Source organism: Pyrgilauda ruficollis, unplaced genomic scaffold, assembly GCF_017590135.1.
Source record: "Pyrgilauda ruficollis isolate IOZ18807 unplaced genomic scaffold, ASM1759013v1 scaffold41, whole genome shotgun sequence".
NCBI lineage: Eukaryota > Metazoa > Chordata > Aves > Passeriformes > Passeridae > Pyrgilauda > Pyrgilauda ruficollis.
The window spans coordinates 5,577,911-5,866,268 of NW_024525601.1; the positions used below are offsets into that span (position 1 = coordinate 5,577,911).

General features: G+C 40.2%; 4 protein-coding genes and 1 long non-coding RNA gene across 13 annotated transcripts in view; 2 read left to right on the plus strand and 3 right to left on the minus strand.

Annotated features, from left to right (window-relative positions):
- The first annotated feature begins 66,259 nt into the window (after positions 1-66,259).
- DLGAP1 (DLG associated protein 1) lies at positions 66,260-201,258 on the plus strand. 4 transcript variants are annotated; one of them, XM_041477679.1, is made up of 12 exons: positions 66,260-67,213; positions 79,844-80,058; positions 107,223-107,400; positions 109,611-109,855; positions 138,022-138,034; positions 145,761-145,773; positions 174,477-174,850; positions 178,094-178,185; positions 186,696-187,114; positions 196,109-196,200; positions 198,044-198,196; positions 201,049-201,258. In XM_041477679.1, exons 1-12 carry the CDS (start codon positions 66,260-66,262, stop codon positions 201,256-201,258), a joined length of 2,958 nt encoding a protein of 985 aa, XP_041333613.1. The 4 variants fall into 4 exon arrangements, with proteins under 4 accessions (XP_041333613.1, XP_041333612.1, XP_041333615.1 ...); XM_041477681.1 differs by lacking the exon at positions 66,260-67,213 and adding an exon at positions 75,427-75,477; XM_041477678.1 differs by lacking the exons at positions 138,022-138,034; positions 145,761-145,773 and having other exon boundaries at positions 109,611-109,851.
- Positions 201,259-221,175: 19,917 nt separating this feature from the next.
- On the minus strand, positions 221,176-232,903 carry TGIF1 (TGFB induced factor homeobox 1). Of its 3 annotated transcripts, XM_041477579.1 has the most exons (4): positions 231,452-232,903; positions 230,427-231,040; positions 223,563-223,789; positions 221,176-222,232 (listed from the first exon to the last, which is right to left on the minus strand). In XM_041477579.1, exons 2-4 carry the CDS (start codon positions 230,440-230,442, stop codon positions 221,666-221,668), a joined length of 810 nt encoding a protein of 269 aa, XP_041333513.1. In that variant the 5' UTR covers positions 230,443-231,040; positions 231,452-232,903; the 3' UTR covers positions 221,176-221,665. The 3 variants fall into 3 exon arrangements, with proteins under 3 accessions (XP_041333513.1, XP_041333512.1, XP_041333514.1); XM_041477578.1 differs by lacking the exon at positions 231,452-232,903 and having other exon boundaries at positions 230,427-231,381; XM_041477580.1 differs by lacking the exons at positions 230,427-231,040; positions 231,452-232,903 and adding an exon at positions 228,604-230,403.
- Positions 232,904-249,185: 16,282 nt separating this feature from the next.
- LOC121359003 lies at positions 249,186-273,328 on the plus strand. 2 transcript variants are annotated; one of them, XR_005955979.1, is made up of 3 exons: positions 249,186-249,441; positions 250,239-250,393; positions 273,202-273,328. It is a non-coding gene; the product is annotated as an uncharacterized LOC121359003 (long non-coding RNA). The 2 variants fall into 2 exon arrangements; XR_005955978.1 differs by lacking the exon at positions 273,202-273,328 and having other exon boundaries at positions 250,239-269,056.
- LOC121359002 (myosin regulatory light chain 2, smooth muscle minor isoform-like) lies at positions 268,461-273,848 on the minus strand. Its single transcript, XM_041477630.1, has 4 exons — positions 273,713-273,848; positions 273,249-273,447; positions 272,917-273,078; positions 268,461-269,270 (listed from the first exon to the last, which is right to left on the minus strand). The coding sequence occupies exons 2-4, from the start codon at positions 273,430-273,432 to the stop codon at positions 269,098-269,100; spliced, it is 519 nt and encodes a 172-aa protein (XP_041333564.1). The 5' UTR covers positions 273,433-273,447; positions 273,713-273,848; the 3' UTR covers positions 268,461-269,097.
- Positions 273,849-281,664: 7,816 nt separating this feature from the next.
- Positions 281,665-288,358, minus strand: part of LOC121359001 (myosin regulatory light chain 2, smooth muscle minor isoform) — a 7,207-nt gene continuing 513 nt past the window's right edge. Inside the window, exons 2-5 of one of the 3 annotated variants that reach the window (XM_041477629.1) lie at positions 287,661-287,696; positions 283,526-283,723; positions 283,199-283,360; positions 281,665-282,167 (exon numbers count right to left, since the gene is read on the minus strand). In XM_041477629.1, the coding sequence (XP_041333563.1) occupies positions 281,995-282,167; positions 283,199-283,360; positions 283,526-283,709 (519 nt within the window). In that variant the 5' untranslated portion in view covers positions 283,710-283,723; positions 287,661-287,696 and the 3' untranslated portion in view covers positions 281,665-281,994. Of the gene's footprint in view, positions 282,168-283,198; positions 283,361-283,525; positions 283,724-285,149; positions 285,310-287,660; positions 287,697-288,358 lie in introns of those variants that run through there. The other 2 variants (XM_041477625.1, XM_041477626.1) reach the window with 2 other exon arrangements.

Sequence of the window (288,358 nt, forward strand, 5' to 3'; positions counted from 1 at the left end):
TCTGCTATGGGAAAAGACTGAGAGAGTTGGGGTTGTTCAACCTGGAGAAGAGAAGCCTCCAGGCAGACCTTACAGCAGCCTTTCAGTATCCAAAGGCCTGCAAGAGAGCTGGAGAGGGACTTTTTACATGCATGCAGCAATGGGACAAGGTATAATGGCTTTAAAGTGAATGAAGACAGGTTTAGATTAGCTATCAGAAAGAAATTCTTCACTGTGATGGTGGTGAGGCACTGGAACAGGTTGCCTGGAGAAGCTGTGGATGTCACATCCCTGGAAGTGTTTGAGGCCAGGTTGAAAGGGGCTCAGAGCAGCCTCATCTTGTAGAAGGTGCCCCTGCCTATGGCAGGGTGAGGGTTGGACTGGATGATCTTCTCAACTAAACCCTGCTGTGGGTCTGTGGCTAACAGACAGACAGAACATAGGGAGTTACTTTAAATGACATGCATCATACCCTGAGGTTTCAGTTAAGAGCCAAGCTAGAAGGGCCTGACGAGCAAGCCAGACTATTCCCTGAAAGCTGCAATTTGCCTCTGTATTCATTTTTCTTCCAATAGTAACATAATCTATAGTCAGACTAGGCTACCACTGCCTTAGATGTGCAGGTGCAAGAAATTAAGGAATAAAATGATATTATAGTAGTACATAAGCAAAATAAACAAATGTAAACCTCTTCCACAGAGTGTGACAGATGTGTGTTACTTTGATAAAAACCAGAAAAACAAAACCAGGTTCCATGTTGTGAAAACAATACTCCATGGAAAATGTCCAACACCAGGAGCCTTAGACCCTCTCTTGCCTAAGACACACCAATCTTTCTATAAATGTTTGTATTTTTACTAGAAATTAATTTTACTTTCTGTGATTATGTTCCAGTTACACTATGTATAGCTTCTGCCAGCAGCTAACTATTTTAATGTTGTCTTCCTTCCAGATATTTCAATACCTGTTGCTTTTAGTCATTCAGCACAGACCCCACTACAGAGAATAAAGGAAATGACCTTTTGATTGAAAGGACAGTATTAGCAGCAGCTTTCAACTTCTTTGAAAGACAAGGTGTAATGAAGCTGATTTCATACTCAGGTGTATGATGAAGAGGTTTTTTAATATTTTTGGATGTTGTCTACCTACATGTCCTAATTCTTAATCCATTTTTTTCTCTGACATTCAAGTGAAAGTCTGAGCTTCTGGTACCATGTAATGGAATGACATCATAACCATTTGTCACAGCATTTATCATAGAGTGGTGTACACAGATTATGTGAACTGTGCACCTTCAGCCTGTCTGGTTTCCCTCAATTTCTTTATTTTATTGCATTTTTCTGAATTACTTATTGACTATATCAGCTTGTTTCTGTCCAGGCAAAATGACTTTTTTAATGAGGTAACTAAAGCAGCCAGTTGAGTCATCATGAATGTTCTTGAGCTGAACTCTCAAACTGCTGTTTTTACAAAAGAAAATATATTCTCTTTGTTTCTGTTTTGAGTGTCCATGTGTCCATTCCCAGGCACTGCCCAGGAGTGATGCTGGGGCTGCCTCTGTGAGGTGGCACTGGGGCTGTCCTGTTATGGAAAGAGGTGGCTCCAGCTGGCTCCAGCCAGCTCCAGCCAACCCATCCCAGGGCACAGCTGAGCACCTCAGAGGCACTGATTGCAGCTCTACAATATCTTTGCAAAAAGAAAAAATACTGCAGAGTAGGTGTGACAGAGCAGTGAGAAAAACATGAGAAAGAGACACCAGGGTCACTGGGGAAGGTGGGAGAGGAGGTGCTTCAGGCACCAGAGCAGAGGTTTCCCCGCAGCCCGTGGTGAAGACCATGGTGAGACAGCTGTGCCCCTGCTGCCCATGAGCAGCACACTGGAGCAGTTTTCTACCTGCAGCCTGTGGAGGCCCCCACACTGGAGCAGGTGGAAATGGCTTGAAGGAAGCTGCATTCCCTGGGGAGTCCCATGCTGTAACAGACTCCCAGCAGGAACTGCAGCCCATGGAGAGGAGCCCACACAGGAGCAGGTTATCACACAGGATTTGCAGCCCATGGGAAATCCACACTAGAGCACTCTGTTCCTGGAGGAGTGGACACCATGGAGAAGATCCAAGTTGGAGCTGATGTGGAACTGCAGCCTGGGGAAAGGGCCCACACTGGAGCAGTTCATGAAGTATTGTACCTTAGTAGAGGGACTACACTCTGGGAGAAGGTGACAGTGTGAGGAGGAAGGAGCAGCAGAGGTGGATCATTATGATCTCACCACAAACCCCATTTTCCCTATGCCATGCAGGCAGGTAGAAGCATCAAGAATGAAGAAGCTGATCCTGACAAGAAGAGTAGGGGAGAAGTATTTGTAATTTTGTCTTTTTTACTTAAGTACTACTCTGTTTGTAACTGGCTATAAATTAAAATTATTTCCCAAGCTGAGTATGCTTTGCCTGTGGTGTTAATTGGTCCTTGCCTTTATCTCAAGCTTTTTTGTCTTTTTTTCTTCCCTTTTCCTATGGAGGGGAGGAGAGAGAGAGAATGGCTTGGTGGATGCTTGAGTCAGCTGAAGTCAAATCCACCACAGTTCCTTAATTTTTTGGCAAAAATTTGGACTGTATCCTTCTAGCTGAAAATATGCACTGCCTAACATAGCAGAATGGAGATTGTATTAAAATTGGGAAATTTTTATGTGACTTCAAGCCATGAAAATTATGTGTATGACTCACAAGAAAGAAAGTGCACTGTGGAAAGATTCTAAAGATGTTTGTACTGGGATATAAAACACTGTCAGCCATCTAAAATTAGTCTAATGTTGCCTTTTCTGACTTTTCTGAAATTTCATTGAATCTACATGTCTCTGATTAGGAACATTAAGAAGACAGTTCTAAACATACTGCCACTTTTAATTAAAGCATGCACTAGGCCATGTTATTAAAGTATGATCTGAATGTAGTACCCTTTTCAAGCTCTACTTGCTCTTGTAAGTCCTTCAAGATTGAAAGATACAAATGGTGAATTTGGTTAGGAGGGTAGGGCCTTGACCACCATGAAAGTCTCCTGTATACAGCCAGTTTCTTTTCCAGCTGTAATATTCTTTCAATGTAGTTTAGGTCAGCTGCAAACAACTTTTGATACAAACATCTGCATCCCTATCCTGGAGCTGTTATCTAGAGATTAAGCAAGTCTAAGCTTGGCTAAAGCAGCATGGGTTTGTTCTGGTTTTTTGTGTTGTCCACCCAAAGCTACTCTGTTTTTCACAGATGATTTTTTTTTTTTACCATTCTGTGTTGTGCCTTCACTGAGTTTTTTTCTAGTGATAGGAAGTTCCCTAGTATATTCTCAGCTGACAAAGTGCTATTGCTAAAACAAATCGTGGTGTTGCTGTTGCTAGGCTAGGGAGCACACTGAACTCTGTTTTGAAGACCTTTAACAAAGGAAGTTTAACACTGACAAAACTGTGTGTGACATACATTTGTCACAAAATTAATTGCTGTAATTGCATCCTCATTGTAACTCTGGCTCATAATTTCTGCATGGGTTTATTTCAGCCCACTTTCATGTAATAATGTAGGGCAACTGGATGTCTGCAACACGGAGGGTAAAGGTATGTCATTGCCTCAGCTATACCACTGATTTTGTCTACTGACCTGCACCAAAGTCTTCAATGGTAATTTTGCTATTGAACGGCAGAAGTTTCACAACATTGCAAAAGGGTAAAGGTGATGTAAGCACACCTTTGTATGTCATTGCCTCAGCTATACCACTGATTTTGTCTACTGACCTGCACCAAAGTCTTCAATGGTAATTTTGCTATTGAACGGCAGAAGTTTCACAACATTGCAATTACAGGCTCTTGCTTTGAGGGCTTGTGAGCTGTGACACTTGCAGGATGTAATGTATAATGTAGTGGAAGTGAATCCCTAAGGATATTCTATACTAGGATATGTGTATGCTAGATTATGTTCAGAGCTGACAACATACCCACATTTGGGATCAATTTTCAGTGATATGAAATGATCTGTTTTAAATACAAATAGCCAAGACACGCTTGACAGTGATCTGCACCTCCAGTAACTCATAGAGGATGTCAGAGAAGATAATATAATGGAGACTTCAGTGCAATATTCCTGTTTTAGAACAAGACATATTTTATCTACAGTTATTACCTACAGTATATTGAATAAAATACACTCTGTCCAGAAACTGAAACCAAACTGGTATGTTGCAACAATCAATATGTAGGAGATATCTTAAAACCTAGATATAGAGCTAGATTCAATTTCATTGACATCTGAGAATTGAGGAAGGAAAATAAAGTGTATGCAACTTTTATTAAACAGAAATATTAGACATCACCTTGAGGAGAAACAAACAGACCTAAGAGCATTTCTCAGTCTAGATAGAATATCAGACATTCAGCTTGAAAAACTGAAAACAATTTGAAGAAAGGCACTCAAAAATATGCACCCTTAGGGGACTCAGAACACTTGGAAAGCAGTTTTGTGCCATGAGAATTACATTAAAGAACAAGAGATTCATTCCAAACTTGCTGCTCAGATTGTCAGAAAAGTTCAATGCAACTCGGTCTTGCATGTCAGATGCCTGAATAGAGTGCTAACACTTCTTTTTTTAAATGTCTCCAGTGAAAACATGTTTAGACCGTTTTATCTGACCCTCAGCAACTACAGGTTAGGCAGCTCTTGATAAATTCAATGTTCAAATCCTTCATCAAAACAATGTATGATAGAATAATTTGATATCTGGCTATTTATTTTCAGCTTAAATTATGAATAAAGAAATAATCAGTCATTGAGCTTTTACAGCCTTCCAAATGAACAGGACTTACCAGAAGGGCTCATCTTCATTTCAACAGACTTTAGATAACAATCAATGAGATTTTAGTAAATTCTATCCATAAATCATTAAAATTGATGAAGAGTCAATAATCAAGACTTTTAAACAAGGAAGGTAACTTTAAAAGCACTGCTATTGTTTATTCACTGAGAATAGTCATATTGCTAACGTAGTCTGTATTTACAAATCACTATTCCAGTTTTACACCTATGAGTTACTTATGTCAATAAACCCTGTACTGCCTCCATGTTCCCTTTTTCAGTTTTTGAGTAGAAGTTGCATCCCTTTCCATTTTTGTCAGTCAAAGGAGATGAAATGTTAGTATGGGAATTTTTAATATATTGCTCATGGTGCATGTAAGCATTGTGTACCTGAGTATATACATGTGCATCCTTTTATTAAAACCTACAGCATTTTTTTCTTGTCTTTTCAGTTATAACTAAAATGCCTTTCACCTTTAGTTGTGAGTCTGGCATAATAAACTTACTAATATGTTAAAATAATAATACTTCTTGAATATTTCATATAAATATTCTTTATATGAAAAAGGCAAAATAATGCTTTCACTGGCTAATTCCTTCCATGCTTTTGTGACACTGAAATTAATGAATTAAATATGGTATAAATCTTAGGACCATTGTACAGTGCATAAGTTACATTAAAAGCAACTGCCATCAAATAATCACTGAGTAACCCTTAGTATGGGTTTCAATTACTTTAAAATTACTTTTTAAAAACTTTTTTAAAACCCCTAACCTCTGAAAGAGTGGGAGTGCATGTAGATTGGCTCCCTGAAGTACTTTCATTTAAGTATTTTTTGAAATCTACAGTAATTTGTTCTGAGGGCTTCAATATTAGAACCACTGAAATGTTTTGGAAGGCCACCCAATTGTTGTAAATCTCTATTCAGGAGTGAAGAGATAAGGAAACTAATTTTGACTTGTTTGCAGAGAAATGTTCTTGTGCTGAATTGCCAGTGACACTCAACTTATCAGCCTGTCAACCTCTGAAGCAAGGGAAAAGAGTATTAAAGCAGAATATATTGTCATTTTCAGCTGAGATAGCATCAGCAACTTAGGCCAGTGTAGCTTTTCCATTTGAAAATACAGAGGATAAATTACTTCTACCCCTTAATGTTATTTAAGTTATACTTTAAAAATTATTTTAAAATGGTCTTCTATCCTAAGTCTAATTTCTCCAAGCTTCCTTTCAACCGTGCAGCTTGAGATACAAATACTGTTTACTGTGATTAAAAAATATCAAAGCATTGATTTTCTCTCTCAAATTCCTTTGCCAAGCTAATTTAAATCATTAATGACCCCATTGGAGTCACAACTTAAATTGTTTTTGTAGCCTGCTTTTCTAATTTTCCTGCTTCTTGAAGTAATATTCCATTCTCTTCATTAATTTTAACACTTTTCCAATTCAATCAATACCTGATGTAAAATTTAACTGTCAGATTTACTTTGAAAAAACTAAATTAAAAAAAAAAAAAAAAGAAAAGAAAACCTGAAAGGGAATCAGAAATCTCAACAAGATTGTAGAATAATAAAAGCAGTAACTAATTTTCTTTAGAGACCCTTAAACGGGTGGATGAGTGTCATTGCTCCATTTTTAAATGGTCAATAAATTGAGAGACAAGCTTTGCAGAGAATAAATGTAGGAACATAGGAAGGGTCACGTAGGAACCTGGCACTTTAGCCCAAGGTGAAAGGCAGTCTGTTTCTCTGGAATGGACTAGCAGATAATACCAGAATATCTTCCTCTCTGTCCTTCAGGGCATTTCCATTCCAGGAAGGTCAGAGGGGGTACAGAGATTTCAAATTTGTACTGCTATCAAAAGTATGCATAATTTTATATTTTGTTCCATTTTTTTCCTGTAACTCTTGGCTTGGGAGCAGAATGTGGAAAAGGAAGGTGAAACCATCTGTGGTAGCCTGCTAGTTTGATGTTTCTATCTTTATGATATACTGTAATGCTGAAGCTGATATAGATCTTGCCTCCAAAGGAAAGATTTTTGCCCTCACTTGCATTGGCTTTAAGCCAATTTAATTATCTTAATGAAGAACCTGTATACAGATACCTACTTTTGCTCTCTTGTTTTCAGTTTAGTAGTAGCACATTTTCTTTCTAATGATACAAAGGTGGCAAAAAGTCAGTTAATACAGCAATTGCAATTCCATCATGATGCTAAATCAGACTTAAAATAATAAAACTTTTCAAACTATGCAGGACAGAGCCTGACAGTTGATATACTGTGGAGCTGGGTCTGAGGTGTGGGATCTCAGCACATCACTGTGGATGTGCAGAGACACCAGGGGAGCCCCTGGGGGGCTCGGAAACCCTGGAATGCTGCCAAAAGGGTTTGGTGGCTTGATTTCGATCCATCAAAAGGAGAAGAACCTGTGTATGAGGAAATGAGAGCTTCTTGGGTGTGAATGGTACATGTAGGGAAGGAAATATAAATTTTAGAAAAATAGGTACAGGGGGGTCATGAAGACAAGATGGAGGATTCAGGGCGTGGTCCTGTGTTCTTCTTTCTTCTTCATGTCTTCCATTTTGTGTGGTGATGTTAGCACTTGGGAATTGGTTCATGGTGAAGGTACACTTGTCTATAAGGGTGAATAGTATTGGGAAATAAAGGTAAATATGGCACACGTAATTTTTACTATAAAAGACACAGCCGCCCTGTGGGCGGGGGAGAGTGCACTTGACTGTCCTGCTGAGCGGACCTTAGCTGAGCAGAGAGAAAACTTTGTAGATAAGAGTTAATAAACAGAACTGAAGACTGAAAATCTGAGAGTCCAGACTCGTCCTTCGAAATCGCGGCCGCCCAGAACCACCTTTCCCCGTGTCAGGGCAGAGACACATAACAGCGGACCCCGACACTGAGGAATAGCACAGGAAATCTCAGGTGTCCATAAATAGCAATTGAAACTCTTCTGTGGAAGTGTTTCATAGAGGTAGCTGGTTTTTCAGTTTCTTTGACCAGACCCACAGGGTTAACAGAAAGATTAGCTTTGCCTCAGACCTGCCTTTAGTTTGAAACCAAGCCACACAAGAAAGAATCTCTGATCTATGAGATATTGCACACATATGTTTCATTCTGGAGCAGTGGGGATAAGATTATTAAAAATGCATAAGTAGTGTATATATCTTTGAGAAGCTGACTAAAAACAAAGAGGTAGTTGGAACAAAATGCTTCTTTTTGCACCTAAGAGTGAAAGGAGAGAATACAAATGCAGTGAACCTTTAATAAGGAAAGACAGACATCTGATGGTCAAAAAAGGAAATTAACAGAACACAGAAATCATCAGAATACAAATCTCAAAACAAATGACAAGACTTACTTGTTATCAGAATCTTAAGACGTTTTTGTTGTTTGCCACATCCTATAGATATTGCTTCTACTGCTTGCCACATACTCTGTAAGTATAGTAGATACAAAGAAGAGAGAGATGTGTGTGTGTTGATATATATTTTCTGTCCCTGACTGCATTTTGGATTATAAATGAAATCTCAAAAAAACACAATTATAGCAGAAAACACAGTTCTGCTAATCCAGAATGGAAAACTGATTTCCTTTGATTTCCTTTCTTGAATATATCCACTTTCAGACTATTCAAGCTGTAATAATTGTAATATATAACATAATTAAAGATTGCTTTCTCTCTCCTTGCCCTAAAAGATACAAATAATGGATTTGTTTTGAAAATATGAGCATCCCTACGGTATGATTTGAAATAATGTTTTCAATGGAGCCAGTAGCCTGTTACAGTCTAAGCCTGGCCATGTGTAATTCCCCTTCACCATCTGAAATTGTCTTCTCAGAACATTTGGAAACTAAATAGGCCTTTCCATCTGTCTTGAGCTCAAGGGCCTTCACAGTTTTAAGGACAGCAAATAAATGCAAGAGATGTGTCTATGGTAAAAGAAGCAAAGCAAGGCTGGAGTTTTGCTATTCACAGAAGTGCTGTAAATAATTTGGATGTGCCACATAAACTGAGGGAACAAAATAAATAAAATATAAAAATTACAGTCTTCAGCTAAAAAAACCAGATAAATTCAGTACCTAATGCCTGTGGAAATTACACCTTCAAATACCTTTTCCCAGAAGACAGGGTCTGACAGCCATCTGTGCAACAAGGAGCTGCATGTACAGATCACCCTATGTTCTTCTAAAGGGAGTTCATACCTTTCAGAGCATACCTTAAAGCATTCCCAAGACTCATAATTTAATACCTAATGTAGTTTAATCTTTTGGCTAATATGTGTACTCAGTATAAGGCCAAAGAGTCATATATATAGTTATGTGCTGTCTTCCATATACATCATAGCTAACTTGAAAATAGCCTTGGCCCTGACCCAGAACTTTCTTGTTGTATTTTATTCTTTTGGGGTTTTGTTTTGTGGGTTTTTTTTTTCAAAAAGGACACAGATTCTACATAGATTACATGAGAGGCAGCATGAAGTCAATGGGGAATGTTTAATCTTATGAGTAGAATAGAATAGAATAGAATAGAATAGAATAGAATAGAATAGAATAGAATAGAATAGAATAGAATAGAATAGAATAGAATAGAATAGAATAGAATAGAATAGAATAGAATAGAATAGAATAGAATAGAATAGAATAGAATAGAATAGAATACTTGTACAACTTAAGCAGTGACATAATGCTTTTATTAATTTATTCATGAACTACCAACAATTATTTAAGAGTGGGTGCCATATAGCATCAATGACTTAAGCTCCCTGAAGTTCCTAAGACTTGATTTGTTGCTCCAATGGTCTGATTTCATACAAAAGTAAGACCTTTAAAAAATATGAAACTGCTGAACATCAGGCACATGTTTCTTTAATTTTACATCAAGTAGCTAAATACGATTTTGTTTCCTTCTTTCTATCACTTTTATGTGTATATACAAATACAGAACTTCATGTCTCTAAAGGTCATTTAGATGCCTTATAAATCCATCTTTCAAATAACGGCTTTTAAAGTCTTCCTCAAGCCCAACTGATCTACTGTGATGGTTTTATCATTTAGCCCTTCATTGAATAACTTGCTTAATATCCCCTGCAGGAGACTTCCCCCAGTATTGTTCAAGATTTACCAACTCTTCCTCTTTCTGTCTTCACAAATCACATTTCTGCTTCAGTGACACAGAGATGCTCCATCAGCAATTTGAGGTGTTTGTTTTCATTTTGTGTCTGGCCATTTTGTCATTTTCTGGTATCTGAAAGTAGAGCAATTCACGGTAGAAAAATAAGCTATTTGCAGGCATGTTTTGTATTACAAGATGCAGAGAAACCTGGAATATTTGGCAAAGCTTAAGAAACACTGTATGGGTTAATTTGATATTTTTTACAATGTGTGATACACACCAACAAGAATTTGAATTACTTGAAGTAGAGGACTAGCAGTATATGTCTTAGTTCTCTTGGAAATACTCTATTTTTAAAGAAAAATAAAAATAATTTGGTTGTTTATTAGGAATATCAGTGGCTCTTCTTCTTTATTAGGAGCTCTCTGCTTTCCTCATATGGTTGTCAGGTACTGGGCTGTGCTGTGTTGTAGTTGTCATTTACTGAATTGGTTATGAACAAAACTGATTTTAACCATGAGGATGTTAAATGTTTGCTAGCCAAATACTGAGTATGAAGAACTTAATTGTATCATTTGTGAGGGGTTGTGTGAAGATTATATTACACAAGAGTATTTTTAATCTGTATTAGCAAAACAGATGGACAACTATACTGAAAATATTCTTCACTGTCCTTTGAAAGTTGTTTAGCATTCATGCATCCCTTTTTTTCTCATAGTAAAAGTAAAACAAACTTCATCCCATTCTAAAAGCCCTCTAATGTAATTATATATAAAACTCTCAATTTGAACCACTTATCTAAAAATTTCTATTTTTTATCTAAATATTTCCAAATCAAAGTGTTCACTGTACTCTTTTTTTTTATTTTTACTTTTTCTTTTCCCATTTTTCTTCTTCCCTTACCAGTTTCAAGTAATTACTGGTGATATTTATGCTGGTGAAATCCATCACTTGCCGTTACTTTCCCACACATGGGAATTATTCATCCATCCATCAAAAGGTTTGCGTGGGTGATAATGATGTGCACAATAACATTATGCTGCAGTAGCTCTTTCCCTAGACTCTGACAAGTTCCTGGCTCACAAGTATTCATCACAGGCACTGTGTATTGTTTTCCAAAACGGCACAGAACATTTTCTAAGCAGGGGGTCTTTACAAGGAAACTCCACTCGGGTAGATGGAGCTACTGCACAAATTAGAGGCTGTGCTGTTTCTCAGCTTTCTCCTGCCGCTCTTCCTGCCTGCTCTGATAGTCTGTGCTCAGTACTACTTACACACAATACTACAAATACATCCCAGCCGGATCCAAAGGAACTGAAGGTGTGCAGAATCCTTACTTCACGGAGCTCCATCGGGGCATGGGCTCTTCCAGTTGTGGCAATAGTGAAACCAGTATCCCTTGTGTTTAGTTTTGGGCACTTTATGGTCAAAATGACAAGACACCAAAACATTAGATGAGGTTTTTTCCTTGCTCCTCAAGAGATTTCCTCAGTGAAAAATGCTGGCAGGCAAATCTCCCAGTCTGTAAAATTTCTTTTGAGGCACTGTTGCTTCGAAGATAATCTCATTTGTATTGGTGAGGACTGGTGCTGTCCATGGAAGTACCAGTGTAGGCAAGAATGCATTGCAGAACTTAAATGAGGTAGATAGCAAGTGGTAAAATGTGTTGCTTGGACTGTAAAGGGGATGACAACTAAGAAACTGCAAGAAGTTTTTTTCTTCCTTTTTACCTCTTATTTTTAAGATTGGACGAGTCTGGAACGTGTAATTCATGTTACATAACTGTGACATATAGCTAATCAATTTTAAGGAAATTAATCTAGGCTATGTGCATAACAGTACCAAGACTGTGCTGTTTCCTTTACCTCTTGAATGTCTAAATATCCTAGTTGCTTTACAGCAAATAATTCCTTTTATTTTTGCTTAGAGATGCATCTCTCCATCATACAAAGATTGCTACCATAGAGCCTTCTCATTAGGAAACACTCTTTGAAATGACTGCTCTAATATACAAGGGAGAGGCTTTAGACATCCTTTGGAAAAAGTGAAGGGAGCATAAAGGATTTAAATATTACATGCTGCCTAAATTGTCTATTTCGACTGGTGGAGAAATTGCCAAGGTGATATTATGACTAAATGCAATTCCATCTAAGTTTGTATTCCAGGGAAGAGCAAAACCTGAAAAACATCTGCAGTGATCAAAGCTGACAGCATGATAATTTTAATTCCAAAAACTGAGGCAGCCAGACCAAGCACTGCAGGTGAACAAAAATGCTGCAACTTCTTAAAAAAATGTTGAGTTTTAACTAGAACACTTATTTGGTATGCCATTTAATGCATGAAGGAGAATACTTTCTTTTGTGTAACACCTCAGTTGAGAAAGACAAAGTTTAAGATTACCTTTGCAGGAATTAATTAACAAGATAAAAAGACGTTTAAGGCAAAACCTTTTCTTGAATCACTACTTTGAGGACAGTGAGCAAAATCCATAGGAGTGATTACACAGTAGATTGTAGGACTGATACATAGTTACAATGTCTTAATGCAAACAAATATGTTTGATTTGATTTTGGGGGTGGTTGTTCTGTTTCAGTAGATGAATCAGAGAAACACCAAAAAACCTGTCATTGGCAGGCTTCAAGAGCAAATTATAAGACCAAGAAATGCAATGTCCAGCATCAGAGTGTGAAGACTTCATGATTCAGTGGAAAGAGGGATGCCATAACGAGGTTGTTTTCCACTTCTGAAAGCCCTATGTGAATGCAGGTGCTGTTAAACCAGCACCAGCCAGTGCTGTAAAGTCTGTTCAGTGAGGCTGTGTGGGCCCAGCCCAGGCAGGGTTTCAGCTTTTCAATTGCACTTCACTTTTTTTAGGTGTTTACCAGCTCTTGACTCTTAGATTCTCATGCAATCCCTCAGCTGTTAGTATCTCATGGATACAGAAGACTGAAATAGAGGAAAATATTTAGATCCTAGTTTTTCATAATATCCGTCTCCAGTTTCCTTAGATACCAAGCTCCATCACAGATTAAGTATCAAAATCATTATGTGAAAACAGATACTTCTGGAAAGACCTAATCATGTTTATTCTCTGAAGAAAAGATGCATAAGAAATGTGGGTCCATGGATTTCCCTCTCAAGTAATTGTGGACTGACAATCAGCACCTGCTTTGTGCTCATTTGTCCCCCTTTGCCCTTTTCCTGGTATTTTTCTCATTTCACTGCAGTGTTAATCTTCAGCACTGACCTCAAGAGGAATTCAGAGAATTTCCACCTTTTAACAGCAAGGGATTTCTTGTAAAGATGCCCCTTCCAACAATTTCTTCAAAGTTACTTGTTGTCATCTTGTTTAAGTGTCTGCTAATGAAAACTGACAGTCTGATCCTCATTATTTAATGTCATATCAAATATCTGTAATTAAGGGAGAAGACCCTTACAAATGATGCATGCTTAAGGCTTTTTTTTTCCCTTCGTGTTACTTAAAGCCTGATTTGTTACAGTATATGCTGTGTTTCTCCTCCTTACTTCAGGCCTGAGTACAATATAATAAAGTACATTTATGGTGCAATTAAATCTCTTTCTCATTTCATTTTTTTTTAATCTGCCTCTTATTTTCCCCCTTCTTTTTCTGTATTTAATCTTATGATGTATATCTGTGTACTTAGTATGGATTTTTCACTTTCATTTCTCAAAATATATTAAAAAATCCATGCAACTTTAAAGAACGCTCATGAATTTTAATGAAATAACTGCCAATATTTTGAATGTCTGAGGTGACATTTGTGTTAATATTGCAAAATATGATGTTAAGTGTCTGAAAATATCTTTTGGCTTCTCCTTCCCTTCACAAAAAAAGTCAGATGCACTATCTGCAAAAAAAAAAAAAAAAAGAGAAAAAAACAGTCTTAGTATGTGTTTTTTAAAACATCTCAACCTTGTATTGATAACTTATTTAAAATACCCAGGTGTCTTAATCGGTCAGGCCTCTATTGTACAAGCTACTGTAAAAACATAGAGACTACAAATGCCTCTATTGCAAAGACCAGACAATTTGGAAAATCAGAGTATTAATCAGCCTAGAGGTTGGTTCTTCACATTATAAAACAAGATAGGATTTTGCATAAATCAACAGAGTGCTTCATTCAAAACCAAGTGGTAGTAGGGAATGCATGAACGTAACTTGCTCCCAGCATTAATTTACTTGACAAAATTTTCCTTTAGAAATAAGTATAATTTTTCTTTCAAAGGCTTCATGTGTTTTTTCTTTATGCATCTATCATTTCCACAAACCACTTGAGACTTTGGGGTTTTTTTCATAAAATATCAAATCTTGCTTGGTCTTGTTCATTGACCTTTAGTTCTAATTTATATTCCTTACCATAGTAAAGTTCATGCGAAAATTGTTTTTTGACTCTGTGATAGATAAACTTTGCTTCATATCTTTTCAAAATGGTAACGACTCCATGGAGTTTTAGTGTTAAAAGAAAATAAAATTATGGAAAAGAAGCAGAAAAAAAAGTTCTTTGTCTTTTGGAGATTTATTCCAAACTGAACTTTCGTATAAGAATTTTTAGTTTCTCATATGTTGTATGATTTTTGGATACTGGCACCTAGTGAAGTATTTGGAGGTGAGAAGAAAATAACCTTGTCTGTCTAGAATTTCAGAATGATCAAATTTGGGCCAAATGGCAGCTGCCTTTCATTGCTCTCTCCACAAGAAAGATTATATGGTGAGAAAAATAATTTTTACAAAAAAATCTATCCAAAGGAAGTGTGAGGATCCTCACCAAACATGAATCATCTTACCACATCAATATTTTGGTTTAGATATAATAAATTTGCTAGTGATTTTTTTAAATACTAAAACTAGAAGTAAAAATTTTCCTGACAAAATCATCATTTTCAGCTCACATTTTGTGCTGTTACTAATAACAATACACAAATTTGAATTTCCATTGGAAATAAGTAAGTCATGAACAACAGTAAGAGCTTCCAGGCTGAATAGACTATCTGTGAAAGTTTAGTTTTACCTTCGCCTCAGTTGTCTATGGTATCCTGCCAATCCTGCAGAGAATATTTGCGATTCAAATGAGTCATGTGGTTGACCTACAAGGCAAAGCCAAGTATATCTCCAGAGGCATGCTATTTCCTTTTGTTCTGGTATGGTATCTACACATTTATCAAATGCAAGAGCAAGCTCTTTTTACTGTTCATAGACTTGGAAATGTCTCTTCTAAGCTCCATAAATAGTAACAGTGGATCTATTTAGCACAGAAGAAAGTGGGAGTGTAATTAAGAGTATATGATAGCATTAAAGGAGGAAAAATATAGGCTAAGCATTAGGAAACTATTTCTCATGTCATATTCAGTAGACAGGTAGCAATCTAGGGTAAAGAGGCTGAAATGTTCTTTATCTTTTCTTGTCTTTCCTTTTCTTTTTCCTTTTTGAGAAAAGATGACATACATGGTAAGGAGAAACCTGAATCAGAACAGAAGTGCTCAGTATAGGATACAGCCAACAGAATGTTTTAAAAAGTCAGGTGCCTTGTCTGAGAACATCACTAGTCTGGCTTTGTGATCAAGAAATTGTTGTAGTTTGGAAAGCAATTCTATGTCTCAGCTAACTGCCTTGGAAAGGGGTAAACACTCCTTGGAGGAGCTGCACGCTCTCAGTAGGCTCTTACAGACCTGTCTTTTTTTTCCCCTGCATTTGCAAAGCAGAAAATTAACAGAAATACCTGCATTATCTGCAAAAGTAAATATGCAACAACGTTGCTGAAAAAGGATTGGTTAGCCCTTGCATGATTTCCCAGTGTCAGCTTCTTAGATCCATTTTGTGGTTTGGCTGGGACAGTTTTTTGAGATGTTTGATTAAGCAACTCTCCTGAGCAGTCACGCTGTATAAACTACTGAGCTTTTTGTTAAGCATCTCCTGCTGCTTGTTTTACAGCCCAGAATCAATTTTTGTTTGCCTGAAAGCAGCCTGAGGCTGTTAACTGTGATGGTTTCAGGATATGCTTCATGTGTGGTTTGCCCATCCATGCAGTGGTAATGGCAACTCTTTGAAGAGAAGTAGAGCAAACAGCTGAGGATAGTAACTGTTCTCTGCCACCCAAGTTTAATTCACCTGCACTGCTGAGACAATACTAAAGGCTTTTAAATTAATTACATCCTTTTCCAACATCTAGCACAGTAAAACACCCTGACTGAAGAGATGCGAAGCTGAAGACTGAGGTGATTTTGTGAATTTTGCTTTAGGTTTTATACAAGCAGATCTTTGGCACTGATCTGTTTCTGAGAACACAGTGCATGTGCTGGTCCTACTACAGACACTTTAATCCTCTCATAGGCTTTTAATTTCAGTTTGAGGCTGTCAGCAAAAAGCACAGATGTGTTATTCCAGACAAGTAACACGATAAGTTTGATGTTGGAGATTGAGAAAAGGAGAGAATGAGAAAGGCAAGTTATGCTTGATTTTCTTGCCCCCTAATCTGGGAATACAAATCAATTTCATTTCACTGCTACAGAATCTGTGTTTTCAAACATCTTGGCTGATTTTCCATTTGCTTCAGGCTGTATATCTTCCTGACACAAAAGTAAAGCACCGAAGTTTGAAGTGAGTCAGTTTGAGTGCTCTAAACAAGGAGGGGAAACCTAACTGTCCATAAACCCTGTGGAGAGAAGCATTTCAGAGCAACTTCTGCATTTTTAGGTTATGTAAGATGAAAGAGACGTACAATTACTTTGCAGAAATAATGAAGCTATCCATCTAAAGTCAATTTTCTGCTTCTTGTCTTGTTATTTAGTCTTCTGTAAAATAAACAGTTGATTTAAATTAATTGACTGTCTGTGCTGAGAACTTGTGATTACAGTTTGTAATTTTCTATTCTCACTGTTGAAGTTCTGAATACTTTCTTTTTTTTAAGTGTCCTGCAGTTTTTAGCTTTAGCATGTCTCTTTGGACATTGATATGTTTCTTCTGTGCACAAACAAAGTTTAGCCTAAAAATGCATTTAGCTGTGCCCAGACTCCTGACCCACAGTTGAGTTGGGTTTCATAAACACGAATATTTATAATCCTCTCTGTATGTTTCCAAAATGTATGGTCCTTTTCCCGTTCCTGAAAATTTTCTTATTTCCTTATGCTGTCTTCTGTTACTATTCTTTTCACAGCTGGGTCTAACCCCATCACTCAAATAGGTAATCTTTACATACTCAAATCCTGCCCCAGCTGTACCTGTGCCTCTTACATCCCTCAAAGAATTTGCCTATTTGGCAGGTGATGTTGACATTAGAGCAAGAAAGGGATTGCTGGTCAGGTGAAAGCTTGATTCTGAAAGATATGATTTAGGAGAATTAAATCACTTCTTGTTGCAGAGGGCCTTCTTGAGGGCTCTTGGGAAGAAGAGGCAATGCCTGTGCTTAAAAAGTAAGTGTTCATTCTCCATGTGCAATATGAATAATTTTTGCAAAAACGTGTGACTTCTGTTTGAATCATGAGTATTGGCAAGAGTGAGGGACATACTAGGTGAATGATGCAGTTTATTTTACCAATGAGCAGATGGCATCTGCATCTTTTAATAACAAATGTTGCCCTCTGCCTCCTTTGTAAAACAGTTGAGGTTTTGTGCAAAGCTTTTCAATTTATGACTATTCATTGTTTCGAGATAAAACCTTTTTAGCTACTGAGGTGTATTCACTCTTTTGCAAACACAGAGGAAAACAGAATGTAAGGAGCATGTTGCAAGGCGCCTTCCTTAAAGTGGCAGCACAGATTACAGCAGAAGTTGTTTGTCCACTTGTCATTCCTTTTCATAGGCTTCAAACCTCAAAAAGTCATTTACATCTCACAAAAGTACTAAATAGGAACTATAAACCTAAAATTCAAAAGGCCATAGACTAATTTAAAATAGAAATCAGAAGGATCTGTGGACACAGATTTCCAGCCTGTGTGTTTGGGGAGTGGGGTTTTTTAATTTTAGTTTTGCCAGGTTTCCTGGAGAGATTTCACAGGACTGTGGGGCTGGATGAGAGGATGGATCATTGTAAAATTGTTAAAACATTAAGAACTCAGGTATACTTAATTGTTTGTCACTTTAAGCCCTCAATTTTGATGTACTAATGAGAAAATTAAAAAAACCCAGTAACATAAGGACATTTGGAATAAGACAACAGATTCTGATACACAGAGTACCTCTAGCTCCTGGAGCTTTTTTCATTATCATTATGAATTTAGGATTTGGAGGGTTATTGAGTAAATTCTTTTTTCTTCTGCAAATAATTACTCTCACACACTTTTATTTTAAATGCACAACATTTCAGAAATTATTTTGATATTTTAAGCAAAGTGTAGAAAACTGGACTTCTGCAACTATTCATTAAGTACTCATAGCTTCTATCTTTATTGAATATTTCTGAAACAAAATAGAAACATGGCAAATATTGTAAAACAATTTAATTTTTAAAGCCCCTCATAGTCGGTCTTCTGTCAGTGAGCGATTCTTTTTATGGTTGTCTTTCACTGGAGGTCACTGTTGTAATGATATTGAAGACCTGGTTAATTGTTTAAGTTAGTTTTAATGAACAGGGAACAAGAAGGAAAATGTGCCTTTTCTTTCTAGTGAAAACCAGAATATGTCCTACAACACAGTAGCCTTCTCAAAGGTATGTCAGTTTTTTGTGAAAAAGAGAGTTTCTCAGGAAGAAATAATTACCTGAGTATTTTTCCTTGCTTGGTATGTTTGTTTTGTTGGTTTTTGGAGTTGTTTTTTTTTTGGTTTTTGCATCAGGTTTAATCTGAATTGAGAATTTAATTTAAAACTTCAGTAAGGATTTCAAATATTGGTTTCTTGGATCCTATGGCTTTGATTTTCTCAGCTGCTGTGTCAACTGACTTTTCTTGATTGCTAAAAGATTCAAATGGATGATGAAATCTCTTCAAATTCTGTCCCAATGTGGCTTTGTAAAAACATGCCCAAAGTTTAGTGGCCTTCAAAGGCAGACCTTTGTTCTATTAGTTATGGTCAGATGCTTTGTTCTCAATACGTTCAGCCACTTGAGTTTAATTTGAGAACTGTTGATTTGTGCTGGTGTTTTATTGTATTTCAGATTAAAGGAATTTCTGTTTCTGAAGGTAGGATATGAGGCTCAAAGAGAAGTCGTGGCTCACACAATTATTTACTTTTGCCAACAATTATGCTCATAGGAAAAAAAAAATCAAGATTTGACAATGAGTGAGAATGGTCAAGACAAAAATGTTCTTTGGTTTGCTTTTGTTTGGCTCCTTCCAGGATGGCATGCCTGCTCCATCTTTTGTCTAGATTTGATTATCTTTCTATATCACTGTAGAACAGAAGAGTTTTCCATGAACATGAACAGCCAGCCCTACTGTTGCCTATCAATCTGGCTCTTCAGATACTAGCACTGTTCAGCAGTTCCATGAGAAAAAGCAAAGCCAGCATTATTAAATTGGCAGAAAATAGTGGTGGTCTAAGAGCTGTATCATTTCTTGTATTTAACCAAGGCTCTGTAATGTTTGCCTGGTTTTCTATATTCAGAACCACAATCTACTGCAAATGATCATTATGTCTCTCAGTCCACAGATACAGAATAAGAAAATGACCTCTGTTTGCTGACACGGAAATAACAAATTTCTGCCATTTCATCAATTTAGTAAAGTTCCTGCACTTCATTCTTGTGCCTGTTGCAGTGTGTTCATTTAACTGTATGATTTAAAATGGAGAGCATTTGGCTAATTAGCAGGCAGCTGTTCACTTAAGTAAATGACTCATAGAGTGATATTTATGGTGCATAACTATTTTTCAAGCCTGGAGAAACTTGGGGGGAAAAAAAGACACAAAAACAGATGTTTATGCTTCTACATGCATGAAAAATGCAGTGAAAACCAACTGCTGCTTTCATTTAATGGTATTTTTCTCAATATTTAGTGATAAACTGGTAACCCCAGCTTTTAACTGCAATCTTTCAAAATTATTAACACTGTAAAGGAAAGATCCAAAATACTTAATTTCCAGTACTCATGTGCCCTAAGTATGTAAAATGAATGATCAGACATCACATGAAGAGGCCTCAAAGGTTATGATATGTATAGGCTCAGTTAACACTTAGATTACAGGAACTTGCAGTTTGACTGAAGCCTTTTTTGCTTTCCAAAATAATTATGTAGAACAGAGTTCAACTACAGACTGGAAAAGTCAATCCCCATAAACATTACACAGATTCCATCTTAAAACAGCTTCACTCCAGCGAAATTCCTACAGTGTTCCCTTTGCTCTGCTTTGGGAGTTTGTAACATCACTGACTTTAGCATTTGGAATTAGGACGTTCCAACATTCCTCATAAAGACTACCTTGTGTCCATGCTTCTTCCCATGAGCTGGTTGTCTCAGAACCAAAGACATCACCTTGGTATTTTGGGAATGGGTTGTGGGATTCTCCCCTCTTTCCCCTGCTGTAATTTGCCTGGCATCTGTCCAGTGTGCCTCTCCTGCTGTTGAGTTTTCTTCCACAGCTCCTCTCATCTTTCCTCTGCCTGTTTCAATGCTCTTCTGGGTGCTCAGGTCACTCAGCTGTAGCTCAGGTACAGTATAATATCTGTTTTGAATGAAGAAAAAGAGAAATATAAAAGAGAACATTTTCTGTGTTCTCCCCCACTCTTTTTCTCTTTTTTCTGAGACTGTACCAAGTTCTGGGTATGAGGTTCTGCATCATTGCTGGGTGGGTTAGGCAGGTGGATAGTTTTTTTCTCTCTTTCTTTGTTGTATTCCTCCACGCTGCTTTCAAATTCTTCTGAGACTGTGTTATAAAAGCTTCTGGTTAAAATGCACAGGTTTTAATTATTTTTAGAGAACTTGATCTTCTTTCTCATATAGATATGAGGAAACTTTAAAAATGGCATATGCACCTTCTATCACAAAATCTGTTTTAGGGTTAGGTGTTTTTTGCTTGTTTTCACTAGGACAAAGAGAAAAGACACTTCCTTCATGTAACTGCTAAAATTTTAGAAATATTCTTTTAGAAGAAGAATAGAATCATTGTGGGATATGCACCTATTAAATAATTATTACATCTTTAAAGAGGAACCTGAGGTGCATTAGTATTTTGTGACTATGGATTAATGGACTCAGCAGGATCCATCTGTAGTTTATTTTGTTCAATAAAAATTTTTTTAAGCTAGACTTGCTGCTGATAGTCAGTAGCAACCATGAAGTAATTGTAACCAGACAGTCCTCTGTAAATTAGAACTGCTTTACCATGCTTTGTCATGGTACTCTGTGTATCTAGTCTAGAAAAATATCCTTCAGTTCAGTTTGGAAATGAGGTGTACCAGAATGGAATGAAAAGGCATGTGAAGCCTAGATTTATGCAACAGAATTGGAGATGTGTTACTCTTTTATCACCTGATTTATTACCTGGTTTATAAATTCACAATCATAGCCCACAGTTACATTTAATTACCTTGGCATATAAAATTGCTGTCCTAATTTTCTAAATAAAAAGGGAAAAGACAGCAAAAGACTGGAGAAGCACATGTTATTGTCAAGATAAAACCCTGAGCTAAACTACCAACCTTCAGAAGCAGAATGACCTCCCCAGCTTGAGAGTATTTTAAGATTTCACTTTTCGTCTCTCAACAGCTTTGGAACAATTCCCCAACTGAGGCTTTACAGATGTTGTAAAGGTTATTCTCTGACATATTTGAAATTAAAAAAAAAAATGTGTTCTATATAGAGCAAGATTTCAGCAACCTTAAAAAGATAAGAAAAAATTATCAGTTTAACACCATAGAAACCTCTTGTAAAATGCAAGACTGAGCTTGTGTAGTACATAGTGGCTTTCTCATTCCCCTGAATGTTATTTGACTTGGAAGCTTGTCACAAATCAGGCAACAGTTTAACTGAAAAGTACTAAATAAATTTTATTAGAAATATGGTTAGGTGAGTTATCCTTAGAAGACATCAGAATTACCTGCTGGGTGGCTTGTCTCTAATGCTGTCCAGAATGAGAGAGTATTCAAAACTTGTATGAAAAAATGTATCCAGGCAGTTTGGATTTAAATGGAGAATTGAAAAAGCTTCATGACCGTACTGGAACTGTGTAAATAACAAGGCTCCTGCACAGTGCAATAGTACCACATGATCATATATACCCATTAGATGAGTATTTAATAGCTCACGATGATTTATGTTATTTTTGTCATATTTAATGTTGTAAAGGTCGTGACTCAGTCCCTCAGTGTTGCTGTAGTAGTGAAGAATTTGTAACATGGGTTACAGAAAATTCCTGTTGTATTTCTACCTGAGGGAGCTGACAAAAGAGCCCTCCTTCATCTGTCATAAGTTCTGCTTCACAGGAGAAATCGCCAGCCACTGGAGGTCAGCCAGTGTCATGTCCATCCACAGGAAGGGTTTGAGGGAGGACTCGGGGAGCTACAGGCCTGTCATCCTGACCTTGGTGACAGAGAAGGTTATGGAACAGATCATCCCGAGTGCCATCATGCAGAATGCACAAGACAACCAGGGGATCAAGCCCAGTCATCATGGGTTTAGGAAAGGCAGGTCCTTCTTGGAAAATATGCTCTCCTCTTATGACCCACCTAGTGGATAATGGAAAGACTCCAGTATTGATGTTCTCCACCTGGACTTCAGCAAAGCCTTGGACATTGTCTCCCACAGCATACTGCTGGAAAGGTTGGACAGCTGCACTTTTTACTGGGTTAAGAACTTGCTGGACAGCCAGCCCAGGGTGTGGTGGTGAATGGAGTTACAGCCAGCTGTCCTTCAGGCACTAGTGGTGTTCCCCAGGGCTCAGTATTGGGGCCAGTCCTGTTTAGTATCTCCATTGATGAATTGGATGAGGGAATTGAGTGCACCCTCAGTAAGTTTGTGCATGACACTAAGTTGGGTGGGAATGTCAATCTGTGGAGGGGCAGGATGGCTCTACCTAAGGATCTGGACAGGCTGGATTAATGGGCCAAGGCCAACTGTGTGAGCTTCAATAAGGCCAAGTACTAAATCCTTCTCATGGACCACAACAACCTTATGCAGCATTACAGGCTTGGGGCAGAGCAGCTGGAAATCTGCTTGGCAGAAAAGGACTTGGAGGTTCTGCTTGGCAGCTGACTGAACACGAGGCATGTGTGCCCAGGTGGGCAGAAAGGTCAATGGCATCCTGGCCTGTATCAGAAATAGTGTGACCAGCAAGACTAGGGAAGTGATTGTGTTTCATTATGCACTGGTTAGGTCACGCCTCAAGTGCTGTGTTCACTGTTGCTCCCTCACTACAAGTAAGACTGAGGTGCTGAAGCATGTCCAGAGATGGGCAACAGAGCTGGTGAAGGGTATAGAGAGGTGAGTCACATGAGGAAGCAGCTCTGGGAGCTGAGGTTGTTTAGCCTGGAGAAGAGGAGGCTCTCTGCATACCACTCTCTACAACCACCTGAAAGGAGACTGTAGCCACGTGGGAATCAGCCTCTTTTCCCAGGCAGCAAGTGACAGGATTAGAGACTATCGTTTCAAGTGGCACAAAGGGAGGTTCAGATTGGACATGAGGAAGGATTTCTAACCTTAAGATTGTTAAGCATTGGAACAGGTTGCCCAGGGAGGTGGTGGATTCACCATCCCTGGAGATATTCAAGAAACAACTGCATGTAGCACTTAGTGCTGGGGTTTAGTTGCCATGTTGGTGGACTCAATGATCCTCGATGTCTTTTTCAACCTTAATGATTCTGTGATTCACCAGTTATGTCTTCTGACTTCACTTCTATATTTTTAATAGAAAAACATTAAATCACTAAGGAATACCACATCTCCATTGCAATACAAAGGTATAATCTTTGCTTAACAATTGCTAGCAAATCCTATGTGTTCATTTTTTCGTTAGAGGGATAAATTCCAAGGCTTCAAACAAAGAAGCAATATTTTTTCCATTTTATTTGAAATTTACTGCTTTATTCAGTCCAGGCATCCATTCAGTGAGCTGGCAGCATGTAGAGTACTTGGAAGCAGCTTCCTCAGATAAACTTGCATTATTAATGAAACTAGATTGAGTTTGAGAAGGAGTTCACTTTCAGCTGTTGACACCTGTTGCTCCATTAGTATATATCTAAGTAACTCAAGATAGGAGTTTGTTTAGCATGGAAAAAAAAGGATTTATAAAGGAGAAAAACTAATCTGGTATTTGGCTTTTTGTGGCAAATATAATGATCAGTTCTGCAGCATACTTAATTGCAGCATTTTTTTAGTAGAAAACATATTACTTCTTATCCAAGAAAAATAAAAAGCTCAGTAAGGTACATTTGAAATGGTGAATTTAAGCTCACAAATCCTTTAAAATAAAACACTTTCATTTGTCAAAGTGGATTTGAATTCAAGTAGATGTGTGCCAAACATGACATACAAGAGTAGAAAACTGCAAATACATTAAGTTGGAAAAGGAAAAAAAATTGACGAGAATTAAATTGTTCATGTATTGAAGAGACAAAATTAAAACATCTACTCAACAAGTATGTTGACTGATGTTTTATGCATACAGAGATGATGTGAATGAGGTGGAGAAGAAAGCAGTCATGGTATTCAGTATTGAAATATTGTCTGAGGTAAATAAATAGCACATAAAATCTGCAGAGGATCCAAGGTAAAAAGGGGATAATCTCCAGACTGAGTGTGCAGAGACCACATGAGAAGCCTACAAGCTTGCTCACATCTTTTTCAGGCTTCAGTATTTCTTATAAAATCTAAAAAATAAGCTGGATACTACATCTGTTTTTTAAATCTGCAGTTTCACAATTCTCAGTCTTTTTAGAAATGTTCTGTGAATTTACCAATTTCCAGTGAAGTTGCTCCAGTGAGAAGCAATACAGTGACAACTGTTTCCTTGTCAGATGAAGCATAATATCCTTGCTTTCAAAAAGCAGTCTTCCACCACTAGATTAGGCCAGTAGCTCTTCTAGGTGCAGTGACACTGAGGGCTTTGTTTATTTATTTATTTATAGGCTAAGATTAATTAAATATTAATCACTTGAGCAGCATTTTAGGAAATACTAGGTTTGCAAAATACACCATTGATGTATAAGACAAGCAGAAGGCCACCACTTTTATGGATCTGCCATCCAAAATTATAAAGGTACACAAACCACAGGGGTTTTCAGCACACAGATATCCTTGACCCTGATTGCCAATAGAATGGATTGAGTCTTTCTTCATATATATGGATTCAATTAGACCAGGCCACTTCAAAATAGTGAGATGGCTGCTGGCTGGCAGAGCTGTAACACCTCAGGGCAGTCTCTAGAGGGACATTTCAAGTTTCTGCTCATGGGCAGGAGGGTTTCTCCTGGGAAAACAGAGCTTTCTAAAAACAAACTTGAACAGAACTAATTGCCGACAGGAATTGCTCCTGTTACATAGACCATTTGGTGCTACACTGAGCTAGAGAACAAAAGCACAGGTTTAAGAGTTTGGCAACAGGGAGGCTTTGCTCTTGTGGTTATTTGCAATGGAAAGCAGGTGCAGTTCCACTTGGCTGGGAAAGGCTTTGGAAAGCCACCAGCTAAATGCTGCAGAGAGAATTCTGTATTGCCAGAAACCAGTGGGGATGGGGCTGCTTCTCTGTGTTTCCTTTCAGTACCTCTGCCATAGCCTAAAATGTCTCTTCCCCAAAGAAGTCTTCCCCCAAGGAAAGCTTTAGGACAAATGGCAATATTGCCTCTTACTGTCTGCTTGGAGAAATTGAGGGAAATGCATGATAAGAAGAGTTTCATTTGCTTTTCCCTGGTGGACCCATGAAGTAATTCTAGGGAATAAATAATTTAACACAATTTCAAGCTATTGCTAGAAGTTCCAGCAAAATTACATGATTACTTCAGCTTAAGTACATGATTGATAGCTTTTTTTGGTAAATCTGCATGAACATATTTTTGGGGAGTTGTTAAAGTGGTGCAGGGATGCACGTGCCTTGTCCCTCTAGCTCTCTAGCTCAAATGGTGAGTTATTTTTATCTCTTTGGTTCTGCTCCATGTTCTTCAAATGGAAAATTGGCTCCCATCCTTTTTTACATTTGTGATAGGAAAAGCATGTAAGTTCTGTGAAAATTAGCTGTAGGTGGTCACTGTGTGCCTCTGCACATCTTTTTCAGCCCAAATGGTTCTATGATGCTATGAATAAACCTATTTTCCTGCTTTAAAAATAGCCACAGTTTTGTAATCCCTTGCCAAATAAACCTCAGTTTTATCTAGTTGTAAGTAATTTATCTTATTCTTCCCTTTGTACATTGTCAGCCTCAGAAAATGAATTATTTTGCAGCTGTCAGCAGTAGGCAATACTTCTCGCAGTCATGTACACAGGACTCTAGAGGAGAATTGTTTCAACAGCCACTAGACCTTATGAAGTAAATAATTCCTTTTTGTTCAAGAGCAAACAGTGGGCAGTGAGGACTAAAAGAGTTTTGAACCCAGGGTTTGGTGAGCATGAGAAATGAGTTGCTGACCTTTCTGCTGAATATGTTGGCCTCAATAATTTGATCCAGGACCTACTAGCCTAAAGGATCACTAGTATTTCAGCTAAACATGGACTTTAGGACTTAACTACACCTGGATTTTGTGTTTGTCACATTCTGGAAATGTATGTTACTAAATGTTTAATCATTACCAGAACTGCTTTGCAAAAACAAAAATATACTTTATGTGGGAGAGTATATAAGCTGATGTGTGTCATGAAAGGACTGTGTACAGGAAGGTGTTTCTTTTGGCAGCTAAACTGTCAGTTATCTCTAATAACAACAAATGGATGCATTGAAGACATCATGCTACAGGCCAAGAGGCTGTTTTGTATTATGAATTCAAGTTCTCCAGGGTTTTGTGACTGCAGTCTGTTTTCATCATTCCAAATCTATAGCTCTAGGCTTAAGATGAGACCCTCAAAAGTTTTTATATCTGTAAAGTCTCTATTTTAGAAATTAAATTCCCTTAGGAAAAAAATCTAAACCCCATTTTTTTCAGTGCAAGGTGCCTCATTGTGTTTGTAATTTTGAAGCTTCATTTTAAGACAGAGGAGAAATGGCAAGAGGTGCACTAGTCCCTGCACCTTCACCAAAAATAAATGTCATTTCTCTTTCACAGGCAGAAGATTAGTTTTTAGGTACATATCACATACTGACTGTGAGTCTATATGGATAACATCTGCTTGTGGTTTTTGTATGTACAGTGTGTGTGTGTGTATATATATATAGATATATAGGTAGAGATATAGATATAGATATAGATAGATTAGATATATGTATGGATATACAAGCCTTTTGTCCATTTGGCAATAGTCAGATTGATTTCTGAAGGTACCAGGTCCCATGCATGTGTAACAAAACACGTTGCTTTTATACCTTCTTAAGCAGTATCTGCTTGTATATCATATCAAATGACTTTATTCTTGTGTAGCATATTGAGTGACAGAAATGAGAACCAATCCCATTCAAGTTTGCTTTGGGGCAAAATGAGCCTGTTGGTGATTTTCATTCCAAATTTTGAAATGCTGTCTTTTAGCCTCAGTAAGTGGGATATTCAAGCAGCTAATACAATGTATTTCAAAATAAGTCAGAAAACTTATCACTAAATTCAATAGGTTTTGAGCCAGGCCTTTCAAAATAGAGAGTTGTCATCAATATTATTTTTTTGTATAGTAAATAGAACAAACTTACAAATTAACTTAGGACACATCTACCTCCACGTATCATACAGAGAACCCTTGATTTCTTGAGAATTTAGATACCTATAGGAAAACAATTTGTGCACTTATTCAATCATCATGTTTCTTTTAACGTTGCTATTATTTTTTAATTTTATCACTGTACTAATCATTTGTGAAATGCTAGAGATACACACTGCAAATATTCAAAGTGCCCCACATTTTTCTCAGAAAATCTGAATTAATACAAGAATTAGACAAGCTAACAATCAAAAATTGTGTCCTCCATCGGAAATTTAATCTTATCAAATTAACAACCATTACCTCTGGGAGATACTTTGCCCAGTCAGTCTTACGAGAAGCACTGGATAAAGTCACAAACTTACTTAGGAAATCAGAAAGGTAACCTTGTTTATCACTGAAATAAATGCAGTAGTATACCCTGTTTATTTTTACTCATGCTGGCAGACAGCAAGCGGCATAGTGTGAGGTGACATCACTGTAGGAAAAACTCCAAGAATACATCCTTAACATCTACTTTGAATAAGACTTCTTTCAGCTTCTTTGGCCATGACTCTGTTGTTGAATTATTCAGGTACTGCTCTTGCTGGCAATACTTTTGTCACCATATGTCAACATTTAATATATGTCAGAAAAGTTAGAACTTATTTCCAAAGGAAGAAGGTCAGCTTTGCATATAGCTGGGATGCTGAGTGGTCTAGAGCATGGTTGCAAATCTTTTTTAACATCCTTGGGTTTTCCACAGTAATATTAGTATTACCTGAGCATTTCTGTTTTCTATTTAGGAAGAAGTTTGGGTGGGTTTTTTTTCTGTGTGAAAGTAGTAGAAATCACTTTTTGTGACAGCTCCCTTAGGAGTGAACACTAGAAATAGCCCAAGTGCTACTGAAGATAAAATTTAGCTTAAACAACTGGAGCAAAATACAATTTGTATGAATCTATAATGCAAGCAGAGTTTAAGAGGTCCTGCAAGGTGACTCCCCATACTCTAAACTCAGAAGAGCAGGTTCATTGCAAATCCTAGTCAAGCACAGTATAATCACTTTAAAGCTGCCTTTCATGGCAGGACAAAGGGAAATGGCTTCAAGCTGAAAAAGGATAAATTAGACTGGGTATAAGGAAGACATTTTTCACAGTGAGGGTGATGAGGCACTGGAACGGGTTGCCCTGAGAAGGTGTGGATGCCTCATCCAGCCTGGAAGTGTTCAAGGGCAAGATGGATGGGGCTTTGGGCAACCTTGTTTAGTGGAAGGCGTCCCTATCCATGGCAGGGGACTAGATGAGCTTTCAAAGGTCCTTTTGAACTAAACCAATCTGTGATTCTACTATTCTGTGATCTTACAGAATTTTGAAAGGGTGTTAATAATAGCTCTAGTGAACCTGGTAAATTCAGATTGTATGAGCATGTTGTGTCCTCCTAAATTCTTCCAATGGATATTTTTTATCTTGCTCAAATAACAGATACTTAGTTTTAGAATTGTTATCTATTACTGTGTGTAAAAACAGGGAAGAAAGCCAAGTATTTTGATTTTTCAAGCTTATCTCTTTTATTTTTTGTGATTTTTTTTAATATTTCTCATTCTTCCCTACCAGATCATCTTTCTCTTTTAAAGTTTATACATAACCATTTTTAAGTCTTACTGTTATTGAGCCTTATCTTTGTGCATGTATCTACCATGTAGGTTGCAGAGAGCAAATATGTAGTTTTAAGCTACAGGTTATTGCAAAGTTGGCTTATAAGTACATATATCTATGAATTTCAGGGCCCAGGATGACAGTGGAAATATTACAAGAGTGTAATGAGACCCAGTCTCCAGTCATTCTTAGACAACCTGCATTTTGTACAAAAGTATAGGAAAGACCCTGATGTCCAGTTTTGCTATTCATAACAGGCTGGGCACAGCCTGATATTGAAAAGGATTTAACTTTATTCCCTGTGTCTGTCCTGAAATTGTCCTTTGGGGGAAAAAATGTCATTCTGCTCTGAAATACGCTGTTATTATGTTTCTAAATGTGAGTCAAACCAACCGATCCCCCATCTTAGGGAAAACAGCTAGGTTTTATATCCCTTTTTGGCTTTGCACAAAATTCCAGATTATATACTCAGATGTTCATTCCGAGGGAGAAAATAATTTTTTTTCCAAATAAAATGCATCTTTGATAAAAATCTATCACTTACAGTGCAGAGAAGATTGAATGCTTTAGCCCAAGCATCTTGATTTTTCCCAAATCCTTAACAATTACAAATATGTAAAGGATACTTTTTTTTTCTTTTTTCCAAATGCACTGACAGTTTCAAAAGCATCACTCAAATTCATATGTGGCATTTTTCTAAGTGGTCACTTGTTACGCAAAGAAACAGGAATTTAGATTATGAAACACTTATCTTCTTGCACATATTTTTGCTTACATTATTTATGAAATCCCTTCTGCCAAGACAGGAAAGAAAATTGCACTTTTGGAATCAATGTGGTGTTATTTTGTTGTTCCTTAAGGTGTTTTGAATATTGTAACTATTAATGATGTGTCTTTCCAACTCCACACAAAAGTTTTTTGAAGCCCATTTTAATAATGAAATATATTATCACACGAAATACTTGATAGAGTGTCTGGCCCCATTGAAGTTTATGGCAAAATAACCTTTGACTTCAAGAGTCAAAAGAATAAAATTAATTTGGTGGGTTTTCAAGGATAACTTGGGTTACATCCGCAAAACTTTGCAGATCCAAGCTGTCAGATTTCTCCTGTTATGATGACTGGTTCATCTGGCAATTCCCCAGCTTTACATGGAGCTGACCAAAAGGTTTCAATTCCATACACCATTAGGAAAGGCTACTTTCAAATCAAAAGTTAATGAAATTTCCACCTAGATCTCAGTATAAGCTGGTTTTACCCTTTTCTTAGTGCAGTAGATATAGAGGTAAAATAGAATATGGAATTTCTTGAAGCCTCAATATAAGATACGTGTCAATTTAAGTTTTACATTCTATAAATAAATAATTCCTTAGCCTCAGGGAGCACAGAAAACTAACATCTGTTGGGTTCATAACAGCAACTGAGTTCTCAGGATGCTTCTCCATTAGCATTTTTCACCCTTCTTATCAAAACTGCACATCTTGCAGGAGTACCATTAATAGTTGCAAAAAGCAGCAATGCAGAGCAATAATGAGGGTTCATACCAGCCATCGAATTATTTTTTCCTTGGGTGTATTTTATTCCACATTCAATCCAAGAGCCCCATTCTTACAAAACTTTAATATTCATCATTTGAAAACAACAGTCTTCCCTTGAGCATATCTGTAATTTAGGAACAGGAGAGGAGGAAGTAGAGAAATCTGTACAGCAGGCAGGTGGCCTTACTGAGATTGCAAAAGAAGCAGGGTGAATCAGGCCACTTTTACAATTATGTTCTTAATTGAAATAGTGAAGCAGCTCAATTTGGAGCTGTTTGCTTCCTTGAAGCATGAAGACAGTGTAGTTGAAGGCTCACCCCACTGGCAGCAGGCAGTCTCAATGGTGACCCAAGACCTTAAGTCATTGTTGACACCACTGTGACAAAAATAATGTCATTCAAGGTTCTTCAATATAACAGTGCCTTAAATTCTAATCCTTTAATGAATACAGTATTTTCTTTTGAATATTTTATTAGAGTGCAGCAGAAGCTCATTTGTGGACTAGTTCAGCAGCAAGCATTGAGCCAAAGTGCTAACAGTAGGTTCTGCACATTATTTGCCATTTCCTTTCAAACAAATGGCTTGGGCAGTTACGTCCCTAATTTAAAGAGATTAAGACACTTTAACATCTGATAGGAAACTGGAAATTGACAGCAAGATTTCCATCTGCACAATTTCCACACTGAAACAGGCTGAAGCAGTAACTCACCTCGCCCAGGAGGTGCAAGCAAACCAAAACTTACAGTATTTTGGTGTAGTTGCTCTGGTACTTCAAAGATTTGTTCTCTGTGTCCTGTGCATTTTTCCACATTCAAAACAATGCTATTCCAAGTAAATCCTAGCAGTATAAGGGTGAGGGTTAGATCAGCCTTTAGAAGAAAGTAAAAACTTCTAAATTCTCAAAAAAAAAGAAAAAAAAAAAGAAAAAAAAAAAACATGAAAAATCCATGCCATCTGAACTCTAAAATCACGCTTCTTGTCAGTTTAGTGGACAACATAATCTGGTCTCTGAGTAGGCAGTTTGGCAACCTATGGTTTTTCAAGTGCCACTGAACAGGTAGAATGATAGGAATTTCCCTATGAAATAGCATTTTTTAATCTTTACAAGTCAAATTATTTTCCTGATTGCACTTGAAAATCTACCTAGTTCATTTGCACATAGATTTTATTATTTTTTAGTTCTTCAATGAGGATAGGAAGTTGTTAGGAGCAGGTTTGTGGTGCAGAATCCTGTTGCAGCAGTATATCAGCATGAAATAATTTGAGGGATTGGCCAAGATACTTTTTCCCTAAAAAGTTTGTGGTTTTTGAAAATTGTTGCAGCAGGGTGGGGGGAGAGACTAATTTCATAGTAACTTGCTTGCACTTCTTAGTTCAGGCACAAGATGTTGTCTTGCAGTTTGGCAGAAGTACCTGAAGTAAAATAGCATTCATAAAATCTAAGGTTTATGTGTTACCTGTGTACTATGCATTGTGTCTGCATATTTCTTATTAATTACATGATGAAAAAAATCTGTATCTGGGACCTGAAGTGTTAGAAACCTTGGCTTTAAATGAATATATTTCAATATATAGGTAACCTTACCATTTTTGCAGTTTCTGATAAATTCATATACTGGATTAATGTTACCTGTTTCCAATGATGCATGCACTCAGCTCCATGTGAAAATAGGAGCAAATATCTAGAGCTCAATTAAAGTGAGATGAATGTGAGATGTGAGATACAAAGGTATTATGTGACAACTGCTGTGGTATTGAGATGAAAATAAGTAATGTCCATAAATTTCAGTACTTGTTTCATGATAGGACAGTTTCTTGATATTCTATAATCCATTATATATGTTGAGAACAGGGAATGCAGATCTGTGTTTTGTGTCCCAATTTTTTTTCAGTGACTACAATGAAAGAATTCTCTTTAGATAGCTGTAAATACACTCTAGGTTTGATTAGGTTTGACAATTACCTTAATACTGCTAGATGCCAAAATAGCCTCTGAGGAGTATCATAATTAATTGTTAAAAGTGACATGAGCAAGCATATGCTGAGAACAAAAATACTGGCCCAGGTGAAAGCTGTCAGCAGTTAAATTATTTTGTTGGGCTGCACAGATTCAGTGCTGTTGCTACATGGAGAATTGTGTTTATTGTGGCAACAGTGCAAGTGGACTTATGCTTGATTTTGCTTGAATTATGCTTGAAATTATGCTTGATTATGCTTGGACTCTTGAGCTTACTCAAATACATCAAATTATGTACCTTCTGGTAAAGACAGCAAAACCTTTGTAATAGAAACTGGAACAAAATTTATAAATGCCTAGACTGAGTCAGGACATTGATTCTAATTCCTATTGTTTATTTGTGCACACACATCCTCATCCATATGGGGTATGGGGAGGAGAGAGAGAAAGAGGCTGTGTGTATTCTCTTAAGTCTCCCTTACATATGTCTCAAATCTAATTTCATGGGACAAATTTTCCTAGCAAACTTCTCAATGGCTGTGAGATATAGATGCAGCCGTTGGAAGCATTCAGGAGACTGTCTGTTCGGGAACTGTCTGAAGAGGAGTTGGAAAAGATCTGCTCTCAGAGAGAGGTCCTTTGCTGTGAGAGAAGAGCTTTTCTTACAAAATGTTCCTCTCCCACTTACAAGGTTTTTCAGCCAGTTTCTGACTAGGGCTTTTCACAGCAGTGCTATGACGGAAACCAAAGCAACTTCCTGGCTTTTGCTTCAGGAGGTGCTAAGTAACTGGAATCCTTTGTTTGTCATTCCTTGCTTGACTAATGCTTGTGTTTCTTAGCTTTTCACTCTTGAATGCAAAAAAATGTTTAATCACTCTTAGTCATGAAATCCCTAAGTTTCAGTACCTCATTCATAGTTAGGCTGAATACAATAGAGATTTCTTTCTCTCATGCTTGGAAAGGAAATCTTTGCCTGGTCTCAGGAGAGCAAACTGCATTTTGTGACTTTATTTAAAAATTAACCATGAAATAAAATGTTTTCACCTGTAATGGAGTAAAGTCTAACCTATTCATATTAAGTTCCCATGTCTTTTACAACTTCAAATGTGCAGAGATATTTGCTTAATGTAACATTAGAGAAAGGGATTCATTTTTGTTCTTCTTTTTCATTGAAAGCTCTCTTTCCTTTTCCTGTATTATCTTTGAAGTAGTGTGAATAACACTTTAAAAATGCCTCAAAAGTTATTCTGATTCAGGAATGGACACTGACCCAGATATGCAGTGATAATTTATAAATTTAAACACAATAGTGCTTTCTTTCATGTGAAATCCTAGCTCCTTAGAACTTCTTAGCACAGATTGTCTTCATTTTGCTGTATTTCTACAGCACTTACTGTTTTTCCATTGGGAAAAGCATAATCTATTATTTATCTGTAGCTTCAAGAAGCCTCTTTGCATGTTTCTTTCAAATATGAAGCAGCCAACACTATTTCAGCAAGAGAGTAAGTTTTATGGAACATAAGACTTCATTAAAAAGTTTCCAAGTTAAATTTATGTATTTTTACTGACTTATTTGTAATGCTTGATTTTCATTTTGTTTTGCATAAGCAAAGCCTCTGTGCAGTATTTTAAGAAAGTACACATGCAAATCCTTTTTGGGTTTGGATGAAATTACCTGTTCCTTTCCCTGTAGTAGTGGAAAGATGTGTGTGCTGTCTTGTGACTTGAGACATAAGGAATTCCTTCTTTCTCACAGGTCATTAAAAATTGAAAACAAAGGGTAATGCTGTAGTGTATCTGTAACAGTGTGGCAGAATCTCGTTTAACATTTCAGTCTGTTAGCAGTTGTTGATCATCAGAGGATAATCTATATTAGTGCCATTGAAATGATAGGACATGGATTTCTTATGCTACCCAGACAGAAAGGGGGTGTGGTTGGCCACCAGAAAAGAATGTAGGCAATCACTGAAGTGATGCATTTTTAGGTCTGGTGGGAAAAAAAATTGGGAAAGGACAAACTGAAGTGCTGAGTACCTCAGCCAGCTTGACTCGACTACATTACTCAAGTAAAACATAAAACACATTACACCCATTGCAACAATATGCAAAGAAACAAAAGTGTTTCCCTGTGCTGTAACTTTACTCCAGCTGTTTACATATTTTCAAGATTCTGAGCATGGTCAGGTAGGAGCTGTTTCATATTTTCAGTGCCAAGAGACCTGACTTTTCTTGATTTTGCTCCCTGTATTTGCTATAACTCAAGACCTAAAATGGTCAATACTGAGTCTCATTCCAATGGACAATACCTTGCAGTTCATGAGTCTTATTTATTACTGTAAGGTTGATAAATACAGTCTCAGAAGCATTTCCATTACTGCATAGACATACCTGAGATATCACTTCAGATTATGATGGGTTTAGGCTGTTTCATAAATTATGTATTCATATTTCTTTCTCTGTCTCAATCCTCCAATATTAAGTTTACAACAAGATACAGAGCCCACAAATGTGTATAGAGGAATAGCACAGTAAAGATTTTTTACAGTTAGAAAATGCCATTAATGTTTCAAAGTTTTTCCCCTTTCACAATAAATATGACACCAAACTTGTGCGTTTAAGATATGATTTAGAGACCTTGTCTACACTTGTTTGGAATATAGCATATCTCAGACACGGCTTGGTTGCTCATGAATAAATTCAAGTAAAATTTTCATACATAGTGAAAAATCCATCATTTCAAATGCACCATTGTGCATTTGAAATCCTTGTAACACTCTATGGATTCATTCACTCACATATGTAATCACAGAAAGGCCAGGGTTAGAAGGAACCTCTGATGACCGTCTGGTTCAGCCTGCCGGGTTGTGGTCAGAGCAAGGCTTGGCGTAGGCTACCCAAGGACATGTGAAACTGTCTTGAATGTTCCAAGTGAAGAAGATTCCACTGCTTCTCTGGACAAACTGTCCCAGTGTTTGTTTTCCCAGTGTAGAATTTCTTTTCTTATGGAATTTACACTGAAGCAACTACACCACTTGTACCTTCACCTCTTCTCTTGTCAGTAGACATCCTTGTGAAGAGAGTGACTCAGTCTGCTCTATAACTATCTTTTAGATGTCGCAAGACTGTGGTTATATCCCCCTGAGCCTTCTCTAGGCTGAATACAGCCAATTCCAGCAACCTTTCTTCCTATGCCAACTTCTCCAACCCTCTGATCATCTTGGTGACTGTCCACTGAATTCCCTCAAGTTTTTCCATACCAATCATGAGTTCGGGAGACCAGGACTTGGTACAGCAGAGCCATGTTTCAACTTTGACCTAACAAGTGCAGAGCAGATAGGACATTCCCACATCTCTCTATCTGCTAGCTGTGCTCCTCCTCTTGATGCAGAGTAGGACCTATTTGCCTGCAGGTTCATGTTCAGCTTGAATGTAAAAAAGTCCATGTGCACCAGGACCTGCAGGGCTTTTTCGAGCTGTTCACCACAGAGTTGGACCCCAGCCCATACTGCTGTGTGAGTTATTCTGGATGCCAGAGTTCACGTTTATCTTTGTTAAACCTTATACAAATCTTCTTGTCCCCATCTGCCAGCTGGTTGATGTGTTTATGTTGTGGCTATTCTTGCTGGCTGACCTCCTTCCATTTTGGTACCACCTACAAGCTTGGTGAGGGTGCAGTCATTCTTGTCATCCAGATCATTCCTAAGTCACTGAATTGTACTGGACCCGTATCCACCCTGACAAACCATCCAGTGGTAACCAGCTGACATTTGAACTTCAAGCCCTGGCTCACCACCCTTTGAGTCAAGTGGGTTAGCTGGTTTTCCATCCATCTTCTGATCTTTCCAATTAATTTCTTACCTGCTTACCCGTAGCAATTTGTGCAGGAGGCATCATGTTGGAGACACTCCATATACACAGGTGTAGACATACATGTATATGTATATAAAAAGGAAGAATATATATCCCTATATAAAGTGTTATCAGTGCTCTGTTACCATTATGGGTCTTCGGCAGAGGTGATAAACCCATGAATAATCTTTGTCAGCGAAAACTGTCAGGCTAGTAAGAAAATTCTGAAGATGCTTCAATTCTGTTACCTTAAAACTCCCTTAAAGTCTCCTCATAAAAGTATTACAATAGTAATTTTTCTCTCTTGATATTTTGAGAATTATGCTTTCTTCATTTTAGGAGTCTAGTGTTACAATTTTCTTTTTAAAACAGTCAAATTACAGTAAGTTTAAGCAGCTAAATCATCTTTCTGAAATGCCTCTATTTGTTTTATTGATGCCTTAATTAACAGCCATGCTACTAAAATACTAAATCTAGAAATGTCTTTGTGGCAGACAAAGTGGATTCACTGGGACAAAAGGATCAATTGTTACAGCACAGAGTAATGCCAAATCAAGGTTTTTTCTGTGCAATGTCATTCTACCTGAACTTTCCTTTTATGAAGTGGCATTCAACCCATTACATTACTTTGTTTGAAGCACACTGCTTCTTAAAGATATACAGTAAATTAAATCAGTAATTTTTCTGATTGTGAACTTCAGGCTGTGCCCAGTCAAGTGCATGGTATTTTTCTTTGCCAAGACAACAAATGAAGTACAACACAAGGGACTGGTATGCTGTGGTATCAGAGATGTTCAGCAGTAAAAATCTCTCAGTAAAGATGTTGTCAAACAAAAAGATACCTGCTGCTATTTCTTCAAAGAAGGTAATATTTTCTCACACAGATGCTGCTAATGATGGCAGTGCTATGTTCAGATTTTCTTCAATTTTTGGAGTGCTAGCAGGAAGGGAAGCTGTAACTTCAGAACCTTGAAGTTGGAAAGACCTGGACCTGCGGGTCCTTTCATATAAGACAGGTCTGGTATGAACACACCACCTGCCACTCCTGAATTAGTACACTCAGTCATACTCAGTCTTCACAGCACAAGGGAATGTAGCAACTCAAAAGGATTTTTAACAGGGTATATTATAGAGAAATTGTCTCAAACAGGGAAGTTTTTTCAACCCTGTTCTTTGATTGACTCAAAGATTTAAAGTGCCTAATATTAATGTAGATGTTGTAGACAGTGGCAATTCACATGCTCTAGAAGCTGTAAATCAATTCTTCAAAAGAAACTTTGAAATTAATTGTCTCCTAGCTGTAACAAAACTCACAGCTCAAGTAATTAGTCAAAGTCCACTCCTGCTTTTCAGTAACTGATTTTGAAGGAGAATAAATCCATCATTTAATACCTTTCTGAGTTTTCATCCAGATTTCATTGGAGCTTGTTTTCAAAATTTGGGCTTGACTTGTTGAGATTCGGCATTAATGAAAGTAAGGCAAAATGCATTTTGTCATGTGTCTGCTAGAATTTCCCTATAGATAAGATATCCCAGTGAATTACTAACTTCTAGAACCTGTTTTCCTTCTCTCAGAACAAACTGGTGAGGCCCTCAATGCATGTAATAGATCTGGTCAGAGCATACATTGGCAATGATGTTTGGCAAGCCTGTACTCCCTGAGGCTGCATTCTCATGTTTCCAAAGTGGGTCTGCTGCCAGAGTAGTAAAAGGTTTCAAACAGATGAGAATTAAGCTTTGTATGGTGCATATCCATTTATTTTAAATTAAAAGTTGCTTACTAACTGCCTTGATTTACTCCTGTTAAGCAGTGGCTTACAATCCAATTATTCTAAGTTATGAGAAAAATTAGGTTGATTTGTATGATTTCAGTGGCAAAATTTCATCATGTTCCCTGTGCATTTTCCACCTTTTTTTTTTAATTCCAAGTGATGTTTTATTGTTGTGACCAGACTTTAGAATCATTATTGCCAATTGCCTTAGAACTAGTTAACTAAGAATTTAGCATATTTGCAACTTATATGACATTTTCATTTTCCTAATTTGGTAAGATCTCGGGATTTTTTCCTGGGAAAGATCTTTCAAGAGGATTTTTTTTTTAACTTATATATGTAATAAGTGAGGAAATAGACAATTTTCTAATTTCCAAGAGCAGGTTGAATGGGGCTTTGAGCAGCTGGGTCCATTAGAAGGTGTCCCTGCCCATGGGCGGGGGTTCAACTAAATTATCTTTACAATCTCTTCTAACCAACCCATTCTATCATTCTGTGATCACTAACTGAATTAATTCTCTGATAATAAACTGAATTCTATGATAATCCAATCCTATGTTCATCATCTGATTCTGTGATGATCTTTCTGGATATTTCAGCCCAACCATTTTCATTATCTCTATTGGCACTGCCCTTTCTGATGCTGAACCAGAATCCATCTGCCAGACACTGGTCCTCTCCAAAGACTGGCTCCAGAAAAGTAAAACTTTTCTGCGACTGCTTTACTGTCATTCTATTGCTGAAGAACTTCACTGTGAGAGACCAGATGTCTGCACCAGTTTTTATGCTGTTTGCTCCCTCTGGATGAGGACCTGTTTTCTGGGGGAATAGCAGTGCTGGAAGCATCCCCCCTCCTCGCTGAGGACAGGTAAGATTCCCATGGAACAGGTTCCCTTTCTAAGAGAAAATGATCAACTAGGCCCCCAACATGACTAAAGTTTTCATTCCTTGAAATATAATCATGTTTGGAAAAGATTATTTTTGTATCTAAGCCATAAAATTGTCTGTTCACAGTCCTTGTTTTATCCCCCCAGTTAAGTTGCATATTTAGACAACTGTGTTTGTAGGACTTAGGCCAGATTGAAATCATCCTGAGACACCTCATGTGTTTCTGACCTGTCATCTAGAAATATCCTCAGTCAAGCCCATGTGTTCCTAAACTCCCAAGCAGTATGAGACCGTATAAACAACAAGTCTGTTTTTCTTGCTCTCTGGACTTCACAGAGAGAGACCTAAAATATGTAAAATTATTGTTATCATTTTAGTCATTCTGAGTAACTCTTGCTCTTACTATTATTTGTAGATAGCTCATGGTATGTTTTCAGCCAAACAGGATAGCAACATTTGATGTGAATCTGTGAATTTAATCTGACATGCAGACTTAATCTAATAAAGGACAATACTGTTCCTTACATTGAGGTAATTTTGCATTGAAATATGCATTTGAACATGTAAGAGGAATGAGGACCTAAACATTTTCTCCTGATCCATTTTAAACAAACCTGAACAAATACTACAGAGTCAAGCATTGTTTTTCAAATATTTTTCAATAATATAATGAAGATGCATGAAAAGAAATATGTAAGAATTATCTCAGAGTGACGTGAAAGAAAGCCTTATTTCTAACGTTCTGGATTAGAATTTCTGCCCTAACTAAATCCCGGACCACATGAGAGAGAGCTCTTGGAAAAGAGCACTGTTGACAGGCAGAGACTGAAGTTTTCATTCTTCCATTCAGAGCTCAGATCACTTCTATATCCTCTGCCACAAAATCTTGTATGGGTTTTTCCTAGCAGCTGCCATCTGTGTTTTGGATTTTATTAAGTGAATTTGTTTCCCTGAACAAAACAAAACATCATTCAGGCTACAAAAATAAGTAGACAGGTGGTCTACATAAAAGACATTTTTCCCATTGTGTTGTATGCCACGATTTAGTCTAATTATCCCTATCATCTCACCCCTTATAGTGTGATATTTTTTTCCCCTGGAGGAAGGAAATAATGGCACTACTTTTTGGGAACAAAGAATTAACTTGGAAATCATGCAAAAAGCAACACTGCCCACTGGTAGCCTTGCAGAAGTGCTTTGGCAACAAAATAAAGAACATAAAAGGACATCTAAAATCTAGTAAATCTGGGGGAAAAAATAAGTAAATTATTTTCAGGTTCTGTGCCTGTCCTTGAGTTTCTCTGCTAGTTCATATTAGCTTTTTATGACCATTTGTGTTAGAAGTCTGAATAGAAGATAAAGGCTCATTCAGTTGTGGGGAATATTGCTCTTTGTGGGGCTGTGGTACAGTGCTGTAAGTTAGGAAACAAGAAACAAAAAGTGTATTTCCAACCTCTTTGAAAGGAGGGAGATTACTCTGTTGTTATATCTTTGCTTAGCTTTTAATACTTCTTAAATTTTCACTAGTTTCCTCCCCACCCCAAGACTACCACAATAACACATTTAGTACTATGCGTGCCTGGTCCAACTAGAAGTAATCAGCTCCAGAAGTGTAATTCTATTAAACGTATCCATTACCATGCATCCCCAAAGAGAATTTTACAGCCCATTACAGCCCCACTCCCTTGTATGAAATTGTGAGAATGCCAAGAGCAACCACTGAGATGAATTATTGTCAAGTGTTTCATTTGGCTTTTAAAGAAAAAGGTAAAGAAAGCTTGGGCCAAGTTCTGAGACATGTGATAGCTTTCATACATTTAGGTAAAAATAAGGTGAGAACTCAGATGTTATGTCCTCAAATACTAAATAAATACCACACACATGTTCCCATATACGCGCATTCTAAAAATCTACATTTTTCAAGTATTGATGCTTATATTGGTTTTGTAACTGTTAACAAAAGAAAGAAAATTCTGTCAATTAAATGTGCACAAAAAGTCCGATCTTAGAGCACCTAAGCATTGTTAGAATGAACCAGAATAAATAAATGTGTAAATGTATTGCCTGTATCCAAGTCCTCTTGGACATTTTCACCACTAGTAATTAGAACAATCTCTCATCTCAGTGTCTCAGTGGAGTGGCTAAGAAATGAGAACGACATTTCTAACAGAGCTTGGGGTGTTATTATGTGGGAAACACTGAGAAACAAGCTGGGATTAAAACCAGAACAATTGCAATGGGAGTTCAATTCCCTCTTTAGTGAATTGATCAGCTTTGCAATCTACTTAGGTGTATCGGTGAAGGGAAAGAGCACTGCACAGCCCTTTTGGTCACAGGACAGCGTCTTTGCTTTATTAGAAGACAGGCAACTATCAGTGCCTTTGGTAAAAAACGTGATCCTATTGCAAAGAAGGGGAGGGGCAGACTGAAATCCTTCTGCTAAGAGGTAATTTCAGGGGGTTGGGATATATAACTAGAAAACCTACAGGTTATATATAGACACCTTAAAGGTGTAGAAATAACACACTTTCGAGACAGTATTATTATAGGAGGTAATAGAAAGACTGGTCTTTATTGGTGGGCTCCAAGGGGCAGATATGGAAAAATGCCCACCCCTCATGGGGTAAAAACATTTTTATAAATTTAGAAAATTACCATAATTGACAAGAATCCCCAATTAGAAGCACAGGTGATGAAGTAATTCCCCCCTTAGGTCCCCCTTTAGACAGGAACTAAACTTTGTTTGAAAATGTGTCTCAAAGAGCTGCTTCCAAACTTGGCTTCCAGGAACAACCAAGATAGGACAGGGGCCTTGGACCCCCCAGGGCTTGAAGCCTCTGGAATGCATTTTATCTTTCTGCCTATCAGGGCAAGGAAAAGGTAGGGAAAATTACTGGAGCTAGCTAGGAACTGTATAACTATACAACAGTAGTCTACAGAGCTACGACTATATATGAAGGAAATATAAAAGCAAAAATCATTCTGGCATTATATAAACCCTCCCTCTTCAAAGGGCATTACAGAGGTTGATATGATAAAATTCTGCTTCCAGCATAGCCTGAATTCCACAGTTCAGGTACAGTTGCCAGTACAACTGAATTTGAGCTCAAATTCAATTGAATCTGCACAATGGATCAGAGAAACTGTCTGCAAATGTTGATATGTTAGCCCCTGATAAAATGGGTGGGAGGTTCTCAATGAACGTAATGAAAAATTTTTTAGTTCACAGCAGGGCTTTGCCTATCTCATTTAGTCCTCGCTTCTCAAAAAATGGCAAATGGGAGTATCTGGATATTCATGGTGTTGAAAGCTGTTTCCTGAGAAACATGTAGGACTCAACTAATGAACTGCATAAAGAGAGGCAAAGCTAAAGAGAAGCCAGAGCCAGATCTTGCTTGTGGCCTTTCTATCAATGATTGAGAGAATGTACTGTATTGCCCTCTAGAAAGACCTCTCAAGTACATCATAACTGAGACTATATTGACTAAGATAAAGTTCATGCAAAAGCACAATTTATTTTCTGTCCCTGTTTCCCCCAAAATTTAGAATTTTGATTGTTACAAGTGAGAAAAATGTGAGAGAAACAGCCCTACAAACACCAGCGTCAGCAAGGGAGAAGGGGAGGATGTGCTCCAGGCACTGGAGCAGAGATTCCCCTGCAGCTGGTGGTGCAGACCGTGGTGAGGCAGCTGTGTCCCCGCAGCCCATGGAGATCCACAGGGATGCAGAGATACACCTGCAGCCGTGGAGGGCCCCACACTGCAGGGGAGTGATATGCTCTGGTGGAAGCTGCAGCCCGTGCAGGATCATGTTTCATGGAGCAGTCTGTGCCTGAAGGACTGTACCCTATGGAAAGGAGACAGCTGGAGCAGTTCTTGTACGACTGCAGCCTGTGGGAAGAACTCGCAGGGGAAGAGTGTGAGGAGGCAGAGAAAACCAACACAAACTGACCACAGGCTCCATTCCCCTTCCCCTCTGAGCAAGTGGGGAGCAAGTAGAAGAGTTGGGACTGAAAGACTGAAGCTAAGACCACATTTTTTTTTCTTTTTTTAAACAAGCAAAGGAAAGTATTTTTACTAGTTTTGTTTATAGTGGGATTCTTTTGGCTGAAATTTTTTAAGCATATTTCAAAGGAAAACTCCCAGTAACAGAAAATTTCAGCCTATATGCACAGAGGTGTGTTAAGGTTATAAGGAAGGTTTATAAGGTATTTGGCAGTCTTCATAGTAAGTGGTGCTATATGCTCATGTATAAAACATACCACAGTGATGCATAGAGCTTTAGTACCACCATTTGGTACGACGGCAAACTTAATGAAGTCAGCTGTAGTTCATACTGCGTTCTTGCCACTATTTCCGAGCAAGTTCTTGAGCTGTGTGAAAGCCAGGGCAAGTTGTGCCCATGTCTAATTCCCTCAAGTTCAACAGGAGTCACTGTGGAAATGTGGCACAGCTGAGAGCACACTGCTGCAACCTCTTCCCACAAGCAGTCTGCAAGTAACTGAAAAATTCAGCAACCTGCTGTTATCATCTGTCACAGTTCACTTCTCCTTCCTTTCCATTTATTCCTCAGTTGCAGCTGATAACATATCAAGATCTTTTTTTTTCCCTCTCAAAACACCAGCCTGGTTTTAGGCACTATAAATATGCTTATGGAAGTCTGGCTTTTTTTCTGTAGGGCAAAAACGCAAGTCATTGTGGGTGTTGCAGTAATTTGCATGCAAACATAGTTTTTCACAGCATTGAAATATGATGAATAGATTCATTTTTAGCCTAATCTCATAACATCAATATAAATATTTTAGAGATATAAATGTACTACAGTATTTTGTTGTCTCACTTGATAGGGATGTTTTTTTCTTTTACACAAAGAATATTTTCAAATATTTTTTCCCAAAAGCACCTTAAATGTAGTCTCCAGAAGCTGTAAAAGAAAACTTTTCTCTTTTTTTCCTTCTGTTTTACTTGAGAGTTATAATATTGCAGATTCATACATATTGTACATTCCAACTGTTGAAACATAGTAGGTTACAGGCAAGGGCACATTTCACTGCACAAGCAGTCATAATCAAACAATATATAACTTTTAATAAGTGGGATTTTTTCCCTTGCAGTGCAAGAATGAGAATTTTAAAGCAACCTTCCAAAATGCTAGCTGCCAGTTCTTATTAGACTCCTTCTTATGGGGATGTTCTCCTGTGTTACGATTTTCACCACAGGAGGCCATACGGTGTTCCTCACAATTGCCTTGCACCACTGCTGTTGGAAAGTTGTCTTGTCAAGGTTAGGAGGAGAACAGATGGACAGCACAGAGTGCAATGTACAGTGTGTAAGAAACCGTGAATCCCATTTTTGGTCTGTGTCCCATCTTGTCAATAACGAGGAGCCCCTTTGATATATGTTAATCCAGTGAAGGGATCTGGTATTCTATCAAAAATTTTGGATTCAAGACAGAAATTAGTTGAGCAATAAGACCTTACTTAGGAAAATCTTTCATAAGCATAGAATAACATACTTTATTGAATAATGAATAGCTGTAAGAGAATGCTGAGTTCACATTTCATTTCATTTTTATTTATGCATAGATTACGGTGGTCTTGAATGAAGGATGAAGTTGAAAGTTTTGCCTGTATCCTGATCACTGACTACTGTCTAGGGAAAAAGACTATTTCCATTTCAGAATGCAAAATTGTCTGAAGGATTACCTAATGCTTAGAAAAACAGTACTTCCACATCATTTGGGTAAATTAATATTTATGAAAAGGATGAATAAGAACACATGTGAATGTGTTTGCATTGTCATGAATACGGCAAGCAAATTTTTTCAAAATAATGTAATGCATAAACCACAATTATCTCTGCCTTGTGTGAATACAGTATATGTGCACATTCTTAGATTAATAATTGTTAATGAGTTAAATCCATGTCCAGGGGGTTAGAAAAATATTATTATTAAGCCACTTCTAACCCAAACCATTGTATGAATTTTGTAGTTCATAGAAATTGCAATATCTGTAATTCTTCCAATGTCTTGCAATTTAGCATGCATGGTCATAACACCTTAAACCCTCAAGAAATTCCCAGTGGCATCAATGACATGTTCTTTTATAGCTTACAGCTTCATCCAGTACATTGAAAGATTAGTGTAAATGAGCCATAAAGAAGCTGGCAGTATAATTCATTTAATTCCATGGTCTGGTTTCAGCAGTGGAGCTGCATGGAAGTACCTTTGTTATAAATTATAAAATTATGCTTGAGAACACAATACCCAGCATAGCAAGGAGCTGTTAGGAAAATGTATGTGTACAAAGTCCGAGTTTATAAAAGTGGTTACTCAGTCTCTACCAACAGCATCTTGAAGCTATGACCTATTTAAACATACCTATTTTTGTGCACCCAATCTGGAGTGATCTTCATTCCAATATTTCCTTGTGCAAGCAGTGACTAAGTTTTATGTGTAGGAACAAACAAGAGGGATGTGAAGGAGTGCCAGAACAGTTAGATTCCTATAATTAATATGTTAAATCACAAATGTGTATTTTCGTATTTGTAGATTATAAAGAGAATGTTTCCAGAGGATATTTTAAAGGTATTTTACTTGGAATAATTTTTGTTATGTAAAATTACTAGTAGTTGACAACACTGAATAATAACTTTAGAGAGGAATGTGATCAGTTTTTCAGGATGCTGTGCATGGCATTTTTTTCTGAAGAGCAAGTCTACATAGGGATGTGTAGTTTCTTTTTTTAACTCTGGCCTGAGAGTTTATAAGGGAGATAAGATAATTAGAAATACTCTTATACTGAAATTGTACATAGGTAATTGTTATTTTCAGTTTTACAATGTATTCAAGTATTAAGAAAAACATACATTGGTACCTGACATGAAGATTAACTGGCTTTAAAAAGACATTTTTCTGTGTTAATTGAAAAGACATCTAATTATACTATGTTGGGTAATAATGGTTTTGGCCTACAGGAGAGGCCACAACAGTATTATGCCAGAAATAAACATTTCATGTGTTTGCATTTACATTACAACTAACAAGATTCCTTCCTCTGAGGCTGCTCTGGCTCATTGCTAATATTTAAAGAGTTCTTGATCAAATCATTCCTGTATGGTGCCAGTACAAAAGAAAATTCAATTAATATGCCAAAAAATTGAAGGCAAACACAAAAAGAATGTTTTAAGCCCTGTATTCAATTGCGTGTTTGGCATGAACATCCTCTATTTCACAAATATTTAGCATTATGAATTTTTATTTGCAAATAGATTAATGTACATAGGATTATTCAAGCTAGCATAATTGATGTGTGTTTGCAGACTGATAGATGTGTATATTAACCAATATTCAACTTGCTATTTAACTGTTTTCCAATTTTTTATTTTGCTTCTTGTCTCAAGTGAAACAAATGTACAGGTATATTATGTTATCTTTGTTGTATATTAGTTGGAACCCTTCCTAGATCTCAGATTTGTAGTACGAGTTATGAACAGGGATATAAATAACATGTCAGCTTCAAAAGGAAGAATATTTTATATAATGCTATTTCTAGCTCATTCAGGACTGGTGAAAGTTAGCTACTTAGTCAACTGCAACACAGGATAGAATATTCTGATTTTCTTTATTTTGTCAGTGTACTGCAAATTTCAACACTAAACTTCTGCTGGAATAATCTTCCATAAGGAAATGTAGTAATGTTCCATGTTCCATACATGAAAATGTAGTAAATGACTTGGTCATTTGCAAACAGAGACTACAGCCCTGCCAACTATACCAGAATCTGCTACTGAAGAGACCAAAATCTGGTAATCCACTGTGTTATTCACACGTTGGATTTTCTGTGGCTTGGGCTTAATGTTTTTCTAAAGAAAATGCCTGAAATGTCCAGTTCCATCAGACTTGAAGTTTTTTCTTTCAAGTTATACAGAACATTTTTTCACTGAAGGTTCTGGGGGTATCTTTCACTGGGTATGTCTTTCACTAAAGCCCTCTTGCCTGGAGAGGCTTTGCAGAGAGCAGGCTTTGCACAAATTGCTGCCGTGCAGCCTGCGTGAGTTGTAACAGAATGAAGATCCCTGGTAGTGTCATCTGCTGGAGGGATTTTGCAGAGCTGTCAGTCATGTTTTCTCTACAGAAGGGAAGGGTATTCTTGTTTCACACCTCAGTTCATGGTCTCAGGGGTGTAATCACACAAAGGGTTTCTCCAGGGAGCTACCACAGAACCTGATGAATGCCACGGGCTTTTTCCATGGAGGTTTCCCAAGAGCTAGCCCTTGTTCTTAGGTCCGGTAGGCTATGTGTAGTGGAATTTTTTTTTTCACTGACACAAAGCTAGACTGGATATGCATGAAGCATGTGCTTCACTAATCCAGTCTAATGGCAGGAAGCCTAAACTATCCATATGCTCGCTGTGGTCTGGCATTGCAGAGGCATGCTGACAATTTGGCAATGGTGACTGTTCCTGTGGGCGTCACTGAGACATTCCTGTTTCACTTCTTCTCTTCAGTATCATATGATGTTCTGGGAAGCTGTGCACATTCTGTTTCTTCATGCTTCAAGGAGAATGGCATTACATACCCCGAAGTCCAAGAAGTTAAGAAATACGTACCACAAGCTGTAAGACCAGGAGGTGAAACAGGAAAGGTTTTCTTCAGGCAGTAGTTTAATACCACCAGCCAGTTTCTTTGCTTATGATTGTCTTCTTTGTCTCCAAAACAGCCACGCTCTGTTAGCCATGGAGCATTTCATATTCCTCTCACTCCTCTTCATATTTCTTATCATACTTGGTTATATCTTGTCTTTCAACCAGAACATTACTCTTTAGAAACACAGTGCTGCTTATGTGTCCCTGAGAGTGTAATTCTGAGGCCAAATCATCTTAAAGCCAGGGAAAAATTATCTGTGAAGCTGTCCTTGGAAGAAAAGGGAAGAATCCCTTGTGTCATTTAAACAAACAAACTAGCTTGAAAAAAGTCCTATCATTAAGAGTTCAACAAAAAATATCCAGTTACTGACAATAAGAAAACAATTTGCCAATTATTCTAGCTTCACAAAGGGCATCTAGTTGGTCATTAGAAGAGATTTGAAACAGGAACCTTGTGTTAAGTTCATTGTTGAATATTCCTGCAGAGTGATTGCATTCCAGGTAAATTTCATCCATGATATCTTGCTTTTAGCCATACTATTGATGACCAATGGCATGAAAATTGCCAGCTTAGGAGAATAAATATAACTTTGTTTCTCAGTGCATTTTTAAGAAAACTTATTTCTTTGCATTCTTGCTCTCAACCTGTTTTCTAATCACAACTAGTGCTGAGGAAAGCCAATATGAACAATTGCTGGGGACTTCAGGCCGTGGGAGAGTGGCAACCACAGTCTGGTAACAGCAGTTGTATGTGCCATGTGAGAAGGAGTAGGCAGAAGCCTGTGACTGTCTTGTCTAAGATTCCACAGTTTGCCTATTAAAAGTGAGTACAACCCCACCAAATTAACCAGAGCAGGATGCTACAAGCAAATCTGTCGTTTTGAGAAGGGGGTGTCATAACCTCCAGGAGGAGGTCAAAGGTTGTGCTGAGGAACACAGGCATCACCCAGAGCAGAATCACTCCAGTCTGAGCAGAGCAAGACAATATTACAACCTTCAGAATTTCTCCCTTTGGATTTAGAATGTGTGAAACAAGGACTGATAAATTTTGACAGTTTGCATTTCCAGACGTCAGGGATTGGTTTAGCTACTTATAAGAATATGGGTGAACTGGAATTGAAAGTACAAAAGATTTTTTCCTTTTATTACCTGCATGACTGTGGGATATTCAGATTTGCTATAATAACATGTTCTTTTAGTAGAAGATTAACAGATATGTTAACAAAAGTGTTTCTATTAGTACAATTTTGGATTTAGAACATCCATTAAAAATTTACTGTAGCATTCTAATCCAAAAATCTTTCTACTACAACACATTCCAGTTTCTTGAGCTTCTGTCTATGAAAAGAAACAGAAACATTAATGAAAAGGAGATAGACATAATGTTTTTTAGAATTGTCATAATTCATAGCATTATGGAATTATTTCAGTTGGGAAGAACCTTAAAAATCATTTACTTCAACTCTGCCACAGTCATGGACACCTTCCATTAGACTGAGTTGCTCAGTGGCCCATCCAGCCTGGCCTCCACCACCTCCAAGGATGGGACATCCACAGCCTCTCTGGACAACCTCTTCCAGTGCCTCTCCATCCTCACAGTAAAGAATGTCTTCCTAATACCTAATCTAAACCCACCCTCACTGAATTTTCACCTTTGTTCTGTCACTCCATGCCCTTGTAAAAAGTCACTCTTCAGATTCCTTGTTGACCTTTTTTACGTGCTGTGATCTTCTCCAGGCTAAACAATCCCAACTCTCACAGCATGTCTTCATAGGAGAGGTGTCTCAGCCCTCTGTCCATCTACAGTGCCCAGCTTTGGACTCACTCCAACAGGTCTATGTCCTTCTTACTTTGGGGTGCCCAGAGCTGGCTGCAGTACTGCAGGTGGAGTCTCACCAGAGCAGAGGGGGAGGATCATCTCTCTCACCCTGCTGCCCCCGATGCTTGGATGCAGCCCAGGATGTGGGTTGACCTCTTGGTCTGCAAATGCACATTTCTGAGTCATGTTGAGCTTTTCATCAACCAACAAACACTTCCAAGTTCTCTTCAGGGCTGCTCACAATCAATTCTTCACCCAGCCTGTATTTGTTCTTGGAATTGCCCTGACACATGTGCAGGATCTTGCACTGAGCCTTGTTAAACTTCATTAGGCCCTCATGGATCCATGTCTCAAGCCTGTGAAGGTCATCTTGAATGGCTTGACTAGGCAATGTGACTTTCTATAGCTTTGTATATGACAACTCTTTGACTAGTTAATTGACTCATGATAGTGGTTTTGTTACTCCATATGTATATTTAGTTTTTCCCATATTCTTTTTTTAGCAACAGCAGACAGGCTGTTTTCTTCAACTGGAGTAATCAGACACAGGAATAAAAAGTAATGAGAAGTGAACTTCTAAATATTCAGCTCTGGTGTGACTTCCTATTTTTTTATGAGATCTGTAAGAATGTAATCATCTTTACAGGTACTATGGTTGTCTCAATCAGATTTGAGTTCAAAATTTTTTGAGAAAATGGCAGAAAATGTAGCTGCCTACTCGTCCAAATAATCAGACACTCTTCAAAACTGGAGAGAAAAAGTGTTCTTTTTCACACTTCCCAGTAAGGTGAGAATTAACTGAGGTCAAATCAACCTGAGCACATGGAGGAACTTTCCCAGGTTTGCTGTAAGAGTAAAGTAGGAGGTGCCCAGTCAGCTGAGAGGATTCAAACTGCAGGACCAATGGGAGCAAATCAGGTGTCCACATCTGAGCCTCACAGCACTTCCTGCACCAGGCAGACCCTGAGGGCTGATTGCAGGAAACCTGAGATGGGATCAGTCCATTGAGCTCTTTGGCTTTCTCATGTTCCCAAGCAGCGTACTTGAGGGACCAGTGGATAATGAAAGAAAAAGGGAGAGCTTGGAGGATGCATGATGCTCTCTGTGTCTTTTGCTCTTATTCTTTATCTTCAGATGCCACTATTTCCAACACTGTGCAGCTTGACAAGGTCCTGTCAATGGATTGTGTCCATGGTACCTTGTGCCACTGGAGTCAAAAAAGTCCAAGTATAATTCATTTCTAGAGAAAATTCAGCTTCTTTTATGGTTTTTCCCACTGTCCAGAAACAGGTGGGATTTGTTTCTCTTCCCAAAGCTTCCAGGGGTCATACAAATCTTGTATTTCCACGCCTGCCAGTTTAAATTTGAAGCAGGGAGGCAGGGCAGGAGGTAGGGTGGTGGGTGGAAGAATGGGCATGCGCAGATATGGGGATTGTATAAACCTTATGACTGAGGAAGCCTGGAAAATAGTGCTTAACAGATCATTATTGTTGCTGTACACCATCTCTTCTGTAGACTTCAAAGATGCACTTTGTAACTGTCTGAGATTATACTTTAAACTGCTCTATAAAAACCATAAAAACTTCCTTTTAAATCGCAGTCTTATGGAACTAAAGCAATGTTAACAGACTTAGCAGGCCTGGCAGGTTTCTTCCTATTCTCTTAGGGTAGAAGAGATCACAGATCTCTTCATGCCGCTTCCAGAGTTTCATTCTGAACTTTCTCTGCATATGCACTTGACCTGCAAGTCTTTTTTCATTTAGGAAAAGAGAGGAATTACTTTTTAAAAACATGCAAGGCTCTTCTAAACACAGCTTTACCATCAGCCAATAAAGTACTTATCCTGATAATGAAAAATATTTTTAAAATAGTAGGATCATTCCTTTAAAACTTTCAGCATATTCACTGTATTGTGTCTGGCTGAAATTGAGTTAATTTTTCCATAGCAGCTCTCAAAGTTCTGTGCTTTGCATTGGTAGTTAGAAAGGTGTTGATAACACCATTATATTTTCTCTCCCTTGTCCAGTTGCAAAGGGGAGCAATAGAGAGGCTTTGGTGGTGTCTGGCATCCAGACAGGGTCAACCCACTACAAGGGTTTTGGTGCGAAAACATGGGGTCATAAGGATTTTGAGATAAAGATAATAACTGGGAGAAGTAATGGGAAAAACACATCATGAACAAGGTCAAAGAGTGGATTGATCATGGGGAATTTTTGTAATAATTATGGTGAACAGACAAGGGTTGAATTTTGTGTAAATTGTCCTTTTTTTCTGTGTTGTGATGATGTTATTTTGGGTTTTGTGCAGGGAATTTTGTTTTGTTAATTTGGTTGCATTTGTTGGTGCGAGGGCAGGTTGTGTGCTGAATGTAGATTTTAGTGATAATTCTGAAATACATGATTTTCAGAGGTGAGGGTGGAATGTATTGGGTTTCCATGGCCAGGTAGTGGGGGGGCTACAGGGGTGGCTTCTGTGAGAAGCTGCTGGAAGTTTCCTCCATGTCCAGCAGAGCCAATCCCTGGCACCTCCAAAGATAGATATGTCACTGGCCAAGGCTGGGCCAATCAAAAATGGTGGCAACACCTCTGTGATAACATATTTAAGAAGAAAAAGAAGTTACTGCACAGCTGTAATTGCAACCAGAGAAGAACACGGTGAGAATTTGTGAGAGGAACAACATTGCAGACACCAAGGGCAGTGGAGAAGGAGGGGAAGGATGAGCCAGAGCAGCCGGTGGTGCAGACCACAGTGAAGCAGTTGTGTCCCCACAGCCCATGGAGGAGCACAGGGATGCTGAGATCCACCTGCAGCCCACGGAGGAGATCAGCCCACGGAACAGATGGATGCCTGAGAGGAGGTTGTGAATCCATGGGAGGCCTGTGCTGGAGCAGGGTTCTGGCCAGGGGCCGCAGAGCCATGGAGAGAGGAGCTCATGCTAGAACAGGTTTCTTGGCAGGATTTCTGACCCAGTACCCACACTGGAACCGTCTGTGCCTGAGGAATGGCAAAACTGCGCCCTGTGGAAAAAAGTTTGTGAAAAACTGTTTCCCATGGGATGGGCTTATTTTGGAGAGGATCATGGAGAACTTTGTCCCATGAGAGTGATCCCATGCTGGAGCAGGGGAAGGACTCCTTTCCCTAAGCAACATCAGGAACAATGTTTGAAGAACTGACCATAACCCCCATTCCCTATCTTCCTGCACCACTGAGGGGAAAAAGTAGAGCTGGGAAGGAAAGAGGAGTGAAGGAAAGGTGTTTTTAAGATTTTATTTTACTTTTCATTTTCCTGCTCTGATTTCATTAGTGAGAAATTAAATTATCCCCTATTCAAGTCTGTTTTGCCCATGACAGTATTTGATGAGTGATCTCTCTTGGTCCTTATCTCAACCCATGAACCCTTCATTCTATTTTTCTCTCCCCTGTCCAGTTCTAGAGGGGAGTGTTAGTGAGGCCTTGTGCATCCAGCCAGGGTCAAGCCATTACATTCACTAATGTAAAGATTAACTGTGTTTGTTGGATCTAAACGTGTGTTCTTATTTGGTGTGATTTCAGTGAGTTTGTAGAGTCTACAAGTTTTATTCCATCTTCTGTTTACTAAATATTTACTTCTTTCCTTCAAGCAGTTGTCATCTGCAAGCTAAAAGAAGTTTTTTAAAAGAAATTAAAATATTTTAATTTTAAATAAAATTCATGCTCAAATAGTTTCAAAATGGATACTACTGAAACCGGTGTTATCCATTCGTGCTGGAAAGCAGTACTACCAAAATCATACATTTCTGAAAGCAACCATCCATGTTATCTTACAGTACTCCTTCTTTGGTGCCTTAAAATGTACACTCTGAAAGTACACTGAATATTTCAGTGTCAGTAGTAGTTTTTCTAAGCGATGTGTCCTGTTTCTTTGCCAGTGCTCACATGCATTGCTGTTTCGGCAGCGGTCAGCCTGACTGTCAGAACAGATAACCATCAACGAGTCTGGCTTTGCTGTGAACTTCCCAAGAGAGAAGGTAGACATGAGATTTTAGATTCAGCTGCTGTTTTATGGGGGTAGCGTAATTTTGTTTCTGCAGCACAGATTTAACATTGCTAAAAAGTAGTGGCTGAAAATATGAAAGAAAAATAAAATTAGTTTACTTGAACATTGGGTGTGATTCTGAGTTACATTTGTGAAAACACAGGTTAATGTGTCTAATCTCAGTTAAATTCTTTGTAGACTGAGGAATTCACAAGAACAAGTATGCAGTTACTATACAGCCTCACGATTTCATTGCATATCTGATAAGAACTGTATCTGATACAAAATGTATAAAGTAGCCAAAGGCTAGATAGGAGGAAGCTTCTGGAGTTACTAAAGGCCTGAAAATCTACCTTCAGATGTGATTGAGAAACACAATTACTTAGGTTAAGACATATAAGGGCATGAAGTACTTCTGTCTCACAGCAGCAGGAGGGAATGTAGCTCATAGTAAGGGTTTCTGAAAAGGTTTATTGAAAAATCTCCAGAGCTATTAGCTGGAAGTGGAAACTGGACACATTTAGCTGCAGCTATGTATCAGTGACTAATTACCAGAACAATTTTCTTGGAAATGAGGCAAGGCAGATTCTGTTACTTCATAGCTTTAACATCAGACCTGCTATCTTTCCACAAGGTGTACTCTATATCAGCAATAAATTGTAGCTCCACAGTAGCAGTTGTGGATGGTTTTTATAAATCTCATGAGGAAAAACATGAGGACATGTATGAGGATAAACAGCATAGCCCACTGTGGCTCCTCCTGAACTTACACAGTAATGCTGACATTTAACATATGATGAACATCATGTTTTGAGGGGAAAGATAAGATTTCAGTTGAATAGCTGAAAGACATAATAAAGTGAAAAGGCTGTGTGCTTTTTATTCTGGTTTAAGGGAGTATGACTTTTTAATACACAAATTAAAGTAGATTGTAGAAAGCACTTACCCTTCATCTTGAAATTAAACTAGATTAAATTGGGAGGAGTAAGCAACGAGGAATTAACAAGATGTTCTGTATATATTACCAGTTTGATATATATGGTAGCCTACTTATGGTGTTACTCTTCTAAAAAAAACAATTTTCTAAGTTTTTTCTATGCTATAGAAATATTTCTTGCACGTTTGCATATTACTCTGCAGGTATTTTTTACAGAATATTAGAACTTCTTTTAATTAAAAATTACTTCAAATGCACTACTTCTGTGGGGTTTTTTAAATACTCATGACAAGATGCTTTGCAGTAGAACCTAGAGATAAAACTCTTCCCTTTAAAGTGTATGGTATTCCAGTATATGAACACTCTATCATTTGCAATTGCACATAAAATGGATTTCAGGAGTTCTTTAAAGTGTATTTCATTTATGGTAGTTTTGTGTGATAAAGCAATGAGTTACCCATAATATTCTCTTTTAAAGTGCTTTATTAATAGATTTAAAATTCTACCTACTTAATATTATGGAGAATATTTACTCTATCCAATTACTTTAAACCATCAAATATTAAAAGCAGAAATTAAGTTCATTTTTATATTCATGTTGGTCTCAGGAGCAATTCCATTGAGATCTGTGAAGTTACATCAATTGGGGCTTTGCTGGAAATAGTAACATGCAAAAAAAGGGAATTAAGCTTATACTTCCTCTTCCTCCTTTTCCTTTAGTGCTTTCTCTTTCACTCCCTCCTTCACTTCAGTTTTTCTGTATCAATGAAGGCTTCTAAATACAGTAAAGTTCAAGTGAAATGAAAATATTCTTGAGTATATTTTCCTTGATTTTGACTTCTTTACTCTCTATATATAAAGAAAAGTTTTAATTCCATTCTTTATTATTGTGTTTCATGTCAGTAATGTGTGAAGTTCAGACAAGGCTAGTATAAAATAACAGAGTCCAGTGCTTTGGTATTCCCTCTGAGCCCCCAGGAGTGAAATATACACTGTATAAATGCCTAATGTGCTGATGAAGTCAAACATCCTTCAGGAGTAAGATGTTCATTTACCATTTTGTGTATCTCAGCACAGTGATTTGTGATGGGCTTCTGTTTTACATGCACATAGTAAAGAGAAATTGTCTTCAAGTCTGCCTTTCTCACAAACATGGATGTGAAGTTCATGCCCAAGCATTTTAGGTGACACCTAATATAAGGGCACCACCACCATATTCCTCATGGTGTCAAAGCCTCTGAGTGAATCCTGTGTGGTTTCATCAAACTGATAAAAGATCAGTCACAAACTGTGGAAGTAAAGAAGTCACAGTTCAATTCTGCAGCATTGCAAAGCTGACCTGTGCAATTCAAGATTATAAGCATGGTTTATTCATTTTTCAGATCATTCGAACAGACATTCAGAACATCAGATTATTATTCATAATCATTCATTTAATCAAATAATATTTTCAGTTATTTTTCCTTCTTCCTGATTTAAAGCTACTCTGAACACCTTTTCTGAAACATTTAAGCCATGTTCACTGTTTAGAAAATATTATTTCTCTGAATATTTTTTAGCCTGCTTGCAGGGGTTCATTAGTTTGTATGCAGTAATTAAGTTTTGTTTTGATTTTACTTGTATATTAATAGAATCTTTTTTCTGATTCTTTATTGGATAAACATAGTTCCTACAATCAAATTCTTACCATGTGCCATTTGTATGCATAACTAAACATAAACAAAAGAAGTTCAAGATAAACTTCTCAAAATTATTCTCTAATCTTTAATCTGCTTGTTTCTAGGTATGTGCAGCTGATTTGCTCTATTTATTGGAAAATACACAGAAAAAAAAAAAAAGAGGCATGAACACAGTAGAAGCAAATTCAATGTGCATAAATAATAGCAGAAAAGTCTGAGATATTCTTTTTTACTTTTTTATGTTTACAATCAGAATCATATCCAAAAATGAAATTTACTGTTACAGGGGTTTTGTAAAATTCTAAATTATTGCTGTTGTAAATTAATAGATTAAACGTAGCTGGTGGTTTGGTGTTTTAGGTGGAACAAAGGCTCAAAGGTGTTTTAGCTTGGATAAACATAGTTCCTACAATCAAATTCTTACCATGTGCCATTTGTATGCATAACTAAACATAAACAAAAGAAGTTCAAGATAAACTTCTCAAAATTATTCTCTAATCTTTAATCTGCTTGTTTCTAGGTATGTGCAGCTGATTTGCTCTATTTATTGGAAAATACACAGAAAAAAAAAAAAAGAGGCATGAACACAGTAGAAGCAAATTCTGTGTGCATAAATAATAGCAGAAAAGTCTGAGATATTCTTTTTTACTTTTTTATGTTTACAATCAGAATCATATCCAAAAATGAAATTTACTGTTACAGGGGTTTTGTAAAACTTCTAAATTATTGCTGTTGTAAATTAATAGATTAAACGTAGCTGGTGGTTTGGTGTTTTAGGTGGAACAAAGGCTCAAAGGTGTTTTAGGTGAAATGAAGGCTCAAAGCAGAGGAGAAGTTGTATCCTCTGTTCAAGGGCAGAACTTTCTCCCAGAGAGGATGCAATCACTATCTTGTGCCATGCCTGGGAAAGAACATTTTGCCCGCAGACTTCCTCTTCCTTCTGCTGTCACATTTTACTCTATGACATACTTGATAAGCAGCTTTTTGAAAGTACCAGTAATTTTTTTCAGACATTCTTCATAAATTAAGATTTATTTCCCAATTTGCCATAGCTCAAAATAATTTTATAGAATTCTGTGAAAAAAAGTCCTCCTTAAAAATAGTTGCTATTTCAATTTCTTCATAACTTAAATCGCTTGAGAAAATATTTGTGGTAAATATTTACCTCTGAAAAGAAGATTTTAAGGTTTCTTATTATTTTTTTATGCCACTAGAGGTGAAATGAGACAAGCTGATTTGAGCAAGTAGCTTAAGAGTTCTGCCAAATCTAACTATATTTCATAAAATTGCTATAAAATTGGAAAGTATTTCCATTTCATCTTCTCTGTAATAAGATATATTGATCAGTTACTGTAGCCGTCAAAGATAAGGCAGTTAACGCGGTTGCATTTATATACCACAGCTAATGTGAGGATTTGGTTCAGTTTTTAGTTGTTTGTGGGCTTTTTAAAACCTTAAATTCATGATGTTCAGTACTATAGCCATGTTTTAGGGAATAAAGAATCCTGTTACTGTCTGCGTTTTAATCAGGTGTTTCATATTCAGTGCCTAACTGAGCTCATAATTACTGGTTTTTACTTTTAGATTGAGCTGAGAGGAAGAGGTTGGAATGAAAAAGATTAAGTTTTGATCTAAGCATGACTGTTTTCTACCAACGCAATGAGTTTTCTGCCCTGCTGGCTGAGCTCTTTTATCTCACACCTTCAGAGAGGGCTTTTTCTTGTTTCTCCAGGGGTCAGTTTTCTGCAATGTAGGAGTTAGCTGATCTTGCATATGAGCAGAACGTTCTTGGCATTGCGTGCATCTCCTCTTTTCCTGCTGCCTCACTGGAGAAACCTGGCTTGGGCACACAGAGCTTGGAACATATCCATGACCAAGCAGGGTGATCACAGTGGTGACATTTGTTGTTACAGTTGAAGCTCCATAATGCCAAAATGACTATGAAGTGAATTTTCCAGGATGTTCTTACTCATAGTTATGATGTGGGACAGTTTCTCTGAGGCTTTGCACGTTCTTTCTGGTGGGCTAGGGCGGTGATTAATATGGCTTGTATTGTCATTCTGTGAAAAGCAGTGTTTTCACAACTCTTACCCTTGGTCTTCACTGAGCTTCTGTAGCATTTCCATGGAGTTTCTCCACTAAGACACTTTTTCATTAGTTTCTGGGCTGACAACGGGTGTTCAGGGAAGGCACCATTCAAACAGAGCTATGAATTGATAGCCAAGATAGGGGACCATCTGCAAGCACAGAGATTCTGGTGCTTGTATGTTTTTGTAGCATCCACTTTTGTTTGGACTTAAAATATTATAGTGTATTTGGAAGAATATTTTCTCAAAGAAATCTTCACTATTTCTGCTAAATGAGGTTTGTAAGTCTGGAGCTCTAGATGGAGTCTTGTAAAACTATGTTTCATTAAATTGAGTGATTTTTCATGGAGCAAGAAATAGTTATCATAATGTTTCACTTGATCTCCAAATAGTAAGGAATAAAAAGCTTAGAGACAGTTTGAATCATGAGATTTGCAGGTCAAGACCAGCAAAGTCATGTAATTATGCAATCACACTGTCACTGCCATCACAGAAGTCAAACGTGTCTTGACTGGAGTGTAGTGCATAGGAGTAATGTCAGTTCCCTGGCTTTACAGTGAATATTGTTCTTTCAATGTATGTGTAGAAAATCTCTAGACGGCATGAAAACCTGTAGCTCAGGCAATAATTTAACTGTGATACCTCTCACATTGCCATGCTACAGAATTGCAAAACACTTAAAAACTGGTAGAAAATGAGTTAATAATCTCTGCAGATGGGATTTTTGTCATGCTGGTGCAAGCCCTGATTAGCAGCTTCCATTAGATCTCTGTCAGTCACTAGTAGCTATAGTGGCGCCTAGACTTAGACATGCTGGTGTCCTTGCAATGAGGATCAAGAGCTTGTTTTAGTACAAAAATGTCCATTTTCACTATGTGACCACATTGAAGACCATGAATTTATTTGCCTTTGACAGGAAAAGTACATGTTGAATTTTTAGGTTTTCTGCTGATCACCTCATTCCTCCTAGAAAAATAAACCTTTGACATCCATAACTGACTGGCTTGCAGGAATTTAGATACATACCTGATATCTCTGTATCTGTCTTAGTCATTTAATGGTGTATGTTTTATGCCACTGTGATAGCCCCTCTATTTTTATCAGATGCTGTTGGAATGTTTGACCTGTCCCTCATACCTGCTTCCTTTTGCTATCCAGAGATAGTAGAAGACACCCATATCATATTGATTATTTGTAATTGATAGAAAGTAGTGACTGTAATCCTTTCATTTTAAGAATTCTTCTGAAGAAAGCAAGCAAAATAGAGTTGCAAACTTAGGTGCAACAATAAGGTGCCTAAAAGAGTGCAGCTCAGGTAAGTGCATGTTTACCTGATTCCCAGTTTTGGTGTATCTTCCTTTTCATTCCCTTTTGCTCTTTTCCCAGACAAAGCATTCTGGAAATGTATTGCAAATTCTGCTTTAAAAAAAGAAAAAAAAAAAAAAAAAAAGGTCATAAAGATCATCATCCCCCAGACTGAGGAGGTTAAAATGCAACATCTAAATTTGTGTATGAGGTATATGCTTCAACACTGCCTATATGACATTTATTAAATGATTCAATTTAATATATTATTTTACTTGCACATTACACAGACGTAATATCCTGTTTGTTTTCTTTCTGGAGAAGAAAATGTCCATTGGCAGTTCTGAATTCACAACAGGCTCTCGAACTGATGTGCTGTATCTTATCGAGTCAGACTCTGTCCTACACCACAGGAAAGTAATGAGTAGTCTAATTGCACTATATATTATTACTCACTGAAGCAGATCAGGATTTTTTAAAAGCTGACTCTTAATTTGTGTGCAAATCAGGAGAGTGGAAGAGAAGACAATCATAGTTTAGTACTTCCTTTTGTAGAGCCAAGATCTTTGCGTGCAATCCTGCGTATTGCCAGCCACACTCCTGAGAGGATTGAAAAATTCAGTCTCTTTGTGTCAAAATTTTGCTGACTTATTACTGTTAGAATCTTGCAGACTTTGTAGTGTATTTAGATATGACTCAGAGGTTAATGATGTGTTAGGTTACCTTAGTGACTAGAGATTGTATGGCACTCCAAGTGGCAAATCAGCTTGCTTTTAGACACAGAGATGAAAAAAGTAAAGCCAAGCCCAAAACGTTTAGGCATATACTGTCCTGGTACTGGCCAGCACAGTTGCTCACCAAAAGCATGTGGACGGAAACAGTTGTCAAATTTAAATGTGATACCTGATACCACAAATATATGCAAACTAAAAATTGTTGTATGCAGACAGAAAAAAAACCCACCAATTTTTGTGGTGGGTTGGTATTTTTACCAATCCATTGGTGGGATGCCTCTCTTCTTGGTTTTTTTCTGATATGCATACCATTCACAAGAGCCTCCTCAAGATCAGCTAAAGCTTAATTATGGTTTTTTTCCCCAGTTACTCCCACTTATTGATCTCCCCGTGCACTTGGAATAAGTTGACTGGCCAATATATTTCTCTTTATGACTCCCTGTCCACTGTTCAAGATTAAACTATATTGTAAATATCACTTGCCTGCTGTGATTGCTGACACAGAAGCAAAAATTAGATGTTCTCTTGAGAGTTTTACCCAAGGCACTGAATTGTTCATATTACATGCCAAAATGTATTAGGGAGATAATATGAGACCTCATTTTCTTTTGAACACCTTTAATAAAATATGTGAATAGATGAATTTTAGAATATGTATCCTTTTATTGATGTCTAGATTTTCATTAATGTGATGCAATGTAACAAAAAGGCCCCACATAATGGCTGCAAAATATCATGACCTTTACAATAAAGCAATGTTCTGCATGAGGAGCATGTGGAAGTTTCTTACCATAATCATATTTTCCATTTGTTTGTAAATTTTGAGAACTGTGGAAAGGAATTTCACCGAGAACATTCCATAGTGTGAGATTCAATAAATAAGCAAATTCTGGGAACCTTGGGATTTTAGTATGGAAATCAGAACCTATCTTTGTTTACCACAGAGCATAAAATGAGAGAACAACTATAAACAGTATTGCTAAGAAGCACCATTGGTTCAATTTGTGCACATGATTAAATGCTCTCCTCTCTCAGAGCTGAGCATACATGTAAACACATTATGTGTTTACACATTATGTCTTCCACCTCTGCCCCAGTGCTTCAATTTCTGGACCTGGCAGAACCCGGAAGATTCAGAAATGTCGTCTGATTCTTGGAGTGGTATTTTAGAAGAACCACACTCATCAAACAATAAAAAAAATCAACATCCCTCACTCCTTGATCTCTGAACAGACAAAGATAAGGTGCCGTGGCCCTAATTATGGTTGTTCTATCACTCCCCTCCATGACTGGACTGGGGAGAGGAAAACAAAAGTCTCATGAGTTGCGATCAGGACAGGGAGAGATCACAAACCAATTACCACCATGGGTAACAGTGAAAACAGATTCAGCTTGGGGAAACTAATTGAATTCATTGCTGGTCAAAGTCAGAACAGGATAATGAGAAGTAAAACAACATCCTCCCACCCCTCCCTCCTTCCTGAGCTCTACCTCTTCCCCCCTAAGTGGCAGAGGGAGAAAAGGAGTGCTGCTGCTCAAGAAGAGGAGTCCTTCCTCTGCCCCAGCATATTCTGCATTCTGCAGTCTTGTTGGATGAAGTTGGAGGGGCTCGGGGGCATATCAGTAAATCTTTTCTAAGACAGAAGGTTGAACATATATCTAAGGGAAAGAATACACTTCTCAAATATGTGTTTTATGAGTAAATTTGGAACACATGAGTACACAATATATTTAAAGGAAATTTGTAAAAAATTAAGGTGATTTCTATGTTCAGAGTTTGTTATTTCTCATTCATTTTCATTGTAATTACATAGGATTTAGATAGGCATTTTTCTAGCCACTAGGTTATTCCAGGAAATTGTTATGCATTAGGGACACCACATTAGGGACAGGGATGAATATATTTGTATTGCTCCTACCAAGGGCATCCTCAAGAAAACAAAAGCAAATGTAACATGAATGTTGAAAGTAGTAAGTCTTCTTCATCCTTACAATGCTCTATCTCTTTAACATCTCCTTTATTCCTATGCCATCAAGGAGTTTTGGTCTGCTGTCTATAGAATTGTAATTTGCACTGTTTATTAATGTGTTCATCAATTGTCTTGCCCTATTTCATGAATAATCAAATGTTCCTGTTTTGGCCAAAAAATACCAATAAAATAAAAGACTTAATCGTTTTCCTCTCAGCTACTCCTGGCATGAACAGATAGCCCTGTCTCCAGCTGCTAATTGTGCTAAACATTGATGTATAGGTTCAGACAATGCAATTACGGAATATGATGTATATTCTTTGAAAAATACTGATGAAATCAGAGACCATAGGATAGAAATTTTTTCTAGACCTATATCAACATATTAAAACAGGATTGAGGTGTGAGAGGGATTTAGGTTTTGTGTTTGGAGTGATTTTGTGCAGAAGAATTGTCCACTGAATATTTAAGAAAAGCAACACTTCTTTCTTCAATGTTGAGCATAGTATACTTATTCTTTCCTTCCTGGAAGGTGTAGTATGGTACATGATTGGGTTTTTTCCTAATTCATTACATTTTCAATGTTGTGGCAGCAGTAACACAGTTAAGGTAAAATGAAGCTATATTCTAGTAAGTGCTTATGTGGGACTTTTAAAATCACAATTTTCATTATAAAATAAATGTTTCAGTGCTGTTATACCAGAAAAAAGACCCCTCTCTTAATGCATCCAGCAGTCTAGGAGTTGGGAATAAATTACCACCTTTCCTTTTTGTTCCACAGGTTAGTTTTTCCCTTTTGGTTTTGGCTTGATTTTTCTATCACTCTCTGGTTTTTGCTTCTTTGTTTGTTTCTTCTTTTTTTCCTCCTCTTTTACATCTGATTATTCATAACTCTATGATCTTTTGCTTTCACAAGCATTTTCTCTGTTATTCTCCCTATCTGTTCATCTGTTCATTCCTTTTGGGCAGATCATCCTATCTATCTTCTGCTTTTTTCTCCAGTACTTCCTCATAAAAGATCCATTGACAGCTCAGACTCAAAATACATGTATTTTTTCTCCTAAACATTTTCATCCTACTTGCCATCCAAGCTCATATAGCAGTGCTTAGCCAATCTTCCTCCACAATTTTTTTGAAAGCCTGTCTTTTTTCTCTCTATACAGAAAAATGTCACTTTTCATATGCTTTTTCACTTTTTACCACTTTTTGCACATCCTCCTTAGCATCCATATTGCCAGTCCATCCAAAACACAGCTGGTAACATGGCTGTTCTCATTGGTCAAACCATAGCTCCATCTTCTAAGCTTGTTTTTAGTTTCAAGGTTTTCCACAATATTCTGTCCCAGTCTATAAACCAGATCAAGTGTTTCCTGATCCCAGCCATTTTCTGTATCAGTATGTTAAGGCTACATTTTCTCAATAATTCCATTACATCTCCTGTTCCTGTCGTGACTTCACTACACTGTAAATTATTGGTTGTTTTGGTTCTTTGCCTACATATACTCTTTTTTCCACAGTGTATGAAAATTTCATAGCCATTCAGATAGGGAAAAAATTAAAATAAATTGCTGTTTTAGGGCATGTCCCAGTTAGTTGTACTCTTTCATATCTTTCTTCTATCTTTGAGGCAAGGTTTAATTTTTTTTTTTTTATCTTATATAGCACACGAGTGTATTTTTAGCCTTAAGAGAATTTATCCATCATCATAAGGACTGTTGCATGATTGCAAATGGATTTATGGATTTAAGTAAAAAAAAAAATGGCTGAAGTTTTGTTTTCATAAGTTTTGATAGGTAAAAGATATTCATAGATAGCAAAGATTGTATTTTTTTTATTTGGTCTCTGTATCCTTTAGAAGTACTCTGCTCGATGGGGTATCTTTGATCAAGTCACATTCTCAATTACCTAACTAATTAATCTACCATTACATCCCTTTGAATGTTTCTCAATTACACAGACTAGTGGGTCATATTTTTAAAACTATGGTAGGGATGTAAAATTCTCTTTATAAGTGCTAAGGATTGTCACTACAGTATAATTGACAAGTACAGCTCCCTGAATATATTATTTTCATGCTTTTAAAGGTGCCTTTAGCCATTCTCCTCTTTAGGTAAATCAGCCACCTTATCCATTTGGAATATTTCAAGAGCCTTTTGTGGAAAACTTTTTTTTTTAATTCAAGGTCCCCTGAGAAGGAACATTTTCTGCATTGCAGGGATCCAGTGAGGGGGAATAAAATGCAGGACATCCAGATTAGCTTTGAAACATACTGAAAAAAACCTCTTTGGCTTGCTGCAGATTCAGAAGAAAATATAAAATAAGTTCTGATGAAGTGCGGAGCATGCTTTTCCAGACTAACGTTAACTTAATGCTAATTTAGAAAACTTCATTGTTACCAATTTGCCAGTCGGTACAACATGTTTGCAACCTGTTAAAACATGAACTATTAACTGAGAGTGTGCTGGAGGAGCATTGTGGAAACCTATTTGCTATGCATGTTTGTCCTTACTCCAAGAAAGATCTGAAGAGCTACACTTCTAAAAGTATTTATGTGATTAGCCATGCCAGAAAGGAGTAAAGTAGCTGAGTGACTCCCATTTCAGTGCAGTGTGAGAAAGCATCCTCTAGGGAGTCCTCTGCCCTTCACCTTCTCAGATAGCACCATGAGACTGCTTTGCCACACCTGAAACCTCACAGTTTACACATTAGTAGCTCATAGGTTGCATCCAGACTTTTGACAGAGTTGAGGGCTGAAATGAGGGCACCTGGCCTCAAACAGAGTGGTTATTATATCATTTGGGATGAAGATTTCCATTTTCAATTTGTTGTAATCCATATTCTACAGTTTCAGGGACAAATAACTGCAATCAAGAATTAAGTGTATTGTTATTAACTGTTATTGTTGTGTGCCAGGTTTGGCTATCCCAGTTCTTTTAATGGTAGAAGTATGTAGTGGTATATGAACACTGTTTATAATAGTGAAATATTATTGAGAAATAAATCAATGCATTAGCAGAATAAGATGGGAGGTTTTTAGTGATTAGGAGTCAGAAAATAGTAAATACAAACCCCACAGATATATGGGATGTTAAATAGTTGGTTTGGCTTCATTTTGACAGTTAGTGTAATTTATTGTTATTTTATTCTTAATTTGAAAAGAACTTACGGAAATAATGTTTTGCTGTTGCCTTTAGATGATTACAGTCCAGGCAGACGACATGGAGATTGAGTAAAAATATATTAATTGAAGTTAGAGAAAGGTTTCCCATTAATTGCACCATGCTTTGTGTTTGGCCCAAAGAAGCCCAGAAAGTGCTCGGTTAAAGAAAAGATATTTTTCAGTGTGTTCATTTGGTCTTGAAAAATATGCAGATGGGCAGTTAAGGCATTCTGGGAGGTCCCCGGCCATGAATGTTTTCAGGACTGACATTTTAGCGTCGAGGTAAAATCTATCCTATCTAGCTTTTCATATTGGAAACATTGTCTTCTGCCTGTTTGCAGCTAATGGAGCAAGATAATTTTTCTTGTGTACTGCTTAGGTATCCTTATCACCATGCTGGATGTGGGAAAGATTAAAGGATAAAAAGAGTCTGAGAATGTTTATTTCAGTTACTTTTGCAAGAAGAAACAAAGAAGGTTAAGTGTGCACATGCTGTTTACTCTCTCAACTTGAGTATCTTACATGTTCTGTTGTATTTCTTTCTTTTAGGCCTTTCTCTGAGTTCTGCCTATCGCACAGCCATACGTATTAGATGACTTTGGGACTCGTTGTCCATCAGCGATGAAGGGATTATCCGGCAGCCGCAGTCACCACCACGGGGTTGCCTGTGACCCTGCGTGTGACAGCCTGCCACACCACCAGGACAGGAAGCCATATTTGTTAAACCCGGTGGACCCTCACCCCGCAGACCACCCTTACTACACTCAAAGGAACTCTTTCCAGGCCGAGTGCATGGTGCCCTACAATGATCAGATTGCCAGCAGCACGTTTCCCCGGAGGCATTACAGCTCCCACCATGAACTCAAGGATGAGTGTGCTCTGGTTCCCCATGGAACTGCCAACAAGACCAACCGCATTCCTGCCAACCTTTTGGACCAGTTTGAGCGGCAGCTGCCCCTGAATCGGGATGGCTACCACACGCTGCAGTACAAGAGAACTGCCATGGAGCACCGCAGTGACAGCCCGGGCAGGATCCGGCATCTGGTTCACTCTGTCCAAAAGCTCTTCACCAAGTCCCACTCTCTGGAAGGACCATCCAAGGGGAGCGTCAATGGGGGGAAAGCAAGCCCGGAGGAGTCACAGACCATGAGGTATGGGAAGCGCAGCAAGAGTAAGGAAAGGCGATCAGAAGGTAAGCCCAGATCCAATGCATCAGGATGGTGGAGTTCAGATGACAACTTGGACAATGATGTTTGCATTTATCATGGTCCCAGTGGGGTCATGACCATGGGAAGATGCCCTGATCGCTCTTCTTCCCAATACTTTATGGAAGCCTATAACACTATTAGCGAGCATACTGTGAAGTCCTCCAGAAGCAATAATGATGTCAAATGCTCTACCTGTGCAAACCTGCCTGTGAATTTGGACTCCCAGTTAATGAAGAAAAGCTCTTGGTCCTCTACGTTAACCGTGAGCAGAGCCCGTGAAGTTTACCAGAAAGCATCAGTTAACATGGACCAGACAGTGGTGAAGGCAGAGACGTGTCAGCAGGAACGGTCATGTCAGTACCTCCAGGTACAGTGTGGAGAACTGGTTGCTGTTAACTGTGCTCTGCCTTGTCTCAGGTGTTTGTGGGGGATGGAGGTTTGCTCTGATGTCTCAACTTTCCCCAGAGGTCACTGATCACCAAACAAGGGGTTCTACTGCTAAAATTAAAAATATATCCTTTTTTTTTTTTTTTTTTTTTTTGGTCCAGAATTCAGTGTTTCAAAGCAACGGTTCATGTTAGAAGAGGATTTTTTTTTTTTTTTTATGTGGGAAAAATAAGACCTTTCTGTGTACCTTTTGAATTTATAAGGCTGTCACAGTAGGGGTATGGAGAATTTGATGTTTTAGTGCTTTCATTTAGCATTGCAAATGTCAATTAACTGAATGTTACCAGGATACAAATTCTTTGATTTCTGTAATTTCAATTTTGCTTTCATTTAGTGCTCATTTTTTATGAAGGCTTTTGAGACCCTTTTTGAGAAACTATGGGGTACCTTAATACTTTCTCCAGCAGGAAAACAACCTACTTTTCTTTTTGCCATAGAATACAAATTCTCTTAAAAGAGTTATTGTAACATGTCCAGATTTGTTTATCAGGCTATTCCTCTTTTTTATGGCTCTGAGTCAAAAATAAAAAATCAAAAGGTTGAAATTATTGCTTGTTCTGATTATACATTTTAGGAGTACATCACCTACTCCCTCACAAGCTGTTTGCAGTTAATACAGCGTCACTATTTTCCACCAGTATTGTATCTTTAAATGTCAAGAATCAGATGTCTCCTCTTGGAGCTATCATACTGCCGGTGAATGTTTGTGGCAGGAACATGGATCAGAAAATATTAAAACTGTTTCATTCTTAGGAGAGCTGTGGATAGCTTTTATGCACTTTAAAAGAAGCACTTATGGCACATTTAAGTGTGTGTGTAAGATGGAACAACGTTGCACAGAGAAGAGAGAAGACCATGAGGAAAAAAGAGGTTTGCTAAGATAATTCGGTTTCATTTTAATGTAGTGGGACTCTTTTCTATTTGTATAGAACTGTAGCAGGTTCTCTCATATGGATGCTTTAATGAGACAGTCAGCTTCCACATTCTGTTGTTTAAGTCAGTATGCAGAGAAAGCGTAGGACTGAGGCATCAGTATTTAAAAATTGATCTTAAAATGTTTTATGAAGTGTCATGCAAAATAATTTTGATTACCAGCCTCTGGGATGCTAAGTCTTAAATGTAAAGGAATGGATATGTATATTTTCTATCAATTGCTTAGGAGAGTGGGGTGGGGGAAGAGGGGGCAATACAAATGCTCAGTGTGTTTACAGCTCTGCATATAGGCTGGGGAGGGAGAGGGGTTTCAAAATAGCCTCAGGTTGCATCCTTTTGAGGTTTTGTGGGTTTTTTATTAAGTATCTTTTGTGTGAATTTTGTGAGTAAGAAGAAATCATAACTTTAGGCTTGATTGTTGTGGTTACTTTGAACCCTGTGATTTTTTTTGTTGGTATTTTTGTTTACTCCTTCAGCCTTCTCTTGGGTTTAGATAAAATAGCTGACAGTTCAGTATGTGCCCAGATGGCTAGAAAAGAGTGAAAAACTGTGCCAGCATCAGCTTTAAATGAACACCTCCATAGGGACCTTTAGATAATGTTTAACTGACAGGAATAGACTCCTCAAGTGGAATTAGAGGACATTATCTGTGTCTGTATGAAAATATGTCCAACAATTGTCAAGGGCAAGAATAACTAAATTCTCACTTAGAATAACTACATTCTCACTGTAGTTCTATTTCCCATTCTCACTGGTAGTTCTATTTCAGTTTTCACTTAATTTTGTTTTATCCTTTCTAATTGCATGCCATTGTAAAATCAAGGGAAATATAATTGGTTTGAAACTGTTTTGTTTTTTTTTTTAAAGGAGAATCTTAACCAGGCATCAGTTAACATTGGAAGTAATATTCAAACAGAGTACAGTAGATTTGAGGAAGCAGGTCAGGATTATTCTCTCTTGGCAGCTTGAAGGGATGACAAATGCATGTAGGTATTTAAAAAGTCAGTCTGTTTTGAATACATACCATGCTTTTCTTTTCACTATATCACTTGTCTTTTTATACTGCAAGCCCTTTGGGGCTTGGACTTTGTTCCCTTTTGTGTTTCCACAATGCGCAGCACAATGGGACACAGAACCCAATGGAGGCCCTTTGTCTGTCTGGCAATATAAATATATATTAACAGCAGCAGAGTTCTACTCTGTTAGTGAGTTGTAGAGTTACTCTGTGCATCTGCCGATTTCCAGGTGAACTTCTCATTTTTGTACCAAAAGGCTGGTGTCTTGTGTTAGAACAATTGGAAGGGCATAAAATGAGATGAAAGCTGCAAATTTACAACAGCACTGGACAATCCTGATAATTTAATTTCATTGTTATGATGCTTCTTTGTTGCTTTCTATAACTCACGAAATGTTAAATAGATTTATCAACTTGCTTGGTATTTAAGTTGTTGTCTGTGGTCCAGGACATGACATAAACTCTGATCATTCAAAGAGCAGATACTTGTTCGTGCAATCTCTTCTTGTCACAGTATCTGAATTCAATGAAGGAGTGACTTTTTTCCAGCTCAGGGTACTCAGGATAATTTTCTTTATCCTGATAGATCTGAGTATATCAGAGATCACAGGTGACATTGACTTCACATTTGTTTGTAAGGGCTTTCATCCACAAAAGTGTCTGCAGGAATTGTCAGCATAAAGACACAGAAATAACAAACAATTATTTCACTTGCTGTGATATTTTCCACTTAACTGTTCTGTGGAAGGTGTTGGCAGTAATTAGTATTACAGATGGGCTTATTTCTCATAATTTGGAGTTTGGATCAAGTGCAGAGTCCTCTGCATTGTACTGTCTTTCTTTACCCCACCAGACTTCACTTCCAGCCCTGGTGCTGAGGCACAGTGTCCATCCTTGGAGTTCTAGGGGAGGCTTGGGTCTACTCTGTGCATCTTCAGAAACAGATATTGTCCTAGAATAGTCTAAAGACTGTCAAGCAAATCTTTTCCTCTTACCCATATTTTGGGAATGGAATTGCATTTTTATCTTCTATTTCTCTTTTCAAGAGTGAGAAGGTGGTAAAAGAAAGATAAGGTTCTTTTCATGAGCTGATTTTTTATTTCAGGATAGTGCTATTTGATCCAGCTTTACAGTTGGACTACAGTGAAGGATGGTGAGAAGGAATTGTTCATGTTTTATCAAAATGCTTCTTCAAGATGGTTTCCCCTCCCTTGAAAGAAAAAAATTTAAAGCAGTGGTCATCCTCTACTTCTCTGCTAGCTTCTCATCTGGAAAAAAAATGGAATTAACCAAACCATCAAAGACAACATGAAAGCAGCAGTCCTTTGCTGCAAACAATAGGGTCTAAATACATGGGGAGATATTTCTGACACTCTTGTTTTCTATGAATTCATGATTTTTGGAGCTAATAGTGTATCAAATACACTACAGAGTTTGTCTCTGATTATAGTTTTGCCATTTAATGCTCCCTGTAATTAGCGTTCCTGTTGTCCTTGGTCCATTTGTTAAGAGACTGAGAAAAATACAACGAATGATGCTTTTCAGATTAATTTTCTTTTGTTATGTGGGTCAGTCATAAGTTTTCTCTTCATTGCAACTGATGAGACTCATGTCAGTTGTGTCAGATACTTGAGGCTAAGGATGGAAATTTTACCTCTGAAAACTGAAGCGCAGAAGGTGGGGGCAACAGTGCAGTCATTCAAGATCCACATTTGCTTTGCTTGTCCTTTGGTGGGATACTGTGAGAAATACTATTAAAAATATAAACCAAGTTTCTGGGTGTAATAAGAATTCTCCAGTGACAAAGGGTTCTGCTGAGTACTGCACTCAGTTTCCTGGGTGAAGGTTGCCTGTAATGTGCTTTGGTACACAATGTGTAGTGCTGAGAAGCTCATTATCCAGATGACTTGTTTTCCAGTCTCAGGACAAGGCACAGTTTCTTAGGGAAGCTGAATTCCAGTCCCAGCCAGCCTCTTTTTGTTGCCTGTTTCCATGGATGACCAAATAGACCTAAGGGTCAGGGTGCTAATAAGGACCAGTAAGTGTAATGTGATTTGTTAACATGGTACCTTACATTTCAAAGTGTTTATCCTTATGACACAGCAATTTATGCTAAGTTTATCAATGCAAGTTTTTCTGCATTTTCAGTTTGTGTTTTCCTCATTTATGGTGTTTGCAACTACCCTATTCAAATTAATCGTCCAGAACATCCTTACATATATGAAAGTTGTATTAACATCCATTAATATAAATCTTCTGTTTTTCATGTATCTGATTACTTTTTTGGCTCATATTTGATTAAAAATTGAAAATTAATGAAGCACATGTTATTTCTCTTTCAATTTTCCAGTCAGAACTACAAAGTATATGAGGTATAAGTTTCAAGGGTTTTTTATGTGCTCATGAGCTAATTCTTAGTAAAGCTAGTGAACCAAATTGAACAAATGTGAAATAAAGTGTCAAATGTTTTAATGTATTCTAGGTCAACTTCCAGGTAATGCAATAATCATGAAAACATTTGGAAATTCTAAAATGCTCTTGAGTTTTAAAATGAACTAGTATGTAAGCATATTAACACTGAAAAAAATATTCACAGAAAGCTAATTTATTTTGGTTTTAAAATTGTGAGGTGGGTAATATGAGTAATGGCTACAGCTAGGGAATTTGTGGAAAATACAGATTAGGCACAAAACAGCTTATTTACAAAATGTATATTACTAACAGATAATTCCATTAAACTGGCATCATGGTTACTTAGCCTACCTGCAAACCCACCCAAGATGTGTTTGCTATACTAAAAGAAGTATGTTGGAGAGTATTTCAATATAGACATCTTCCTCATCTTTGCAGTCCTTTAATTTAGCTAAAAAAACAAAACAAACAAAAAAACCCCCAAAATTGTCAGCTGTGTTGGTGATCACGATCTTGCCACTCATTTCACCTTAACAACTGGTGTGTTCTTATTTGCTTAATTGAAAGCTGTGCTGAACTTTGGTGTCTTGAGTCATGGGGGCCTCCTAAGTACAAAGAGAGCTCTTCAACAGCAATTTCAGCTGCACCTTTATCTGCCAATCTTCCATAATTTTCTGTCCTTTTGTTTTATTGCTATCCTGTAACTTTTAAGTATTGAGTATACTGGCACTGACCTTATTTTTTCCAGATTAACTTCAATTACTGTCAGTTCTTTCTGTTAGCATCCTTACTTTCTAACAGTGCATCCATTAATGAACATAATTCTGGCAACTGGAACCTGTTGCTGGCATACCATTTATAGGATTTAGCAACCTACTTGGGTGACACTACATTACATATACTGTTAGGTCAGAAATGTGTACTAAAATTATGGCTGCACATAACAGCTGGCATTTGTTATCTATTTCAGTCTCTTCATGGATAAGATGTGTTTCAGTCATAAACCTGATTCTTTTCTGTATCTTTAAATATTTGGAATATTCCAATCTTATTCTTTTCAGTAATTTCACTGTTAAAAACCAAAACCAAGAGTAAAACAAAAAATCTTCAAGACAAGTTCTTTCCAGCAAAGAGGATCATTTCAATCTGTCTCTGAGTTTGAAACCTTAACTTTTAATGTGGAAACACCTGAAAAATGTGGGGAAGAAAACACTGGGCAATGATACATTTTCCTCAGTCAATGCAAAGTAATGAGGAGTATTTCCCTTCATCCAGTTAATGGGTTGGGGTTTTGTGCTTGTTTCAAAAATGGAATTCACAGTACAGATCTTGAGTGAGGAAATACTACAGTGCCAGAAGAGCGGTTTGAGCTGGGTTATCTGGACACAGTTTTTTGTTCTGCTTTACACATGCTCTGCACAGGTGAGCTTCTGTCACTACTGCATTAAGCAATAAGAACATCAATCTGTTGTATATTGTTTGTCCTTTCATCCTCTTACCCTGAAACTGTGCAATGAAATGTCTTCTTTGGGCTTCTGATAGATATGTATTTCTCTCACCAAAGACTAAGCAATGTGTCATACAGTTGGATAAGGCATTGTGACAGTTCTGAAGGGCCAGGGCTTCCAAATACACTCTCTGAATTGTGTCCGGGAGTCTTTTATGCAAATAAGTTTTTGTCTAATTTTGCTTTGCTGACATAACCCCAGCCTGCTAACCAGTTTATTAGGAAATCTTTGAGGTTTCCTGGTCTGTAGCAATTCAGTTTCCAGCAGATGATAGTCAGGACTATGACCTTGATTTCATATCATCAGCGACACTACTGTAGAACTCAGGTGACCATTTGGAGTTGCTGAGAAGACACACTATGATCTTCTGAAACCAGGACAGTTTCCTTACAGCCAAATGAAAGCTTATTTCACAGATGTATAGCATTGCTGTTATCTAAAAGAAATAATTGTAAAAGTGTCAATAAAGTCTGTCTGGTGGCCACTAAAATGTGACAGAAGCCAACAGCCAGCAGGAGATGGCAGTTTAAGGGCATCACTTAGAGCTGCTGCCTGTGAGAGCACATTAGCAAAGCACCAGAGATTACTGAGTTACAGTCAGCCAAAAGAAACAGCATAAGGGCTGCTTCTCAAAATGCTCTCCCCACCACATCTGTTTTCTTCCAAGGATACAGATTCAGCTACATGTTCTCCACCCACTAGCCAGTTTCCTGCTGCCTGCTTGATAGCAGACTTGTGCCTGTGTGCAGTGAAAGAAAGGTAAAATGGCATCTCATCTAACAGTATTGCTTTGGATGCAAACCAGTCACTGTATGCAGCTGTTGAAGTGACTCACCACAAAAGAAGATATAAAGAAGAAATGAACACTTCTCTAGTGCTGGTCATTGCAAGTGTCCTTTCAAGGATTGGTATTTGTGTTAGCAGTCATCCTGTCATCCTTAATTGGGCAAGAAATCATATGTCATTATGACCAATGACACTGAATGCTTCAAGGGTACTGCGAAAGATGAGAATGAATGTCTGCCCTCTGACACTGGAGAATATCATCCATGAGTATCGCTGAAGCAGTTCTACTTTGAGGTCCTGGCCAAGAGCCCTGCTCTGTGACCTTCAGTCACGTTCACCTCAGCTAATGGACATGCTGGTTGCTGTTTGGCTTCCTTTCTGCAGAAGGTGTTCATGGGTGGCAAACTTGTGAGGCGGTGGATGGAATCATTGTATCGGCGTGCCCCTCTTCCTCATTGGTTGGACTTTTATACATAAAACAGAAGGAGAAATATTTATCTGGAATCAAGACATGGTAATTTCGTCTAGAAGACACACATTCCTCATCACAAAACAGAATGTGAATCAGATTGATGAGCCAATGGTCAAGACGCATTTTGGTAAATGGGCATTTTAAAATGGAGTGGTGCTTGAAGAATTGTGTCTATTGGCTGATTCTCTCAGGATTCATACTGGTTTAGAAGACTTTCCAAACTACTGTTATGTGAAGGAAAATTTCAGTTCTTCACCATGTTTGTTCAGGTTTGATGCAAGGGATGGGCACAGGATAGAGGAGGTAATGTCTTATCTTGGACAGGTCTTTGTTCTGGTGTTAATTCTCTTCTTGTAAAAAAATATGGAGATAAGTCAGCTAAATTAAATTAATTTATAGTAGAACACGATTGCTCAAATAGTACAAACTAAAGCAAATGTTGCTGCATATACTGAGCATATTAAATTTATCCTAAATAAAGGCAACCCTCCTAACTGCCTTTTTGAAAACACTTAAGGCTCATTAAACATATATTTTTCTTTCTGCTTTCTAAGGCTTTTTTTTTTTTTTTTTTTTTGCATACTTCAATGATTCTTAACATATGCACACTGATAGAAAGAAACATTACTCATCCTTATTGGTCTGATTAATTCAATATTCATGACTGCTGGGAATAGGCTCAGTAAGTGGAAGATGGCAATTGAAACTTCCTTTACAGCATGCAGAAGAGGCATAATAATGGCTAAGAAGACCAAATTGCATGGGTTTGAAAAATCTTCACTGAGCAGTCATTAGGCATTGTTCTTCAGTTGTGTGATTTCATTTCATTAAGTATTTGCATACTAATAGAAAGCTAAAGTTACAAGTCTACTGCTGTGAGTGATGGTTAGCCACTCCTTCCAGTCCTTTTGTTTACTTCTATAGTCATCCACATTGCTTTGGCAAAGCACAGGGAGAAGCTTTAATGATTTCAGCTGCAATAAACCAAAGCAAACTAGAGATCAATAATGAACTTAATTTGCTATAGAGACAGTCTATTTGCTATTTCATCCAGCAAGGTAAGTTAATGATGATTTGGGGGATTTTTTTTTTTAATTTAAAAAATAAAGAAAATTAGGTATTCTAATTTAATTGTTTAGAAATAGAATTTTTAAAAAATGTTTTCTTTACCCTTGTCATTACAATCTGGGCTTATTTCACACACTACGACATGTGGGCATATGAAGTGAATGCTTAAAAACTGTGAGGCCAGTATACCTGTTTGTTTTGTTTCTTTATTAGGGGTCTTAGGCTATCTATTAAAAAATCCAGTTCCTTTATATCAAAAAATGTATTAAAGAAGTGACAAGTGAGTACAACCTGGCTTATGACAAAGTGTGAAAACTTGCAGAGCAGCATAAATTTAGTTAAATATTGGGACAGGTAATCTATACACTAAATGATGCTAAATCCAGGTAAGATGTTGGCTAGTAGCAGTACTTCATCTTTATATGCTGCTCTATTTACAAAAGAATGCTATATCAGCCATTTAATCAAAAGAAAGAAATTGTTGTCAGTCTTAGTGTTCATACATGTAGCAATTTATTGCCAGGGGTTTGCCGAAGTTTTAAGTTTCAATAAGCTGCGTGGCTCAGAGGCCTTTGCTGAATATTTTTTTATCTCTATTCAAGTAATGTTGTTCTGTTTCACTATGCCTTTTGTATTAGTGAAGTACACTCTTGATTTCTAGGCTTGTAAAGATTTGTACATGAGCTTAAAGATAATTTAGAGAATGAAATGTTTCCAGGATCATTATTACTTTGATAGTGTGAATAATAATAGTTCTGTTTTAATAAAAACAATGTTCATTGTTAGATCTGAATTTAGTTCTTCCCCCTTTTTCATGAAGTTAAAACAATCATGCAAGTGACGTGCTCTCTTGATATTCTGATACTGGAAAAATAGTATTGCCTAGGTAATTGGATAATATGATTTTCTTAAAAGCATGAAACAGTTTTATCTCAAGTATGTCAATCTTAATCCCATTAATCCTCTAAGGCAGAAGATACAGTGCATTTGCACTTGTGTGACCTTGCAAGGCATAATATTGGCCATTCAAATAAAGAGCCTGTGGGAACATTTGTGCAGACCCCCTGACTTGAAAAAAATAAGAGAACTGGAGGTTCACATAGACATTTCTCCCAGCATTTTTTCCAGACCAACAGAAGAAATCACACTACAGGATGTGTAGTACCATATGTGTAGAAACAGAATGTATGAAATAATCTGATTTATTTTATTTTTGCAGTCTGCATTTTGGAGAGGGCTTTATGTTTTACTTTTTTCTCATAATATGAAACACTTTGTTGCGACAGTGAACTGCGCTGTCTGCATGAGCTGTTACAGCCACGTCTGTTACAGCCAATACTTTTTAGGGACCAAAAAAGCACTCTGAAAATCAGGTCACTTCTTTTAGTAGGTATTGCTTGAGGTATTTGACTAGAGGCACAGCAGTTAAAATGTTGACATTATTTTATCTGCCTGAAATGAAAGGAAATGCTGAACTTTAAGAGTTGTTTGTCCTACTCAAGTAAGACACAGACAGACACCATTTAATAAAAAGTATTACAACTGTTAATAGCTGAGGCAGAACTTCTGAAGATTTTCTTTACCCTGCAAGTGCTCTTTATCAGTTATATGATGCCTACACCAAATTCCAAAATCAGGAATTTTTGATCTTGTGAATGTAAGAAATAAGATAAAATAAGATAAAGGGGAGCTGGACCTAAATTTTCATCTACCAAATCAATTATATGCTGAAATTTTACAGTAAACAAACAAACAATAAAAAGAGTAAAAACAATATTTAGAAAAAAACAAACCAGACTTAAATCCCAGAAAAAAAAAAAAAAAATTGTCAAACTTTAAATAAAATAGATTTTTTTTTATCAAATTTCCTTTACATTCTTGTATTGCAGCTTTGTCTAGGCAGGTAAGATAGTTTGTACAAACACTCTGGACTCCTCGGTGAGTTCTGTGAAATTAGAAGCGTATCTGGGTTTGTATTTTAGTCTGTTCTCTGAATCTGGATGACTTTTTAACAACAGCCATCCTTTCCTCTTTGGCACATGCAGGGTTTACCCTTAAAACCATAATATGGAAATGGAAATCTTTGTGTTATTGTTGGGTCACTTTGGTTTTGCACATGCAGGTGACTTCTAATACCGAAACCAGCCAGTGGGTTTGTGGCACTCACTGAGGCTGCTTTTTCCTGATCTCTGTGTGAACAGCTCAGCTTTCTTTCTCTGCAGCTAGTGTTTTTTAAAAAGTGGAAAAGCTACTAAAAACATAGCTGTTGTTTTTCAGTGATTGCTACCTGATAGGAGCAGAGCTCAAACTGGAAACTTCCAATCACGTCGTACAAATTGAGGCACTAGAGCACTCAAATCTCATCATGGTACACAGTGTTTGCATGTCTAAATAGAAAGTTTTGGGGTAAATCCATTGCAACAGCATTTGAAACTTTTAAAAGGCACAAGGAAAGAATTAGTTAAATAAAACATGGAGCATTTGAGAATTACTAAGTCCTGAAAAGGAAGAATGGCTCTTAAGAAAGAATATTGATAATGGTGCAATTTAGAGTAGATCTGCAGGATTAAATCTTCAGTCCTTTGAGGAAAATGCTGAAGGTCCAAGTGAGTTTCAAGGCTGGACTTGACCAAGAGAGAATGGGAGAGCAGAACACAAGAGGAAAGGACTGCTTGAGCTTGGCACCTTAAGGAAGGCCCTAAATCATTATGTCAGAAGCAGGAAAAGAAAAATCAATGAAGGAAGAAGGTTGGCAAGGTCTTGGGTTTTGAAATCATCAGGAAACAAATCAAGGACATAGGCTGTGGATAGTTTAATTAATAAAATAATATAATTAATTAATTATAACAAGTGATAAGCCTATATGAGCTTAGGACCATTAAATATCTATGTTCATTTGTATAGCACAGTGGATTGAGGGTTGCAGTTTATAGCATTATAGATTGACAAAAGGCCATAAAAGGGCCATAAAAAATTATTTGCATTAACAGTAGCATTTGAAAGGCCTTACAGCCTCTGGACTTAGACTTATGTTTGTAGTGGGAATCAACAGCTAAGCCATTAGCAAGCATTCTGATGTTTTAGTTTTGGTTGTCTAAACAAACTGGCACATATATGCTCTAGCCGAAATCTGCAGTGGGATTCACAAGATCCTCAGGTGAAGGTAAATGTTGATGAAAAACTTCTCATAGAAAAGATAATTCTGGTAGGTGAGAGTATTTGTAGCTTGCAAGACAAATTTAGTAACCTAGATTCATGCCTCATTATTTAATGTGGCTTGTAAGGTTTTCTGAGCATTATAGCTATGGCTGTTTGATAGAGTTGATTCACTGAGAAGAATCAGAGAAGGAGCAAAGTAAAAATTCACAACTGCTTTTATTTAAGTCTAACACAATACTTGTTTAACTAAAAAACCCTTTTGCAGATTCACCTTTAGATAAAAGTGGTGTTTCTGCAAAACAGCTTCAAAGACCCTGCTCCACTGCATGTTGTTTCTGCAGTTACAGGAAAGAGGAGGATGTTGGTTTATGTGGTCAGAAGCCCCGGGAGCAAAGGAAAGGAGACAATGGGTGGGCAAGAGCACTCTGCTCTTGGACTGTCCTTTGTTATGTCTCAAAATCTCATGAATGCACATTCCCATTGTTCCAGCTTTCCAATAGAAAGAAGGGACAGCACTGACTTCAGATCAAGAGAAATAGTGCACATCATTAAGAAGAAGAAAAAGAAGGGAATAAAGGGTTGTAGGACTCGGACACTCAGAATTCAAAAGGAAGCTCACTGCAAGCTGCGGGTGTGCAGTTGCACCAATTAAGCTATAGAAGCAATACTGGTAAAACTTCACACTTGCAAACCTACTTTTGTGATAATTAGTGCATAGCTCCACTAATTTGAAATGTGTCTTGAACCACAATCATCCTGGTGAATGTTCCTGTGTACACTCTGTCAGAAAAGATTGTCATATAAGGATTTGTATTTCAGCTTTTGTGCCTCCCCAAAGATGTTCAATATGTTGAGCTGAACTAAAAATACTCTGATCTGGTTTATAAAGCCTTTGAATGAAAATTGCTGAAAACAGCCAAGATTTTTCCAGTCCAGTATTAAAGCTAACCAAACCTTCTATGTCAGGATGTTTGCTAGAAGCTTCCCAGATAAGGAATGGAAAATGCCAAAGAACTCCAGAGGTGCTTGTGCCTCTGCAGGGTGAGAAGTGAGCCTTCATTGCAACAGCAACCCATGGTCAAATAAGATTAAGAAAAGGCCTTTGGCCATCAAGAGTTTTTGTTATGGCTCTGTTATGGCTTACCAATAACATCAGGGAGGAGCGTGCTAACAAGAGAATTGTGTTCATCATTGCAGGTTCCTCAAGATGAATGGGCTGGCTACACTCCACGAGGAAAAGATGACGAGATTCCCTGCCGCCGGATGCGTAGTGGCAGTTACATCAAAGCCATGGGGGACGATGACAGCGGAGACTCAGACACAAGTCCGAAGCCATCTCCAAAGATTGCTGCACGCAGAGAGAGTTATCTCAAGGCCACTCAGCCATCCCTTACTGAGCTCACCACTCTCAAGTAAGTCCAGGTTCTGCTGTATCACCTACAGCTCTCTATTAAGACATACATTTTTTAATATTTGATTCTTCTCTTTACATTTTCTATGTTTTCTATTTTTGTTTCTTCTCTTATTTCTAGCTACCAGTTCAGGAATGTATTTGAGCAAGTGTGTTCCATCATGCTTATTTTGGCATGGTTTTTTTTCTTAACAAGAGTAAATCTGGAAGTGTATTTCAATGTTATTTTGAAAAGGAACCTGCACTATGAATTTGCAAAGTATTTTAACCTGTTAGTGTTAAGTGAGCATCCAGGTATGTACAGTAGGTGCGCTCTTTGAATGCTTTGCTAAAATACAGCTTTGGCCTGCAAAAGCATTGTGTAACTGTGTATTTATATATACTCAATATTTGAAATTTGCCCTAAGATAGTCTTTGCAACTCCAGAGAGAACCTGACATTTAATTAAAAAGAAGAAAGACCATCTGAAAGTAGACAAACCCATGTTTTCCACTCAGAATTGTACTGTATTTTGTGGAGAACCAAAATCAGATTTTTTTCAATTGTTTATGAAAGCTTTAGCCAAAAGGAATCATGAGTTTGTGGCTTTTTAAATGTCAATATTTGTTTTTCCTTTATTCGGGCCTTTTAAAAAAGCCACCCAAATTGTCAGGAAAATTGCACAAATATACAATTTTGTATCAACATTTTATTTTAATTGATTCTAAAATTGAAAAGTCCCATAAAGCAAGAAAAGAAATTATATCCATAAAAGAAAATAGTGTGGATTTAAAATCAACAATTGTTTCTGTCTTTTTAAAAATTCTTAGCTATAATAGTGAATCATAGTTCACTAGACCAAAAATAAACCAATCTTAGTATAACTTGCCTAAGGCTGTAGCTTTAAAATGGGGGGGGAATAAAAAGAATCTCTATCTCTTCTAGTATCCATGATCAGTGACAAAAGACTCCTTTTGCATTTCCCTGATTAATTTCTTCTCCTGCCTTGTCCTCCTCTGCCCCATTTTTTTCCAGAGACCTTATCTGAGAAACAGATTTTAGAGAAAGCTGTTTGATCCTTGTTAAGAATGTCATGCTCTTGACATCAGTGATGAATAGGCCAGCAGAAAAAAGCAAGCTTACTGCAGCTCCCCATAGCAGCCTGCCTGAATTTGTCTCAAGGGAAGCCTGGGATTGCTTCTACTCTGTCTTTCTATTAGTGACCAAAGGAGAAAGCAATCTCATTTTCTGCAGGGATTTTCATAATCTAGCTGGCTTTTGCTCAGGGGATCCAGTGATTCCTTTCATCATCCAGAAGACTTTACCACATCCTTTCCTGAGCCAAAACTCCTCCTGTGAAATCAGTTATTGCAACCTCTGCAAGGTGAACATGAATGTTATTTACTAACACAAACTCCAGCCAGGCTTCATGCATGGACACACTTTCAGGCACAGAGCTTATTCTTTTTGAGTTTTTAGAAGCGTGCTTTCCAGAGTTCCATAGTATATGTGAAGCGCAATGCATCACAATGAGTGTATTTGCTCTTGGTCATTTCTGTTCTCTGTAGATACAAGATTTGCAAAAAAAAGATAGATTTATGAAAAATCAAAAGTCCTGCATGTCACTGTTCACCCATGGAGGATATTAGACCAGAGGTGCCAGGCAGCAGAAGCTTTTAGCTTTCAAGTCATTTTAATTCAGAAAAGTGCTTGTATAAATACTTAATTTCCTATGGTTTTTAATCCATTCCTATTTGGGAAAGCTTTTAGGAATGCACCAAATTTTAAGGTGCACTCTGTAACATTCACCTAAGTTTAGGAGCTGTGCAGAAGTAGGATATAAATCATGGGGTAGAAGAAGGAAGGGAAAATGGTAAATGGTAGTAAATCAAAAAAGAAGAGAAAGCATGAAATAACTTTTCTTTTTCAATGGCTTTTCAGCATAAATTGGGATGAAATAGAATTATTTCTTTTAATCTATACTGATATTTTAAAGAAATATATCTTCCTGAGAAACCTTTCACTTTCAGAGACAATTTGTATAATACATAATTATGCAGTGCTTTCATTACCTTCTGATGAACATGGGAATTTCTGGGGGTTTTATGAGAAAGAGCTGAGTGCTTGCTCTGGGAATTTAAGTCTTCTGTTAAGCTGGGTCTTTGTTTGCAGACTTCTTCATACTTTCTTAATAGTGTGACTTGACCTTCACAATGACATTAGTTTTTCATCCCATGGCTACCCTGATTACTCCAAGAATTTTGTCAGAGTTTTGCAGGTGTGTTAGACAGAGACTAAACTGGGGCCCCTAACTCACTGAATATAGGTCATCAAGCAATTGTGAGATGTGTGATAACAAGTTATTTCCTTGACTGGCTGTTGACTTGGGTTCAATTTGCACCTGAATAAGAGCTTTGTGGAAATGAGCCAAAGCCTGCTCTAGGCAGCAGGAAGCCTTTTACTGTTACTAGTGGACCTTCTAGTTGACCTTGAAGGGTATTATTAACACCCTGAAGCTGAGTGGTATTTCACTCCTTTAATTATGGTTTTTTTCTGTCCCTGAAGAACAAAGCACGCTGTGAAATCAGTGTTTCTACAGCAGTAATTGTCAGGGATCTTCCTGATGCATTTCTTTCTGCTACTCCCTTTCTCAGTTTGCTGTATGCAGTCTCTAGTTGGCTGCACTTTCATCTCTGGCAGAGCAAACAACTTAAAAACATGTTCTCTTTTGCTTTCACTGTTGTTTTTGAAGTGATTTTTTCATCTTTTGGGACTTTTCCTCTCTGACTCCTTTAAGTCTAATATTGGTCTCACAACCCACGCTGTTCCTCCCACCTACCTACCTACCATTGCTCATGCGCCTACTCTTCTAAGTATTTTCATTATTACCAGTGTTTCTTTTTATATGAGGAATAACCTTTGAACAGCACAACTGTGTCATATCTCCTTTACATAATACAAATTTATTTTCCTGGTTTTGCCGAGGATTTTTCCCTGCCATACTGTACAATCTCCCTCCTACCATTTTCCTCCATTGCCATGGTTTCCATGTGGTTACAGCACATGTGTCAAATTCTGTGGTACCATTCTGGATAAAGCACAGCTTGCTGTGACTTTGAAATACACACCTCCGCTGCTGCATTCTCATTATCCTATCAGGAAGTGAGCAGATTTTTTTTTTTTCTCTGTCTTTTCTGGCAGTGTGCTCTTGGTGTTTAAGCTTTCACAGTCTAGATTCAGCTGCAAAAAAAATGTGGCATTTTCTTGCCATTCCTAATAAGTGGCAAAAGTTTATCTTTCACTTGTAGGCAGATTGAAAATGGACTGGTTAGCAAACTTCCAAAGAAGGTGCAGGTGGCAGATAACTGACAATTCTGTTACAGATGAGCTTGATTCAGGACATAATCCCTCACTATTTATATGTACCTTGTTGATGTTTAGCATGGTTTTTGTTGGGATAAAAAGTATGCAATTACATTGCTGTGCACATACACATGCCAACCTTTCACCTCCAGCTCCCAGCAACTCTTAAATCCATTGGCCAACTATAACCAAGTTTGCTAGAGAGACTGAAATCTGAAAGATATGGAGTTACAGAAAGCTTTATCAAGATCTGTAGATGGATAAGGCAAAGAAGGATCTGCAGCCATCCCTTTTGTTCTTTTGAAGGACTATGGGCAAAGTAGCTGAAGGGCCAGCACAAGGAATAACATGGCAGAATTTTCCCAGCCTAAAAGGATAAGGAATATGGAAGGGACTGCAAAACTCTGTTGAGAACAAGAGGGCTGAGAGATGGATCCTGTCACCACAGGTTTTCTCCTTCACTTTCCCCCTTTCCTCTTCTCCACTGCAGGCATACTCACTGCTTTAAACACAGATTCAAATTATGCTTCTTAACTCATTATTGTTGCTGTTGTGGGGACTCCATCCATTTGAATATTTTATTTGAGGGTTTTGTTTGTTTGTTTGTTTGTTTGTTTGGAGGGGGTTTTGTAACATATTACAATGGTAAATTATTTGTAGACATGGTTTATGGGTTAAATACAGTTGCAGAATTTTCTTTTGAACTCATATTTGATCACATAAATTTTTTTCTGAGACAAGTTGTACTCTGTGATCACTAGTGAATTTAAGCTTTTAATGATCTTGATACTTTGTAGATGCATTTGGAGAACTTATGTAAAAAGGATAGAAGGAAGAACAGAAATGAGGGGTTTTTCTTAGCAAATCTATATTTTCAAAGCATTTTGCTAGGCATGTGGTGTTTTTCAAGTCAGCTGTGATTAGGAGAAACTTATAAACACCAAAACCCCTTTTTAATGCACTCCAATTTTCACCACTGATGATGAAGAGAATATGTGAGCATATAATCATTAGACCTTTCACCTTTTTATCCCATGGTAAAGGATTTTTCTATATAAATTCCATCGTAGCTGCATCTGTTCCTGTGATTTACTGCATAGATGACTTAAAATAGACTTTAAACTGATAAACTTTAAAGTTTATCAGAGACATTAAAAAAAAACCTCAAAATAGGGGCATATAATTTGTTTACACCCACATTTATATTTTTATGTGTTAATACAAATAGTGTAAGTACTTTCTACTTATATGTTTGTGGGAATTTGGAGACAAAATTGTTTTGAAAACTAAATCACAATAAATTATCAAGCTCAATTAAGTGGTATAATCTGTTAGCAAGCTTAGTAGCAATGACAAGAGCAAGGAGAAAGAGATAGATCTGAAAGTTTGAACTCAAACTTTCACATCACCTCCCTGAGAATTGATCAAGTCAGTTCCTGGAGGACAAACCACCAAGGTGGAGTCAACCTGCATTACTAACCAAACCTTGACAGAGTTGCAGCACCAACTCTGCTAGGATGACTTGGAAGGAAAATCAAACCACTCCATTGTTACTTAGTATAAGACATATTTCAAGATAGGAAATCCCCTGGTCCTCCTAAAAGTGATCCTTGGGAAGTGTCTGCACTGAGGAAAATCACAAAGGTTGCATGGATAATTTTAGCCTGAAACAGTGCCCAGGCTGTTCTGTCATTTGAGCTGATGTTTTTACACTGCACCTCACCATACGGCACATCATAAATCCCTAGGTGTGAAAACCATCCCAGTCCTGGGGAGGAGTGCCTATTTACTTCAAGGTGTTTCTGATACTCCAGAATATCCAGGAAAAGAAAAAAAAAAAAAAAAAGGGCCAAATAAACAAAAGCAGGCTTCATTTTTCTTTTCTTTTCCTTTTTCTTTTTTTTTTTTTTTTTAATGAGGTGGTGTCCTCATTCTGCTAAAGTGATCTGATCCAGATCACAGGCAGGGGGAAGGGAGAGGTGGTGCAATACCACACTTTCATTATGGTGAATATTTTTAGACACATGCAGGGAAGCTTGTTAATTTTCTTTCTTGCTGAGTGACTTCCAATTAGGGAACAATGACTTTGCTAATTAGTACAAAAGGAATAAGTCTGATTAATCTTTTACTAGTGTTTTACAGTATGTTTTCAGTACAGTTGGTGTAATTGTTTCATGTTGCAGTCTCTTTCATTTTTATCAAACCTGTAGCTAGCAAAGGAATTGCTTCCATGTTCCTTGAGGTGTGTTTTGTTTCTTTTTCTTGAACAGGAAGTTTCTTTTAATTTTGTATTAAAGAGACAGAAGCATCTCCATGTGCTTTGGACATGCAGCCTAAGGAACATAAGTATTCTGGACTATTACTGGCCAAGGTAGTAACTTTCCCAGCTCACATTCACTGATGCATGATATATTACCTTTTTATTCATACTCTTGCAATCCCCTGTCTCTGAAACTAGGCAGAAGCTGTTGGACATATTTCTCACTTTTCAGGCTTGTATGTTAATTATGATTAAGTTCAGTGAATAATTTATAAGTCAGAAAAAAATTTTAAAGGCAAGACAATGAAAAATATATTTATTTTGAGGTAGTAGGTGGACATACTTCAGGAGCCAGTGGTTTCCTTATGGCAGCTGACATCTGTGTATATGATATTTAAGGAGGAAAGGATATTGATCTATTGGAGGAACTTAGAGCTTAGAACTTTTAATGAACAGTTGTTAGTGATGGATTTATGAAACACATTCAGTCAATTAAGGCTTAGTATCACTGATGGGCATGAGAGATATCTTGTGCCCCATGGCAGCTGCCCTTCAGGGTTTTGTGTCCCCCATACCCAGAGGTATGGATGCCTTTACATCCCTACATTTCACTACCCAGGACATGGGTAGGATGAACACTCCTCCTCTCTACTTCTGTGATGATCCCTACCAGATTATCTTGCAATGAAACAGATTCCCTGGATATTATGGTCTCACTGGTAGCAGTCATTCCTTATCACATTGTAAAACCTAACTTTCTATTAGTCACACCTATCTACATATGATCTGTTAGGTCAGTACTACCATATTTGTATGAATAGTATTTCTTGTTTCTCTGAGATGAGAAGTGAAAATTTTGTTGTAATCTGTGGTGTATTCTATTGTTTTTGTCCCACTTTTACATGCTGAGATTTGAGGAAATCATACTGTTACAATAAACTTACATAAGAATATCCATAGAATCATAAAATGGTTTGGGTTAGATGGGACTCTAAAGATCATCTAGTTCCAACCTCCCCACACCATGCACAGGGACACCTTTCACTACACCTGGCTGTTCAAAGCCCTGTTCAACCAGGCCTTAAACACTTCCAGGAATGTGGCATCCACAACCTCTTCCCATGTCTCACCACAGGCATAGCTAAGAATTTCTTCCTGATATCCAATCTAATCTCTAAACTTGCTTTGTGGTTTGTTTTTTTTTTTTTTTCAGTTTGAAGCCATTCCCCCTTGTCCTATCACTACATGCTCTGGTAAAAAGTCCCTCGCCAGCTCTTTTTAGGTACTGAAAAGCTTCAATAAGGTCACCCCAGAGTATTCTCTTCTCCAGGCATAAACATTGGCAAAAAAAGGAAAAGCCTATAATTTTCTAGCCAAAACGTGATTATTTTTTGGCAATATTATAGAAAAAATTTTGAAAGTCAGTAATCTGTAACAGAAAAGCAGCAGCCTCATTTAGATGATTGTCTTATTTGCAGACATGAAAATCCTTGTCCTGTGTGTAGTCATCTGCTTCAAGTTTTACACAAGATTTAGCTTTATATGGAATATAGCCACGGATGAAAGTTAGGACTTCCAACATCCTAGCTTCACAATTAAATCCTAGAAACATTTATGCATTTTACGGCAAATGATGTTGATGAATGCAAGGTAACACTGTTGTCTCTTAAGAAGCAAAGCCTATCATTGCACTTTATGTATCAAATGAGCACTTCTAGGGCTTGTGTTAAGAAAAACAATTATAATTACTGAAGCAAAATGTGGTTTTCAGCCATCTCTTTCAGTGTATAGTCTTTACAGAACCAACATGCATGTTTGTCTGCAAACGTGTTTGGTCTTCTTTATTTTTAGCCCTACTTCTTCCCACATACTTGAAATGCTGCCTCAGAAAGGGAGTCAATAATGTCCAGTGGAGGCAGGGAAAAAAAAAAAGACACAGGCTATATGTTATGAAAATTTTTCTAGCAGTAATGATAGTTAAGCGTGGGAGTTGATTGCCAAAAGAAATCACTTCACTGGACATTTTCAAGAAAAGGGTAAAAAAAGTCTGTCAGAACAAATTTAGGTATTGCTGATCCTGCTTTAGGGTGGAAGGAGGGACGAAATGACCTCTTGAAGACCCCTCCAGACCTATCTTTTTTGATTCTCTGTCTGTCTTTCTCAGGCTGTTGAATATACCCACTGTCACTGTTCTTACTTCCTTTCCTTAACTTATTTTTTAAATGTAAAAATAAAACTCTCATCAGGACCAAATTATTCCTGAAGGCCTGCTGCTGAACAGTAAATATAGATATCCCACCCACAGCAGGGCTGTGCAATTCTTTCATGTTCTTTAAATGTTATTTCATTGCTAGCGTTTTGAAATTGTGTTCCCACCGCTGCCAGCCATACCATGCTTGACCCTTGGTATGTGATCTCATATTATCTGCTTTAGTTTGCTGGGGGGAGCTCAGCTGATGCATTGAACCTGCCATGCAGAAAATGCACAGGCATAAAAAGAGATGTGCTTCTGCAAAAAAATCAGTCTGGAGTCCTTAATGTTCTACATTGCAAGACAAGCAAACAGGCAACAATAATTAAGTTAATTATTCATAATAGTTTTCTATTCTGATCAGCTAGAAGTGCAACCATTTTTCACTGTGAAATGGTGGAGCTCTTTCAGATTAAAAATGGAAAATGTTAAAATAGTGTTGCTTTAGTTTTAATGTGAAAGTACAAGACAGTGTTTGTGCTGACATGCTTTGGGATCTTCTGCTAATCTGCATCATATTAGGGTGAGAGAAAGAGGTTAATATGAAAACTTGTTCTGCCCTTACAAATAAGATACTATTACTATCTAAGTCATGTTCATACCCAGTTATTTGTTTCTTCAATTTTCTTGTGCTTGTATTACTGTCAAGATAGGGCAACTTTCAGCTCAATTTAGTAATTAGTAATTAGTGCTGGTTTGGATGCAGGGTGAAGAGTGGGAGCATGGGCAACAAAGAAATTGTATGGCCCCTGTAATAGGTACAGCATCAAATGCCACTCTTCTCCCTATGCATGAAAGTTCATCTGAAGAGACCTGACTTTTTAAAATCTCCTCTCCTCCTCAAGAAGGTATAAATCTTTTTATAAGTGTGGAAATGAGGGAAAATCCTTAAAGGCTTTTTTACATTGTGCCAGCTTTTTTACTCATTGTACACCACAAGGGCAGAGAACCACCATACAATCACTGTTTAATTTGCTGGTGAGGGAAAAAAATTGTTGAAAGCACCTTTGAAGCAGATACTGAGTTATTGTGAGAGATTTCTGTGGTTCCATCTGCAGCTGAGCTACATAGCAATTTCCCATTCCCCTCCAGAAGGGCTGTGCCACAGGCAGCCTGCACCCCAGCTGCCCAGTAACTTTGCCTCCAGCAAGCCCAGTGCCTGCAGGAAGCACTAACTGGTTTTGTCATCCCCAAATGCCAGCAGCCACATCCACAGCACCCAAATCCTTCTCTTTCTTCAAGTGATTTTGGGCTGGCAGACATATTTGAGCTGTGTCTGTGCAGCTCTGCACTGTGACAGTGATGTATCATGCTGAAGGCAATCTCAGGGGATTTCAGGACTAGTATATAAATTTCTCTTGTTTTATGTATGACGATTGCTATAGCAAATCTGTGCTGAGCCTTCATTACTCCATGCTTGAAAGGAAACCTTAAGAAGCTGCTTTTGGGAGGTTGTCCTCCTTAGGTTAGTCCTAAAATTATTCACTGTTATTTATTACTTTAAAAGAAATAATTTTGTTCTTAGCTTTGCATAAATCTCAAAAATAAGGATAAGTACATAATTCAGAAAACTTAGAAACACTCCAGATGAAATGCTGTCTGTGTCATCAACTGAATTGTACCTTCATCACATAATAGTTATGTTTGTAGAAGTGATAAATTTATATTTATAAGAGATGAAATTTTAAGGGAAGACAATTTCTATTTTGAATAGGTCTTTTCTTCTTTATTCTAGTGGGGTGTAACCAACATGTCATTAAACCATCCTCATGAAGCTGAAATGAAAAAATGTTAGAAATCTCAGAAACGCTGGCAATGCCTTGTCAATAAGGTACAATCTAAATCTCTAGCCAAGGATTCCAGCCTTGTGCATGCTGGACTCATGTCAGCCATGTGGCTGCAAGAGCTGTGAGACAACAGGGCTTTGGCAGAGATGTGTTGCTCAGACTTGTTTGAAATTCTGGTGAGTCAGGCTGTTCCACTGCAGTTGTTCGGTCATTTGCTGTTGGGTAGGATGTCATTTCTGGCAGAGGTAACTCTCTGTCTACTACTTCCTGTCCTCCACCACTTCCCTGCCCCCTACAAAAATATCATTTGACTTAGGGCACAAATTAATTGTTGCTTACCTGTGATGAACAAGTTCGAATTGAGAGAGAGTGGATGATGCCTTATTCATAAATAAGATGTTAGACTAAGTGTCTGGAATGAATGTCAGCACTATGTCACTATTTCTATTGTCCCTTTTCTCTCTCTTTTTATTTTTTTTAGTAAGTGGTTCCTTAATATTCTTATAAACCTCTACTTAGCTAATTGTCCTTTCTCCATTAAAAAGGACATTAAAAAGATTTGCATGAAGAACAGCGCAATTACAGTCACTGTCCCTTCACTCAGTGAAGGCACGTCCTATCAACTATTTCTGTATTTCCACCTCACCACTGCTTATTTTATTTCCTTTTATTATGAGTTTCACACTTTGAAAATAATCAGTACATAGCAGCTTCTTTTGCTTTCATTTATTATAACCCTGATCTTCCTGCTAGAATTTCATCAGTGGTCATTTAATTAGTTTGTGTTTTTTTTTTTCATTAGTGCAATTACTAGCATCATTCTTATCATTCTTTCACAGTTCTTTCATCCCACAGTTTCTTGTCCTGTCCTTTCTAGTCCTGACTAGAGCCAGTCTGTTGTTAGCACCCTCTTTGCATCCTTTCTCACTGGGGAGCTGTGCAGCTTGTGTTGAAAACAGCTCTGTCTTCCTTCAGTTTTGGTGCTCCATTGCTACCACCAAACACACGGTGGGTAGCTGCACTCAGTCACGCTTCAAGCTCTCTTTGGAGTGATTTCCTCAGCAGCTGGGTTTGCTCCCTGCTCCATTTCTCCAGACAGAAGTGGCTGCAGTGGCTCAGGACCACAGCCCAGCAGCTGAGGTGCCCTTGTCACTGGCCAGCGGTCAGGTGGTGCTTGCACACTGATCCCAGTGCAAACACACGTGAGCGCCGAGGAGGCTTTATCCTATCAGCTCTAATTGTTCTTTCTCCAGAGAAGCTAATCAGATTCGTTATGTCTCTGTGATGACTGCGGTATCCATCTGAGTGCTTCGCCTCTGGCAGAATATGGACAAGCCCGCATTTTCTGCTGAAATTGCCTGTTATGACTATATTTCTTCCCCTGTTCTCGGAATCAGTATGTCCATATAATGGTAGTTTGTTATTTAATGCAACTAGTTTCTCTAAGGGCAACAGCCCAAAGAATAAAAAAATAATCCACTTGAAGTTCATACAAACAATGAATCACCTGAACAGCTGTCTCTTTAAAAACAGGGCTGTAGTTTGATGCTGATGTTGTAGAGATTCTTCTTGTTTTGAATATGTTCCCAGATTATGTATTTTATTTTATGTAAGTCCTTTAAACCAGGTACAAAATAGAGACTAGTAAATAATACATAGAGGAAGGTTCTTTATTTTTAAGATGCATGTTTAAAGAAGAGGTTGAAATAAAATTGACATGTAAAGTAAAGCTTAGAACTCTGAATTAAATTTTTTTGAGATTTATTTGCAAGCCTCTTTTACAACATTTTCAACTACCAATTTTTTTAAAAAAATCTAAACACTTGCTGTAATATTTATATTTCTAGAGGTAAATGAAAGGTAAAATTAATCTTGTTTAGTAGCCAGACAGAGGTAAAAGTTTAATTCTGGGTGGAATCCTTCAGTTTCTGTTCTGCTATCCTATATTTCACAGTTACTCCCTCAATGCTTCTATGATGGGCAGCACTGCAGCCAGCCATTATGGGAAGGTTAGATGTGATCCAGGTTAAATCTGAGATGAATGTAAATCTCTTGCCCTTCTCCTGAGGTTACCCACTGCCCCCCTAAAGGCCTGAGATACCCATTGGGATGGCTTCACGCTCCATGGGGAGATATGCACCATTCATGAAATAAACACTAGTTTTTCTCCCCAAGGAAAGAGACTTAATAGGAATAAGACGCATAAAAATGGTTGTTGACTGTTTCTCTGACAGCCCGTGGGAGCACTATGCAATTGGGATCTGGGTCCTCAGTGCTGGATTCTGCAGTGGGTTTTTACAAGTCTCAAGTGTAGCATTTAAAATCTGATCTATGGAGGATTTTTTCTCCCCTGGACAAAGTTGATAAGAGGCTTTAAATGTCTGCCTCCTACCCAACACAATGGGATGATAACTTCTGCCATGAATTAATCAAGCTGCTTGTTAAAAAAACATTATCTTGCCACTCTTCTTCCAAGTCCTTTTGAATTCAGACAAATTTAACTGCTTTCTCTTCCATAAAAATGATACACTAAGGTTAATTACAGTTCAGGAGCACTCTAAGGTATGATTTTGCTGCGTGGTGTTTCTCAGGTCGAAAAAGAGCCTGAGGGGTCCACCTGGAACAAGAGCCTGGCTTGAATTGTTCCCCTAGGAAAGGGGCGGATCAGTTGAGCAATTAAAATGAAGGCCTGAAATTGCAAGGCTCTCAGGTGTCGTGCCCCTTTCTCTGCCAGAGGGGAGCAGAGAGGTGGGAGAGTGTGCCCCCCACACCGTGCTGTGCCTCCGTGGCAGGAGGCTGTGCCCTCGGGAGCAGGGACCGAGGACATCCCACTGCTGCTGTTCCCTGCCTGGCCCCGTTCCAGGCACAGCTATCCTTGTGCCTCCAGCCCTGGGCAAAAAGGGGTGATGGCACTCCTCCTGTACGTCGGTCCTGTACGAGGATTGATTCACCACAATTAGTGCAAAAGTTACGGAACTTTCTAATGAGGCTGTAGAGATGGTATACAGTCAGTGTTAGTCATTGTCCCCTTGCTCTTGGCTCCTGTTTTGTGCGCCTGTAGAGAGGCTTGTGGCAGCATTTCCTAGTGCTCTCTGAGATGTCTGGGAAGAGCCCCACCATGCTGCATGAGCAGTGAGGCACAGCATGGGGAGAAGTGAAATCATCCTCATGCTTCCCTGCCAGAGGAAGAACTGCAGGGGCTGGCAAGACCCCACCACGGAGTAAAAGGGTCAGTTCTTGTCGTTCCTCCTCAGCTCTGCTTCCCTTCTCTCCTTCCACCTGCTGCTGATCTCGAGGAATTATTCCCTTAGTTTAGCTACTGTGAACTTATTTTTTCAGGCTAGCATCCTCCAGCTCCCTGCCAGCCGGGTAATCCGTGGAGCCTCTGTGTACACACGCTTTGCCATGTGAAAGCCCAGAGGGGAGCAAGCTACTCCCGGCAGTAACACTGAGTAATGTTGCATTTTGCTGTGTCTGTTGAAGTTCATAGGTCTGATCTTCTCCTGACTTGACAGACCTCCCATCTCTTACCACCATGCAGCCCACAGCCACTGCTAACCTCTGTCCTAGAGGTGGCTCAGATACTCTCACAGGGAGCACGCTGCCCTTCAGCTGCCTGTACAGCTCCTCTTCCCTCCATGACCTGCCCACATACACTAACACACAGCTTCCCACTCACTTCTCTATAAATTTTCTTTGTATTTGTAACACTTCACACTATAGCAGAAGGGAATCTTAAAATGCCTTTTTTCTTTTTTCTTTTTTTTTTTTCTTTTTTCCACAGGGAAGGCCTTTGGAGCTAGGAAAAGATATTTTAGTACTTTTCAGAGCCTCAGCTGCCATGGTGCGTGCTGCAAGAGAATCAAGCACACCACACACTGAAAATCACAGTCTGGTTGAGTGGAGAGGGTTCCCACTGTATGCTCTGTACATGACTATTCCTGGAAAACCTGTGAATTTTCTGAGGAAAAACCATTTGGAAGGCTGTGGGAAAGATTTGTCTCTGACATATTGTCTCCTGATTCCCCTTCTTTGAAGAGGGTAGACAGCATCACCAACAGTTCTACACTGATGACAGCTTAATTATCTAACAAGAGCCAGGCACAGTAAAACCCACAAGGGCTAGGGGAGAAGCAGTTTTCTACTTACATCCCAAACTCTTAGTATACTCAAAACTAGATTATCCATGAGCTTTCCAGAGTCTTTTTATGAAAAAGTTTTTTCTGCTTAGTTTAAGCTTGTCTTTTTCCTGTTTGGAAAGACAGAACTGGGCCTGCTAACTTAGCAGAATTTGTCTAAGTTGAGGAAAAAAAATGTGACTCAGACTTTTCCATTGACAGACCTCTAGCAAAACTCTAAGATTTGACCTGCTAAACAACTAGCAATTACCTATCTCATTAACTACTTTCTTTTCCTCAGATAAAAGCTACTTTTTAATTTTACTTAGCATTTTCCTGTTACTGAATATCTTCTTATCAGTGAATACTGAATAGCTCTACACACAAAACCCTGCTTCACATATCCAAATTGCTTCCTTCCTGCTATAAATGGATGTTTAGCATAGTAATCTGGACTGAAAGGAACGAGATTAGCAATGCAGCCACTGAGAGCGTGTTATTGTGTTGGGCTTTTCTTTGGTTTCTACTTTCAAATAGCTTTATTCCTAAAGAATATAGAAGTTACATTTTTAGCAAGTTGCTGGTTTCTGTACAGAAGGAAAATACCTTTTTCAACCCCAGTACTGACCTGCCCTTTCTAGTCACCAAGAAAAATACTTTGAATCACAAAAGGCACATAAAAAACCTTTCAATCCTACAATTTTTGTTAATGATATGCTGAATGCTATGAAATTAAGTTGCCCTATGCATCCTAATTAATTGAAAATCAGGTCTGCATTTCATCTGAGCTATGAAAATCAGACTATATTCCTAAAGAGACATGCAGGTTCTCTTTTTGTATGTTTTCTGATTCTTGAGACCTTGAACTTTTTGTTTTTGTGCTTTCTTCACGAACTGTGAAAGCTCGATATTTTTTTTCCTTTAACTGGAAAGGCTTTGCAAGCCTCATGAGATGAGCTTTAAGAAAAACATAATGAATTGCACAAGCATAATAAATAGCAGTCACTGGCAGCACTAGATCTTTCCTCCCTCTAGTGGCTGGCTGGCTCCAGTGACAGTAAGTGGAGCTCTTTATTAACATCTTGAGGAATTATTCCCTTAGTTTAGCTACTGTGCACTTATTTTTTTCAGGCCAGCATCCTCCAGCTCCCTGCCTGCTGGGTAATCCATGATGCCTTTGTGTACACATCCGTGACTATGTTATTTGACCAGACTTTCAGTTTTTCAAGGTCACCTCTACAGTGTTCTCAAGCTTTTCCAATCCCTCCTGTATATATTTTATTATATTATTCCCAGAAGCAGTCAGGTAAAAAAGGTTGACCCAGTTCTATTGCATTTCTGTGGTCCAACACGGTGATTTATCACAGCTGATCTCTGATGTACACTAAATTGAAAAAGTGATGAATTTGAAGCAGCTTAGCTTGGTGCAACACTGTGTTTAGACAGTGAGCAGGAGACCAGTGCTTCTTCCATCTCCTTGGATGTGTCAGTGCATGCCCATACAACAGCAGGCAGCTCAGGTATGCTCATGTCATTAGCAACTGAACCATCCCTCTCTGAATAATTCCAGAAAATTTAAAGCTGCTGCAGGTTTGAAATGCTCAACCTAATTTTGCTTAGCTTCAACCCCCATATATATTTAGTTGGAGGGACAGAATTCAATGGGTTGACAAATTGGCCCTTACCTGGCACATCACAAGAGAAGCCAGAGTCCCAGGACACTGAGCAGCCCTCCGAAGGTGGCATCCCACCTGCACATGAGGATGTACTGGTGTTCAAACAGCATCACACAGGTCTCTGCCCTGGTGATCCTGACAATAACAAATGGATTAATGTTATCATAATGCTGTCGTTTTCCTAATCAAGGTGACAGAGCAGTAAAAATACCTGCTGCATATACAACAGCCATTTAAGGAAGAGGTCATCTGAGGAAGAGGGTACTTACTCATGTAACAAAATTAAATTATGTAAGTTCAGGGCAAAATTCTGTCTCTCCTTATAAGCGTTGTGAGGCTTTAGGAAGTAATACAGGTTTCATTACAATTTACTTAAAACTGACATTTTAGGCATTAAACTTTTCAAGAGGTTGCTGAAGTTTTATTAGCCTGGAGAGCTTTTCAAGCAGTTGTGTCATACTTCAGCAAAACCATTGACTGGAGATGATATCATATCCATACCAATCACTATCCATAGTCTGTAATGGTTTTAATCAGAAAATATACTTCTTCTCAAGAATCTTTTGACCATCACTCCAAACATTCTTTAGTCTTGATTAACCAGGTATTCTGCTTTAATACAATATCAGTCTCTGGGGCTGAAGTTGTTCAATATCAGTCTCTGGGGCTATTTCAGTTGTTCTGTGACCTTAGCTTCCAGTAATACAATAAAAATTTGGTGCTGCTATTCATTTCCATCAAGGAAGCTCAGTTCTGTTTGCTGACTTTAGTTCAGCATCACAAAGCCACCTACAGCCACAGAGTTCCTGTAGGGAAGTATTAATACATGTAGTATATTTTCTGAGACTGAGGGTTTATATGACTTCTCCTGCAGGTCACACAGCAAATTTCAGTCCACACTGAAATCTGAACCCGTGAACAACCATCAATTGCCAGTAGTTTTAAATGTCAGCAGATGATATTTATCCAGAAAAATTTAGAGGGTTTTTTGGGGCTGGGTTTTTTTTTTTTTTTTTTTTTTTTTTTTTTTTTTTTTTTTTTTGTTTTTTTTTTTTTGTTTTTTGTTTTTTTTTTGTTGTTGTGTTGGGGTCTTTTCATGTTATGGTGTTTTAATCAAAAGCATAGATATCCAAGTATTTTCATCTTCTGAGCAGGACCAAAGGCCATCTGCAGCTTCACCATGTATCCTTCACCATAATATACCATGTATATTATGTTCTGAAAAGAAGAGGGGTTGTTCTCTTGACTCGTTCACCAAGTGTTTGTTTGTTTTGTGGTTTAGATGGGATAGAGAGCGCACTAGAAATCAGTAAGGAACTGGCTTTATCCCTTTCAATGCAAGCGAAGACATTTGCGCTTTCTTAATTTTTTTTTCTTTATTTTTCAGTGGAAAAGAGTAGTGTACCAATTCAGCAAACCATATATTTTCATTCCAAGTATGGAAATTAAATTCAAAACATATTTGGAAATACTTAAGAATGCCTACTGTTACAGGTCAAGAAGCCACCTTCTGGAGTTCCACAGCCCTGAAGGGCACCCATTCTTTGGAAGTGCTTTTTACATTCTCATTGCCTCCATGTGAATCATTGTACTTGACACTGACAGTCAAGTACAATGATTCACATGAATGACATGACTGGTTGTCTGTTCCTTTACTAACAGACCCAAATAAATATTTTGGGGTATTTCTGGTATAGGGCATTAAAAAATACCTATTTTAAAGAATTGCAAAAAAAAAAAAAAAGAAAAAAAAAAGATCCCTTTCAGTCCCAAGCAGGATTTTGCATTATTATGAAGATTTCTTAAGACATTTATTCCTTTGGTTCTCTCATGTCAAAAACAAAATTAGTTCTATTTTATCAGGATTTATTCTGTACAGGTTTGGCCCAACAACAGCCTATAACACAGAAAGTATATGTTTGGGTTCTTTTATAAGGAGGCAAAAAAGTCTAAAAATTGTGTTAAAAATTATTTCACATTTTTTCAACAAACTTCTGTTTATCAGAAGATTTTTATAATGGATGTCAACTTCAGACTTTGACCTTGAGATTATTTAGTGCTTTGGCCCTGTTTATAAGAGCATTAGCAACACAACTTGCCCAGACCACTAGATATATACCTGAAATAACAGGTTATCACCTCATGTTGTATCTCAGTACAGCAAACAGGTCCTTTTGTAATTACTACAGAACAAAACTGGAAAGACTTTGTAATGGAAAGAGAGAATATTGAAATATATGTGGATTACTGGGGGTTTGGAATTAGCTGGGCTTGTTTTGAGGAATTTCTTTTGATGTAAAAGCATCTGAAGGGAAAGTGATAACTTCTTCTTTTCCTCTGAGGAATATCTCTGGTAAAGTTACATGGAGAGAAATTCTCCCTGCTTCTGGGGTATTGCTTTTGCTTTGTAAGATCAGTGAGAAAAGGGAAAATCCCCCAGAGCAGTAGACTGCTGCCCAGATTATCAGTAAAAAATTTTCCAGAAACCCGACTGCATACCATCATTTTTTTGTATTACTTGCAACCCAGACATTACCTTAAATAAAAACATAGCTTAAAAATTAATATTTCTAGCTTCTTTGGTATGAGAGGAGAAATTACAGGCTTTTATCTTAGCCAATTTCCCCAAAAATCTTTGCTTTTTTATCAGGAAGAGGCAGCTGCAAGTCATATCTGAGCTCCAACCTGTGCTTATCCAGACACACTTCAAGAAAATGGCTGTAGAGTTATCCAGGAGCTCATTGCTCGGTCTTATCACATCCCCAACCCCAAACCCTGTGCCTCAGGAGTAGCTGGATCCTATTTCAAGTCACCATCTTCCAGGTGTCTGCAGGGAAACAAAATGTACCAAGCGAGAAGCACTTGCTTATAAAAGAAGAAAAGGCATGCTTCTCTTCAGGCATTTTAAACTTCTTGGTGTCCTTCAAACACAAAACAGCTAAAATGGAGAATACTGAAGTAGCCACATAGTAAGAGGGCATCCATGGTCATTCAAAGTGACCCCATCAAGAGGGAAGAGGAAAGAAAACCCATGGTCACCACCAGCACATAGTATACTCGCAGCATTTGGTAGTAGCCTGCTTTGCCTTGTGTTGAATCTTGCTGCCTCAAATTTCCATTTGGACATAGGACTGGTACTCAGAGAAGTAAGAAGGTGAGCTTACCCCCTTAGCTTAGTTGGATTTAGGATTATTCCCTTCTCCCTGGCAGTTACTAGCCTCCCCTCCTCATTGCTTTAAAATGTGCTTGCTTTTCAGTTTCTCCAGTAGTTTGGCTTGTGTTGCACATCTGTACAGATGGTGTTGAATCTGCTGCTTTTGCTTTTTTTTGTTTCTCTTTACTAGGTAGCCAAAAGTTTTGAAATGGCAGAATACGGAATAGGAAGTGAAAAATTGCTGCATATGTAAAACATATTTTTTGGAAAATGCAGGTGGCTGTTTATGTATGTGAAGGTTTTGGAGTAATGTTGTTGACTTGCAAAAAGAAGATATTTCTCTAATCTCACTGGGAGCTGTTTATGCAGATCTAATCTGGATGTTTGAGAATGTCTTTCTGAAGGAGGTGACTCAAATGCAGATAGATGACAGGGCTCGCAGGCACATGGCCATGCAGTGTGTGGGTGATCAATGCCTGGTTTCTAGTCCAGGACGACCTGTGGAGTTGAAGACACTGAAAGCTTAAAATGCATTGCAAGTTTTCAGGGGGAAAAAATGCTCTTTAAATAAATACCACAGTGATATTCACCAGAGCAAATACTGCCTTAGTATTTACCTAGAAAAAATTATTTGTAGATAAATAATGCCCAATATTGTAACTTGGAGTAGCATGGGAGAGCCTTTCAGTTACGGGAAGTCTGCCCAGAAGAAGCCTTTTAGTGAGCTGGAGCTCCATCCTCCCACTCCCAGGAGCAAGCCAGAGCTCCTGCATAAATCCTGGTGCTAAGCAGGCAGAGCTGGTTGTGCTGCCAGCTCAGCACACAGCCAGGTGACATTCCTGAAAAGTAGCTGCTTTCCTCTTGTGGTTTGGCAGAGAGCTGTAACTCTTTGGTGTTCCCACTAGCAGAATTAATCAAACTCTTAACGTATGAATGGGGAGACCTGAAAATTTAGCTAAGCAGGTGAGGTTCTGAGCTTGTGGAGAATTATTTTAGAAGGACTGCAACAGATAATATCTTCTTTATGTTATTTAGGCCTTTCAGTACCTAAACCAGTACCTAAAGGGAGCTGGAGAGGGACTTTGTACCGGGGCATGTAGTGATAGAACAAGAGGGAATGCTCGAATTCTAAAATAAGAAATAATATGAGTAGACTGCAGATGACTTTTAAGTCTCACTAGTGAGGTGAGGTGGCACTGAAGTAACCAAGAATGAAAAGTGATGTGGAATCAGATAGATAAGCCTGGCCTTGAGGAGAACTGAAGGAGTGGCTTCTGCAGGAAGGAGAGTGTAACTTTTGTTCTGGCAAAGAGTTCATCAGAGTAGTGGTGGAGGGCTTCATTCTCGCCCCAGCAAGGTCCAAAGGGCTCCAGGCAAGGCTGTGAGTATGGCTGACCTGCTCAGGCCCTCAGGCAGTCTGCATTCTCAGTCCATTATACCTGATGCAAGGCAAGATCTTTCCCATCTTGGGTAAATATATTTCTCTGTGCTGAGCGGCACTGGTTCCTGGGATCATTAGTGCCCATTCAAAAGAGAGTTGAGCTGAAAAAGACAAGAGTCTTTGTCATGCATTTGTTCTAGGCTCAGAGAAATTGCCTTCAGCAAGGACCTCCAAAAACCCCTTTGAACATGCACCCAGTAAGATTGGCAGTAGGGGGACCTCAAGGCCTTGAGTTTTCCTCAAAGGGTCTTCTGAGAGGAGAACAATTCTTCTCAAGCTGGCTGCTCTGGACAATGTTACATCTCACCCTTCTTCTCATGACAAGATAGCGTGGATTTGTCTTCTAGTGTAAACAAAAAATGGTTTTACACAGAAGCAGCTTACCCTGGCATCACTGGGTTGAGCAGGTTCGTCTGGGTGGAACTATTTCTACCTTTCAGAATCTCTTTTCGCTCTCTGAGATAGAAGAGTGCTCACAACTATTCCCACGCACACACACGCACATGGCAATCAGAACCAGCATGGAGACCAGATTTCTGATTAAAGAGAATTGTATAATGTCTGTCTTCATCATCTTCCATCTGCTTTTCTTGCCAACTCAATTGCATATGTGCCACTTTCGTGCTGTGCTCTATTCTTTCACTATGTCTAGAAAGCAAGGAGAAAATACAGTATGTCAAAGGCAAGGGAAATGTTCCTTAAATACATTAGCCTGTGGTGTTTTTTGACTGTACAAAGTACCTGAGAGGTAAAATGGAGATTTGAGCTAAAATGGAAGATTTGTTTTAATGTATACCTGAATTTTTATTCAATAGTCATTTTTGTTTGCTAATATTTTAATAACTAAAGATTGCTCATTGAATAAATTTATACAACCTCAATATCTCCACATTCCAAAAAGAGGGAAAGAACCCCAAAGCTTCTCTGTCCTTTAAGAGGAAAGCAGGATTGTAAATCACAACGTAGTCCTATGATTGATTCTGAAGCTGGCAGTAGTCAGACATGGAGGCTTTTAAAAGGGACTGGACTTTTTAGAAACATTATCTATCATAAAACATTGATCCAGTTCCTGCTGCCCTCAAACAAACAGACAGGATGCCATGTGCTCACTCAAAAACTGCACAACAGCTGGAGATAGAGATGCATAACACCAAATTGTGGGGGCTTTTGGATTGGGTTTTTTTTTTTTTCTTTTTAAGTGCTTTCTTCTATTTCCCAAGAGAATCTGAAAAATCAATCAGAGGCAAATACACCATACTGTAATTTCTGCCTCTTCTCAGCATGGGAAAAACTCTGTGTCACAGGCATGTCCATGCAGTTTTGTGGTATGTGTTGCTGGTCCATGCAGCTAGGACAATTTGTGCACTGGTAGCAGAAGAAAAAGGAAGAAATGCCATTTTTCTGTTGATGGCATTGTTTTGCTCTTCAGCAGATAAGGTTTTTTGGATATCTCCAAATTTTAGAATTTTCTTTCTCACACTTGACCCTTTAGCAGGGTCTGGACCTAAAGAGAGGTTTTACTGGGATGGTTTTTTTAGCTTCAAGGCAGAAACTCCCCATGAAAAGGTTCACTTGTTTATAAACAAGAAAGCAAAAGGAGATTTTCAAACCCAGAAAAATCTGGTATGGGGAGGGCAAATGCTAAAAACTGTTTATGTGCTGCCCTCGTCTCCATCAGGGACACGACAGCCCCCTGTTTACTGCACCAAAAAGCAGCAGAACAATGCCCACATTGATGCCAACACAGAAAAATTACCCCAGACTGGTTGACCCAGGTCATGACCAGGATCAGACAGATGCACATCAGTAAATTGTTCTCTACATCTTCCTCTCTGGTGTCCTTCAGTATTCACCTTGTGTCAGGCTGCACTAGATTATTCTACCTTCTAGCAACACTAAAATGCAAATAAAATTAAGCACTGAAATGTATGTTGGATGTGCCCACCAGCCACACCAGAGGTGGGGCATTCAGCAGAGGATAATTTATCCCCATGGAACCAAGCTGTCAGTTGCATGCAGCAAAATTGAGAGCTGGGATACTTAACAGTAGTGGTGGCTTTGAGATTTATTTTTTCTTGGTTTCATGTTGCATGTGGTATATTTTTTGAGATCTTCTTTGTTTGAAGGCAAATTTTAGCACTGCTGGCTTACAGAAGCATTTGGGACATGTTCCTGGACTTTTACTTTACTCTGCTTTGTCATTTACTGTTGGCAGAACACGATACCTATCTGGCACAACACTGTACTTTGTGCTGTGATTCTGACTGCTGAACTTGCAAAAGACAATACAGTCTCAGGACTACGTTTTATTACATTGTGTCTGAACTAAAGGGAAAAAACAGCAGTCATCACAAGCCTTGGTTTTCCCTTTCTTCATTCAGAAATGAAATGTGATAAATGAAAGTGCTTTTTATAATGAGCACGTATATGACAGAGTGCATTGTGCATTCCTAAATTAAAAGGAAATATTTGAAACTAAAATTGCCTGCTTATGTAAATCCCTGTTGTCTATCTTCTCTCTGTCATTTGAAAGACATTTTCAAGGCATAGGAACTCTTCCAAGAATATATTCAAAGTTATTTCACTGTTAATTGCTAACACTGCATTTTGAATCCTTTGATATAGAACCACAGAATCACAGAGTGTTAAGGGCTTGGAATGGACCTTAAAGGTCATCTAGCCCCCTCCCCCACTGCCAGGGGCAGGGACACCTCCCACTAGACTAGGTTGTTCAAGGCCTTATCCGAATTGGTTTTGAAGACTGCCAGGGTTGGGACATTCACAACTTCCCTGGACAACCTGTTCCAATGTCTAACCTTCCTCACAGTAAATAATTTCTTCCTAATATCTAGCCTAATTTTTCCTTTGTTCAGTTTGTGGCTTTTACTCCTTGTCCTTTCACTGCAATTCCTGATGAAGGGTCCCTCTCCAGCTTCCCTGTATCCTCCAGAGCAAAGCAACTGAGTTTAGCTCCTCTCACAAATGCCTACACCAACCAACTCCTTACTCTGAAAATAATCAAATAAATGAGGGACCAGAATGTGTTTTCATCTGAGTTAAATCACATAAATCATGTTAATATCATGTAAATACAAACACATCTGTAACAGTGAGTTAAAAATATTTCTTACCATGCATGTTGCAACAGTGGTAGGGTGATTAGATGTGTGTGCTTTAAATACTTTATTTTCTCTATTTGAATGAAAACAGGAGAATAGGCTTCAGTGCGTTGGAAATGTACAGAGCAGAAATCTCAGTGCAGTATGCAAAGATTTCCTTTATACACCTACATGATGTTCTGGTTCAGATGCTTCACTAGAACATGTTTTCTGATTAAATGAGCATTCTCCTGCCTCTCAGAGCTTTTCCTGGAGTTTCTGTAGCATTTGGCCTTGAACTTCTCTGATGCACAGTGTGGATCAGAGGCATTTGCCTTCCTCTACCCAGTGGAGTATTTATTTATCTGCTGGGACTCAGCAGACTCCATTTCCACACACTTCAGCTCAGGGCTAGCTCCTACTCTTGCAAATCCCCTCGGGAAACCCACAATGGCAATCAGCAGAGCAGCAGCAACACAGAGCCCTCATCTCCTCTGGTGCCTCTTGCTGTGGTTTTTGGGAAGCACATCCAGTAGTGCTGTGCCTCGCATCCTGTGTGGTATCAATGTGATGCTGTTGTGGCCGTGCTGCCATCCTCTGAGGTGAGGCCTGAGGCAAGAAGTGTGGGGAAAAAACATAGTGCAGCCAGTGTGAGGACTTGTCACTTGTGGGTGCAGCGCAGAAATGATGGAACATGCTTGAGGAGCATGTTTAACAACCTAAATAATTCACATCCCACTTCTGCCAATTACTTCATCCAATGCAGTGAGTGGATCCAAAAGACCATTTTGTATTGGCCAAAGATCTGTCCCAAAGTCTCAGTCCCTGGCATATTGTACTTATTGTAGAAATTACAATGGCACAAAGAAAAATTTAGGTAATGCAGGGTAAATAAGAGACGGAGTTGAACCCTCAAGGAAGAAAAAGGTATTTTCATTTACACATTACTGGTAATAGTAACTCCAAGAAAATTAATTATACATTCAGATCCTGCACATCATACATAGTCAGATTTATTCCTAAGTGGCACATTATCAAAATTTCCAGTGGCATTTCAGCTGTTCATTAAACTTTACTGTAGGACATAGTGACAATTTATTACACAGCTATAAAAGCAGCAGTAATCATTATAAATGCAAGCTTTCAATGTTTCTTTCTTTATGTTTAAATCCTTTTTATTCTCCTTTTTTCCTCCACCACTACATCTAATGAAGCAGAGATTGTAGCAATCAGTAAGCAAGGAGCCACCTCCTTCAACAGCAGCCAGTTACCTCCTCTGGTTTATACAGGAGATGGGAGGTGTGCCCAGATTAAGATTAAGTAGCCCCCTGTAAAATACAGTTCTGGATTTGTGTCATACTAGTCAGTTGCATACTGAGGAACAAAAAAAAAAAAACCAAAAAAAAAGGCAGCTGTGCTGAGGACCCACATCTGAAAAAAAGGGAACATCTACTTTTATGAGGAATTGCTTTGTTTCAAGCAGAGTTGGGAAAATAATATGCAACACTAATGCATACAGAAAATTAATTTCTATACTCTTTATGGTGGCTTTCCATGCGACTCCCATGAGTATCTCACATGATCTTTACTCTGGCTGCCACAGCAAAATCTTTGTGCTATGGATACTTGCTTTATTGGTTCCACTCTTTAAAGGGCATGTGCCTCAGCAATTGCAGATTTCTCTCTGGCAATATCTGTGCATTGAATCTTGTGATGTGCTGCAGTCTTCTTGCAAGCTCAGCTAATCAGTGGGCAGCAACAAGCCCCAGGTGACGTATTTGACTAACTGGCAGCTAATCAAGCTGATTTGAATTTTGCATGTCACATATTGGCAGCAAACTGTTCACATCATAATCATAAAATACGTTTTGAACCAATCTAGGAAATGCATTTCAAGCGACACTGATCAGTTTGCAGATCTGCAGTGTGGTGAAGTAGCTCACATGCATCAGAAAAATTACGTCTGCTGAATTATTCATTCAATTTTTCCAATAACAGGCAATCATTTTTTTTCCAAGAGTTACATGGTTAGTGTTAGTTACCAAAATGCAGTAAACAAATGTAACTATTAGTAACAGTTGACTTTTCACCACTTTTTCTGCCTTTTTTTGAGTTGCTTGGAGCTCCACTTATTCTGATGTCTAAACAGGTTTTGTCATGTGGGATCAAGTGGTGTAAAAAGTCAAAGAGTATGGAAATGGCTGTTGTATTGCACTGTATGCACAGCGAAAATGGCAAGCAAAGGCTTTCTCTTCATCCTGTGACAGGACTACCGGGTAATTAACAGAAGTTTATGTATTTTTTTAGGAAGGTAATTAGCAGCTAGAGAATATGGTATTGTAGAGATGGCCTAGGTTTTAATACAGTATTGGACGATTCAGAAATGGACCCAGTTTCTGAACTATTTAGGTGAGTGATTACATAATGGAATTGTCCTTCCAAAATGCCTTGACAATTACCAGAATTGTGCATGCCACTGGGAAATTGCTGATACTAATTACCATCATTAGATACTTGAATATAAAATATCTGCAAATGCTTCAGGAATTAGACATAAAATGGATTCTCTTCTTTCAGGTCAGCTGTGTATGTATTTCTAAAGACTAGGAGACAAAGATTAAGCCTGTAATTAGGTTACAGTTTTTTCTTTCATATACCTGTAAACATCTTTATGAGATTTACATTTTAAAATAGAAGATTTAGTTAATATTTTAATTTGTTTGCTTTGTGATACTTTTTTTTAAATCAAAAAATGTATTGAAGATTCACCCTTTTGATACTTTATTCATCAATGAGTTCTTACAAAAGACAATATCCCCCAAATTAATTATATTTCATCCAAGTGTATTTCACCCGTTTTTTTGTGACTCACATATTTAGACGATGCCTCAGGTTGTGAAGACAGTACTTAGCCAGCATAGTCAAAGGATAGCGCATCTCGCAAGTGCAGGATTGTTCTAGCTGACTCTTAGTACATATGGCAAGAACATAGTACAGAAGCACAAATTCCCTGGGGAATGGGGGGAGAAGCGGGGGGGGGAGGGTTTTTTGTTCGGTTTTCATTCCTTGTACATCTCACCTGTCACTTGTATTGAAAAACTAGGCAAAGTTATCACTTCAAAAATACAACTGTATTTTGAACTTCTAAACTTCTAACTCTTAAACTTCTACTTTGACATAATTGTGTAAAGCTGCTTCCCTAGCATGCATTTTGTTAAGTTACGGCTTAAGCCAGGTCTAAAATAAAATCTAAAGCATATCAAACCTAATCAGGTGGCCTGTGCTGTTGGAGTGATTTCCCAGGTTAAGGCATACTATGAGTGTGTTTTGCATGGTTTATGTGATCTGCCTGCCCTGTTGGCCTGTAGACCCTTGAAAGCCCCATGAGAAACAGTCCTGTTTCATGAGTACATGCATGAGAACATGTCAGAGTCACGTCACCAGCAGCATTTCGAGATGTGGATGTTCAGTTGATAAATTTAGGATCATCCAGCTGATCGAACCATCAAGCCTCTTCCTTCTTTACCTGCCTCCCCAGCTGGTTTTGGTGGTTGCTGCATTCATCTCTGTAAGGCCACAGGGCTTTCTCTGCTGCTCATCTCAGTGGCTCCTCTTGCTCTTTTAAAATCAACTTGTGAAGCCATTTCAGTGTTGCCACTTCAAAAGTCCCACATAGTGGCAGGGTTTCTGGAGCTGGATACTGTCATTGTCAGTACAGTGTAAAATTTTTCCATTCTGCTGTCAGTAAAGAAAGTGAACAATTTTGCCATTATGCTTAGACATGGTTTACAAAAAATGAAAAGAAAATTCTTTCTGTCCTTTTCCTTCCACCAAATAAAAGGGTGGGGTAATCCAAATAAAAGTGCTGACATTGCCTTTATTTTATAAATATACAATAACTGTGTCATGACTAGTTCAAGTCATGCTGTTCCAGTGAAAAACGTCTGGTTATTCTCACTCCTGGTGAGGCCATTTGGATTTGATGGAATCTCTTTTTTCTTTCTTCCTTTTTCTTTTTTCCCCTCCCAAAACTCCCAGGATATCCAGTGAACACTCGCCAAAGCTCCAGATCCGGAGCCACAGTTACCTGAGGGCAGTGAGCGAAGTCTCCATCAACAGGAGCCTGGACAGCCTGGACCCTGCAGGGCTGCTGACATCCCCCAAGTTCCGCTCCCGCAACGAGAGCTACATGAGAGCCATGAGCACCATCAGCCAGGTGGGTGACGTGCACCTGGGCCAGCCTGGAGAGCCAGTGTCATGCTGGACACTGCTTGCAGTAGGAGAAACTGGATTTTGCTTTAAGTGGTGCTCACCAACACTCTCACTGGACAGGGTTCTTAAGGATCTTGTGCTTAGTACCTCCAATCAAAATTTTTGAATGCTTAAAAAAAAATGTTTGTATGCTGAGTGAGGTGCTAAAATAAAATTAGGCTGTTAATAGTTTGTGCTCCACTATTTTATTAGAGATTTTATTTGCTTTATGCTTTTTTATGCATTCTTTACTTTGTGTACCTCCAAACGTTTCAGTAAAATAGTACAAATATTACAGTATATGTATTAAGTGAAAAAATCTGTCTGTATGTTTGCCCTGAAATCCTGTAAGAGATCATCATGCTCCTAAACAAGAAGAAAAATGAAGTCTATCGTGACAGATTCAGTTTATGTGTTTTAGTGTTATGAAATAGTCTGTCCTTGCATTCACCATGCTTGTACAGTTGAGTTCATAGGGAACAGATCTGAAAGAACTGCAAAAGTGCCAGCACACCACAGGGCAGAGGGCCAGTAGTTCATCTGCTACATCTTCTAGCTCCTTGGTATGATTTTTGGCTCGTTAGCTTAAGTGGATCATTTGGGTAAATCACTTGGATGAAAGAACTTCCTTACTCATCCAGAAATGCAGCAGGCAGGATTTGTGGTGCCAGATACTGATCCCTAATGACTGGCACACCAAGTCATCACCATGTCAAAAAAAGTGTGTGACAGCAGTAACACCAGGACTTCAGCTGTGGCCATAACAAATAAATGTGTTATTCAATATGGAATTTCATATGAAATACGTTGTTTCCCTTTCTGCAGTCTACTATATTTAGACACTTCAGAGTACTTACCTGTGTATTTTAAAGTGAGGCACTTTGCGTAGGGCATGGGCTGATGTTCTAAAAGGAGGGCCAGAATGTATCTAGGAGAAACAGCACAGAAATTCAGGTGTCAGAGGCAACTACATGAACATTAGGTCACGTTACTTATTTAGCTGCACACCTAACACACAAAACTGTCAGCCAAGGAGTGGTTATCATTTGCCAAGGTGAACAAGTTTTTTTTGTTTAAAAATGTATTAATTCAGAGATACTTACTTGAGGATTGGATATTCTCTGCCACAGTAAGATTATTCTTTTTGTTGTACTACCTACTGCTCTTCCATGCTTTTTAAAATAGTTTTCCTTTGAAAAAAATATATTTTGCTCTCTGAGATTTTTCAGTTATGTGTACAAAGACTCCGCAAAACATTTTTCTTGGTAATATTAATCCTGGAATGGCATTGCTAATGGAGTTTTTTCTACCTTCCCAACATAGTCTTATCTTCTCCTGCTAACTTGGTCTTGTACATGCTTGAAAACTAACAAAATCCTCAAGGGATGGTTTCCATCTGCATGTCTCATACAGTGATAATTAATGTGCTTTAATGCCAAGCTCAGGGCTCGATGCTCAGTTTAGAAACATGAGCATCCATTACTAATTAAGCCAAGGTAAATGGTTTCCAGATTCTTAAGACTTGTAGGAAGTTTTCGAATGCTCTTTAACCACCATGAGCACAAGTCTTTATCACCACCTAGTGTCTGCTGCACAAAGGGTCTAAGGATTCCTTTGCATCTGCTCTCAGCCAGAAATTTAGTTCTACAGACAATTTCCCCAGCATCAAAGCTGGTTCCCTTACCAACTTCCCCTTCCTGTGTTTGTTACCCTGCAGCTTTCCAGCCACTCAGGCTTTATCAGTGTGATTGCACTGATAATGAACTGGGGTTAAGCTGATCCTTCTTGGTTTTTTCCTCACCCTGCAATGAAAGTGTGATTTTTGTTTTACATGTAGTGATCTCAATGACCAAACATTCAACCTCTGCCATGGGCTCTGGGTCACATAAAACAGAAGCTGCTATGAGGGCTCCAGGCTTCCCACCAGTTTCAGAAGAGCCAAGAGCCTAAACTCTGCTGAATCTTTGCCAACACCTCTGTCTCCCCTTTTTATAGACTGTTTCTTTCCCCTCACAGTTGCTGGTATGGGATGTCCCATTTGTCTTTCTTCATGTGCAAAGGGATCCTCTAACGGGTGCTGGCCATTGTGCCGCCGTAGCTTGAGAGTGTTTGTGTCAGGCAGTGTGGAATATCCACGTATGGGATGCACTGACCCTGCCCGGTGTCTGTCTGCAGGTGAGTGAGATGGAGGTGAACGGCCAGTTCGAGTCCGTCTGCGAGTCGGTGTTCAGCGAGCTGGAGTCTCAGGCCGTGGAAGCGCTGGATCTGCCAATGCCGGGCTGCTTCCGCATGAGGAGCCACAGCTACGTGCGGGCCATCGAGAAGGGCTGCTCCCAGGATGACGAGTGCATATCGCTGCGCTCCTCGTCTCCCCCGCGTACCACCACCACGGTGAGGACCATCCAGAGCAGCACTGGTGAGTAACACAAAGGGAAATCCAGAGCGGGGTGGAAAGGGAAGGTACTTCCAGTGCTTTTCCATCCAGTCAAGCTTTTCTCTGCCAGATGCCAAGCCCTTAATGGAGTCTTGTGTTTCACCAGGGAGCTGGACAGACTAATCCGCCTCAAACCACACACAGACCAAGGCTGATGCCTTTGATATGGTTCCTTCTGTGTCCAAGCTAATTTATTCTAAGCTAAAAGCATATAGAAGGGAAGTCCAAGGTCATGCCTTGCCTCGCTGTCCCCCCCAAAAGAGCAATCACAATTTGGCAAGGCCAAACAAAGAAGGCTCTGGGTTGGCAGTTCTGCTGGCTGTGACCAGCAGAGAAGGGTCCCACTGATGAGGTCTTCTACAAAGTTGAAGTGATTGTATAAGTTACTGGATGTGGTTTTTACTGGCTCGAAGAGACTGTTCCAGCTCTCTAGACCCCATCTCGGATGTGAGAACGAAGAAAGGAGGAAGCAGTCTGCAGGTCGAAACATGCATGTTCACATTTTGCTGTTACATTCTTTCTGCAGTTCAAACTATTCAAGCCTTGCTAGAGGGAGAGGTTTCAGTGTAAACATGAGACTTCTAACCTTCCTTTTAATGTTTGAGGTTGCTTTTCTTTTGGAAATAACCATGATGAATTTCAGATTTTGTCACCAAAATAGTGCTTAAGGGGAAGAAAAACCAAGTAAAACCAAATTCCAAACCTGCCTCTCTCATTCAGGAAAGCAAGAGGCAGGAGCCATTACATGTGTGTGCTCTTCCTATGGCAGGATGAGAGAGAGCCTCTTTCTTTTGACTTCTGTGCAACCATTCCACTGTTTTACACAAGCTTCATTTACTATTCATATGCTGTTCATATACTAATCGTGTTCTTGACTAATATTGACTATTATACGTATTTCACTGTACCTGCTATCTCTTTTGCTGTATTTTTTCATTTCTGTTTTCTGTAAACTTTTGTCCTTCTGTGTGTTATCTCACAGGTGCAGTTGTTTATTCCTTGTAAGTCTTTTTTAAAGCTGCTTGTCAATTGTTCTATGTCATCAAAGAACACTTTAAATCCTTTTACCAAAAATGTTCAGCTAAATTAAAGATTTTTCTAAAAGTAGCAAGTTTTAGTACTGTTGGAAATATACTGGCAGTACATCACAAACATCAAAGCATTTTTAACAAATGCTGCAGAGAAATTCTCATCTAAATCACTAAAGAAATAGTATTCACATGACAGCATTTCTGCTATAGAAATAGCCCTTGTGAGCACAGAGGGTTTGCACCAAACCACAAAGACAGGATTTGCATAAGGTGTGTGCTATTTCATTGTGTGGTATTAGTTTGTGTCAAACATATTCTGAGGCAAAAGGTGAAGGATGGGAGTTTTCAGGGATTTTTCAGTGTGCACTCATCTTTGTTAAATCAGCTTGGGTTGATCCAAAAGAGGGTTTTCTATTCTGTGAGAATGGCTTTGGTAACACTTTTCCTTTATAAAAATAACGGTGATCATTAATACAGAAGAGAACAATTATTTTTGCATTATCTCTATGTAAGAGGTTGTTTCTGTCACTTAGGAAAATGATGCCTGTTTCTGGGGATGATGGCGTATAAATGGAGAAGGCTGGCTCTGTGTGCCAGCCAAAAATGCTGGAAAACATGAAAGAGGAAAATCTGTACTGTAAACTATCTCTTGTTTGTGGTCCCTTTTTTGTAGTGCAACTATAGAGGCCTGGTCTCTTCTCTGGGTAGCTGGCTTTATTTTAAAAATCATATGAACAAAACTGTGATACTGAAAAACATAATCCAGTGAGTATGTCTTGGGTTATTGCTTCTGTAGTCAGGGTGTTAAAAGCAGAGAGGAATGATTTGCAGTGCTCTCTTTGGACGTACATACAAGCCTTTAAAGATTGCTGTGGATGCCGGTTTTCTGCTGTGGGAATTTCACTGAGTTATCTTTTTCATTTTCCAATTCTTGGGCTCCAAGGTCCATCCCTTCCACTGGTAGCATTTCAGACAACTTGTCTCTTTTAGTACCTGACTTACATACCACTATTTGCTTAATGGATATTAGAATTTAATTAATTATGTTTAAAAGCATCTGTGTTGACTGCCATGGTGTTGCCTGTGCCTGGCTTACAGAAGAGAATTATGAAAGGCAATGTTGATAGTTTCTATTTATATCTGCTTCAATAAAATGGGAAATGGAGCAACAACTAGGCAGACATGAAGAAAGGAGAACAGTATCTCAGGTTTATCTCCACTGAGGTGATGTTGCAAATGTTTTTGTGGAGACATGGGAGCAGTTATGATCTAAAAATGGTTTTAACATCCCCAAATCAGAGAACAGTCCTCCTGCCCCTAAAGCATCTCTGCCTGTTCAACCAAGAAAGATTGCTTTCATCAACATTAGCGATACCCTCAATAACATGGCTTTTAATTCACTAATATGAAAGCTGTGATCATACACTGATATGGAGAATCTCTTTGACAGCTGAAAGTCCAGGGAAATGTCAGCTTGATGGTGGAAAAGACGGGAGAGCTGTTGGTTTACTGGATTCAAAATTATTCCTCTAGAGCAATGATCCACAGCTTTCCAGGGTATCTGGATAAAGCAAGAACTATGGACAAAAATCACACTTTGCCTGTTAGCCTTTGCTGTTGGGGTGGCAGCCTCAGGTTTTCACTTCCTTTCGCCACACAGTGTTGGCACTTCAGTTCTGCAATTGCACCTCTAGCTCAGTTTCTGAGGATGTGCTCATTCTAACTACAAATCTGTGCGCTGACTATGGCACGGAGCTCAGCTAAGGGTGGTTGCCCACCTGGTGGCCTCTGCAGCCTGCACTGACCTTAGTGCTGCTGTGGGGACACTGAAGGGTGGCTGCAGCTCGATGAAACTGAGCCCAAGTGTAAAAATGGAGGTGGAGGGACAAACCTGATGTCACCAAAGAGGTGAAATGTTACACTGTGTGTGGGGAGGAAAATCCTAACCTTACCAAAGTCTGCCACCAAAGTTCCTCCTTATGTCCAACCTAAACCTTCCCGGGCACAGCTTAGGACTAAGTCCTCTCATGCTGTCGCAGTTTGCCTGGGAGAAGAGGTCAATCCCCATGTGTGAGTCAAAACATACAGGTAATGATGGCAACCACCAAACCACAGCTGAAATTCAGAGTAGTTATTTCCTTACCTCACCAACATGGCTGGGCAGCAGAGACACACAGGGGCACAGGCTCTGTTGGGCTTAGCTCATCCTAGTAAAAAGGCACAGGCTCCATTAGGCTCAGTTCATCCTGGCACACAGTGATGAGGGGAACCACTGCCTGCCCCAGGCATCAAAGGGCCTTGCACAGGTGCAATTTATCACAAGGCTGTGCTTTTACGATATCTCACTTCCAGCAGAAGGCTCGAGCATGACTGTGGGTGTGTTGTCTTTATGCGGGAATTCTACTTCTCAAAACCAGCATAGGATGAACAAAACTGGGCATAATAAATGGACACTCCTTCCCACTCTGACATTCTTAACATTCCCAGCTGCAAGGTCACTTTGAGCAAAAACTATTCCCTCTGTGCCAAATCTTCTGGTTTTAACCCTTTCCTCCCAACACTGCACCTGGCTACATATTCCCTTTATCCTTGCTTTTAAATGAAGGGTTTTGGAATGAGGAAGAGAAAATGCAATCTTGACATTGTATACAGAATTATAAATCACACACAGAATCACTGGGTTGGAAGAGACCTTTAAGGTCACTGAGTCCAACCCAGCCCTAACACCTCAACTAAACCATGGCACATCCAGTCTTTTTTTAAACACCATGCCAAATCTTCCGGTTTTAACCCTTTCCTCCCAACACTGCACCTGGCTACATATTCCCTTTATCCTTGCTTTTAAATGAAGGGTTTTGGAATGAGGAAGAGAAAATGCAATCTTGACATTGTATACAGAATTATAAATCACACACAGAATCACTGGGTTGGAAGAGACCTTTAAGGTCACTGAGTCCAACCCAGCCCTAACACCTCAACTAAACCATGGCACATCCAGTCTTTTTTTAAACACATTCAGGGATGGTGACTCCACCACTTCCTCAGACAGACCATTGCAATATTTTATCACCCTTTCTGTAAAAAACTTTTTCCTAATATCCAACCTGTATTTCCTTTGGCACAGCTTAAGACTGTGTCCTCTGGTTCTGTCAGCTGCTGCCTGGTGAAAGAGATCAACTCCCACTTGACTACAGCCACCTTTCAGGAGCTTGTAGAGAGTGGTAAGGTCACCCCTTAGTCTCCTTTTCTCCAAGCAAAACAATCCCAGCTCCCTCAGTCGTTCCTCACAAGGCTTGTGTTCCAAGCCCCTCACCAGCCTTGTTGCCTTTCTCTGGACACACTCAAGAGTTCTATGTAGTAAGTTCTATGTCACAACTGCATCATGCCTTGACAGCTAGTCAGCTGAAACGCTCTGTTCACCCTCATATTTGCTCTCTCATTATCAGCGGTACCCATGGAGGCATCCTGACTGGGGCTGTCCCTGGGAGTACGGCTGTCCCTGGGAGCAGAGCTGTGCAGGCTGAGAGGCAGAGCAACTCTGAAGTGCTGACATATGTTATACACCACAGGCTGCACTAAAAATTAACACCCAGGTCATTTGAGCTCTTCAAAGGAGTTTAATGAGCTGTGAGTTATTACGTAATTTGATCCCAGGTTATTTGCAGATGCAACTGTTGTAGCTGAAGCGCTTCAGCCAACAAATACAGTCACTAAATAAGGAGCCTTTTCATTTTAAGTCTGTGAATCATTTCAATGAGCTTGAAGAATGCAGTAATTAAGAAACAATTAAATGCTAAAGTAGTCTAAAGAACATATTTCTCCCACATTTATTGTGTTTATGTTTCTAGACTTTCCCAATGTTGCTGTGCATGGTCCTTTGCTGTAAACAAACCTTATGACATTGTGAGGGCTCAGGCATGGGCACACGTGCATACAAATATATAATACGGTATAATATACAAATATGTAATGCCATCTCTCTAACAGAGCTCAAGTTGTAACATCAGGAAAAACTCTGCTCTGGATTGCAATTCAGTTCCTATCCTCTGTAGAGTTAGGCGAAAAGAAATATCAGAGTTATCTGCAGCAATGCCATCTGGTGATTCTCAGTAACATTACACTTCTGCTTAAAAGCAGAATAAATAAAAATCCCAAGGAAATCATGCTGTGTAGCCAGCAGGTTTGAGAGTTACCACAGTATATGCTAATTGCAGTCTTTCAGCTGAGCAAACCTTTTTCCTTCCATTCATTGGAACATCTGATCAAGACAAGTCAGGTATTTTGTAGAAGATCTCTAAGGGGCTGCCTAGCCAATTAAAAATAAATAAATAAACAAATAAAATGCAAACAAGTCTAAAACCTGACTTGTGCCAGGCAGAATAAAATCAAATCCTGTGGATAAGGAAGCTGAGTGCATGCCAGATGCAAGTCCTTTGGATTCCTCAGAGCTCTCCTTTCAGAGACTGCTCTGTTCAAAAGGAAACAACAAATTAGGATTTCACATGTGATTTCCAGTTGAAGCTAAGTCTGGTTTCTGGATCTGTACCAAAATTAGCATATTTCCACAGAAGGTCTGAAGAAATATAACTACATTAAGGCTTTCATGCAGATGTTGAAACTTAAAATAAATCTGAGGATTGTAGAAAACTGTTTGACAAAGAATTTACATGGTTCATTTCCTCTGTTTCCTTGAGTAATCCTAAAATGTGTTCTGCTTTTGGATCTGCTATCAAATTGCTTAAATCAGCACTTTAAAATGTTTTCCTTTGCTAATGAGGATCTGACCTTGGAGGAGAACATTACTTCCAATTTCAGAGGTGTCTGACCATAGCTAGTATGAGTTTCATCTCTCCTATCCTAGTAGTCAACTTCACGAATGATAAGCTCCACATCACACCAAAAAACACCATTTTTACCAAGCCAGTGAAGGTTTTTAATGAGAAATTCAGAAAGGGTGAGAAAAGGACTTTATTTTGTAGGGCATGGCCTAGTTATTTTTTTCCACAACTGAAAATATCATTTGGAGTAGTTACAGCAGTCTCCAAAGTTATAAATGTGTTTAAAATACAGGGAATGAAAAACTAGTATTACCCTTTGGTATTCCGTTTTTGCTTACTATTCTTACTCTTTATTTGCTTGATATGCTTCTAAACATTTGGGCTAAGGCTCATAGTGAGGTAAGAATGTGAGAAAGACCTTAATTATTCAAAAATGTCTTGAAGGAATATGTTATCTAACTTTGTGAACACCTCCAGAAACACAGAGCAACTCTACTATTTTGTTGAGACAGCACTTGTTTGGTTGACTTCTCCAGTGGTCCAAACAACTTGGACATCTCCAAAGTTGAAAATGGGTGACTGCCATTGGCCAACTCTGCCAATGTCCGTATTTCCCTCATGTTGGGGAGTGCCATGCCCATCACACACTTGAGATATGGCCTCACCAGGACTACAACTCCTGCAAACCTCCAGCTGTGCTTTGGCAAAGCCTGGCATGCAGTCAGCAGTCCTCAGTGCAAGGACACACTGCTGTAGCCTGCTGCTCTGTAAGACCCTGTTGGCCTTTTGAGATGCTGGGAGTAAGATGGCCATCAGACCTGTGAGCTGATAGTCTCAAATTAAATGGGAAAAAGCATGATTTTAGAGGAGAAGGATAACTTTAACAGAAATCCCTGTTCTTCTATGCAAAGAACTAATAAGTGTATTTTTTATCAAGTGGAGCACAAATAGAGAGAACACAGGGACTATTTAACTTAAAATGTAATGTTTCATTATTTGTTAATGCTGCATTAATTTTGATACAGATATGAAAAATTTTGTGGAAGCCCTTTGCATATGTTTGTATGGAATGTGCTTAAATTCATTTTTCCATTAATCCATTTCTTTTGATTATACTGCACATACAAAAAGTGATAATCTTTTCAGGTGTTCAGATTTACACAGTTCCCCCTAAAGGTTCCCCCAAAGCATGTTTGGATTTGAACTCTGCTTTAGTTTCAGACTAGATGGGTGTGTTCTCAAATGCACCACTGCTGGAGATTTTTGTAGGGATGTTCAGGACCCCAGTTTCACGGAGACCTTCCAATGTGCTAATGCAGTGAGAGAGTCCTGACCCCACGATTGTGTACCCCACTTCTGCTGGTGTGCGAGTTCTTGTGGAAGTGCCCTGATGGAGCCTGCAGCCATGCCTGTGTATTTCAGCACCTGAATGCACAGCACCTAGCTGAGGAAAAATGCCACTTGGTGTACCATAACAAACGTACAGGAAGTCATTACAAGCAAAACAGTAATTTAAAAGTTGTTCTGCTGACTGAGCACTGCATGCCTCACATCTCATTAGCTGAGAATTAACATTTTTCTAAGCCCATAAACAAGCATGAAACCTCAGTAATTTTGCCACAATCCAAGAAGCAATGGATTATGGCAAACAGTCTCTCCTGCTCACTGCTGCAAGGCAAGTCTGCCCTTTGCCAGCAGCTTGGGCTGGCTGACAGGTCTGCCTCAGATAGGGGCAGCAGTTTAGCTCTGGTCTGGTGTCCTAAGAGCAAATGATGTGATTTCAGCATCTCTGACTCAGCAGCCTTGTGTATCTGAACTATTCCCTCTGTGCCAAATCTTCTGGTTTTAACCCTTTCCTCCCAACACTGCACCTGGCTACATATTCCCTTTATCCTTGCTTTTAAATGAAGGGTTTTGGAATGAGGAAGAGAAAATGCAATCTTGACATTGTATACAGAATTATAAATCACACACAGAATCACTGGGTTGGAAGAGACCTTTAAGGTCACTGAGTCCAACCCAGCCCTAACACCTCAACTAAACCATGGCACATCCAGTCTTTTTTTAAACACATTCAGGGATGGTGACTCCACCACTTCCTCAGACAGACCATTGCAATATTTTATCACCCTTTCTGTAAAAAACTTTTTCCTAATATCCAACCTGTATTTCCTTTGGCACAGCTTAAGACTGTGTCCTCTGGTTCTGTCAGCTGCTGCCTGGTGAAAGAGATCAACTCCCACTTGACTACAGCCACCTTTCAGGAGCTTGTAGAGAGTGGTAAGGTCACCCCTTAGTCTCCTTTTCTCCAAGCAAAACAATCCCAGCTCCCTCAGTCGTTCCTCACAAGGCTTGTGTTCCAAGCCCCTCACCAGCCTTGTTGCCTTTCTCTGGACACACTCAAGAGTTCTATGTAGTAAGTTCTATGTCACAACTGCATCATGCCTTGACAGCTAGTCAGCTGAAACGCTCTGTTCACCCTCATATTTGCTCTCTCATTATCAGCGGTACCCATGGAGGCATCCTGACTGGGGCTGTCCCTGGGAGTAGGGCTGTCCCTGGGAGCAGGGCTGTGCAGGCTGAGAGGCAGAGCAACTCTGAAGTGCTGACATATGTTATACACCACAGGCTGCACTAAAAATTAACACCCAGGTCATTTGAGCTCTTCAAAGGAGTTTAATGAGCTGTGAGTTATTACGTAATTTGATCCCAGGTTATTTGCAGATGCAACTGTTGTAGCTGAAGCGCTTCAGCCAACAAATACAGTCACTAAATAAGGAGCCTTTTCATTTTAAGTCTGTGAATCATTTCAATGAGCTTGAAGAATGCAGTAATTAAGAAACAATTAAATGCTAAAGTAGTCTAAAGAACATATTTCTCCCACATTTATTGTGTTTGTGTTTCTAGACTTTCCCAATGTTGCTGTGCATGGTCCTTTGCTGTAAACAAACCTTATGACATTGTGAGGGCTCAGGCATGGGCACACGTGCATACAAATATATAATACGGTATAATATACAAATATGTAATGCCATCTCTCTAACAGAGCTCAAGTTGTAACATCAGGAAAAACTCTGCTCTGGATTGCAATTCAGTTCCTATCCTCTGTAGAGTTAGGCGAAAAGAAATATCAGAGTTATCTGCAGCAATGCCATCTGGTGATTCTCAGTAACATTACACTTCTGCTTAAAAGCAGAATAAATAAAAATCCCAAGGAAATCATGCTGTGTAGCCAGCAGGTTTGAGAGTTACCACAGTATATGCTAATTGCAGTCTTTCAGCTGAGCAAACCTTTTTCCTTCCATTCATTGGAACATCTGATCAAGACAAGTCAGGTATTTTGTAGAAGATCTCTAAGGGGCTGCCTAGCCAATTAAAAATAAATAAATAAACAAATAAAATGCAAACAAGTCTAAAACCTGACTTGTGCCAGGCAGAATAAAATCAAATCCTGTGGATAAGGAAGCTGAGTGCATGCCAGATGCAAGTCCTTTGGATTCCTCAGAGCTCTCCTTTCAGAGACTGCTCTGTTCAAAAGGAAACAACAAATTAGGATTTCACATGTGATTTCCAGTTGAAGCTAAGTCTGGTTTCTGGATCTGTACCAAAATTAGCATATTTCCACAGAAGGTCTGAAGAAATATAACTACATTAAGGCTTTCATGCAGATGTTGAAACTTAAAATAAATCTGAGGATTGTAGAAAACTGTTTGACAAAGAATTTACATGGTTCATTTCCTCTGTTTCCTTGAGTAATCCTAAAATGTGTTCTGCTTTTGGATCTGCTATCAAATTGCTTAAATCAGCACTTTAAAATGTTTTCCTTTGCTAATGAGGATCTGACCTTGGAGGAGAACATTACTTCCAATTTCAGAGGTGTCTGACCATAGCTAGTATGAGTTTCATCTCTCCTATCCTAGTAGTCAACTTCACGAATGATAAGCTCCACATCACACCAAAAAACACCATTTTTACCAAGCCAGTGAAGGTTTTTAATGAGAAATTCAGAAAGGGTGAGAAAAGGACTTTATTTTGTAGGGCATGGCCTAGTTATTTTTTTCCACAACTGAAAATATCATTTGGAGTAGTTACAGCAGTCTCCAAAGTTATAAATGTGTTTAAAATACAGGGAATGAAAAACTAGTATTACCCTTTGGTATTCCGTTTTTGCTTACTATTCTTACTCTTTATTTGCTTGATATGCTTCTAAACATTTGGGCTAAGGCTCATAGTGAGGTAAGAATGTGAGAAAGACCTTAATTATTCAAAAATGTCTTGAAGGAATATGTTATCTAACTTTGTGAACACCTCCAGAAACACAGAGCAACTCTACTATTTTGTTGAGACAGCACTTGTTTGGTTGACTTCTCCAGTGGTCCAAACAACTTGGACATCTCCAAAGTTGAAAATGGGTGACTGCCATTGGCCAACTCTGCCAATGTCCGCATTTCCCTCATGTTGGGGAGTGCCATGCCCATCACACACTTGAGATATGGCCTCACCAGGACTACAACTCCTGCAAACCTCCAGCTGTGCTTTGGCAAAGCCTGGCATGCAGTCAGCAGTCCTCAGTGCAAGGACACACTGCTGTAGCCTGCTGCTCTGTAAGACCCTGTTGGCCTTTTGAGATGCTGGGAGTAAGATGGCCATCAGACCTGTGAGCTGATAGTCTCAAATTAAATGGGAAAAAGCATGATTTTAGAGGAGAAGGATAACTTTAACAGAAATCCCTGTTCTTCTATGCAAAGAACTAATAAGTGTATTTTTTATCAAGTGGAGCACAAATAGAGAGAACACAGGGATTATTTAACTTAAAATGTAATGTTTCATTATTTGTTAATGCTGCATTAATTTTGATACAGATATGAAAAATTTTGTGGAAGCCCTTTGCATATGTTTGTATGGAATGTGCTTAAATTCATTTTTCCATTAATCCATTTCTTTTGATTATACTGCACATACAAAAAGTGATAATCTTTTCAGGTGTTCAGATTTACACAGTTCCCCCTAAAGGTTCCCCCAAAGCATGTTTGGATTTGAACTCTGCTTTAGTTTCAGACTAGATGGGTGTGTTCTCAAATGCACCACTGCTGGAGATTTTTGTAGGGATGTTCAGGACCCCAGTTTCACGGAGACCTTCCAATGTGCTAATGCAGTGAGAGAGTCCTGACCCCACGATTGTGTACCCCACTTCTGCTGGTGTGCGAGTTCTTGTGGAAGTGCCCTGATGGAGCCTGCAGCCATGCCTGTGTATTTCAGCACCTGAATGCACAGCACCTAGCTGAGGAAAAATGCCACTTGGTGTACCATAACAAACGTACAGGAAGTCATTACAAGCAAAACAGTAATTTAAAAGTTGTTCTGCTGACTGAGCACTGCATGCCTCACATCTCATTAGCTGAGAATTAACATTTTTCTAAGCTCATAAACAAGCATGAAACCTCAGTAATTTTGCCACAATCCAAGAAGCAATGGATTATGGCAAACAGTCTCTCCTGCTCACTGCTGCAAGGCAAGTCTGCCCTTTGCCAGCAGCTTGGGCTGGCTGACAGGTCTGCCTCAGATAGGGGCAGCAGTTTAGCTCTGGTCTGGTGTCCTAAGAGCAAATGATGTGATTTCAGCATCTCTGACTCAGCAGCCTTGTGTATCTGTGGTTTTGGGGACAGAGTTACCTGACTTGAGCACAGGGCTAAGAATCAACCTTCTTTGAAATATGCCTGGTATCACATCAAGAGGAAGCAGGTTTCCCATAGCAGCACCAGCTTGTAATTGCAAACTAATGGGTGGAATATGCAGCAGCATATAAAATAAAATAAAAACACAGTCCTTTTCCATTTGTAAATTGTGAGAGGGCAATATAACTTTTATCCCAAAATGTTGTTCTCAGGAACTGGTCATTGCTCTAATCCTCAGAACTCTGAGAACTAAAGATACATCATTCCTTAGCTCAAGAGCAAATAATTAAATTTTTCCTTTATGGAAAAGTACAGCAAAGACCGGAATCTTTCTTTGTTCCAGCTTATTTCCATTGCAATGTTTTTGTGAAGGCAGTGACAGAAATGAGCTGAATCAGTAACTGAAGACATGCCCCAATTTATATAATGAAATCACATTTTGAATAATAATTCCTACCATTTTCCTCAAATAGATTAATGTCATTTAACTACAATTGTCTTTTGGAAAGCAGGACTTAGGCCTCTTTCCTGAAGAGGCTGTGCTTAATTAATGCAGCCAATGTGTAAAAATAACTCAGATTTTTCTTTTTAGTTTGTGCTACTGTCCAATCTCTAGCCAGGTGCTGCCACTCACATTCACTAAGTTCCACAACATTCCTTTAAGACAAACCTCAATGTTTTGGTTTTCCCCAGATATAATACTTGCAAAGCTCTCTTGAGCCATAGGATTTTGCAAGAAGCTACAGATTAAATACTTGGTGATGATGAGCTTTTTAAAGTGACTGAGTGATTTTTGATTTCAAAAAACTAAGAATTTTTAATAAGTGTGTTTAATGAGTACAGCTCTACAGGGCCCCTCTTGTAGTACAGCAATTTGTTTGGAGCCATTATATTTCATCATGTCAGTAATTCCCATTTTGGAGCTCAAATATGATGTATTAGGTACTGAATAGTGTAAATAATTGCACATTTTCATGCTTTCTAAATATGTGTTTATGCAACAGTCTAACAGTAATTGGCTCTTTGAAACTATGGTAGACTATGGGGTGCGTACATTATTAACCACTTTTTGAAACAAACATTGCTTTGTTTCTTTAACAATATGACAGACAAACCCAAAGGAAATGTGGCAGCAAAGAAAACTGTGCATTAAAAAAAATTGCAGAACCTCTGAAGTATACACAGAGATGTGATTTACTCTTTTTATTTCTTGCTATTACACCAGTCTCACTGCACTGCTTCTTACAATGCTCAATAACAAGCACAATGCAACTGAAATACTTGGACCTGGAAAATACCTAATGCTATTTTGCAAAGAGGGACAGTCTCACTGCCATCAGAGTCTAACAGTTCCTTTTATCAGAAGCACACTGCAGGCAGATGTTGGTAATCTGTTCTAATGCCACAACCTTTGTCTGGCCTCTCAAGGGGCAAATGGATGTGTTGGTCTTTGGAAATTGTTTTCCCTTACTGAATTTAGCTTTGGTCAGATGGGAGAGTGCTAAATTGCATCCCACTTAAAATGCACTAAGCCATCTGAGCAGAACAATTCCTAGTTGCTTTGATCAAGGATTTGAGCTAAGCTACCAGAGGAGGGAAAAAAAAATGTAAAAAAACCAATAAATAATACCACAGAACCCTCTGCTTTGACAGATCTCTTGCCTGTTCTGTTGAGGAAGATGCCTACCTTTTCTCTCTGCACAGTCAAGACAATGGTGCTTTGATAACCATTCTCTTTCTTGTAACAATTTTCAAATTAATTCTGTCTTTAGCTAAAGTCAAATGTAGATATGTATCCCAATGGGAAGGTTTAGATGAAAATTAGAATATTGTAACAGGATAGCAAAACAAATGGTGTCAGTCTATATCTGTTTTGAATTTTTTTTCCTCTCTATTTCTTTTAACTTCCTTCTGAACTTCATGAAGAATCAAATAAAATTATGTAGATTTGTGGCAGAAAAAATCAGGGTCTACTAGACCAAAATAACCAAGCTATGAATAAAACCCAACTCCTCCATGAACCTCAATCTGACTGCCTCACAAAGTCCTGAGAAAACCTGCCACTTCCCAGTTTACATGATGGGTAATTTGCACCCAAGTAACAGAACAAGTTGTTGCCTGGTGCCATGGCCTTACACTGTTTTATCCCACACAACCCTCTCAATGCTCATGTGACATTTTACCATTTGCCTTTTTTATTTAAAAAGGGGGAAGCAAAAGAAGAAGGGTTCCAGAGAGATGGAGAAGGGGTGAAGGGAAGTATTTCATCTGTGTTGGAAGCCCTGGCAGTGGGGTCGGTAGGGCTGCATGCTCTGATCTAGATGAAGTCAGTTACTGTCTTGTTACATACTTCCAAGGAAGCTTGTCTTGCCCTGTTTGCGATGTGGCTATGAGGGAGTTAGATCATGTTAGAAATTACCTTAATGCACAGCTAAGACCAAAACGCTTATTCTCCTTTCAGAAAAAAAAAAAAAAAAAAAAAAAAAAAAAGGAGATAAGTAAGGACGAGGACATCACTAGATCACTAGTTAAGACTTCCAATACCAACACCATCATTCAGTCTTCCTAGATCTTCCTCTAGGATTTTGCCCACAGCCAAAAAGGTGCATCACATTCACCCAGATGCGTACATTGTCATTTTGCATAAATAGGCAGTTGTGTTTAACCTCACACGAGCTACCTGCAGGGTTAATTCTCAAACAGGCACGCCTTGTCTACACAGACTCTGCAGCCTGCGGCACACCAACATCTGTTCTGGTGTCGTGTACTTCCACAGATTGCACATGGCATTAGGAGTAAGAGCTCCCTCCCATAATCCGATTTATATTGCCAGTTGTCCCCTTTTCTGGGCTTCAGATATGTGCTGCAGTCCTGAGAGCCTTTTTCTATTTCTGTCAGTGCTTACTGAGAGCAGAAGTGTGGATCTCCCCTTCTGGAGGGCGCTTACTGCTACTTTAGCTGAGGAGGCTCTCACTGAGTGCAAAGGTTGCTCTCACATCCTGTGAGTTTGGGTGGCATAGTCAAGGAATACCTGTAGGGTGAACTGAACCTGAAAACATGTGGGTAGTCTTTTTTTTTTATTTAATAGAATACAATAGCCCACCTTACAGGTGGCATGCACCACTGGAGAAAATGTGTATCTGTAAATACAAAGCAGTTAAAGCAGTTTTTACTCTTAATACTTTCTTTTTTTCCTAATTCAACATACCTGCTTTCATTGAAGGGCAAAGAGTTTGATGGTTAAGTAAAAAAAGTGAGAAGAATTGACAAAAGGGGAAGGACAAAGGAAAAATACAAATTTTGAGTAGCAAAGTAGGTCCAGAAGAGTTTCATAAAACAGAATTGTGGCCTGCACTTCAAAAAATCATTCATTATGTAGAATCAGTAAGACCTTTCTCTGTGTGAATTGTTGACGGTGAGAAACAGATGCATGGAGCTTTGAACCTGAATTTTTCCAAAATACTTTGTCTTCTCCTTATTCCTTCATCATGTATGAATTGGTGTGTAGACTAGGTGGAGATGGTGTGCTGTCTAGCACGTTTTATTGATGCTGTTTGAGCTTCCAGTGTAGACAGTTTTTGACATTTGTTTTAGAACATATTTTCTGGTTGTGATGAGATTCCATTTTTCCTGCAGGCAGGAGATATAGAGGGATATGAAATGGTCGTCAAGTTAATGGTGTCCAGAATCCCTTTATTGCCTTCAAAGGGCTGGCAAAACTAGTGAATGGAAAAAAATGAACATGACAGATAAGTAGGCACTGGATAGAAAGCTTGAATAGCTGTGGGAATTTTTGGGACCACAGCAGCAGTGTTGGAATTTCATCAAATGAAGGGGAATGTTTCCCCCCATCTGTTCTGCAGATACATGTCTTAATATTTTAAGTACAATATTGCAGACCAGGGCAGTCTGTTAAGTTACAAAGCTGAGACTTGTCTTTCTTTTCCTGCAAAATTTGCTCACTGAGGGTCCAGTTGTGTAAGGTGCTGAGTGTCCTCAGCTGCCACCATCGTAGCATCAGTTCATGATTTCTGTATGCCTGGTGTCACAGAAGCATCTGGCTCCTCTATTTCACTGCCAGTACCTTTACAACCAGAGGAGTCTGGGGCAGGAGCATGAATCTGTTGGAATCCAGTTTAGGATTTTTTTTTTTAGAATAAACAAACGTAAGCTTTTCTAGTCCTTTTGCTGTTGAAATCTCAGATTGGACAATGACATTCTAGGGCATAATACAGACATGAATTGCAAAACAAAAGGGAATCTTTTCAGATTTTGGGGTTGGGGTTATTTTTCCATTTTGCTGCTAAAAAAAGTTAGATCCTGAGAAGTGTCAATGAGGTAAATATTTACACTTCCCCTATCCTGCAATAGCAGGCAAATTTGCAGAAAATAAAAACTGACTTTATTGCCCAGTGTCAGGATTGTTTCTGTCACATCCATAAATGGAAGAGATTGAATGGGCAACTGTATCTCTCCTTCTTCATAATTAACAAGGAGATCATGCTCAGCAGAACAAAATGGAGGAATACTGGGTGCCCTGTTGTCCATAACACCATACTGAGAATTGACCACTGCCACAATATTTCATATCTATGCGCTAAACAATTATAAAAAACACCACCCATTGCAAACTAGCATGACTCCATTAAAGGGGTGGTTTCTGTTTGCACTGCAATCATGTGCACTTCTCCCAGACCATTTGTTATTTCCTCCTCTGCACATTAAGTTTGGTACATACATGTCTTTTGAAGAACTGGCAAACAGCTAACTTTGCCAGCTATTGCTGATGTGGAGAGGAATCCTCACTCCATCTTCAGACAACTGCCTCTCCAGCAGGCATGGAAAAGTGTCAGGAACTCTTTTAGGGTGGCATTCTGGCCAATGCCTATGCAGATGCACAAGAACAAAGTATTTTTTATTGAAGCCAAAATGTATGTAATTGAAATTGTCAATTACCACCACTAATTTCCAAAATAACCCCAGTGTGTTTATTAAACAACATAAGTGTGGTAATTTGGAACATGTGACATTAATTATGGGTGCAGGATTAGGCATACCCACCTGATCTAGGTTTCCTTTTTCTCACTGCCAGCATTACATTAACAAATTTGGAGCCTGAGGCATAGTCAGCTTCTGACACTGAAGTGTACTAGCTGTATCAGCATAATCTGGCTTCATCTTTTACATCTAATTTTATTTTCCTGAAAAGTCTATTATTATTATTATTGGAGCATGACAATATGCTTCTTTGGAGAGAGAAAAAAAACCAGGGAAATTATTAATTCAAACCGTCAGCAATATCTAGATTATTCATATTGTTATGAAAAACATTTCACTTGTAAAATAAAACTGGTGCATGTTTGCTTTTTGATAAAGTATCAGGAACAAGTGGGTATCTTTCTGCTGGGGCAGTTTGTAGAAATTTTGCAAAATCCAAATTAGCATACATCTTCCTAAAATTGCAGTAATTTAAAAAACTATGGCTTTTCATCAAAAAAAGGAAAGTGTTGCATTTCTCAGATTAAGTGAAAATAAGTTCACGTTGCAAAAGTGATAATGCCATTAAACAATTTTATAGGACAAGGCCTGCTAATGCCTTGTGTGCTGCTGATGCACATCATCTGCCAGTCAGCTTTCCACTTATATTTTAGCTGCTTTGCTGATTTTTATCAGTTCATCTGCTTAAAATGTGTTTTATAAAAGACTTTTTATTTCATACACTTTGATTCATCTTTACTCTCACTGAAGATTTCCTATTTAATTCCATTGAATTAATATTTTAATACTTGTTGAAGTTGAAGGCGACTGGCATGTCTTCTCCTGGAGTTGCATTTACACTGATTTCTCTGGTGCAGTCCCTGATGACTTCCCACAATAATCAGACAGAGCTGTTTGCCATGCTTCACAGAAGTGGTTAGTTAATGAAGATTTGTTTGGGGACAGGCTGAAGCTAATGGCATGGCTCATTTCCTCAATAAAAACTTCTGTTTAGTAAACTGTATCTGATGACCTCATGACGCTCATGTCAGTCACTGTTTTTCCTAGGACATTTGTTCTGATTTTTACAGATAATAGCTCTCCAGCCATTCTTTGATACTGTTTTAGAGAAAACTAATGATGTGTCCTCCTCTAATGATGATAATTAATCTAGTCTCATAGATTTTTATCTTTCATCTTTTGCTGCCTATGAAAAATATAGATATCTTTTAGTTTGTCAGCCAGCAACACCCCTCCAGAAGTCAGACTACAGACTCTTCAGACAGTATTCAGATGCCCATCATTTATATAGTCATATTTTATATCTGCTAAAATCATTATTGCATAATGTTACTGCTGTGCAACATTCCCTACTGTGCACATGCATATTAATCACCCATGGCTGTAACAGTCATTTCCTATAAATTTTGCCTATATTTTAATTTTTTGGTTTCCCCCAGTTGCACCCCTCTGGTTAGCTCAAAGAAGAACTCTCTTTCAATTTCCAACCCAATGTGTTGTTGGACAAACAAGGCAGCTCCAGCATACAAGTGTCATTCCTGCCTGAAGAAAGGGAATGGGTTACAAGCAGGAAGGGAAGAGGAGACGACAGCTCTCAGACGAGGAGTGTTTCAGCTCTGACAACTTGAGAGATTTTTCTGGATCCCTACTAGGAAACCAAATTTCCTTTTCCCTTTTTTTTTTTCCTTTTTGTATTTTAATTAGTAGAATTATAGTGAGGCCATCTCAGCAGACAGGATAGGGTGGCTTGTAGAAATACAGCAGCTAAGGTCACCCACCCAGTCATGAACTATGAAACCATCATGTTTGCAACTTCTGAAATGGAAGAAATGGGGATAACTAGCACAGACTGCACTCAAAGAAAGATCATTGCTAATCTGTAAGCATACAATACCAGTGCTTTTTTCCTAGTTCTTTTTAACTGCATATAATTATCCTTCAGACAAGCTGTCCTTTTTCACAGCTTCTTTCTTTTGTTTCCGTTTCCTCTGATTCTGTTCCATGTTGCTAGTTTGAGTAATTATGTAACTGTTTCTGATTTTTGGAACTGAGGTGGGTTCCACTTGTGCAGCTGGGCTCACAGTCCCTCTGTCACCAAACTCAGCTGTTGGCCCATGGGCCAGCAGTGCCCACCTCTCACCGTTTTGTTATTGCTGTTTCACTGCACTCAGTAGCATTAAGAGCAATCCCCCCCACCCTTCTTGCTAAGCTATATATTCTATTCCCTGTTGTGTTAGTGAATCTTCTGTATCTTTTCTGAATTCTTATTTCATCTTATTACACCATTTCCACTTGCATAAGGCAGCAATGAGAAAGCTCCAAGCTATGTGTTCCTTGCAAAAACAGAAATTTGCAGTCACAGAAGTCCTGTTGTGTTAGTAAAAACATGAGAATTTGAGTCGCAACAATGTGAGGAGGCAGAGTACAGGTCAGGCTGGCAATGAACCATCACAAAGATGTTGCTTTCACAGAATAGCATTTGAGGTGAGGCTTTCCTGCATTGCATGTGTGAAATTCATTATTTTACTTCTTAAAATGAAAATTTCTGTTAAACAAAAGTTAGCCGGCTATTGGAGACGGGTTGGTAAGGCAATCCCGATACCCCTTTACCCTGTCTAACCTTTAGGGCAAAAAATTACCAGCTTTATAGAACTTGGTCAGCCACATCTCCATTTTTCTTAACATGATCTTCATTTTACATGAACTAGATTGAAAAAGCAGAATATGCAAGAATATTTCTTCTGGCCACTTGAGGGTTTTAACAGCAGAATAATAACTAATTCCCCATCCTGCGTATAATTATGGCAAATTCTGCTGAGAGGATCAATTTTCTCCAGTCTCCATTCCCCCTTTATCTAATCACATTCAGCAGGAAGCTTTGCCAGTAATCTGGCTGGCTCAGTTCCACTTCACGATAGTTCTTTTACAAAAATCTCTTCTTGAACAAGTTGTTACAAATACACTACAATTACAGTATATTGTGTTCTTCCAACTTACAGATTTTAAAATGTAACATTTACGGTGAGAGCAAGGCCTATGGTTCATTCAGGTGCATGAACCATGGCACAGGGTCAAGTTTTTTAATAACTGCATTTGCGTGCGGTGATTCACCTCATTTGATGCTTTCAGGGAACCCTCCTCTTGCTAATGGGTCAGAATTGGTCATAAGGGTCTGCTCCAGCACAAGATACAAAACTCTTAACTAGGTTTAAAACAAATACAGTTCCTTTTACAAGAATTGGGTTGATAATAACAGCAGTAGTTTGAATTAAGTGTAGCTCTGATATCCAAAAAGTTATGGGCTAATTCCTTTTTTCTTTCAATGTACCCTAACTGAAACGTGAAAAACTGTTACTGCACACTGAAGGTAAAAATTAATTTTGACCTAAAATAAATATATCCTAGATAATTCTCTTTGTATATAGAAGTAAGCCCATGAATCTCATGTCTTTTGAAGCTGAGCAGCTGAGCAGCCAAGGCACACTCTGGATTTCACAGCTGCAGGCAGCGCCGAGGACAGACAGTTCCGAGGAGTGCGGTTCAGCTGAGAGCGAGCTGCAGCGCAGCCAAAGGGTGCCCTTTGTCTTTCACTTTTCTGGAAGTCATGCAACAGCCTTGGTACCATCACCCCCCGTCTTGTGCGAAAATGAAAACTGTTCTCACAATGTTTCGAAAAACAGGAAGAGGGGAATGCTTGGAAAGTCACAATGAGCCGGCGCTGTTGAAAGTGAAACAGCGGATGATATCGGCTACACCTCCTGCTTCCAAGGAGACTGACATCTGATCCTGGAAACAAGGAATGTGAAATGACGTTTTTGATTTGGAAAGCTATTAAAATACTTCAACAGGTGCTCTACCTGTTCTAGTGCAGAGCTTTGCAAATTTGGTATTAACAATGCTTATTTTCTTGAAAGCTGTTGTTGTGCCTCAGTTTTGTGAATTTTTAATTTGTCAGCTTTATTTAATCTTGAGAGATTTCTAAACAGATTTTCCCATCCACATTCCTTGCATCAACAACTTGAATTATTTCCACCCCTAATTTAGTGAACAATTTAGTCCCAGGCAGAAAGTTGCAGTATGAATCTGCATTTCCCTGAAGGATACCTGCTTATGCTTTTGACAAAGGATCATCTCAAACTGGAAATGGATAAAATGAGAACTTTCTTGGAAGTAACTGCAAATGTGGGTCACAGCTTTCCAGCAGACCAGTGATGAAAATGAGATGTGGCTGCTTCCTCCTCTGACCCAATTGTTCTTCATTAGCATCAGCAATAAGCCCTACTAAGCAGTGCTGCAGCTCTCTGGCCTTTTAAATTCCCACAGAGAAAGATCACTTTTGTGAGTCCTGAGAACAGCTGGTTTTACTTATGCATATATGATCATGTGGGAACAAAGGGAATTACTTAAAGCAAAGAGCTAGTAATTTCTTCCAGAGATCTTCAATGTATGGATGCCTGATTTCCTCAAAGTCTTGCTTGTAGCAAGCATTGCTTCCTAATAAAGAGACTAGAGCAGAATGTAAGCACTTGCTGTCTTTCATGGTCATCTTTAAAAGAGAAAGATAATGCATAACATGTTCAACAAGATATTTTTCTTCTCAAAACGAAAGCTTTCTCACTTGCTGAAGGGAAAAAACCCTCTCAAGTACCAGGCCATGGTGATGTACTTTGTTTTAAAAAAAAAAAAAAATTGGAAAACAGATGTTTAACTCCAGGGCCAAGTGTTTGCCTAAGCCAACTCTCTTGGGGAGCTGTAAGAGCAAATATCAGGAAGACAAAGTAGTCACCCTATAGGATCCTATAAACTGCTTGTTGGCTCTTGAGATAGACAAGGAGACAGAATGGCATTTTTGTAAGCCTGGGACTAAAAATTGAGATGGTAGTGACTGACAAGGCAAGAAGACTTAGGTGCAAGCCACAGCAGGAAGAGTGTTAAACTGTGGTCTCTAAGAGGACCCACCGTGATCACAGGGATATTCAGCTGGGACCAGCTGGGAGAGAACCTCAAGTCTGTTATCTTTTGAGGTAGATGATTTTCATCCTATTCCTTATAGTAAGTTTCCAAAAAAGACTCAAAAGAGCTTTTAAACTTGAAAAGATAAATTTTACTAGACTTTGACCTGAAGTAGTTGGCTTTTAAAATGAAATTCAAAGGAAATTCAAAGTGACTCAACAAGATGGGATAGAAATTAATAAGACTGGAGAACATTTTGATGAAGAAGCTGTGAGTGAAAATTGCTCAGGAAGGCAGACGAAAGCCGCCCTCTGGAGCTGGATTGTTCCCTGCATTTGACACAAAGCTCCTGTGTGGTGTTAAACAAGCAATTTCCTTGTATCAGAGTGACACAGGATCTCAGATTGGGCTGGAAGGGACCTTTAAAGATCAGCTAGTTCCAACCCCCTGCTATGGGCAGGAGCATGTCTGCCTGCTTTGAACTTGTGTCTTAGGTCTCTGGCTGGAAATGCTTATTTAAGTGCCTGGTTAATTGCTGAGGTAGAACTGAAGTCACAGGGAGTTCTCCTTTGCTTGTAGGAGGTGATTACCTCCTGCACCCAATCTCTACTGAATTAGTAGCCATTTTATTATGAAATAGCCAGTTGGGTTGAATTAAGACTTATAAGGCCTGTGGGATTTTTTTACAGATTGAGTACAGGGCATATATTATGTGCAGATAGATGCCTACATTGATTATACAGAAAAATATATGATATAGACTTCATAACTAATCTTCTGTCCTCTGATTTCTCCCCAGCTTCAATTTAGTTTAAATTGTAGCTTATGCCTCTCTGTGTGTGTGGTTTTCTCTGGGATTTTCAGTGTTTGGATTCTATAACAATTTGTGTTAATAATGAGACTGTGAGTAATTTCCACCATCATACGGAGTTTCTTTATAGGCAGAGGATGCAAACGTAGCCATGCACTGTTGGAAATCTCATAGTACCTGACTAGCTCTCAGAGGAGTTCCCCAATCCAATGCTGGTACATGTAGAGCACTTTTTATGCTCTCTGTGCAGTATTTAATGGTCCACAGATTTAACCAATCATCCTAATAAAATCTCAAATATAAAAAAGCCATTCTTGAAAAGAAATGCAGAGACTGAAAAAGGCCAGAATAAAGTTGATCCCATAAGCTGTTAGGATTTTTGCATTGAGTTGCAAGCCTTATCACACAAAAATTCACTAGAACACAGTGTAAACAAGGTTAAAAATCAAATATTTTGGGAAAGGTAAAAGTAGTGATAAGTAATGTTTAAAAGAAAGGCTTAAACTTTGCTGTTTCAAACATGTTTGCCATTTCAAAGAGCTTCCAGCTTTAGCTTTAATACTCTCCCAAAATGTTTCCTCTTTAAATTTGGCTCTACCCCCAGAAATAATTTCCTTCTTGAAACTGAAAACAGCAGTGACAGCTCTTCTGCATGTTAAGACGTCACTGCTTAAAATCTGATATCGCATATCCCTGCAGGCTCAGAAACTGGAGCTTTATATTGCTGCAGAAGGTTGATCTCCAGCTGCCTAATTATTCTGTGCAGCTGCTTCTTTCAAATCCTGTAAGGGCCTGATGTATCAAAGTTGAAATTATCAATTTCTGCCATGAAAATCTTTCATAAGTCATATATATATATATATATATATATATATATATATATATTTGGGTTTATTATTTCAAATGGATCCACAGAGAGTTGAGTATGTAGCAACTGTACAAGAAATTCTTTGAAAACTGAAATTCAATTTTTTTGTTTTGTTTTTCTTGTAATATGCCTTCATTCAGGAAAGATGTGGTTTCAGAAGACTTCAGCCAGCGAAAACTTACACACCCTGACATTCACTGACTGCCTTTTGATAGTATATCGTAATACAATACCATGTTGTCTACAAAATATGTTTCTTGCCCAGCTGTCCTTTGCATTCAGTTACTTGATTTCAGTAATAATGAAAAATAGCCTGTCCAAAGTAGTGTTTCATAACACACTGTAAACAATATAATTTGATCTCAACAGCATTAGGATGGTCAATTAAACAGAAAGCCGAGCCACCAGCCACCTGTTAAATCCCTTCACTGCTGCTCCATCACCAAGAAAGCTTGCCCTGTGCTCAAGCTCTCCCAGGGTGTTTTAGAGAAGATGAAAAGCCCAGAAGGTCACCCCAAGGGGCTTCTGGGCGCAGGAGACAGGGAGGCTTGGAACCCTCACAGAGGGGCAGGGTCCTGCGGCAAGTCCCGCTAGAGCCAACCAGCTGTGACAACAGAGTCGGTGCTACTGCATTTAATATCTGCTGAAGTTGTTGAATTTTGACAGCTCTGACAACACTAATCATGTGGTTGGTGTTAAAAGCTTAGGATTTGACATAGTGATAGATCTGTGTATCTTAACTGAAGGTTTGAAATGGAAAGGAAAACATCCTCATGGATGAGAAAAAGACCAAGCTACCTAATACCTTCTTATTCTCAGTCTTTGTAAGATCAGTTGTTCTCCAGGTATCCAGCCCCTGAGCTGGATGACTGGAACAGGGAGCAGAACCCCCATAATCCAAGGGGAAATGGTCAGTGACCTCCTGCACCACTTAGACACACACAGGTCCATGGAGCTAGCTGGGATCACCCAAGACTACTGAGGGAGCTGGTGGAAGTGCTCACCAAGCCACTTTTCATCTATTGTGAGCAGTCATGGCTGGTACACAAGCACTTGTGGTGTCATCGTGTTCTACTTTTGATGTCCAGTTGGTTCACTTTAGCATTCTTCTACATTTTAATCAGGACAGAAAGGTGTAGCACCACGCAGGTGTATATGCAGTTCACACACTTTGCTACAGGTTACCCATGCTGTATTCCAGATTCACTTCATTGCTTCTAAATTTTTTTTCAAGAACAAAATTTAGGATGACCTTGAGTTTATTTTTGAAAGAATAACTACATCAGTGCCTGTTTCTGCAACCTAAACATAAAAATTACATGGGAGTTTAAGCCTCCATAATGATTTAGAAATACCTAGAACATGAGTTGAGTTGGAATGTGTTTCTGTGTTTCAGCCATAGATGAAAAAGTAGGATTAATTTTGACTGAAAGGAAACTTGCCAAAGGCCACTAAGTAACTTTGTTTTGAACGATAAGCAGGTGCTTGCTGCTGTGAAGTTTTGCTGAGATTAGGAGTGAAAAAGTTAAAGGGACAGAGTTTCCAAAGCATTTCACTCCCATGTTTGTCAGGGGAGTGAATCCTAAAAATCCACTGCAGAGAAGAGGTAAATAACTGATGTCTATGATTCAAAAAACAAAGTCAGACCTTTGCCTGATATATAGACATACACTTTTGTAGAGCAATATGACTAAACTATTCTATAAGAAACTGATAAATTGCTGTAACTTGTAAGGTTTGTCATCAATCTTGTTCTACTGACTGCCTGGACAAATAATAAGCCAATTATGCTTGTCATGTGTTATCTTAAACTGATGACTTTGACATTAATTTTAATATTTTAAGGAGTTTTTTTTCTTCTGTGGTTAGTTCTACTATTATGCTATTTGTGTCCTCTGTGAATTCTCCAGGTGGGAACAGTTAATTTTTTTTTAATACAGAGAGATAATTAAAAAGGACTTTGTAATTTCCTTTTTCATGTATCACTAGCTGCTTTAGAATTCACTTAACTACAAAATTTTACTAGTTACATAATCCTATTCCTTGTCAATGCAGCCACTCTTCTGTAAAGTGAAAATCTCAGACTCTACCCATACATGCATCAAAAGATACTTGCACTTATGATAGTATTAATTTTCAAAAATTGTTCCATAAGCATTTTCAGAATGGATCTTCTTAGTTGGAAATATGTGGGGAAAAAAAATCATATGGTGATTTGTGAAATTTTGCTTCATTACAAGGAAAAAAAAATGATTCATTTCTCTTCCTCACCAGACTATTTCCTGATGTGTTCAGTGTTGTGCATTTATGGTTTCAAATACCCAATTTCTTTACTTTTATAATAGATCTTCATGATTCCATTCCCACTTATAAAACTGATTATGATAGTACTCAACATTGACATTGTATTTTTCATCCTTGCAACAATTCACAAATGAGAAAAGTAAGGATTATTGGCCCTGTATCAGTGATGAAAAAAAACTAAAATAAAAAGGGAATTGGAGCTTGAATTTTACTCTAGACCTTCTGATTCTAGTCTTGTGAGTGCTGATAACAGTAAGCTTTCCATCTGAATACTAAAGTTTTCTTCTTCTCATAGTATTAGCATATATGCCATGATTTTAAATTTGCCTCTATTTTAATTTCTGTTCATTCAACCTCATTTCAATTAAGATTTTAAATTTTTTTTAACACATAGTTACCTAATAAATTGTTTTTCAATCAACACTAAAAGTGATTTAGGAGTGAAGTCATGGATTTTGAAAGTTCAGAAACCAAAAAAAGAAACATATTTCGAAATTCAATAGTTATGCTTGTCTAATCAATACACTGCTAGCAAAGATTGGGAAAGTGGTTACTTTATTAAGGTTTGGCAGACTAGAGTTGTTTGTCATCACCTCGATGAGGACTAAAAAAAGCAAGGATGCTCCCTGTGATAGCTGGACTTTTGATCCTCCTTAGAGAGAGAAATGGAAGAAATTAGGTTCCTTTTTTAATATGCATCGGTACATCTGCATGGAAAATTTTGTTCAGCATCTTCCTAGGGATCTTGTTTGTAACCTTGGTGTTATTTTTTTCTGCTCACCAAATTGAACCTGGTTCCTTTTGACAAGTGTTTGCCATCATTGTTTAGAATCTAAATCTTTGTACAAAGAGTCAAGTTACCTAAGTGTTTTATATCTATCTGAAGTTTCTGGATTTCATGTGAGATGGGAAGATTAGCACTTATAGTTTATAAGTTAACTCCATTTCCTAAAAATGGATTAAATTCTTGAGTTTCTTATTTTTTGCAACACAAATGTTTGCACTCATGAGAAAATTCAGCTGACATCGTTTTGGGAAATCAAGGAAATAAATGGCGAAAACAGCTGTAAGGAAATTAATATTGGTTAGTTTGCTTGGAGTACAGTGAATTTCTCAGTCAGAGCAGAGTTTCTATCTGCTACAACCATTAATTTTGCTGATTTACTGTAAACATTTGAAATGGCATAAGAGAGCCTAATTTCCTGCCTTTCTTTTAGAAATAGTACTGCCTGATTCCCACATGCAGCCCACTTCAGCTTGGAGTGTTTATTGGTACTATTTATTGTTCTTGTTAAGCCTGGGTGGCGTTCTTTGAGCTACCATAGTTCACTGCAAAGAGGGACCTGCAGATCTGTGAGGCATCACTGAACATCAAAAGTTCAAAGCTGCTTAGGTTGAGAAACCATCAAGATCCCTTTCTTCAGACTCTCGAAAATGGGAAGTTTGTGTTCTGGCTTGTGACTCGTGAGGTGTAGATTATAATCTATAAGAAGGAAGTGCAAAATTACCTTGGTTTTGTCCTAGAATGAGAGTCTCAAGGAACTTCAGGAGCAACTTTAAGCCTCTCGTAGTGACAAGATCAGATAACAAGCACAGTGAAACCCTAACTCCAGTTAGTGACGGCAGAGAGCTGTGCTATTCAGCTGGAGTCTGTGTATCCATCATCCCCGGGGCAGCTGCTGTGAGTCAGCAGCTGACCCAGAGCCCAGGACTGATCCCTCCCTCTGCCTGCTCTGATGGCTCAGGAGAGGGGGGATAACATGTCTGTGTAGGACAAATCAACACAGAGGGGTTATGGATGGATGCCCAAGGATGGGGGGAAGCACCTTCCAATAAGGGCAAAAAAGTAAAATGCTCCTAGACATCAGGAGTAGATCCAGGATCTGTCCTGCTGACAGGACAGCAGACCCTGCTCTCTGTAAAAAGCAAATGTGGAGAAATTTCTGTACTTGGTCTTTCGGGGAGTGAGCGAGGCAAACTGGCTGGGTTTGGACAGACAAGATGAGGTGGTCTGATCAGCAGGTTGTGCTGTTGTATCATTGGAAGCTGTGCCTCAGCACTCCTCCTAGCTTGCTACAAATTCCTTATGGCAATGTGCACATTTATCAACAAATAAAAAAGATTTTCTAAGACCTTTTAAAAGATCTCTCTTTTTGAACTCTTAGGCTCATATTCATCATGTCCTGCAATTAATGCAGTTTATGTCATTTAGGATATTACATCTGACCTGATGAGACTTCCATTCTAATCACCACCTTTTGTCATTATTAGATCACTTCAATCAACATGCTGATCTGATTAAGTAATTCTAGTCTCAACCTCTACCTCTGATTTAAGGCGGCAATACCTAAATTGAAATGAAACTTTGAGTAGACAGTAGCATGTTTGTAAGCATCCACGAGCCAGTGCCAGGGGATTTGATTATTGCTGCCGAGGAGGTGAGAATTTTTCTTTTACTAGCTTGTTTCAACAGTCCAGGAGAACATGTTCTTCAATCATTCTAGAGAACTAAGCTTCATTTTCTGTTTTATAACCCAAATTAAAATGTCATTTTACTTGTTTCCTGTTAACTCTGCCAAACATCTTGTGCCTCTGCCTTGGCCAAACAAACAGTCCGCACGCTGTGGTTCTGTTGGACAACTAGAAACTGTTTGCTCATTTTGTTGACCCAGTTCCAGCCAAGCAGTAAATGTGGAATACAAAAAATTCCAATTGTCTTGGTCAAAGTCAGAAGAATCAGGTTGTCTGTAATATTTAGTTGCCAGTGCCCAGAAAAATGGGTGTGAATACTTTCCAAAAGAAAAGCTTTAAAGAGCATATGTGATTTTAAGGATTACCATAAGCAAGAGGATTATTATTTGAGAGACAAAGGGAATAAGAGATTACAGCACATTAAAAGAGAGTTGTTTTACATCAAAGGTGTAGGATGGTTACACACTGTATAATACAAGGCATTGGCCAGAGAGCCAGACAGTTGGGATTTAGATTGAGCTCTCAAGCTCTTTTAGCTTTTTCTGATTTCAGCTCTTTATAGCAGTGTCTGAAATATGCAGAGATGTTTGCATTCAGAAGAGAATTAAGCAACAATAATCAGCTTACAGATTTCTGTTCTGTGATATGCTGAAGAAAAGAGAAAAAATCCAGACATTTGGGTCAAATATAAAAAGCCTCTGGGCTGTTTGGAGTGAGCATCCAGTTGAATGATCACAGGAAGAAATTTCTATTAAACATCCCATCAAATAGCCTCTTCTCTTTGGCAAAATGCATAACTAAAACATTTAGTGTCTTTCATCTTGTCTTGAGATTTGTTTCCATCATCTGATTGCAGCTGAAATCTTAAAAAAAAAGTTTTGAGTGTGTACTTTAAAATTATTCTGCATTATATATATTAAAACTAAAAGTTTTGATTTTCTCATAAATTTTCAATAAGAAAATTTACAATCAGAATTATTATGCCAATAGATCGATATGGTCTAGCCCAAAGGGCAGGAGCTTAATTCTCTTGCATCTCATTTTTCTTCCTCTGCCTGCAGATGTAGCTTGCAACTTACTTGTAGGTCAGATTTGAGCCTCAAAGCTGTGACAGCATTCCTGTAAATATGTTTACAGCTGAATGACAGTTCCGCATTGTCTGTCCCAAGAGCTGAGCACAGCAATTCATTAACTCTGAACTATCATCCAGCCATTTGACATACCCCTATGTGTATCCCAACCCTCTCGGGACTGGATTGGTAAGTTCCAGCATTCATCAAATAAAACATCCAGACACATTGCAATAAGCCTACTGTTCATGTAATTAAATAAATGCAGGGAGCATGTAAATGAGTCTTTGCAGCATGAGCCCTCGGCAGCAGCGGAGTTCGGCATTCCACTTTTCCCGATGTATGATGTTCCCGGACCTGAGTGCCCTTGGGGCCGGCCGGGTGGAAGCAATGGCCTTTCTGCCCAAACTGTAAAATGGCATCGGTTAAGGAAAGAATGTTTATAGTTCATACATCATCTGACAGGGTTTCCTGCCGCTGGCAGGGTTTTTCCAGGGCTGTGGCGGAGGCAGTAACAATAGCAGGCAAACACCAGAGGGAGTTATTGCTCTACTGGAGAAAGGAGTGCCTCAGGACACAGAGTTTTAAATAGTGTGAGGCTTCTACCCAACGAAAAATGTTCAGGTGACATGACTCCACAAAATGTAAATGGTGAAAGCATTAATTCTAATCATGTTTGAAAGAGTTGGTGTTGTTCACCAGTTTTCAGTGCTGACTCCAATGTACTGCTTCTTTGTACCAAGCAGTTGCTGTGTAACACCCACTCACCCTCCAGTAAATTTTTTACATCTCTTCTCAATACTAGAGCCTTGCAGTTCAGTGTCAAGAGCCAGAGGAGCAGGCAATAAGAAGTAACCTTTTTCACTTGTTTATTAAAGGAATCTTTTCTCCTGGTCCATCCACACAGGCTGATACTCGGTCAGAGTGCCTGTGTCTTGACTGGTAAAGTCCACATACCCTCAGGGACCTGGTTCCTCAGAGTCCTGCATGTGGAAAATGACCAGGCTGCACCCATCTCCCCAACTGCCCTAGACTTCCATGGAAGCAAATCTGGATACACAGACAGGAAAGAAGTGAGTGGGTTATCTACGTACTGGAAATGGGCTGCCCTTTCAGCAGCTATACCTGCATTTTATGCCTGCTGAAAGTCTGGCTGCCTTCTGCTCATGAAGTTTCAGCTGGCCATAAGCAGGAAAAGTGCATCCCCTGGGCTCTGGATAGAGAGGCTCTTGCAACTGCTCAATTCGCAGTAACTGATAGAAAGAAAACACAGTCAGCCCCAAGGTGTATCTATGCCAGTATCTTTTAGAGGAACATTTCAGTGAACAAACTGACCCAATTCCATTACACTTCACACAATGCTGAGGCAGGTGGAAAGCTTCTCCAATTCACTGCTGAACTTCCAAGACAAAGGACTAAAGTGGAGAGTCACTGTCTGCTTTTTCCGTGCATGTAATGAATGCTTCTGCTCTGACTGCTTTTAGTTTCTGTTGTTGAAACGGTGCTTAACTTTCCACAACCATTACACTGAGTGTCACCTGTGGAATATGAAGCAAAGATCAGCTCACCTGTCTTTTCAGCAGAAGACTTCAAAGCTCTATTTTCTATTCTCAAAAGGGTATTCTGTAAAAAAATCACCCTTTCACTGATGAATATCAAAGTAAATCCCGGCTGAGCCCAATGTTAAATTGTATACCCCTGGCTTTCACAATGCTGCCAAGGTGAAGAATTCTGCAACAAAACTATTTTTCCTAACAGTTTTATTGCAGGTGTGTAAGATCTAATGGAGATGAGCCTATTCTTTTCTTAGGTGTGTCAGCTTTACAGAGCTCACCAGCACAAAAAGAGGATCTTGGCATTCTTACACTGGCGAACATAGAAGACGCTTCATACATCCGGGTGGATGACTTGCATTGTCAAGATCTTTTAAAAGATCTGGGCGTTATTAGAGGTGGGTGTTTAATTGTTGATTAATTGAAACAGAACCATACATGAATTATCCAGGCAGTAAACCTTTTTCTTCTGATAGGTAAAAAAGAACTCTGACAGAACTGGGATCACACTCTTGCCTCAACTACCACCAATGTGAATGTAGAGGAGGAGAATTGTATTTAGGTATTTGATGATGTAGATAGACAAAATCCTCAGAAACCTCTATGCAGACCAGATGTTCAAGTAGTTTTGATTTTACAAATCTGTTACAGTATCAGTATCTCTGTAAAGTCAGCTATGATTCCTTGGTTGTAAAGTAATTCATTGCTTCTCATTTTGAAGGTAAAAATCAATATATATCAGTATAAATTTCATACTTCTTACAATATTAAATAAAAGTTTTTATGAAACCAACTTCATTAGATTAGGAAAATAAAACTCCCTGGCAAAAATTTCATAGTCAGTGTAAAGTCAGATGTTCTCTGCACACCTTAAGTTAGACTTCAGTGGTAGCATGCTGTCTTCAGAAATTATATTGTCATACAGTATCCCTGGTCCTGTTTCAGTTTCTTTCTCCTTCCAACTCTGCTAATACAGCTGTTTTCTGGACCTGTGCTCTGACTATGGAGTTAAATTTATAAAAAAAAATAAGAAAGAGAGAGAAGGGGGGGGGTGGCGGGGCAGGGAAAACTGCTACCAGTGAAGACAGCTGCCATCAGATCTTGTCCTTAATACATGCTCTGGAAGGAGCTGAAGTGATCCTTTGTGAACAGCCCATTCACTGGGGACATTTCCATTACAGACTTTCAAACACGTCCCTGTGTCATTTCTCTGTGACTTGCTCACAGCTCCTGAGCAGTGCAAGTGTTTCTTCTGCAGCAGCATAGTAGCACTGAAATGAAGGGAAATAACCTTTTTTCTACAGCAGCTTTTATGATGAGTCCTGATGTTTGGCCTGGAGAACATTGGCTTGCTGGGGAATGGATAGAAGCTGCAGAGGAGCTTGTGGCTGTAGCAACTGTCCTGTATTAAGTACAGATATTCAAAACAAACTGTTTTATAGACCTGAAACATTATGTTGTCATCACCCAAAACATAAAATCATGGTGAATAGCTCTTAAGACAAAAGTGCCACAGCAAACATTGGAACTGTCATATTTGTGTAAACCCAAGAGCACTATAAACAGTTAAAATCTGAAATGCCAAGCATGACTTACGTTCAAAACTATTCACTGTGATATTACCTTAAAGCTCAAAAGGCTCTGCCAGGCATGTTGCAGGGACAGCAGAGGAGGCACCTGTAAAATGAAGAGTAATTTCTCACGAGGATCTTTCAGGATCTGGTTCTGTGAAAAAGAAATCTTCAATTGTGAGAACAAGGGAAAAAATATCAGCTCACCCTTGGGAAAATATGGCTTGTAAACCTCTCATAGCTCTCCTTTAATAACAAATTTTTAGATACCTGTGCTTTTGAATGCCTACTTTAAAGAGCACCCACTCTTTGAAGCTCTTTCATGAAGACTTATAATCTGTGATAAAAATTTATTTTAGTCATGTCAGACCTCAAAAAGGGAAGAGAAGCACTGGATAGTAGTCCCAGTGGCAACACAGAGATTGATTTCCAAGAGTAAAACTCTGAATGACTCTTACAGTTATCTTTTATGTTTTCTTCATTTCTATCTGAAGTTGTTACATCAAGGTATTAAGACACTTCATTTGATGTTTGTGGTCTTCTGAAACTGAAGCCCTTCCACCTCATCTGAAAAATATTAAAAATGTCTACATTTCTGCTACCGCATATTTGCCTTATCTCAGCTGTGTTAAAACTCATTTACCAAGGTAAATCCAAATTATTTACATACTAAAAAACTCATCACTCCTTTGAATCCCCTGAACAGTTTATTCCTCTCATTTCAGCAAAGGATATTTCTTTAGAAAGTTTACTGGATGCCTTCAGAACTTGATGGAACTTTATCACTGTTAGCCTGTCATCAAAGTGTTTAATCAGTGTCTGCCAATGCTGAGCTCTTAGCATCCACTTGTCCCCTTTACTACAACACCTTAGTTTGATTTATGCAGCTGGATTTGTGTCAGGAAAGTTTCACAGGCCTCAGCTGGGGACTTGCATGAGGTTACAAACTCAAACCATGTTCAGGTTCGTCGTCAAGAGCAGCCCCAGAGCTAGTTCCGTTTTGCCTCTGCTCTGTCCAGTCTAATCACTGTTTCTCACTGGATCCTGCATCCATGATGGGTCGTTTGGGAGCCCAAACTCTGTCTAGCTTCTTTTGCTAAATTGGAGAAGCAAAGGTTTAAGTGGTCCATTCTGAATCCTTCCACTTCCCAGGATCCTTTGGGAGTATATTTCTCACCCTAGTTCTGGTGTTGGCTACAGAAAAGACAAAATGCAAGCAGGACACATTTTTGTATATAAGTTTAAGGGACCTCTTTATAATAATGTGATGGCACTGTGATGGCAGTAACAATGTCCATTTCCATCAGTCTGTTTTCCTTCATCCCTAAAATGGCACAGAAAACACACCCTGAATGTACTGTGATTCATATGAAAGCCTTGGCCAAGCCTGTACTTGACAGCTCTTGTGCTTTGCTGAGGATTATTTCAGTGGGCAGTCAAGGAGAGAACAACTGAAGACTGAAGCTGTTTGTATACACACAGATGTGTATTCCTGGGCTACCATTTCCCTGGCTGACCTCAGGAAGACTAGATGAAACACAGCACAAGCTGCTGAGTCAGTGAGGCTCTTTGAACTGATAACTGTGACATGTTCTGTGATGTGGTTTGCCTGGAAACATATTTGTTTCTTTTGAAAATGCAAAATACCAAAATGACATCAGTTGTAGTGTGCATTGAAAAACCTAGGCTGAGATGGCAAGCTGTTTCAGTCCATAAATGATTGCAGATGTTTGGGTGAGGCTGCAAAACACGAGACTTTTCAAACATGTACATTTGGGGAAGGAAGCTAGGGACACATATAAACATGAACATAATTGTTATATATTGCAGCCTGTCAGCTGGTCCCATTTCAGACTGGCTGTTACTAAAGATGTGCAAAAGTAAGTGGAAACTATGATAGCTGCAATGCATCTGGTTTAGTGAGTGTTTTCTATTTCTGACCCTATAGGCTTTCTTCCCTTTGTCTAATGCCAGTTACATACAAAACACATAGAACTATCAACAGGCTGAAAAAGAGGCCTAGGAGGTATACTGCTGGTTCTTATTATCACCAGATTGCAAAAGCATATAGCCTGAGCTGGTTTTCAAGCAGGCTAAGTTGCAGCTCTATGTCCCAGGAGCCTGCTTTGCAGAGCAGGATCTGGATGGTACCAATTTAGAAAGCTCTCTAAGTTTGTGATGCCCTGTAAGTGAATGAGTCATTTTGCCAGAGTCGCAGGCCTGGGAATAGGATAGAAAGAAGAGCTACTAGATGAAGAACTACTGGCATTAGGTCTTCCTCCTGATCTTCAAATTTGGGCTATTTGGCCCTGAGTTCCAGAAGGAAGGTCCAAATGGTTCTTGCTGACACAGCAGCATCAAGGTGAGTGACAGGGGCTGTAGGAGAACATGGACACCTTCTTCCCAGCCATAAGAAAAAACAAGTCATCTTGTGCCTTCACCTTCAGAAAGCCAAAGGCAGGCAAAATCTGTCATGACAAAATTATTTTTTTGCGTCACTTCTTTGGGCCAAATTGCAGCCTTTTAATAGCTTGCCATGTGGTAATTCTAACACATCCTTCATCTGACTTGTTCAGCCTTACCCCCTATGCAGCTGTGGGCAGAGCGAGGAGGGCCTTGCTGCAATGTGTTTGCAGTTGTTCTGCAGCATTATCTTTAGTTGCGTTGAGTTCCTGTAAACCCAGCTACTGACATCTTTGCACTTCTGTGTTTATTACTGATGAAAAATTAAAAATAAAGCTTTAAGTATTAACATAGCAGAAAATCTCATCATTCAGTTATCTTAAAAGTTAAACTGTCAACTACTTTTTCAAAGTTGTCCTTTTTAGGAAACTGCAACTTTTGCAATGTGCAGTTGGAAGAGGGAAAACATTTCTTTCCTGATGGGTGTTGTTCTTTTCTACTTGACAGACATTTTATTTTAAAGTGTGGGTTTGATATAAATGTGCCAAAAGTGCTAAAATTGAAGTGCAGAAGGCTAGGGAAGAAAATCTGTAGTTTTTATGAAACGTCCAAAACTATTTAGAGGTTTTGTTTTTACTCTGTGGGTTCAAGAAGTAGTGATGCAAATAAATCAAAATTTTTTTTTTCCATTAAAATAAATTAAAATCTACTAAGGAATTGCAAAGGATATCACATCAGACTAGTAACTAATTGCACATAATTGAGACTCACAAGTGAAAAAAATGAGTTTCAGATACATATATTCAAAAAAAGTCTGTAAATATTGATTGTGTGTGCTAGAAGGCAAAATTTAGCCAGTGATTTCAAACTTCATTGCTGATATTCTGTTGTTTGTTCTTTTCTCAATACCCCCAACTTCATAAATATGTTTCTGTTTAAAATGTCTTCTTGATGTCTGAAAGATTCAGTAAAACTTAGCAGCTGTGAGGAGAAAAAAGCACAAAGTCGTTGCAGGTTCTGTCCACACAAACAGCAGCAGACAGCAACTTAGATTGAAACTGGTGCCCCCAGTGGCACCAGGGACTAAGGGTTTCATCAAGAGCAGAGTTATTCATAGGAATAACTGAAAAATGGTGGGACAGCTCACATGACTGGAGGATTGTGATGGATGGCTACAGGCTGTTTCAAAAAGACAGGCAGGGCAAAATTGGAGGAGTCTCACTCTTTGCCAAGGGGAAGTTCTGATGCATAGATGTCAACCACAGCAGCTGTGCAAGCCCTACAGAATGCCCTTGAGTTAAGATCAGAGAAGTCATCTTCAAGGGGAATGTTTCAGTAGACAACTTCTCCTGACCTCCAAACCAAGACAATAAGACGAACAAAGCCATTTTTGGGCCACTTAAGCAAGCTGTGGAAGGTTCACAGACCTGTTTCATGTGGGTGATGTCAGCTGCCCAGACATTTGTTGGAAGAACAGTACAGCAGCTCACACTGTCCATCAAGTTCCAGGAGGGCCTAGGAGGACTACTTCCTCATACAAATATTAGAGATGTGCCAAGCAGGAATGAGGCACTGCTGGACTCACAAACCAAGGAAACCTGCTTTGAAATACCTTGGTCAGTGATAGCCTTGGCTGTAGTGGTCACAGTATTGTGGAGTTTGGGATTCGGCTGGGCATGCTGAAGTACTTGGTACTAAACCAAGGCTTTAGACTTTAGAAGAGCAAACTTCAGCTCACTTAAAGCTCAGGTGGCAGGAAGGGCAGGTGGAAAGGCAGGGTGGTAGCATCCTCTGGAACCTTCCATGGAGTATAAACATGCAAACAGGCTGGAAAGCATCCAGAGAAGGGAAAGAAGGACAATCAAAGGACTTGAAAGTCTGCCATATGAGGAAAGAACTGGGGTTTTTTGCCCTTGAGAAAAGAAGGCCTGGGGAGACGTAATCTTGCAGGGGACCCTGTCTGAGAGAAGCTGCCGCTGCCATGCTAATAACATTAACACAAAGCAGCAAGTACCTGATAGCAAGATGGAAGAATTACTGAGACAACAGAAGTGTTTGGTTGCATTAACTTTATGGCACCATCCAAGCTCCTGAGTCAGTACTTCTAGTGTCTTGCAAGGCTGTACTCTCAGTAGTGATGGTGAGCATCAAAAGGAAGGGGAGACAGTGCAAAAGCTGTTGTGCTGCAAAGAAAGTAAAATGAATTTCTGGTTGCATCATGCAAAAGCATATGATTCTGCTTCATAGAATGTAGCGTGTTTCTGTGCTTCAAGTGATGAGACTTTCACTCTCTAGCTGGTTCTGGGCTAAGATGTAAGCCTGGGTCATGTCGAAGCAGAATTTACCTGCAGTGATGGCAATAGCATATTACACCAGCAAGGACTGAAGACATGCTGGTCCTGGAGAAACTTCCCTCTACTCTGGTTGTTTTGGTCTGAGGGCTGAGGAGCACAGCTGCCTTCATGTTCTCCTTTCTTGGGCAGCAGCACTTACCAAGCAGGCTGATCTCCACATCACTCTAAGCTAAACATTGCTGGCAAATTACAGCTCATTCTTTAGGAAATGCCATCTTGATAACATTATTTGAGGTATTGGTCTAGAAGCTATGTTAGGTCTGGAATCTGTATTCCTATTTAAATCTCCCAGTCACAAGAGGTAATGGCACACAGACAGTTGGAGAAGGGTTTGCTTGGCCAAGGTGCTGTGCAGCAGAGGTAGTTCCTCTGTAAAACCAATGGGTTTGCTTAAGTCTCCCAGTATGCCAGAAGGGGTTTATTAGGCTTTGCAAGATGTAATCCAGGGGACCTCATGGGTTTTTTCTTCTTTTTGTTCTGCCTTGGACAAGAAGATAATTTCAGATTGAGGCATCTGTAGCATATGTTTTCTGCAGAGCTGGTAATAATAGAAACATTTCAGTGAGGTCCCTGTATGAGTTACGTCACTTGTTTTTTGACTGGGCAGTCAGAGAGAAGCTAGCAAGGAAGCCTGCTGTCAGTGCTGGAGAAAAGATGTAGGTCCTGGCAGCAAGCCCAGGCCTGCTCAGCAGATCAAAGGCTCTTCCCTTGGCTCCCATAGCAGCCGGAAAAGCAGCTGCCCAGTACCCTTTCAGCATCCTTCACTCCTTTCTCCTCTGCCAGCAAATAACTTCTTTTTGCTCCCCACCTCAGCAATAGTCCCTTTTTTTCCCCCTCAGTATCTGCCAAGCAAGGTCCTTTTATGGAAAGTGCTTGTGTTTACTACCTACAGATCTCAGGGCCAGCCAGTGGAAACACACTGGGAATACTCTGGTTCTTACATGCTCCTCCCTTCCCCCAGTTATGCTCCCAGCTGAGACTTTAACCTGGAGATGAGGCAAAGCTGAAAGGAGCAAGCCATGGTTCTAAACCACATGCCATTTTCCAAGCCAGCCTAATGGAAGATTTGAATTTGGAAAAGTACTTTTTGTGCCAAAACAGCATAACAGCCATGCTTTGAAACCCTTCCCACTCACCTCCCAGAAAAATAAATAATGTGGTTTTTTTGTGGGCTTCTTCGTGGTGGTTTTTCCTTTTTAAATACACGACTGCCTTCCTCCAAAGCCGCTGCTTGTCAGTGGTGTTCCTGGCTGTCCCTGTTAACTGGTTCCTGACGGGAAGTTAGTCTGCCATGAAAGGAGAGTCAAGCAGACATGTCAGAGAACTGCAGACTCTGCAAGAAGAATACTGTGTCTGCTATTACACTGCTGTTTCTGCTTCAGTTTTACTTTGGGCTGGCTGATGGGAGCCTTTAAAAACAGCAGCACTGAGCTTCAAAGGCTCATGCAGCCCTTACATACCAAATTACTGCTAAATAGGGGATGAAAGCCTGACCCTTGAGTGCCCCGCTGGCAGTGTCTGCATCACCAGCACCTTTTCTCCTCCCCGGTTTTGAGAGTTGATCAGCCCAGTAGTGCTAGGTGAATAAACTGTCCTGCACGAGCCTGCTAAAGGTTTTGAAAATATTTTTGTAGTTGTTTTTATAAGCACTGTGAGGCACTCCAGCCTGCACTGTGGATATGAGGTTTTCCTTGCTCAGTAAGCAGTCCCCGAGCTTGGGTTTGCTGTTTAATTATCTGCCGTCATCAAGATTGGTATGGGAGCAATGTCTTAAAAGATCTTTGTTCCCAATGTGAGCTTCTAATGGCTATTAAAACTGTGAGTGTTTGGGAGCTCCTCTGGGGAGCTCTTCTCCCTGTGTTCACACTCTGCTAATAACACCCTCATATGGGTTTGCCTGCTACAAATTGCCCGTAATTAATAATATTCTATATAGGAGCATCAGAAACAGTTAATGCATGTGACTGCAGGCTGGCCCAGTGCCTAGCCCAGAAGCTTTGTAGACAAGGTTTTCTTTGCCTCAGTTTCTCCTTCAGTAAAATCAAGAGAATGTGAGACTTCATAATGCTTGTCAAATTTTTATGGGTGGGTGGGGGAAACCATTGGAAGTGACAGGTGCAGAAGCATAAAAGGTTATTTTCCATAGCTTTCCTTATTATACTTAATGCTTTTTAAATGGAATCTTATTTTCTAACTCATTTTTTGCATAAATATGCCATGTTAGACAGTAGTGGCATTGTGGGGAGAGTTGGAATAAGTGGAGAGAGTGAACTTCAGGATCATTATCACCAGAAATACATATCATTGTTTATTATCATACCTCTAATGAGGCAGAATTATTCCTGTAATTTTTTCTCATTTTTGTCCTTAATTGTTCTTCTCCTACCACCGTTTCTTTATTATGTGTATTTCAAAACTCCTCATGGGTCCAGTGAGGCACCAGTATCACAGAAAAGCAGTGGAACCCCTTGAGTATGCAAACTTTTCTTTCTGCCTCCATTTTCTGTCTTCTTTGCCTTTATTGGCGTCTTCCCGCTTGCCTCTTCTTTCCTCCCTCTGAGTCTGGTTTCCTCTTTACTACGACTGAAACAAATAATTTTGATGAAACAAATATAAAGAAGGAGGGCAAAACACTCTCTTGTGTTTTGTTTAGTAGTGAAACATGCAGCATTATAAAATACCAAAACCCCAATGACTCTGTAGGGAAATTCAGGTAACAAGTAAAACATATGGATACCCAGAGTAAATACGTGGATGCACCAGGCAGGATTCAATTCAAGATCATGATGTGTCTATCCCTGGAGGGATATGAGATAGTCACAGGCCCTGGACTTCAACAGTTTTCAGAATTCTGGAAAATTAATCATTACAGTAAGTTTTTAAAGGATTTCAAGGAGTGGGTGAAGAAAGTAATTTGTCTTGAAAGGACAGCTCAGCGCTTTCTTGATCTTTTTACTGTCCCGGTAAATCATTTATCAGGGAAAGCTTTCAGAAAACTCCCACACAAACTATGCTAGACAGTCTCCCAAAAGTAATATTACTCCCTCTTTATGCTTTCCAGACCTAAAAAAAGAGAGACTGTAGTACCAGGGTGGTACAGGCCCCTGCTTTATAGTGTGAGGGCTTCAAAGCTTCCCTTTTCTAAAATATTAAGTGAATTGTTCAGGACTATTTCAGGATGTGCATTTCTCATTTAACCTTGCTTTTATGTATTTTGTTTCTGTGATACCTGACATAAAATTCAAAATAGTAGCGCAGTGTAAGATCTTTTCTCTTTTGAATTATTAAAATGGAATGTAAGCTTTATTTTTTCCCCCATTAATTGCTCTGGTTGATTTCCCTAGCTTAGAGCAGAGGTGTGGTTTGGAAGGCTCAGATTTTGAAATATTAAGAGAAAGGGGGAAATAAAAAGCAAAAAGGAGGAATTTCTCCCTGCACATTAGAGGCTCCCAGAAAATCTGTGATCACATATATGACTTCTGGAAGGATACATTTTAACTTGTGTTCATCAGTTATGAGGTTTTCTCTGGTCTAAAATATCCCAAACTATTCACTGTCATTTGTATGCAGCATCAACTCCAATCTGCAGTAACAATAAGGTAGTATTAAAAAGGAGTTTCTCTCCATTTATACTTTGGGTTTCAAACAATTCAGTTGCAACTGATTTATTACAGCAATATTAATTTATTTCAATGACCAGAGCTTTGAGAGCTTTCTAACAAAATGTTAAGATTGGCAATACAAAGGGGACTATGAGGAATAATGGATAATTTCTATTATTGTTTTCTCCACGGCCATGACCTTTAATATCATAGATATTAGCACATTGTGAAAGGGAATAGTGTAGGAGGCACAAGGAATAATTTTGTGTTAATTTTCAGCAAGAAAAACAAAAGCAGGTGTTGAAAAAGTTTTTTGTAAATGGAAAGTGTACGCACAGAGAAAGTAGCTATACATGCAAGAGAAACGTACCTTTTTTATTATTATTATTTGCACATAGCATGAACTGATAGATTTTAATAAAGCTCCTTCATCCTAATTATGTAATGAGCCACACTTCCTGTGGGCTGTGAGAAACCTGGAGAAACTGAAAAGGGGTGAAACAACAGGGTAGGTGGAGATTATAGAGAGAGAAGGGGTTGAAGTGAGAAAGTAGTCCAGGGCAAAACAGGCTTCATCTGCTATGTTTCTCATGGAAAAATTGTCCTCACCCTTGCCAGCCTTGAAACTTGGAGGCTTTAATTTTGGACTCAAAATAAGAAACCTGTGGTTTCTCATTCAGATGGGCTCTGTCTGCCTAACCGCAACATCTGTGAAGCAACTGTGGTGTTCTAAGCTCTCCCGAACCTAGAATTTTACAACAAATTTTCTGGAAAAGCTACCTGAAACAAAGTGACAAGGGCCTGTATTAAGTGCTTGGTAACACGTAATTCACAATTCACGAGTGTCAAATATGATGTTAAAAATCCCCCTCCCTCCCCCCACCCACCAATACCTATCCATACCCTAGCTCACCAAGAAAATTTGTTCCCCTCACTCCAGAGAGCATTTACCTGGCACACAGACATGCTCCTTGTGCCCTGACTCATCCCTACTCTAGGACTGTGTCTGTCCCTTCTGCCTCCCTGCCTCAGGAAGTCGGCATTAGCTGTTTGCCAGCATTAAAGCAAACATGGCTGAGAAATCCCTTCCCCACAGCAGCTATTTCTAACAAGCTGCTGTGAAGGAATTGCTGCTAAAAGCAGAAGAGGAAAAAAAAAAAGAGCTGGTATCTCAAAATACTTTCCTCATCGCAGCAGTCAGCTGAGGAGGCACGTCAGGAGAGAACAACATCATGCTGTTCTCAGGTGATGTGGGGTAAGGGGAAGAGGGTAGGAGACACTGAAATCTGTTCATAAAGGAGAGAAGGAAACCTCCAGACACACAAAGAGGAGAAGCTAATGTGCCTTCAAAGTACATTTAACGTGGGATTGCTGACATGTCATCACAAGCACCAGCACAGAGCTATTACATGGGTCACTGCAGGGACAGGGTTACCGTGCCCTTCTGTAATCCTGTTGGATTTATTTTATATTTAACTTTGCCGTTGAATTCCACCTTGTATAATGTTTGGTTTAGGAAAAAGTGCTACAGCATACCATTTTTTTAATTCTCACCTGGCAATATGACTTGTAACCCCAACTCTCCCCATATAATTTTTGTCTGAAAAGTAATGTAAAGTCTCTTTGAATAAAATCCTTCATTCTTCACAGGTATTTTTCATGGGAAGTTCAAAGAGAACTTTTCATTTCTCAGATACTCATGTTGTTTTTGCAGGTGCTTTAAAAAAGTTTCCATTAACAAATAAACAGTAAGAGTCAGGCGTGATTAAAATTGCTCAGCCACAAACCATCAACACTGAATATACTAAGATAAAGCTGAAGTGAGTTGCTTAACAGGTGCTAAAATCTGACCTAGTTCCATAAGAGGTGTTAGAGAATGATGCTGCACATAACAAAAAAAAAAAAACCAAAAATCTTTTTCCAAGCTTTGTGAATAGTAAAAGAGGTGACTATGTTCATTATTGGTTACAAACACTTTTAACCCAAGCTTCTTCTTAATGCAGTTTCACTGACACACTCACAGCCTTCTATGATCCAAAATACAGAAACATCATCCTTCTCAGAAAAAAAAAAAAAAAAAAAGTGGTTTTAGAAGCAAGTGAAAAGAAAGCAAAAAGCAGGAGCACCTCAAACACATTACTGATGTCAGAAAAATTGTAGCAAAAAAAAATATATAACACCTTCAAAGCTTCCAGTTCTCATACATGGATTTTGGTATGGATATGGTGGGAGGGCGCTGAGACAAGGTCAGGGTCTAAACTGTATGTGACAAGGTCAGGGTCTAAACTGTATGTGCTCCAAGCATTTGCACGTAATCTGGTGAGCCCTGGCTTGCCTGGGATCCTAGGAAACAGAACTTTCTAGGGATGTTTCCTTTGAAGGAAGATGCAGCATCAGCAGGTCAACAGCTGCCTTTGTTGAGGACACCTGACCAGCAGCAGTCACTAAATCCATCCATAGTTTCCCCTTTGGTGGCAGTATGAAGAATATCCCAAAAAGACCAGTGCCTGAGCTCTGCCTCCCTTGTCTGGGTCACTTGAGGTACAACCCTGAGCTGTGCAGGTGGTTCTTAGGACACACACCCTGAGCAAGACTCACCGACTACAATTGATTAAGCACAGAAGCGATCCCAGTATCTTCATGTATTTGGCAGTGGTGGCCTTGTATCAATTCAGAGTTTATATACTTCCTCAGAAATGTTCTTACTAATTTTGAAAGTAGCAGAAGTAACAGGTCTTTCTGCTTATTGATAAATATATTGAAGACTGTGAACAAAATCCAAAGTGTTGTTCGGTGCAGAAGCCATTACATTTGAAGAAGTCCTTGACATCCTCTGGAACAGAAGATATCTTTTTTTTTTTTTTTTTTTTTTTTTTTTTTTAATGTATCAGACTCATGAAAACAAGGATCTATTTACAAACCTATCTGAACAAATAGTTCCGAAGACAAAAGGTAATTGCCTAATGATCGCCACTGTGGTAGCAACAAAAATTTAATTATTAATGGTAAGACTTCATCTCCACCATTTTTGCAGACTAATATGCCTTGTGGGATGGGGAATGTGCTTCATTAGGGGCTTCTCTTAAAAAACAAATGCAAACCATATGCACGTTCAGCTCAAGGTCTTTACCTCAGAAATAATTATGTCCATAGCTACACACTGCCTGTTAGCTAAATGTCATTCAAGGTCTTCCTTGTAATATTAGAAGCATGAGTAATACCAGATTAACCAAGTTCCTGAAAAGTATTTTGAGGGCTATTCTTTAAAGCAAATTAAATTGTGGGACATTGCTCAAGGCAGAGAGAGGACACTGGAAACCTTGAGGAACGAAGCAGTCCTGTTGATATTTACTGCAGGGTTGTCTGTGTATTGTTAGGCACAGGACTTTTTCATGTGAATAAGAACCACGTGTACATGAAGAGAGAGTAAAAAAAATGAAATTTGGGGGAAATTAGTTCAAATGGTGCCTCCACATTTGTGATCTCCAAGGTCGAGGACAGCAAGTGCACAGGCTATGGTCCAAAGTTCCAATGAGACACAGAGAGGGATGACAATATTCAGAAATACAGCATTTTATTTGGCAGGAAACAAAATACAGAAGCACGAGTGTGTAAGCATATGTATTGTGTTAAGCTTATGTATTGTGTATTGTCCTTAAATAGAGTTGCTGGTAAAAGGGGATTCTACTATAAAGAAAGAACCATATCCCTACTCAGTTCTTCAGCAATTTAGCTACTCTCTGTTTCATCACATAGGAGAGATTTTCACCCTGACAAGGGGTTCCCCCACACCTGGGAACCTTAACCAATTGTAGTTTAAAGAAACTTAGAGTGGGCATGAATGAGTAAAGACAGAAGGAAAAGAATGTGAGGGACCAGCATGTGTTGTGTGTGAGAGAGAGAGGGAGAGCTGCTCTTTCTTGTAGGAGTTAAGCTGGGAAATTATACCAGTCCTTAGGCATTGTGGTCAGTGAAGCCCAATGTTGTGTCTGGACCTGTTAGTTTAACCCTTGCAGTATCAGATCTGACCTTCTGATGGCAGCCACATGGCCCTGAGTTTGTGAAGGGGCACAAAGCTGGCAGCTCTGCCTTGCAGTGTCGCAGTCCTATATGAGATCACTTTACGTCCAGGGAACATTGAGTGGTCCTCAGAGGGACAACAGTGTGTTATGCATCACAAGCTGCTTCATGTCCTGCCACAGTGACCCTCCCATTCCCACAAAAGCACCTGCTCATGGCTGGTCAGTGGGGCTATGAGTGTGCTGGAAGAATCATGGTGCGTTCTTACTACACAACATGCGTGTTCACAGTCACATATCTGGATCTATTTCTTTTCAGCTTATACCTGTCTAGTTCTGTTGACCTTGGTGGATTTATCCAGGTGTATGTCAGGCCAGAATCAAAGCCTCTGCTCTGTCAGTGAAAAGGGAGTCAGAAGCTGGGCTGGTGTGCTAAATACAACACATGATTACTAGGAGAAATGACTTGGCAGGAGTTGAAGCACCAGACATACAGAAAATGTTTGCTTTGAAATTCCAGAGACTTGACTGTCCCTTTGGTTTTTTGGAATGCTTTGATTTAGTCATGTGGGGTGGGAGCTGGCTGTAACCTTGCAAGGGCACTGGGAACAGTACCTCTTGTGCAGCTACAGGAGATGTGAAGGGAATTAACTGTCAGCAAGCTTCAGGGAGACAGCAGATGTATACGTGGTTAAGAGGAGTTTGGCTGGCTTGTAAAATTTATTTCCACCACAAGATCAAAAGTGTATAAAATATGTAATCCTTGGATGTGTAATGTATAACAGGACATAGCAGTGTAAGTGAGGGAAAAGCGAATTCATTGCATGCGAATGGCTGAACATTTTCACTCTTAATTACTTGAGAGCAGGAAAAAAGAAGGCTCCTGCAGTTTCTGCAATTACAAATTACACATGCCCACAAGGAACTCAGGATTTGGTGCATTTGAATAATCCATTTCATTATTCATTTTCAGAAGTAAACATTCCAAGCCAGCTCTGCTTGCTTTTGGGTGCAATTTACAGGACAACCCTTGCATCAGCAGAATGAACCATTGACGCAAACCTCCTTGCTGTATACTTGAGCGCTCGACTGATTTACTCACGCTCTCCTCTCTTAAAGGTGGCTTGTGTACATTTTCTGCCTCTGCTTCTGTCACTGGCTCAAGAGTGAGTGTAGATGGTGCTCCCCCAAAAAAATTCCAGTGTCAGAAAAGCAGAAGTGAGACAGGATGCTGTTCCCATGTTGCCAGGGGCTCCTGCTAGACTCCTAACCCATTACACATCCAGGATGAAAGCCTGAATTCCTGGTGTAAGCACTGGACATTGTTAATGAGGTCTGCACGAGAGGAGAGGAAAAACACCTGGCTGAAATTTCCTCACAATAGCTTCAGTAATTCAGCCCTGTTCTGTAGCTTTTGTATATTGTTAATAAGTGGTTCCATTTATTTTACATTGTTACGCTGGCATTTTTTTCCTAGGATGATAATAAAAGTAGGATGAGGGGGAAGAAACACTGATTACACACTTTAAAAGTGAATGTAACAAAAGGAAGGAAAAATTATTACTGCTTTAAAAATGTCCTTCTGTTCCACCTTCTTAATAACCCAACTATGAAGAAATATTCTGATTAGATTTTGTAAAAATATGTGTTCCCACTGAGAAAGCAACTGATTCTTTCTGATTTGCTTTAGTCCCTGAGAATAGTCAGATGCATAAACCTCACAGACAATCTCTGATGATCAAATTGGAGGGCACAAGAAACATGCTGACCAGGGAACCAGACTACTCATGAAAACTAGATTTTGTCTTTATGTAACCTCCTATCTGATAGAACTCAATCTAGGAGACTTTTACTGAAGCAAGTTTTGCTGGAAAAAAGAATAGGTAGGTTATAATCATTGTTGACTTCTTGACTCTAGGCTTGCTAGTGAGGCATCTGCCCATGCTTTTCAATCTCCTTTGACTGAGGTTTGGTATTTTACCAGGCATCCTAGGAAGGTGGTTGATGCCCCATCCCTGTCAGCATTTAACAGGCATTTGGGCAATGCCCTTAATAATTTGCTTTAACTTCTTCTCAGCCCTGAAGCAGAAAGTCAGTTGGACTAGGTGATTGTTTCAGGACCTTTCCAACCAAAATATTCTATTCTATTCTATTCTATTCTATTCTATTCTATTCTATTCTACTCTTTGACATTCTGTTTACTTAACACTGCACTTCACTATAAGGTTATGTTGAATGCTTGCGTGAACAAAACCTACTTTTAGAGCACAATTCTTGTGAAGAGCAGCTGAGGAACCTGGGGTTGCTTAGCCTGAGGAAAAGGAGGCTCAGGAAAAACCTTATTACCTCTTCAAGTGCCTGAAAGGAGGTTATAATGAGGTTCATCTCCCAGGTAATAAGGGGAAGGACAAGAGGAAGTGGCCACAAGTTGTGCCAGGGGAGGTTTATACTAGACATTAGGAAAAATTTCTCAGCTTAAAGAGTAGTCAGGCATTGGAATAAGCTGCCCCAGGAAGTGGTGGAATCACCATCCCTGGAAGTGTTCAGAAGACATGTGGATGTGGCATTTGGGTATATGATTTAGTGATGGACTTGGCAATGCTGGGTTAATGGTTGGAAGTGATGATCTCAGAAGTCTTTTCTAACCTTAACCATTCCATGATTCTAGGAAAAGGTTTTAAACAATGTTAGAAGGTGGGATAGGACTTATGAGAAGCTGATTGCTTTTAATAGTTTGGATTTTAAGGAATGAGACAGAATTTTATTTAAATTGAATATTGACAGTTTCTTTATGGTGAGTTCAGTTGCCCTAGCTGTGCCACTGAGAACACTGCAAGCCCTCTGACAATGAGTGCTGCAAACAGCACAGTCAAACATGTCCACAGCAGACAGGGAAATTGCATTTCATACATAATTCACAATGTGCTACAGCAATTCCATAAGGTCAATATCTATTGTTAACTTGAAGAAATTAACAGCGAAAAGAAACAAGCATTTATCCTCCTGATCTTAGAAGAGCTGTCTACAAACTGCTGATTTCCACTGCACAGCACTACACAAACAGCAAAGAAGAGCTCTTCTGTGTATAGACAAACAGTGCATCTGAGACAGATAAACGCTGAGTGTAGAATAATATCTTTTTGTCTCCAGATTTTCATCTCAGAGTTCCACAAAAATGGAGAAAAGAGACTAAATATAAACAGGGGAAACTTTGTGCAGCAACATGCTGAAGTTGTTTAGCATTGGGATTCCTCTTGCCTAATTGGCCATTCAAAATTAGTCATCTGGGCTTGATGTTCAGTAAAGGGAGGGAGGCTGACATTGCCAAAGGGTAGTTCATCCCCTTCAAATATACCTCTTATAAGGAGGGTGGGATAAGTTACTTGGCAGAGTGCCTGTGGTTTCCAGGTATTTACAGGCATTTACACAGATTCTCCCAGATTTTTCCTCTTTTTGTTTTCTGGATATATTTGCTAAGTGGAGTATGAGTGTGCTTTGTATTTGTTTCAGATTTCTTTTTTCAACAAGGAACTGAAATTATCCAGACTGAAACTGCTCAGCACACAGAAGCTAAATTATAACTGGGATTTTCAGACAGACAGTACTGCAACAGGACATAAACAGCATGTTGGAAAACTTCAGGCATTTTGTGCATACTCTGTGCATTAAATAGGCACTTAGACAGGGACTTTATCCTACTGGACAATGAGGGCGACATTTACTGTGTTGTTATAGAAAGCAAAACAGCAGAGGCCCAAGAGGCTAGTGATCAACTCCAAAGCAAAAATATGGTGTCCTGAGATTCTGTAGGAAAGGAGGAATTTGTCTGTTTTGGGAGGGCAGTGAGGCTCAGAAAGAGCATCTGCAAGGCTGCAATGTGAGCCTGGGATGGGGAAGGGGCAGAAAACTTGGAGAGAGACCACAGCAGAAAACACAGACAGAGAGATGTGGACACTCCGAGGTAAAGGGCTTCTTTTTCCTACCAGAAGCATGGTTTTCTTTGCCTAGATGCTTGTTAGAATGGAAAACTGTCCAGGAACAGTCAGGACAAAGTCAGGAGAACAACATTTACATCTATCTGTGAGCAAGAGAGAAGGGAGTAGTATTTCTGTGAGCAGTGCTCACATGGCCACATCTGGGATAACAAAAACTGAAAAGGCAGCTATTCTCTCTCTGGATGTAATCTGAAAATCATCATTAATTAAATAATGCTGTCCTTTTATTTCCAGACTAGTTTAAGCTGTAACAGAGTGTAAACTGTTGAATAATAAATATCCTTGTGTTTCATGGAATGTTCTTTAACTACATAATGATGCATGTCAAGAAGAAATCTGTGGCTCCCCTTGAGCATCTCCAAAGTTGTTTAGATTTGCCTTTTTAACAGGGTTTTAATGTAATCACTGCAGAGAAATATCATAAGGCAACGGTGGTCTGCACATGGTCTGGAGACCATATTAAAATAATAAAATTATAAGCCAGAGATTTAAAACACAGGTAAGAAGAGTGCCAAGCAGGCCACAAATGTGTGGCAGGAATTTCATTTGCAAACACAAGGGATGGCCCACAAAGGCTGCTCACTGATGGAAGTTTTTATGAGTTTTCACTAATTTCTCTGGTGTTTTCCATCCACCAAAAAACTTTTGTAAAATGTGAACAGCTGGGAAGGCAGTGTGCGTGTCTGTGTGCTTTATCCCATGGGGCAGGGCAAGGATGTGAAGGAATTTTAGCAAAACCAGGATCCCATCAACAGTGGGTGAGTGGAGCTGGTGAGTCACCAAAGCTGCCACTTGCGGTGTGTCAGCTTCCACAAAAAAACAAGCTTGCTGCATGTGATCTTCTACCTATTTATTTGAATGGACAGTAGAGTGGACTCACCTGCCTGTTTTACCTGCAGTTCTGGCAGCATGAGAGGGCTGTGATAGGTGCTGCCCCTTAGGCTGGGTTACAGCTGCTTGGTGGCACTGGAACAGGAGTTCCTGGCATGCTGGTGATCTGAGTGTTTCTGAACATACAGTTAAATTTTTACTTAACAAACAGTCTACAAATAACAAATATCTTCAAATGTTGGTCCTTATTTCAAGTTCAAAGCTGTTATGTTTTCATGAATTCCAAAGGGAAATACCTACTCTGTACAAAATACTTTTTTAACTCATAACAGACTAATAAAATATTTATAGTCTTTGTATTCTATTCAATAGCACATCAAAAATTACATGGATTTCTGTGTTTCTCCCCTCCAAGGCTGTGCACTAAAATGAACACAAAATGGCTACTTTCCATTATGCTGTAGCCTCCTTAGTGACTCATGGATTCCATCTACAACAGAAAACAGGTCTGTATCTGCATTCTGCAAGCAGCCTTGCTCTGAGCAGCCAGACAAACCCCAACTCTGCATGCCTTCAAACACTGGGATGTAAAAACTAAGGAGATAATTTTATTTTCTAAGAGAAGCTAGCCTGAAAATAATTTGTGTTCTTTTTACCCTGTGTTAGACACAGATTATTAGTCTGAAAGGTAAAGAAAATTCTCTTCAAGCAAATGAATCTATTCATACTTAGATGAGCTATTCTTCTGCTTTGGCAACCTGTGGAAATGGTAATCTAATCATGCCACTGTATTAGTATCCAATATGCTGAAAACTTGTAATTCATAGCTCAAGGGGAATGTGGAAGATAGTTGAGAATCCAGTAATTATAGGGCTGGTGTTAGATTGAGCAGTGAAATAACGTGCATTATTTTGCTCATAAGCAGAATATTTTTTTTTAGCCCATAGTGAGCAACTGAGCTGCAGGGTTTTTGTCTTTGACAAAAAAGCTGTAGGACATCTGGTACTATTAACTATAATTCCCTCCTTGTCCCAGTAACACCTTTGTAAAAATAGATGCACATGCACGTACACTTACCTTAAAGCTGAAGAAAACTTTTTCAAGAAAAAGCATTTCTGAGTATATCTCCATATGCTGTTCTGTGAAGTGAAGAACTGGCAGGGAACTAAGTTGCATTTGGATCCAAAACGGTTCATGCTGGGGACAGTCACCTCTTTAACCTGTGGTGTTTACTGAGTTTACCTGTCAGAAAGGATCACCTGGGCAGATTCATCCTCACCTAGAAAGGCCTGGGTAACTGGCCAAGCCTTTGAAGCTCTTCTGCTCACTTCCCATAGCATTTTAGTTTTGAGGTTTTAGCCCTCTTATTACTGCAAATTCTATGTGTTTTTATTAGTGTTGGCATTTGAGTCTGCACAGTCAGTGTTACAAGATACTTTGGGACTTAACATGAAAGCTGTGGATAGACCAAATAATCCCTCCCAGTGTCATCTGCTGAGGAAGCTGTGAATGCTACCCAAAAGGAGCATCCCATAAAAAAGCTCCAAAGATACAATTCCAAGTTTGGGAGAGAAGTATGCCTTGAAATTTGTTGTATCATGCCAGATGAGAAGAAAAGCAAAACTCAAAGGCAGAATTGAAGATGAATGCGTATGCATGGGTGGCTGTACTTATGTGTTCAGGCAGGTACAAGCACACAGGTATTTATTGTCCTTGTGGGCTCCTCTTCCTTGCCCCACACGCGCTGCCTCGCCCACCTGTCACCCTGACGCGCGTTATACAACGTGGGGTAAGATTTTCCAAACACGCTTCCAAGAAAAATAATGCCATATTGCTTTTATTAGAAAACTGCATGTGCACAGTAACAATTCATCTAGCCTCTGCCTCATCTGGCAAAGTGCAAAAAAGCACTGTGCAGTCAGGAACATGTGTTACCGATGCAACTGATGTTCAAATTGTCACGTAGGATGTATTTCACACATGGCAAGCTGTGGAAGGTCATGGGAAGCTCAGTTCTTGACCAAGTGGCATACAGCAGTCTAAAAAATGTGAAATATAGCCTTTTTAACCCGATTTTCTTTTGACAATGTGTCTTTTATATGGGAGAAGGAAGTAATGTGTGCTCAAGTCTCCCTAGTGAGGCTAATACCATAATCTAGGAGGTCTTACTTTTAACTTGTAAAAGTGGAAGTGAGTAAAAGAAGGCTCTGGAGCACTTCAGAGCAGCTTAGGACACAAACTGTAATGCTAACTTAAATTAGAGTGTTTTCCATCCTGAAGGACTCTTAACATGCTAAGCAATGGAACAGGCTCCCTAGGGAAGTGGTGGAGTCACCATCCCTGGAAGTGTTCAAAAACCAAGCAGACGTGGCACTTCATTTTAGGGTTTTAATGGGTTGGGTTCTGTTGAAGGTTGGGCTTGATGATCTTGAAGATCTTCTCTAACCTTCATGATTCTATGATTCTGTGCCAAACAGACAACATGCATTCTGTTGTGTAAACATGGCAAGGTTTGAAACTGTTTCTCTCTTGTAAGGTTTTGCATGCTTTTGCCTTTATCATTATAGAATTGCTCATAAACAGATATTTGTTTTGCCTTATAAGAGTGTGAATTCCACTTGATGTGCTTAAAAGTAGACACAAAGTGATTCCACACAGGCATGTATAAAGAGCATTAAGGGTATGCTTTTCCAACTTCACATTTTAAACTTTTTATGTAAAGAAAAGTATTTCCATATTTTTTTGAATTATGTAAATGTATTAGAAAATAAGAAAAAAGGGGGAAAATCCTAGACTGGTTACTTTTTACTAGGCTCTAGAGGATTAAAAAATTGCTCACCAGAAGAAAATGGGGAGAAATAAGAAACAGTCTTGTCCTGTTGAGATGACATTTTTCTCTTGATAAGCAGGTCAAATCAGCAGGTTCCCAATCTCAAAGAAAACTGCTGTGATGGCCTACTTGGCTGTTAATACATAGCACATTCAGCACATGTATGGAACAGTCAACTGAATGGGATAACAAGCAAAATATGACTTACCCACAGGACTAAGCACTAAATTCAGAAATACTGCTAAGTTCCTCTTCATTTTTTGAGTATATTTCACTTCTGGTGAATGAGAATTAAACAGCAGTCTTAGACACAAAAAAAAAAAAAAAAAGGTATTATATGTGTAATAGGCTGCTTTGAAAGGATTAAAATGTATTAGTTCATGCTTTTTCTAATCATTGTGCTGTGCCCTGAGAAACCTTAGACAGAAACTAGATTCATGTACACTTTGTTGCTGTTTTGTTCACCCAAGTCACTCAGCCAAAGTGTCTTGAACATTGCCTTTTTTAGTCTTGAAAAGCTGAAGGGAGTCAGACCTGCCCGACCTTTGACAGACTGAAGAAAACAAAGGTTGTGGGAGAAGGCTGCTGGCTCAATGTGCTCTACTTCTCTGTAGCAAAGTCTTTCTAACTCTGGAAATTCTCCAAAAGCACTGAGGTTATTCCACAATAGCTCTTCATCTGGAAGCCCTTAATCTCAAATAAAAAACGGGGGTGTAGTGATTCAGTTTAAACCGCTTCCAAAATGCACAATTACTCCAGAGTAACAGCTCTGCTGGAAAGCTTCCAGCTAGCATCAGCCCGTCCCCTCAGCTGGGTGCAGTGCAGCCCTGGATGAATCTGCTGTGACCTAGAGCTAGGCACACTCTCTGTATCCTCTTACATCTCCTGTGATAAAAAGTAAATGATATTAATATTGTTAGCAACAAGAGCTGACTGATTTACTCACTGGAACTGATTTTAATCTTGAATTTTAATTTTTTTTTTCCAGTTCACAAATTGTTTGTAAACAGTCAGCATTATTACAGATGTATTTGTTTTTCATTTGTTAACAGGCAGTTTAGGAAAAGGAGACCCTGGCCTGTGGATTATTCATCATCTGTCCATTTTAATTATTTGCTTTTTGTGCTCAGTGATTGGCATTTGACAGTGATGCTGCTCAGACTCTGTAATTTGATGAGAATAACAAATAATGAGTAACCACATGTTAACCAGGCAGATAAAGGTGCTGGTGTTAAGACAGACATTCTTCAAACAGAAATCGAGGTCATAGAAAGGTTTTCAAGCAAAGCAGAGATGAATGAAGCAGGCTGAGTTGAACCAGGCTGAGTTGCTCTGTTTAGCATCCTTGGTTTTGACCAACATTCACAGCTATTTGAATTAGTGTGTTTGTTTGTTTATTTATTTATTTATTTATTTATTTAGTGTGTTTGTTTGCTTATTTATTTATTTATTTATTTTTAACTGACTAATTTTGTACCAAGACCATCCAGACTTGGTTTCTTCCCCTTTCTTTCATATTGTGTAAACCTGTGGTAACATAGTCAGAGATTTGGGTTTACCCAGTAAAGTCTCAGAAATGGATTTCCAATCCAAAAATAAATACCAAGTCTATATGGGTAATATGGGAGTGTGATAAAAGGGTCTTACTAGAGGGATGACTAAGAAGAGGAAGTTTCAGGCTGGGGCAGGAAACACTAAGGAGAAAACCCAAAAAGTGGAGCCTTGGTTATGAATTTGATCTTGCATTTCATGCACGGAGAGGTCTGGAGTGTTAGCTATGTGCATGTGAAATTGTATGGATTTGTAGGATTCATTCTGTTGGCATGGCAAAGATTTTTCTATTGGCCTTGTGATCTATAGAAAGCATTTATGTAGTCTAAAGATTCAAAAGGTCTAAATAATTTGAAGTGTCAAAATTTGTCTGGGCTTGTTTGCTTTCTCTTCTTGTGTCTCAAATAGGTGTCCTGGGTTTATCTTTTGACTTAGCCAGCCCAGAATATCTGGTTTCTCTTTTAGCTAAGTCACTACAAAATGCATTATTCACTTTTTTACATTTAAGTGAAGGTGAGGAAACCCTAAAATTGTTTTGCTGTCTAGGGGTTAGAGAAAAGGGACATGCTAATGATGAGCACTAATTCCAAAATCTCTTGCTAAAGCAAACTGTAAACGGAAAATAAAATGAGTGGTTTGGAGAAAGAGTTTATTCTCATGGTTCTGTACTGTGGCAATGCTTCTTGTCCTTTTACAAACTACATAAAATAAACCCATTTTTTTTGCCACTGGAGTGATATGGCACAAATTCAAGGTTTCAGGATCATGATGGCAAGTTTTAAATTTTCTGCCTCTACTGAGTGATTTTTTAAAATAAAAAAGAAATTAACAAAAAATAAGAAAAAAAGCTGTTAGACCATTATCAGGCATGCAGCTAGTGTCTCCAAGGAAGATACAGGGGTTTGTTTCTGACATCTCCTTCAAACTGTGAATCTATATTACAGGCATTTTTTTAATACGTTGAGAAATATGTGGAAAGAAATTACAATGCTTTTCACTCAAACCTTGCTTAAAAGTCATACAGGACTGGCTGTCCTCTTTTATGCATGCCAGACCTACATGAATCTTTCTGTATCTAAATCTCTTCTGGGTGCTAATTCAGGACTCCCAACAATAAGTGATTTTTGTGGTCAGATTTATTGAAATGCTCTTATCTGTACACTATAATGACTGTAAATGAGATGTCAGTATTTTTTGTGCTCAGGGCACTTGGACTGATCATTAGGAATTTTTCACATTAAGAGCATTTTCAGCTGACTTGTTGCATTATTAAGTAGGACCCTTCTCATAAAAACAAGGAAATAGCTGAAAGGATGAGGTCATTCATGGTGACCTCAGACCTGTCACTGAGCAAGGATGTAACTTGTTCATCTGAATGTGAAATGAGAGGACAGAAATCAGGGTTTGGTGTAGATTTTAATTCCTCTCAACACCAAATGTGTATTTCAAATGTATTTTTCATATGCGTTGTTCGCCAAACAATTCAATTTGTCAAGTTAATTCAAGAAAAGTGCTGACATTCTCAAGTCTGTTTTACTATTTTACCTAAAATCAGGCCAAAGATAAGTATAATTTCTTGTGTAAACACTTTGTCTACATTTCCTCCTTATTTGAGACAGGACTGGATTTTCCCTCACAGTGCTAGAGGATCTGCCCTGACAGGTGATTTTTCTCAGGTCATCTGATAACCCTGTCAGCAGAGCCAGAACTTTTGAGCTGGGGCAGAATTCTCTCTCTCAGGTGACAAGTCACTGTTTAGCCTAGAGCACAGATTTAGCTGTAATTTTCCTTCTTTCCTCCCTTCTTCCTGCAGCGAGCAGCTCTTGCTTTTGGTTTTGGATTGGATTTTTTAGGAAATACATGAGCATAACTTGCTTGTTTTAGACATTCCTGCTTGGATTGGAACACCCCAAAAGTGATAAGCATGCTGAAAAATGCAGTACTGGCTGCTTAAAAACAAGTCAGTACTTCCCTGTCTGAACAGATGTTCTTGCTCAATAGGCACATGATACTTTTCTTCCTGAAACCTGGTTTTCTACAATTATGTTTATAAAGATTTTATCTATGAGAACAGCATGATGTGCTGTTGTACCTGCATAGGTTTTTCAACCCTGTAGTGTTACACTGAAATTCACAATAAAATAGTTGAAATCAGTTATTGTGGTGCTTCATAGCACTTCATAGTAGCTAAAAAGTTGTTCCTATGGTTTTTTATCAATCACATTCTTCTTTTAGTTGACACTGGCTTTTATTTTCTTGTCTTTGGCACTCATGGAGTTTCTTCTCAACTTCTATCTGATTAAAATACAGCAGCCCTTCATCATCACTGTCACTTTAATAACTTTTAACTCTTAGTCAAACTATTTAATAAAACCTTATCTATCAAGTAGCATAAAACAAGATCTTCAAAACTCAAATGTTGACTTTTGAAACAATTTCAAGGTAACACCTTGGTGGCACCAAGTACTGAGAGGAAAACAAAAAAAAAAAAAAGAAAAAAGAAAAACATAGCTTGTTTATATATATATAAAGAGATTTGAGTTAATTGCTGGATCAGGGGACAAAGTGCTTTCTGCTCTGAGGAATCACAGCCTATACTCAGCAGCATCCTAAAGCAGTTTGATTAATAAAGGAGGTAGCTATTGTACCCAAAATAGTAAATCCCACCTCATATAGTCTGTATTAAATGCATTTGAATAGTCTATGTCAGAGCAATGACTTTCTTGATTTCTAAAATCTTCTGAACAGCCTTAGGGTGGAATAGCATGCAAAACTGGTGTACCTACATTTCTGTATTTGCTGTGTATTCCAGTCCCCTAATGACTGGATGAATATAACTGTCCTATACATGTATGTATGTGTATTATATATATATATAATATATATATACACACACACACACACAGAGCTGTCTCATAGTGCAGAACTTTCCCATTGTGGGTCAACTTTGAAAATTTCATTAACAAAATACATTAGAACAATGTGTGTTCATTGTGTTCTCTTTAGTGTAGTTTAAAAAAAATCCCAGATATAAAAGTAAGCAAACCATGCAGGCACAAATGAACTTAAATACAACAACCCTGAAAACTGATTATGATGCAGAAAATTAAATTTCACAAATTTGTACTGGATTAAATGATACTTATACAGTTTTTACTGGATTCAAAGGGATATAACTGATAACAATGTACAGCTTGTTTACACGCCATGGCATAAAAGGAAATCACTTTAAAATCATTGAACTGATGCAGTTAATTGCAATAAATTATTTGAAAGAATCACTCTTATTCCCTTCATTTTCATTTAAGTTTAAAAAAAGACATTAACAGTTATATTCACTTCTAAATATGTCCACATCAGGGGTGGGTTTGCAGCAATTTAAACTAATTCATTTCTAAGCCAATTTAGATGCATCACTAATCAAATTCTGTGCGACCAGCTTGATACCAATGTGTGCAATAATATAGAATTCTGCTTACCCTTCCTTAAGTTTATTAAGTATTCAGAAAACCACTGGGAATAAAAACCAGTAGAAACTTGTTTTCTTGCTAACATCAGCAGCAAACAAAGAAAGTACATTTCCAGACTCAGGAAGAGGGAACAACTTTTACAGACGTTTTTTCTTATACAGGAATCACACTTTGAAATGTCAATACCCCAGCCAAGTGTTGCCTTTTGAAAGTTAGCTGCAGTGAAGAGCTTAATAGAAAATCCTTGCCATAATGTTGAAAAGAGTGATGCAACATTAATACCTAGCTAACTTAAATGCTACATGATCAGATTACCCAGAGATAATTGGCTTGCTTAAGTCTCCTCTAGGCTCACAGGTTGGTTTCTGGGATTCAGGAATTCAGAAGGGGAGGATCCTAATTATTCTTTAGTCCGACCTCCTGTGGCAAGAGCTATACAATTTCAACTTGCAATGTCTCAATCAAATTTGTGACAAGCTCCTCCTAAAACGACTGACTGGTAAACTTGCTTTATCTTCAGTCTGGCACCATGAAAGGATGAGACATTGGCAAAGGGGCTTGGGAAGGACAAAATGCAGCTCTTCTTAACAGACTGTGAAGGAAGCTACATCACGCTGTACTTGCTTCAGTAAAGATCAGGAGACTGTTACTTATATGTGGGCTTGTTTCTGCCCACACATCTGCCTTGATGTACCTCCAGGTCTGATAGGGTTTAAGCCTCCTGGATGCTGAGATATTAACTATTCCTTCTGTAACTGAAGGGACAGCATATATACAAGAGTGTTTTATTATGGCCAGCACCAGTGGTTACTACTATTACATGGTAATTTCAATAAATAGTACCTACAGTGACATGCCCAAACACAGTGGGATGTGTGGGCTCCACTATGGCACACTGACTTCTGGCATGTTGAAAGAGCTACTGATAGAGTCTGGAAATTAGGTTTTATATTCATAGTTTGGGTGAGGTTTTCAAGAATCCAAAGCAAATTTAGAAATGTAATCAAGGCACAGGTTTTTGAGTTATTAGCACCAGGAACATGCAATGTGCACTTGTAGAAAAAGTCTTTACATTCTGTCATTACTAAGTAGGCAAAAGAATAAGAGATGAATTTTTCAGATCATGCTCAATTTGAAAACTTCTAAATATATCTTCTAACTACAGTGACTAGATGCTTGCAGACTGTTCAACCCCCTGTGTTTCTGAAAATCTTGGGTTTGGTTCTAGTACTGTGTTTTTACATAAAGATCTGTTTACATAGATGTGTCTGTATTTGGTTAGCACCACTACACTTTTTTTAAAAAATACTCATTTTGTTTATTAACATTATTGCCAAGGGGAAAATATGCAAATTCTGGAACTCAAGAGTGTTGCAGTAACACGTAACAAAGTATTATATCAAAGTGCCAGTGAAGTTGTTTACTGGAAAATATATAGGAAAAGAATCTGATTTCATTAAGCTGAATATTATTACATTTATTTATTGTTACACATTCTTGATCTAAGTGGGATAAACTACCATATTTCACAAGGTTTTCCTTGTTTTCCATAAATTCCTTTTACAAAATTAAAGTACTGATATTCAAAAAGCTTATTAATTTCTTACCATGATGATTTTATGACATATAAGTTCTGAAACAAAATACATTTAAGTACCCTATTTTTATCTAAAATTATAATGTTTTGTGTTTTCTGTTACTGCTCCAATACAGGGGGAAATAAAGTTTTGCACAGCCAAGTGCAGAAGACATTTGAATGGTTTGCTAGTCTTAGTTTAAGCAACAGATCAAGCAGTATTTCCCCAATTTTCTCAGAAAAAGGTGCTGTATCTGTGAAAATATGGTAAATAATTCACATGCTGACTAAAAAAGACCCCTCTTCTGTACTCTTTTTCTTTTTTCTTTTCCCGTCATGTTTCATTGCATTTAGGGGTTGATATTCTGTATCAGAGACCTTCTACCATGACTGTACTGAAGCATTTGAATCTTCAAATCTATAGGAGAGACTCTGTCCTGAACAGACTCACGTCCTTATCCTTGAAGTTCTTGGTGGTGTTTTTTCAGATGCTTTGTTTTTAGCCAAAGGTGAGGGGCAAGGCCAAAACTGTTTCTCTTTTGATTTCTCTCAGCCTGGCTGAATTTCAGCAGGTGTACATGATACCTGTGTGCATATATCTGTAAATAGAGCCAAGTGCTAATTGCTTGACACCAGTAAAGTTCACAAGATTTGGGGGTTAAATATTGTAAGCCATCAGCGATCCACTCTGGGTAATAACTTTCAGTTAATGTGAAATCTTTTTTCCTGAGATTTGTTTGTTTATAGACTCCTGACTTTTGGGCCACAAGAGTTGAATTGCTTAAGTTGTGTGCTGTTAATGTACTGGTCATTTTTATAGAGACACAAGTTCAGCAGCAGCTGTGTAGTACAAGGAGTAAAGTGGGTCTCCTAGGAAGCCTACATGCCCTGGATTTTGTCTGTGCATCCATAATTTGTGATAATATCCTAGTGATAAACTGCATTTAGCAGACACCTTTGGCTGTCTCACCTGTTCTCTGCACAATAATTCTGCTTCCCTGGGATAGCAATTAAGCTTCTGACTGGCATCAGCAGCTTGCAGCAGAAGAAATTAAAAGGAGAAAAAAATCTGCTGGAGAAATGTTCACCTATCATCCACTGGGTATGCACATGCAGATTTTCCAACTCAATTCATTTAAGATGCAGGATGAGCCATATTTAGTCTCACCTTCTCCTGAAGGTGATCCTTCACTGTATCCAGCTGGGAAGCTGGAGGCACACTACTTGCAAACAAAATTGTCCAAACTTATGAAAAGGTCACCAGCAACAGCTTTAAACCACTGAGTACATAGGATATTAAGTCTGTGGTGCTATTGTGTGCCATAAAAATAGTTTAAATACTTTGTATAAATTTCTGCAGGATTTTAGTTACATGTTTTGCCTGTTTCCTAAGCCAGTGAAGCTTACGCTTTCATCAAATAAGGTACCAGCTTGGCAGTGAGGGAGGTCTGGAAAAAGCATGGCCTTGGCAGAATTCCTGATGGTGTGGTATCTAGATTTCAGTAGTTTTCATTTGGGATAATGACATCCATAACTCACTGTGGTATTATTCCCTCGGGCAGTTTAAAACTTCTTATAAAAATCTTTGCTTCAGTTTTGTAATAGTAAATCTCTACATCCTCAGAAACCATCTGCTTAGTTTTTTATTAAGATAATACATGCTCTATTTCCATACCAATTTTTTGCATGTAAAAATAATAATACAGGATCTGAAACCCTACTCCAACAGGTCCACATCTTTCTTGTGCTGAGAAAGTTGTGTCCTTTGTTGCACCTTTCAAACTGTGGGGTTTGTGCTTTTTCTCAGAAGAAACACTATTATGTTACTTGAATTTGTGCATTCATTTATTCTTGTTAATCAAGTACTACCAAGTTAGAAAGATATTACTGATGTGTCTCATCACCTGAACTGTTCAAAGCACTGAATGAATTTGATCCCTTCACAAATATTAATCTGCGTTGGGGTTCTCCTGAGCACCCATTCACTCAATTAAAAATTTGTGTTTGCATGCTGATGTTTATTCCTGAGGGCTCATCTCCCCTAGTGAGCATGTTTAAACAACTGAAGTACTCTTACAATGAAACATTCAAATTCAAGCCTTTATTATTATGCAATCTGGGATTATTTTTTTATCATTAGACTTCCTTCTGAACTGGGTGGTTGACACTCCCTGTTCCAAATTCCTGTCCCATGAGCTAGTTGTTTGGAAATACTGGCTAGGAAGACAAAAACTGTGGCTTCTTTTTTTTTTTTCAATCTGGAGAAAGTGGGTTTTTTCTACAAGTATTTGGGATTAAACTGTAACCTGAAGGCAGTACACAGAAATAGGGTAAAGATCAAAAGGAAAAGGAGAACATAACTTGGAGGACTGATGCACTGGAAACAGTGAGCCTGATTTGAAGTGCTTTGGCTGTCTGAGGATTCTTGTGCATGACTTAACTAGTTTCTGGATTAAACCTTGCATATGCCCTAGGAGAGGAATGTGTACCTGCTTCAGCAGCATGTGCTCTCTGGAAAAAAACTGTGTCTGTTGTGTCAGACTGAGGGTTCTTTTACTACTCAGAACAAGAGATTTCTGATTAACTCCGTATCTAAACAATTTTAATGATTCACGCGACTACTTTGACTTGACTCTCCAGTCAGATCAGTTTCCGTGCAGAACTTCACTCCTTGATCTATGTCCAAGAACATATTTATCAGGGAATTTATACAGCCCTTTAAATTCACTTCCTTATGTGAATTAAACTAGCTTTCATAGTTCGAAAGTTCCCTGCGTGTGAAGTGAGGATTTCTCCAAATTTTTCGCCTGTCCTGTGGTCCTGTGGTGCTCTCCCTCGGGGTCCTCCTGCCGGGCAGTCCGTGCCGCAGGAGAGCCGGAGGGATGAGTTTCCTCCTTTGCCCGCCGGGGAAACGCCGCAAGGATGTGCTCTCCCTGCACCGACTGAATGCTCAGGCTCTCCGGGCTGCACAAGGACAGCGCCAGCGTTTTGACGATTTTCTTGGGAAGGACTCGTTTTTCAGGCAGCTTAGCATTCAAAATACCGTGGCCGCTTGAAGAGCCGCAGGTGCTTCAGGCTGCCCTGACGCGGGTTGCCAGGAGCTCGAAGAGGAGCTGCTGCACCGAAAGGCTCTCCTTGCCGTGCCGCAGCGGCTCGGAGGGCTCGGCCAGCCCCGGCACTGAGAGCAGCTGCCTCCGACAGCGGCCCCGGCATTGTCTGTGTGTCCTTTCTGCAGAGGAGCGGCAGGAGCTTACATCATTTCCAGTAATGAAGCGCCTGGGGTTCTTTTATGACTCGCACACTCTGCTTCTCTGGAGCTGTACAGTGTGTGCTGCGTGACTCCAGGAAACCGAGGATTTGTTTTGACTTGCTAAAAGAACGTTTTGCTATTTCTCTTTACAATTTCACCATGTGACTTGTCAATTCTCTCCCCCTCTTAAGAATAACTTCAGATTTAATTAGCTGAGTGCAAACATCTTTCATTGCGGTGTGGATTATACTCCTCACTGAGTACATTTACCAACAGAATGAAAGACAACTTAATCAGGCAATTCTGTATTTGCACTGCTGTGTCCAGAGAGCATGGTAGCTGTCAATAGACAGTTGCTATTGACTTTCTTTCTGGTGCAGGATGCCCAGTTATGTGGGGACCCGTCTCATTAAGGCTTGCTCTTTGGTTCTGATGCTCTCTTTCCTACCTAAGACACCTTTTCAAGTGTGTTTCATTATCGTTTCCCTCTCTGCTATGTAAGAAAAATGATACTTATGTGCCATGCTGGGATGTACTGCAGGTGCTGGCATGTCCCCAGAAGTTCCCCAGTACCTTTCCTAGCATATTTTAAATGGTACAATTTATACTTTGCTGAATTGCAAAGTAACATTGCTCATGAACCTCTGTTAGACAAGTTTGGCAGCAGCTTTCCAAAGCGTTACCTGGATGTGTGTGTGTGTGCTTTGAATTCCTCTGTGCTGGATTTCAGTTCGCATTTCCACAACTCAGAGAACATTCTCCTGACCATGAACCACCCAGACTATTTCTGGGGTATCCTGACTCAAGCAGCAACTTCCACAATTCTCCATGAGTCCAGGAGTACGTGACTGTGCTGCAGCAACAGGAGCTGGTTTACCTGCATGTGCTGTCACAACAAATGCTTTTTGACAGAACCAAAACCAGTACAACATTTATAATCCCCTTTGCAAAACTGTCATCCTTTCTGTTAGTTCCAGGTATTGACCTTGTCATGAGCACTTTATGAAATACCTTCAACTCTATTAACTATTCACTTCCCCAGAGTTAAAATTTGACAAGTCCATTTTTAGCCATCTCTCAGAGATGCTGTGGTTTCAGTTTGATTCTTCAGAAGTGAATCATAGTTTCAAAACCCTCACTACCTGAAACACTCTTTTTTTCCATTAGTATTCAACATGTTTAACATGGGTTCAGACATGTTATCAGAAACTTATATTAGAGTCCTTTAAAAAAAATCCTGTGTGATTTCATGCCCTGGAAACACCTTTCACACTGTAACTATTCCTACAGCTATGGGGAGATATGAGGCATATGGATGTGAGCTAGTCAAATTAATACCATAATGGCTTCTGGCTCGACAAGCAGATACAGTGCAAACAGACAGCAGAACAGCTGTAGTAGAGTTACCTTTTATGTGGGTGGCATAGACGTCTGCCAGTTAAAATGATCTGATGAATCATTTCTTGCCATATGATTACTGTTAATAAGAAGTTATGTTAACAAGTTTGTGTCTGAACTTTGCACAGGTTCATGCCTGCATTTTATTTTGTTAAAAAATAGAGCATATCGTGGTTGTTTTTTGTTCTTAATGGACTTTCTTTCCTCCCTTGAAAGCATTCCAGGACTTCAGTAATGCAGAGCTGCCAACTAACCCTTAAAGGAAGATGTTTTAATCTCCATGTAGTGCTTTCTGTATGTAACTCTGTATATACAGAACAATAGTTTTAACCTGGGAACCTCAAGCTAAGCTTATAACTCCACATAGCAGCACTTACAAAGAGAGCGTGGCCTTCAAAATATGAACTTTTATTAAAATCTTTGTTATTGCAAACATTTATACTTACACCTTACCCCTGACTGGCAGGTTTTAGCCATTGACTACATTACACTAATTCCCTGTGTGTAAAATCAAGCAATTTACTTTTTTTTTTTTTTTCCCCCCAGAACTGATGTTATATTTATGGTGAGAAATTAGACATGGCAAAATGTTCTTTTAAATATGTCCTCAATAACTTGCAGAGCATTTCAATGTATTTGAGATGTCTGTGCAACAAGTGAGACATTTTATAGAAAGAAATACACAGGTCTAAGCATGGTGAGTGTTAACAAACTTTGAAAAAGGATGATTTGAGAACCTCTCTCTCATCAGAAAACTGTGGTTTGAAATTCTGCATACAGTAGGACAGGGTAGAGAGACAGAAGACAATTGCAATAAAACTGCTTGAAGTACAGTTTAGCTGGGATAAGTGTTTGGAGACTTATCCTTGTGAATCTTGTTTGGGAGCCATAAGCAGAACAAATGTTTTGGTGGAAGGTCTTGTTCCCGTGGGACTTAGAACAGTTAGTAGAAAATATATTGAGGAAAACAATCCTAAAAAGAGACTAAGGAGGAACTTGGCAAATAGATACTTTCTCTCCCAATTTGCCCTACTAGCAATTCTGCCACTCACATAGGAGGAACAGAAGGCATTAATAAGCAAGGAATTACTATGGCACTTAGACTGACTTTTGGGGGCTCTTTGGCTAACAGCCTCCTCCTCACCTCTGCTCTGTCCATGCTTATTGATGCTTTGAGATCACATTTGCACATTTTCTCCATATTTTCAGCATCAATAAAACAAGAACTCTGCTATGTTTTCCAGTGTCATCCTGCATTACCACCTACAAGAAGACACCGCCTCCAGTCCCACCAAGAACTACCACCAAACCCTTTATTTCCATCACAGCCCAGAGCAGCACGGAGTCTGCCCAGGATGCATACATGGATGGGCATGGACAGAGGGGCGATATCATCAGCCAGTCTGGACTTAGCAACTCCACGGAAAGCCTGGACAGTATGAAGGCACTAACAGCTGCTATTGAGGCTGCCAATGCGCAGATCCATGGCCCTGCAAGCCAACATGTAGGGAACAATACTGCCACTGTCACCACCACCACAACCATTGCCACTGTTGCAGTAGAAGATAGGAAGAAGGACCACTTCAAGAAAAACAGATGCTTATCTATTGGAATACAGGTACAGTACATGACATGGATTATATGCTTGCCATTGTTTTGGATTCCTACATCTGTTTCGCTGCTCATTATACAATGTTTTGTATATTTTTCTTCTTGTCCTGACAGGTACCTATGTAGAACTTGCACCAGCATAATCATTCTGCATGGTACTAATGATGTTTTCCTAATTTATCATAAATATACATCAGATGCAAAGATTTGTTTGAGTCTCTGAGCTGCTTGTTATTCAGCTCTGTTAAATTACACACATGAGCACTAATCTATGAATCATAACACAGCGGGGGTCAGAAAGGCATGAATTAAATCATTGAAAGGGAATGTGTAAAACAATGATTTACATTACACTATCACCAAAAAAATATTTTCATTCAGCCTCACTGAATTAATTGTTGCTGCTTATTCATGCATCTCATAATGACTGGTAGCCACTTGAATGAGGCAGCATTGCTTGTATCTCAGCCTCAAGAACAGCAGATAAGTTCCTTCTGATTTGCCCTTGTTAAAGAAAATTACATTTTGTTACCTCTAGTGGAATGAAAGAAGAAAACTAACCCTGCCAGAATTCATTCAGGTTTACAGAAAGGACAAGAGTAAATAAACTAGGCTCGTGTTATCTGCTTTCTTCATTTATCTTTCCCACCCCCTACTCCTCCTGCAAAAAAAGATGTGCATAGAACTCCCAACTATCTGTTTGCAGTATTAGCTTTGGAAACAAAGTGCTTGAACTTAAAATCAACTGAGTATCAACACAGGTTTTGACAGGAGATCAATCTCAAGCAAATAGAACAGCAATCCACAGCTTATCAGCCTTACAGGAAGATACAATTTTTTTTCTTGCAGAAGGCGGTTGTAAGCACAGCACTGTGTGCCTGGACAGGCTTATCTGATTAGTAAACTCTAAGAATTTGCCATGAAATCTCTACATCAGCCTGATGAGATAGATGAGAGATGCTGTGCCGAAGTAAGACATCCCAGGGGTAGCTGCTGGAGAAGCTGTGACTTTTCTCTCAATTCTTCTTGGAAGGGCAATAGTAACTATTGGCTGTGGGTTCAGTTCACTGCCTTTGTTGTAGACTTTCACTGCTTCACAGCTGTTTGTTTTGGGTATATTCTGAAAGAAAGGGTGATGTTCAGTGTTAAACACAGGAGAAAGATTCATGTGGGACAGGGATAGAGAAAAACTCCTCTGTAATGTATTCTCATTCCCAGCCAAGCCTAAGATGCCATTATATTATTGTAATCCCTTATTTCACCAATCCAAGAAACCAAGACTTCTTAGCAAGGACCCTGCAAAGTAATGGGTACCAGGAAATAATTTCCATGTTTGCAGAAGACAAAATGAACAATGGTAATGTGAATCATGGTTCTTGAGAGACCATCTCCCTGCTATCTCTTCTTAAGGTAGTGTTGCAAGTAACAAATGCTGCTTTTGAAAGGTATAGAGGCCTCAGTTTCCTGAAATCTGAGGAAAACAGAGCTCCATATACTCTTCAAGCTTTTGACAATCTCCCTCTTAAACTTTGAAGCTTACAGACGACCACTGTAATCACATGAAATAATCATGAAATCTGGGGATAGTACGTGAGAGTCTGCCGAGGCAGGCTTTTTGTACAAACCAATGAAGATGTGGTACAAACCACCTGAAGCTGGGATGACATGAAGTGAAACCTTCAGCAGTGATGCAGCCTTACAGGATTCCTGCCTGTGCGTGGTGCCACCCTCACAGCTGTGCACATCAATGAGCTTTTTAGAGTCAGACAGGCTTCACAGATTAAAGAAACTTATTCACTAGTCTGCTGTCTGATCCATTTTGCAGCATCGTTGCACAAGCAGTCATGCTGGTACAGCTGAAGGGGTAGTGTGGGAGTAGAAATACCTTAAGATACGTGTTGATGCCAGAAATTACTTCTCTTAGAAACAACTAAAGGAAGTAGGTACACTGTCAGTCCTCTGACTGGCAGCAGAGTCAGTCTCTCTTCACTGAGTAAAGGGAGCCTAGTTCAGGCTTAATTTGAGCTCAGACCAAACTTAACTTGATGAAAGTTCAACCCATCTCTGCAGAGCAGGACAAGCTGCAACAGCCACAGGTATATTCTTGGTTTTCTTCCTCCCCTGACAAATAAAGCCTGTGTGCACTTCTGGTGAACCTCCATGTGTGTCCTCTACACCCCTCAGTCACTCTTAGGACATTGCAAGCCTTTGCTGTAAATCTGCTGAGCAAACAAGCAGAGTCAAGCAAAGAAAAGCCCTTCCATCAAAAGGTTGCTTCACTCTGTCAGTTATGGGACTTAAGGTGTATTTAACTCCGCAGAAGCCCCAGTATCAAGGAAGAACTTCACCTCACAGAACAGCTTCTGTAACTCCCATCCCTCACTGAGCACTTCTCCTGCCCAGGTTGGTCAAGTGATTCTCAACAAGAAGTTGCTGGTGGAACAGCCACTACAGCTGGATATTTTGCACACCCATGGTCAGTTTGAGTCTATAGGTCACTTCACGACACTGCTATGGCCCAAATATTCTATCGCCTGGAAAATGTTTTTATTGTATGACTATCCATATTATATATAGCATGGGGAATTAACAGCTACACTGATTGGATCCAGAATATTGTGATTTTGTTCAAAGACATATCTGTGGTTAAATTTTAACTTTATACCTTGGTACAAATCTCCTTACGGAGCTGGAGCTGGAGCTGGAGATGTGGCATTAAGTTCCAGCCTGTGCTCCTGGGGACCACCTGTTTGCAAGATGAAGCAATAAAGAAAATGCATCTAAGACTCATATCTGCTGTCTTAAAATCTTTTCTCTGCAGTGCTCTGATTTGAGGCAGTAACATTTAAACAAAATAAACACCTGATTTTGATACGAGTTCACATGCACATGCAGATAGAAGGTAAAATCAAATGGTGAGGCACAATACCTGGAGTTACAGCTGCTCAGAGATGTGCTCTGACAAAAGTGAACATCCAGCCTCCATAAAATACCAGATAAAATCCATCTGCATGTTGCAGGATGAATATTGTCTTACCAGAAATGCTTTATAGATTAAGAATAATGAATATTCACCAATAACATCAGAAAAGAGCACACCACAGAGAAACTGACTAGATGAAGGAACTCATGGTACAAGCTCTGTGTGCAGACACTCAGTAGTTAAGGTGCATAAAAACTGCAAGTAGCCAGCTGATATCTCTGCTAAAATACATTCTAATTACCTGTCATGTTTTGGGGTTTTTTTAAGGTTGATGGTGCTGAAGAATCCACCATACCAGGTGATAATAAAGCAACCAGTAAGTTCCAGTCCATAGGAGTTCAAGTAGAGGAGGAGAAGTGGTGAGTAAAAGTTAATACTGTTTTTCTAAAGTAAATAATTACGCCACAACTAATTTTTAAGAGCCCTAGTTCCTGCACACATGACCACATAAACCTGCTTCCTGGATGAATTGTTAGATCACCCAGCTGAAAAGCTGAGTCTTATAATTGTTATAGCTCTTGTTTTTCAGAGAAGATTTTTCAGGACCTGTGAGAAAAATGGAAGAGAAGTGCCACATATTTTGAGGTCTCATATACTCTTAATAATCTCTTTTTCCCCAGAAAATCTTCCTAAACAGTGGACAGTGTTGCAGCTGAAGTATTAGTATTGGGATGGCTGCAGCAGCGTAGAACTGATGAGGAAAAGTTCACCTTGTTTTTCAGCAGGATAATTTCAGCCACATGTAGCAGTGCAGTGGCAGAGCCAAACTGAAAGCTTTTACTCAGGTATCTCACCCAGACATCTCTGCATTACAATTGCTCCCTTGCAAAAAAATTGCTGAGAAAGCAAGCCTGTAAAACTCTGTTCTCCCTACAACCTGCAGTATATCCTGAGTTAGTAAACAAAAATTCTCCAAGAACAAAAAAAAAAAAAAAGAGAAAATAAACTATAGCAGCTGTCTTAAAGGGTTATGTTTCTTTTCTGGTGACAAATTTGCAGGTACATTGCAGGGCATCATAACTGTGCATAACACTTGGGACACATAAACTTTTTGAGTGCATGGCCGCAACTGCAAATCTTATTTCCTTCCCAAAGTGGCTTTCCTTCAGTGGCTGAAGAAAAGCCAGACTCTCCCCTTGCCTCTGAGCGTGCAGGCCTGCCCAGTGTTGCTGTGACTCCAAGCACCCACACAAGTCTTGCTTCTCTTTTCTCAGGCCACTTGGGCACAGTGTGACTTTTGGATGCCGGAGCCACATTCTTGATAACTCTCAGTACCCTCCTGTGTCAGAGGCAAAGCCTCGGTGCAGTATGACTTGTCAGTGAGGGAAGTTATCCTTGTAATTCCTCCAGAAAAAATATGGGTGCAGCAAATCTGAACTGACAAAATTCAGGACCTTTCCCCTTCTCTGGCCTGCTGACTGCAGGAGCCAGTGGAGATGTCCATTTTCATACCATTTTTTTCCTACATCTGCTAAAAATATTCAAAAATAGCAGGTGTATCTACACCATTTTCAATTCAACCAAATCTCCCTGTAAAGTAGCAGTGCATTTTTCTGTGGTTTTAAAAGGCTGAAGTGATTTCAGCAAAAAGAAATGTGATTTTGCAATGACCCTGCTAGGCTGTTACCAAGTTCCTCATTAACCTGCTAAAACATCTCTTGCTGGCAGACATTTCTTTATGTGTTAGACCTTAGCCCCATTTACCCTCAGCTCTTCCAGCACTAGATAAATGAGCACATTAGAATGGATGCTGAAGGACCATTTCACTTCAGCCTGGGTACAAAGGAAATAACCACCCCAAAAGCCCAACCCTCCCCCTCCCCGCAAAGAAAGAAAGAAAGAAACAGGCTGTTTGTAAATACCTTACTTCCAAAGTCCTCTTTCTACGGCAGTTTTTATTGCTCCAGAGAAAAAGGTAAGATTTGCCTGTGATAGTCTGCCCTGAGAAAGCAATATTTCTGCATTACTTACTGACAGCAGTGTTTGGGGGTTTCCTTACTGATAAAGTTGAGGTTGCTGCTGTGTGGAGCAGACGGGAAAGCAGCAATCTATCATGGACTTTCAGAAGTGAACTGGCTGATAAAGGACAGCCCCTAATCCTTAGAAAATGAGTGCACTCAAGACACAAAGGGCTTATCATCACAGTTGGGCACTCATACTTTTTTTTTTTTTTTTTCCATAACACAGCAGAACACAATGTATTGATTATCTGTTACAGGAATAGAATTGTAAATACAGTACATTCTTCACTGTCCCTGCACCATAACATCTGCAAAGCCTAAGAAAAGCCCATTTTAGCTCAATCTTTGAGAAATTAATGTTTTAAAAAATATTCCAGAAATACTAAATATAAGTAAAATGAGAAGAATGACACAGCAGGAAGGATAAATACAGTAAATTGATCATGTTTCCTTGACAGTCTAAGCTATTAATTACACTGTTACAAAACAATAAAGCTCTTTCCCTAATGCACCAAAAGCCTACCACAACTTTCAGTCTTCTTCATGGCTTCCTGCTCTTTCCTTCCCCTTTCCTTCACCTCATAGGATTGTGATTCTCACACTAGGGAGTCTTACCACCTCATGTCCTTTTAAATATTCCTTCTTCTGTGTTTGGACCAGGTAAGCAAAACACTTTGCCTCCATTTCTTGGACTAAGTAATTCAAAAACAGAGCATCTTCACAGGACAGCTCTCTCTCTTCAGTCTTCCATCTCGGCTCAGACCTTTCATTGGCCCTTCACTTTCTCATGGGCATCCTGCCAAGACAAATGCCTCAGTCCTCCTCCTTCTCTTATACTGCTCAAAGGATAAATGTGCTTCCTGCTACCTGACCACATTACGACTGGATCCATTGCTGCTGTTTATCTTATCCTCAGTTTTTATACTGCTGGTTCTCAATAATATTTTTCAGACCCATTCCCTAACTGCAGCTCTGTGATTTCTAGCATTTCTAGAGTAACTGTGTCCAGTCATTCTCTGGGAGAGAAAAGGCATTTCTTTCAACCTCATGATCTTACTGCTGTTAATCTTTTATCTCTCACCTGACCTTCCCCATGATGCTGACAAAACCCTAACCAAAATGTTCTTCCCTTTTTCCTTCCAGGACAGTTTTGAAAAGTGTATCTAATGAAACTCATCCATGCAATCTCAGGGCACTTCAATTTCTGTCCATTTCTGTTTGTCCTTTCCTTCTACATGTAACTTCTTCTTGACCTCAAGGGACCACCCTCCTCACATAGAGAAGATAATTGAGTTGTTAAAAGTCAACCAGTTCTACTGAAGCAGAAAAAAAGGAAATAATTTATTCTGGCAAAAACAATTAGCATACATTCTTCTTGAACAAGGGGTTTTCAGTCCCATAGCTCTGTAATCAGTTTTAATCTCTCTTGCAATTTATCTTGCCTGCCCCAAGATCTCCTCCTATTACATTCTCACCTCCAAAATGGTCTTGCTTATTGTTCTAGATGTACCATCAGCTGGTAATTGTACCTGACTTGCCATCACAAGAATTTTTGAATACTGAAACAATGATAGTTTCTGGAGGAAGAACACTGCCATAGGAGACTGCAGTAGACAGATGGTCATTCTCCCTCTTCTCTAGTTTCTGGGGCACCAAGGAAGGTTCCCTCACATCTTGATGCACAAAAGTGTCTTACCACAAGATACACGAAGTACATCCACAAGATACACGAAGTACATCCTACCACAGCACACCTCTTGATATGGTGTGAAGTGGAATCATTTGAAATAGCAATATGGTAACATAAAGCAAGCAATCAAACAAAAACCCTGTGCTGTCTCCTCCAGGAAAAAAAAAAAAATATCCTCACACCTTTGGATTTTGTTACTATAGAAACTCATATTTTTCTGTTTTCCTGTAGGTTTTTGGGTTTGGTACTTACTGTCCAACAAAAAACACTCAGGTTTTGGTGTTCTTCCCTAACTCTAACTCAAACTTTTCAACACTGTACTCTTTAGACCTTTCAAGTCTGTATTTTGGGTAAGCTAAGCAGGAAGTACATGATATGACATTTTGGGGGGATGTCCTGTGCAGGGCTAAGAGTTGGACTTGATGATCCTTTTTGGTCCCTTAAAATTAAGAATATTCTGTGATTTTGTGAACTGCTTGCATGGCTTTTCTCAGCAGCATTTTCTGGCTATCTATGTTCTCCAAGGTGGAAGCCATTCCAGTGAGAAATTCTGAAGGTTGTAGTTGTCCCATCCCTGGAAACATTCAAGGTCAGGCTGAATAGGGCTTGGAGCAACCTGATCTAGTTGAAGAGGTCCCTGCTCATTGCAGGGATGTTGGACTAGATGACCTTTAAATGTCCTTTGCAACCCACACTCGTTCCTCTGACCAGTCCCATCCTGGTGGGACTCATTCCCCACATAACCTCCCAACATGTGCATGCTTGGAGGAGGAACTCTTGCTCTGGTCCACAAAAGGCAAAGCAGGCCCTGGCTCTGACAGGGACAATCTCCTTCTCTGGCCACAGCTGCCAGTGAGCCGAGGGAATGCTTACAGCCCTGGTGGCTCCCAGCCAGCGGGTGGGCTGCTGCAAGCCTGGCCTTGGCAGAACCGGCCATGAATTTCTGATCACACCCTGCTGGCTGGCAAGAGCCTCCCTGCACCAGACCGAGCCCGGGAGGGAGGCTGAGCGCTCCAGCCAGCACCTCTGCTCTGCAATGCAAAGGCCAAGAGTTGGGAAAAAACAAATAAACCAACTAGCTTAAAACAATGTGATGAACAAAGATGAGCAGCTGCAAGGAATGGGGTTGGAGCAGGAATATTGTTCCTGCCATTAGAAACATGGTACCCTAGCTGCTAACTCCTTCTGCAGTTTGTTTTGTTCTGCTGACAGCAGCTGCAAACTTAGCAGAGAAGCCCACCACCAAGGAGGAAGACATTCAGTGGGTAAAGTAAGGCTAAGTTTAACCTAAATACCTGTGAGGTTGACCATGCATCAGTTGGTTTGAAATTCAGATCTTTTCTGGAGTTTTGGGTTTGAAGTTTTTTTAAGGAAAGAACTATCTAAGTTGAATTGCAAACATGTTTTGCAAAAGAAAGCCAAAGACTTAGAAGCTGAGAGTTGAATGCCAACAAGTGACCATGTTGTTGTTCAAAACACATCATTCTGTTGTTCTCCATACTGGTTTATCCAGTCTGAGGTTTCATGGCTTTCTGCACCCTAGGCCAGATATCTGCTGCAGGTCTCTGAAGATGTAATTATTACACCTGGTGCCTGCAGGGCACAGCTGAGTACAAAAGGGCCAAGCCTGAAAGCAGAAGAAGAAGCAAACCTCTGTTTCAAACATTTTCTACTTTTTTTTTTTAGGTAAACTTGTGAATGTTTTATATGGTAGAAGTAGCAAAAACTTTATCATTAGCTTCAACAGCTCTCCTCTAGTATGGAGTTTTAACTGAGAGCAAAGCAAAAAAGGCTCATGTGGGACACAAATGGTACTTTGTAAGAGTAAAACATCCTGGAAGTGAGTGAGGAAGCTGTGTCAGAGACTAAAATTACCATCTATTAGGCATTTTACATAGATGAGTTGGAGGCAGGGAGATAGTAAGTGCCTTCCTACATTTCCATTTTATTCAAAATACATTTCCTTGGAAGTATTTTTTTAATTTTGAACTGATGCTATATTCTATTGCCAAGTTGTTTTTCTTTTGAAGACAGATAAGTTACATAATCCAGTGCCAAGAAACTGTCATGCAAACCTGTAGCATACTATTATATAGATAAAACAAAGGCAAAAAAAGTAGGTCATTCTATTTCTGCTTATTTGTTAAGCAGAGTCTGGGTTTGGTGGTACTAGCTCATACTGAACCCAGTAAGAGCACACTCCTGAAAGACTTGAAATGTAGAGCCTCCAGCAATATGTCCTCCTGTCAAGCAGACTTTGATGCTTTCATATTTGGTTTTTGGCATCCACTGAAAAGCCAGGGTGTTAACTGAAAACACAAGTGGTCATCTGAGACAGAAGTGTCAGAGTCTAGGGCACTGAAGAAAGCAGAAGGTGGCTGTGACATGGAGGCAGGGACATGGAGAAGAGCAAGCCTGGACTAAGGCATTTGCTCTTCTCACCAGTGCTATGGAAGGTGTGGAAAAGTACACTGTGTACTAATGTCTTGGCTCTCAATGAACCCTGACTAAATGACTAAAAAGAAATCCTCAGTCAGCATGTGCCTGTGTGGGCACACATGTTTGTGTGTGTGTATTTGTGTGTGTGAGTTTGTGTATTTCAGTGCAGATAAGGGATTTGTCAGGTTGGTGGTCAAATTAAAGCAATATCTAAAAAAACTAACATGGATTGGACCAATAGATTTTCACTGTAATGTAAGCCTAATGCTAGTATCTTTCTAATCACTAATACTAGTATGATAGCTTTTCTCTGCCAGGGGCTCATAGCACATGCTTAGGAAAAGTATAAAGGAGAGTGTGTAAAGTATGAAATCTGTGAAGTAAGCACTACTTCTCCCAGCAGACATTCCCAAGTTAGTATTCTGTTGTTCAGAGACTTCCTAAGCCAAATATGAGATGTGTAATGGCTCTTCCTGTGAATTTGATCAAGTTCTCTTTGAACCTGTTTTTACCTTTGCTTTTTCCAGGATTCTGTGGCAATTTAATCACACATTGTGTGAAAAAGTACTTCCTTTCATTAGATGTAGATCTTTAGACCTCTAAGCCTTGCAACTGGCTGCCTTCCTCCCCACAGTTATTGCACTCGGGGAAATGGTGAAACATCCCCTAGTCAGAATTTCATAGATCTCTCATAGTCCTCCTCAGCCATCTGTTTTCTAAACCTTTTCTCCTATGGAAGAGATTCCACCTCCCCAGTGACCCTTGTCCTCCCTTTCTAACTTTTTCTGCTGTATCAGTCCATAACAAAATGCTTTTTTCTGCTTTCCAAAGGATAAATACTACCAAGATGAAGATTCTGCACACTCTTTATTTTTCAGTTTGCTGGTGCATATCACGCACAACTACAGGGGCACAACCATGACTTTTGTGTCATTTAACATCTGTTACAAAAGAACTGCAAGCATCAGGCACTATGTTAAAATACTTGTGATTATTAAAAAAATATGTACACAAGCTATTATTAAAGTTTTCCTGGGACTGGTATGGCTGAGATGTTAATTTGGGCTTCTTCTGCAGAGGAAGAAGGTTCAAATTAACATAATGGACTTTTTTTTTTTTTTTGTTGGAAGACCTTTCTCAACTCCAGTTTTGCTTTGCTCTACTCCACTCAAAGCCCCAGATCAACAGCCATTCATTTCCTCTATCAGCAGGACCAATTACAATCCTCCTTGAAGTCCACTACAGTCCTCCTGAGCTATCTGGATGCACTAGGTATATAGGAGATTAAATTCTCCCGCAGCATCCTCCATCTGCTCCCTTACCAGCTGCAGACTAAACATACTTGATGAAATTTTACTGCCAGTTGTACTTGTTTAATTGGCTATTGCTCTTCAGTGGAAAGTGGAATATAAATGAAAGGAAGTGAAATGGTGCCCAGCATCCAGTTCCTCCATCTCTTCAGCATTTTCACTGCTGCTTGAGCGCAAACTAAAAACAGAACTGGCAATGGCAAAATAGCCAAAATATCACAGGGTAATGGGTCCTAACACTAGTTTCAAGTGTAGATGTGAGATTGAGAACAAATTGGAGACTAACTACTGGCTGCATGAGTGCATAGGCATCCTGGATTTGTAAGAAGATGGGAATCTGTCCCTATTCAGTTCAAAACTGTTAATCTTGAGCCCTAAATATTACTGATTTAAGGGATATCTATGGTTACTTTATGGTTCTACCTTCTTTTTCATCATGGGGCAAGACAGCAGTCTGCCTCACTCGTTTTCCACTCACACCCTCCACAATTCACTGCTGATCAAATGGACTCTCATTACCATCTCTTGCAACAACATTCCTCGTCTTTCACTCCTTATACTTCTCTGTGCTCCTCCTCTGTCAGCCTTCTCAGTCAGATGCCTCAGACTGCAGAATACGGAGTGCTGTTTACAGAAAGAAAACCCACCCCAACCCAAACCCCCAAACCTCCTCTCTCCCCTGCTTATATAAGCCTCCGCCCTCAGATGCCCCAACACAGGGAAACTCTGCAAGGTGAGAGGGAGCTGCCTACAGGAGAGCACCACAATGAGGGTAACACAGACAGGCAGAGCACTAGCTTTGGTGAAAAGAGATAATTTTGAAACCGAAGTTTGAATGTGAAAAATAGAATGTCTGGACACTGGCAATGGGCGCTAAAATTGTGAGAGATGGCAGATATATAATTATGAAGAGTAATTATGAAGAAGCAATAAAATATTTATCTGAGTTAAAAGTACTTTTTTGTATAAATGGAATGTATAATATTACATACATAGTAGATTCATTGGTATTAGTATCTTACTGATTTCACATGTGTGATTTTTGAATGTGCTTTGTGAGTTTGGATGTGTAACTTCAAAGGGGTGTAAGTTTTAATAATTGAAAGATAAACCATTTCTGAAAATTGGGCTCCTTTAACTTTTCATCAACCAGTAACCTAAAATCCTGAGCTACTGGCACTGTTAGCTCTCTCTTGGGCTGGCCTCTGGCTTTGTTAAATCACATAACAATTAGCGGTCCTTGTCTCAATAAACAGTGAGTTTGCATGAAAAAAGAGACACGCTTGTTTGTTTGTTTGCAATGAGAAAAAAAGCTTATCCTGATCATTTCAAGAAAAAAACCACCTGAGTGTAGCACTGAGAGGCGTGACTGCCAGTGTTAGGAAGAGTGGCAGCATCTTAGTAAGTCCTTCCATACCGAATTACCGAGAAAAAACTTCCTAAACATTTTCTGTTTGTGCTCTCCAAAGCTTTCGCAGGTTTACACGGTCTAATAGTGTAACAGCAGCTGTGCAAGCAGACCTGGATTTCCATGAGAACTTTGAAATAATCGACCCTCAAGAGGACAATACATGTTCTGGACAAATATCAAGACAGTTTTCCCGAGATGCAAGCACCTCCACCGTTAGCATACAAGGGTCAGGAAACCACTACCATGCATGTGCAGTGGATGATGACTTTGAGACAGATTTTGATCCATCAATTTTACCTCCTCCTGACCCATGGATTGACTCTATTACTGAAGATCCTCTGGAAGCTGTTCAAAGGTCAGTGTGCCCACGAGATGGCCACTGGTTTCTGAAGCTACTTCAGGCAGAGAGAGATCGTATGGAGGGTTGGTGCCAACAGATGGAGAGAGAAGAACGTGAAAACAACTTACCTGAGGACAGTAAGTAACCACACACAATAATATTGCAACTGCAAAGATGTATTTAATATAGGTCAAATTCACTCCAGTGAATTCTGTATTGTGCCCTTTCTTACTTAGCTAATGAAGCTATGGTTGTGATTCTCAAAAGGACTGTAGGTATGTATATCATAATCCTTATTAAAGCTGACAGGGAATGCAAATGCTCAGCACTTCTGAAACTCCAGTGGTATCAGTTTTTGGGATTGCATAGTTCAACAGACAATTAGGAGAGTGTGGTTAGGGATCTTATAGTATTAATGTTTTTTAACTCTTCTGTTTGAAATCACTTCTCATAACTTTAGAATATAGTTTAACAGATTGTAGTTTCTTTTAATTAAATTCATATTTCAGGTGCCTTTTCAGATGGTGATTAGCATAAGAGTATTTAAAAGTTTCTCCCTACTGAAAGAGATTGCAGTTATGCTTCCAAATTGTCCTCTCCCTCTCTCTCTCTCTCTCTTTCCCCCTCCAGCCTCCCTACATTTCCCTTGTAGTTCTCATTTGCTTTGACCATCCCAATAAAACAAGTTCTTCATATCATGTGATAAAAAACCACACACATGCAAACTACATCTCAGTTGTCACCACTGTCAGCAATATTAACCCACCTGTAAGGTAACAGGACTGTCTAGTAAACCTTCATTACTCAGAAGGGTTGAGGGCTGAGTAGTTCACATCTTATTCCTTCACTCTAATTAGGGCAGAAGGGCTGAGCATGTGTTTCCCAGTCCAGAATTTTTTCTCCCAGTAAAAATAGAAGGGTTTTTTCCATTTATTTCTCTTACAAGGAACAGTATTATTGCTAGCTGTCAACTTTAGACAGAGGTAAATCTGTGAACATGCTCCCTGCAAATAAAGCTGTTTCAACTTTTAGAAGTGAGCTTCTGGGAAACACTAAGAAGAAGCTGCTTATAGAGAATTCAGTTTTTTATAATTTAGTCATGCCTAAGCATATTTTCCTGGATATAAAAGTAATATTTTTCCAACTCCCAAATTAGCTTCTACCAAAGCAAGGACTATTACTTCAGCTCCGGAATTGCTTCTTAAAAATTTTTAACCTTTCCTTTCAAGAAGAGAGATGTTTGAATTCTTCTGAAATGTAAAGGTTTTGATAGTCAAAGTTAGACAAAATTGTAAGCAACTGGAAATTTATTTTAATGGCATGTATAAGATAACCTGAATTTTAAGAGATGTAAAGGTTTTATATTTATATAAAATTTATGTTACACAAGACGCTAACAATTTCTTCTGAAGAAAATATATGGAAGGTTTGACCTTAAAAGCAGATCAAGATTTCCCAAGTTGTAGAATTTTTGATTCTCATTTTTAACTCACATCTCTTTGCACATGTATCAGAATAAAAGAGTTTCTGTTGTTTCTGTAGTATGAAGAAATAAACCTTGTGAACTATGAGATTTTAGATTGAGAAAGAAGTGTGAAGACATAACAAACAGGCAACACAAAACTTTTATAAGTCATAACAACTTAGGACACAAGGAAATCATATTCTGTGATGAGGGTGGTGAGGCACTGGAACGGTGTTGCCCAGGGAAACTGTGGATGCTCCATCCCTGGAAGGGTTCAAGGCCAGATGGATGAGCTTTGGGCAACCTGGTCTAGTGGAAGGCAATGGGGCTGAAACTAGATTATTTTAAAGGTCCTCTCTAACCCCAACTATTCTGTCATTCTATGAACTGATAATACTGGAAAAACCTATAAATATTTTATTTGTGCACCAAGGTGTTTGGTGCACCAACAAAGTCATAGGAAAAGAACATGAAGGGAATTTTATGAGCCTGATAGATGCAGAAAATGCATATCTGTACAGAATTGTCTCCCAGTGTCTTTGATATAAGACAGTCTTAAAGGGCTCTTTGGGCAATCAATGTGTGGAGTCAGTTAGGGGGAAGATAAAGGAATGGTTAGGCTGGCTATTCCCAATGCCTCCTCACAGCACACCCACCACGTGTCCTGGCGCTTCTTGTGATTACTGGAAATGGCAGGAGGAGAAGGGTCACCTGGGTTTGGTAGCTACTGTTGAAGTACTTATTTTGGTGTGACACTGTCAGCTGCTGTGGCACGTGGCAGCTGCCTCCCACAGAGGCTGTGCCGGGCTTTCTGCTGCGGCTCAGCACGTCCCGCTCTACCTGGTGCCAAGGAAAAGCATATGGCCGGGGCCACTCTGCCCGCTCAGCAGTGCCAGGAACAAAAGCCTGGTTGTTACAAACCCTGCCCCAAAAAAAGTCTTTTTCATACATCTATACACTTTAAAGAGAGAGAGGAGAGGAGCAGAAGAGGTGCGTTTGCTTTGCTTTCCCTAATGAAACATAACCAGAGCGGGGAATGCATCCTTTGTTTCCAACCTGACATCCCCAGCATGTGTTTGGCCAGATAACAAAATAACGAGAACGTGTGATGAGCGAGGTTTTCTCGATGCCATGGCAGCTGACAGAGGGCTCATCCCCCCGGCGCTCCCCGTAAAATGATCCGCGCTTCCTCCAGACAATGCGGCCCTTGTGCGGAACAGCTGTCTCGGGGAGACGGCTCGCTGCTGTTTGACAGTAGCTTGTATGTTACATAGATACGTAGGGTATTATCTAGCTGGGAATGGATCTACCAGATGGGATTGAATGTTTCTAGCTGGGAAATGGAGTCTGCTGCTCTGTATAAAAACAAGCTGTGGTTCAGCGGCTGCACGATGAAATGCCAATATAGAGAGAAATGTGGTTTCCCTTCCGCCATGAATTATTTATTGTATAGTGTATTCTGGTTGTATCTGAAATCATTTTCTGATAAAGCTGCTGCATGTGTGACAGGCAGATGAACACCAATCACACTTTAAGCCAACATACTTGATGTGATTTCAGTGTATTTTGCAGTTACAGGGAAGTTGGCTACAAACTCTATGGCTCTCACAAAGAAAAAGAAAAGATGTTACACATCTGAGGCTAAACACCTTGTGAGACTTGATTGACGCTTTGGATCAGGCCTTAAGTGAAATCAACTGTTGACTTTTTTTTTTGTTTTTTCCTCAACCATCTGCTTGCTCCTCCTACCTCTCCCCTGTAAAATTTCAAATAGTCAGAGCCCCACCACAGTTGTTGGTGACTTTTGGCTCAGACCTCTATTGTCACCTTTTACATACAAAATTAGCAGCATCAGACCTGGCTCCCTGACCATTATTTTTTTCCCAGCAGCGGTGGCCACAGGAATATGGCCTGTCGTTGGAGGGGTTTTTTGCTGTTGTTCATATCGACCTTCTTGGGAGAACCAGAAAGCTTCCCCTGCCCCCCCTCCAGAAGTTTCTCTTTCACATGAGGTTGTACTGTGGCTTTGGTGTAAAGATAACCATCAGAAGCAAACAGCAGGCCTGATTCACCACAAGTCAGGTGTAATGTGGGTTTAGTGGCAAGAAAAGCCAGGCCAATCAAGTAAAAACTAAACAGAAAACCAAGGCTCTCACAAGACCTGTCATTATAACTCTCTTGCGTGTATACAGTAGCCCTCTGGGCTAGTGTGTGAATAAAGGTTGACCTCAAATCTGCAGCAACCTCACTGCTCAGGACCACAGCCTCTACGAATTCATCCTGTTCTGGCAAATTATGCAATGCTTACACGCTGTCTGCTGTTTTGGTTTGTTCCAATTGTTTCAAAAGAAAACACAAAAAGTAAAGGTTAGACGTGAGAGAATAAAGTTTAGGAAAAGGTACATTTTTCATAATAGCTGTGCATGGCAAAATAAAAAGAGACCCATGAGCTCACTCTCAGCCATAAGCACGGAAAACCATTTGCCATTCCTCTGCAGGGCTTCTCCAAGCAATCCTGGCCTCTGCTGTTCGGAGGAGGAAGACAGCCTCATCTTGCAGTGGGCTGGGACAGCCGTGCACAGGGATGGTCACCAGCCTGACATGTGGCTGAGTCCTGCTGGAATCCCCCTGGCCACGTGCCTCTGGCCATATGCCCAACTCATCCTTTTCTTGCTCTGGTTTTCTTTTGTCCCCAGAAGGGACTTCTCCATACACGAGGGTTTCTCAAAGGAAAGCCAGCAAGGAAAGCCCTACCAGTGCCCAGAGGCTAGCAAGGCAAAAAGTTAAATCCACAAGCAAGGAAACGATCTAGTTAGGGAAAAAAAATTAAATGTGCTAATAAAAGCCAAGTAAGTCAGAGAACACATGGAAACTGCTTCAATCCAAATGAGAAGCATTTGCTCATGCAGACAGCCCTATTAATTTCAATGAGATCACTCCTGTAAGTATATATGACTCAAAGAAAGGACTGCTCCTTCCCTAGTTTGTTCCATTTGGCTGTTTTCTCTTTAACAGCTGAGCTTAATACCTGAGCAGTAGCTTTAACTTTGAATTTCCTGGCTTTTGTCATACTTGGCGTTATTTAAATGTAGGTCTGTCAACATGAATAGGCTAAAATGCTGGTCCATCCTGGCTTGGAAATGGATTGTGACAGCTCTGTGGCAGGATTGCTTCATATGCATAGTGCCCAGCCAACATCTGCAACGCAAATGTCAGGCTGTGTCCCTGTAATTTCAGCTATTGTTCCTGCCACTTGCTCCTGGGGCAATGAGCAAGTCCCTGGTATTCCGTTCCCTAGCTTGGGCCCTGCCTATCAACCAGGTGTTTTCACATCGAGGGCATTTGAGTCAGGAGTCTTAACTGCCTCCTTTGTCACTTGTTAGACCCTGGGGCCTGTCAAAGTTCACATGCAAATACATCAGTTGGGATTTTAAGGCCAAATAATGCTGCCCCTTCTCAAAACTCCTCTGGTTTCTCTATGTGATTACTTTTCACGTCACTTCAGGTGGGTTTTGTTATTTTCTTATATTTTGTTATCCTTGTTACACACAGTCACCTTCCTAGTTAGAGCAGATGACAATACATTTTTTTTTGCTTGTGTTCACAATTATTTTGTTTTGTTGTTTTCCTCTTTCTTTTCTGATGAAGACATGGAGGGGAGAAACACATAGAGCTCCACAATTTCAGAAGAGGTCATGCAATTCTTAGAACCAAGAGAAGCAAGAACTTACTGTTTGAACAGCACATAGTCCAAGTCTAATTTCAAGAATGTTTTAAAAGAAGAACATGTTGGGGGGGTTAGAGACACTGTCTTTAAAGGATATTCAACTGCCATGTGTCTGTTCTAGAATAATATTCTGTGATTCCTAGATAAGAACAGTAATAGTGAGGAGGCATTCCACAGTAGCTGAATTCCATCAAAATAGCTGTAAGTTCTTCAAGAATAGACTAATTGTCCATGTCTTAAAAAAATGTCACAGGAGAGAACTGGATTTACAAGGAAGATAGGTCAAAGCAAGAAGGGGGGAAAAAAAAGGAAAAAATTCAAACTATTAAAAAAAAACCCCACTGCAGTACACACACTTCTCCCTCTGGGGAAGAGGTGACAGCAAAGCATATGATGGATGTTAATAACGTTGCTTAATGCATTACTGGAAGGCATTCAGATCCAACAGTGCTGAGTGTGCTGTATAGTCCTGTATGGAACCGAAAGCAGACATGAATAACATTATATAGGTGTTTAAATCCATTGTGATTGCATCTTGATGGGTTGGGATTTTTTGTTGCTTGGTTTTATATGTTTTATCTGTATCCTATTAGCTGAACACATCAATTTGAATGTTCATGTGGTTTTCCTCCTGTATCCCATCTCCCTTGCTGTTAAAGATTTCTCTGACTCTTTTCTGGTTTGTTTTGAGTATTACCTTTGTAATTCCATTTATTTTCTTGGTATTTGGCTTCAAACCTTGCAGGCTTTTCTTCTAAGAAAATCTATTGGTCTGTTTTTGCTTTTGATTTTTCACTACACCCTGGCCTTTCTGTTGGGCACCAGAGATTTTGACTGAGTAAGCAAAATGAGCACTGTGCCTTGAAACATAAAAAAAATAAAAGTGGGTCTGGAAACAAAACTTAGGCTATTGATAAGGCTTTGTGTCTTCTAGAGACATTCCTTTCAGCTTTTTGTACGCTTTGTGTTTTGTCTTTTTTTCCCCCCTAACTTCCGTGACAGAGTTGGTTGTTGACCAGTTGCACATTAACAGACCCCTTGCTTTTGAGGGGCGAGGAATCAGTGACACTTGACTAGATACAGCCACAGCTACAGCAGAAGTGGCAACAATAGAGAACAGCATCAGCATGCATCTCGCAGTCAGCTGGGATGATGCTTTTTAGGCAAATAGCCAGTCACTAGGCAGCCAAGGAGAAGGACTTCCTTTTCCCTCTGCTGAGATCTCTGAATATTAAGCTCTTCTTCCGCAAAAGAAAGAGGCACATTACCATCCATCATCAACAAGTTGTATATACATTTCTTCATGCTTGGGATGTGAATTCCAAATCATTTGGTTTCCAGGAAAAGCCCACCTCTTTTTTTTTTTCTTTTTTTTTTCTTTTTTTTTTTTTTAATCCCAAGAAGTTGAGAGACTTTTTTCCCCAGTCTCAAGTCTTGGGAAGCATCAGAGTGGCCGAACTCCAGATGAGGCAGCTGTTCCCAAATATACTCAGTGGGAAGAGTTTTCATAACAATGGGAACCACATGAAAGCTCTTGGAGTAGCTCCTCCTACTATTGAAAAGTCCTTTCAGTTGAGTGGTTTGCATATTGGGTTGCATAAATGACTAGACACACCAAGGGGTCCATTTTCAGCACTGTGCGCATAGAATTAGACACGCAAGCCTTGCTAACAATAATTAGAGTTGTGTGCAAAACTCCCTGCGCAATATGCTGAAAATATTCTGCTTAGTGAATCTTCCAGCTCACGGCTATTTCCTGGCAGTGCTGAGCTGAGTTCTGGGAACAAAATGAAAGTCTGGGCTCTGTGTGTGTTCACAGAGCTCTCTCCTATAGGTTCGGAAAAAAAATGTGAAAAGACTCTCTTCCCTCCCCCTTTTTTTCTCCCGCTTTGTATGTCTGAAGTATAAATGAACTCTACATACCACTTTTCCTTCAACAGCCTTGAGAAGTGAGCTTTGAGGCTGGTGAAGGAAAATCCATTTGCCTTGAAGGAAGAGAACACAGATTTCATATAAGTGCTTCTCAAGTTTCCGTTTATCACGAGTATTTGTGCCAGTCTGCTTAGCATGTGGCTACTCAAACCCTTGGAGGGGCCTTTCTCTTACCAAGCACTGCATGGTGGCATTCTGGTAGCCAGCACTGCAGCCAGTCACAGGACCAATGAAATGCTAAAAATCTTGTTAGAAGGGGTTGCAACATAAATCCAGCAAAGTTGCATGTATTTATGTATGTAGGTGTTTACTTATTTATTTTTCATTGTGGTAAATCAAAATACTTAGAAGTATTTTCCCAAGGGAGCTCTGTTAATGCTGTCTGAACTTTTATGCAAAAAGTGACTGTCCCCAGGGGATGGTGCAGAAGACGGCACTTAGGACTAGTATCTTTTCTAGGCTCTACCAGCAATTCCCTCACCTTGAGCTGGCCACTTCATCTGTTTGGTTTTCCTGTTCCTCCTTCACCTGTCTCGTATATCCAGGCTGTAAATTTGTCACAGAAAAGTTGCTGTGTCTATTTGAGAGCTGGACAATACGAATATCTCTGAGTAGAAATGATAGCGAGAACTGTGACACAGTGGCTGCCATTCATGTTTTTCATTAAAGAAGTGGTAATATTAAAAAAATTAATTTAAATTAGTTGTTTAATCACTCGTTAACCAGAGAATTGGGCATAATAAGTTGTTTCAGCTGAGAGAGAAAATTAATTAAGGAGTCAGACAAATCTGTGATGCTAACCTGTTTTTTTTAAAGACATATTTGGGGTTTTTTCTGAGCATTGGAAATCTCAAACAAATCAGTAGCTGCTTTCTTCCTCACAGCATCAATTCTTTCACTCAGCAATCCCTAAATTCACACTCTGTTTTCTGGATTCACTGTCTTACTGCCAGCTGAGGCCATGTCTGCCTTTTTGCTGTGTTTCTGCATTCTTGCTTCTTTTTTCAGACACACAAAGGTACATGCATACACGTGTTCACACACATGTACAGGTACACACACACAGAGTCTCCCCCAGACCAGAACTCCCCAGGGAGCCTCTGAATGCACCAGTCTATGGCTCGATTTTGGGCAGTGCATTCCCAACTACCCCTGTAAAATCCCAGTGTCTGAATGCAACCAAAACAGTGTGAGCTCCTGCTTTATTCAGAGGCATTTACTATGGGCTGTCTTCTGGTTCACTGCAGCCCTTCACAGCACTCGGTCAGCCCAAAGGGGCAATAAGTAGCCACCTGTCTGTACAAAGGAGTCCTCAGCCAGCTGTGCTAGAGCTCCTTGACACCTCCCTCCAAATCAGCAGCAAGGAGGAGAGGCCAGGGTGCCATTGCTCCCTGAAGTACTCCTGGGTATTTGAATTGAAAAGCAGAAGCAGCCTTGGGTTGTGCTCGTGGAAAGTACTCAGAAGGTCCAGATGAGCTTCATTGGCATGCACTAAAACAATCATCCCCTTTCTGGGGCTCCGGTGGAGCAACACTCAGCTACACCTGACAATAAAGCCTGAGTTGCTAAGTGAGGTGGAGAAGCAAACAGGGTTTGAGAGCCGCATGTCCTTGTGCAGGGAGCTGGGTTTGTATTCATTTCGTGCGGGGAGCTGGGTTTCTATTCAAAGCCTGAGCCTGGGTCAGTGATACGAGTGGTGACATTTCTGGTGAGCTTTCTATACAGCCTGCAGAAGCTTTTGATTAGTCACGTTTACACTGTCATTTCAACTGGTTACAACTGGTCTCACTGGAGGAATAAGAGTAAGATGCAACAACCTTTTGCATGTTTTTTGCCTCGTGGAGATCTGACCTTAGACTTATCAACTTTTCTCTTTTTGTGACTGAAAGATAACATACCTTTTGAAAGCCAGAGCTGACTGCTGCACAGCTTTCTCCTCTCTTTTTATAGGCTTTTAGTTGCCTGCAGCAAAGAAAACATTGTGACTTACTCTTCTTTTTCTCTTAGTTCTAGGGAAAATTCGAACTGCAGTGGGCAGTGCCCAGCTTCTCATGGCTCAGAAATTTTACCAGTTCAGAGAACTTTGTGAAGAAAACCTGGTATGTAATTTTTCTGCTAGATACTGCTGTGTACCTTTTACTAACACTGTGAATAATCCTACATAAACTAAACTGATTTTCTGACTAAGGTGGCAGTTTTTCCAGTAAAGGCCCTGATATGAATTTGGGAGTAACTCAAACTTGTCAGAGTCAGCATGAGTTTCACAATAGCTTGAGACCCTTAAAATAAAGGCAAAAAGCTTTGGGTGAGCAATCACTTTGGCTCTGCTACTGACTTTAGAGGAGCGAGGATCTGTCCCTTGACCGTTGAGTTCAGGGGCACACAGCTGGGTAAAACACCTTAAGGTCTTTGAGGGTGGGTCAGAAATCTGCCAAGCTAGGCTTTCCCAGGTGCTCCTGGGAAACAAGCTCCAGACTAAAACCTGCCTTGGTTAAAAAATGCAACAGAAACTGACTCTGTCTTAATAAGTCTTCCAGTTCTTAATATTAAAACTGAAAAAGCCTTCTGATTGCACGTCTCTGCAAAGAACAGCCTACAACTGGGCAATCTGTCAAGCACTGAAAAACTAGGAATCAAAGTGTAATCTCTGGTCTCCTTATGGCTCTAAAAATATATACTTTATTGTTTTCAATAATTGCACCTTACATGGTATAATCATCCTACCAAAAAAATTTGTTAGCGTGACTATGGAAAGCACAAATAGAAATTTTATAAGGCAATCAACTGACTCTTTTGGGTTTATTGCTTCCGAAGAGGAAGAAAACTAAAGGCAGAGTAAAACTTGAGCCATGTAAAACAGGATGCAAGGCACTACTAATAATCTATTTATTAACAACACAATTAATAACAATATATCAGTGTAGTCTGACAAGGCCACAGCTGACTGGTTTAGGAACTCCTCAGCATTTATGAAAAAACATGCTTGAAGTGAGTGTATGCAACATCTCATTTTAATTAAACAGTTTCAGCTGGGAACCAGCTTATGGGGACACATTCTGGAGAAAGCCTTCCCTCATACAACACTTGCCACTGGAGGAGGGATTAGGTTTTGGGTATGCCCACTGCATACAAAAAGTGTTCAGAGCTGGGGTCCACTGAAGGGACAGGATTCATTGGGTCTGGCCCAAGCTGTGCTGAAGATGCTGACTGTCCAGATACGCTCTTCTGAGCAATGCTGTTGGGCTGATGAGTTTGCACACACAAAGCAATGCTCCCCACCTGTGTCCCTGTTTCGTTCTTCCCAAAAATCTGCCTGTAAAAATGGGTTTACTGGGCTTCTGCACGTAGTCTTCTGAGGTTTTCACCCAGCACAAGTCATTCTTGACACAAAAAAAAAAAAAAAAAAATTAATTGGCCTGAGATCTATAAAAGAAAATTTTACTTAGTGTATTTTTGTAAACCTTACATTCTCAGAGTGCAGAAAAAGTGTTCAAGTATTGGTTTATCACTATTTGCACATGCAGGAAATGTACATTTGCACAAGTTTCTCTCTGTTTTACAAGTGTGAGCATGGTAGGGAATCCTTCCTCATGAAAGTGGAGGCTGGCAATTCATTTCAGTGCAGATAGGATTGCCACCAGTTGTGCCCAGGAATGTCCCTAGGCAGATCCTGCCACAGGGGCCCTTTACCCTTAGTCTGTGGGGGGTACCCACTGCCTTTGGTGAGTGGGTGTTTGCAGAGCACAGCAGCTCAACGCCAAGCCAGATTCCTTGCAGTAAAACCCGCCAGTAAGTAATGCTTTGCTTTGCTCCTCTCTCTGGGTCTCACCCATCACTTGGATCTGCTCAAACTGCTTGGCTAGCCAGATTTGTAACCATTTGCATGAATTCTTTACATTAAGAAGTACTAAAGCCAACATGTTTTTTTCTTCTGTTACACAGAATCCTAATGCACATCCACGGCCGACCTCCCAGGATTTAGCAGGGTTTTGGGATATGCTGCAGTTGTCCATAGAAAATATTAGTATGAAATTTGATGAACTTCATCAGTTAAAGGCCAATAATTGGAAACAGATGGATCCTCATGACAAGAAGGTAGAACACTGTAGATTTTGTATGCTTCATTTAAAACCCTGCACAAATACTGGACAGATTAAGTAGGCCTCTGTGTTACAGCGTTGACGTTAAAAATGTGAAATGAAGCTCATATCAAATTAATTTAATTGTATTAACAATGTTTACATAATAATCATCTGGGATATTATCTGTAATATGTTTCAGGCATATTTTTAAACCAAATCTGTCTTTGTGAATCGGATGATGGGAATGTGGTACTTTGTTAAGCTTTACATTTAATCATATTAGATGATCAATCGTTGGAAGGAACTGCCTTATATATTGATTCTTAAAATTAAATAAATCACATTTACGGTTCATATTATTGCATACAGCAAGAGTTCTAGGTTGTGTTACTGAAAAAACCAGGGAAGCACTGTAACCATCGCTGACTTTGGTAGCCAGGTTACAAACAGCAATATCAAAAATATGCCTTCCAAAATGTTACATGAAAAAATTACTATTTTTTGTCCATTTGTTTGTTTTTTATTTACTTTGGGCTTTTTTTAAAGTGGGTGATTTCACAAACACATTCACTTTCACTTTCCTGGTATTGTTGTTTACCTGAGGTAGCATAAAAATCATCTGGAGCTTTGGTGGGGATTTTTTCCTTTTTTTTTTTTTCTTTTTTGTAAATGTAGTCTTCTTCTGTCACCATGAAAAACTACCACATCCAAATGTAAGTCACGTTTCACATTACATTCTCATTTGGCACCATCGCCTTTTTTTTTTTCTCCTCACTATCCATCTCAAGACAAACAGCACTTGGGTGAGCCAAAATACACAAATGTTTCAGAAAATCCTTAGAGCACAGACCCATTCCTAGAGGAACCAACAATCTAATGTCGCGCTCCTGTAGGTATGTAATTTGGTGGCTGAATTTCCGCTGTGACTGGTCTGATAGCAATGAACACAGCCAACAGGTAGGGTGACCAGAAGGAGGGGGAGCACAATTTACAGGTACCGTGGCTCAGACAGGAGTCCTGGCTACCTCAACTTATGGTCAGCTGGCTGCCAATGACCAAAGTGGTGTTTTATTTTGGACAAATAACCATAATAATATCAAACCCCATTAATCTTGCAGCAGGAAGCTTGTACAGGCAGTGCTGGTAGCACTATTCCTCCTCCTCCTCCAATCAAGACTAAATATTCATTCCTGACTTAGGAGTGCCATGTTCACACCATTTGTGCACACCTAGTGTGTTTTGTAGGGGAATGAATGGGAATGTGTTTTCCTAGCCCAAGGTACTGAAGGCAAGTCATTTTCTTATCTTCTTTTTTTTTCCCCAGTATCTATCAGAAAAGGAAGTTAAAACTGCCAAACATGCATGCACAGAAATGCTGGTATATGGTCTTTCATTAGCTTTTAGAGTAAAGTGGGTAGGCTGAGTGTTTGCAATTGCAGCAGTAAGAAATGAGAGCTTTCCTCGAAAAAAATGTGCCTTTTCTTTGCTTCTGAAAAACATTTCAAAGAGCTTCCAACAAAAAAGAAGACTATAACAGTTTAAAGGAAGTTAAGTAGTGCTGAAGAAAGGGACCTACAGTAGGAAGGTAAAGATTTTAAAGCATTACACTGTGTTCCTGTTTCAACAGCATTTTTCTGTGATGTTAGATGAAACAGATCATCTCCTTTCTTAAAAAGGATTAAAAAAAAAGGAAGAAAAAACTTTCTGTGGAATTGATATTTGCCTTTGGCCTTTGCCACTGGGCCATTTTTAAGCAGCATAGATTAATCCTTGGATGGAGAGAAAAAGCAAAGTATGAATAAGTGTAACTAAGCACCTTTATATTTTGAGCCATGGAAGCTGTTGTGAGCAGCATGAGAGAAAACGAAAGGGCAGAATGGGACCTTTGTAGTGTGATAAAATCCCTTCGCTCAGAGACCATGTTCACAGTTGGAAGGGGATGTAACTTAAAAGACAATCTAATTAACTTGACAAAGTCTTTGTGGATGCCTGAAATTCAGTTCTGAATACACTTTTCTTTTATGGGAGAGATCCTTCTCTGAGGGTTTTTTTTTTGGTTGGGTTTTTTTGGTTGTTTTTTATTTTCTTGGTTTTTGATGTGTATGTGTGTATACATGCACCAGGATATACATAAAAGCCCTCCATGTTGGTCACATATCTGGAGCTAGCTGCCACCGTGATGATTAATGCATGTTCTCTTAACGGTTTTAAGTTTTTCCTACCAGACTTTCTATTTCTAGCTGAATGTAGCTTCATGCCTATTTAGCACAAGGCCAGAATTTATGAACTTGCACATCAAGACCCAGAGCATGGGATTTTTGAGCAGTCACTAAATTGCTACGAAATAGATACATAAATATGTGGTGGGTTTTTTTTTTTTTAAACTACTTATTCTGATGCACCAGCTGCAGACAGCTAGCTCCCATCTACATTTGGGAACGCCAAAGCCATGACACCTCCATGTTGCAGGAGCATCTAGCACTATGCATGGATAAAAGAGGGTGGCCCGGGAGCTGGGGCTCTCCAGAGTTCCTCTGCTGAGAGCAGCGTTCCCTCCTGGCTGCACCGGTGGCGGGAGGTCGGTCTCTTTCCTGGTCCCTGGCACTAAGCAGGTAGCGGTGGGGGCCCCGGCCCTGGCAGCACCATCCCCGAGAAGTAGCACGGCGGCCGGCCCTCCCCTCCCCTTTGCCCTTGCCCCATGTTTGTGAACCCTTGTGCACAAAAGCCAGTTGACTGAAGACAGAAAGGCAGATAAGAGCTAACAAACCTTAGGTAAAATGTGTGTTCTAACTACTGATATATCCTAGTTTTTCCCACCTTTCCCTGAGAAGCTGTATAATGCCATTAACCTTCTGCTTTGATCAGGAGAGAAGGGTCCCTCCTCCAGTGCCAAAGAAGCCATCGAAAGGTCAGGTGCCACTCATACGAGAACGCTCTCTGGAAAGCTCGCAGCGTCAGGAGGCCCGGAAACGGCTGATGGCTGCCAAGCGCGCTGCGTCGGTTCGCCAGAACTCAGCTACCGAGAGCGCCGAAAGCATTGAGATATACATCCCCGAAGCCCAGACCAGGCTATGAAGGGATCCAACCGGGAGGACTCTCTCTGGCAAGACAAGCCTCATGTATAATCTGCCCCTCTAGGCTCCTTCTCAAGGTCACCACAAAGTATTTGTACCTCCTCCTCTCTCTCTCTCGCTCTCCCTCCCTACTCTCCCCCTCCCCTCTCTCTGTACGCAGCTGCCCCGATGCTCCCAGTGAACTCCACTGCCGTGGCGTAGTTGTCGGTCCTCCGAGAGATGTCCTCTAATCACCCTTGCTTTCTGAAGGTTCGCCCATGTCATCACGATGCTTTGTCACATGTACTGATGCTGCCACTTTGCCTCATGTAAACAAGCACGATCCCTTTTTCTTTTCTGTTTGGAACCAATAAACGCAGCACTCAGACTTCCACACACCTGCGCACCTGTACAGTAGATGCTCCATTTAACCTACTCATGATCTTTAGTTGATCTAAAGCTAGTCTGTTACCCAGTGTACAGCAATATCAAACTGTAGGGGACTTTGGTATTTTCAGTCATGCAGGGTGATCCTTTCGGACTCTGCCGTCTTCCTCACAAAAGATGAAAGGAGCTATGACTCGGATTCCCTTCTTTTTATTACTGGTTGTTTTGTTTTTTTTTTTAAAGCAGATGGCGCACTTTATTCTAAACCTCCAAATCACATCTTCACCTGAATTAAGGAGTCACACAAGGGGAGGGAGCTGGGGTGGGAGCGGGGAGGGGGGGACGAAAAGAAACCCCACAGCTCTGGCAGGTGAAAAGGTGGAAGTATATCCTGCAGGTGAGATGGCGAGGGATACAAAAGATCCTGTGGAAAGATACCTGCACACTCACAGCTACACAAACTGCCTCATTTTTATTTCATCAATCACTACTTAAAACATTTCAATCAGCAGAAGATTGTAAATTCGATCTTCCAGGGAAATAATCTATTTTGAAAGGCAATAAAAGAGTAAAAAGGAAGGAGATAAGAAGCAATGACAGTTGAAGAGATAATATAAAAGAACGATTTTCTTGTCCAAGTATTAGGAATTTTTAAAATTGTACTGTATTGTCAATTCCTCTTGTATTGTATTGTATGGATTATATTGGTTAAAAAAAAAAAAATAAGAAAAAAAGAAAAAAAAGCTTGGTTTTGTTGATGTCTTAATCTCGGTGGGACCATCCAATTCTCATACGTCCACGCAGCCACACATGGACACCTGTAAGTGAATTACTGTACATGGAGCCTCTGATGCTTTTCCAGGCCAGGCTTGCTTTGCTCTATCCACAGCTGGTTGTATGCTACAGTTCAGACTGCTTATCACCAAACCGTCCATATTTAGGAGTAAATTTCTAATTCAGCCTCCTCTTAATAGTATAACGTACTCACTTGAACAAGAACAATAGACTACTTTTCACAAGTTATGGGATCAATATGAACTTAATATTTTTCACGACAAGCCTTCCTACCCTGGCTTCTGCCATTGTTTTGCAGTCATGAAAAATATGCATCCTAAGTAGCTCATTAATAGTGGGCGGAAATGGCAGATTATAGGACTGGAGAGGAGCCCGAGAGGTCAGTTCCTGTGTGTCTGTCCCCTCCAGCCACCTCTGGCTGGGACAGGGGCTTGCCTTCCAGCTCCTCTGATGAGGAATGATACCGACCACGCTGCTACTGGAATCTCTTGTGCCAACATTAGGAAAGCTATGTCAGGCATGTTGCTGAAAGCGAGTTGTGTGCGTGCGTGCGAGCGTGTGTGAGTGCGCACACGTGTGCCTAACTGGCATGTGCTACTGCCAGCAGAATTAGCGTGAGCTTCTTTGGGTGACAGGGCTGCTTTGGGTGACAGGACTGCTTTGGGTGACTGGTGCGAGCAGAGGAGAGCTGTGCAGCCCTCGGCATGTGTGCGGTCCTGCAGCGATGTTTTCCAGACTCCTCTGCTGCTCCCTACATGCTCTTCACCCTGTCTGCCAGGGCAGGGGTACACGGGAGAGGAAGGCAGGCTGCTTTCTGCTCCCAGTGGGCACAGGCGCAGGGACAGGGACAGCCCCACCGTGGAGGGGCACAGGTGGCAGCCCTTGCTGCACGCCAGTGCTGGCTGGCTGTGCCCATGGCAGCTCAATCTGTATGGACAGTCCAACCAGTGAAAAACCCCACTGCACATGTGGCGTAATTCTGCAGCTTGCACTTAAAAAGCATTGAAAATCATCATTGAAAAGTTAAGCTCTTGCTAAAAGTGTTCATCGAGACCATGCCAGACAGCTTCTTTTCCTATGACATCATAGCCAGGTGCTAATTTAATTTTATTCGAGAAAATAGGAGAGGTAATAGGTTCTGGCACCAAGTATATTCATGAGAGCATACTAAAACCACTAGAGAATTTGCTACCTCTCAAAGCCATCGATATCTGAGCTATGTCTTTATAAACAGGGCACAAATATTTACTGCTGTGGTTTACAAGATAAGGGCTAATAATTTAATATATAAAAGACTTTTAACTAGAGTAATCAGAAATCCAGTGTAACTCTAGAGTGCTTGGTGTTACAGGAGCTTCAAAAGGTTTGACCCTCTAAGCGTTTGAATACCAGTGTATTTGCTAGTTTTGAAACACTGCGTTTAACTTTTAGCAGCAACAAAACATCACCGTGTTTGCAGTATGTAATAGTGCCAACTGCCACTTTTGAGCATATATAGTCATAGGAAGTATTAATTATTTGGAACTCATTTGTACTGAAGTATTCAAAGCAGTACCTAGGTGAGAGTCCACATTCACAACTGTGTCGCAGACTTACTTAGTTTTGTGAACGTTTTACGAAAGATGAGTTAAGACTTTGGTTGACAAGTGGCTGCAGAAATTTATATCCAGCAAGTTCTCCCCTAAAAAAGCAGAAAAGTGAAGACTATCTAGTCTTGTACATTACAAATTATTGTATTTGTATATCATAGAATATTTTTTGTATCTATTTTAAATGAATTTATTCTTAGCTGAATGCTTGTTAGTTCATTTGGCACTGGAGAGGTTATTATAATGTTTGCCTAGTTTTTTTAGCAAAATATTAAAAATACAGCCAATGTCAGAAAATACAAAATAAAATAATTCTGCCCATAGAATGCCACTGGTTAACCACTTGACTCATTTACAAACACTAATGCTATATATTTGCTCCATCATCTGTTTTAGAATAATTTGTAACTATTTGTTTTTAGTCTAAACTGCCCAGTGAATTTTAAAAATGCCTATATTCTGTTTCACTTTGGGACTAAACTATTGGTTTTTTTTCTTGGGGGAAATTTTAGAAAAGGTTGGTTTTGTCTCCTGCTTCAAAAGTTAAAAAAAAAAAAAAGAGGTATTTATTATATTTTTTGCAGATGTTTCCATAAAATTCTCATAATCTTTTTGTAAAGAAAGATGAAGAAATGGATTAAAGATTTTTAATATTTGAAAAGGTAAATAGAAATAATTTATTTGTAATATATTTCATTTTATTTATTGGTGTTCCCTTAATGCTTTGATGTGCACTATCACTTTAATTTAAACTGTATCATTGTGAATTTATTGGGGGTTTTTGGTTATTTTTTGGTTTTGTTTTTGTTTTTTTAAGGAAAATGGTCAAATGCATATTTTAAGTAGAATGTAAATCACTGGCCTACCTGCATTCCCAAATGTGATTTTAAAAATGTTTTTGATTTGAAACAAAAGACACAAATTTGAAAGCCTTTAGACAGAAAAGAGTGTTTTTATGGCTTAATGATTTGGGTTTCCCTAGGATTATCTATCTGGTTTGTGTGTGGACAGGAAAATGTAAATAGATGAATGTTTCCCATAATGTAAAAAGAGCAAATTAATAAAATAATTAATGCACTGCTTGTAAGAGCTGTGGGTTTTCAATGCAAATTCATTCTTCCAGAACTGCCAAGGCATTTCATTTGATGTGGTCAAGGATAAAAGCACGACAACCAGAATATTTCTCTTAAGCTCTCATTGCTTAAGACTAGCCCTGCAAAGTCTCATCCAAAGCATCCTGCTGAGCACCCTGGAAGTGTTCATCTGCACAGAGTTGCTCACAGGCATAAAAGTTGCCATGATCAAGGCCTTGAGCCTTAGCAAAATCTTCAAAGGCACTTCTGCACAGAGCCCAGCCAAACCCCACTGAAGATGCCAGGAGTTACACTGGGGACTTCAAAAGAAGTGGCAAGAAGACCCCAGCCTGTTTGGTTTTCCCCTCGCTGGTTCTCTTTCATTTTCTGCTTATGTCCCATGATGTCTGAATTTTTGGGGGCAAAAGAGATTTCTGGCAGGCATAGCTAACTTTCCCTTCACTGGAATCCTGCTTCCATATGGGGTTTTTCCCACTGGGTGAAATAAAGACAGTCACCAAATCCCACGGAAACGTGTCCTGGATGATGTTCATGGTTATACCAGTATTTAAACAGGTCCTGATTCAATTTGTAGTACCTGGTAGTTATATTATTAGTGTGCCAGTGCTGCAACGTGTACTGTCTGCCCATGTTTAGACCCTCAGCACAGAAAGACCAGAAAGATTTGTGCTGCAGATCCGTGGGCAGGGAAAATTCTGCTTAACACTAAGATGAAGGGATTTTTCTTTACATGCTGGAATTTGTATGCTCATTAGCCACTGATAAATGGATGCACCAGGGACGGGGGGGGAAAATGCTTTATTACTTAAAAAACTTTCTGAGGTGTCTGGTACCTTTTTGTAATGAGAACAGCTCAAGGGGAGTAAAATAGCAGGTACGTTTCACACTGTTCTCCAGCAGAGTAAGGAAGTCCAAGCCATGGCTCAACCCCGCCTTTCATGCAGGTAAACTTTCTCTGTATTTATACTCAGTATTTCCTTCCAGATCAAATCAGAAGCCTTCCCCAGAAGTATATCTTGTTGTCAGTTTGTTTGCCAATGTCTGTTCTCTCCTACAAGACATTGTTTTTGCACCACGCAATAGGCAAATAATTCACTTCAGCCGTCAGTTTGGAGCATGCTCGCCTATCAAATCTGATGACTTTGAGCTGACATTTTTGATAGCAATTAATGATAAAAATATTGGCTGCTCTGCTGCTACTGGTATTTGTTGTTGAGGTCATAGGTCTATACATGATTTGGAGTGCAGAGAGCAAGTGAATTTCTTTTTTTCCCACTACGCATCACAGAACAGGGTCGGGTCAGGCCCACTAGCCATGGTCCTGCACTGAGCAAACCTGAGACCAGCACTCACAGCTGAAACATACTCATCCCCTCTCCCTTTAGTCTGATGCTATGCCAGTGACCTATAAAACATTTCTGTGCTGTCACAGCAAGCTCATTCACAACACCGTCCCTTCCCTGTGCTTTTGCATGCAGGGAGGTTTTTACAGCCCCTCTTCTGCACGGCTGCTCGGCCACCGTTGTGGCAGGAGAAGGTAGCTGCTCCCAGTTGATTCATCAGGGTGCATTTGGATGCCAGCTGCAAAACATGACGTGACTGGCCCTTCCAGCCGGCAGTCAGGCTTTCCCACGCTTGGGTCCCATCGGCGGACAGCACCCTTCTCGGTAGTGCTGAGATTACAGCCGGTCCTCTATTGCTCCCTGAGTCACATGCCCCACTCGCAGTGAGACAAAGAGGCGAGCTAAGGAACAGGGCTTCCTGGTAATTGTGTTTTTCATGGTTCTCTTCACTGATCCAGTAACAACATAATCATTGAAATTAGAGACAGAAAAGCTCTGCTGGGGCATTGTGTTAACACTCTGCCAGTTCCAGATTGCGATCTACCGAGCTGTAGCAGGTAAGTCATCACCTTCCCAGCTCTGCTCCACCCAGACAGAAAAAAAAACCAAAAAAACACACATGAAACAAGGAAAAAAAAAAAAAAGCTATATTAAAAAACAAGCTGAGTTGTGACATTGCCACCACCTATTATGGGCTACTCCTGGTGCAGAGGCCTTCATTGTATTGACTCTTCACTTAACTATCTCTGTGACAGGGTGCCAAACTTTTCTTCATTTTCAGGCAAGCAGAATGGAAACAAATTATGGATTTTGCCACCTCTGTTCAAAGAGGGGAAAGTACTGAAATGTTGCAGAACCTCTGGAGAAAGCAACCACTGCATAGCCCCTGAGCTACACCGACGGCAACACTGCCATATTTCAAAGCTGCCAAAGGTTTGGAAGAGGGATGGGCCTTGCCCTGAGTTAAAGAAAAGCAGTAGGACAGAGTGTGACGGATGTTTTATGGGTATCAAATATCTCACCAAGGTAAGATAAGTCACTGTGTAAACAACCATGTGCTGAGGCAAACACCTTAGTTTGAAGATGGTAACTAGGGAGCTGAGATGTTGAATAGCAAAGGGTAACCCATTCCAATGTAACTAGCCTATTTCCCCAGTGGGAATGTCCTAACCTATCACTTATCCCTGGCTTCAAACTAGAGAATTATCAAAGTCGTGTCCTTAAAAGACTATATATTACTTTTTCCTGTTGAAGTGACTATGTGTGCTCACAGTTGCAATCTGGAATGGTTTTGTGAGCGTGCATTCAGGACTGTGGTCATCTCTGATTTTTTTGTAGCATTGAGAAGTTACTGCATTGCACAAGTTGGGCTATATTATTTGTTATCTTGCAGCACGTTGTCTTTTTTTTTTTTTTTTAATAAGTGGTTGTAATAATAACTCACTGTGCTCCAGTCAGTCTTCATAAGAAAACTCCTATCACCTGAAAAACAAAAAAATACTGAAACTTCTTCATTTGATAGACTGTTCTGGTAAATCTTGGCTAAACCAGGCCTAAGGGGAAGGAAATTGAGATAACTGATGCACTTAAGCATGTGTCATTCTTCACCTCTCCAGTCAATAATTGTCAACAAAAGGGGAAAAAATGATATGGGCCAGACAGCTCACAGATGTTGCACTAAAACTGAGGTGGCATTTTGCTGTGCTGTGGGACAATCACACCCGTAGCAACAGCTGAAGGGGAAAATCCCTTCCCACCTCGGTGCAACATTTCAGTAAATAGTTTTTAAATATGTGACATCCCTTCCCAGTACATCAGTGCCTCCATGACCACAATTCTACAATTTCCACAAACTATCAGATGCAGAGCAGTATCATGGTGCCAGCTGAGGGCAGGGAGATACAAGCCCCTGGGCAACAGCAGGCCTTGCACAGGGCAGGGCATTGCTACGGCAGCAGTGGCAACTCTAGGGGAATGTGGTGTGCATTAAACACAAACCAAAAGTAATCCAGGTCAGATGGCTGCTGCTTCCATGAAATAAGCTGTCATAGTGGGAAAGAAGAGTTTGAAAGGGTGACTTCTCTTTTCATCTCGCTATCTGTTGTTTTAATCCAGCATAAGAACCAGGCTTGGAATCTTAGTGAAGTTACACAATTGCATTTGCAGTGTTGGGAGAGAAACCAGACTTCATCCCAGACTAATTGCCAGCTATAAAATTTAGTGAAGGCATACATAAAGACAAACCTGTAGCAACTTCAATGGAAACATGTCCATGTGTCAGTCTTCAAGCGAATCCAGAAATGCTTTGCCTAAAACACACTGAATTTTAAGTAATGAATTTTAAGTCATGATCCTCTGCAAGAGGATCCTCTGATCTTGCTCATTACCCTGATTCACCACATAGTAAATACTGCTGTTGTTTAAAAAATGTAAAAAACCGGTGACTTACGTCAAAGAGGCTGTATGACTACACCTCAGAGGAAAATAGCTCTGACAAATAGATGGCGTGTATCGATCTGAAAGACTCCGTGAAGTACTCATTTGTATTACTAACCTAATGCTTCAACTGACAAGAGGTTTCCTTTTGTTTACATCTTTCCTGGCAATAGCATCGTGACAACTGCAGCCTGTCTGCAAGAACGTACACGGACCTGGGAACCCAGCCATACATTGGCAAACTGCAGTGTACTCCACGTGTTTCTCATCCTTTGCTTAACACCCTTGTGCTTGTAAGAAAAGCTACTTGTGTGCAGTATTGCATTCATTGTGATGATTCATGTCTATCAGCTTCTGCCACACAATGCTGGGTTGTCACGCAGGATGCAGCCCACCTCCTGCATTTTCTCTGAGATAAAAATTTCCTTTAGTGGAAGGTGGGAAATAAAACCAAGAAACCGAGCCAAAAGAAAGGGGGAAGCATCCAGAGTTTGTCATTAAAATATAATCCAAGCAGGTTTTGTTTGTCAACAGCTGCATAAGCGAAAATTACAATTCTGAAATGACTTCTAACTGGAACTGTTTTCATATCAAGTAGCACGTGTGAGCTTAACACTAATGGTTCAAGGCCTTCCCAAGTGTCAAATGGTGTGATTGCAGGTGCTGTCACAGCATCCCTGCCACATGCATCAGCAGCAGTTGCCACTGCCAGGGGCTGTCAGCTGCAGTGCTGGTCCCCAAGAGTCCTCCCCTGTGGCACATCCCTCACTCACATGTACGAGGGCATTGTGCTCTAGGAGCCACGTGTTTTCTGCTTTACCTCACACTGACAGCAAGACAGAAATCCCTCCAGAGAAGGTAGAATGGATCTCCTTAAACACCAAAATTACACTCAAACACCAATAATTACACTTGCCTGGGATGGAGGTTTATCTTTGAACTCACAAAGCTTTTGTTAAATTGTCTTTACACATCAGCTCCCTCTGCTTTTCAATAGACAACAGGAAAGTGTGCTCTCACACCTCAGGAGCCAGTGTATTACATTTGCTCTGGACTTTCAGCATTGTAACTGGGAGCAGAAGTTGGATCTGTTTTTTCCTTCCCCTCTTAAAAGGTCAGGGAAATATGAAACCGCAAAAGGCTAATTCTTCTCTGTGTCAAATTTCTGTGAGCCCACAGGGCAACATAGCAGTGGTGTTTTTAATGCTTTTTTTCCCCCCTGACTTTTCAATCCACAGTCCTTGGAACAACTGGTGACAGCTCATACAGTAACACACTTACTCTGGCATCATTCCTTCTAAGTTGCTTCTGATGAATATTGGGAGCACTAGAAAGGGTTCTGGCCACCACAGCACACATGTGATGAGCAGGGGAAGATATCACAGGGCTTGGCCTCATCGCAGGTTTTCTGGTTCTAGTGCTGCCTGCTCACAATCCACAATATTCAGCACACACACGCTTGGTTATCGTTAAACTGTAAATATTGCAAGAAGGTATTCAGCATGATTTAATATTCCTATTAGTGCCTCCAAAGGCCCAGCCAGAGAAGCTGCACTGTGCTGGGCTGAACACTGTGTAAATATTGATGGTTTCTGTCTTGCAGTGTTTACAATCCAAGAAGGAGCCCTGCACCAGAGCTCTCTGCTATGGTTTTGCTATTTGTCTTCGGAAATGATTTGTCTGATTTAAAGCATCATAAATGAGCATGTCCTTCCTTCTGCCACTACTACTAGAGCAATTACTTTACAAAGAGCTGTGAAGGCAAAGTTCTAGACCTAAATATTTTATCATCCTGATCAAGTATTAGTCTTTTTATATAAACCCAGAATCCAATGCCTTTTCTGTAATATGCTACAATAAAATATGATCTCACAGTTCCCAAACCCTTGCCAGGTAACAGTGATTCAGCATAAGCACAGCAAAGCATCGCTTTGCTCCCCTGAACAGGGCCACGCTCTCAGGTAAACTCACTTTAAGGCTTGATAATGGAAGAGGCTGCTCCCAAAGCCACCACACTGACAAGATACAGATACGTGGCAGTGGTTGTGGAGAAACCCACATTAGGAATCAGGTAAGTTAACATTACACAAGTATATAGCAGGAACAGACACTACAGGAATGGCTGTTGGCCCAAGGCCAACTGCCTTGCTGAGGGTGCTGGTGTTTGGAAAGGAAATGACAAGTTGCTACAGCTGCAAGAGTCGGCACTGACGCACAGCTTGCTGAATCCTCCCTCCGGCTGAGGATAAAACCTCTGCAAGGGAGCTGGGAGCTCTGCTATGCCTCAGAATATGGCTGGGCGCCGCTGCTATCCATCATGCAAGCATAAGTCCTTCAGCATTCGAAGGCAAAGTTACAAAAGACTTGTTATTCCTCAGGGTGTTCTGAAGATTTATATACTGTCACCTACCTGGGCAGTGGGAGATGTTTACCTGTCTCCTGTGTCAGCTGAGCTCAGGGAGCAGTAACAAGATTACAACACTTGAATGCTCAGAAATGCCTTCTGGCTCCTCGTATCTCCTCATCTGATCTCCAGGTCACCTCACTACTGTTAAAAAGAAAACACCACCAAAGCACCACCCAGCTCCAAACCATCTGAGGTGCGGGCCCAGAAGCAGCTCTAGCATTCTCCTTTTCCCCTGCTATTGCAGCCTGCATTTTCATAAATTATATTTGTTCTTTCCACAAGCCTTACCTCATTTGGGGTCAGGGGGAGGCTTAGAGACAGGGGTTTCACCTGAGGCAGGTTATACCTGCAAACAAAAGAGTGGATGTGGAAGGACAGCCTCTCACCGCCACCACCATCACCGCAGTGTTCATCAGAGCCCTTCACCAAGAGCTGGAGCTGAGATTTAAGCGCTTGGCTCTCCCTGTTCCCCGCACGGGGAAGCTCGTACCTTGTCATTGCTGCCCGGCCGCCGCACACCCTGATCCTGGGGGCGGCCACCAGCGCTTCCATCCGCGCTGTGCAAACACCGCTGCGCCCGTTCTCCACATGGATAATAATAGCGCCACCCTCACTTCCCGCTCCCGGGAGCCATGGTGTGGGCACCCAGCGGCAACTACAGACGGTGACCCAAGGTCTGGTTAATGTTTCAGAGCTTTGAACCCACCACAGGTTGCACTTTGAGCCGTGCACAGCACGTTATTGGCGGTCCTGGCGTTTAAAGGTTTTTGTTCCAACAGCCGGTTGGGTGCCTGCTCCTTTTCTAAGGAGTCTGACACCAGAAATTTCATGTCCATGTCAAAGTACCTGAGATCCACCTGCACTGGTGAAAAAACAATAAGCATTCTGTCATCAGCATAACCCAGATTTCCACAGACTTTGGGGGTTTTTGCACGTGAGAAGAGGCTGCAGCATCGCTGAGTGCCCTGTTAACAGCCAGCAGGGCAAAGTTCTTGTTTCTTTTGTAGTGAAAAAGTTCAGGGCCGGATTTTGATTATCACAAGGAGTAGTAAAGTACATAGAGCAGAGATCATGCATTGGGTAAGAATTATCACCGAGGTGAAAAAACCAAACAGAAACAGCAAAACAAACTCCTGCCCAGCTGATGCAGCACTGCCCCACATTCTGGTGTGTGCAGCCCCTGCACCTGTGCGGTATATGCAGCTTATGGAAAAGGCTGGGCAGTGCTCTGGATGCAGCACAGCCTTCCCAGGCACAGCACACAAGCACAGCACAGCTGTCCTACCAGGGCAGCTGGGCAGCGGTGGGCTCAGCCTGCCTTTGGATGTCTTCCTTCAACATGCAAATTAAAGTAAATTGGATGAAGTACCAAAGTGTCATGCCTCTTAGCTTACATACTAAAAGAAAAAAATATATAAAAACAAAAAGTAAGAACAGAGAAGGTATCAAAGGACCTCTATTTTTATTTTTTATCAGGATCTGTTAACCCTGAGCTGTGGTTACAATGTCAAGCACTCTTGAATGTGGTGTTGCTGATGGATGTACTCCCACACTACACACAACTTGCGTCTTTACAAGGGTTTTGGCTATTCTTTTGCAAGTCTGGGAAAGAGGAAAATTCACATTTTACACAAAATTAAAGTCCTGCCTGACAGCTCCCATGTGCTGGCCGTGTCCATGTTGTGTTGTTGCTGTTGTCCTGCCTTGGTTTGGCTCTGGTGCAGGCTTATCTCCCCTCAAGGTTCCTAAATAAATTGTTTTGTGTCTCACCACCAGATTGACCCACCCCATGCAAATATCCTCAGCCAGCAAAAGTCACGGGGATTTAGAGGCGAAACATGAACACTGCACTCACAGTGGTGGTTCGGAGAAAAATGCAGATGAAGGACAGAGCTTGCAGGCTCTGCCTGTAAATGCCACCAGCACACGCAGGGCGAGATCTGGAAAAAGCTCGCTGCTCCAAACTTGCACAATTGAACGGTGAGCAGAGAGGGGTAGGAGCCGTGGGAACTGGCAGCGGGGTGACACAGGAGAGCGCGGGGACTGCCAAACTATTCAGCTGCAGTCCAGAGACTGACAATTGCGGCAAGAGCCATCTTCCCCCCCTCCCTGCAAAACATTCCCTCTCCTAGGGATTTGCATAACCCCGCGTACATTTCCTGCAGTCCTTGGGCAACGAATAGAGTTGTGGTTCAACAATTTACAGGATCAAAGGCAGATCATGATCCTATCGCTGGAACAGTTACGTTTTTACATGTGGGCTTTTTAGATATCGTTTCTCAAAGATCAAACTCCAGTGTATTCCAGGCAAGAAAGTTTAGACAAACCACAGAGCTGGGGAGCAGGAAGGATCACTTATTTCTTTTTCTTATGCATAATCAAAAGTTTTATTAGGGTTTTCTAAAAACCCATAGCTCTCATTCTGTACCCAGCCAGTGCAGACTGGCCACAGTTTGAGATCCCCAAGGTGGATCCGCTGGGCTGCCTTACAGCAGGGGATTTCCTAGGGCAGGAAGCCCGTCCTGCAGGGAGGGAGGCTCAGCCAGCTCTTACTCTAATGGCAGACAGGGCTGAGGGTTTTACAAGCGCCTTGCGTGCCATTTCTCTGCTCTCTGTCCAGCCCCTGGCAGCTGGAGAGGAAGCAGCGTGTAATGAGCCCCAGGTGGAGGCCGCAGCTTCAGCTCTGCAATGGCAGCACCCCACTCCCCAAAACAAGGGAGCCACTGGCACCGGGAAGGCATTTGGGGCAGGCCACTTCAGCCCAGGCTGGACAGCAAATGCAGATGAGGGCTGGGGTAAGGCAAGGACTAAAGGCAAATCTTCAAGGAAATAGAGGATCTGAAGTCAAACTCCCCCTGAGCTCAACAAGGCTCACAGCGCCTGGGTCATGCCGCCAATGAGTCACTTCTGCCAGATGGGGAGAGTCTGGCCAACACAGGCATCAGCTGGGCCGTGCAGCCCTCCTTGCTCTTCTGACCCCGTGGAAGGAAACCTGGGCTTCTGCATCACTGCATTTCAAAAGGAAAGGAAATTAAATTTTTCACAGCGGAAATACCTGTTGCTTATCAGTGTAAATATGAGAGAAATGACACAGTCCCCCACACCTCCTTTCATGCCTCCTGCTTATTTAAACTCACACTGCCACATCAGAGGAAGCTCAGAGAGTGGTGCTGGCTGTGGGCACAATAGCCAGCTGGGCTTCACACGCTGCCCTCCCCAAGACCACCAGCACCCCATGATCACACACAGCTGAAGGGCTAAGGCGTTGCAGGACCGAGTGTGAACTCTCCCATAGGGAGACCTGTATGTCTGCATTCCCACCACCTCCTCCCAGGGTTCAAAGAGATGGTAAGGGATGTCACTCTCCCTTCAGCGGTTGACTGGGACATTCCTCTCTGCCCCAGGTGTCATGGACACAGTAGCAGGGGTTAAGGTAGGTTTGGCAGGGGAAGGGAGGTAGGGGGACTGGCTGTTTTACGACAGACAGTATGTGCTTCGCAGATGCAAATCTATACACTAAATCAAGATAGTTACAGGAGTTTTTTTCCACATATCACCAGCTAAGGAAGAAAAACTTTTGAGGAGGCCTTTGGAGAAAGCTGGCAGCACATCACTGGAAATACCTTGGCTGAATGCAAGCCAGCTGAATTAAACATGAAGAATGAGTTACAGAAGCAACTGCCTAAGCAGTGTTTAATACAATAACCTGAACTAACCTTTTCATTCAGGTTAGCAGAGGAATGTCTGCTTCACACCTCACCAGGAGAAGGTTCATGGCAGCAGAGCCAGGACTCTGAAAGCGCACTGAAACCAGCAACACCACTAACTCAAAACTAAAAATAATCCCTGCATTTTTGAAAATGCCCAATGGATTTTATTATTAATTGCTTCTTTCCTTGCCTTTCCCCTGTCACAACACAAAAAGCAGAAGTTAGAAAAAAGCTGAGCTATCTACACAGGGAAAATGTGCTTTCTCTCATAAACAGAAGTTGATCTGTGTGCATCAGAGCAAGATTTGCTGTTGTGGTTAGTGTAGTGGAGTAACAGAAATCAGATGCCTTTCAAAACAGTACAAAACTAGGCAAAATATCTCTAACCTAGTTAAATGGACTATGCATGATATTATGTAAGCACTCACAAGTCAAACAGACAAAGAAATGATAGAGGGAGAGTTCAAGCAAGGAATGAGACTAGAAGTGCAAAAGAAAACAAAATAAACACTGGACACAAGGTCAAGCAATCAGAACTTTGCAGGCTAGAAAAGGAAGTGAAATTACAGGCTCTGGCAAAACAGCTGAATGCTTACTCAGGAAAATTACAAAACTGTTGAGATCCTTACCATCAGTTATGTGTCTTCTATCCAGAACAATTTCCAAGACAAGCTATATGAATTCATAAAAGCAAGCTTGGGAACATCACATTCTTCTCACATCGGTCAAATTACTTTAATTTTTTTATATAAATTCTAGGGCCAATATATATATATGGTATCCTTACTAGGATATATATGGGATATAGACATACATATACACACACAGAACTGCATCTTGGTAAAATCTATAAACTGATGGCATATTATGATCAAGACTATCTTCTCCATCAACAGCTTCTACAGGAGAGGCTTCTAAAGGCCAAGAGCCCCAGCTAAACACTAAAATTTATTTGCCAATCAACAAAAAAAACCAATTGTGTTCCTGCAAAAGAACTAGAACACCAGAGGAAAAATTGAGATAGGGAAGAACACTTGGTTTATGCTGAAACTAGACAGGACACATCAGTTAAAGAAACCAAATGGTTTATCCCTTATGGAAGCCACTCAGGCCCTGTTTGGTTTTGGAGAGGAAGCAGAAGCAAGTGTGGAGTGTGTGACACATATTTCCCACAGAGCTATCAGGCTGCAGGGACTTCAGAGGCAGGATCAAACATTCTCTGTACACTTATAGAAAGCCATACTAGTAAAACTACAAGCCTCAGAGTTGGGAATTATTTCTGTACTACTACATATAAAAATGAATATTCCCAAAAAGAAGGCAAGTCCTGCCAACTTGTGAAATGTCACTGATGGAGGAGCTCCAGGTCACTATTTCCCCAGCAGTGTGGCAACTCTACAGAGATGGAAAGACTCAGAGAAGCCAGGCAAACACAGATATATCTACTGCAAAACCCACAGCTCTGGGACTGACCCACTCTCACCATCATCAGGTCAATCCTCTTTTAATGTCAGCTAAATGATGTGATGAAAGGCTCATAAAAAAAACCATGTGCAGGGTTTATATATGCCTAGACAAGGGTTCTTCACTCTGAGAGGGTCATGTTGTTACACACCTAGAGATAGGGCTTGGTGCCCAGGGCAGGCACTGCCTAGGCTGCAATTAGAGAAAGCAGCCACAGCCCTGGTCTGTGGTCCTAGGGAAACTATCCAAGAATAAACAGGGTTAGATGGTTGTCAGCTGCACTCATTCAACTCACAATCTGCCACCTGTGCCCCCCCTCCTCCCCCCAGTTAAGTCACTAATTCAAAGTACTCCTGTGCCTTTTTACAGGTTTATTACACGTTGTGTAAGCAGCTGAAAGATCAACACCTTGTTTGTCAGTAGAAACACATGGAATTTGGCAGAAACTCTCCTATCCAGTGGAACACAAATTAGCTGGGAGGCAGATGCGATTTATTCATGGCTGCATCAGCTTCAGGGACTGTGATTCATGTTGCACAATGAAGCAGCTCTGCAGAGCTACAAAGGGCTGTGAAGTCGACCTGTTGGTGAAAGCTACCCTGTTCTGCAAATGTGTGTAGCAGGACTTGAGATTCCTGCCAGCTGTAGTCCCAGACCTGACACCTCAGCTTCAGAAAGAAAAAGGAGTTTAAAGGCAAATAAAGCCAGTTTCAAAGGGAAAGGTGAGCAAAATGGCTTTGAGCTGTCAGCAGGAGCGCATGCAAAATACAGATGGAGAAAGCAGCCTGAGATTTTACTTTGTAGCATAGCTAGTACCAGCTTATATGATTTTCTGTGTGTGCAGAACTCCAGGCACTCATTGTCGTGACAGGGACTGGAATAGACACTGAACCGCATACAGCACACATGGGTGCAATTATCATGTCTGGAACAGCAACAGCTCTAAGTGACATTTTGCTAGAGTGAGTGGCTAATCTAATCTCTTCTCCTTCAGTCTGAAGGCTGGAACTCATGGGAGAAGAGCCTGCTGAACCAGCGAAACAGGATAGAGATGTAACAACTCTGGCAGTTGGTGAACAGGAGACTTTAAACAAGTAATGTCCTGAAAAGTGAATATGAGCTGTATTTGTGCCAGTAATCCCTACTGGGAAAAAGCCAGGCGGGAAGTTGACAATTGCAAGATGCCAAGTAGAGAAAGGGAAAAAAAAATAAAATACTAAACTAAATGAGTTTTAAAAAGAATGTAAAGTACTCCAGGGGTTACCAAAAAACCCTGCCTAAGTGATTGAAGAGAAATGGCAAATGAAAACAGACTTTGGCAGGCAGGGCACAGTTAACTGCAAGTGGCCTAAATACCATAGGTGTGAAAGTGACACTGAACAGGGTCACGGTGCACCTGGACTCCCAGCTGCACTGCACCTTCTGTGGGCCGGGCTTCCCACTGCAGCCTTACCTCATCTCCAAGGGGAAAACCGAATCCTCACCACACACCCTCTCTCCCTGGTTGCTGCTTCCTTTCTCCTGCTTCCCCTTTTCCAGTGAAGTTCTCGCACGCCCCCCGCTCTGCCTGCCCGGGCAGCAGGATCCCGCTGTTATCCGAGCCAGCGTGGCCCGGGATGGCGCAGCCGTGAAGTTAGCCCAGCTTCCAGCCCCGCTCGCCCCATTCCCGCCCCCACAGCACGGGGCCAGCTGCTGCAGCTCCAACGGTTTTACAGCCATGTACGCTGACCTCATGGCACAGGCTGGGAGACGTGTGGGACACCGCAAACCACCCCCCGCAACAGGCAGCGAGACAACACCCCCTCCCTGCACGCAGGCAGCGACGCCAGGGTCAAGATTCCCTCCCTATTGTAATTATTTTTGCTTTGCGCAGAGATTTATCACATGCAGCTGCCACAACTTGTTTACAAGACACAAAAGCCATGAAAACAAGGTTGACGAAGTCTGCGTGAGAGCTGTTTTCCCTGGCATGAATTTGTCATACCTCTTAGCTCGCTGACGCCCTGGCTGGCCACACAGTCTCCAGTAACACACGGCAGTGCCTTCCCTTCAGCTTCCAGCCGAAGTGTGTGTTTTCAGTCAGAGACTGGGTTCTGACAAAACTGCTTTGCATTTAGGTTTATCACTGCTGCAAGAACAGCAAAACCACCCATGTTGTCTCACTGCTTCTTTATATTATTTTTTTCTTTTCCGTGGTAAAATAAGTTTGACAAATAAATTTTTGTTTGCTCTGCCAGGGATCTGTGGCCAGCACTTGAAGCCTTTGGTTTGTTACTTGGACTCCTGCTCAGTTCAGGATCCTAGCTCCACCCAATGCCCTACATATACCTACCTACCTTTGATAACTTTATCTAAAGTTACTTCAGGTTTATGCTCAATAAAAACAGGTTTAGGTAAACGTCAATAGCCAGCACCAAACTATCAGCGCTAGATTACAAGAGAGCAGAAACTCCCTTTTGATACATTTTAGTGGGTACTCAATATGAGTCATTTTCTTCTTCTAAATTAAATAACACCTCAGGCTAGGGAAAAGCTTTTACATGGTGTGGTGTCAGGTGCTACTCAGCCACAGCCATCTGACTTGTGAGTACAGCCAAACTTCTAGGTGTAACCTTAATACAAGTCATAATTTAAGAAGTATATAACTAGCCTCAATCAAAATTGGTCACCAGTGCAGTTCCCACGGTAAGTCAGTCAGCAAAATGGAAATGCAGTGCTAATCACACGAGCAGGACTTTGGTGGTCATTTACACTAATACTACTTTGCGTGGCATAATATTAAATGAAAACAGCAGAGAGACCACAGGCTTTTACTTTCAATGAAAACTGTTAACCTGAATGGCAACAGCTTTCTTCCTCATTCTATTTTCATTTTCAATATTGCAGCTGCCTTAGTGAAATTACAGAACTGGTCAGTTCAACCAGCAAAGTTTTTTCTTTTTAAACTTGCGGACATTTTTTATGTTAAAGGGCAAAGTAATGAAGAGTAAAGATCTCTGAAAATGCCCTTTAATGATGTGAGTGCCCCACAGCACACCAGCAAACTGCTTTGAAAAAAAAGGAAACAAAAGAGGAAAATGTCTAGCAATTCAAATCAAACAATGCAAACGTACTTGTGAGGCTGTCTTTCTTTCATTCATGAAGCATGGGTGTAAGGAATGTTGCAATAAAGTTCCTTCCAGCAAGAACCGGAAAGGACAAGGCATCTTCCAAACCTTTATCAAAGATGACACTCCACTTTGGGTGTGTAGCACCCCTTAAAGATAAATCACCTATTCCACAAAACCATGTCTATTAACCAACTTTTCCCTCAACATGAACCTCACAGTGACAAAAAAGTACACTTCCATTTTACATTAGTCATTAAAAAAACCCAACCAAACAATACAAACATAGGTATCCCAGGAAAAATAGCTCAGAAGTATCAAGTACAGCGTGTCCACAAACACTACACCAGGCTCTTCCTGTACCCACCTGCAATGCCTTGAAGACAGAGTATACAGCCATCTCTATGTTCAAAATTATTTTCCAGCTTTATTTCCAATTTTTTAAAAAATAATTCTATATTCATACAGTATATTAGGAGACTGTGTTACCAAAGCAGTCATAAGTAAACCAGTGTTTACTGTTTGCCATTTTGATTTTAAACAAGAAGGTTCAAGAAAGGCACAAGTTCAGAAAAATTCCAAAGAACACTCCAGAGAACAAACAAAATGTATCTGACACTAGAAAATTATAAAGGCCACAGCAAAACAGTATAGCAGTCAGAATATTGTAGTCTTCTTTCTACTCATAAAGATATCCTTAAATTCACCAACTCTCCTACTCCTCAAAGCCCTCCCCCAACCTCCCAAACAGACAACTGGTTTGTTTTTAAAGATTAGCCAGAAGCAGTAATTTTTTTTACCCTGGAGGTCTGTTATTTCATTGTTGCTGGAAGGCTAAGGGTGGTCGACTGACATTCAAGTAAGTTGAAATGTGAGTTACAAGTCTTCACCATTTTCAGTAATAAGTCATTTTGATAGCAAAGTCCTTTTCTGAAAGGTAACTTAGATTCTGTTGGCAAAAATACAACCCAATACAACAGGGATCTCTTCTAAATCTTAGCCAACCACCTGTTAAAGTGTCTTAAAAAGACCTGGGTCCCAGAACTCAGATTTCAATGCAATACTGCCTACTTTATTTCAGTCTACTAGAATTACTGAGTAAAAGCCTTGTCATTGCTAGTCCAAGTAAGGCTAGAAGCGCTTGCCCTCCCCTATCAAAATTTGTCACCAGTCATGTCTAGGAGCTGCATCACAAAGATCTGCAAAGAACACTTGTCCCAGCCCCTCTTCTGGCCTCTTCCTTTTATCTTCAGATCTTCCCATGGGCCATCACATTTCCCAGCCCTAAAATATTTCAAGGAGCCAAGAGCTGGAACTGTTAGAGGGGCCCAAGGTTTCCCTCTGAAATTTAGTCAGAATTGCCTACATAGCTCCCTTTGGCACCTTAAAAAATTTCAACATAGCAGAACACAATCAGGTACTTCTGGCCCACTTCTCAGCATTTTTCTTAAACATCTGGTTAACAACAACTGGTAGTTTGGTTCATGGCTCTCTGAACCAAACAAAGTCAGTATGAGCTCAAAAATATTTCTCACTTCCATTTGTTTCAAGGGTAATTCATGTTTTCTTCAAAGCTTGTATTCAACAAAATACTCTGTATGCATCACTTTTAAAGAAAATATTTTATTATATTATGGGAAAAAAGCATGATCATCCAAAGTTTGTATTGTTTAAAAAATTGAAAATTTAGACAACGTGTCGGTATATTCCGTTCCACATGGGAATGATAAGAAGACTCTATATCATTACTAGATATTGCACAGTCTGAAAGAAACAAAACAAATCACATGATCTTGGGAAACATCTCACATTATGAAAAATCTACAAAGAAAACATTAAAAAAATCCCAACAAAACACACAATCCTTTCTTTCTACAGTAGCTTTAAGTTCGTAATTCTTGGAATGACCGTATTCCACTGAAGACCATCTCAGTGACAGGAAGCTTCATTTCAGCAATCCCCTTGTGCAAATAAGATTAATAAAAAAAAATAATAATAACGCAGTGAAGTCTTTTGATATCGTGTGGGTGGCAATAACCACACAGCTGTTAGATCCCTGCCTGGTAAAACAAAACGGGGAAGGAGAAGGAAGGGGATTTAGGCCATAAGTTTTGCCTGCAACTCCATCTCTGCCGCCCTTTTGAGTGCAACATCCACCAGAAGCTGAAATCCACTAAAATCCTGGTTAAGGTCTGGTGGTGTTGGAGGAGGAGTGTTAAAGAGCCCACTCTGTGTGTTTGCACCAGGTCCCAGTTTGGATGCGTCCTCGTGGCAGGAGAGGGGGCTATCTGTGAAGCCGCCAGCCGGGGCCTGCTGCAGGTCCGTGGTCTGGCCTACATCAGCTGGCTGGCAAAAGTGGAAAGGGGCATCTTTCAACGCAGTCACAGTCGTGTGGCAAATCACTGATGGCCGAGCCAGGACCGATCCCGGGGAAGCCGCCTTGGGAGAGGACACAGTTTTGCCGAGCGGCGCGGCAGCGGGAAGGAAGGCAGTCTCATCCAGCAGGGGAATGTAGTTCTTTGTGCTGATGGCAGACTCCACCAGGCCGCCCTCGGGAAGCTTGGTCCCTCGCCGCGAGATAGTGAACTGATTTGGGTCTTTGCCATCCTTCCTCAGCATGTCAGGTAACAGCCTGCGGCGTGCATTGATAAACCAGTTGCAGACCTGGGAATATAATGACATCTTAATTTCTACCTTCATTCATTCCCAACTATGTGCCACTAGAGCAGACAGTTAGATTAATGAATCCCTCCAAGCAGTTTCCTGCACTGCACAACAAAATAGAGACCTACTGACAAGTTCTGACATGCCTGGCAAAGGCCCTTCCCTTGTCCCCGTGCTACCAACTCCCTGCTCCTGTTACAGAAAGCCCCTGGACATCTGAAGTCCAAACTAGGAGTTTAGCTTTTAACTCTGTGCACACACATTAACCTATTGGCTATTGTTCCCTAGCTTAGGTTAATTAACAACAGGAAAACCTTTTCTCTCTGAAGAGAGCCACTCCTCCCACAAATAGTTACTGATTTTCCTTGTTCAACTGACTGTGTCGACAGACATAACATGAATTACCTCACTTAAGTTTGTCCTTGTTTAAATATCAACCAGTTTCCTGGGCAATACAGGATAGTTTATAGTTTAACGTCTTTTTTCTCTGTACTACATAAAGGAAGTCTTCTTTGTAATGTTGCATTAAGAAAATTTTACTCTATAGCCAATTATGAACTTTGCACTAATGAATTATCATGGAAAAATAAAGCCCAGGACTCAACAGGAGTGCTCTCTATTTAGCAGCTCCCAAAACCAAACCCTCGTTTACCCAAGTTCTCATGCAGCCACCTTCCCACAACATGGGATGCAGCAATGGGCAAAAGCTATTCGACCAAAGACGAGCGATCACAGAAGATGAGAATGATGCGCCCAAGGGACCTCACAGATGCCAGTGGCATCCCAGGATAAGAATCCAAAATAAACATACAAACACCTCATCATACCTGCACTAACACCCTTGAGTAGCTCTATCTCATACAGGTTGTTCCACTGATTTTAATGGCAGTGATCACACACATAATTATACGTGTCCGTGTTCTACTGGAACGAGCATCAAGTTGCCATTTTACAAGTGAAGAGTTACATGCTAAGCTGCACATCTATCACCATAAAACCTCTGTTGACAAATAAATACCTTCTTCTCACAATAAATTACCTTGTACAGACACTTTATGTCTTTTGGGGCACGGTTCTGCAAAAAATTAGCATGCATGCTCCAATTCATGACTGTCTGTTCTCCCAGAGAAATAATTTTATTCCCAATAAACAAAGATCATCGTAACACATAATCAGTCTCTATCTCTCCTTATGAGTGCCATCAGCAGGAGAGTAGCAATAAAAAAGGAAATCTCGCATGCAGTGTAAACATTTGTATCCATGACTAGACCACAGGTGATTTAAAACAGAAAACAGCTCCTTTAGAATGGAGAACTACTTTTTTAAATACCTGTAGTGTGGAAAGGTGTGTTTGTCGGGATAACAGCGCTTTTTCTTGCTCTGAAGGATAAGCATTGTATCGGTGCTCATAGAGCCAGTCCCGAAGAATCTGCACAGATTCCTTGGGCAGGTTGCCACGTCTCCGCCGTTTGCCTGAGCCAGCAGATGAGGAAAGATCCAGTGGGACATCCATAGTGTCATCATCCTCCGTTTCACTGCCTGATATTGCAACTACACCTACAATTGTAAGACAAGCACAATCAGCCTCCTAAATCCGTTAACTACTTGGCTCCAGCACTGTATGGCACAGACATTTTATATCACGTGAGCTGCCTTTGCTGTTACAGCCCTTGTACGGGAGATCCGTCCTGCAGCATTAACCTGTCATGCTGTAGCTTTTCTGTCAGCTAACAAAAAAGTAGCACCAATGATCCGTTCCTAAAGGAATTCTTCTCTGCAAACCTTCACTTTCTTGTTCCCCTGGCAACCTTTTATCTGCTGAACGTTATCAGATAGCTTCTATCTAATGAGGATATTGTCCAAGTTTGCTGGCTATGGTATGCATCCAGCACTTCTTTTCAAGGATAACTAACCAGTGGCTGAGCAAAAGGTCAGCATGCAAGACCCAACTCAAGCAATAGGGTATTTAATGATTTCTTAACATCCTGATGCTTGTCTCTTGCGAGGGATAGGTTGTAGATTTTATAAATGAATAATTACATCTATTCAGAAAAATTAATGAAAGAAGAGAAAAAGAAAGGGAAAAATTGTGTTTCTCACCACCTGTAAGGAGATTTTCACTTACAAAGGGAAAAAAGTGCAAAAGAAGGGAAGAATCGGGTGCCTAAGAGTTCACCAGTTTATCAGGAAATTGACTCTCAGTTAATTCTATTCTGTATCAAAGAACCATGATCATTTAGATGTACTAGTTTTTCTCCTATTTTTTCAACTTTGTGGTTTTCATCTCATATTTTTATCCCCGGAAACGTGCGTTCTGTGCTATGCTTACTATAAGGACTCCAAACTTACCAGTTAACTGCATACCTTCTCCCTCCAACACAAAGGAAGGAACAGATTTCACAATCTGATTATCCCTTTATATATGTATACCACACTACTAGTAACATGAAGCTATGGAATGTAAATCAAACAAATGAGGAACTATTCAATAGTTAGGAAGGCTACAATTCTACTCCTTTGGTAGGATACACGAGTCACTAGTTCCATAAAACACAAAGAAAACCATGGTTTAAACTCACCAGAAATTTTAGGAATCTTACAAACTATATACAAGTCCAAATAAGATACTACCCACATTCAGCTAGTACAAATTAATACTAATTTCAAGTGAACTCACACTGGCTTTCCAAAGCAGTTTTAGAAACTACAGAAGGAAAACAAGCCCTTAATCTTTTTGTCTCCTGAATTTAGATTGGGGGGTTGATGGATGGAAAGGAAGAAATTTGCTCACTTGTAACACCAAAACTAAAAACCTTAATAGTAAAGCCAACTAAATGTCAGAAGTAAAATTTTTCTGTGGGAAACCACCCATAATTAAAAAATTCTATTCAAGGAAATAAAGTAAGCCCTAAACAACCAGAAGTGAACCTGTGAAAATATTAAACTATATAAAACTATGTTATATCCATAAGTAAAGGCACTTACGGAAGTGAGAAGCAAGAAGGAAGTAATGCCCTTTAAAAAAAACCAACCAGCCAGCTACCAAAGCCCCCAGCACCACACAAAGAAAGATAGAAGGTATGCATGTGCAAGTTTTCCTTAATACTTGGCAGGAGAGTAGGGAGAGAAACAGAGAAGGACCTTTCCTCACACTTCCAAACTTCAGCCAAAGCTGACACGGTAAATTATTCTTTCCTTCCCCTATTTATGAATAGCTCCAACATCCTTAAATTTAGTTTAAGTTGTCCAACTTGAAATGCACAGTTTTGATACGCAAGCATTCCCAACAGGATGATCAATCCACAATCTGTCTGGCATAGTTGCTTCAGTAACTTACTTGGTATTGTTTTCATTCTCCCAATTGCTGATTTATGTAACCGACAAACACCAAACTGACATACCAAATTTTTCATCTGATGATTAGCTACATAAATTATCCAGTCATGGAACAGGAACAATAGGACAATATTTAAATAACCAACACAAGATAAAACTCCAAATTATGTAAACAGTTTCTTAATTCATGTAGAAAGTATGTCAAAAGTTTGCTTTACAATGATTCCAAGCAAACCACTTTGTCATAGCTTCATGGAAAGTGCTGTCATGCTTGCAACCTGACCTGAGACCATGCCTTGCACCATAGGCTCCTGGAGCCATGAGGAACAGTTCTGGGAACAAAGATCCTGCAGAGACAACAGGACAGCTCTGCAAAGCAGCTCAGCCCTTTTAAATTGAATTTAAAAACCAGCTAAAACTAGCCCATGCTATTCAGACAATGTTTTGAAGTGCGCTGTTCTTGTTTGTCAGGAACCAGAACTGTTGCAGCACTTCACAGGGTTGGGTTTTTTGTTTGTTTTTAAATATAATGGGCAGTAAGGCAAGACCTTGGAAAAGAGGGAGAGGCAAACAGCAAGGGCTGGAAACAAGAGGAAAGGAGAAACTACTGTGAAAAAGTTAGATGTCTAACGGTCTGCAAGCAGTATTTACATGGCATAACAAGAAGTACAACAGGTACACACCACCCAATCTGAAGTGACTTTTCCAGGATCTACCACACAATTAAAACACTCCACGGACATCTCTCTGAATTTCAGAAAACTTGACTTAAACCAGCAAAACCTCTCCTAGAACTGTTGCTTTTCCTTTAGCTGGGAAAAAAAAAAAAAAAGGGATAAGATACTGTGTGCAAGCCAGCACTACAAAAACGTTTCTCCCTTTTCAAATAAGATCTTTTGCTAAAGTAAAAGTTGTCATCTGACTAACCGTAACCTACCTAGCAAGAAATGAGTCACCAGCAGAGCCAGCCCTTTGACCTGCTGCCTTAGTGTGTCATATTAATTGACACAGTAAGTTAGTGACACAAAGCAGGTTTTGGTTAAGCAGGAAACCCAGTGTAGTACAGACTTCTGCTCATTTAAATGAGCTCATTTAAATAGCTGATCAGCCCTCTGAACTCGTGGCAGATCTCTCAGGCGCAGTACAGAGCTAGCAGCAACAGGAAGTCATGGCTAGAAATCTCGCACTACCCCAGCTGATATTTTTTACTAGAGCAGGAGCCACATTGCTGCTGTCAAGGCTCTGTTTTCATTAAAGCATTCCTGCTGATTACAACCCAGCTTTGTTTTTCCGTCTTGTTAGTAATCAGCCTATTCGCTGCTGGTTTCCTGTTTTAACAGGGCCCAACTGAAAAGGGTCCTGGCCACGCTCCATGACTGGACCATTGGCTTACTGTTATTTACACCCAGAATAAAGGCCTGTGGACACGATGAGTAGCCCCAGCTGACCTACTAATTTATTTTGTATTAAAAGCAGGCTATGGCCAGGCTATTTTATGTCTCCTCCTAAATACATTTAATCCAAACAAAAAAAACCTGCTTTTATAGAACTAAAATTAAAGCACCACAAGTTCATTTGCAGAGAGGTCTGAGAAACAACACAAAATCCCATTCCTTCATTTCCACACAGCCACTTAAAAGAGTAGTCTGTGCTATTAGTGACCTAAGGACTACATGATCAGCATCCCCTTATAAATTACTTTATCCTCCTGACTTCCCAGCTGAAGTCATATACACGACTGAATGCACTTTTGCATTGTATCACAGCCCAAAGACTTCACAGGTCCTCCCCGTAATCAGCTCAGGGAAGATTACACCTAGGATCTGGAGTCTGGGCTCAAACGTTAGTTAACAGCTTGAAACAACCTGAGTAAAAGTACAGTGATGACTAAAGCTGATTTCAAAACAAACCACTGCCACTTAAAAAGGTATGCTGAAATACTTTGAGGGGGAGGACAAAGTATTTACAGAGGCTGATACAAATGAAATGGAAGTTAAGCAAACGAAAAATTTAGGCTATGAGGGGGGCGGAAAAAAAAAAGGCACAAAAAAAAAACAACTATCCCATTGTGTCGAGGAAGAGCTTCACAGAGGAAGTGGCAGAAGCCAATTGTTATTCAAAAGAGGACAAAGTATACCACAAGGAACAATCTCTGCCCTCCAGAGAGGGGATGGACAAAAATCACCTTAAAGAAAACCTCCCACCCCTTAGGGTTCTCTGAATTTCTTTAGTGAGGTTTTTTTTTTACGAGCGCTGATAAACAGAACCAGTTCCCATCCAAGCCTCCGATCCTTTTGTAACCAAGTTCAGTAAGATTCTTCACATGTACAAACTTGAGCACATGCCTGTGCCTTTTCGAGACTGTGTTCTAAATCAGCTAATTAACAAGCCAAGTAGGTTTCGTGTGACTGCTATCACGTTATTATTTGTAAATTAAACTATCCATAGAAGAATCCTGAGGTTTAAATCCAGAGTCTGCTAGCTTAAAAAAGAAAAAAAAAAAACAGAAAAACAAACAAACAAAAAAAAAACCTCAACAAAACTAACCGTCAACAAAAACACAGCATCACACACTAAACCAAGAAATCTAACCAAAATGCAATGCAAATTTAAAAATAAACAACAAAAATACTTTAGTTTAAAATTATTCATAAGTACCAAAAAACTACAAGGATACAGAAGGGAATTTCCACAGAAAAAAAAAAAAAACCAAAAAAAACAAACCACCACCTCTCTCCTCTGAATGAGTTTCATAATTGAGGAACCAGCCTATTTGTTTTCCTCTGTACTTTACAGCTTGCACTCTATTACTTCTAAAGCAACTAGACTTGGCTGTACTATACTTTTTTTTTCTCTCTAAACGGTATTTTTCTAGGAGTGCAAGCAAGAAATCTGTAATAAAGTCACTCTTTGAAACTTCTTGAATGAGCTTCAAGTGCCAGGAGGTCACAAATAAGTACAAGCCCAACCTTTATTAAAACAAAGGCACCCTAGCCCTAACATCTTTTAAAAAGTTTCCGCCTTTGTCTCTTCACCTTTTAATTTGTGCCACGCAAACCCCAGGCCCATGGCCCCTCTCAAAAGTTCTCCCTCCCGCCTGTCACCTTTCATTGTTTCCATTGTTTCAGCCCGGGATTTGCAATCCTCAAAGCAGAGCTTACACTTACACACACACACACACTCTTACACACAAAGCCCTACACATGCATACCTAGAAACTACGTCAGCGTTTTCCACACGCATTTATTTCGGGGGTGGCAAGAACAACAGTTGAAAGTGCAGGGAGTTTGGTATTTCACCAACCAGCAGCTGCCCTCGGGGAGAGAAGTCTGAACAATGGAAGCAACAGCAGACAGGAAACCAGCTCACCACTGCTGTGCAAATAGGCAGCATAGGAATGTCCTAAAAATAACTGGGCTAAATTAATTCAGCGAAACTATAAAAGAGGGGAGGGGGGAAACAAACCACAAACTGCTTCCAACAGGGTGAAGAATCTCGACCTACCTAAGACATTTAAAACCCAGCGCAGTCCCTGGGCACAGGGGGCTGAGCTCGGGGCGCAGCTCCGGCAGTGCCTGGGATCGAGCCCCACTCGGCTCCCGCGGGACGCTGCGCTCCTCAGCACCACCCTGCCTGCTCTTTAAACTTCGCCTTTGTGGCTCAGTTCCCTTTGTGTGCGCTCCTCTTAGCCGAGTGGCATGTCCAAAAAAAACTTCTGACGAGGGCTACAAACCATATTAGTACACACCATGTCTGCAGCAGCCCAATGATTTCACGAACTACATATGCATTAATTGCTCCAAGGGTACTAACAATGAGAGGCTGCTTTACTACGGAGCCGCAGGAATGCATAGTAGGGCGAAAACAGCACAACTCTGGAGTACTGAACATGCGCACTGCTCCCCTCTAACCCTCCACTTCGGAGCATTTAATGGTCTTTGAATGCAAAACACCCTTCAGCCACACCGCCGACTGGCAAATCGCAACTGAACAGACACTGCTTTGCTATGAACTTCTTCCCAGCCAGCGCAGGAGCGCTAGATCCGAAAGCACGTTCCGCGTCTTTGTGGCCAAGCGCTAATTTAAGGGCACTTAAAGCACCACGAGTGCGATGAGTAACGATCCTCTAACTGTAAAGTTTGTCTGTTTGGAAGTGGACACAAAGAAAACTCAAACAGCATTATGGTTATGGGGCGGGGGGAGGGGGGGGGGGAAGTCTTTTTCCTTTTAACCCTGCGTCAAAACTTTTGTACTTTGTGTTTCGTCCCCCTGTTTTAAGGGCTAAAAGGGATAAAAAAGGCTTCAACTTTCAGCAAAACAAGGCGGTCGAGGGCGCGGAGGGGTTCGAAGCCCTGCCACCGATGCCCCCCCACGCCTCAAGCCCCACGCTGCCTGCCCCGCGAACAAAGAGTTGCCGGACGGCCCCGCTCTCCTCGCCCCAAGTTGGGAAAACCACCCGCACCCTCGTCCCCCTCTCGGGGATGGTGGGGCTCCGTGCGGAAAAGCGTTCAAAAGTGTTTTACGGGAGGGCAGGGGGAAGAGGCTCCACGGAGGGGGCGAGAACAAAAGTTGGCGGAGGACACGAGGCGAACGGCTGGACATGTTTTTGACAGGGAGCCAGCGGCGCAGAGAGGCAGCCGCCTCCAAACAACAGCCCCGCATGTTTTGTCTGGGAGCGGAGCATCCACTACAATCTTTCACGGGATTCAGGCCAGGGGGCGCGGGGGGGGCACGGGGGACAAAAGGCCGAGAAGGCAAAGGGACTCCTGCTAGCTTAGCGACAGCCCCCCCTTCCCCTTTCCACCCCGGCTAGGGGCGCGGGGCACCCCCCTTTGTCCCGGCACCCCATCACAACTACCTTTTTTACTTTTCATCTTGATCGCGAGGACCGAGCCGATCGCCGGACACCCCACGCACCGACCCAAGTTTCTCTCCCTTCGCCGGACGCTGCTTTCCCCCTTTAAGCTCAGCGAGGAGGAGAAGGTCGATGAAGAAAGAAGAAACACCGCCGCGGAGCCAGGCGCCCGGTCACCGGCCGCGCTGCTGTCAGCGGGAGCCGCAGGGCTCTGCCTCCCCCGGGGGCTTTCTAGTGCGGCCGGGGTGGGCTTCCCTCCCCCCTTCCCTTTGTTCCCTTCTGCTGGCGATTGGCCCCGGCCTGTTAAAGTGAGGAAAGGCACGGGAGAGAAAGGTACACAGCGCCCGCCCTCCCCCACCTCCCCGCAGTGAGTACGGGAGAGTAACCGTGCGCTGCACTGGCACTCGCGGCGGCTGCTGCCTCCTCCTCCTCCTCCTCTCTCCTCCCTCCCCTCCCGGGTGTTGAGGCTCTGTCAGACGGGAGGGGAGGGACCGGCCGGAGCGGGGGGGTGTCCGCCTGTACCCGCTCGCTCATGCACACACAACAGCAGCGGCGGGGGGAGCTCTCCGTGCCTCCCGCTCCCTCGCCTTTCTTCAAGCAGACGTTTGATCATTAAACTGGAAGGAGAAGAAGGAAGAGGCGGGGGTGGGGGGGAGATTTTGACAGCTGCCCTTGACTAGCCTCCTCCTGTTGCTGCCGGACGAACCACCCACTCCTTCGCGTGAATAGAGGAGAAGAAAGAAGAGTCCGTACGGCAGGGGAAGGGAAGGAGCCCTCCAAAGACCGGCGCCCCCCTCCTGACTGCCGAGCCGATCCCCTATGGTGCTGAAGGAGCCCCGCCTGGCCGGCGCAGGCCACACACACCCCCACCCACCCCCGCGGGGAAGGCGAGCCCCGTTTCTGCGGTTATTTTTACATCAGTTCGTAAAAGGTTGTTTTTCTCCCCCTCGACCCCCCCCCCCCCCCCCAACAGCCCGGTAGATTTTGCTGCGGCACATGATCGCAGCTGTAAAAGAGAGAAGTCTCACAGCTTGACTCATCGCTGTCAGGCGAGCACGCTCTGCAGCAGCAACAGTTTCTTTTCCTCCGGGATGGGAAACGTGACACCCGCCAGCAGCTCGCTGCAGCCTCCCTAGCGAGGTGGAGAGCTCTCCCCGGGCACAGGCGGCCTCGGCGGCGGGTCCCGGCGCTACCCCCGCCGCCCCCCGACAAAATCAGATTTAAAAAAAAATAATAATAAAAAATCAAAACTGCTGAATGCCCAGCCGCTTGAAGGTTTCAGCGTGGAAAGGAAAGGAAAAGAAGCCGCCTGGCCGCGGAGCAGGCGTGAGGGCGCGGGCGTGCACTCATTCCACGGGAGCGTGTCTGTGTCACTCCCGCACCGGCACGTGCGGGGCTGTTCCCGGCCGGGCAGGCGCGGGGGGCGAGCAGCAGGCGCCTGAAACGGCTGATGAAATAATGGATTCCTACGGCAGAGCGGGGATCATTCCCTCCCCACCACCCTGCACCCCCCCAGCGGCGCGGGCACCCGCGCAAATCCGCATTCACTGCACAAGGGAAGCAACAGCGTTTTAGCAGCAAGCCTTCCCCAAGTACCTTGTAACTATTTTTATGTGGCGTAATTACAGCGGGAGATAAAACAGCTGTTGTACGCCGAACGGGGGATGTGTGAGGGGGAGGGCAGCTGGTGAGTCACGTCACTTAGCCAAGGACTCGGTGTCGGCTGCTCTGCGGGGCCGGACGTTCGCCCCGGCATGGGTGACCCTTGTGCTGGCGGCTGCTGGGCGGCGTGTCCGGCTGTAGGTCAGCGAGGCACGGCACACTGACTGACTGACTGACTGACGGCGCCGTGCCAGGCGGGAGCTTGTGCGGCGCGGTCCGAGGTCCCGCCGGCGGCAGCGCGATCCGGGCCATTGCCCGCCGACCGAGCGCCCTCCGCCCGCCCTTCCCGCCGCATTCCCGCCGCGTCGCCCCTGGCGGTGTCCAGGGGGTGCCGCTGCTCGGTGCTGCCGCCCCGCGCGGTGTCAGCCCGGCAGGACGAGGCTCGCTCGGGGCCGGTGTTTTCACCCGAGCCGTGCCCCCGAGGGACTTGGTGGCTCAGGGGCGGGGGTTGTGCGCGCACGCCGCCGTATGGCTTTATTTTGGCTTTTACTGTTTTGTTTTTGTTGTGGAAGAGCCCTGCTTCCCAGCTGTGAGGGCTGGCGCTTCGAACTGCTTGTTCCGAGCGTCCGGGCGATGGTCATGCCAAAAAAGCAATTATGGGAAGTTAACAAAAGACACGTCAAGGATTCGAAGAGATTTCCCTTTCTCCTTGCCGCCAGAGCCGCCTCACGCCTGTTCATTGTCCTTGGGACTGCAGGCAAATCTGTGGGATCTCTGAAACTAGCTCTTTCCTTATTTTTTTCCATTTTTTTTTTTTTTCCCTTAGAGGTTTGTTTAAATTGGTTTGTTTGGTTTGGTTTTTCTTATTTGACGAGGTCATTTCTATAAGGAGAAAAAATAAAAAAATTATTTTCACACTGAACTCAAGTTACTTTTTCTTTTCAAAACCTTTAGAAACAGCCTTTCTAGGAAAATATAAATTTCAACTTTGTGTGGCAGCTTTTTAGCTAGTAGGAGAAGGCTATGGACCAGTGGGTGTTCATTCCTAGCTCCTGTGGTATACTATAAAATGCATGGAAAGGTTTCAAAACAAGTTCCTCCTTCAACGTATGTAGGGATATACCCATAGCTGGGACCAACAGGAAAGATTGAAAGTGGGTTTGTGTGAAAGTTCACCTTGCAGTAGTTGCCTGGCGCAGTATCTTAGGTTTGTCCACAAATTTTGGCTGCCTTTTTTTTCCCACTTAAAGACTCCTGATATGTGCTCCAGGTGGTAGTGGGTTAAAGTTTGCAAAAAAAGTAGTGCAGTGGAAGGAAACCCCCACAGCTCTCTCTGCCGGTAAAACTTCAACACACCTGAAACAAGGCTGTATCTAAAAGGAGGGCAGGTGATTTGCCTGAGCTCAAATCTAATGCATTGATCAACTCAGTTTTGTAGCAAGTAACCTGGTGGTCTGTGAGATGATCATGTGTATTAGTATTGGCTGCTGCTTGCAGAAGTAGAAGGTACGGAAGGCAATATGTAGCTTTCTGCAGTTTTTATTTTCCCTTCGGGTGTTCGTGAGGCTGTGTTTTTAGAGTTACTTAATCTGCTAGAGCTGCATCAGCACTGTGAGTTGTATCTCACCAGCAGTTCAAACTGCTTCATGCTGAGCAACTTTGGCATCTCTGCAGCTCCTTGGGTAGGTAGTGGTGTACACGTGCATCAAGATGCATCTGTGCCAACAGGTTGGAACAGCTTGGTTTAGTCAGAACAAGTTCAGCTCTGTCTGGACCCATCTGCACAGACATGCTGTGTTTGTAAAGCTGGATTCTAAAAAGGGAGAGAAATTAAACTGGAGGGGCTGGATTTTTAATTACTCCATGATTGTCCAGCATCATAGATTTATCAGTTTCCAGTGATGGTGCGCACATGTTTCTGTCCTGTCACATTGCCGCGTGCAAAATACCTTGCACGACTCATTGTATGTTTCTTACTTTGCAAGTGCTTTGCTTTGAGGTGCTGGGACTGTGTTTGCCTAACTGCTGAAGTCTCCAAGGCGATGTTTCGGTCACAGAAACTATTAAAGGAAGTACTCTGGGAAATCAGGACCCAGGCAAATCAGGCTTGTGGACATTTGTTATCTTGGTCTTTTTATTCCAGTTTCCCATTTATTAACCAGATAGCATTTTACCCCCTCCCCCGCAAGGTTGTTATGAAAATAAATCCGTTGACACTTAGGTGCTGTTGAAATATTTGTGATAAAACTTATTAAATTGTAGTCAGAATAGAATTAAGCAGGACAAAGTTAAGCAGGTCACGCCTATGGCAGTAAGAGTAAAGGAATGCAACAGGTGAATATATCTGTCCATAGAAAAACAGGAGTCACTACTGCAGGTCACAGCTAACCTTCACCTTTTCTAGCCCATGACATTGAGTAGTTTCAGTGTTTCACAGGAAAGGAGAGGCTGCACAAGGCAAAAATTGAGGTAAAATTTCCCCAAAAATGTCCCATTCAAATATTTAATAGTTCAGTACAAGCACTGGAGGAATAGTTTAATAGAACTTCAGAGTTTATTACTGACCCAGCTGTATAGTCTTTACATTGGTATAAAAGTTTAATATCTTCATAGCACTAGAATTTTGTAATGGCATTTGAGTGGCAGAGAAGCATGTTGAATTGTGAATTACATAAAAATGCATTGCTATTTTTTTTTTTTCTTACTTATTTCATTTAATAGCCTCTTGTGCTTTGAGAAAAAAAACCCACAAAAATTCCTGCTTTGGTACCATTCATTATTTTATATCTTTCCTCATGACTGTCTTTTGACAGAAAATTTCTCACTCTTTTCATATGAGAATTACTCCCAACTTTTGCTCATTGCCAGTTTTTCTCCCAAGTGTATTTAATCCTACAGTGTTTGGTTTTTCAGTAAAGGGGGCTTATGCTGCTTGCAGTATTTCAAACGAGGTTATGCCTCCAATTAGAATATATATGTATTTGATATTACTCCCTGATCTATTTTTGTATGTAATCAGCATGTTAGGCTTTATCTTTGGATGCTGCTACATACTGAGCATGGGGCTCTAGCAGCTTTGGAGATTGTCTAGCTTGTATGAAGTTTCTCTTCTGCATGATTTCATATTCATATCAGTGCTGAATCTTTTGTCGTTGCATTGTTCATTCATGTAACAGAAGTCACACTGAACTTATTCATAAATCTCCCTTTCCCCAAATACATTTTTGATACCTGCAGACTCCATCACTGTTCTTTACCTGCCCCTGTCTCTCCCTCTCTCACTGGTCAGAGTTATTATGTTAAAAAACACTGAACTAAGTATAGGATGCAAAAGAACCTTACTAATAAAAAAATTTAAAATTTAATCTTACAGTTTTGATTCACTTACTCCAACCAGATATTCGTCCACGATACTGGTTTGCCTTTTTTTCCCAAGCAGTATTTTCGTTTCTCCAGTTGCATGGAACCCTGTCAAAAACCTTTCTGAAATCTGAATAAATTATGTCAACCAGCTGTGCTCTCACAATTAGAGCTCACTTTGCTACCTTTGTGCAAGGGCAGAAAGGGTAAATCTAAATCATGAAGACAATTCTAAGATTTCAGAACTTCTGCATAATAGACTCAGCAACCTGAATACGTTTTTCACTTGTTTTCTGTGTGCATTCTTGTGGTTATCAAAGATCAAACAAGTGCAAAAACCTCAGGAATTCTTTACGTAAAATCATACTGATTCCTGACTGCTGCAGCATCATGTTTGCAAGCTTTTGGTTCTCAGCAAGGACTCTAAGATGGACTCAAGGTAAGCGGTAGTACTTAGGATTCCTGACGAGGATCAGCTGCTGGAGTGATCTGTGCTTGCCGCTGGGGTTTTCAGACATTTGCTGGCAGAGAGGAGCAATGGCTGCTCTAGCAGGATGTAGTGCTGTCTCTCTCTGGGGCCTCCTATAGCTATTCCCTGTGCCAGCCCTTTGCTCCCTCATCTGCACATGGTCCTCCCTTATGTCTGTGTTTAGTGCATAAGCATATGGAAATAGAATGTTATTCTTACTGTAGAGACAACTTAAGTATATTCAGTGATATTAGTTATGATTATAAGACAGTGCAGAAACTTCTTGAGCGGTGTAATCGCTTCCACTCTGAGACTAAAATCTGTGTAGCTTCCTCTGGGGAGTGTTTGTGAAACTTGCATTAATGTCAATGTAGTTTTGTTTCCATAGTTTGAAGACAAACCCCTGTGTAAAATTAAAGATAAAAAAAATAGTGATTTGTAAATTTATTCTTGCTTGGAGTTAGTGTCTCCCCTTTCAGGTTTTAACTTAAAAGCACAGGAACAGACCTCATGTATTCCTTTCAGTGATGCAATTACAATTTTTGTCTACCACAGGAACATCTCATGGCTGATTTTTCCTCTTGTCTAAGAGGGGGTGCTCTGGCTCTCTTTTCTTTTGTCGTACACGAGTATAACGAGATCAGCATGACAAATGACACGATCCTTGACAGTCTCAGCTTAGCTCAAGAACTTGGGGCATGAGAGGAAACAGATCTTTCCTGAAATTCGACACTGTGGATGCAATTTATGCAATCTGGTTTTGCTTATCTGTAAGTCAAGCAGGTAAATCAGGTATGGCTGACCAAACAAAAAAGTGGTTTTAAGTTTTTTTTTTTTTTTTTTTTTTTTTTTGTTTTAGTCGTGGGATTCCTAACTTGCTTTTATTACAGACTGGTACTGCATACTGAAGGAGGACAAGGCAGGAGGTTTACTGCAAGACACCCAAAACAAGAGTGACCTTGCTTAGCTGACTTGGACAGTCTAGAATTTAGTTGGACAATCTACACTTAAGACTGTGCGTCAGCAAACTATGTCTAACTGTATAAAAATCACTGTATAAAGCAACAAAAACAGAGCCTAAGAGTTATCTGCACTTAGCAGCTGGTTCTTTTTTTTTTCAGGGTAGAATATTAATTTTGAAGGAAATGACTCTTAAAAGAGTAATAGCTATATCTGAGCACTTATATTCTGTTTAGTGTAGTCTACTCTAAAAGAAATAACATTATGGCTAGCCAAATATTTGCATGGTTGAGTCTACATTTGAAGTTTGTTTTGTTTTTTAAGAACTGTGTTTCAGGAACATTGTCTCTGAAGTTATTTCTGTCCTTAGAAGCCAAGGTTAAATTTGATTTCCAGAAGGACAAAAAATGTAATGGTAGTGAATGAAATATGCACAAAATATTACCTGGTAGAAGAATAAATTACATCACTAGTTTAGAGGAAAAACCTAACTTGGAATATTTGTTATGCCTGTGAATTAAGGAAGAAATGGTATCACACCTTAATACATAGGTGCTAAAAGACACACAGTCACCTTTTCCTGTCATTAGGGTGAAAGATTTATGTAGGAAATAAGAGTGTCTTCTGGCACTGCAAAATTTCTATACCTTTTTAGCAGAATATAAATGTGAGTGTTATTTATGAGGTATAATAGTACAGAAAAAACTGTTCCGATATATAACTTCATGTTCAACAAAGATTGAAAATTATACAGACTAATTAGAAACCAGTAGAATTTTATGACAGGCCACTGTTAAACACTGTGTACTGAATTTTGAAAAGCTGCCACTGCTGTCTGTGCTGTACCTGCTCTGAATATATTCTGAGAGCTTTGTTTTCAAAGCTGTCTGATTTGTACGTCTATGGGGTTTGCATCCACTTGATTGTTTTTGCTGCTGTTACTGTTCTATTAAACTTCAGGTGAAGACAATTTAAAATTAATGCAACTGTAGAGTTGGAGATTGACTTTTTACAAGGGCTTGTAGTGATAGGACAAGAGGGGATGGCTTTCAACTGAAAAAAAGAGCGCCTTTAGATTAGATGTCAGGAAGAAGCCCTTCAGTGTGCCTGTGGCGAGACATGGAACAGGTTGCCCAGAGAAGCTGTGGATGCCCCATCCCTGGAAGTGTTCAAAGCCAGGCTAAATGGGGCATTGAGCAACCTGGCTTAGTGAAAGTTGTTCCTGTGCATGGAAGGGGGTTGAAACTAGATGATATCCGAAGTTCCTTTCAACCCAAACCATTCTGTGATTTTATGTGCAAACAGAAGAGTCTTGCAGTATTATGGGCATGTTAAAGAAATTCTGAGTGACCAAATTTACAGCCTTATGGGACAGCTTTTTTCCACTGAACATATAAGTAAACTGTTAATGTTATAATTTACTGAGCATTTCTGTGCATTGAAAAGATGTAGTGCCTGCTTGAGAGGCTCAGCCCAAAGGAGCAAATTTGTAGAATAAGTGATTACTGTGTCTCTCTTGCAAGTGATAGTAGTGAGTTGATTTTTTCAGCTGGGTGAAAAGTCATCAAATGATGACTAAAGACAACCTTTCACTGCCGAAGTTGTGTAAAGTTTTTCAAGTGACAGGTCCTGGGTGTTGGCTGCCTTTCTATAAAATCCTAGTCGTAGCCTTAGGCTTTAGTCTCCTTCAGGCAAATGCATGTTGAGATGATTTAGGACTGAGTGCCTGCCTGCAGTTATGATTTAAGGCACCAAGGAAAATCACTAAACCTGCATGTGGCCCATCCAAGAGTGAATATCATGAGGCAATGAGAGAGGGAGAGCCTAACAATCAATTTTATCCAGGTTTTGTTGTTTTTTAGGAGTGGATCACATCAGCTGGGTGGGAGTTTCTGCTCTTTCACCCTCACTACTTTTTGTACTATGGAAAATAAGTGAGGTGTTGGTGCTTGATTTTAAAACCCCAATCCTGAAGGTTGCAGACAAAGGAAGTTTGGGGCAGTGCAGAGAAATGGGAATACATGCTGGTTTTTGGTGGTGCTGACATTTTGAGTCTGCATGGAGCTTTCTTCTCTGTGTATGGTAACTATTAAGACACTAAAATCTATGCTTTTCCTCCTTCCAGTTGCAGTTAAGAGGTGTAGGAAGAGCTACCATCCTACTATCAGCAAATATTAGAATCTTTTATATCTACTCCACTTCTGTGCTCCTCCTGAACGGTAACAAAATGTGATCAGTCCAAGTAGGGTATTTTGCCTCCTGAGGAGCTGGAATTGAATCACCTGAATGCTTACAGTCTTATGATTTACCTGACTTGAGCTGTTCAGAGATAAACCTCAAGCGTGGAACTGCTTGATTAACTGGTTAATCCCGAGAAGTGTAACAAAAGGCCACAGCCGGTTCGAATGCCTTTCGTTCTTTCTGTTGTTTGCAACTTTGCAAGGTGCTAATTGTCTTACCTGTGGCTTCTATTCCAGTCTTTTGTAAGTGTGCCTGCAGCCACAAAATCTAGGAAAGCTGCATGCAGCTAGGTTCTGGCTAACAATTGTATTCTTAAATCATGCTAGTTTAAGACTGACTGACTTCCCCTTCGAAGACAGAACTTTTTAGCCTTAAATGTGAAACGAAAATGTTTAAAGTTTCAAAACCACCATGCGTATTTTTGACTTGTTGGCTGAAAGCTAAGCGGTATTATAGCAGTGAATGTGTTCACACCCATTTTACTGGATAAAAACCTCCTGCCTGGTTCAGTAGGAGATAAATCATGTATGCCTACCAGTAAACTATAGTGGACACAAAGCACTATATAGCTGGGTACTCTCAAATTGTTAACCTCCATCTATCTAGTCAATGTAGTCACAACGTGCCTAAGTCATGCTAAAATATAGAAATGCCCATCTGTGAGTGATTGTCGTGTGGATAACAGGAGCCGTGTGCCATGAGCAGAGCATTTTTTTTTCCCCCTGCTTTAAACTGTTTTTTTATCTGATCACAAACCACATATTTGAGAGAGACAGAGATAAGGATTATCGCTGTCACATTATGTAAGTGATAGTACTCTTTCCTTGGTAATTAATCTGGTGGTAGTGTCATCTGCCAAAATGCGATTTCTCAAATTGTTTGGTGTTTAGAAGTGGAATAGCTTACATTGAATAAAGATTAGAACTCTTAACAGCTATTATGCATTCTGAATAAGAATGTTGAATGACTTCCTTACTCAGTATTTTTTTAAATGCCAAAGTTTAAAGCTTGTTGTGTGCTATAGAGATTAAACACTGAGAGAAAACTGCTGTTAAGCTGAAAACTTTCTTATACTGCTGTGATGTTTCTTGCTTTATTTCATAGTAGCACCGTTAATTTATATATAGTCTTGGTGTGAAAAAATTATAACTGATCCTCCCAAACTAAAAGAATAATAACATGGAATGCATTTATCTAATATTCTTTGCTGCCTTTATATACACAGCACTTCAGACTGATATTCTGTTCTATATATATATGGGCATGTTCTGAGCTAACAAATATGGATGTGCCTCTGAATATATGTAAGCACAATATAGTAACCTCTAGCAGGCTTCACTGTTGGTGTAAACCTTTGAAGAAAATACAAAGCAGAGGACATTAAGCACTGTTTGTTTACACCTGTGAATGTGTAAATATGCACACAATGCTGTTAGTTATTTTATGTTCCTTGTTGTCTTGCTATGCTAATAATGATAATGATGCATGTCCAGAAGGAAGATACTAGTCTGCAAATTCGGTGACAATAGTATTATTTTTGGAAGGCTTGATGAATGGAATGCCTAGCAGAAATGATCACTCTGGTGTGCCGTGTCTGCTGGGAAATGATAAGCCTCTGTAAAAGTTCTCTGTAGACTGGCCAAAATTTAAGTCCTGTCCAAGTGACACATGCCATGCTAAATTAACTCTGAGCACTGGTAACAGTATGATCTTGTCATTGTGGCATTCCTGCTTCACTAACTGGCAAGCTGTAAGGCTTAGTGTTGGTGAAACAGCACACTAATATAGCCATACTACTTTTCACTCTCAAACCAACTTTAGACTTTCTTGTCCATGTACCATCATGACCACTGCTAAGAAAGTCATTATGATGGTTATTTTCAGCAATAACACCTTCTGTTACGTGGCTAAACAATTCATTAGCTGCTACTTCAGAAATACAATGTCCCTGTCAGAAATGTCCATTGTCCTTCAAAAGTGTAATATTCAGTACAAGTAAGGTAAGACTTGTTGGTGGCCCAGTGTCAGGAGTAGTGTAAGGCGGCAGCAGCAGCGAGGCAAGCTGAAGATAGATAAACAAAAGATCACCTGGGACTGTGAGCAAATGGAGGACTCAGTACTATTCAAGTAGCCACAGTTAGGGTTTAGATGGTCTTTGGTGTTTTGAAGCCTAACTCAGATTTATGGAAAAACTTCTGTGGACTTTTGTGAGGAAAGGTGCTATAGCTTGTAGTTCTGCTAGCATTCAATGATGCTACTCTTTTCATTAATTTCTGCAATACGAAAGGACCTGACCACCAAATTAATAAAGTATAACTTGTTTTGACAGAGCCAGAGGGAGATATAAAAGAGATATACTGGAGACAGGAGAATGAGATGTGCAGCAGAAGAAACAGTGAGGCTGCCCATGAATGTCTGGTGATGGCATATTGTGCTTTGCTGTCAGTCTGTTGACTCATGCACACTTCAAAAGAGTTCTCAGGGGAGCCAGTTACACGAGTCGCTGCCTGATGCATTGTAAATCATGGCAGTACTTTTTTTTTTTTTGTTTGGATGGGCCTTGAGTATGCCTAATGCTGTTTTGAAACAGCACATAATGGCACTGAACTTGGGAATTTCACTAAAAATGGGGCGGAGAGATAAGGAAAACCTGCCCCTACAGATGGGATCAGTCAGAGCTGCTTCATTGTTGGCTGGACATGTGTTCTTTAACAGTGTGCTGCCCTTGTTCAGAGCTGAGAAAGCAGCAGCAGTCCTGAGCTTCGTGGAATTTGAATAGAAACGAAACCAAAAAGCTCAGTGTGATCTATCTCCATGGCCTGTCTCAGGGATGTTGTACCCCTAAGACTTGATCAGAAAACAGGGCAAATGCTCCAGAAGGTCAGGTCTGCAGAGTGCTGCTTTAGCATGGACTTTCTTCCTAGGAACAAAGAAGTATTTCTCCTCTGAGGAGCAGGCAGCAACCGGTAGCCGTTGGCGCTGAGTGAACCTTGAAATGTTGCAGCCGTAACATTATAGGAGAACAAGGTCTGGAATTTTAGGATTCCTGGGGAAAGGAGGTTTACATAAGTGTGTTTCCCTTAGCTGTTGGTCTGCCTAGGTTCCTCAGTAACTTCAGAAGTTGTAGGACAGTTCCAGATAAATTTTACAGAATTCAAAAGCATCTCTCCACAGAAAGTCAGCAACAGGTGTTCAGTTATGTTTTTAGTGACAAACCAACAAGGGGGAAATTTTGAGTGCCTCCAGCACAAGACAAAAAGTGGTGAGAATTTGTATCTTGTTGAAGGCGGGTAATAAAAACATGAGACACAAAGGTGCAGGTAAACATGAAGAACATTTCACTCTCTGTGGAACTGTTCAGGGCTTTTAAATGATGCTTGATGAATCATTTGTGTTTTTAAAGCCAGAATAGGGATGCTTGCAGTTAAAAATCCACGTGCATAACTACAGTGATTGCACAGATGATGAGTGACTTAGTAACACCAAATCTGAATCTCCTTGATTTCTCTCTGAAAACAATCAATCAAACAACCTAAACCAACCAACCAACCAAAAAAAAAAAAAAAAAAAATCCACCACACCAAAACAAATATTTGTCTTGGTGAAGGTAGTTTTGAGCAAAAAATCTTAACCGATAGCTTTGTTTGTCTGTCCTTAATTAGAGTTCAATTTCTAGAGTCCAGCACAAAAAAAGAGTTGTTGTTGTTGAGAGAGTTCAGTTGTCTTCCTCTTCTTTTTACAAGAGATCACCAGTGGAGTTTAGACAATGGGTAAATGATGACAAAACTTTTATTTCAATGACTGATAATATAACAATGCCTTCAACTATGTTGCTGGAAGTATTTATTTTTTATTTTGAATAAGTAATGGAAATCAGTTCTCTCTTAAACTTGTGGAAGCAGTGGGTATTCCTATCCTCAAGCACAGAACTGCTTCTGGAAGACTTGCAGATCAAAGAGGATATGGTTATGAAACATTAAAACTAACTGTAATATCCAAGTCAAAGATTATCAGTGAACCTCTGGTGCTGGCAATTCATGAACTCCCAGGGCTGTGTGGGCTTTTTAGCGCTTGCTTTGGCACAGAGCATGAAGGAAATCCCTCTTCTCTTTGCAGTACCAAGGAGATAATTTTGATGGATTTAAAAATTAACAGGAGGGAGTATTTGCGAGGAAGTGTGTTTAGGTTCTAATGTTGCTTTACAAAACACAAGAAATTTTTTTAGATATCCTTTCTTAGTTCAGTGATATCATGGTTTGCTCATACTCAGAGGACAGTACGGGACTCCCTGTACTGTCAAACTTGTTCTTTCATGATTATCAACTTGTAGAGTTGATGATCCTGTTTTGTTGATAGCAGTGATCACATAAATTACAGCTTTAAAAAAAAAATTTCATCCAGCTATGCAGACACAACATAACCACCAGATTTTAACCTGGTTTTAGGTGTTTTCTGGTATTTGCAGTGTCAGATTTTAGTACTTGAAGTTAATAACTTACAGAACACTTGAAATACATCTAAAGTATGAGAATAGCTGTCATTGCAATATGAAGATTAAAAGTCAAAGGACTTGATTTCCCTATGTCATACTGAAGGACTACACTGGGAACTAGCAGTGGTCCTTTCATATCCATAAAACCAGAATGGCTCTTACTGCTGGGCGAATGCTGGGGAAAAGGCTCTCTCCAGTTAACATAATGCCGTTTGTACTGCCACAAATACAACCAAGCTCTCAAGTTTGCTTTGTGCTGCTTTGGTTTGCGTACTTTGACTTCATGTGAAGTTGCTGTGTATGCTTAATGTTTTCTGGCGGGGTGGCAGCCATCCAGGCAGCTCTGGAGTCAGACTGTAGCAATGAAATGGTTCCCAGTGTGTTACCTGCAGACATACAAGTAGTTACGGAGGGTCATATAAAAAAGTGCTTCCTTCATTGGATAGGCAGAGATTAATGGTGGCACCCCTGCTTGGGCCTTAGAGAGGGTAAAAGGCTGAAAAATAATAAAGCACAACCTGGCCTCTGAGGAATAGAGGGAGGAGATGGTGAGCAGGTCTTTGAGTGATGAGGGTCCCTTGTTTTGGGCTGTGTTGTTTGCAGATTGACTACCAAGAAATTGGCATCAGAAGCCAAAATGTTATTTGGATGCCTCAGAGAGTTTGTGGGTAGTTTTTACTTCTTCTAGGAAATGAGCATGGGGGTTTAGTTTAGATGGTCAGGTAATGTGAGTATGCAAGTGACTCTGAGTTCACTGTTTCTTTCTACTTGTGGGTCAGTGACCTCTCTGCTGGTGTACCTGCTCTAATATGACTGAGTTATGGTTTAATGAAATGGTTCTGCAAGTGGTAGTGAATGGAGAACCTGCTGTAGAGACAAGATTTGAACTTCTTTTTGTGATTGTGCTAACTGGTCCTGCTCTGAGTCAGATGCTCTAGACAAAAAAAAAAAAAAAAAAAAAAAAAAAGCTAATTCTTAGCTGATCTGTGGCTTCTTTGATTGGTATATCAGGAGAGCTGAACTAGGATGACTTACATATCTGAATTCTAGTGAGGCAGGTATTGTCTGCCTAACGTGTACCCAAAGCCCCAGTGCCAACACTGAGGGGGAATGATGTAATGCCACCTTACAGCCACAACCATCCCGAGCTCATGAGCTCACGTCTAATGAGCAGTTTGAAATAGTTCTTTGCCATTACTGTTCCACCAACAGATTTGTTAGTTAACTAATTAACTAATCCCCTGAGCCAGGTAAAGAGATTAGAGCAGCTCTTGCTGGCAGAGCCTTTGTTGGGCCAAAAACATCAGATCAGATGTTTTGATCATGCTGCTGGTGGTACCTAATCTCAAAGTCATTTTTAATCATCTGTGGAATGATCATCTATAAACCCAGTGCAGATGTAAAGACTGCAGCAGGAGAAAGGAGTGGGAGGCAGTGAGCTGATAGGAAGGGAGTTTTGGCAAGGATTCCCATGTGCTACTTAAATCTTCAGTTGTACTTTACAAGTTTTCCTAGCTGTTACTGTGAATAATAGGCTTGTGAGGCCTCAGAATTCTCTGGCCTTTCATGAGTAGCTTGGGTAGTTCTCCTTTTAGGAAATATTATGCTATTTTGAAGTAGTAGAAGTCTGCAGAGATGGATGTGAGTCCATACAGATTATTGGGGTGAATTCAATGGATTTAGAAAAGAAATTGCATCTCTTCATTTCCCACCCCATGTTTATATTGCTCTGTAGGTCTCTAGGTTAGTGGTATGGTGGAAAAATAATTTTTCCTCTTTTTTCCCCCTTCCCTGCCCTCCTTACTATTTCTTCCCGTGCTATGACTTCCCTCTTGCTAGTATTTATTTGAAGAATATCTATGTTATAAAAACACAGTTGTTACTGCTATTTAGCCTGTAACATGAAAAGAATGAGCTAGAGTGTAAAGTAATAATATATTTCATAGTTCGGGGACTTACTGTTGAGGATTTTTTAATTTTCAGGTTATTTAATCAGGGCTATGGAGGCTTCTTCTAAGCTAAGTACACATTGTTTCTCTACTATTCCAATATCAGTGCTAAGTAATTACTGAAGCCTTTTTATTTTTCTTTTTATCTTCCCTTGGCTTTCAGTGACTTTGAGGTTTGGTTCAGGTTAAGTTGTACATTCATCTTTTAAAGCATCTGAAGTGATAACCTCAACTTGTCCTTTAGATCCTGAAAGCTTACATTTCTGTTCAGCTTTAATTTAGTTCTTCGTGTTCTGCACCAAAATTATTAGAGGGTACCGAGTGATTTGGTTTTAATGAAAAATAGGAGACCAGCATCTGGCATTGCACAGACTTTGGAAGAATGTATTTTGGGAAAAAAACCCTATTGTTGGATTTTGCTGCAACTGTCACCTGTCAGTTTGCTTTCTAACAAAATCTGATTTATGGGTATGAAAATAGGACCCTTGAAAGCTGTCTGTTCAGGGAGAACATTTCGTTAATTAGCATTTCTTCACTCATGATTGGAAGTGATGTAACCTTATGTCTTGGAATTTCCTTTTGCCCCCAGAGAGTCTAATATTTATAGCATGTCTGTGTCTTTAAATATGGTTGTATGCACTGGAGTAAAAAAAAGTGGTAGATACAAAATTATATATATTTTGTAAAGATTTTTGGTTTTTTCTTCAACATAGAAATCTGTTTGGCAGATTTCTATCATCATTCTTCTGGAGAATTTAGCACTCTCCAAAATGGAGCATGCATTAGAACATTAATTTTGAATTATGAGCTGCTGTCTTCCCAGAAAAAATGTTTGGACACCTTAGAGAACAGCCATGGTGAGACAATTTTTGGTCAATCTCAGAGCTGCTGAGATTGACCAACCCTTGAAGTGCAGGGCTGTCATCCCAGACCCGGGAGCTCAGCCTTCGATATTGTTGAAGAGTTGCAGCAATCTTTGATTCTGCAGCTCTTAAGGGCATTGAAGAGTTGCAGCAATCTTCTCTTGTTGAAGAGTTGCAGCAATCTTTGATTCTGCAGCTCTTAAGGGCACCAATAATCTTGATTTTTAGACAAGCAAAAGTCATGTTATCTTCCACAGCAACTTTTGGGCACTTCTAGTCTGGGTGCATTTGTGGAATGTGAACTGTGGTTGAATGGTGAATGTGGAAATGTGATACAGTGGTTCATTGTGAGTTCTCATTTGCCATGTAACCATGGGCAAGTGGTGATCCTCCTTTAAGAAAGGAAGATGGAGATGCTAATGGGGAAGTTGAATCCAAAAGTCAATGTTACGGAGCCTATATTTGGGTACTGCATGTTCTGGGTACTGCATGTTCTTTCTTAGTGCCTTACTGAGAAGTGACATATATGTCCTGTCTAATGAGTTCTGAGGAACGCTTTGGACCTGTTCCCAATCTGATGGTATTTTATCATGAGGTCATCTTTGATATCAGTGAAATTATTGCTTAAAATTTTTAGGCTTTGAAGCAGAAGAGTTAGGTTCTTGCATGTGGGAAGACCTTGACATTGGTTGAAGCCTTCCCTTGCTCTGCGACTTCACTTCTCAGTGATAGTACTGAGATACTGCTGAAGCTAAATTATAAAAGAAGTCCTTTCAATATATGCTAGTAAAATAGTGAATTAGCTGCCAAAGTTCAGGTCTGTTGAGAATCACTCCCTTTTCCCATAATTAACAGAATGCCTTCACAGGCACAGATGTATAAACTCAATGCTAAAGCATTAGGATAAGGCTATAATGACCATGCAACAATTTGCAATGGATGAGTACTTCCTTTATGAAATTTTATTTCACCATTTCAATTAAAAAAAAAAAAAAAAAGGAGGGAGGAGGAGAGGATTAAAAAAAAGAATATTTTTAGTGAAAATATTAAAATTGTATTAACTCTTCTGAGAAGCATTCTTTGTAAGACACCAGAGTTCAGAGATCTGAGCAAAGGCAACGCATTTGAATTTCTTTGCTCAGAGTTCCTGTGTGTCAGCTGTGTTGTGGTAACTGCCACTGCATATGAGCTGTTGGACTATAGGAAGTGTAAGGTAAAATGTGTTAGCATGAACCTCCAGGAAAAAGGTTTAAGCTAAATCATTCTGACTCCTTTTGATAAGCTAAAAGCAACCACATACCGTGTTACTGCAACAGCCTGGTAAGTGTCATAATTCAGCCAGGATCCTGAGGTGGAGCTGCCCTGCTACAGGAATTAAACACTGGATCAGTAATATTTCTTCTTTGGTGCCAGTATTGTTTGCTTTCAAAACAGTGGATTAAATGAAGAAAGTTTCAGTTAGGTCTAGTTATCCCGTTAGAAAGAGTGATTATGCAATTTTAGAAGTATTTTGGGACCTGAGTTCTTAGTTCTGGTCATCTCTGCACTCATTGAAGTGCAAAGTCGAGCTTTGTAAATGTTATTTATTTGACTGGGCAGTCAGCCCTGGCATAATCCCTAACCCTGATTCTGTCCAAGGAAGGCTTGGGCTGAGTTTACTTTAAGGAATGAATACACACGATGATATGCTTGCACTCTACGTCCGTCTTGTTTCTTCATTCATGCCAAGTGGGAAACTGAACAGTGTGTACAGCAGCTCCTGCCTGGCTGTCCCACATGGAAGGAACAGCCCAGGGAACGCTGAGTCATGTCAGATCTCACCGTGGTGGGACAGAGCTTTTGTGTAATGCTGGAATGGATGGGTCCTTTACAACCAAATTAAAAATACCTCTAACCTGCTAGTATTCCCCCTACCCCTCATGTTTATTTGTATCTGCGTGTGTTTGTTTACAGAAAGTTGTTTACATTGTGCTAGTGCCATTTCAGATGCCTTGTGATCAAATTCACCCACAGGTCATTTGATAAAAATCAGTGATCAAAAGGTCTGGGTCAAACATGCCTTTATGTGGTACATCATTTTCTCCTTGATCTGTGACCTAGAGATCATACTGAAAACACCATGATTTAGAAGAACTAAACTTGGGTGAAACTGATTTTGATATTTTCCAGAGGAAGAATTAATTGTTTCAAGAGTTTATCTCCAACATGGCAGGAGAAAGGAAAACTTTTGTGTTTTTAGACCATCTTTGCTAGTTTCCTCTGCTCAAATTCAAACACTGTCGGATTCTAGTGAGTTTTATTTTTGAAGATTTCACCTCCACCCCCTCTCTGTCAAGGATTCAGTTTCACATTTGTATCTTGGTGACTATTAAGAAACATGTTCCTTTTAATCAGTCACTACATATTTTTTTTCAGTTTCAATTTGAACCGTTGAGTCCCTCCACCAGTAAGTAGGTATTTAGTCTTGCCCTTGCATTAAAAAACTCTTTTGGAAGGATTGCTGATTTTCCAAGTCACTATATTTGAGCTGGCTGTGCAATCAGGAGGGAACAGCTGTGATTTCCAGTATGATAAGGACTGTTCAAGTCCTGTGTAATACTTAAGGTTGTAATCCTCCTCTGTCATCGTTCTCTTCTGGAGTTCTTTCCCTACCACACTGTGAAAACTTTTCTTTATTTAAAAGATGTGATCTTTAAATCCGGAGAGTCATTGAAGAGGTAATGCCAGTCGTTAGCTAGAACAAGCGCATGCTGCTTAGTCATGAAGTGACACACATCCCAGGGGAATGTTCCCGTTACTGGATTCCTGCATGCTCTGTGAGAGGCCTCTTCCAGTCTCTTGTAACCAAATATTTATCAAGTCAGAGAGAGAATTACTTCCTCTCTCACTCAGCTGCATTGTCACTGAGTGTGGTTCATTTCTTTGCTTTAACGGTTGTGTAGTTATTTATACTAAAGTATATGAAGTTATTTAAACAGTTTACTTAATAGAGATTTACCCAGCAGCCTGTGTTATACAGAATTACAGACCACTGGGTTAAATTCCATTTTAAGGGCCTGAAACATGATCTTCCATGCTAGCTGTAAGTACTCTAACCACTAAACTAATATAAGAAGCTAAGTGCTAAACACACAGGGAGAAAAATCTTGGTTTGGCTTTTGTGAGCGTTGTGTATATCTTGGGAATGGCTCAGAGCTGACCTGCAGGGTCCAGTTATCCTGGGAATGTGCTGGAGGGAAGAGCCTGGTTGAAGCGTTCTGCTTTGGGGCTTCAGGAATTTTCTTCAGTCTGTGGCATACCTATGGAGTGATCCTAGGATAGGTTTGAGGACATCAAATCATGAAAGTATACCTACATGCCATGTTAGACATCAGCTTTTGCAGAAATCCATTGTGCTTAGTCATTTAGTATCACTTGATGTTGTATCTTCTGTGTTTGTTTGTCACCTTGGAGTTCTTGATACAGGAATGGATTAATTGTATATGTCCCAGTATTGTCATTTTAGAATGAAAAAAAAAAAAAGAAAAAAAGTAAAATGGTCCTTCAAACAGTCATGAAAGTATCTCAGTTTCTCAGGGAATAAACAGATCTAAATAACTATTTGTAGATTTTTAGGTTCTTGTTCCTAAAAAAGATACACTTATTCCTAGATGCTTCCTGAAAATGTGGCAAGAAAAAAACCTGTGTTCACTTCAACTATAGATATAATCACAGTAAATTTAGTGGACACCACCATACTCCTTCCTCTCTGAAGGGAAGGATTTAACAGTTGGGGGAGTTTTGCTTCCAGTAGGATTTTTTTATAGACTCTGGAAGTAAGGAAGATGTAGAGGTTTTACAGCATGGACAGAAGCTCAGTAAAGTAATTGCTTTATTCAGGTCTTGGCAGGCAGTGGGAAGCTGAGCAAACTTTTTGGAGAAAACCGCGGGGCAGTACTTGCTCACTAGCCAGAGCAATATCACCTGATGGATCTGAGGGCTGCAAGGAGCTCTCCAGAGAAAAACCAACTGCTACAATTCAGACTGCTACTGAAGTAAGTAAGTAACCCCTGAAGAATCAAAGCACAAATTGATGCCTTTCAACACTATGTTTCTGTAACTAAGGAACTGCCCAGCTCTGCAATAATTTCATTGTCTGGGTATGCTTAAAATGCAGGGTGGCATGAAGGAAGAGGAAGCAGTTTTCAGGATTATACCTTCATCTGTGCTACTAAGCCTAAAAATTAATTTAAAATCTAGTTCAATTTCATTCCAGGTTTTCATTTGTTCAGTTATTTGGGGTAAATGCAAAGTGGATTTAGTGACATTGTTTTAGATGTGTTGAATTAAAACAGGATGTGGCCTAAACCACAGCAAGTACAAGGTATTTTTCCACAATTCTCTTTTCAGTGCTTATTTCAGTTTATGCTGACAAATACTGCATGCTTCTTCTACTTGTCTTTTTTTCTAGAAATGTTTTAAAACAAGTATGGTTGAAGTTTAGGCCTGATTTAATGTTTTGAATTTCAGGTATTTTTATCTTGTCTTGGCAACAGCAGAGTAAAGTTAGGACAGTCTTTGAGAGGAGTCTCAGTTATCCCTGCCTCTGAGCAGGAACAGCTTTACAGAGGGTGGGCAGGAAGGTTGGGTATTGCTCAGGAAAATATTTGGGGAAGGGGGCTGAAACTGTCTACAAACTAACAGCAAACCTTTTGCATACAAGGTAGAACCTTACAAGCAGTGTTCTCCCCTGGCCAGGGCATCCCCTTCTCTGGGCATACTGGGATCTCCTCCACAAAAGGAATGATCTTGTCAGTGGTTTCTCCCCTGTGAGAAGGGCAAAGCAACAGTGGCATCTCAACAGGGGGGATTTTCTTCACTTGCCGGAGGGGAGAGAGGATAATGGGGTCTGAACTGTTGACTCGGTCACCGTGACAGGTCTCACAGGCATATGGCTCTTCTCTACAGACCTACACTGAGTGCTGGGCCTGGTGGGTGTGGAAGTTTTTACATTCCCTGGTGGGATGCTTTGCATTCAGTGGTGATGTAGGAGGCTCTGCTGGAGCAGCCAAAGCAACAAATTCAGCAGCACCCCATCTGAGATGTGTGTCCACTTTTCATAGCACAGCTAGCTCCACCAGCAACCTCATCAGTAGTTTCTGAGATGAGTCCAGTCCCGTGGGACTGCAACAGATTCAGGACATCAGTTTTCTTGAGTTCCCTGCTCTATACTGAGGTCTTCCCTAATATTGAGCTTAAGGGTCCAGGGTGAAGCTTGTGACCACTGTGCTTTATCTGGATGTGGAAGGGAAGGTCGCTGATGTGATGTGAGGACCAGAGCCATGAGGCAATGCTGAAGGGGAGCACAAGCTCCACGCAGAAGAGGACTTCTGATTTAGTGTGTCCTGATATCCTGGTTGCAGGGTCAGATCAGAAAGCTGGAGATGTCCTGCTGAAGATGTTGGACTAGATGACCTGGAGAGGTTTAGATCAGGTATTAGAAAAGCACGTTTCATGGAGAGGGTTGTAAAGCACTGGAACCGCCTACCCAGGGAAGTGGTGGAGTCACCATCCCTGATGTGTTTAATAATGTGTGGTTGTGACATTTGAGGACTTTATTTAATGGTGAACATTATGACGGTACTAGGCTGATGGTTGCACTTGATGGTCTTAAAGGTCTTTTCTAAGCTTGACAGCTCTATGATTCTACCTTCAAAAGTCCCAATCCTCTCAAAACATTCCATAGTCCTATGATTCCATGAAAGCGACACTCACAAAAGATTCCTGTTTAATCAAGTATGTTTCCCAAGTACCAGGCTCGATATGGCTGTTTCAATTTTATGTGAAAAAAAATCTTTGGATTTATTAAAGAACACTAATCTCCTTAGAAAGATAATTAGCTGCCCACCACCAACAGGATTTTGATGGAAAACTTTTGAATAAAGGTTGTAGAAGTCTTTGCCTAGGTTCAGAATACTAATTTAGTAGAATGGCAGTGTAATATATTAAAGTTTTGCCCAGAAATGGTGGATGTATTAAAGATTACCTTGGTGCTCCAAGTTTTTAAACTATATGTCTGTGGAAAGGTAAAGCAAATTCTGTGTTCAGTACTTTGGTCTTTGCTGTACAGTGCATCCAGCAACATTAATATTTACCTTGTACATTATTTTCTCTGCTTTGGAGATGCAAATATGTACTCATAGCTATAAGATCATGTTAATTTTATCAGGAGATCCAGTCTGCCAAATCATGCAACTGGATTGTTGCCATGGTCGTGACTTGTAATGAAAGAGGAGCTTTTAGCTATGCCATGAAATAGGACTCCAGTGAGATTGGTCAGATGTAAAATAGATGAGGCCTTGAACTGACGGGACTTAGTGAGTCAGAGTGATTTGGTAAGTAACATGTTTTTCCTGCTGCATGTATAAAAGAATGACTAAGAAACCAAACCCCCAGGGTGAGAATGAAAATAAAAAGGGAAAACTGCTCATATCCTGACCAAATAGGAACAGTCCAAGTCCAGTATTTGGAACCCCATTTTGCCAGTTCTTTTTCTGAAGTTCAGAGACCTTCACCAGAATAAATGGTATTCTAGAGTTCTGTCCAGCCTGTTATCCATGACATCCATTGATTAAAGAACAGCAGGAACTCTGACAGCAACAAAATACTTCCAGTCTGAGAGATAAATAATTTTTAAACAAAAGGAAGAGAAATATTTCTTCTTTAGACTCATACCACAAATGGGACATCTCAAGTACGTGAAATTGGAATTGAAAACGGAAATCTGCAAATAATTTCAGCTATATGGCTTTTGCGGCACACATTATAACACTGAGTGCTTGCTGCAGTGCTAATGCTGTGCAATAATTCCTTGGAAAAGTACCTTTTCTTTCTCTGTTCCCATTTATCAGTCACCATTAAAGAGGTCCTGCATTAAAGTGATGGTTGTAATGAGGAAAGGAAAAGATACTGGGCTGACATCTGAATAAACAGGAGGAGAGGATCCATGACTGACTGATCAAGATTATTTTTACCCATCATTGTTTTAATGTGCAAGTCAAAAGTTTTCTTAGTAAAGAGAGAGCAGCTTCGGGAGTTGATTTAACTTGTAGTGAAATGTCATCTTAATATTTAGCTGAAGAAAAAAGCCTTATTTGAAGTTTGTGAGGGGAATAGCTTAAACAGCAAACTATTTTGCTGCTACTGTTCCACTCTAGCCAAACTTTCAAAGTGTAATTAAAACCATATTCATCATATAGCATATTTTTTCCCTCTTCTTGCCAAAAATATTTCAATGTATATTAAATGTTTTTCTTCCTAATCAGAATGAGTGATCCAAGCTCCAGAGGGCACCCAGCCAGAAACTCCTGAGTTTTAATTTTAGCTTCTATGTGGCTTCTTAGCTTGTTTCTCTTCTCTGAAGGGCAGCAATAGCAGCCTACATAACTAATTTTCTCTCAGGATGATTCCTATTCTTATGTGGAATGCGGAAGGGAGCAGGAAGCCAGCAGAGCCCGTGGAGTCCAATATTTTCAGCCATTCAGGAAGGAGGAGGAATTCTGTTGAAGCCCCACTGTGCTAGGTCCTCTGGGCACAGATGCTGACAGGCAGTTCCTGATCCAGATCTGGGTGCCACCTGAGAACTACTGTTTATGGACTTGGTTGTTTATCTTCTGAATAGCTGCTGTAGGACCTCTCTTCCTCTGAAAGCCCAAGCAGGATAATAAACAGTGCTAGCCAGCACCCAAGGACCTGGTCTTAGTCGTGTCGTGATGTTGCCACACAGCCTTCCTCAATAAAACTTATACACAGGAAACTCTTTGATGTACAAAATATTTATCCCGCCTCTTTCATGTCACAATTTTACCTTTCAGTGTTCTGTATGACACATTTGTGTCCAAACAGTTAACATCTGAAGTGAAATTTGTAGAGTCACTTCCAGGGTAGGAATGAATCGGGTGTGAGTAATGATGACATACTGCTTCGAAAAATTCAAGAGGCAAAGTGAGAAGAAATTAAAAACAGGGGAGTGCCATCCCTGCCAGGGGAGCCTGTCACCTTCTCTCACCAGCTGCAGGAGTTTGTGGCTACTTCCCAACCCAGCTGTCCTGGCCACAGCCCGTGTGTGCTTACCTGGTCCCTCCCCTGGAGCCGTGCCCTGTGCAGCACTGCCAAACTATGAGCTCCATGAGCTGTTCCTCCCTTCCTCTTCTTATCTGCTGGCACCCTTCAGTTGATAATGCCTTCTTTCGCCACACACCTTTGCCTTTAGCTCTCCTTGCCTTCATCCTCTCTCCCACGGGTGGCAGCACACAAGGATAGTTCTCATTAGAGGGAAAAGAGAGGGCTTGATCTATACAACTGTTTTCTAGATAGAAAAAGCAGCAGGGCACAGAAGACAGCAAAATTTTAACTTGAAAGTGTTATTTTATTTTTTTGTGCATGTTTCTTGTATACACATCTGAAATGGGTTACTCCAGCCATATGGATAGCAGAACTTCTGGCTTCCATGAAGTTTCCTATTTTTTCTTTAAAATGGCTGTCAGAGTTCTGGGGTTACATTGCTAAAACCACAGAGGAGTATAATGAATGTAAACTCTTGATTTCCACATGAAATGCTAAGTAAACTTTTCAATGAAGCAAATCAGAAGAAATTACCTGTGATTTAATCTGAATTTTCTTTTGTGGGTTTTTTGCCTCAGTTTGATTGCACTCCAATACTGTCAGTTCTGTTCTTGCCCTGGCTGGGAATGGTTCTCTTGATTGTCTCCCAAAATCACTCATGGGCTCAGCTACCTGATGTTCCTGTGTTCTGGATGTTTTTCCATCATCTCACTCTCAGAAAGTGGCCAGTGGCCTTTCCAAATATACTGTTCCTATTTCAGCCAGGTTTTACCATCTGCTCAGTCCCTTGCTAGCCATATAGCCATTATGAACCTGAACAGTTATATTTGGCTGATTGGTAGCTCCTTTCAAGACCACAAACTTTCTCCAAGGCTCAAGGTATTGCAGCATAAAGTAATTTGAGATCCTCAGGTAGAAAATATGAAGATAATAACTTTCCTCATCTGTCACATATACTAATGCCACATTACCCTCTGCTGCTCTCAGCAGCCCGCTAATTTCTGTCATTCACAGCTATCAGAAGACACTAATAATTCCAGCTCCCTTTCCAATACCAGTAACTTCTTCTACTTGGCTTGTCTTCCCCATTTGGCCTTTTCGCCGATCCACATGCAAAGAATTTTCATCATTATATTAGACTCTCTCCTTCCTTCAACCCCTACCCCTCAACTTCTACTACTATTATTTTGCCTCCTTCTGACTCATCCCAGAAGACCCTTATGCCTTCCTGTCACTTAAGAGCCCCTCCTATAACATTTGGTCTGGGCTCTCCATCATCGCTATTATTGCCCATTGCACAGAATTCCTCAGCTTGCTCTGTAGTGGGAGCCCCTCTGCTCTTTCCTCTGATCAATTGCTCCTTTCATGTTGAAGTCCAACTGCTTCCTGTTGATTCTCAAAAGCTGCCTTTTCAGCAAGCAAACCATGAAAGCACCTTTGTTTCATCTTTCTAGGGTTTTCACAAAATACAGTTGAAACCAATTTCACTTTTAGTTAGTATTTCACAGTGGGTAATTAATAGCCTATTACTAATGCTTTCTTTTGATAGTTTTTATGTGTTCTTGAACGTGGTATTGCCTTCTGTACTGATTATTGGTTATGTACTATTTATGCAGATGTCTTCCTTGCTAGTCCATAGTGATTCCCTTATAGTACCATAATCCCTTTTCCATGGCAGCCCAGAAATGTCATATCAGACTGTGATGGTTGGTCCTAATTCTTTCTCCTCTGCAATCATGAAAAGAGGCTCAGGGGTGACTTCATTGCTCTCCACAACTGCCTCAAAGGAGGTTGTAGCCAGGTGGGGATTGGCCTTTTCTCTGAGGTAATAACAGGACAAGAGGGCATAGCCTCAAGTTGCACCAGGGAAGGCTTAGATTGGATATTAGGAAGAAATTCTTCACTGAAAGGCTAGTTAGGCATTGGAATAGGCTGCCCAAGGAAGTGGTAGAATCACCATCCCTGGAAGTGTTCAAAAACCTGTGAGCATAGTACTTGGGGACATGGTTTATTTCTGAATATGACCGTGGCTGGGTTAGCAATTGGATTTGAGGGTCTTTGAGGTCTCTTCCAACAGTAACAGTTTGATGATTCTATGACAGCTTGCACCAATAAAAATTTCAGCTGGGTATATTCTCACTGCTTGGGCTAGATCAGGAGCTGTGAACAGATTGTCTTGTGCAGGTCTGTGGGTTCACAGAGCTTAGATAGAAACTGGGCCTTGAAAGCCATAGGCTGACATTGCTGAAATTGGCTTAGAAAGCTGAGCAGAGGCAGGCTTGTGCAGAAGAGTGCCAGGGGAAGGGGAATGTGCTGACTTGCATAGCACCAAAGCTAAATGCAGGATGTATTGGGATGCAGCAGATATGGAAAGGGCTGCCTGGTTCAGACACCTGAAGGTAGATCTATGTGGAGCGCAAAATAGGCTCAATTTACTAATTCTAGACAATTTAAAAGAAGGAGAATTGCAGACAAGCAGGCTTGTTGCACAACTTGTACACTGGAGAGTGAACCACTGGGTCAATTCCTTGCCATCAATGGAACCACAAATGTAGAGCCAGAGCCAATTCACTTTCATGACTTGCCATACCCATGCTGTTTCTGCCAGGATCTGGGGTGGGACCAATGAATTCTCCCCTAGTACACTGTAAAAACATTGACAGAGGACCTCCACAGCCTACTGCAACATTACAAACCCTAAGTATCACATCTGGAAAAAATGGTACAGGGTCAATACATGACTTCACTCACTCAGGCACTTGTAAACCCCTTTCCCACTGTCCTGTCATTCTCTCTTATGGTAAGCTGATAGAATTGGAGTGTATTGAAAATGTCCCTCTCAAATTAGTGCTGTACCAGAGACACTCTGGCTGGTGTGTTGAGGGCAGGGAAAAGCCATGCATGGAAACACTGCATTACTTAAAGGTATGGAGTCCTGTGTGTATGCTTGGTATGCTTGGGCTGTGACAGAACAGCTCTCTTGAGAGGGAAAAGACTGACAAAAAAATGACAATAATGTTTTCTGAGGGTGAGGTCAGGCAGGAACCTGAGCAGAAGCAGGCACAATGCGTAGCACAGATTTGGTATTCTCCTATGTACCGCTCTCTCTCTCTCCCAGTTTTTTACAGTCATTTAGGCTTGACAAATGCTAATCCTCTAAATTGGGATTAAAGCATTGCTTCAAGTGCTTTGGCACTGAAGACCATTCTAGGAGTCTGAGGAGCTCATCCACAACTTTCCACGTGTCATAGGCCTAGGCTGTACCTGCTGTATAGGACTTTGGCCATCTTCCTTTTGAATGTTTAAGGACTGTTTGAAGAGGGAGCAGGTCAAGACAGAGAACTTGTAAGAGCTGTACTTTTGCTGGAGTTTTACCAAGAATTGCAGGTCCAGATTTGCCTTGTAACCCTGCCCCAGTGGGAGAATTTTTGATGTAAATTTGCTTCCCCAGTTATAAAATCATAGACTGGTCTGGGTTGGAAGAAGCCTTAAAGATCTTCTAGTTCCAACCTCCCTGCCATGAGCAAGGACACCATTCTCTAGACCAGATTGCTCAGAGCCTCCAACCTGAACACTTTCAGGGATGGGCCTTCTCTGGGCAACATGTTCCAGTGTGTCACCACCCTCACAGTAAAGAATTTCTACCTAATTTCTAAACCTACTCTCCCTTCGGTTTCAATCTGTTCCCCCTTGTCCTATGCCCTTGTAAAAAGACCCTGTTGCAGACCCCCTTTGGATGCTGGAAGGTGCTGTAAGGCTCCCTAGAGCCTTCTCTTCTCCAGGCAGAATAGCACCAGCTCTACCAACCTGTTCTCATAAGAGGTATTCCAACATTCTGATAATCTTCATGGTCTTCCTCTGGACCTGCTCCAACAGGTCCATATATTTCCTGTGCTGAGGACGCAGAGCTGGATGCAGCACTCCAGGTGTAGTCACACAAGACCAGAATAGAGGGAGAGAATCACCTCCCTTGACCTGGTGGCCATGCTGCTTTTGATGGAGCCTAGACAAAGGTGGCTTTCTGGACTGCTAGGGCATGTCAGCCAACACATCCAAGTCTTTCTGCTGAGGACTGCTCCCATTCCACTTGGTCCCCTGCCTGTATTTGTGCCTGGAATTGACCCAAGTGCAGGATCTTGCGTTTGTCCTCATTGAGCTTCATGAAGTTCATGTGGACCCACCTTTCAAGCCTGTCAAGGTCCCTTTGGATGACATCCCATCGTAACATCTATTTGTACAACAGACCTCCACAAATGAGAATAATGTATTCCTTGAAGCAGGATATATTTAAAATGCAATAATCCCGAATAACTCAGACCCTCTGTTAGGAACTGCCATAATGACTAATGAAGCATTATGAAGTTTCCATCTGCAGTTCACCATCACCGTAGGCCTCTCGAAGAGATTTGGTTGTTGTAATTTCAATGTGTCATGGTCTCAGTCTTGGTCAAAGTGACGTCTGCAGACTGGATCCATCAGGTGGAAGGGACAGTCCTGGGGAAATCCACAGAACACAGCCTCTGTTGGGCTTATATTCCTGTTCAGATAATGCCCAGGCACCTCTCCCGGGTGGGTAGCTTCACACTGGATGATGTATTAATGTGGATCATGAGACACTTCGGGAGTCCTTCACACTTTCTAAGACAATACAGGTGCCCATCACACCAGGCAATTGAGTCACTTATGGCCCATCAACAGAGATGAACACCCTCAGGCCACACGTGAATGTCCCCGGGGGTGGGGGGAGGGGAGCCCCACGACCTAGTGGTTTGTGCAAGGGAGGATGGCTTACCGTGACAAGAGGCACCATCATCTCCACAGTATCCCTCTCCTATCACACATCATTCACCCTCTGCCTTATCAGATCAGAGGTTAGCCATTACACGCACAAAAGCTCACCTCCTCCATTTCAACAAAGCACTCTGGCAGCTCCACAAATGGGGGAAATGGTTTGCCATTATTATCCCAAAGAGTTCAGTCTCTCAGCCTTACAGTGAAGGAGCCCTAGTTCCCCAGAAACTTTTGAGTTTCAGAGCCAGGCACATATACTGTCTCTTTCTGTCTTTTCCTTTTTCTCAGTGAATTCCACCCTCTCTTAAAAGTCCAGTTTCACTAGGAACAGTAGAAAAAGCTCTCCTTGTAAAAGAGCTCTTGCTGCAAGATCCTTGAGCCTTCTCAGGCTCAAAAGAAAATTGCAGTCAAGTCTCAACTTGCCATATGCAACCTCTAGCTACTGAGCTGAAATGCAAAAGGCATGATTTTCATCAGTTGTGATCAGTAAGATGTCACTGAGCTTGTGCTTAGCTCCATGCTATCCACCCTTGCTAAACACATTCAGCATATTGCTGGATGCAGGCTCTGAAGGAGCAGCACACAAGTTAGACCCAAAGACATCATCACATTGTAGAACTAATATGGCTTTAGGTGAGCAGGACACAAGTTAGGCCCAAAGACATCATCACGTTGTAGAACTAATGTGGCTTTTAGGTTGGAAATAACAATCAAGCTGTTCAGCTCAGCCCAGTGCATTAGATATGTTGTGAGTCTTCTAGAAAAAATAAAATTAAAAGACCACTCCAGACAATCCGACATGTAAGTAGTTAGGACAAGGAAAGTACAGTTCACTCTGTTAAGACTTTGAAGGCTAAGTTCACTAAGAAACCTGAAAGTTTTAAGTTCCTTTGCAAAACCCATGTATCCATGCTTACAAGACATTATTGGTAGATGATGAAGTAATTTGTTACTGTAATTATCTCATGTTCTGAAAAACAGAAGTACCTTTCAAACACTTTGGGATAGAAACAGATCTTCACTTGTTAAAAAGTGAGTTGCAGTCAAAGAGCTAAATTTCCCTGTCAAACTTGTACACATACTGGATTTACTAGTATGGATGTAGGCTAGGGTTTGGCCAACACAGCTTGTCCCAGTCCCAGTGTTTCAAATGGCAATTGGATGCTCTGCTCTGGCTAGCTGTTAGTGCAGGGACTGCAGGTGTCTTAGCAGTAAGGTAAATAAAATAATGGACTAGTAGTTGAGCTGAGTTCCTGGGCTTATAAAACCAGTCTTGCTGAGTCTTCAGTACTACTTTCACCTGCATGATTCATGTTGTAGCCACATGTAGCTACAATTAGCTGGGTTAAGTGTGAAGTCCTCTGGGAACCTTTCTGAGGGCTCTTAGTAGCTCTAAGCACTAATTTGTGCTGCTCTAGGAATTGGTTCAGGTCTCATTTCCTCTTTCCCTCCATGGAAGGGCTCAGCCTGCTGACACATTTAACCCAGTCACCTCCAGCTATGCACATGTGCCAGTTCTTCCATTCATGGTGTAAGACTCCAGTGCAGAGTGGGCTTCTTTTGCAAGAAGTAATAAAAGCTGCATGAGATGAGATGAGATGAGATGAGATGAGATGAGATGAGATGAGATGATTTAAGCCACAGTTTCAGTTACCAGAGTAGAAGACAAGTTCTGTGAGGGAGCATCAGAGCTGCAGATACCCCAGGGTGCAGAGCTGTACCCTGGAAGGGAATGTATTCACCTATGCCCAGAAGGGTCAGCAGAAACTTCAGCATTTCTACAGGGGAACAGAAGCCATCTGGTACTCTATGAGAGGCTTTCTTCAGAGCATAGCAGCGTGGAAGCCTTACTGCTGCTGAAGCAGACAGCTACTAAGGCTGAAGCCAGGTCTCTCACCCAACTGCCTGGGGGGCTGTGGCTCAGCTACACTCAGAGCATGCAGACCACATGGTGCCTAGATGATGTATAATAGCATTTATTTAGTGGCCTGGAGTTCTGATGTTCCACTGGCTGGCAAAAGGGACAACTTCCCTCTAAGCAGCAGTTACTGACAGGTGCCAGTGTTTGTGCTTGCCCTTTTGTGGTGCCATGCCCATGTAATGCAGGCCAGAGTTGTGCGGAGGGGCTGTGCAGACAGCATCACAGAATGATGATTAGCAGCTTCATGACAACATAAGTCAAAATGCAAGATTAAAGCACAACGTGTAGTTAGCAAATAGGGTGCAATTGTCTCCTTTTGTCATTAGGCTGTAGGATAAGAGAGGATAAGGCAGCCTTGAAATATTTTGGTTGCCACTTGTCATCTAGAACCTTTCTAGCAGAAAGCTGCTAAATCAGCCTTGCCAAGCCAGAGGTGAAACTGATGTTCCAATGAGTTAGAGAGGGCCCAGTGCTCTTTAAAAATAGCTTTTGTCACATATATTAAAAAAGTGCTTATTACTTTTATCATGGAAATGCCGTAAGACATTTAATTTTCCCACTCACACATCAATCCCCATTGTGCTTGACAATGTATAAACAAGAAAACTGCTCACCTCTCTGGAGCTCTGGGAGCATTGGCACAGAAGATGCTCTTCAAACAGTTTTTTAAGAGGAAATATGCTCAGCCTTATATAAAAATATCTACTAAAGTCAACTCAGGAGTCTGTCAGTAAAGATGTAGCTTGTTTCAGGAGTCCAAACTACTTCTGACAATGGATGACAGGACAGACTGGCATTGCCCAAAGTTTCTCTCTTAACTCTGCTCTTACTTAGTACTTGGCTAGAGTAATAACTTATTGCATAAGGTTATATAAAACAAGACTGTACTGTGCAAAGTGCCCCAAATTATTTAATCAATATGTTTCATGGTGTCTGGATGATTACACACAAAATGCCAGGGGCAACAAAGCAATAAAAGCAACAAGACACTGGAAGTATTGTTCAGATAGCTGTGTAATAATCTTAGGCAATTTAATTTTCTGTGTTGAAAGTTAATTACTTACTTTAGGGAAACACCGATTTAATGTTTTCAGTCAACTAAGTGGCTAAGATTCATTAAAAGGAACCCATATTACAAATACCTTCATGCCACATTGCTTTTATTTTCAGAGATAAAATTTTCACCTCCTACCCCCCAACCAACTTCTGTTCTAAACAGATTTCATACAGTGCTTTTCTCCATAGCTTCTGGGAACAAAAGCTCTGAATGAACTTTTGTGGCCCATGTAAGAACATGCCCAGGTGTCACAGGTGTCTGACACCAACAGCATACAGCAGAGAAATGCAAGGAAATTCTCGAAATGAAAATTTCAACTGTATCAGAGACAAAATGGGGCAAGTTGTATAGGCAAGTCATTAATGTAACAGTAATTAGAGGCTAAAACTTAAGCAATTGTACCTTAAAAATAAAAAACCCAACCACCACCCCCCCCCAACCAGCCCCAAAGCAAAGAACAGCAGAGTTAAGAAATGAGCCAGAAGTATGTATTGGTATGTAAAGATAAATATTGGAAACTTGAACAATTTTGCTGAAATGGCCTTTTTAGGTGAGCCTCACTGAATTCAGTATACTTTGCCTGTAGAAACATTGTCTGTTAATAGGCTTAAGGGAAGCATGGAGGAATTGTAAGGAGAATAACTAAAATAAACACACCCTAACTTGTTCATAATAACAGCATCTCCCAAATGCTTTCCTTGCTTTATAGTCGCTTAAGAAACCACGGGTAGGTAACAAAAACATTCCTGCAAAGGGTGTGTGTGAACAAAAAATCTGTCCTAGGTAGGAATAATTCAGTCAATCACAGAGGTGTAAATAACACTTCGAGTTGGGAAAGTAGTGTGAAAATAAGCAGTCAGCACCCTTTTACTTGATACTTGCTCTTTCATAGCAATTCTTGAGATCAAGAGTCGAAGAGACAGAATTACCAACTCTGAAAACCTGACATAGTGCAAGATCTTCCAGGCATCACTAGTAAGAGCATCAGCCAAAAGTCTCCTCCTCTCCCCAGAGGCTCACCCACTGCCTCAGAGGACAGTTTTGTCATGTGTTGTGCATCCAGAGATGTGCACAAGAGTCTGATCTGCACTTTTACCCCAGAGCCTGAAATGTCTGAGGTACTGCCATCCCATTTAGATACTTGCCAGCATTTTAAAAGCTGCCACGGAAATACTCTTTAATCCTGGAGTGAAGTTTTACTCATCAAAATTTGCAAACCTTGCCTTACAACTTATTAGCTGCTTTGAATCTTATCTCAAAGTGAGGCCCAAGGTGTGGTACGCAAAGCAGGGAAGGGAATGCCTTTCTTGCTTGAAGGTCTTAACCCTTCAGCATATGTAAGGCTTGCAACAGAGAGGGTAGATGCAGGCCCCTGACATGTGGAAGGCATTTAAGTGCTTGCACAAAGGATGGGAGGGGAGGGGAGGAGAGGAGTCAAACATCAAACAGAAAACAGAACTCTGGAAAAGCTGCTGTCAGCTGCCAAAGCATGGGGCTACATAAATTGTTGACTGGGCACTGCTGTCCAGCCTCTGGAGAAGTCTGACTACTGGAAGCTCAGCTAGAAAGTCGTATCTCTGATCAGCTGCATCAGGAAATGCTTGAGTGCCTTGCCCCCTATCTTCATTTCTGGTATTTTAATATTCATTAGTTTAGATGGCTACTCAGATACCCCAAATCTGTGTCCAGAGCTTAGGACAGAAAATTTCAGGGTCAGCAGGCTGCATTCTTTGCAACAGGAACAGAGTAGAACCAAATATTTTTAACAAGTGTCATCACTGTCTTCTGATTACTGTCCCATCCACATTGCAATCTGCTTCCAAATTCAGCTGCAGCTGTTATCAGGTGGGTTTTCTGCTTATCACGCTGTTGTAACTAGTACTTCATGGCAACAGTTCATCCTCCTCTTTCAGGTGCAGATAGCCCCATCTTCTAGCAAATGAATCAGAATTCTTCATTTTTGCAGTGTACTCCTTACTCATCATTTTGTACAAGTTTAATGACTCCTTCTTTCTCTTAGGTCTGTGTGTAGTAGAGAACCTCCAAATACATTTGTAGCAGTGCTGCTGTTCTGTGCCCCACCTGGGCAAAGTGGCCATGGAATAGATGGATATGCTAAAAAACATCACTAACAACAGTTTGCATACCTAGACTTTCTACAGCAGAAGAAATAGTTATTATTGGTTAAGTTATAAGGTTGTATTCAATTAGGTTACAAAAAATTCAAAGTCTGAAAGAAATGCTGTCTTCTGACAATTGAAAATTGCATTGCTACCTTTTTACTATTATTTTTTTAATTAGCAGATAAGAAGGGGGTGGACAAAGTGGGAGGATTTAGATTCATGACCAAGTTCCCCTCTTTGCTAACAGGATAGCAGTAATAGTGTTATAACTTGTCTTTTGCACAACATATATCTCAGGTTCTAATAAAGATACAATACTTTATCCCCTGAATTAGTGAAAGAAATAAACAGGCAAGTACTAACTGCAAGTAATTTTGTTCCATTTAATTCTCTTCCAAAAATGAATCACAAAGTTCATAAGCTTATCTTACTAACATGAGTCTTGTCAACTCTCCTTTTAACTAACTCCAGCCCTGTAGCTTTGAAGCTTGCTAGGGTTGTGGGGCATGGAGCTGAGCAAATTTCCCAGGAAATCTTGAGCATGTGTGTGGGAGGGGGCAGCGTGCCATGACTGTGGTCTCACTGTAGCTTTTTGCAACCATTTCCAATGTCACAGTGACCTGCAGTTATTTGAAAAGGAAGTTTCCAGCTGCAAGTATCTTTAATTTGCAAGTCTTACCTACTCAGTGAAAGAGGCCTGCTGGGACTGGTATGCATCCCTATTAAAGTCATATGAATGCTTTTTTATGTTTTTAATTACACCATTTGCATGACACCTCTAATCTCACGATGATCACATAGGAACTCTGGTTAGGTTTGCCTTTCACAGCTCAAGAGTGCTACTGAAACAATTTTTATATTTGAGCACTGGGATGTGCCCAGTGGAACCAGAGATGAGTCAGCAGTTAGCTGTGGTTATTTGAATAGCAGAACAAGCCCTGCCTGCCGCTAGGAAACCGTCCACAAAGGTCAGACCGAGTGCTTAGGATTTAGACACCACCACCCTGGTGACAGGAATTCTCTCCAGACCTCGGCGGTTTTTAGAACAAGCACCGTTCTATTTGACATTTGGACGTTGCTGTATTAAATACCGGCTACTTGGTATCTAAATGAAGAATGCTCGACACCACTGCTACTACCCACAGTGAGCCCTGCCTGCCACACTGACAGATGCTGCTGTCTCCCCAGACAGGGGGGTTAGGTGCTAAAATCAGTAACTATTAAAACAAGGGTATTGAGTAAGGATCTGCTGAGTCTCATCAGCATGAAATACTGAAGAGGAGGTAAGGAGTCACCACTGCCCTTTCCACAGGAGCTGGGGCTGTAATTCACATGTAGGGACAGCCCAGCTGACAAATTGACTGCTCCAGTATGGAGAGAGCCGAGTTGCTCAAGGATAATCAGGTGCTGAGCCACAGCAGCTTACAAAGCACGACATTCAGAGTAAAGACAGCGAGAACCTTTACAAGTTATTACCTACACTGGCAGGAGTTTGTGGGGGGTGTTAAGCCAGATACAGGATGTGTGAGACAGTTCCCTGGCAAGGCACTACTTCTCACAAACAGTCCTGGAGAGGAAACGGTTTATAAGCTAAAACTCATTTAGGGTTCAGCTCTGTTGCCCTGCAACCACAGGAAACAAGCATCCCAGCCCCACTTATGAGTCATGGATTTTGGGAACTTCACCTTGAAGAGCAGGAAAGAGTCCTCTCGAGGTAGAATGGATCTCTTTTATTCCTTCTCCTGAGATCACTGCCTAAGCTCCTTCATTTGCCAAAGAAAAAAAAAAAGAAAAAAGAAGGCACAATAAGAAACACAGCTGCTTGTGATGGTTCCACCCTCCCTTATTCAATTGTTCAGTGGTTTAACATTCAGCCTGAATGTTGCAGACCTACTTTTAATTCTCCCTTCTAGCTGAGAGGATTCAAGGCCACATTGTTCCCGCCCTCCACTCAAGTGACCTATCTACAAAACAGCTGAATTAATAACAAAAATAAAAGGAGAAAGACATCCCACGACAAACGCCTTCATGTTCTGCTGACCCACTTCAGTGAGAACACTTGAAAATTCTGTGGCTCTTACTGAGAATGATTTTGCCAGGACTAAGAACTGCAATTAGTCTATAAAACCAGTGTTACTTGTTCCAGACACACACAGACTTTAAGGCACCCTCTGCATCCGAGCAGGGGTTTAAAATTTCTTTTCAAGACAAATCCCAGGCCTCTGAGTTACACACCAAAAATCCATTTTTATCATTCTCTCTGACATGTTTTTATGAGAACATTAAATGTCATTAAAGTCAAGAGAGTAAAACCAGGATTCTGCCGAAGGCAAGGCTTAGAACAATAGTATTAATGAACTACAATTCGTCACCACAAGGCCAAATGGCATATAGGTGTTGCTATACAGCAACACAGCCCTGGCCCATAAGCAAGCACTGGGGTTTAACAACTGGCATTTATTGCTGTAGGTAAATACCAGCTGCCTCACTCTGAGCCCCAGCAGTTTAGTTTATATCACAGGTTTTAGTCTTTCGTATGTAAACAAAGTTATGCAAACATATACATTTGAATTTGCGGTAGTTTTTTTTTCAAAGGCAATCTGAACAAAAGAGGAAGAGCCCTCACTGAGATACTGAGAAGTGAAATGCAGGAGCAGTGTCTCTGGTTTGAGTTACAAGGAAGGCCATAAGTGCTTTTGAAACCCAATCTTTGCTAAACATACACCACATGTGTGTTTGTAGGCCGGTACCAAGGGCCTGCAGAGGCCTCGTTTTACTCTCTGCTGTAATGAACAAATTTGATTAAAGGGCCAAAAATTCAACTCGTGCAAGAGCTGCAATGTGAAAAATCCTGGCACCATTAACCTTTGCTGTGGCAGGAACAGGACTACTGTGGGAACGGAGCACGTCTTCCCCCTATGCACGATGCAGCAAACGAGCTTTTTGGGACTAAAAATCCCCCCTAAAACAACAAACAAACCAAAAACCCCAAACAAATCCAACAAACACTGGGGCTGGGAGCCGCTCGCCCTCACAGCGGCGTCCGTGCCGAGAGCTGTGCTGCCACCTCCTGGTGGCTCCCGGCATGGCCCCAGCCGGTGCCGCCTTCAGAGCCATCAAAATCGGTACTAATTTCACCCATAGTTACCAAAGTTCTTGTTCGAGTTTCTAATCTCTGCCCGCTCCGAACGGAAGTATTTCCCCGGGAAAACATTTGTGACGCGTTTGGATTTCTGCTGATTCTGCTCGGCGCCTTTCTCCCCTCCCTGCTTTTCCATGCGCTTCGCACAGTCCCACAGAGGGATGAGGTCGTCCCTGTGGGCGCAGCTCCCGCGCCTCGTCAAAGCTCCCCGGGACTGAGGTAGAGCAGGAGCCTCAGAGCTTTCATCGCTGTCTTCTGGTGGCATTTCTTAAAAATTCAGTTTGCAACAGCAGCCTACCAAGAAACAGCAAAATGCTCCCAGCTAAATAATTTTTCTTAATTTTGTAATGTAAATTCTGAAGGGATTAACGATGTAATTCCTACAAGTGTCAGAAGCAGCTCTGATCATCCTTTCTCTCAAGACATAAAAACCGCAGGACCACAAACATTCCAATTATGGCAAAATTGCTTCAGAACACTGTAGCAAATCTGCCGTGCCTTCCATACCACAAAAACTATAGAGGATACAACTACGAGAAATGGAACAAAAAGGAATGCCTCAAGTCTCACACGTCCAAAACACCACTCACAGCAAGAGGTCTTAAAAATATAGTATGTATTATTTCATTTAAAAACCAAGAATAATATTTTCAGACAGAAAATGATAAGGAGAGACAGCACAACTTTCTTCTTCATCCAGCCCTGTCCCTACTGTGCTTTAAAAAACCAGAAAGATAAGAGAAAGAAATAAATGGTTGCAATGAAATGTCATTAATTCAATATCAGCAGCCCACAGATCTGGTAAGAAGCATCACTCAAGCAACCTACCCAAATATGATACCTTGTTTAAAAAAAAAACCACTGGGATTTACATTATAAGTTTTTTAAAAGTGATATTAATATAGTACTCAATGTCGAGAAATTGAGGGACTGAGGTGGTAAAATACATGCTCAACTACATCCATAAGATTTAAAATGTTTAATGTGCAAGTCTCTGACAGAAATTATTAAATTACAATACACTAAAATTTGAAGGATGGGAATTTCTTCATGTGTATGCTCACAGTAGCAGGTGAAATACTCAGCTGTTGAAGTACAAACATCACTATGCTTAAGTGACTTATACATAATTTTTAAGGCAAAAATAGGTAACAACATGACTGCATACAGTTGCAAAAATATTTACAGGTATCATTAGAGAAACATTATACTTCTAGCATGAAAGTTTTGATTATGCACTTAGTAGACAGTGATTTATATGAAAAATTATCATTAAAAATGTAAAATTAATCTAGCTAGGATGAGTAGCTCTGACATTTTTACACTGGCCTCCACACTCTCTGATCTTTGTCCTTCAACCTCTATCACTGTAAGCTGTTCTCTCTCTCCCTGCTACTTTCCAGTCTTATTACAAAGGTGCAGGTGTGCCTGAGCAGCCTTAGGATCTACAGAGGAAGAAGCTGCAGTGCTAAAAATGTATGCAAATGGTCCCAGAAAACCAGAAAAGAATGGAAAAAACAGATCCTGAGAAATAAAATTAGTGAGAAGGAAAAAAAAAAATAAAAATCAAAGGTGCTATCTGCATGTATCCAGGGATTTGCTCAGTCGTCCTTGTCTTTCGCTCCATGTTTGAGGATGCGCGTGAATTCGATGTAGTTGAAATTGCCCTTTTTGTCGATGGGGGCCTCTCTGTACAGCTCATCCACCTCTTCATCCGTGAACCTGTCTCCCATCGTGGTCAGCAGCTCCCGCAGGTAGTCTTCTTGGATGAACCCTGGAATGAGGCATGCAGAGAGAAACACAAAAGGGAGGCCAGGCCTCTTAGCTGGGTCTCCAAAAGCAGCAGCACAGACATGCACAGGGACAGGCAATTAACCAGTGCAGCACCGTCATATATTACATTTGCATTTTCACAGAGCCCCAACAAATTTCCTTAACTGAATTCTAAATAAATTCCTTGAGTGCAAAGCGAAAGGAAGTTTAACACATTTCATACGGATTTTTGAAGACAGGGCCTGACCTGCTGTGGTATAATAACACTTATTTCCATCTACTGATCTTCAACGGCTCAAAGTGGAAAAACAAGTTCCTGTGACTGCTAGTCTTCATTATATAAGCAGTTCTCTTAAAGGAACTATATTTTTCTTGCCTTAATTAGATATATTTGAACATCCTCTATAAACTAGTTTCCCCTGGGGACTAAATAACCACTCTGGCTCTTCAGTGCTGCACAACACTGTTGCTGGAGGCAGTTTATGTGGATACAGTGAACTCCTGGCAAGTGTCCAGGGAAGTAGTTTATAACAGACGAGACTTTCAGACAGGACTGAGCAAGTTAGCTCAGGAGGCAGGAGGAATGTTTATGGTGGAGAGCTAAAGGTGGAGAGCTAAAGGTGGAGAACCCAGTAAAAAAAAAAGAGTAGGATATATTACTTATTATATGCTAAAAGAGCAGAAGATTTTGAGAAAGTTAACAAAGATAAAAAAGGAGCAGTTTCTAGGTATCTTCTGCTAATTCTATTTCAAGAGATGGGTAGAACCACCAGTTGCCAAGTAATTCCAGGAAAATTTAGAGATGAAAAAAGAACTATGCATAACAAAGGGCAGACAGTAGAATGCAGAAACTGCTAAATGCGGGTATACTCCAGCCATACCTTTAGCAGCACAATAGCTGTTTCATTTGAGAAAGAAATTGGTTACTGAACTTTAGTTGGAGAAATGTCAGTAACAGAACGAGGTAAAAGTAGGTTCCAAAAAGAAGAGTAAGAAAGTAAACTCTGTGGAACAGCTGGAAATCATATGTAGACACCCACATCAACTAATGTAGATTCAATTAGAACGTGATAAAAAAAGAGCTGCTTTGGAAAGAGAGTTGCATAAGTTAAGAGTTCATCAGAGAGACAAAACCAAACAGGGAATCAGGGAACCCAAAAGCAGTCAATGAGCATGACAAATTAGCACGGGGGTGGTATATGCTGGGGGAAGGGAAAAAAATGTGTTTCAACATATGCTAATGAAAACAGCACCATATCCCAGTGCAGACCAGCCCTTGGATACTCACTGCAAATGAAGAAGGCTAGCAGTAATCTTCTACTTCAGAAATAGGGAGACTGTTCAGTTAGCCAGGCCCATCCTAATCGGGTTGGGATGGGCATCAATCAAACTCCAATCAAACCTTGGAGTTCTGTCTTTGAAGATGGGCATAAAGAAGAGAGAAAAGGCAGCTAAACAGATGAGACTCTGTCCTACAGAGACCAAGCTGTGATGAGAGATGACATAAGGATTAGTATTCAAAGAATGCAAGGCCTTTGGTGCTGCAAGTTTAGCCTCAAGGACTTAATTGCTCCTGTCTGACTAGGTAGTTGTTTAAACACTGAACTGGGCTGCCAGACCAGGAATAAGCCACAAGTTATATCAGCAACAAATTGTAAAGCAAACAGGGCTCCTGTCCCTCCCGTACAGCTTCAGCAGAGATGGCGAGTAACAAATAAATGAAGCAAAACTTAAGATTCAGCCTGTTGCAAGCAGCACACAGCAAATGACAGTGCAGGATCAAAGACCAGATAAAAAATACTCCAAGTGCAGAAAGATCCAACTTTTATATCAATTCCATAGCACTACACATGATAGCAATGCTGAAGCAACATACCCAACTAGGCTGGCAATATAGGAAATGTAAGTAAAACCTAACAAGTATGACTACCTTATCCTCAGCTATAGGATCTGATTCGTATTACTCCCTTTCAAAAGACCTATACTGATACAGAGCTACAAAATCAGGCCCATAACAAACACACATGTGGAGACCATGAAATGAGAAAAAAAGTAAAAGAATTTGATATAGCTGGAAATGTTCTTGTATATTTTTAAAAGGAACAAACTGATCAGAAGCCAAGTAAGAGGATAAAATTAATAAATAAAGGATTAACATGACATGGATTCTACAAATACGTCACATGCTACTTTGAAGACTTCATTTTGACTATTATGAATCAAAACTCAACAAAACAGGTACGACTAGACTAAAACATTTACCACACAGAGCTGAGAGATATTAAAATCAATCTTATCAGTATATGGGTGCCCAAACTAGTAACTTATTGATTATATAGACACAGAAATTTCTGTTCCGAAGAACTGGTAGCCCAACCATTTTCTTTATATTGTAATTCACAGGCTCTTGTTTTGGTGCACAAAGAAAAAAACCCTGTAGCACAGTGAGTCAGACTACCTGTGGAGAGAAAATAATTAACCTAGTAACAAACTTCCTTCTCTAGGAAATGGTAAAGAGATTTCCCTTGAGAGGGAGGAAGTCGATTAACATTTGAAAAGGCTTTACCAACTGAAAGCCTGTTTACCTACACCTCAGCAGGAAGGCGATGCACTTTGAAAAACCAAAAGGTGCTAAAAATACACAGACTGAAAATAGCTGTTGAAACGGAAGGATATCCTTCAAAAGGTGCAGAGTGTATATTGACTGGTTAGATTAAAATATTGCGGTGGATAGTTGTGAGGAAAGGTGTAGATGCAGTGTCATTTCTAGTATAGAGATTACATAATTTCAGTGTGAGCTAGGAAGACAAGTTCACAACATATCAAACCACTGATACTCTAATTCCACTGAATTGCCTTATGGATTCATCCCCAGTTACTATACACCTCTCAGGAATCTTAGCCTAGGTGAATAATACATAAAAGCATAAACTCTAACCTTAAGATTACAGGCACAATCTTGGAAGTCCAATATAGTAAAACTGAGTTCTGTGTTTTACTCTTTCCCTTCATCTTGCTTTTCAAGTCAGTCCAAGCTGTCATTTCTGCCTTCTACACCCCACTGGTTTTTATCTTTAGACCACTAAGACTGCAGACCTTCCTGCAATCTGAAAGCAAACTGAGCTGCAGGTGAGGGCATGACATTTGTCCTCAGAGCCATAAAAAATGCTCAGCCAGAGAGGGTTTGTAAGACTTTATGAAGTCTGGACAGTGTGTCTTAAAATAATAAACATCTGAAGAATTTAGACACATTGCAGACCCACTGCAGAGGGGGGACAAACTCAGTTGTATGACAGATTTCCTATCACCTTTTAACACCATTAAAAAATCACACATTACTGATTTGAGTTCCTAATCTTAGAGCAAATACATCTTGTTTTACACTTTGAGGAACGTACACACTGTCCATTTAAAGCACTCTTGTTCAAAGCCTCACAGGACAGTCCTACTAGTCCTCAGTACTGACACAGAACAGCCAGACAGATTTTACTCTCACTCAGTAATTTAGCAGAATATGCCATCTAGGATTACCATCTCACATTTAATTTATAAAGGTGCCAAAAATCGGCATACCATTCAGAAACCCAAATAACAAACATAAAAACCCAGCCATACCCCTGCCAAGCAGCCGAGTTGTACCCACATACCTGTTGCTTCTTCATCAAAGCAAGCAAAAGCATTCCTGATTACATCCTCGGGGTCAGTGCCATTTAACTTCTCACCAAACATAGTGAGGAACATGGTGAAGTTGATGGGGCCTGGAGCCTCATTCATCATGGCATCCAGGTATTCATCCGTTGGATTCTTTCCTACAAATAAAGGGATTCATACTCAGTTTAGTTTTCAAACGGAAAAAGTACTGTCAGTAGTGTTAATACAAACTGAGACACCACGCCTCTCATATCCCAAACTCAGTATTTTGATTTTTGCAGCACAAATTTGCCTGGCAAGCATGAACAGAAAAAAGGGACATTATTACCAAGGGAGGCGAGCATGTCGTGCAGGTCCTCTTTGTCAATGAAGCCATCCCTGTTCTGGTCGATCATGTTGAAGGCCTCCTTGAATTCCTGGATCTGCGACTGATCGAACATGGCAAATACATTGGAAGTGGCGCGCTGAGGGCGCTTCTTGGTGGTCTTCGTCTTTGCCTTTTTGCTAGACATGTCGATTTTTGAACACTAGGCAGAGGAAGAAATACAGTAAATGCAGTGAGATCAGAGTTAGGATTTTAAAAAGGAAAAAGTTTTACGGTTTAATGTTACAGCGCGCCACTAACGCACTCTCATTTCCTCCCATCAGAACGTATTTCCCTAGTATTTTCAAGAAGGGAAAAAAAAGAAGCAGAAAATATGAATAAAGGAAAGACAGACTAATAAACCAGGAAAAGAGTCATTTTTACAAGACGTAAAGAAACTTAAATTTTAGTCCTGAAAGGACCCTCACCCCAGCGGCGGCTGCGGGGACCGGGTACGGAGCAGACACGGAAGGGAGGAAGCGGCGCCGGCGGATTCTCCAGCGCTTCCTGGAGAAACCATCGCCCTGCCGGGCCGCGGGTGGAGACGAGCGCCGGGAAAGACGGCGGGAGGGCAGCGAGACGGCAGCCGAGGGTTTCTCTTAGGGATCGCAGCCCGTCCCGGCTTCTCTAGGTGGCGGCGGGCTCGGCTTGGCACGGCCCCTTGGCCCCTTCCCTGCGCCCCCCGCCTCGGCCACGTTGGAGCATCCCGGGGGAAGTGTCCGCCGCCGGCGCTGGGCCCCGGGCGCCGCCTGCAGGGGAGGGATGGAGGCAGCCCGTGGGGACGGAGCTCGGCAGGGCTTCGGCGGGCAGCGGGAGATTGCCGGGGGGGTTTTCCTTTGTACACAGAAAAGCTCCGCACGCTGAAGGTGGAGCGTCGCTCCGTGCTCCTGGAGCCGGTGGCGGCGCCCGCGGCGTCTCCGGGTTCACACATTGGTGCCACATCGGGGAGGTGAACGAAGCCTCCTCATCCCGCGGGGACGTCCTGCCCGGATCAGCAGGTGTGAGGTGTCATCCTTACCTTCACTCTTCCTCGTGTTTCTCTCGAAGGATTAGAAGAATTCCAGATTGCTTCTTTAAGTCTTCTAGGTGGGTGCTGCCGCAGGAGCGAGGCTTAATGCCTCTCTCAGCCATAGCTTGTAAGGCCACTTGGAGGATTTATTTTTGCATATATATTTGCATTCATCATTTGATGTAGGATCTCAAATAAATTGAGTACAAGCTGTTTTTAGCGTAGGGGGATGATGTCTGAAATTGCTTCAGAAGCAGTTCACTTTCAACCCACTTGTACATTTTTTAAATTTTCCAAAGGGAATGCTTATTCCCATGTTGCTTTCTGAAGTCCCACATAAATAGCTTGGGCTTCAAGAAGACTCTTGTTTAGTGCACAGAAAGGTCCTGAAGTAGTCAGATGGGAAAGCTGCACTGCCAGAACATCATTCTTTGAATCCCCCTCCTACCTGCTGCCGGCTGTGTTGGTGTACAGTCTGTGTCCTGGAAAACAAGAACTCTTAAGGAGGAAAGGCATTGGAGTAATTTGCCCGAGGAGGGTGGTGGAGTCACCATTTCTGGAAGTGTTCAAAAGTGTCTGGATGTGGCACTTGGGGATTATGGTGGTGCTGGGTTGATGTTGGACTAGATGATCTCTTCCAACCTTGATCATTCTGTGAAAGGAAATCATAGACATGCAAGCTTTATCTGAAATTATCAATTATATTTCTAAATGTAAATGAACTACATTTAGCCACTGGAGCTACTGAAATTAACATGTAATCTAATATGTAATCTAGAAGTTGCAGTCTCATATTTGAAAGGAGACATTTTAATTGCCAAGAGGCCAAACTTATTTTCCCTGCTCTCCTCTCAAATCAGAAGTCATTTCATGAGGGCTGAGAATTTGGCCTAATTAGCTTATAATACTTTCCCAATTAATTTTAATATCACTCTTCTAAAGTTTGCCTCAAAGTGCAATAGAAACTAAGATTAGACTTTGCTAAATTGAAAATCTGTTAAAGGAAAAAGTTTTGGGTAAAAAATTCTTTGCTTACTAGATGTGGCACAGTTTCAAGATAATTACATGCAAAGTATGAGTGGGAAGAAAAGCAGTAGAAATATTAAGATGTTAAAAGAGTTAACAAAATACTTCATGACAATGTTGAAAAACTGAACTCTGTGTTGAAATTTAATTATCAAAAGCTATCTGATCTCTTAATTTAAACTTCTTTCATCAGTTACTTTAAATTGAACCACTACTGCAAACATGCCACTCTGTCTTGTGTTCTTTTTCGTGCTATTAAAAGGGTGTTACATGATGCCTGTCACCGTGTATAACTTCTGCAGATGTGGGGATAGGTACACTAATATTATTTGCTCAGTATGAGATCAGTTCTTAATGACAAAATTGCATGTCAGTGTGTGTCTCTTAAAACTTTTGTCTCCAATTTGTTACATCATGGTGGAATGACAAACAGTTCCTACAGGCAGACCATTTTCTGTTTAATGTAAATCTAAGTGATGCTTTTAGAAATGGTTCAATTTTAGTTGATTACAGCACTTACCATAACAATAAAGAAATTTTAAGGGAAAAGAAAGCTTTGTTTTGCTTTTTATAATATTTGGAGGATATTTTTTTAAACTTCTTGACATAAATGTTAAAAAAGGAAAAAAGTAAGGGTCTTTTTTGTGAGTGTGGTGCTTCCTGAAAACTGTGCATCAAACTTGCAGAACAGAAATGATCCTTTCTGAAAAGATGGTTAAAAAAAATGCTGAGCTCTTAACTCTTTAATTGTTCTTCTTTCTGCTTCTTTCCGTCATTATTCCCTTCTTCTTTCTCATTTATGTCAGTCTTGTTTGAGAAAAAAACATTTTAAGCAAAATTAATTAGTTGTTTCTATCCTGTCTGTCTGAAATACTCAATGATTTGGTGTCATTGAAATGCTTATTTTCTTTGAACTTTCAAAATTATCTGCTCCATGCTTAAGTTTTAAGGCTGCAACAGACAGTGAGCAATTTACAGTAAACCTTTTCCCTCCTTTCATTTAGTTCTTTCTGTTAACAGTTGCACTTAGAGGTATTTTCCAACTTCTGACCATTCTATTGTTGTCTTTCCCCACCTTTGCTGAGTTACATTGACAGCGCAAATATTTGTCATTAACTTGGTTGCTTGATGAAGCAGAATCAGTTTGTGTCTTATGATGTTTCTTTATAAATCTAATGAATGTTACAGGAATGGCTGCACTGGCTCACTGTAAAAGTCTGCCTAGACCAGTGCACCCCAGCTGCAAAGAGATGTGGATTCTGGATGTGGAAGGCAGGGAGCAAAGTCTTGGCAAAAAACAGTCTTGAGACTGGGGATGGGGAAGCCCAGCAGTTGCTTTTTCCATTTCCAGGTTGGAGCATCACTGGGATGGATCTACTGGTTTCTTGGATGCCCTCAAGAAATAATAGCTGCTATGAGGTCTTCCCTACCAGGTCACTGGAGAGTTGTATTGGTTTGGATTTTTTTACCCAAAACATGGAATCATACTTTCTTTTGAAAAAAAAAAAATCACTTTCTCTGTACTTTTTGGAGGAGAGAGAGCATACAGGGTGTTTTTAGCCAGTTCTTTAGGGGAGGGCAGCAGCCATGGCCATATACAGGTACTTAGGGAAGAATAAGAATCAAGGTAGCCCATGATATCTTCCCAGAATGCTTTCCCAATATCTACTATTTTTAGTTCACAGAGGGGTAAGCTACCCTGAGCCAGATGTGATGTTGAGTAACCTACAATGAGCTTCTTTCATGAACTTGCCTACTGAACACTTTGCTGGTGTTTTTGGAACCCTTTGCAAGGCTGCTATTTGTTACGTGAAAAACTGCACCTTACTAACCTTGACCGTACCTATTGCAATGTTTATTCTATGCTCTAGATTTTGTGTTGGGAGAAATACTAAGGCTGAATTGTGTGTCCACTTCTTTTCTGTTACTTTTGCTTCCAGAAAGCTCTCGTGTGTTCCTGTATCAGCTGTAGCAGAGAGTCCCACTGAGGTAATTTTTCTTGTACAGAAGCCATTCCACACCCTTGGTCATCATAGAAGTAAGACTGAGGATGTTGATGCCTGATAAGAAAGTTTGTGCAAGTTTGGTTGGCTGGTGGAACAATTTCAAAATCAGCATACTTCTTATGGGGTGGGAATACCTTGCCACTACCTTTTGTGTTAGAGATGGTTAGCTTACAGTTAAGGAAGAACTCAAAAGAGGGAAAACCCCCAGTGCCTGTTAAATACAAGGCTAAGCCAAGGTTCAAGTAACTCATGTCTGATGCCAGCTCTATTTTAGCACATACTAAGACAAGTCTTACAGGCCTAAATTTACACCCACTCGCTTGAATATGCTTGGCCCAGGCTGGAAATTATTGTGAAATGCTGTCTTTTAACTCCCAAGGACTATTCATAGTTAAAAAACAAACCAAAGCCTATTTCAGTATTTAGTGAGGTTGTACTCAGTGATACCCTAAAATAGTCAAAGTGAGGATTAAAAATTAAATGAAACCTTGCAAAACAAGCAATTTACAAGAACATGATGTGGGTGCCTCAACGAGCAGATAGTGGCAGTTTGAATTCCCGCTCTCCTGTTAAGTGGGTTCTGCTGAGAAACATGTAAACATCTTCCCTCAGGTTTATTACATTGATACAAACTGCCTGACCCCTTAAGTCCTCTGATGCAGGGCCTATTATTATGGCCTCTAGGGAATATCACACTTCGGGTCTGAAAACATTTCTTGGCAGTGTTTTTACCCATGGGCTGCAGAGAAAAGTAGGAAAAGCAGCCATGTGCTACCACCTTTTTCTTTCTTATTTAAGATGGGAAGTTTTCTATCTAGTATATCAAAAGTTTGGGAAAACAGCAATCTCTGTGGAGTTGCTGCTCAGAGCACAAAAAAAACCAAAACAACAGCCGTGTGGAGGGTGGAGGGTTCCCCCCACTAAGTAGTACTTTTCAATATTTCATGGTAACTTAATTTTAAGCTGCATTTTAAGAGGCATTTACTGAGTTGATTTTCCCTTTGTATTGTTCCTAGTTTCTGCAACACTGTTTCTGAGGTACTGTAATCTTAAATCATTTTTCCAAAGGAGAAAGTTATCTAAAAATGACAGTAGGGTTTTGCAAAATTAAGTAAGAAGACAAAATAGGAGCATGGGTGCATAAGCAATACCAAGGGAGGATTAACTGCTGATATTTAAAATGTTCCTGACTATACTTTGTTACTCACCCGTTATTTGGACTTACATTGTTGAAATATCTTTGCATTTGTTGTTGTTTAAAATTCCCAAGGAACATCCCAAATAGTAGGTTAGTAACACTCCAGACTAGAAAAGGCCACGAGAAATATGTGATGACAAGATTTCAGATATTATCCCAGCTTTTGGATCGAATGCAGGTGTCAGGACACAAAGGCATGCTGTCACTGATGCCCTGTGCCAGGATGGGGCCGCTGGGCTGCAGTCAGTCCTCCAGATACCACAGGGATCCTAGAAACAAGCGATCCAAAGATAGTCCTTAGGTCAGCGGTGAAACAGATCCCTGCTCTGGAGCATAGGGATACCACTCCTGTGACATCCCCTAGTTGCTGAGCTAGTGTAACAATCTGCCTTCATGCTGTGAAATGCTTCAGTCATCTGATCACTGTGCCACAAGGATGGGTTTATTTGCTTAAATGAAGAGCAGGAACAAGTGTAAAATATTGTGCATTACCTTTATCTCCAGCAGCTGAGTAGGGATGAAAAGGTAGCAGGCAAACGTTCCCTGGCAGCACTCGACACAAACATGGTCCTCTTTGGAGGTTTCTCATGCAGCCTCAGTAGCTCTGTGCCTTCATTTTGACCTCTGTGTTTGTAGTCTTAGAACAGGGTAAGTGGGTCATGTAAAATAAAACACTGCTTTTCAGTAGTGTTTCACAGGGCATTATAGATCACTGTAGATGTAAACTATTAAATGTGTGCATGAGCCTATGAAAATAGTTTTTCATCATAAACTTAATCTGGTGTGGAGTTTGGAGACTGTTATATATGAACCCCAAGGGAGAAAAGATTAGGTTCCAAGATTTTGGCTGCAAAATGCTAAGGCTAAGTCATCAGAATTTTAAGCTGTTTCAGTGACCAAAGTTATTTTTATTTTTGGATGTGAATTATTGATGACACATCCCCACAGCCCTCGGCATGCAACATCAGCTGTCACATTCCTCCCTGCCTAGCTACAAAATGCATCTGATGCTCTTATATGGTCTCTTGGCTGGGGCTGTTGGCCTTGCAGCCTCTCAGCAGTTAAGGGGCTTGTGCCCACTTGCAGGTTAACTGGTCTCCTACAATATAAAAAAACAGGGAAACTGGAACTTGGAAGGTTCATTATACTCACGCACCCTTGGATATTCTTTCTCAGTAACACATCTTCCTGAGTAGGTATCTTTTCCTCTGCACACTTCTGTCTCACCCTCTACTCAGAGGGAGCATCCAAGGAACAAAACAGCTACACCACACATTTCAGCTGGCTGTTCAGAAAGCAAGAGCAGCAGTACAGAATATTTTTGAAGTGGACAATTTCCTCTCAAGGAAGATACCAGGTTCTCTTTTATGTAGTTCATATTTATGATTTTAAAATTTCTACTTCTGGCAAGAAAAATCCATCTGGCACACCTGCAGCTTACTCAGTGTAACATACCAGCACCTAACATTTACAAAGAAAACAGGATCAGGAAAAGATGGGTTTAGAGATCTAGGGTTCCTAACCAAAGTAAACTGCTCTCTGAATCTTAATGCCATTTAGACACTCAAAGGGAAAAGATAAACAATCTCTTACATCTGTCCTTCAAGCAGGCATGTATGCACACAGTACTGAATTGCACAGAGGTGACAAGATCAGTCTAAAGAAGTGACAGCATAATTTGTTCTCCAGCCTAACCTTACACAGCAACATTTCAACAAGACAGTTTCCTATATCTCCACTCTCTTGCCTTTGTCATAAGGGCACTGCTGGTGAAAATTTTCATGCATACTTGTAAACAACTTCGTAGAACCTTGCAGGTGCACATGGAGAAATAACTCAGCAGCCATTACTGAAGAGTACCAAGATAGTTAAAAAGCAAACTTTCAAAAAGAGACAACCTAAACTAGTGTAGAACGTAATGTGGGTTGGAGAAAAACTGAGGCTAAGTTTGTTAGCAGATAAAACACAGAACTAGGAAAAGAGTGGTTGAAAACTCAAATTTAATTAAGCCCGTAAGTGGAAAAAAACACCCTGGAATAAAAAATAAAAAAATACTCCAAGTACACCGAGTATACTTTGTCAAGTTATTTACAAACCTGAAGCCAGAATATCTTCCAGAGTTGCCATATGGGAACACAAGCAAGATGAAGTAACCAAGCCTTCATGCTGTCACACACGAATTGAGACAAACCCACCTTACAATATAAGCTGTCAGGGCCTTTACAATCCCTTGTGCTGAATACCTACTCCTTGGGGTCTTAAGTCGTGTGATATAGCTGAGGACAAGCTTTCTGGATAAGAGGTCATTGTTTTAATTGATAAATGCATAGGCAAAGTAAATTCTCCTCCTGCTTTCTAACTTGCAGTAGCCAAGAGAATGAGGCACACAGAAGAGCATGGTCATACCAAGAACTAACAGAACAATCCTCCTCTTTTCTTTGTGTTTCAAACAACATCAGCGCAACCAGTTCTGAACGACTGACTGTGCTTGGTTAAAAACCATCTTGCCAATATATCTCAGGAATATGTATGATATTTTAAAGAGAGCAACTTCAGCACCTATAGGGTTTTACCAAGTTAATTCTCAGAATGACTTGGCTCACATTCTCACATGCAAATGAATTAACTGTAGAAAAATAAAGCTTTGTGTAAGTTTTCTGGCCATGTATTGCTGTTAATTGGTGCCAGCACAGACTCTTTTGCACAAGCTTCCTTCAGCAGAAGGGAAAAATATGCCTAATTCCCCCTTACTTAGCAAAGAAGAATGCACACTTTGACATGAAAGTAGTGCTAGAAAACCCATCAAAATTAGAAGGAAGCAAAAGCTGGGCATGGTATCTGCCTAAGAATCAGATGTTCTCTGCTGGCCATAAGGCAATTGTAAGTCTTCCCTAACCATTTATTTGCTTAACTACTTACACAGTAGTCAGATCCCACTTCAAAAATCTGAGATGAAAGACATCTGCAGCAGCATTTTTAAAGATGCCAGCGGATGCTGCTAGGAACATTTCAGAACTCTGTGACACTAAACAAAACAGCATGAAAATGAGTTTTCCAGCTTGACTTGCAACTGCAAGAAAAACACAATGAACACACCTGCATTTGTAAATGTGTAATAGAAATGTCATTCTTCACAAAAGATTTTGAGGTATTTTATCTATATAGCAATCTTTATTTCAAAATGGCATTTATTACAAAAATGTAAAAATCCAGCTAAACCAGAAACATTGAGATTATTTTCCTGGACTATCAACACCAGGGAATGTTTTTCATGTAGCCTTTCCCTCAAAATATTTTCCCTGCTTCCAGTCTGATTACAGGTGCAAATATGCCTAAATGGCCTGGAATAGATAAATATATTGAAAAAGACAAAAGCTTTGGAGCTAAATGCATGCAACAAGTTCTATCAGGAAGAAACCATTAAAAATAAACATAAAGGTAGAGATAATGTGCGTGTATCCAGGGATTTGCTCAGTCGTCCTTGTCTTTCGCTCCATGTTTGAGGATGCGCGTGAATTCGATGTAGTTGAAATTGCCCTTTTTGTCGATGGGGGCCTCTCTGTACAGCTCATCCACCTCTTCATCCGTGAACCTGTCTCCCATCGTGGTCAGCAGCTCCCGCAGGTAGTCTTCCTGGATGAACCCTGGAGCACAGTGTAGGAGGACAGAAGAGGAGTTTTTACATTTATCTGCTAATACATGGGTGATAATTTCTTTGAGTTCTTTCCCTCAATTAAAGATACCTACAGTCTTCGTCTGCCAAATGAAAACAATGCCATTAAACCCTATTACTTAAATTGCCAAATAATTACAAGGATTCAATCAATTCAGGCATTTGAAATTAGTATGAAAGGTCCCACTAGTTCAAATAAAGACCATTATATGCTTTGCCTGTTTTGTTCCATAGAATATAAAAATTTATCAGTATTCATATTGGACATTCTTCCCAACAGCAGGGCTACACTCCCAATAGTACCAAGAATCTTCTAGCTCAGTATTTTAAAAATCACAAATGGCATCAGTTTACCTTGAGCATTCCTACTGAAAACCACCAAAAAAATATCATAGAACTTGACTATTAACATTCAACAAGTGCATGAAACATGTGAAAGTTTACAACATTTCAAACTCAAATCACTGGTAAAACTAAGATTTACTAGACTGGTTGCAAAGAATAAATTTTAGGGTGTGGTTTATTAAACAAGTAGGCTTGTCTAACTTGTGATTGCTTTTATCACTCCTGGGAGTCACACAAGAAATTTCTTGCATGCATTTTCTTCTCCCTTTAGTGCACCTTCACAGAGGGAAGGTGGATACAAGTTGCTGACAGAAGAGTTCTTCATAAAAACACAACAGCTTTGAAAACAGTGATTCCCCTCATAAAAGCAGCCCCAAAGGTGAATTTTAAGTTAGGAATAAATTAAGATGCTGGTTCCTGATCAACAACTTTTATACTTTGTCCAGTCTTGAACAGAACACACTGCCAGAAATTTGAAATTTCTACAGAGACTGAAAAGGCAAATTTAGCACATGACTATACAATCATGATTTTCAGTTTGCAGAAATCTAAAATTTCAGAGTTAAAAAACTGGTCACCACTTCTAAGAACACAAGTGTTTGTTGTTACAGAACTAAGTAGAAGTAATACATGTACACTGTTGTTTCACCCACATACCTGTTGCTTCTTCATCAAAGCAAGCAAAAGCATTCCTGATTACATCCTCCGGGTCAGTGCCATTTAACTTCTCACCAAACATAGTGAGGAACATGGTGAAGTTGATGGGACCTGGAGCCTCATTCATCATGGCATCCAGGTATTCATCCGTTGGATTCTTTCCTACAAATAAAGGGATTCATACTCAGTTTAGTTCTCAAACGGAAAAAGTACTGTCAGTAGTGTTAATACAAACTGAGACACCTCTCATATCCCAAACTCAGTATTTTGATTTTTGCAGCACAAATTTGCCTGGCAAGCATGAACAGAAAAAAGGGACATTATTACCAAGGGAGGCGAGCATGTCGTGCAGGTCCTCTTTGTCAATGAAGCCATCCCTGTTCTGGTCGATCATGTTGAAGGCCTCCTTGAATTCCTGGATCTGCGACTGATCGAACATGGCAAATACATTGGAAGTGGCGCGCTGAGGGCGCTTCTTGGTGGTCTTCGTCTTTGCTCTTTTGCTAGACATGGTGGCTGTTGGTTCTAAGGAGACAGAAATATATCCAATATTTAGCCTTATTAAATCACATTGCAAGTCCCTGGGGTAGAGGGACATCAGGTTTCATGTTATTGGCATATACCCCGAAGTACACATTTATTTCAGTATCTCCTGCTCCATTTTCCTTCAGACTCCACTTGCTGTGAAAGCACAGTGCCTTTGAGGATTGAGGGACCAGCACTGTAGGCCAATAGCAGGCTACATCAAAAAGCCCAAATCAAATCACAGCTCCTGAAACTCACAGAATGCCTGTATTGCTGATTCAATACTCCACCTCATCTTCCACAAATTAAGTCATTAATGCACTGTTGACATAGAAGGATATGTGCTGCTAACTAACACAGTGGTTAAATAGATCAGATAGTATACTAAACTAACATTTTGGAGGGGAAAAAAAGTATTTTAGGCTCTGAATAGCATTTTGTTAGACTAGCTGCCACTGAGAGAGAGAGCACTGACTTGGTTCAAAAGCACTCTACAGTGCTATTCTCTTACACAGTGGAACTACTACACAACACATGCAAATGCCAGCACGCTCTTTTTAAAATTAATTAAAGGTACAATAGCTACAAAAATGTGAAGACTGTTTCTTTTAAGCTTAGAAACATTAATATGTTTTTATAAATTTTCATATATCACAGGTATACTAATGTCATTGTTTCCCTTGAAGCTGTCAAACGAAGATATAAACATGATAGATTATATATTATAACACTAGTACATTCAGGGCAGAAGTGAGGCTTTTAAGTTAACTGCATCTCTTTATCTGGGAAGGTACATGTAGTGTTCCAACTAAATGTATGACAGCACAAACTGGAAAAGCTGAGTCATTCACTGAAAGGCAAACCAAAGTTCTCAAGATTGCTTTTGGAGCACAAGTTAGACCCTTTATAATGTTGCTTCCAAAAGTCTCATAACCTCTGTTTGCATTAGCTAAAACTAAAGTGTAATCCATACTCAAACATACTGCTAAAACACTCAAACAAAATGTTATGCAAACCAGATTCCTTCCAACCTTGACTCTGAATTTTACAGAAAACACCTGTAGCAAGTTTCTCCTGAAAGACGAACAATTTAAGCTTCACCTGTAATTGCAAGAATATCAATAGTTTGAAATTTACACAAAGTATTGATTTTATAACTTAGAAACAAATTATCTGGTCAGAAAAGCAATGCTAATTGGAGTCATAGCACAGTTCTGTTTCTCCACAGTTTTCTCAAAGATAGAGTATTTTCTGTTAGACTCCTGAAAAGCAAGAAAGACTGAAGTGACTAACTGGGATTCATCCTTAAAAAAAAAAAAAGGAGCAAAATTAAGCAAAGTAACTCCCTCATACAATCAACCCAATATGCAGGCAAAAAGCAGTTAGTTTTGGATTTTTTTTTTAACTAAAAGGAAACACATTTTACCTTGCTTTGTATTAGATACCTGACAGGGTGTACCAAGCAGCTGGAGCATAAAAGGGAATTCCATGGTTTCGTCCTTCTCAGTCTGTCCACACAGACAGCTACTGATGTCCCCTGCTAATTCCACACTTTTAAATCCTGCGTGCATCTACAACGTTCCTCTGACGTACAAAACAAACCATTATGTCCCGAACTAAAAATAGCCCCTGAAATGCAACTGCGCATCGCTCAGCAAGGCAGACGTTCTCCCCACTGCACTCACTAACCACGAGCTACCCGAGATGCCTGGCCTCCACAACACTGCAACAAATAAACCTGAACTCTTGACTGCCAGATACTTAAGTACACAGCTGACAACAAAGGTAGTTTGCTGTCAAGCTGCAGCCAAGGGTTGTGCATAACTTTGGTGGTTTTCTTACCACCAAAGAAAAACCCTCAGGCAAGCTCTCACTTAACTCTGGGTTATTGATTAGAAGTTCCACTACTCAAAATAGAGCCAAACAGTATCTTTTAATTACTCTTCTCTGAAATAATGCAGTTTTCAGGATATGGCTCATTCAAAGTAAACAAAAAAGTTTACTCTGCATGTGCTGATGCCGACCAAATTGATTTTTGCCTTTTTACTTTTATATATCTCCATATTCCTCACATATATATTTGCAGCTCTGTAGCCTATTGTTGTGTTCATTGCTAGCATTTTACCAACTCTATTAGAAAGACAAAATACATTCCCCAGCAGCTCTAAGGCCTGGGGGTCAAGGTTACATTTGGGATACCAGGTCAAAACAGCTTCCTAACTTTTTCATAAACAAAGTTTAGTTCCTATCTAAAGGTGAGGGGGGGTGTTCAGAAAAGGGGAGAACCAGGGGCGAATTATCTCATCACCTCTGTCTCTAATTGGGGATTCTTGTCAGTAATGCTGACTTGCTGAACATATAAAATTGTATCCACTTTTTACAGTATGCACCTTCAGCGCTTTTTCATCCAGCATGTTGTGCACCATAAGGATCCTTATAATGGTAATCCCTTTTTATCACCTAACTGTGTCTGGCTTGTAATTCTAGGATCAGTGAAAAGGCATAAGTGCTGCAAAGGCAATGCTCCCAGCAAGCCACTACCTGCAACTCTCTCACCTACAATTCAATCCTAAGCAAGAGGAAGTAACAAAAACAGACTGTCAGCACATTCTTTTTATTTCTGTTGAGAAGATTGACCTATCAGAGTATATTTTACTAGAAAAAACTAAGAAAGTGCCAATGCTTGCATTACTACTTTCTAAGTTTCTCTGAACCAGACTTGGGAACTCCTCCAGCCCAAAAGAGCTGTCAGCCTAGCTACAGAGAAACATCAGATCTCAGAGGACTGCAGTGCCCCTCAGCACAGGTTTGCAGCAGCTATGCCTGAAACACTGGACTCAGCTCTGGGAATGTCTCTTAGAAAAGAGGGTGGTACATTTTGGAACATGTTCAGAAAACCAAAGGCATCAATCCAGTTAGCCAAAGAGAACAATTTATGATTTAAAAGTTCCAGAAGTGTTTGTACTTTGTGTTATCCAAAGAAGAAGACCCACATCTAAGCAAAGACTTTTGTAATTGAAACAGGGTTAGTATAGGCTGCAAATAGAATTTCAGTAGATAAAAAGTGGGAATACTTCACATTAGATAGTGTAAGTCATGACATGCAGGTTTAGTCCCAGTTGTTTAATATTACGCTGCACTGAATGATCTGGGCCCTGTTTTGGAAGCTGTCCAAGAAACTTAAAATGTAAGACATTACCTGTGAGACACATCATAAGGTATTTCTGAAAGTGCAACCTTTTTTTTGGTAAGATTCTCATATATTAAAAAACAATAAATGGGTAGTAGCAGCACTGTGCTGCTCTGTGCTGCCTGTATTGCCATTTGTTCAGCCACAGTGGATATCAAACCACAGCACCGAGAGTCATTTTGTGGTCTCTTCCTCTGGGAAAGTGATAAACCCTTGGAGAAAAAATACCCCAAGCAACTAAAAATTTTGAGCCACACAGTAAGCTGTGAAAACTTACAGCCCACTAACAGTGGTGCAAGTTGGACCTGCTTAGAGGCAGTGACCAAAAGTTATACTCCCATGTTTCAGAATAGTGACAATTGTAATAACTGCAAAATCTACTACTGAAAAAAACCAAACCACCACACAATAAACGCCTAAACCTGTAGCCAAGAAAGTCTCTACATGAACTAAGATAGAACATCAAACTCAAAAGTAAACCTCAAAGCTAAATCCCAAGTTCTGTCCACGTACTCAACTGCAGCATCACATACAGTCACACATCCATCACAATGTGGGTGGCAACAGGAAGAGATAAGAGCAAGGTGTTCTCCAGCAGATCAAGGCTCAATAAAGAGCAGATTACACTTTATGAAAGCAAACTAGCAAAACCCAAACCCTACGCTGTCCCACCCAGTCTTAAAAGCCACTTTAACACACTTCTCACTAATAAATTTCCCAAAACCCTTGTACAGGAGTCACACTTGCCTCAAAATCCAGTGCCAGTGAGTCAACACAGCCCGTCTGCAAAAGAGAAAACAAGGCTCAGGGGTGACCTTATCACTCTCTACAACCACCTGAAAGTAGGGTGTAGCCAAATGGGGATTGACCTCTTCTCCCAATCAGTAAGCTACAGGATGAGAGGACAGGGAAACTGTGCTAGGTTTAGGCTGGACATTAGGAAGAACTTCTTCACAGAAAGGATGATTAGACATTGGAATGGACTGCCCAGGGAGGTGGTGGAGTCACCATCCCTGGAGGTGCTCAAGTGAAGACCAGACGTGGCACTCAGCGCCATGGTCCAGTTCCCATGGTGGTCGGTTGTAGGTTGGACTCCATTATTCCGGGGGTCTTTTCTAACCTAATGGAATCTGAGAGCCAGGGAACCATCGCACGCAGTCCTCTGTGCAGCTCTGGTTATTCCAAAACGTGAGCAGGAAGGCCCACGACCTCAGCCGCTTCCGACCGCAGCAGCTCCCAGCCCTGCCCCTCCCGTGCTCCGACAAAGCCGAGCAAACACCCGCAGAGGCTCGGAGTGGCCGGGAGGCCGCCGAGCCCTTCCGACAGGGAGGCAAACACCTCTTAACACCATTTCCCTGGTGTTTTACACCAGCTCCCTGGTTCTAACACCAGTTCTCTGAAATGATGCACAGGCAGGTAATCCCCGCTGGCACCGTCCCCGTGGC

Excerpts from the sequence above, each read along its gene's own strand:
- DLGAP1 (XM_041477679.1), top strand. The coding sequence starts at position 66,260 with ATGAAGGGATTATCCGGCAGCCGCAGTCACCACCACGGGGTTGCCTGT. Across the intron at positions 80,059-107,222 it reads ACTGAGCTCACCACTCTCAA|GATATCCAGTGAACACTCGC; the intron begins GTAAGTCCAGGT and ends CAAAACTCCCAG. Across the intron at positions 178,186-186,695 it reads CAAGTAGAGGAGGAGAAGTG|CTTTCGCAGGTTTACACGGT; the intron begins GTGAGTAAAAGT and ends TGCTCTCCAAAG.
- TGIF1 (XM_041477580.1), bottom strand. The coding sequence starts at position 228,688 with ATGGAAACAATGAAAGGTGACAGGCGGGAGGGAGAACTTTTGAGAGGG. Across the intron at positions 223,790-228,603 it reads TGCGTGGCACAAATTAAAAG|GTGTAGTTGCAATATCAGGC; the intron begins GTGAAGAGACAA and ends TTACAATTGTAG. Across the intron at positions 222,233-223,562 it reads CACACCTTTCCACACTACAG|GTCTGCAACTGGTTTATCAA; the intron begins GTATTTAAAAAA and ends TTATATTCCCAG.
- LOC121359002 (XM_041477630.1), bottom strand. The coding sequence starts at position 273,432 with ATGTCTAGCAAAAAGGCAAAGACGAAGACCACCAAGAAGCGCCCTCAG. Across the intron at positions 273,079-273,248 it reads CGACATGCTCGCCTCCCTTG|GAAAGAATCCAACGGATGAA; the intron begins GTAATAATGTCC and ends CTTTATTTGTAG. Across the intron at positions 269,271-272,916 it reads CTTTGATGAAGAAGCAACAG|GGTTCATCCAAGAAGACTAC; the intron begins GTATGTGGGTAC and ends GCCTCATTCCAG.